Raw genomic sequence first — 204,878 nt, 5'->3', positions numbered from 1 at the left:
TTCTTTTTTTACTTGTGGCTTATTTTTCTATGTTTCTTTATTTGTCTTTTTGTCCAATGTTATTTATATGTTCTGTTTCTGTTAGAATAATCCTCCAGACTGCTGTCTGTTATGCTGGCATTGCTATTAAAGAACATATCTTACAGTTTACTTGGAGAGAAACTGCTTTAGTTATTCCTCAGAGAGGTAAAATCAAACCGTCCCTCAGTATAACTGTACATGTTTCTACCGTTTTCACACTCCCCATGTGGCTATGTCTGTTGCCCGTGCTTTCATTATAACTACGACCAGGTCAGTATGATTATTTTTGTATTTAGAGTATAAGATTTTACATTGCCATACTAAACTCTATGTTCAGACAGATCAAATCAATACAAACGATTTCATAGAAGAGCAGAGGACCAACATGGTGATCCAGCAGGAAGAACTCAGGATCACATTAAAGGCACCCTGTCAAGCTTTTTTTTCTAAGCAAACAAAGTTCTGTTTACGCTTATTGGGCCTCATGCAGGAAGCAACATACAAACACATTTTCTCTTATTTTTGTTCGTATCCACGATTTGTTCTTATTTCTTTTGTTATTTTTGCTCTTTTAGGTAAGAGAACATATTTACGAACGATCGAGAGCTCTTACCGAGATAAGAAAATAACATCTTGTTTTTCACAGTCCACTAATTGTTTGTCCAATGCAAGAAAACATGAGTTTTAAATTTAAGGAGCATAACAAAATATCATATAATCACATTTAGTTGTCTGTTAGTTTAGTTAATTATAGTGATTGGATTATTAAAGAAATACTATTGGTCTATTGATCCTAATTACGACTTATAAAAAAAACTCTTGGATGATATTGTGTGTGTTCAGCTTCTGAATGGCTTACATACTGCTCTTAGATGCTTTTCGAATTTCCTGTACCACCAGTACTGGCCCTCTGGAAAATCACATTGCAATCAATGCATACGCGGCCCACCCCCTCTGTGTGCCTTGAAATGATTTATCTATCTATATCTAAGTTCTTCTTGTAGCCTTTGTTTTTGTGGCATCTCTCCATTTGTTGGGCATGTGCCAGAGTATTTGCACACGGCACAACACCTGTCCTTATATAGTGTTTAGGGAGCATTACCACACGCCTCCAATTTATGATCAAGTGGGATTCATCATTCAACACACATGGTAAGAGCAGACTTGGATGGTTAAGAACATCTGGTGCATCTGGAGTTGACTTCTCTGATTTTTTTTTCATAACAGAAAATTAAGATCAATTTAAGAGAATGTTGCTGCATGAGGCCCATTGTTTCTCACCAAATAAGATCTGGGTGTATGAGGCCTAACAAATGGATGAATTTACATTCCTAATTTTTTTTTTAGACTTTGAAACCTACATTTTTTACATAGAAAATGGGGGCCTGCTCATCAAAACATTGCTTCATAGCGCTACTAGAGGTCAAAAACTCCACAGGGTACCTTTAAGTTCTGTGTTACTAACTTATTGCACCCAGTTCTGTTGGACAAAAATGTTGTATAATTACAACAAATTAATTAAAGTCACCTGAAAAAGCAGAGACAAACACTGATTTTTACAAAAGAAAAATCATATTTGATTGCTGTCTGAACATATTTTTTGTTCAAGTTGTTCATTTGATCATTGCTGACCTTTGGCCTATCGTCAATTGAACAGTACATATTGTCAGAGGCCACAGCAGAGTGATGACCACAGTGTCCATCCAGCCATAATCGTATTCCCAAAAGCATCATAACACAAAGCTCCTCTGTTCCCGCTCAGTATGGACTCAATATGTAGATATGCATGTGGACAGCTGTGTACCACCAGAGGACCCGGTCCTGTGCTGTAAACCAGACTCATGTAAAGCTTAACTCTGTGTGTGTGTCGTCTCTTCGGTGGACTGAATAAGCGATTGGCTGTGAGAATCTGATATGATTCAGAGAAAATAACGGGAGATTATTAACATTTTTCATGACTGAATTATTAAAATTGTATTTTTGTTTAGTTGTAAATTTATTTTATTTACGATGGCCCACTCCAGTGCATGTAAGCCCTTCGAGGTGCAATAAATTCAATGACGGATTGAACTGAAGGATTTCTTTTCTTCCATATCATGAAGATGATTGAAATGTCAGTTTGAAGGCCACATTAGCAGCTTGGTGAATCGGACAAATATCCTATAGGCCCTATATGTTCACCAGCTTTGTCTGTCTGCAGTTGAGCGTCATCTGTGACATCACATATAGAACATATTGCTTAGTGCAGCTTCAATGGAGGCAACAGGGTAAAGTACATACATAATGCACAGCAGGCCAGAGGTTGGGGGCGTCAACAGGGGCCAAACAACAAACTTTTTGCATCGGGTCCTCTAGCAAAATAATGCGGCAATGCTGTTCAGGGGTTAATTTATGGTGAGGTATTAGTTGTTGTTGTTAGTACGTTTTTGGAAGTTAAACCTGCAGTAGGCAGAATATTTTTGGCATCATTGGGCAAAACAATCCATAAAAACCTTTCAGCATGAGAGATAACTAGACTTCTGCACCTCCTCATGGCTCTGTTTTCAGGCCTTAAAAAAGAGAGCGTTCCTATTGGCTGTTCATTCAACAGAGGCAGCTGTCAATCACTCGCAAACTCCGACCAAACGGTCAAACTAGGCAGCGCTGATCACATATGAATCAATATTCTGTTACTGTAACAGAATATTGATTCATATGTGATCAGCGCTGCCTAATTTGACCGTTTGATCAGAGTTCGCGAGTGATTGACAGCTGCTCAGAGACGGCAGATGCACTGCTGTCAGGATATTGTGACAGTGTTTTATAAAAAATAACTTTTTTAATCATATTTGCTCCATTTCTACCCACTGCAGCTTTAATGAAATGATAATTGTTATCAGTATAGTGGTCTCATAAGACCCAGAAACCAGCGTATGATAGTAGATTTTTTTTTTTTGTAATCATCACAAACACACACACACACACACAAGTAGTAATCTTGGTTTAATGGTTGGTAGTCTTCAATCGGCATCATTAATTTCAGGTATTTGGTATTCAAAAAATATGAATTTTTGGAACATATATGACATGAAAAGTAAAAAATATCCCAGATTTAAAATTCGTATTAACAATATTGCCTTTGTAATCTCATTTAACCCCTTAGAATTAGAGAAATCTCAACAGCTCAAGTAAATCATTAAATGGTTCAGTCCCGTCTTAACACAACCCAAATATGTAGCCTCACATAAAATACATAGTTACAGTACTAGGCTATCAAAATATATTCTGAAAAGTCCCCTGCCCCCCCATCAAAAAAAGTTCCATAAATTAGCACCATGTCTTCGGGATAACCGGTATAATTATGTGCACAACAATGAAACCACATTTCACTGCGTTGCAAGAAACAGAGAAAAGACGGTGAAATCAGAATGAAATCAGAAGAAAAATCTATCCAGGATCCGAGAGGAGCCTTTTCTCTATTTAAACAGGAAACAGTCTCTTTTAAAGGGCAGTTGTAGAAAACAAAGATATACACAATGCAAAACACCAGCTTGTTCAATTAAAAAAATGTTTATAAAAGCAGTTATCTCTATATAGTTACATTAATCTCTTCTGGGTCTTTTGTCAAAGCCAATGGACGCTCTCTTCTTTACAGTGGTGGAGAAGTCTCTCCATGCAAAGTCTAGTTGGAATAAAAGACGAATGTACCGGGGGGGGGGCTTTGCTCGCAAACATTTCAATATACACGCTTTCCAACACTGTATCCAAAAAAGGTAAAATCTTAAAAAACTTAAAAAAAAAAAAAAGTGTCAAAATAGAAAGCAGATCTGAATGATCTTAAATACATACAATACTTATTTTTTTCTTAGTTGTTTTTTTTAAGCAAATAAATTAGAAAAGCTGAAGAGCCACAGTTCTCTTGATGTGCTGACGAGTTCCTCTTGTTGTCAACACTGAGTCTGTGTGTGTGTGTGTGTGTGTGTGTGTGTGTGTGTGTGTGTGTGTGTGTGTGTGTGTGTGTGTGTGTGTGTGGGTGTGTGTGGCCCTGTTCAGACCTGGTATTAACATGCGTCCTCAGTGATCGGATCACAAGTGGACAGCTCTAAGTACAGGTGTGAATGCACTCAAGACGCATTGAGATCGGATCGCTCAGACCACATTCAGAGATGGTCGAGGCCACATATGGCCATATTCTTTTAGCAGTGTGTACGCAAACGCGTCCTGGCCATATTAAGGACCGCCTACTCAACTGATGTACGGCCTGGATCTGCGGGTCTCTGCGCTCCTCTAGTGAGCGCTTGTCTGCCTTGCAGCATGGAAACGGCCTCTGTGCTCTACTGTTTTCTGTCGGTACAACTGTATTTTTATCTTATCTATAGGCTACATATCTACAGACCATCAGACTAGGCACGCAAAGTACATTATTATCATACTGTCGGAGATGTTTCGGTGCTTTTGTTCCGCTGCTTTGCGCGGAGCTGACACCCGATCGCCTGTCCTTTCTCTCTCATCCCCGGCTCTCTGGAGCTCTGTACTCCGCTGTTGTCTGGCAATAACCTTTTATTTTGATGTTAATAAAATGTACCCAAATTCACAAATATGTAGGATATTACTACTGACATTCATGTAATATTACGTCACAACGTCTGCTGTATTAGCCGTGTGTTTACTACGTGTTTATTTACATATAGAGCGGGGAAGTGAGTTTGGATCACAAGTGGTCACTGGAGACACATGTGGAGACAGACGTACTTAAAGCTGTCCACTCGTGTTCGAATCACTGAGGACGCATGTTAATACCAGGTGTGAACAGGGCCTGTGTGTGTGTGTGTGTGTGTGTGTGTAGATCAGTGTAGCAGGAGTCACTGGGAGGCACAGGAGGTAAGAGGAGGCGGGAAGAGGAGAGGCAGTCGCCGGGCCCCTGGTTGGTGATGAGAGGTGAGGGAGGAGAGTAGGTGGGGTGTCCCTTGGGAGCGAGGTGGCGGTTAAAGAGGGATCCTGTGTTGTCTTAGGCTACCTGGCACTCACTCGAGTCCCCGTGGACCCAGTAGCAGATCTGGGCGTATTTGAGAGGCGTTATCCTCACCGCCACGTTGTAATCCTGCTGCACCCCGTCCCCGTTTACATCCACCCACTGGTGACCGGAGAAAACCCCGATGATCTTCCTCGTCCACTTCTTCTTGCCGGGCTCTTTGAGGCGGATGTAGATCCCAGAGCCGCTGGAGCCGGGTTTGGCGTCGCAGTACTGGTACATCAGATCTTTGGACTCGTCCGAGACAGAGCAGAACCGGTACACCAGGTTGTCAGGACGGTCGTCGTCGAAGCCGGAGAAGTGGATCCTCCCGGCAGGGAGCTTCTTGACAGAGGGGATGACACCCAGATCCATGTGCTTGACTTTTGGGGCTTTCTTCAGCTCCAAAACAGCATAGTCATAATCCGCAGCCAGTCCCTGGAACCAGCCCTTAGGCACCTGGGTCTTCTTGACCCCGGTCCATCTAAACGAAGGTTTCCCTGATTCTGCACTTCGCCGACTACGACTCTTTCTACCTCTCCCTTTTCCTTTACGCTCCCCTTTCCCATCATCCTCTTCCTTTTCCTGCTCTTCCTCTTTATCTTTGTCTCCCTTTCTCCTTTTGCCCTTTCCTCGCCCTCCTCTCCCTTTGCCTCCTTTCCCTCGTCTGGACTTCTCCTTCAGAATGCCAACACGCAGCTTCTGCACCCCGTCGATATAATCCTTCCCGTCATGGACGCAGTGGGCAGCGGTCAGCACGTGTTTAGGTGACACGAGAACACCAGAGCATCCCGTGGAGATCTTCACCGAGGTGGAGAAGGGATATTTGGTGGAGAACTGCTTATCGGAGATGGTGAAGCGGGTGTCTGTGCCATACACCTCGCGTTTCTGGCGGGAGCTGGACGAGATGTTTTTGGACAACACTGTCACCTCATTGAGGCCCTGCACAGAAACGGAGGTGAACGTGCGCGTGCCGTTCTCATAAACCGTCTCGTAGGACAGGAACTGCTCCAGGTCGTCCAAGGAGGAGGCGGGGAGACGACGCTGACACTCGATCCCACAGGTCCCACTCAGCTCCTTCTGAAGATGGGCTGAAAAGTTTGGGCTGCTTAGAGGCACCGTGCGTCTTTTCCTTACCAGAGGCACCTTCCACTGTGGCCAGGTGTACTCGTCGTCCAATGCGTTCTCCTCAGCAGCTACAGCCACAACCACAGCCAGCACCGCGACCGGGAGCAGCACACACAGGGGTATGGGGCCCATCGTTAAGTTGGGCCTGGCTCTGAAATATAAAGAGTAGAGAGGAAGACTTAAGGACACTTTTCTAATAGAGGTGGAAAGATTCATAGTTACTTATAAGCTATGTGTGCTATGTGTCAGTCGGTCAGTTGGTCCACCACTTTGGTCCAGATTGAAATATCACACCACACTATTGGATGGATTGACATGAAATATTGTACATGTATTTTCTCCAGACAATGAATCCTTCTTACTTAAAGTGGACCTATTATTCTTTTGTGCTTTTCTCCCTTTCCTTTAGTGTGTTTATATAGTTTTTGTGCATGTAAAAGGTCTGCAAAGTTACAAAGCCCAAAGTTAGTCTCCCCCACAGAAACACTGCTCCTGAACTGACTGAAATGCCTCGATTGAAGTCCTGCCTTTTCTTCTGTAATGTGGTGACGTCACCAAGTATACATTTGCATAATACCTACCTAGTGGCTAATTTGGAACGCCCTCGAACAAAGCTAGTTAGAGCGGAGCTGGAGCGGAGTCAGAAGAGTTTAGTTTGGTTGACCAATCACAACAGAGTGGACCAGCTGACCAATCAGAGCAGACTGGGCAGGAGCTCAAACAGAGCATTTTAGACATAGGGTAAAAAGAGGTGCTGCAGCACAGCCGGTATGAAAAAAGTAAAGTTTTTTTTTTAACATTAAAGCATGTAAACATGTTACACAAAATACAAGTATTCACCTGAAAATAATAGGTCCTCTTTAAGTGATCACCTGACTTTTCGTCTTGCACCTACATACATGAGGTTTACATTTTAGTTTTTTAGTGAGATGTCTGGACAACTATTGCATGGATTGCCATAACATTTAGCACAGATATCCATGGTGCCCAGAGGATGAATCTTACCGACTTAAGAGAACCCCTGACTTTTCATGTAGCGCCACGAGCAGGTCAAACTTTCCACTCATCCAGTGAAATATCTGTGGATGGACTGCCACTAAATATGGTACAGACATTCATGGTACCCAGAAGATGAACCCTAATAACTTTGATGGTCCTCTGACATTTTCTCAAGCGTCACCATGAGGTTGATATATGTAGTTTTGAGTGAAATGTCTCAACGACTATTGGATGGACTGACGTGCCCCCCAGGATGAATTGTAATCACTGTGGTCATCGTCTGACTTCTCCTCTTAGCCTTTTTTATTTAAGATAAACAATCACATCACCATTCAGACAGATCGGCATGCGATTGCCCCACCTTTCATAGTGCCTTAATATTATGATACTGCTTCTGACTGCTTTCACTTAAGTCTCTAAGTAAGTTCACCCTGTTGCTTGTTTAATGTTCCCTTCTGTTCAGTAAAACACCAGGTTATCAGCTCAGCAACCTTCAATCTGCAGCAGTTTTCACACCATGATTGCAAAAAGCTTTTGATGATCCTGTGATACCGGCTAAGTAATAATCACCTCTAATCCCTGATGTTAGAAGGTCTTACATCCAATGTTGAGGCCTCCAGGTCTAGAAAATATAAACACAGATCCATGTATGGCCACCGGGAGGCAGCGTAGCCCAAAATATTAGACACATCCAATGGGACCAGAGTTCTAGACTATCATTAGAGCAGCTCAGCAGTGACACGCTGTCTCTGGTCCGACCAAAAGTAACACAAGACGGATAACCCGTGCCAATGGCGAGGGGCACTGACCAAGCTTTGACGAGTGGTTAGTGAGAATGTGTTGGTATGGCAGCACAACACACCCAATACTGTCCATTTCTGTAAGGAGCATTGCTCAAAATGCTTAAGTTTGCAGAAAAAAAGATTGCTGCCATTATGTATATAGAGAACTAGCACTCTGTATAAGATATATAAAACATTTCTCTAGAGTTGCTACATAAGCCGTGTGGTTGAGAGCAGATTTATGTGCTCTGAGTTGTGCTGGAGGCTGCGGGCGGCGAGCAGCAGAGGATGAACCCTGATCCTCTGAATGGGCTGAGACAGTGGCTTGGAGGTTTGCCACAATGGTTAACCTTCTCCTTCAGTAATGACCATATCTGGTTTCCTCAGCTCCTTGTCATGCATACAGATGACATCAACCATAGAGACTGCAGTTTGAGCTGCAGACAGCCTGCTGGTTCATGCTTCTACTGTACTGAGTGTGATGTTGCCAATAATCCCGATAACCTCATAAAGAAAATTACAATTTGGGGTAATACATTCAGCAGACCATCACTTAAATTCCAGTAGTAGGAGAGCTTCTTTTCGTCAGCGCGGCTGTGGTGATGAAATCACACAAGGAGAGAAAATCATTTGAGGAGCATTGCTGCAGGAATCCAAGAGTTTGATTTCAAACAGTCAGAGTCCAGAGTGAAAAGCCACTGTGGTTGCATTCATTCTGGCTCTTTGAGGGGGTTAAATGGTGTGTGACAGACAGGCTGACATCTCGAGAATCCAGCTGGAGGTCTACATTGGCCCAGGGGGTCCACACGCACAATGTAGACTGCAAATGAGACTGTGCCTGGCTGGGCAAAGCTCCCAGGAGGCTCTGGTATACACAGCGTCACCTGTGGACCGTATCAATGCATCATCATCCACTGACCAAATCCCCAAGAATACTTCTTCCATTCCTGGTTTGTTTAAGTGCAGTGTCATCCAACTGAGAACTGCAAAGGAGACTAATAAAACATACCCAGTGGCCAACATCTAACCAGCCCAGAAAACAGACGACTGTAATAAAGTACAAGCCCACAGAGCTGTAAAACAGTCTGAATAAATGAGAATACATAAAAATGACCCTCAGTCTCTGTTCAGCTTCACACTCCCACCGCCAGACTCAGACATAACACACATCTAGAAGCAAGCCTGCAATTATTCAGCACAGAGTGGAAACTGATATGCTGCCATGATGACTCTCCTCGGTCACAGAAAGGCGCTCATTTCAACAGTTTTCCGCTGCAGTCAGCTGAAGGAGAAGCCGCTGTGTCCTCTGTACTCCATCCATCCCTCAGTCAGTGGAGGAGGAGGAGGGAGTCACAGAGGCACCCAGTAGGAGACACAGCAGCCAAAGGGTGGCGCTATGGCGCAACTCTCCATCTCCAACTCAGCAAGTATGGGTCACCATCTATTGTCTAGTTCAACACCACGTTCATCCAAATTCATTCATTTTTGACCTATTTTCACAACATCTCAGGCACAGAGTAATAACCACTGTCAGTGCTTTACAATTAGAAAACATGCAAAATAATAATAATAATAATAATAATAATAATAATAATAATAATAATAAATAAAAATAAAAAAATCTTTCCTCAGAATCATTCCAAAATAACTAATATCACTATTAGCATTGTAATGCGAATAAATACCCCATTAAATCAAATATAGGTTATAAATTAAATGTGAAAAACATCTGTGATTCCACATCTGTTGCAGCATAGCAACTGAAAGAAGAGGCACAATGTGTCTATTAATTCTAAAGCAACCTATGCAAACTGTCTATAATATAATATTTCTAATGCACTGATTGAAAAAAAGTCACTTAAAATCAAAAATAATACTCAAAATATGAATATTGCGACAAATCCGATTAAATCCCTCGAGAAAAAACAATTAGTGCATCCACAAAGAAAAAAGCAACAATCAAAACGGAAAGAAATCAATAAAAAGAAATAAACATAAAAAATATCAAATAAACTATTAAAAAACAAATAAAGAACAAACTTCCCCCCATCAAGGGGTCGTAATGCAAAATAACAAAGGCTTCCTACCTGCTTGCATCCGATTGATGGATCCGCCAAATCCGGAATGTATTGTTTGTTTTCCCTAAAAAATATACAAATATGATCCCAGTAGAAAGACAGAGGGTGTCAGTGCATCCCAGACGTCCTGGTCTCAGCAGGGAGACGGATCCCTTCTCCTCATCGCTTCTTCTGGGAGAGAGTCGCAGCCGGGACGAAGCGCTCAGGCTGCACTTGATGCTGAGGAGGGAGGGAGGAAGAGGAGGAGGAGGAGAGGGAGGAGGAGAGGGGGAAGGAAAACTGAAAAGGACTTTTTTTTCTTCACTTGTGACAAAAGCTGTTCACATATGGGTGGGACCAGACCGAGCGATCTGAAGGCTGGATTGGGTGAAATCAGTGGTGTATTGAGCAGTGGTGGGGAGGAGGAGGTGTGCTGGTGTTCAACAGGCTGCATCCATCCAGCCAGCGGGAGGAGAGAGAAACCGACAGGTCAATGGGACCTTCAGAGGACTGTGAAGGAATTAGTTCTCCTGCTCTCTACAATAGAGTCCTGGGCGTTTCTATTCTGAGCCTCAACATCTGCACTGACTGCACCACTTTGATTCTACAAGTCCAGTGAAGTGTGAACACCAGAGATGTAGCTGTGCTTTGGTATACCCTTATAAAAAAAAAAAAAGTATATACTTCAAGTTTATTTTATGATGTAAACTTATAGTTCAAGTTGATTCCCAACTGTATGTAATAAGTATAGGCCACTAATATCAATGTACTTGTATAGCCTACTTTTACAAAAAAATAAGTATATTCAAATATGCCATTAGTACACTTCTTTTAAACTTAAAATAAGAGAGTATTCTTTCAGATTACTTTTTATGTACCTATCAGAGTTAAACTTAAAATTATACTTCAGTATACTTAACTTATAACGAAAAGTATACAGAAGTCTATGTGTACTTGGCAAGTATACAGAAAAATCCAAGTATACCTGGCTTATACTTAAAAGTATACAGAAAAGTATATTTGGCTAAGTACTATAAATGCACTTAAGAAAACTTACAAGTATACTTGCAGTAAAAACTATTAAACTAGTTTACGCTACAAGTATATATATATATATAATAAACTAACAAATACCTATAATTGTAGTATAGTTCATATTATAGTTGCAGCACAAAATAACAAAATACAACTTGGATGTAAACTAGTTGTGTACTCAAAGTGTATTACTCTTCCATTTAATTAATTTTACTATTAATTTCATACTTAAAAGTATACTTTTATAAACTAAAAATTGAGTCCCAAGAAGTATTGAAGTAGTACACTTACAAGTAGGCCTATACTACTAGTACATTGATATTAGTAGCTATACTTATTACATAAAGTATACTTGGGAATATACTTGAACTATACTTAAGTTTACTACACTTGAAGTATATTTCTTTTTTATAAGGGTACTACTTCATGGTGTTTTGATGCATACTTCTTCCTTGTCAAAACCTGTTGCCTACATTACCCACAATGCAACTTGATAATTTTGATTTGGCCCAGAGATTCTGGTGTGGTATGCAGGAGTGGAAGTAACGAATTACATTTACTCTTGTTACCGTAACAAAGTATTTTTTTGTGTAGAATACTTCTACTTTTTTGAGTATTTTTAAAAATCTGTAATTTTACTTTTACGATTTATAAGAAATAACCTATTTCAAATCGCAGTCATTACACAGTAAAAACAAAAGTGAAAAGAAGAAGTCCTGATAAACTGTGAGATGATGGAAAAGGAGAATATAAATCAGCAGCTGCTGCAGAGAAGAAACTGCAGGTGTGTCTGGGGCCGCAGGAGGGCGGAGCTCCAGAGAGATGACACATCCGGAAGTGATAAGATGTTTTAATGTTTACATTTTTGTATACATGTTTACAGTCACAGGCCGCAGACTAGTTCACGGGCGGAGGAGCTAGCACTTTAAGCACAAACAAATTAAGAATCACTGAAGTCATGGAAGTACGTGATTACGTGATTACGTGATTACGTGATTACGTGATTACGTAATGAATGATTACGTGAGGAAGTACGTGGATTGGAACACACTCCGGTGTGTTCCAATCCACGTACTACTTCCAGAAGTACACTTCAATGTAGTGCACTGTGTGCACTCTGTACTCACTTGATTAGTGCGTGAATTTCGGTAGGGTCGTCTCAAATCGAATACTCTGCGGCGCACTTACCGGAAATGACGATCGCAATATTTGACCGCGGCTCGCTACCCGCCAAAATATTTTCTTCTTCTTCGGGGTTTTACGGCAGCTGGCATCCTTTGTGTTGCACTGCTGCCCCCTTCAGGTTTTACCCGTCCACTACCAGCCAAAATATCTGCCTGCTTTGTTGATGAAAAAAATGAAAGCAGAGTGGAAATTACGTTTCCAACGTGGTCGCCTACGATATGTCCGCCTGTTGGCTGAAAATGCATTGGTATGTTTACGTATTGTATTGTTTTAATCAGGTATCTACTTATGTTTGAATAGTGGTCGTGGTTCCGCCCCTTCTGCCACGTAGCCAAGATGGCGACAATTGAGTGTGAAAAGTGTCCAGCGTTCCACACTCAACAATTTGACTGTTCTGAGTACAACATCCAGGTACTTTGAGTGCACTGCATTTTGCCGCGGATGGTACAGAAGTACGCAGATTGAAACACTCATGGTTATAATTAGCATTATTGTACAGTGGCATAGTTAAAAAATGTTTTGCCTCTAATTAAGGACTGATTTAATACACCTGGCGAGCAGCTGACACACCCTCAATGTTCCTGACCTGGAACAGTAGTGGCTCACTGGGTCTGGCTAACATGCTAACATGCTAAATGCTAACTTGCTCCAGGTGACTTCAACGTCCACTGAGGAACTTCTACCTATACTACATGAGGTGTGTGAGGACTTTCTGCTGTTTGACACTGTTAATCCCTGATGTGACGGTGGACTGGTCATACTGGGACAAAGAGGCCCAGTGGACTGGTTATATTCTGCTTTGAGAATGAACGAGTAGAGGAGTTGAACCTAGAGCAGACTGTGGAGGACATCGCGGTGATAAAGACTCAGAGTGAGGTTCAGACAGGTGAGTACAACAACACACTGCTGAACTCTACACATGAAAACGTCAACAACCACTTTTTTGCCTAGCAACGTAATTGCGTTTGCGCTCCAGTCGCTGTAGAGTTTATATTGTTTACATGTCCACGTTGTCTTCTTTGGTGATGTGTTATTCTACTGGTGATTCTAAAATAAGTTTCAGGCGCCATGTTGTCCATAGCTAGCTTTATTTATTGTCCATCATTTAGTTGTGTCTCTTTTCTGGTTCATTCCTGTGAGGCTACACTGAGGAAGACAGGTGTGTATTTATATAATTGATAATCAGTTGTATGCACAGACTGCAGAGTGCCCTGTCTGTTGGTTTGGACATGAGGAGTCTTGTTGCTGATGTTATTCCACTTGGGAATAAGTTGACATTTAATGCTTTTTTTGCTATCTATTTTGTAGCCTAAAGATGTTCTTCATAGTTCTTAATACTTATCAATTTAACAGTAGTATTATTATATATCATCACCCTCCCTAACTGACTACCATAACATAAATATGTATCAGTAAAATATGTAATATGCAGTCAAAGTCTGTAGTCCTCATATACGTCAGGTGGTCACATCGGTGCACGTTATCTTATCTTTAAGTATTTAAATGGTTATTTAAACTGAAAAATGTATGCACATGACACGTGTGCATGACAGAACGAAATCTGACACCTTGTCAACTTCTATCTTTGCTTTTATTCTGTCCAACTTTACAGGGATTGAAGTCATTGCGTCTTGCTCAAGGGGCACTTCAGCAGATTTTGATGTTCGCTGACAGTCTCAGCCCTCTGGTTGAAGTACAGTGGTTGTGTCTGAAATTCCATGCTAACAGGCTATTTAGTACACTAAAACAGTATGTGAGATATTTTAGTATGTCCTAAACCTTAGTATGAAACCAATAGTATTCAAATTGGATGCTATTTCTGGTGAAATATTACAGTATGCAAACAGTGGACACTACAGCTGCATAAATATCCCACAATGCAATGCGGTAGTGAAGACAACATTCATAACAGACGTTGACGGACAGCTCTGTAATGTCAATAACGCTTCAATCTTTGTGTAAGTGTGAGATTTGACTTTGCTAGGCGGAATACAATTTAAAAAAAATTAGTTCAGACTTTGATTCTCTCAACCCATCGTTTTGGTCACATGACCAAGTGCGTCTGAAAAGATACATACTACTGTTTATTCACACAGAAGTATGTTGAAAGATAGTACATACAGTATATTGGGTATGTAGTGCATTGTATGCAATTTCGGACGAAGCCATTGTCTCTGAGCATTTGTTCGCTTGCTGCCTCTGTAATGTAGCAAGAAGTGATGGACTGTGAGACTCACTCGAATAATGTTTCTGTTTAGTCTTTGCATTATGCAAGGTCAGGGGAGAACGCAGGGCCTCTGGCCAACAGTGGAAGAATGCCAGGTGACTAGTTGAAGTCTCAATGAGCCAAGAAAAAGGCACGGAAAGTATGTGTGTAATGAGGGAGAGAGAGTGTGTGATGATACACATCTGGCTCAAGAGGGAACGTGGAGTACAGGATGTCATCTGGGCTTGAATGTGATCTTTGCGTAATCACTTCTGTCAGTCACTTTGACTTACAGCAGACTCCACACCAGTTCAGCTCATTTCAGCAGACTGGTTGTAATATTACACCTGTTCCTGAGACTGTGAGTGTGTGTGTGTGAGAGAGATAGAGAGATGGAGAAGACTTGGGTGGCCTGCACACCTGACCAGCATGTTAAGGATCATGATGGATGCTCGTCCATGTGTGTGGTGATCACATTGTGTACGTTGCATAAACAACTACAAAGCTTAATGTTTTCTGAGCAGTATGTCAGAATATTTCCCTCTCCCTCCTGCTCCTCTCTGGGTGTGGTCCTGATTCCTCCTTCAGGCTCCTTCAGCATGTTAATGAAACGTACCTACATGTTGGGAGATTGACCCACTGGTCAATGAAAACATACTGTAGGGACTGTTAACATAGAGAGGTCCCTCGAGTGCACAACACTTTTTTTTGAGTCATACTCATACTCAACATATTAAGGCCACACAGACTGTGGAAAAACATTGTGTATGCGACGTCCCCCATAGCTTTCTGAGGGGACTTTATGAAGCTTAAGTTGGGTTCACCTCCCACCGCCATCTTTGTCAAATTACTGAGGCCACAATATCTAAATTATTTAGGCAACGAGCCGGGAGGAGCAGAGGTGGGATGGAACAGGTTGTGTAGGCTATGGTAAACAAGCCCCCTCTGAGACACTGAGGCATTGTGGAGCAAAATAACAGAATTTAGATGTTTAGAGAAAAGCTGTGCAGTTTCCTGTTAGATTTCACAGAGTCGGAAAAATGAACTGCAGCTTCAGACACTAAAGCTTGGTTTATTGAGGTGCGCGCCAGAAAATTACATCATCACGCGTCGAGGCTCCGCAAGATGTCGCGGTGCTCTGTCGTGCACCTCTGAATTTTTGTAAATACGTGCCCACTGAACTTTTCATTTCAACATGGATGCCTTTTAGGGAAGACTGGCTGAGCAGGTTGGCCTGTACAGACATCTCTACAGCTGTTCATTGAGAGACCACAGGGACAGTCACATGTCATTAAACTCTTGGAAAGAAATAGGCAACACTCTGGGGAAAGAAGAGGCTTTTCACTGCAGGCTGTGAAAGAATATGAGACATTGTTTTATAAAAGCTAAACAAAAAGGTCTCATGGAAAGAGTGACAACCCGAGGGGAAGCACCGAGCGACAGAAAATAATTTAGACTTAGAGGTAAGCGACAGTAATAATTACAGTACACAAATGCAATGTTTGGCGGTACGTCGGTGTTTACTACTGTTGCCAGGCAGCCTACTTTCCTTTCCGGTACCATTCGTTGACTTCTTGCTGATCCACAGAATATTTGTTTTGCACGCCTCCTGGCGTTTCGGAGCCTACTGCAAGAAACGATGCGTTGAGCATGAACGCCTCTGAGCATGCTCGCAGCCATCTATGGAGGCCTGCGCCACGGTGTCTTAGGCAAGTATAAACAAAGCTTTACCCTCACTGAAAGGGATCAAGAAGACCCCAAGGTACTTGGACTCCTTCACTTGGAGGCGGTGACTCACTCCCATTCCAGAAGGGAGCAATCCAGCATAATTTCAATTTCTTGTGCAGAAACGTAACTTTCCTGAAAGGTTAAGTGTTTTGGGAGTGCTGACGGCAGCGCTGTGACCCGCCTTCACAAGTCCATCTCTGCAGCAGGACTGTGGTTGCCTGTTAATTTGCACATGAGATTCAAAGGAGCACGTGTGACTTCAGTCGGCCTTTCATCACATACAGTCTCGTCTCTGAAAAGCTGGCATGCTAACCATTTACCCAAATATTGACAATCAAAAAAGGTTATAAACTGTATGTGGATCTAAGCGAGACTTTTAACTAACTGTCCCATTACTGTTTATATATATATATTTACTATGTATACTGTATTAATGTTTGTGTATGTGAGAGAGAGTGAGGTAGAGAGTCCTATCATATCAATGGCGGTCTGTTTAGCGTGGAGCAGAGCTAAAAGACCATTCAGTTGTCAAAATAAAGCCTGTGGAAGTGAACCGTGGGTCACTGCAGCCCTCTGAGCTGGTTTATTAGTGTGGTCTGTGCAGAGCAGTAGGCATCCTTTAATGTAGACTGCTGCATACAGCTAAAAGGGCAACGAGGTCCTCTAATGCCGTGTCTCCACTGCATGGTACGACTCTGCTCGACCCGACGCACTTGGTACCAGGTGCTTTTCTCTATTAGTTTTCCACTGCGGATAGCACCCCCTCAGGGTAGGCGGGATTCTCAGCGACGCCGCCTTGACATCATCTTCAACAGGACACTCGCTGAATCCCGTCATCGGCAACCAAACAGAGGAACGTCTGCACTTCGTCAGTTGTATGGTGTATAGTGTACTCCGTAGTTTTGCGGGCTGCCATTTAAAAAAAAATCTGGGTCGAGTGAATAAAAAAATTGTGGTCACTATTGACGGTAGCTTGGCAGTGAAAAAATGGAGGGTTTGCGCAGGATGTCCTGTGTCGCGCTAGTGAAGATTCTCTCTGACCAATCAGTGGTCTGCAGTGTTTTAACTCCACCTTCTAATGTCGAACCGTGACCGTGGTGGTACCAAAAAAAGCACCAGGTACGATCGACGACTTTTGCTAATGGAAATACGAAAATAGGAAAAAATTTGTGCCGTCAATTGATTCAAATATTAAATCTTGATTGATCACACATTTTAAAGGGAGATTTGTCAAGTATTTAATACTCTTATCAACATGGAAATGGACAAATATGCTTGCTTTATGCAAATGTATGTATATATTTATTAATGGAAATCAATTAACAACACAAAACAATGATAAATATTGTCCAGAAACCCTCACAGGTACTGCATTTTGCATAAAAAAATATGCTCAAATTATAAGTTGTGTCAGTGTGTTCACTTGACTATAATTTGCTCCAAACTGCATGTGATTATCATAAAGTGGGCATGTCTGTAAAGGGGAAACTTTTGGGTACCTATAGAACCAATTTCATTCACATATCTGGAGGTCAGAGGTCAAGGGACCCCTTTGAAAATGGCATGCCAGTTTTTCCTTGCCAAAATTCAGCGTAACTTTGGAGCGTTATATAGACTCCTTTGGGACAAGCTAGTATGACATGGTTGGTACCAAAGTATCAATTCCTTAGTTTTTCTAGTTTTATGTGATGTCAGTATCTTCCCTTTAGCTTTAAAACTGACTCTCCACTGCCACCTCCGAAAGATCGATTGCGTTAATACGTTAAAGAAATTAGTGGGGTTAAAACAAATTTGGGTTAACACATTATTATTGCGTTAACTTTGACAGCCCTAGAAAAAATGCTTTGTGCTGTCTTAAATTTGCCGTAACACACCGTCTCTTAAAAATGATAAATCACATGGATGAATCCAGACTAAGATGGCCAGATGGCTGCTCAAAGATGAAAGTTAACCTGAAGGCTAGTCTCCCCTAAACTTGCACTTGAACTCCTTTAAGAGCCCACTAACTGATTTACTGCTGTGAAGGTGGGCAAGGTCTCATCCACTACACCCAAACACAACTAATGAAATTCCTGAAACTTAGCTCCCACCAATAAGCATCCGTCTACCGCAGCAGAGCGCAAAGGGAGCACTTCCCGTGAGGGTGTGGCGGCCCGGCACAAAAGCCCCTCTATCCACACTGCTCAGCCCCGACCCCGACCAGAAATATCACTCACTGCTTTTCTATTTGGAAGCCACAAAGCTGAGAGCATAGGCATCTCTCTCTCTCTCTCTCTTGTTTCACTCCAATTCTGTGACCTTTGACCTTGAACTTAACTGAAAACAGGAGGATTTACTATGTTTCTTTGTCTGTGTCTGTGAGGGTTGTGATAACAGTGGTCACAGTTTGTTATGGTGCTGGGATGTTGAATGTCACCTGAGAGGAGGGGAGCAAGTAGGCAAGGACACAATAATAATAACACAACACGTTTTTTGTACAATCAGCTCATTTGTCGGCTCACCAAGAAAATCATTCCTATATCCACAGTAGATCATTTGCACATGTCCCCAAGACTCCCTGGATGAAGTGTTTTATATTCAAAAGAAAAACAGAAAGAAAGAAATCAGCTATTTGACGTACAGTAGCTAGTTTAGCCAGGATGTTTCAGTCGAGCACCCAGATCATTTATAACTTACTCCAAAGTTCTCACTTTCTAACTGCTTTTCCCTTGCAGTGATAATGATTGGCTCAATTTTTTTAATTACTTTATTTATCCTGATTTTACGGCTGTGTAAATAAGCTTAATTTTTAGGTTATTATTAGGTATATTGTTGCTTTTTAAATGACATAGATGACAGTTTAAAAACAACAACAATTAAATACTTGTTTATTGTTAAATGCAGAATAAAGAAGTGCAATGTGGCGCTGCATCCTACATGTAGGATGTGATGGTTGGTCATTGTGGAGTTTTACCCAAAGTTGAACATTTTTCAACTCTCGACTACCAGAAAAAAGCAGCATATGTGCTCAGCGCAGAATACACAAAGCAAAGTGTAAAAAAATGCGGCACTCCCATTGCAAAGAATTCAAAAAGAAAAAATGTGAACATAGCGATTGTGGCGGTTACTTGCCATTCCCTGCTGTTGGCTTGTCAATATTTCGGTTATTGCAATATTGCGACAGCCCTAATTTTAACCCTTTATCGGTCAGCCCCACTAATCTTTTGAATCAGGGCTGAATTTCAGCGGGTTGCTGTTTGATGTGCAGTTTGTGGGGGGCCACGACGCCTGATTAATCGCTTGAACGTTCAACGATTTAGCTCTTGGACGACTGGTTGAATTTCTGGCAGGTCAAACATCTTGGTCGGCTGCAGTTTGAGCAGTTCCACAGACTGTCTTCTTCCCCTATAGCTGCCATCAAAAAATCATAATAAATTGTGGTGAGCTTGTTTTAATATTACTGGAATAGTATTTGACATTGTTGTGGCTAAAACTAAAGTCTTGGCTGAGACTTTGCTCTTATATAAAACTGAACTTTAATGCAGAACAGACAGATCTTGCTGTCTGCATCTTCCAGGCATCTGCGGTTCTATATTGTAGTTTATTTTCTTCATACTCTCCATTTATAGTAGATTTGTACAAAGTAGCCAAACTCTCTCTTGTTGTCAACATTGGAAATCAAACATCCAGCAACAAAACCAACAGCACTTAGCTGTATTTCTATACACTAAATTTCATGGAAATCTTTTCATAGTTTCTTGAGGTTTTCTGCTTTCAGTAAAGGCTAACTGACAAGCGTGAAGGTAAACCCTCCTTGGTTTAGGTATGCAGCACTTTGATATGCAGATCAGCACTCTAGACTGAGCCTGTCCTTTACAAGAGATCAGCATGTAGGCCTTTATCACCATCTATGACTCTCTGTGTGTGGCCTTATGTTTACACAGACTGGCCGTAATCCCTTCCTGCAATCAAAACATAAAATATCATTCCACATCACACGCCTGTATGCACCTGAAACATCCACCGTAGATGTTGTTAATCCCCTCTCCGCTGAAAAAAAACCTGACCCAACCCTACAGGTAAGAAACAGAGTGCCTGTTGCTTTTTTTTGTGGTCGGGGATAGTATTTGGACACTTGAGGTTTCCAGCCATGATTGATGATCTTGTAATTTGTGCCGGTACAGTAATGGTTAGTTCAGAAGCCCAAAAGTGTACGAAGCAAATGGCATTTAGGAGTCGAGATTCTTTTGAAAAAGAGGACTAAAAATAGGAGGCTCCCTCGGTGCTCTTTCACTGACCTCCGTGTCACATACAGTATAGGCTACAGTAAGAAATAACTGCGTATGAAGAAGAAAGAAATACCTTAATGTATCCTACGTTTGCCGAATTCAGAAGAAGGCACGAATAATTACGAATTTGTTGTAGACAACATTACACAAATTTTATAATGTTTTTCCTAACACAACAACTCACAAAACGCCGTGATTGTTAATGGAGTCTGGTGATTTCATCCCCATGCGACAAAGAATCAAATTGTAGTTGCTGTTCACTATATTTTTTCTTAAATTTGACGTGTTTACAGTCAATAAAATTGTGTCTTTTCAGAAATGCAGTGTAATGCATCAGACCGGCACATACGGGTATTTCGCAAAAAGACAAGCCCCTTTTAGGGGAAAGAAAAATGAAGATCCAATAGACTTCAATGCAATTTGCCGTATGTTTGGATTGTGATTTTGACAAGTTCATACGCATTCATCTCTTGTTATACAAACAATTGTTTTATACATATGTCTAATAATTATTTTGCGATCTTGCCTGAACCGGAGCGTTCACGATACCTTAATAAATTAAGGTTGATCGCCGCCATGTCCCTTCAGTTTATATATACATGGCAGTGTTTCACCATTGATGCTCCTCCAAGTACTGAGACTCACGCTTGAATCAGCAGCTGAATTCATTTCTGGTTAGAGAACAGGTCTGCAGAAATGTCTTCTCTCCTCATCCATCCCACTAGTGTCAAAACATTTAGCACAGCTGAGAGATCTGGGCTTGACAAAGAGGAAGCAAAACAAACATCCCAAAGCCTATCTCTTCTTACCGTGATAATAATGTGTACACACCGGGGCGGGGCGACGTTTTAAACCAAAGTTTGCACAAGATGTTGACAATCACTTCCTCCACTTTGCAATAACTTTTAACACCAAACATATATTTTGCAGATTATAGAGTATAGATGCATCATCAGTGAGGCTCATTTGGCAACAAAGAGGAAAGTAGAAGAAGCAATTCAGGCCTGTTGTTGAGCCGAGGGGTTACAGATCTGCAGTGTGTCCGCACTGAGATGAAACTGTTTAGACACGCCGAGACAAACACGGCGAAATGTGACATTTATCCCTGACGGAGCTCTTGTTTACAGTGAGGATTTGGACAGCGGAGGTGTTTTCATTTCACAACAGGCTGCCAGGACTGGAGGCATGTGAGAGGAGGAGGAGGAGGAGGAGGATACAGGGAGGAAAGGTATTTGTTGAGCTCCGTTGTTGCAGATATTAGTCTGAGAAACTAGCAGATGTGATAAACGAAAAAACCACACGTTCAAATGCAAATGCAGTACATGCTGTTGAAGCTCATTTGAATTTATCACGTGAAAACGTAAAAGAAATAGTTCCATATGTGATGTGGTTTTTGGACATTTGATGTGATAAATTCATGTATGTAGTGTTCAACGTCTCACATGATAGATTTGGGACATTTTCAGATGTGTAAACATGGATTTCACATGTGCTTTTTTGCAAAGGAACACAAACATAAATATGCAAACAAACGCTGACAAGTTAGAAATGATTTCATACAATAAGAATGAAGCGAGGAAAGTTGAAAAGCCTCTGTGTGTTTGCACGCTGAAAGACAGAGAAACTCCCATATTCTGCAGGGTCAAAAGGTTACATAAACACGCCGTGTGACTAGGTTAACACACTAATCCCTGTCCTCTTTCCAGGAGAAGAAAGGGGGTTTTGTTGAAGTGCAAAGATGACGCCTCTTCGGCTCATTCTGCCAAATGCCATTTAGTAGTTTGAGTGGAGAACCTCCTCTGTCTCTCCGACCGAATCTTCGCTCTCTGGTGTTCAGTTGTGTTTGGCAAATGTTGACCTGCCTGCTGCACAGCTTTTGTTTCATTGTGCAGTCATACTGAGTTCAGTGGCACACCTTGATTTGTTGTTACAGTCATTATTAATAATAACACTCCTACATGTTCCAGCATGCAAGTAGAAAGACACACAGCCAGACTCTGTGCCAGGAAAGACATGCGCACGGCTCAACACTATTATGGAAAAGTTACTTTTAACATAACTGTTTACTTTATTACTTACCTTAAAAGTGCTTAATACGATATCCAGAGCATTAATATAGCAGCATTGTCTATGTAAAGATATAGAGGAGTAATGTCTACCTGAGCAGAGAATGAAGTCGCTCTGCCTCTGTGTGTGTCGTAATCTGAGTTTCTTATATTCGGACATATCCGGGCCGGCCATGAATGTTTTTAGTGCATGTGAGCGTGCCCCGCTGGCTAGCTCACAGCTGTCGCCATGTTGAGAGCCGTGCAGAGGCAAGAGATATGCTCTCAATCTCGCATTTAGCAGTTTTAAAATTAAAGCTGAAATTTTAATTCTCCTCACATTTTGTGTAAGGAAATATAAACTTCTGCAGCTATTGTGTGTATTTTTCCTTTTTCCAAAAGACAATAAAAATGTTTTTGGACAGCATCACGCTTCAGAGAGAAAAGAAGAAAGATGTCATTTTCAGACCGTGAGCTACAGGTCGAGGCGCAGAGACATTCCTCAAAACTTCAGGCAAGGAATTTAAATGTGACAGAGAGAAATCGTCTGTCAGTGCTGTCGGTGTTTTCAAACGCAGACCTTCAGACTGTAAAAGAAGAAGATGGTGTGACAGCCCTCATAAATGTGCATTTTTTAGTGCACATCTCTGTGAAATGGACTGGTTTTGCAATGAGGCTCATTTGCATAAAAAGGGGCCTATTTTTGTGCCAAATGCATATTACCTCATTTCAGTATGTGCAAACAGCACCGGAGCACCGAGACGATATTTGATTGGCAGCACAAATGGTGCATTTCACCCTTTGCGGGTTCTTTAAGAATAAAAAAATGTTTCTTTTTGTCTTGTTTGTGCAGGTTTAGCAGCTGCAAAAAAACAAACAAACAGGTAGTCCTGTACTTTTGTACATTTCTGTACATTTCTTGGTGATTTGAATCACATTATGGAGGGATATACAGAGTACCGTACAGAGTGCTGAAATCACAGATGGGCTAACATTGTCCGCAACCCAGCTGGTTAACCTGTCTGGCTGTTGGAATCAAAGTGATATTACAAACTACTTGTTGTGCCCACCCTCACAAGAATGGCACCAATAAAATTACTGGTCAGAAAACATAAATCTATTCTTTTTAGTAAGAACAATCTTTGACTAGATAAGTACACGTTTTTCTTTTCTTTTTTATTCTTAAGCGGTCCACTGTATAAGCATATGGCTTCTTTTCCTCTGTGTGCAAATAAAAAATATATATACTATATATATACAGTAATATCTTAGCAAAAAAAACACTAAACTGTGTAATCAATACCATCACCGGACTTGACACATTGATATGGCCTGTCGAAGGCTCAGCAGTACCTTCCTCAGGATATGTTCAGGGCTTCCTTGACTCAACCCGGCCTATTATGATCAAGCCCCTTCTCGCAGTACACTCCTGTCAACTCAGCTTTCTCTAATAATGCAAGACAGAAACGCTGCAGCCTAAAGCTCTCTCTCTTTTTCCACCTCCCCAAATATCTGTGGGCCCAAACAGTGGGTCATTATGAGGAGTGATCAGTGAAAGGGCCCATTGATTTGGGGGGCTGGGAGGGAAGGTCATGTATGGACTCGTAGGAGAGAGAGAGAGAGAGAGAGAGAGAGAGAGAAAGCAAAGGAGCGAGGGCAGTCATGTATGTATGTATGTCAGCATACTTGGAAGTGCAGCGTCCCTCAGGAGCCCCTCCCAAAACATCCACCCATTTCCTCCGCTGGTACTTAAGGTGCTCGGCAGGCCCTCCGCCTCGCTGCTCTTTTGTGTGTGTTCTGTTCAGGGTCCAAACAACAACACTTACGCCTTCGCAAAAGCACCTAAAGGGGGGAAATGTGGTTCTAGATTTTCCTCTGCCAAACTTTAATCTTTGTGTTGCCAGTTCATAAAAGTGGAATTGCTTTTGAAAACCTGGGGGAATAGTGGAGCGGTTAACTGTGGGAATACTTGTTCTGTGAGTCTGTGAACCGCCTGCGGAAGCACACCGGAGTTTATTGGTCCAAGGCAATGATGATTAAAGAGGCTGAAAGGTGAAAATGCCCTGGAGGCCGAGGCAGGTGTGCACACCTTCGTACATGTGAGGGAGTGTTTCACCTCAAGCCTGTCGAGTTACCTTGCACTTTGACCTTTGTGTCTTAATACCCAGTGGCTCTATTCCTTTTCCTTCAACCATCGAAACAAATCCCACATTTCTATTCCTTACTTACAGTCAGGGGTGGAAGTGACAAATACATTTTTTGTGTTCTTGTACTTTTTTGCGTATTCTTTTTAAATCTGTAATTTTACTTCTATTAATCACACGTATAGTATTTCAGGGTATCCGCCAGTTTATAGCAAAAAAATCATAAATTGAATTATGTATTTTTAAGATGTTTTTTTAAACTAAAATGTGTTATACAAGTAGGAAACTCCTTTAAGGAGTAACTTCATAAATAATACAACTCCTCAAGACAGAAGCCAAGTTCCCGTGTGCTTGCCACAGTCTGTTTACATTTTGGCACGCCGCTCCTCCAAACTTTGCTCAGCAAAGTTGCGTCTATCTTAATCAATGACTGATTCTTCAGTATGAAGCTGTGCAGGAGATCTCTGAACTTTAGAGCTGAGTTTAATGATACCTTGTCATTTTTTTTGTCCTTTTGACTGAGGGATGTAAATCAGCAAATATGTAAAAAAAAAAAAAGTTAAGATGCTTTCACTAAAAGAGGTATTAAAACGAGTTGATGATCTGAGAGTAAAAAAGAAGTTAGCTGACTGGAAATCAACAAAATGAATCTCACCAAAGTGCTTGATTGTTCTAGATGTTCATGTACAGAGTTCAAAATAAATCATTTAAAGTTTAAATCTCTTTGTCTGCTGTATTTCTTCCACTGAGCAGGAGTGGCAGCTCCCTTATACCTTAAAGAGCCGCTAACTCACCATATAATCCTTGACATTGCTCCAACCTTCATATACACTCTCTTCCGTATAGTTTATACAGGCAGATGTCTATGCAATCAGAAGGTATGGTTTCCCCTCTTCCATTGCGTCTGGCTGTAATTACATTTAACGACCACGTTGGTGAATCCTTTGCCATCAGCTATACGGTGCAGGAAGTGCGGCCAGGTGTTGCTGTCAGTATGCAGCACAATAAATGGAGGTGAGAGAGAGAAAACCATGTGTTTTGCGGGTGATTTGATTCTCAGTAATTGTATTTGTCTTTGTCTGCTGACTCCTCCACTTCCTGACCAGAAAAGCCCCACAGGGGATAAACAAGAGTCAAAACCCAGACGAGAGAAAAGACGGCTGTGTGTGATGCATGGCTTTATGGATCGAGATCATACATTAAGGCTGCTCCTCAACACTGTGTGTCTGTGTGTGAGTCAGGACAGTGCTTGCTATTAATTAACATGCAATAACAGGAGATTTACGTCTATAAAACATCTGGTTCAACAGGGTCATGAAACGTTGATTAGGAGAGGTGATGAAATTAAATCAAAGGTGCGTAACCTTGCACATTTATTTCATAATCACCATCATTCTGTTAATAGTACAACTAGTTATGGCTGGAGGGCCTTTTATTTCATGTCATTACATCACCAATAATTGCTAGGTTGTATGCCCTCTTTTATTGTCTGCAAAGCCTATAAGATTGCAACAGATCGGCTCGAGAGTGATCCTTGTCACTCTCTCAGATCACGGCCTTGACTGTTTGACTTTCACCTACTGAAAGTGTCCAGTGGTGGTAAGTAGGTAAATACTCAGACCATCTACTTTGGTAAAAGCAGCAATACCACTTATAACAAACAACAAATATGAGTAAGAGGCATGCATTCAAAATTGTACTTAAGTAGAAGTACAAAAGTATTAGCATCAAAATATACTTATAATACCGAAAGTAAAAAATGCTCATTGTGCAGAATGGTTAATTTCATAATAATATATAAATTATTATATTATTGGATTATATATAGATAAGTGTCACTTTAAAGTTGCATCTGGTAAAGGTGGGGTTAATTTTACTTTATATACTGATGGGTAGATTGGGAACGTCCCCCTGGTGATTAATAAAGTCTTATCTTTAACTATAGCAACACATCATCATTTTTTGTATTATGATGAATCCTGATGAAGTAACTTATCGACGAACAGTGCCCGAGTACAGTACAGAGCGTTCCCACTAATCAAACGAACTGGACTTTGGGGACAAGTGTACTCTGATCTTGGTAGAAGTGATCATACAAAGTCAGACTGTTACATCTCCAACACCAGTGGCAGCACTTTGTAGGGGTTCTACTTTAGTAGGTTTTGGTTATTAGCAAATTAATTAATAAATAATAATAGAATTATTAATATTAATAAAGATTATCAATAAACATCAATAATAAACGGGGCACCACCATGGAATCAGGGACCAATGACCAAAAATCATTATATATGCTAAACTATCAATTTGGAACGTTGATTAATAATTAAATTAATAACTATAACCAAAATAGATAGTAAAGGTTGAAGGATATCGGAGTTCTTGACATAGCAGCGGTTGGCATTATTCACTCTTGTGCAACATTAAAGAGACCAGCATGTATATTCCACAAACATTTATTTACAAGATAATAAAGGTTCAAAACACAATATTAATCTAACTAAATAACTAAACTAAACAAACCAAACACAGTGTGTGTGTGTGTGTGTGTGTGTAAGAGAGAGAGAGAGGGGGGGGGGAACAAGATGGGTTCTTGTCTCAAAATGTCTGTATGGCCTACAAACAAAATGGCGAGCACTGAAAAACTACAAAGATGGCGGAATCAAAGATGGCCATCAGCATGTCATCACATGACCTCTTTGTTCTAGGACAGAGAGGGGGGTGATGTGGGGGTTAAGATTATCTGAAGCTGTATGTTTATGTTTAACTAATTCACAGTTTCTGTATGTGATCTTAATGTGTGTTAGATAATGCAGTGGGTTAGAAAAGATGGTTAGTTTGCATGCAAGACCTTGTCTATGTGAAGCATAAACTAAACACATCAGATGTGGCGAAGCCACCTACCCAGATATCAAATACAGATAATCAACACAGTCAAACTCAATGAATAACATTAAACCAAATCAATACAAGTACTTTCTAGAAATCAAAGTTGGACAGTCTTGCTCAGCCCTGTGCGATTGCTAATGCTAAGGCCCAGTACGTTACCATGGAAGAACCGGTTTTGTGATTCCATGTGTTGAAGTTGTGGTTCCCAATCAAAGATGTCGTCTTTGCTGTTAGTTTGGTGCTAACTTCTTTGCTTGATAGCTTGAAGTTAACTGGTGAAAAGGGCAGAGCACTCGCGTCGTCTGCCTTTTGGTTCCTCGGTTGTAATGGCTATTTCCTAACAGGCCATTGATCAGAACAGAGCTGTTTCTACAGCTTCTGGACTGGAGAGCTTAGATGAAGAGTAGAAAGAGCTGTGGGTCGCCTCCAGCAGCTGGTCAGCTTGTGTCAGGAGGTGAAGAGCAAAGAGGGCGCAGCAGCTCACCTCTCACACGTCAGGAGAGATGAGCAGATGAGAAGAAAGAGGAGGAACAAAGGACATTCCTCTGGTTTTGTTCTGTGTGAATTTCACACCTCTGTGTGAAATGTTACTGTAGCCAATGAGAGCATACCTCCATGATTCTGGGAGACAGTTCACTGTGTCTGCCACCAGAAATGGCAGGTCCCTACAACTTTATCACATCACAAACAGAACACACCGTTCTATTGACAAATGATCTCTGAGCAGCGCAGTGATCGCCATGTTCTTGCTGTTGGATAACAAAACATTTTAGAATCTGAATTTTTCTCTCTCAATCTGGCATTATCACCAGGTGGACAACATCCAGCTGTTCCAGTATGGTGATCAACCTTCAATGGGTGGGCTGATTGTGCTTCCCAAACTCTCCCAGCATTCCTCATGCCCTACCGCTGCCAACTGGCATACTGCCTCAACCCTCAAAAATAACTTCCTGCTCCTGGTACAGAAACAGATGGGAGATGTTTGTCTTCCAGATTAGTCATTTAAACACAGAGTGAAAGTCTGATAAACAAGGTGATCAGGAGGGGTTCGGTTTTGGTCTGCTATATAAGGAAAGGCTTTGGCCAAAGACATTGATCTATATCAAAGTTGACATCCATAATGCACCTGCTACTAGTCTAACTCTTATAACATTCCCACGGCTGCTTTTGAACCTTCATTATTCAGCCAGTGATACCATTTTACATTTTACCAGTGTCTGGTGAAAACTATGCCAATTTTTATTTTGATAATGTCGAAGATTACATTCAAAAGACCCTTTATGGGTTATGAGATTTCTCCATCCTCCTTTCCTTCTTTCAAAACACACTGGATTATTTCAAAAATGTGCTGTCACCAAACCTAAATCAAGGTTATCTTTTAGTCCCTGAAAAGCTGATAGTTTGTAGGTACAGTGCACATTTTACTGGAGATTTTTCATTAAAAGTTAATGATATACTTTACCACCATTGTATTGTTAATGTCGAGTGAATTTGACTCATTTAAGTCTTTCTTTTTAATCTTTTCTAGCTTTAAAAGGGGCCCTGAAATCCTCCTTTCTCAATCAGCTTCTTACTATAAAGCTGATTCTGTTGGGTGTATTGGGTGTGTTGGTCCTTACCCAGGAACATTTGAGCATCAACATTTAATGTCCTGCAAAAATATGCCCCAATTTGTGCCTTTTCTGCATCAATTTATGGTGGAAATGTCTTTATTCTTTCTGTATTGTTTTTTTATCGCACTTAATATTGTCCCTGCTGAGTCAACACACATGTAGGCAGGATTTAGTCAAATCTATTAGGCAATAAGTCAGACTTGTTCCGGTGGGGGTTGGCCTCCGCCAGGGCTGCGCTTTGTCACCAATCCTGTTCGTGATATTCAACCTCCTTTGGTGGGGGCAGTCCCATCTCTGACTGGGGGATCCCAGTCAGAGATGGTTAATGTGACCCGGGAAAGGGAAGTTTGGGGTCCCCTGTTGGAGCTGTTGCCCCCGCGACCCGACCCCGGATAAGCGGTTGAAGATGGATATTAGAGAATGAGACCTTGTTAAAGCCACTTAATTCTATAATACAGTATACAGTATGAACTCTTACCTGTTTTTCTCTCTCTCTCTCTGCCTCAATTTCTGGTACTTCCTGTATGTAGTTCACATGTTACTGTAGCACGATTGGTAGCATAAATCTCAGATTGCATCAAAATGCCTCATATTCATGTTGAAAACATGTTTTATTTAACACTGTCGTTCCACCTCGGCACCCAGTAGCGAAGCCCGTTAGAGGGCTATGCACGTACTCTTAGAACTGGAGTAACATCTATTAACTACTATTTAGCGGTTCCTCAAAATAAAGGTCCTCTGCTACTTTCATATCATTATTGGGGTTTTAAGTGGGCGGGGCTCGATTGGATAAATGTCTGCATTACGTACTGGGTGCACCAATCAGTATTCACAACATTTAAATCAAGATGTTTTGGTGTGTTATTTGCAGTCGTGTTCCACTATGAATCAAACCAGACAGCCCAGATGAAGCAGATGAGCTCAGTTTTTGAGTTCACAGAGATCAGCTGGGTCTGTGCTTTTGGCAGCAGCAGCAGTCTGATGTTGACTCTGAGCCTTGAGGACAAAGTAGGCTAGTAGTCACAGAGCCTGTTGCCAGAGGGAGCCAACACAAACCCAATGTGAGCCCATGTGAACCTCAACAGCCTGTTGATGCTGTATGGGTCTGCCTCCTGTGGACAGGTGCCCAAATGTACTGAAGATAATATTGTACTTTCAGTGCATCTGAAATTAAGTTTTCAACAATCCCAAACATTCATCATCTATTTATATGTTGAACAGTGCCATCGGAGAAGAAACAGAGATATCAATCTTTCCACTAATAGTAATGTGACTGGACCAAATTGACTTACATCCACGATATTGCATGATTTATGGGAGGACATGATGTCTGAATGCAGGAAGTTCAGACAAATTCTCCACAGTGTTAGAAAGAAGAAGAAGATGAGGGAGACTCAACCAAATCCTTGAAGGTCTGATATTCTATAACACTGCATGAGGACCCAGGCGTTCAACTACCCTTTACTCTCTCTAGGCTCCTTCTTATCCTCTCCGTTCTGCAGATACACTCGAGAAGACTTCATCAGTCTTTACACACTTGGCACAAGCTCAACCTTGACATAAAATCAGTCTTCAGATGCGTTCACTTCGGGTTCAAACTCCCTTCATTGACACACGCTGACAGGGAATCCTTGGTAATAAAGGTCAATATATGATAAAGAAGATAATTTGGAGAAACTGAAACTAGCATGTCCCTGTGGACAATAATTTGCAGCTGATTTTGAGGTGAGACTTTAGACTTTAGAGTTTGGAGCAGTCACCTCATCGGCATGAGGTATACGGACTGAGGGTTGAATAACCTCTCTCCCACTCCCAGAATGGCGCGGTATTTCTGACTTTCAAACTCTCTGCTGTGTGAAGGCCAAAGGTTGACCTTGGCTTCAAATATCTTCACTCCTGTCACAGCTCTCAGACACACCGTGTCTTAAAAGTATCTTAGTTATGTGTTTGTAAGAAAATGTCATGACTCCGCAAAAGATGGGGGATTATCTAAATCATGGTACAATATGTGAACTATTTATTTTAGACCTAACAAATTAGGTATGATGCTTGCTCAGTGCGACACAGTTACTGTACTAGAAGTATTATTATTGTAACTGTGACGGCTATAACTCCTGTTGCTACTTTGCTACTTGTAGCGTACTGCTAACAATAAGCTACTATATATAATTTAACACTGGTTAAAAGTTATTTTTATTTTATGAAAGTACACTTTGCAGTATACTCAGTAAACTACTATAGTTTAATTGGTTTTATTGTAAGTATACTTGAAGGTTTTCTTTAACTTATTGTACTTAGCCAATGATTTATGTATTACATAAAGAGACCTGCTCCTTTTGCTATTTGACTTGATGTTTTGTGATGATTGAATAAAATAATAAAATAATAATAAAAGATAAATAAAATTAGTTTTTCTCGTAGGCCTCCACGGTGAACCGAGAACGCAGAAACGCAGAAAATTCTTGATGAATTGAAGTAAATTCATATCAAAACATACATTAACAAACTCTCACACTCAAAAAAGGCTATCAAAAAGTAAGCATAAGTCAAGTATACTTCGACTTTTCTACTTGTCAGCATAAGCCAAGTATACTAAGACTTTCCTGTAAACTTGTCAGTAAGTATACTTAGACTTTTTTCTATACTTATCAGTATAAGCCAAGTATACTCAGACTTTTCTGTAAACTTGTAAGCATAAACCAAATATACTTAGACTTTTCTGTATACTTGTCAGCATAAGCCAAGTATACTTATGTGGCAGCTGCCAATTCTCTGGTGTTTGCTGTTGTTTCCCTTTTCCCTGGTGTTTTTTTGGTTGAGTTGCTGAGTGATTAGAGGGTTATTCAGTTCACCTGTTGCGCAGGGTGTGGGGACTGGCTCTTAAATGATAATTGAGAGCAGCTTGGTGCATTCCCCTCTTGGCCAATCAGGGTGTAACGACGCCCTTTCTGTAGGGCTTAAAAGAGGAGGGAAACTGCACACCCAGTGTCATTCTGATCTCTCCTTCACTCAATGCAACATGTGTTATCAGCTTTACCAGAAACTCTGGTCTGTTTTTGGGCCCTTTTGGGATTCTGTGATCTTTGTGTTTTGTTTGTTGAGAGTGTTGACTCTCCTAGTTGGGGAAACAAGTTAAGTGCCAACCAATTGGGTTACCTGCACTGGGACGTTTAGGTACTATTTGTGCAACGATCTGGCTTGCCTTACGATAGCCTAACGCCTGCAGGCTGTATTTTTGTATTCTATTCATTTGTTGATTTTCAATGAAACCCTTTATACCCATTTCTTTTAGTGTATTTTATTTGGGAAAACTTTAAAGGAGGGTAAAAGGAAAAACACAAACCAATATTTCAGTTTCCTTAATTGTTTGTTAATATAGAGGCATTTGTTCATTATTGAAGAGGCATTTGTTCATTATTATTATTAAGAAGGCATTTTATTTTATATTATTATGTGGATGGGAACTGTTTTTCAGTCTTCTGACTGAACAACTAAAGTCTGGGGAACTCAGTACCGCCACACTTAGACTTTTCTGTAAACTTGTCAGTAAGTATACTTAGACTTTTCTCTATACTTGTCAGCATAAGCCAATTATACTTAGACTTTTCTGTGTACTTGTCAGTATAAGCCAAGTATACTAAGACTTCTGTAAATTTGTCAGTAAGTATACTTGGACTTTTTTCTATACTTATCAGTATAAGCCAAGTATACTCAGACTATTCTGTATACTTGTAAGCATAAACCAAGTATACTTAGACTTTTCTGTATACTTGTCAGTATAATCCAAGTATTCTTAGACTTTTCTGTATACTTGTCAGCATAAGCCAAGTATACTTAGACTTTTCTGTGTACTTGTCGGTATAAGACAAGTATACTTAACTTTTCTGTATACTTGTCAGCATATGCCAAGTATACTTGGACTTTTCTGTATACTTATCAGTATAAGCCAAGTACACTTAAGTATAATTTTGTTCAGTATATCTCTGATAAGTACATACAAAGTAAATTGAAAGCGTACTGTCTTATTTTAAGTTTAAAAATAGTAGGCCTATAGGCTTCTAATAGCACACTTGAATAAACATCTTTTTGGTGAGGGGAGCCTTAGAATTAACCCAATAAAACTCCTGCTGCAATACTGTTTGAAACTATGTTGTTATTAATTCATATTTAATCTTCATTAAATAGCAAAAAAATAAGGCATAAAGTAAAGTCGTTTGTACATTTGTGTGTTCCTAAGAAGCACCTGTTGCCAGGTGATTCTACACGGAGGGACTTTGCACACATCAAGACCTTCAGGGGAAACAGCCTCATTGATAAGGAGAATCCACTACAGAGGCGCGAGCTGTCAGCTGTCAGACCTGCGCATCCACTTGTTGCGTTCACAACAGTTCACCGTCTCTCTAGTTACAGAGCCAACAACATGGCACGCTCCGGTCTGGTCAGACGGGAGTCGGTGGAAACGGAGATGCACAAGTCCGAAGACAACTCAAAAACCTTTGTTTACACCAAGAAGAGGGGCTACGACGTCACCCGACACCCCCGATGAACAAGGTCAGTGTGGAGACAGTTAGAGAGTTTACTGCTTGTTTCTGTGGATGGGTGACAAGCCAGCTGCTGCCTTCAGGCGCTGTAGGAAATATTAGAACTCTGCATACAGAGGATAATTGAGATGTTCTGTAATATCATAGCAAAGTGTTCAGCTTTAACTTTTAGGGTGTGGATATGCTCAACCAGTGTTGGTTTATAGGCCTACAACAACGTTTTGCTAATGAGTAGTGCTAATGCTAAAGATTGACATCTAGCTCAGCTTATGTGGCTACATTTTGCCACATATTTAGTGAGGTTCCCCTTATTATTCTTCACTACCTAAACAGCAACCATCAATACTATTTGAAAATATAAGGTAGTAGGTGTATTTAATCATTTAGCTAAAAGGCTGTGAAAGTCTTCCTGTTTTTGTTTATGGAGCGCTGGTCGGAGCCCCTCAAGTAGCACGTGAACGCACCATTAGCCAGGAGGTTTAGGTATCAGCTTTAGAGGGGGTTATATTTAGATTTAAAGAGACCAAACGGTGTAGTACACACTGATGATATTGCCCTGTCTTATGTTGCTTTATAAAGACTGTAGCAGCAGTAGTACATTAATGAATTAAGCCTGTGTGATTCAGCATATTGTGCCAAGCTGCTGTGAGCTCACTGTGGCAGCTCATATGTTGTCAAGACAAGACATTATTGCCCCTATGAGTGTTTAAGATCAATGCTTGTTTTCACTTTCTCTTCTCAACCCTCTGAGACCTGCGACTTTACTGTCTTTCAGAGGCTGTAACAGGTTCAGATATCATATGAAACTAGAAAACCTAAGAAATCCATGTCATACTAGCTTGTTGGGAAGGTCCAAAGTTGGGCTAAATTTTGGTGAGGAAAAACGGGCATGGTGATTTTCAAAGGGGTCCCTTGACCTCTGACCTTAAGATATGTGAATGAAAATGGGTTCTATGAGTACCCACGAGTCTCCCCTTTACAGGCAAGCCCACTTTATGATAATCACATGCAGTTTTTTGCATGCAGTGTAAATGTATTATTTTCACCTATTCTTAAAATGGTGTATTTGAATATTTCTGCATACTGGGGTCCCTAAACAGTCTTAGAATTACATAAATTATTATTAGAATTATAAAATAAGGTATCACTGTAAAGCTGAGACTCTTGTGGATCCAATGAGCCCAACTGTGTTCATGTGTGATGATGTTAGTCCCCATAGTAGCCATTTCATTGTAGTGAGACCATTTTTTTTTTTTAAACTTGATCTCACTGTATAAACTGACCTATGGTGACCTCTAGGATAATCACAGCCTCATGAAACTTTACAACCACAAACTAGAGACCTAGAGCATTCAGAGGATGGGTGGCTTTCCTAGGTAGATTGACAATAAAGAGGGTTTCGGAGCAGTTTCCAGAACAGAAGTGCTCGCCATCTAATCTAATAATTCTTACAGAAATCTCAAAATGTCAAAAGTTTTTTAAACCAAATCACAGCATGGATTTTTCTGTGGTGTTCCTCAAGGTCTTGGTGTCTTAACGTGTTTTTTTTGGACGAATTATTGATAATTTAGATCTATTCTCGAGTGGTAAAAAATGGTTACATTTATCACCAAATCTGTTTAAGAAATGATATCAACCCCGACACTGCTGCAACAACTTATGAGACATAATAGTGTAGAGCGTGAGGATGACCATCATATACTTCAATCATAATGTTCTCTATACCCTTATATACTTTTACAATTTATTTTAAATATTGAATTAGTGTATATTTCTGAATTATGACTAGAAAAAACGTGACAGTGCTGAGCTGCATCTCAAATTAATCTCCAGGTTCCCAGCGTTCAGAAGATGTACAACACTTCTATGTGACATCTACTGCTGACCTGCTACCTCCCCTTAAAGACCCCCTGTACTGTGCCCCCCTAAAAAAGACAAAAACAGGTCTATTGTGGGCCTCAGAGGGTTAAAGTAAAATGAGGAACAAAGTTGGAAGTTGCTTAATCATGCAACAAATAATGCTGAGCTCAGCAGCTTCCTTGTAGGCTAGATCATGAGATAAGGGGAATTTGCATGTAGGGAAATGCCTGATTTCTATAACATGATTCATCTGACCAGTTGTTGCTGTTGTATTAGCCTGAAGTATTTTTTTCCCATGCTTTAAACAAATCCTTAACAAAAGAGCCTCTGGCAACCTTAGTTTGAGCCTTTCCAGTGTTTTCTCCTGGTTTGTGTGGTGGCGTTGGGCCCCAGAGGTCAAGCTGTGGTGACAGGGTCTCTGTCCATGGTGCTGACTGACCCTCTAAACAACTGGCTGAATTCAGGGCCACTCCGATGTCAAGTGTGCTCTACAAACAGAGCGTGGTCTGACCGCTCTTTGTCAATGTCAGACTAATTTTAGAACACTTGAACGGTCTATTTATTCCCTTTGAGCTGTTTTCTGCACTCTCACTGGCCACATATGTTTCCCTCTTGGAGGCTACAGAAAAACTGTAGGCCTGTCTAGTGTCCATGTCTAATCTTTAAACTATTCTGGTTTATTTCACTCTGAATTTGCAGATACAGTAGTCCAATCACTATACATTTTTAATAGGGCTGTCAAAGTTAACATGGCGTTACCGCAAATTTGTTTAAAGGCCACTAATTTCTTTAAACACATTAACGCAACATACAGTTTTTAGGTTGTAGTGGGCTCAGTTTTAAAGCTGTTCTAGCTATTCCATTATAGCTAATCCATCGGTACCAACCATGTCAGACTAGCTTGTCATGAAGGAGGTTAAATAATGCTCCAAACTTACGCTATATTTTGGTGAGAAAAAACTGTCATGCCCATTTTCAAAGGGGCCCCTTGACCTCTGACCTCCAGATATGTGAATGTAAATGAGTTCTATGGGTACCCACGAGTCTCCCCTTTACAGACATGCCCACTTTATGATAATCACATGCAGTTTGGGGCAAGTCATAGTCAAGTCAGCACACTGACACACTGACACACTGGCAGCTGTTGTTGCCTGTTGGGCTGCAGTTTGCCATGTTATGATTTGAGCATATTTTTTATGCTAAATGCAGTACCTGTGAGGGTTTCTGGACAATATCTGTGATTGTTTTGTGTTGTTAATTGATTTCCAATAATAAATATATGCATACATTTGCATAAAGCAAGCATATTTGACCACTCCCATGTTGATAAGAGTATTAAATACTTGACAAATCTCCTTTAAGGTACATTTTTAAACAGATAAAAATGTGCGATAAATCACGATTAAAGATTTTAATCTATTGACAGCCCTAATTTTTTTTTTAAAGGTCCCATATTGTAAAAAGTGAAATTTTCATGTCTTTTATAAAGCAGGTTTAAGTGCTATAAAGTTTAAGTTATAAATACTGTTAAACTATCAAAACGCTCAAAATACTGAGAAATACACACAGCCCGTATTCAGAAATTGTGCGTTTGAAACAAGCCGTTAGGATTTCTGTCCATTTGTGATGTCACAAATATACAATACAGCATTACACGGTTTTAAACATAAACATTGTAAACGTGTCCCAGTTTATTTCCTGTTGCAGTGTATGTAAATAACATCAACTGACAGGAAGTAAACAGGGACCCAAACTATTGCATAGCAACGCAAATCCTTTGCAGTTCCGTTGAAATGCGTTTCAGATAGAGGGTGAATACAGGTATATTCAGGCAGACAGTATGAGGAAAATAAAGGGTTTTTTGAACATTACAGCATGTAAACACGTTCTAGTAGAAACACAAAATGCAAGTATGAACCTGAAAATGAGCACAACATGGGACCTTTAAAAGCTGTTCTACTCTGATAAAGGTTACAGTCAGTATACCACAGTTGGGTGGTGTAAACAGTGAGCTGATAAGTCAGACAGTGGAGTTCAAACAGGCCAGTGTCTGTGGAGAGAGGAGTGGTCGAGCCGGGGGCTGCACAGAGACCGGTTTGTTAGGCGAGTTAATGACTCCACTCCTGAGACTGCCACAAGCTGCACATCAACCATGTGTGTTTGTTTTCACATGTGTAAGCGTGCATGGTGTGGCAGGGGGAGGTGAGGTGTGTGTGCACTGATGCATTATGGCTAATAAAAAAATTATGACACTCTTTCACACCAACCAGAGACACAAATGTCACGTTTTGTTGTGAGAGATATCAGTAAAGAGTCAATCATGTTTGTTTAATCATTCATATAAATATGCTGTGTGTGGAAATGTAACAAATCCAAAAAAATATTTTTTTGAATAAGTTTACCAAAACAAACCAGACTGTCAATGTGAAAATGGGCACTAATACTAGAAGTCAGGAAGTCAGTTTGATTGCATTATAAAACAGAAAGAGGTTCTGTTCTTGTAGCACAAATAGAATTACATCCTCTTTTTGACAGAAAGTGATATGATTTAGAGGAAATATGGCTCTCATTTAGAGACACACTAGCATGCCAAGATTTCACAATTTATATAAAGTGTAACTGCACACTTCAACAAAATCAGACCCCCCTTCCTCGCCTCTCTCTACAGCATCTATCGTTTTCACTTATTCAGCATTACAATGTCAGCACAGCATACAGTAGGCATGTTCTCTCCTTTCTGTGGACTGGAAATTAAGCACATTACAAAATCTGGTGAATCAGTGTTATTGACTGATTATTTGGTGATAGCAATGTGCTTTGCTACGCTGTGACAAGAGTGTGGATGAAGCATTTACTCATTCAGCGGCTGGCTAGTTAGCTAGCTAACATTACCTTGATAATTCCACCATGCTTTCATGCTAACGTTACGCTCGTTACAGTTAGCGTAACAACGGGTCTCTTCCTACCGCTGGGAGACTTGTTTGACTGGGAGAAGAGTGGACTGCCACTCCATGATGATCTGTCTGTGATCTCCCAGCAGCGGGGAGGCAGAGGGACTACGGGGTGCTAATTCTTGTCTCATTTGTGACCTGATTAACATTAAATTCATCATATTCAGTGCCCCATATCACTATTTTCCAAGCTACTGTAGCTAGCTGTGTCTGTTGACGCTGCGTTAAGGCTTTCGTCAGTAGGCGTGGTTTCATCGCTCAGCCACTCGCCCAGTTTTTAGCATTTTTCGAATTTTTGCAGTGGGTGGACTGAGGCTCAGACCTGGGGGTGAAGTTACACTTTAACCATAACACGTCCTGCAGAACCTGCACAACCTGATGTTTGTTACCAGCCGTGACAGCGAGGCTGGTGTTGTTTTCACCTTGTGAGTCTCTGAGCAAAATATGGTCCTGAAGACACTTACTGTAGCAGGAAATACCACAGAAGTGATTTTGAATATTTTGCCAGGTGTTAATATGTCTTTCTGTCTGTCCGTGGAAAGATTTTATCTCCATTTTATTTTTGTCACAGTAGCGTCACAACCGTGCAAGATGTAGTCACAACATTTTACAGGTGTGTAGTTGAGATCAAAATGAACGCAGAAGTCAAAGATGGGTTTGGTCCGATGAATGGGGCCTGGAAAAGGGGGGTAGGAAGTGGGGAAGGGGGCTAATGTTTTCTCAATGCTTCAGAAAATACGCATCATTGCTCACGTTAATATTGGCACCATTTGACCCGGTGTAGCTTCAGGTCAGAGCTCTGTCTATACCAGCTACTAAGTCGCCATCTTGAAACCCCCCTTTGATTTTCCGTTGACGTAGTTTGAATTTGTTAAGAAAGCATTATTTTTTGCCTCACTGATCTGATTTCAAATAGTTTCTTTTTTAAAATCTCCTTAGACTGAGGTGATTGTTTGTAACAGAGGTCAGTCTGGGACCTATAGCTTCAGCGCTTAAACCTGCCCCAGTAAACTGTTTGTTTACATCTCAATTTACACCTCGGGGGCCCTGAATGGACCCAGTGTACAAGAGGGCTCTTAAAGAGGGCTCGATAGGTTGACCTAAATTCATGTGAGAGCACTGACCGGTCTAGCACTTAGGATGTTACACTATATTTGGTCTGTTTTAATAAAGACCTGTTGAGAACCAGGCCTCAGACATTCAAATCTGGAGCCTTTTATGGGACGGTTTTCTATCATAAAGTGCCATAGAGACACAGAAATATCATTTTACTCACACTTTTAAGACGCCCTCGTACATTTGTCTTATTGCGTTCTTTCTCCATGTTCTTAGTGTCTCTTCTGAGTAATGTTAAGAGTGAATGTTACGAGAGCCACAGTTCTTTGTTCCTCTGTTTACAAGGAGGCTTTTCTTCTCTCTTTACAGTTGACCATCCCGAATGAGCTCACAGTTTGTGCTGTTACATTGTTTTGGAAAAAAAAAGTAGTTGTGGTTTAATAAGATTAATTGCATGAGTGCAAAAACTGGGCTTGAAACTTTAAGCAACGAGGATCTGAGGAGTCTGCTCTGACAGCTTGTACACAACACAGTAGTTTGTTCAATCAGGCCACTAAGAAAACAAAAGGGCATTTCTAAAACCACGGTGTCTGGTTTTTTTTTCCAAAAGAAAAAGGTTTTATGCCTCCCCGCCGGCGACAGACGTGGCTGGAGACATTATGTTTTTAGGTCATCCGTCTGTCTGTTTGTCTGACTGTCCGTACCCTTCTTGTGAACACGATATCTCAGGAATGCCTGGAGGTAATTTCTTCAATCAAAACATCCACCTTGACTCAATGATGAACTGATTACATTTTGGTGGTCAAAAGTCAAAGGTCAAGGTCACTGTTACCTCACGTATGTCTCATTCTCATGATATCTCAGGAATGCCTGAAGGGAATTTCTTCAAATTTGGCGGCAATGGCCATGAGGCGGTAATTGTAGTTTTGTTTTTATATATTCTGACAAGCGTAGATATCTTGCTATAACCCTGATAGTGTATGTCACCATTTTACGTGATTATATAATGACCTTATAGAGTGCTACAGGGATGACGTATTTTTGTAGGCCAACCAGGAAGTTAGCATCGCCCTGGGTTCCTCGACAAAAATCCAATGGGATCGTTCCATTGGGTTTTGGATTATTGCAGAAAATAAGCTCTGTGGCAAACAAACATTTATGATACTTACATGTTTTGTTCCGTAAAATGATTTTTGAAGCGTAAATGCAATCGGCAGAAGTAAAAAGCTAACACTATAAACGGACTACACCGCGGTCGCATGAGCATGAGTATAAACACAACGAGGCTGGAAAGGCGGACGAGTCGGCGTGATGACGTTTAGTAGTCTCATTTAGCCACTTGTTAGTAACCGCCTTTTTGAAGACTAAAAAATTCACGAGTGGGGTATTTACTGATTTTATATCGTAGAAAAAAACGTTAAAATCTCTTCAGCTTGTGTTAACCGCAGACCTTATTTCAGACATCTAACTAAAAACCCATTGACTTCCAGACGTGGGAACCAAAATGCTAACTCATTTCTGGATTTTATGACTCATTCCTGTACCACTCTATTTTGGTTAGAGGAGATACCAAAACACAACTATTCCTCTGCTGAGTTATGCTGCACAGCAGGCATTAAGCTAACCTTGGTTGGTGGTTGCATCTGATCAACCTGAGCCTCTCATCACTCTTCTAAAGTGACCCAAAACACAGGCTCCCTCAAACACACACAGGTTAGAGTCATGGCAGAAAAAAAGGGTTTCTTATGCAGTCAGGTGAACCGTCCACTGTCAGCCCTGTACATGAACCGGGGCGAGGAAATTGGAGGAGAAGGTAGGAAATGACTGCTAAAGAGTGTTAGTGGCCAGGCACAGGCGGGCTTCTGTGGCTCAGGCAGTGGCACATTGTTGCCCTTCGTCTGATTTCAGCAAGCCCAGAGGATGAGGTGTGTTTACCTCCCTCAGCTGGCCCACCTCACCTCTAACAGGAGCCAGTCACAGCACAACCTGCTAATTGATGCTGAGGGACGCAGCGCTGAAAGCAGCCTGTCCTCACATCCACGGGCTTCGATTTCCTTTTAATCTCTCCTCTCTCACACTTTCTACGTGTGGAGCTGATGCGTGTGCTTTCCCTTTTACTCTTTGGCTCCCTCCTCCTCCCCTCTCCAGAGGTGGAACCGGATATTATAGGTGTGTTTTGTGTGTGCTCGCCGTGCAATAAAGAGATGAAGTGGGGTGCGCGGTGGTGTAGAAAGGGTTCTCTGTGGTGGGGAAGAGAGCGCTGGCCACGCTTCACAGACGTCCTCTGTCTCTCCGCTTGATCACACATTAATGAGGCATCTGTGTGAATCCCGGCCCTCTGACGCTGGTTCCGCCTGCCCTGCGGCCTTGAAAAACAACAACAACAACAGCCTCCTTAAAAATGCTCTTAGCGCCCAATCAGGGATGCTGTTTCACGTCAAACACTCAACTGAGCTGTCGGTGTGTCGGCGGGCCAACAGATGCCCATTCACTGGCTCTGTACTGTAGGTGAAGTGCACTCAGTCATAAAGGTTGGAGAGAATGAAAACTGCGGCTCCTGTCTGTTTGTTGACCTCTTTTTAGGGCTGGGACGATTCACCTATCTCCCGATTCGATACTATCACGATACTTGGGTGCCGATTCAATGTATATTGTGATTTTTAAGTATTGTGATTCAATATTATAGATTTATTCGTGATTTTTGTTAACTTTTTTAACACTAGACCATGGGGAAAAAGTTCAATCATACACTTCTAGGGACTTTTACTTTGGAAAATATTTAAATTAATACAGTAAAAATGTTTGATTTTCAGCATGTATGTAGTCAGAGATGTCTTAAAGTCAAATATATCAGTCATTGTCAGGAATTATTATTTTTTTTTCAGCAACCCAAAAGTCAAAGAATAAAGACATTTCCCTCACAAATTAGTGGTATTTTCTTTTTAATTTATAAGAGGCATGTAATGTTTTATACTTCTGGTGGATATAATCCAATCAATCTTAACTCCATATATGTATTTTGTATATACAGTTCACTTTGTTTTTGGAAACCGGACGTAGTCACACGTGTATACTTCCGCTAACTTCGCCAAGTCCGTCTTTAGCTCTCCCTTCAGCTCCGTTCTCTTTATACATCCATGTTCAGCTCCATCGGGGCCGTTTGAATGCATTTAACATAAATGTCAGTATATGGGTGCTCTACAGTTGTATGGACGGCCCATTTGACCACGTACATGAGAGTGACAGCTGGCTTGACCGCACATTATCGTATCGCGGTAAGGTGCGGTACATGAGAGTGACAGCTGGCTTGACCGCACGTTACCGCGATATGATAACGTTTCCTGTCTGTGATAGAGTTAGCATGCAGCTTTAGCCGTGATGTCTAGCTCTGCTTTTGTGTGAAACCCAAAGTGTTTCCATACTTTACTGGATGTGTAGTGTTTACCACTATGGATTTAACATGTGAGGGTGCAGGTCGTATCCACGTCGAACCGCCGCCGTTTTCTACTTTCTCGTTTCAGCTTTCTGTGGTTTGTTTCGGTGACGAATGCAGAACGGATATGATGTCACGTTACTCAGACTACAACAATAAAAGCGGTAACTTCCTTCTACCTCCACATAGACTCAAATGAAGCAAATATATCAATTCTGGCATTAAAATATCTATTTAAAAAAAAAAAACAGTTTCACAGAGGCTGTCTGGCAGCCCATCCTACTTGTTTGCACAAAAACATCAAACCTGACAATAATGAATAGTGGAATACTCACAAAGACTTGTATTCAAATACAGCACTGAGTGAGAAATGGTGCTGTCATTCATGCTTACATAGCGCCAAATCCCAAGAACTCATATTGATCCCCTTGATTAAACAGTAATGTTCTGTTTATTGCGGTTTATATAATCACTAACATGATGCTTCATTTGAGCCTACGAACACTGAGTGAAACGGAGATCTTGTGCCCAGACAACCAGCTGCAATCGGATGCCCCATTTGTAACCACAGGCTCCACATGCGACATCGCAAGACGGGCCCGTCAGATGAAAGACTGAAAGTAAGAATTCTTGGCGAGCGCTGAACAACAGTGTATCTGATTGGGCGTTGAGGATGTGTTTCCAAATGGCGACGCTCCTGATAACCCTCTGTAGCAACTGGAAGTAATTAGGCTCTCATGTTAGATTTACTCTGGTTTGGCTGCTACACTCGTCGACTTTTCCTCCCAGAAAACACTTTTCCCCCCTCACCACGTTTGCATTTTCTTTTAACCGAGACCCACATAAATAAATTTAGCAACAAACAAACAAATAAGCCGAGCTTTTCATTCACACATGGATATATTTCTGTATCTTTGTGGCTCTCTGAGTCCTGTCCTTTGGGCATGTGTCATGCTTTGTTGGTTGCGACTGATCTGCTGAGTTTTCCACGTGTAACATAATGCACTCCAGCCGCTCTGTGTTTCTAGCGAGGCCCGATAAGGGTGTTTATAACAGTGCATGCACTCTAATAGAATTATGTCACAATTGGTAAAAGGTGCCAGTGAGAAAAACAGCTGCATGACCCGACGCTGACTTTACTCGATGCCGTCGGGAGTTTTGATTCCCACTGAGTCACCGTGTAAGCATGACACACGAATAAAGTTTTGTTTTCTGCACAGTCAAGACTAATAAAAGATTTGTGCTGACAACTTGTGTTGGTGAAGCATTACAGCAATGCTTTGTTTGCGCTGCTAGCCAAGGTTCCCATGGACCTTGGTAATCTTTCTACATTTATCAGTGTCTCAGCTATCTGGCCCCTATCCATCGTACCATCAACATTTCACATCCGAGGGAAAATCCTCTGGATGTTTGTGATGATAGAGGAGTGGTTTTAAAGTCAATAATTCACTGTTATTTCTTGACTAGATAAGATAAGAAGTAAACCATGAGCCCTTAATGATGATGATTCTGACAAATGTCAAGTTTTACCCTATGAGTCTTTAAATAGTTTGGGGAAATATAATTATTTGTTTTCTTGCTGAGAGTTAGATGACGGGACTGATACCACGTCAGGTCTCTAAAATAGATATGAAGCTAAAGCTGCTGGTGTGCAAATTGTCTTAGCTTAGCATAAAGACTGGAAGCAGTGACATCGCATGGAGACAACAAAACTCCAGGAAATCAGTGCACATAACTCCCTGTAAAACAGTAACTTGTCTTTTTTAACATTTTGGATTTTAAACAAATGAGATATCACATGATAATGAGGGAGATTTAGAGGTGCAGGTCGGCTGAGTTTTAGCCACATTAGTGGTCGGTCTACCACTTTTGTCCAGACTGAAATATCTCAACAAGTATCAGAGGGATTGCCAAGAAAGTTTGTTCAGATATTACTGATCCCAGAGGATGAATTAAGCCTATACTTTTGGTGCTCCCCAGCATCATCAGGTCAAAAATGTTAATATTCAATACTTTGTTTTATGACCAAATACGTGCAAATTGTGACACTGATGCAGAATTCACAACAGAGCGGCAGCAAAGTGCGGCCTGTGGCGAGCTGCCATGCAATGTCTATGAAAAGCTTCGGCGGCCGCGCCCAAGCTCGGCGAGCTGCGGTTGTTTGATTCTGCGGCGAAATGCGGCCAGAGAGGACCCGCAACCAGTCAATGAACAGATCCTGTGACTCCTGTGACACGTTGACCTATCGTTTCAAGAATCACCTAAAACACATGAAAACACCTCACGGCGGCAGAAAAATGTAATTGAGGTGAGCCGCACTTCGCCGCTGCCTGGCATGAATTCGGCGTGACACTCTGTCCTCTGGTGGAGAGGCGGGTCTATTACATGCTTTGGCATAATATCGGGTTGGCAAATGTGTGTGGAAACATCGGCTGCGTTGCTACTCACATTTTTTTATTTTAATCTCAATCATTTGTGAGTATAATTTTCCGTAGACCATTGCACAGGGCATTCTGACATTGCTGCACTGTCTCTGGGTGGGGCAGAAATGATGTGAAAACGCCAGTTGTGTGTGTGTATTACGGGCTCTTTCGAGGTGGATGACAGTGGTTATGTGAGGTTGAACTCGATGATGTTGCCAGTCAAGATTACAAGCCTTCGTTTAACTGAGTGGTGAAAATGGAACAAACCTGTCTCTGTTCAGACTTTACGCAGAGCAGCTGCACTTGTCAATCCTCCTCACTGGGTGGACTGCAGAGTGAGCTCCATGGATATCTGAGTGTGTGTGTGTGTGTGTGTGGGTGTGGATGTGGGTGTGGGTGGGTGGGTTGTCCCAGGTGTGGCCAGGTGTTCCAGGTTGACCGCACGCATTGCTGGTGACCAGACATTCCACTGATGGACCGGAGTGGATCAGCCAGACAGAGAGAAAGTGTACCCTCGTTCCCCTCCAGTAACCCACCCCAACTTGAGCTTTACACACACACACACACACACACACACACTCTAACATGTTCATAAACCAGTTTAAATAGGGTTTTAACCTGCGGCCCCATAAGTGCTTTTATCAGTGTTTTCTTCAAGGCTGGCTCCAATAAAGTGTAATATGATCAGACTGTCTCGACACACACTCAATTGTGATGCTGTGTTTATTCAGCGGCAGGTCCTTCTAAATAGCCCTACCTCCTCAGCTCACTTTTGTGTGTTTTTTGTAAGGTGGTCCTCATTCATGGGAGGACAACGGAGGAGCCATTAGCTTGTCCCAGACAGAGAGAGGGAGACAGTCTGAGCCTCATCACCTTCCTATGAAGCTCATCTCAAGCCTCTTTCACCTGTCTCTCCCCCTCCCCTCCTCTTCTCCTCAATGCTGCTTTTGTCTGTTATTTTAGAGTCAGAGCGGCGGAGGTCTTGTCATGTCTTCACAAAGATACAGCAACGAGAATTTAAAAGTGGTATTTTGTTTCAGCACTCTGTATGTACTAGGTGCATATGGTTTCCCCGAGGTCGGAGAGATGGCTATCATTAAGACTGATGCTGTGTTGATCGACAGGTTTTGTGTGGTCATAAAAACGAGGAGGAGGTTTGTATTAATGGTGCGATAAAGAGCCGTAAAACAGTCAGTTAACGGGCTAAAGGCCTGGTCACATAAGCATTTAAAATCAATGCATTCCAACGGAGTTGCTACGATCACTGGGTTTGCTCACGGGGGGAAAAGTAAATCCACGCAAACTTTTCACTCAACCTTTGTGAACTTTGACACGCTAATTTGTGCCGTTGAACAATAGTAAACCATCTTGGCAGTGCTGACCTTTGAGGGACCTGAGAGCTGGAGAAGTTGAGGAAGCAATCGTAGCTTATTAGCTGTGTTGCAACATCCACTTTTATTTAATCCTCCTCTGTTGGAGTATAAACTGCTCCATAAAAGAGGAATGGTTTGCAAAAAGTTATGAGACAGGAGCTGATGGGAAAAATATGTTGTTTGAGCAAACTGTCAGTTTGCAAGCTGGCTAGCGTGTTAGCAGATAGCAGCTCATCAGCTATAGTAGTTTACAAACTAGCCTCACAAGGTGTCCTATTTCATGAAGACGTGTGGATGAGTTCTTCATCTTCTACAGGTTAAGAAAACACTCCTACCATTATCTCTCCCCTGACTCCAAATGCTCTCATCACTAACACATCCAACACAAACAAGGACGTTCAAAAAAACGACAAACTGTTTCTCTGAAGTGAGGAGCTGTGCCCTTTACCATTACAACCATGACCTACAGCCTTCCTGGTGGTGACAGTGTTAGGGCCTTTCCCTGCGTTTTAACAGCACTGATGTTTGTTTTGTGAAGAGACGAGTTCTTTTCTCTCACTTTTTTACTGTCTGAACCAGCTGCCAAGTAGGTGGTCATTTGCTCAGAGGAAATTTCAGTCGTCACAGAAACTAGCAGTCACAACAGGAAAACACTTGTATTATGGTGCACCTCCGTTAGTGAAGTCACAGAGGTGAGCGGGAACTGAGAGAGGGTGCTATCCCCCCAATGTAAAATGAGCTTTAATTCACCCGTTTGCTGATTTTAAAATATCCTTAATTAATTAAACTATTCCCTGGTTTTTGCTCCACGAGGAGAGAGTCATAAACACCTGTGCAGTTAGACGTGTCTGTCGAGGCCCATACTGTCACCTGAACATGGCCAATGAATGCTGAAGCACCACCAGCCAAAAGTGAATTGGCTTGGACATTTTCCCGGCAGCACTCAGGCTCCTAAGGGACCTGGACCGCGGAGCATGAAAAGGCTGCCTCAAGGGGATCGGCTGCGTTTTGAAGAACCCTACGTGTCCGCTACCTCCACCCACTCGAGGCTGCCCTCCCTAAGTCAACAGCGGCTCGGTTTTCAAGGCTGTTTGACCAACAAGCGTGTCTGTACATTCACAAGTTGACACCTCTTGATTTAAGGGAGCCCTGCGCTTTCATATTTGCTCATGAATGAGGAATCTAAGACGCTCCTTTTGGTCAGCCTCAGAGCTCATTGCTAGGTGGGGATCATGACTCATGAGGGTGAGAAGTGAATTAGAGGCACAGTCACTGTCTGCTCTCTAATGGATTTGATTATTAGTCCATCCTGAAAGCTTTATAATTAGTTAAGTCAGGGGAGTTGACACACAAAACACTATTTCTGGGGTCTTAATTTCTCGTTATGCCAAGATTATTTTGTTCATTGAAAGCAAAATAAAATAAATAAATGTCAAGCAAAATATTGTCCAAATAATCCCAAATTCCATTTTCAAAATAAGATTATAGTACAGTAAAAAATATGGCACAAATAGATCTAAAATACAAACATACAGCTGTGGCACTTATACAAAAGAGAAGACAGGAAAAATATAAAACACAGCTTTTAGCATACATGTGTTAAGTAACATTGCAGGACTGCAATAACATTTATTTGTTTCTGTTACCTGTATTTTTCACCTGGTTACACTAGTTTAAAGGTACAGTTCACCCCAAAATCAAGAATGCATTTTTTTCCTCCTACGTATCAATCTAGATTGTTTTGGTGTGAGTTGCCAAGTGTTGGAGATATCGGCTGTAGAGATGTCTGCCTTAACTCGAGTAAAATGGAACTAGATGGCACTCTGCTTGTGGTGCTCAAAGCGCCAAAAAAATACATCTGAAAAACTCAACAGCAATGTCTCCCTCCAGAAAGCATGACCTGGTTACTCAAGATAATCCACAGACCTTGCTATGAGCAGTTTCATGTAGGAACTATTTTCTTTCTAACCAAACTGCACCTGCCAACCGTATCACCGCGCAGAAGGAAGCGTGCATCTACTCATGGACGAGAGGCTCGTGTTAGTGGTTATAGCTAACCGATACTAGCACCACTGAGCTAATGTTACAGCTCAGGCTGGGAGGACGCCATTAATGTTTACATCTCGCGTTTCATGTGCACGAGCCTCTCGTTCCTGAGTAGATGCAGGGGTTCCTCCTGCGCGGTTGATTTTGGGGTGAACTGTCCCTTTAAGTCCTTGGAAGTAATGCTAATTTCTGCTACAGTGCATCATATGGTATCGAGTTCCACATTAGCCAAAAAGCTAACATAGGTCATCATAAGCTTATGAATTGAGAATAATTACATTTTTTACCAGACACACACATTGCAGTGTTTTATTAAGACATGTAATCAAACAAACATTGAGTAGGTCAAGCTCTTTTTCTAAACCAAACATATGAAATTATAAAGAGCCAGCACACAGAGCTGTGTTTCTGCCTTGATTGCTCCTTGTTTTGCTTCTTCTCAGTGCTCCTATTTAACAGCATTATTGGCACAGTGCTGACATGTTGATAGAGAAAACACGAGTTATCTTTCTGATTAATGTGTTTGGCCCTCTGAACAAAGTTTGAGTGCCGTATTCCTCGGCCTGCTAATGACCGAATCTGTTTAGGAATGAGAGTGCACATGCGGGCCTTACACGGCACATTTGTCGGGAGGCATTCATCGGGGAAAAGCTTAGTCAGGCAGTAAGATCCTGGGAAGAGACGGATAGGAGCTGATGTGTGCTCTTTCTCTTCCTCCTGAGAGGAAGGGATAGATTTAGAGGGCTTTATTCGCAGGGCAATCCTCTTGAATCCTGCTACGGCTGCCATTTTAGCAGGAAACAGATGGGGGGCATCTGTCCCTTTGCTGAGAAAATCTACGGGATTTGGACACAATAGGGCAACCTGGTACTCTATAGCTTCACACTGAATACAAACATGTTCAGAAGGAAGAGCTTACATGGGCAAAAAATGACACTGATCAGTCATTTTGCTTCATATTCAGTAGATCATTCTACTAAAAGAGGGAAAATGACTCTTATTTCATGTCATTCACTTTAGGGATGCACGATATACTATATACACATTATATACTGGAATTTTAATTCCTGTTACTGCATTAAAAAGGTTTACACTTGAAGTGTAATTCCTGTTTATTTCGAAGATTTTTTAACAAGTTACTGGTGTACGATTTATTAATTTAATAATTACTACAAATTCTGTTCATTTCGAAGATTTTTTTTACCAAGTTGTCGGTGTACAACTTATTATTTTAATAATAAATAAAAATTCTGTTTATTTCGAAAAAATGTTACCAAGTTACTGGTGTACAATTTATTATTTAAATAATAAAAATAAATTCAATTTGTATAAATAAAATACAAATTTGTATTTATATTTTACATTTTGTTTTACAAAACAATGTTTAAGTCAAGCCTGATGTTGCTTTACACATAAAAGAATGATCCCAGTCACTTCCACACAGTGAGGCATACAGCTTATTAATTAAACACTGGTATCGGATCAGTACTTGGTATCGGCCGATACCCAAAGCCCAGGTATCCGTATCCGTATCGGGACTGAAAAAGTTGGATTGGTGCATCTCTTATTCACTTTCAAACATTTAGTGGCATGTGACCTTTTGCTGAACTTTATCTTTTGTACAGACTAAGTAGCAGACTGAGATTAGCCATTGTAAGATATCTACTGTATCAAAGTGTGAGTCTTATCAATATTAAGTACAAAAAATAACTTGGAGACAAATATGTGTTGAACTCATTGACCCGTTTATCAGAGACATTGTATCGTCTGAGGCGTTGTTTCCGTTCTGCTCTACAAATGATTAACATCTCTTTGTGAGTTTTATGTGACATCCATGCCCTATACATTCCTGTACTTTTTCCTGCGCATTTATGGACCAACAGAAAATGTAAAGATTAGATGTGGACTATAAATTCTAACCTTCCTGTAGCAAACTATACAACTATACACTCACAATACCAGCTAACAGGCTCTAATAGACGTATGATCTACTGTAGACGTATGGGAGGTTTTTAAACCCAGTCCTACTTTGAACTAATGTAACAGACCTTGTCATAAAGGGTGTGTACCGTATCTTGCATTTCTTTCTGTAAAATGTCATACTGAATGTAACGTCATGACGTTATAGTATGACTTCACTTGGGGTCTTTCTCTCATGATGATCAGCCTCGGTGCTGTTGTCTCACACTGAATGAGCCATTCGTTTGGTATTTTATACAGGTGCTCTGGTGTTTCTCCCTCTGGCAGGTTTATTGGGCCCAGTGTGCAATCCACTGAACACTGAAGGTCTTCTAACACGAGGAGGAGAGAGACGGGAGATAATGAGCTGTCTTTGATTGCCTCTAAGCCACTACAGGATCCAGGCTATTACAGTACGTCATTATGGAAGAGATGGGAAAACAAAATAGCACAACTCTTCATGACTGTTACTGTACATGCATTAGCTAATCTGAGAAGTTACCTATGATCACGGCATGGATATTTGGTGAATTTCATGCTGAAGGTTCTACCAAGACTCAAACTTCAGTTGGATTTCTGGATTCAGAGTGCTGATGACTGAGCATGACACTATGGAACCCATCTTTTGCATGCAGACGGTGCAAATAAAGACATATAACTCACATTGAAAAAAGCCACCATTTCACATTTGCTAAGTACTGAATTCAACTGTGAAATGAAAGTTCACACTGAAAGTTCTGTACTCTGGGTTCGTCCAGGATTTGAACCCAAGACTTCTTGCACCAAAGCGAGAATCATACCCTCTAGACCAACGAGACACTCAGAATAACATTATGTGCTTTATCAGGTGCTTGATTTGGCAACTTGGCTGTCAATGACTGGTCACCTTTCTGGTGGAGGACGTCAGATAAGAAACCAGGGGTCTTTTCATGGAAGACATTTGTCACAGTAGGAAATTAGTAAAGGCTGAATTCCATTTAGCTGCTTCAGTTTCAGGGTCCTGGTATTGTGCATGCTGCATGGCTCACCGTCACACTGTCATGACTTACTGGAACACTTGAATAGAGTCATCTTTAATGTTTTAGTGCTTTTCCTACTATGACTATGACGTGCTGTGGAAAAGGGCTCGCTGGGAATTTGAACCCACGACCTCTCAATCATACCCCCAGACCAACGAGCCCCACAAAGGAAGGCATATACACTTTACCCAGCAGGAAATGCTGCTCTGGTTAGTAACAGACCTCTAGACAGGAAATGGTGAATCCCATTATCATATGCTTTTTAAGGATTTTCTGAACTTGTTTACACTTGCTGAACATTGATGGGAATGCCATTTGTTTTGCAGGTTTTTGATCATAAACAGAAGTATTGGACAAACTGACATTTTGATCTGATTATGGCACAAGATGAAAAGTTAAGGGGATGGCAATGGCAATCCATCCAGTAGTTTTTGAGACAATTCACTCAGAGCCACAAATGTAAACCTGCCGGTGGCACTAGAGGAAAAGTCAGATAATCACCAAAGTCATTATGATTCATCAGTCTGATAACCGTGAATGTCTGTACCAAAGTTTGTGCCAATCCCTCTATTAGATATTTCACTGGATAAGTGAAAACTTGGATGGCGCTGGAGGAAAAGTCAGGGCTAAAGTCACTTGGATAGCTCTCTAGGAACCATGAATGTTTGTACAACATGTCATGGAAACCCAACCCAACAGTCATTGAGATATTTCGGTCTGGACCAACCAACGTTGCCATCCCTAAAGCCACACTGTGAGCGTGGTTAAAAATCCAATATTGCCATGAAGTAACACTCATTGAGTTACTCATTTTATTGCCCTTTTATGATCTCGTTCATTTTACTGGCCCAATACAAGCGATATTACAGTATTGCAAAAATTGATGGATCAAAAATACAATAAAAACCTAGTGTAATGATTTCCACATGTAATATCATCACATCTTTATAGATTAATGGCTGATTGTACAATTCTTTTTGAGGGGTCAGGTTTTGAGTAGTTATTACATTAGTTCCTGTAGGCTACATATCCGATCTTTCTCGTATTTCCATACAAAAAGCTTTTGCACATAATTTAAAGATGTTAAATGAATGGCAGAAACAAAGATGTCATCTCTCTCCCCTTTCATGTGGTGGTCTTTACTGCACTTGAGCAAACGTTTGTGTTACCATGAAGTCGTTACAGGAGATTCATTGAGGCCGTTTGTAATGGAATTTCCACCAAGGAGGGAAGTTCCCTTTTAACAGTAGACCGACCTCAAGGGGGCTCTGGACAGTCTCAAGGTTCCCCTCGGTACGGCAAAATGGACAAACACTCTTTCACTGTCTCTGACATACACAAATACGTGCACATGCAGTCATGCATACGAGCATACAAAGTAATGTGCACCAGGCTGTGCAGGGTTTTCCATTCTTCAGTGCTACACTTGCAGGCAGAGCCCATAAATAAAGCTCCCATTCACTCTGTGTGTACAATTAGGATAGTTTAAGAAAACCTTCATTCTTACTTTTCAATGACAGAAAACACTTAAAGGCCCTCGAGTTGGCTTTTATAAAACGGTCGGACCTCTGCACTGAGCTTGTTACCGTATAGTTTTAGGTCAGGCGCTGCATTGTCTTTATGATAAATTGATAAAGGCTGAGGTGTCGGAGGAGAGTTTTTTTTTAAGGGAAACACTGTTGCACCTGCATGTGTCGAACAGAAAAGCAGTCTTATGCGTCAGAGGGCAGAGGCCAGCTAGCGTATGATTCTCTGGCATGTGTGAAGCTCTGAAATTAAAGAGTGTGTCCAGGAGGAAAGGGTTATTTGAAGGCCTTTTTGTTTGCTTTCACTGTTTGGTGTGCATCAGCAAATTTGGGAAATGAGCACAGACATCGCTGACCTTCATTGTCAAATTGCTGCTTCAGACTTTCTAACTAAGAACGCTTTCACAAGCCAACATTTAGTCTGTTTTAATCAAACTCGTGCGGTTTGTTTGGGCAGTCGTGAACGCAGTAATCGTACTCTGGTGCGGACCAAAGCAACCGGACCGAGACTGCTTGCGAGAGGTTGTCTCGGACCGTTTCCAAACCAAAACGCAGGCTGCCTGTGCGGGTGTTTGTTGAGATGGCCACAGGTAAATGACAGGTTAATATGAGTGGGAGAGGACTGACTTGAACTTCTGCAGAAGTCCAATGTTTGCTTGACCCTGGGCTGAAGAGAACATACAGAATATGCTAAATAAAGCCCACAAAAATAGTGACATTTATAAAGTCATACAAGATAAACTGGAGGAGAAGGGATTTGTGCGCACTGTAGATCAGTGCCGAGTCAAAGTGAGAACACTTTGATAGCAATATAAAGTTGATTCCTTGCATGGAAGTGGCAGCTTCTATGCAGGGATTCGTCCTTTGTTCATGCCCCTCAGCAATTTAAATTATTTATTTGGTCCGCTTAAATTTGTGCACTGTGTAACCAAACCAGACAACGAACCAAAAGCATCAATTTCAATCTCTAATTCGGATAAGCCAAACAGACTATGGCTTGTGAAAGCACCCTTCTCTTGTCATCTTCTGAATGTTGAGATTTGCTTTGACCGAAAAATATGAAAGCATTTAATGTTTGACCCATTTCAGACTCTTTTGACACACTGACATTCTCTGAAATTTGAAAGTGTTTCAGTAGCCATGTGCTTACATTTGTTTTTGACTTCTTCCAGTGAACATGTGCTAACCTTGTGTCAGCCTGCTCCACTGAATTTTCTGATGTGCTTCCCTGGCCTCGTTTCAGAGGAATCCCTGATTGAGCTGTTTCCAAAGCAAAGCCACAGAGATGATTCTATTTGTCATGCTTGTCCCCGTCTTAAGCATAAGCAGATCTACTGTAAGCAGAGGACGTTCATTTGTAGGGGAGTGGGTCAGAGAAATCAGCACTGCTGGATGGGCGATGCGTTTAGATTTAAAGCTCTTTGATGAAAATGGTGATGAGCACATTGACAGAAGAATGGTTAGTGAGGTCAGGTCGCAGCTGAAGGACTCAGGTTACCGTTCCGCTAAAGTAACCTCAGGAAATTACTTAACCTCTACTCACTACAGGGGCACTACACCCTTAACCTGACCGGTCAGATGGTTTGTGTCACAGAACCATCAGAAGCCGTCATTGGAAACTATTTCGAAAAGGGCAGGTACTTTAAAAAAAAACAAAAAACACTTGGCAAGTGATTGGATGAACCATCTGTCAATCAAGCTAATGAAAGTGGAACTAACTTAAACAACGCTCTTCTTTGCTCTCCTTTCAATGAAGAAATACTCTCCAGTTCCGATATAACTGATGCTGCTGCAGCATTTAACCTCTTCAGGAGCCGCCATCGTTGTTTAGAACCAACAGTCGCCTCTCCGTGTCACCTCGCGCTATGGTCTCACCGTCTCATGCTATGGTCTCACCGTCTCACACACGCCAGAAATTGAATAAAATATGAATACGTATGTTTTCTTTAGTCGGCTGCCATGTTTCTACAGTAGTCCAGAACAGACAAACCAAACACTGGCTCTAGATAGGCTCATTCCCGTTTTCACGTCGGCCACCGTAGTTCTCCGACAAGCTCGGCACGCAGGAGAAGTTTCAGTTGGTTGCAATCTGCAACCTCACCACTAGATGTTGCCAGATCCTACACACTGCACCTCAAAACTCACCTCTCTCTCTCAGGTGACACAAATTTCTGGTATTTCTGTGTATTTGAGAAGAAGATGCTCAATTAAAAACTATGTACTATATACTAATCTTCATACTTTTTTGGCTGTTAGTAGTAATACAAGATCATATTGTGGATGGAACTGGAGAAGATACAGTAGAAACCAAAATATTTCCCTTGATCTATTACTTTATTTTATTTATTTATTAACGTACGGTATTGTTTCGTTGTTCCCACCGTCACCATCTCCATCACCATCATTGTGCATTGCATTGTGGGACAATAGTGTCCATCTCAGAGAGTAATTGGAGATGGACTAATGCTTCTCATAGGATTTGTTGACAATTTATAGATTAAAAATGTAGTCAAAATATAAAATACTGTTTGCCGTTCTTATCCTTTAATTATAATAACATCTTTGAGAATGAAATGGTTTGTATGTCATGATGAAAAGTCCTCACATGGAGCTGTTTTGTGAATGCACTATATATTCAAAGTCTCATTATTATGAGTATCTGGTTTGGTCACATTTCTGTGAGGCCATATCTGAGCTGCTCTGTAGCCGCAGAAGGACGACTGTTTCAGGATAGATGGCCGTCTTATGTTGCTACTGTTTCCACTTGATTGCTGATGCCTATAGAATTTATATAGTGTAGGATGACTGCTATGGCCATTTGGAACAATGAGTGCAGTGATGCCGTTAGACTTGCTTCCTGAAAATCAGGAAATGCATTCCTGTGGAGCGTGCGTTCCAATATGTAGCTCCTTAAAAAGAGATGGGGTTTAAGTTTACCACCAAACCTACTTTTTGAAACCCAAGAAGGTCTGACTCCATCTGGGTGTATCATTTGAATGATTGACACCGACACTGATCCCGAGACCCCCCATTGTATGAGAGATATCCCATCATCCAGTGCAACATGATTGACGGCAGCCGTGCTCTCAGGCGTGCACAAACACACACACTCTCTCCTCCCTTTCTGTCTTCCTAGGTGGTTCCTAGAAAAGACAGAGGAGATGGATGGAGATGATTTGTAAATGAGGAGGACAAAACTCTCTGGGGGTTCTGTAGAGTTAAAGGAGACGGGTCAACAGTTTGAGCATGAGGGTCAGTATCTGTGTTTAAAAAATAACCAGTCCGGTGCTCGCCTCCGTTCAGATTCATGGCTGCTGTATATTTTGCAGATGAAATGCAGAGAGAGAGAGCATGAAGGCACACATACTGGTCTGAATGAATGCATTTATTTTGCCCTTCACGCCCTCTTTCTTCCCTTTTATCACTCCTCCAACACATACTTACCCACTTACTGTGATATAAAAGTGTTTGAGAACTCACAAGAACACATCATACTGTACGTCACTAAGCTGGGTTTGGCGAGTGCCTCGGCTGTGCACCGCCCGGAAACCATTAAAGGTTGCACTATAGAGGTGTAACACCTGTTTTCTTTCTCTTTTTCCATCTCCTCAATAGTTTGACCAGAAGGAGGTTTCAAAGTCCAACACCAATATTTTGGATTGAAGCTCCTAATTACATATTTAGTTCCTATAAACTTCCACATTTTCATGCAAGAAATTCCTAAATTTATTGATCGCCGGCCAGAAAAGAGCCAGATACATTGCAGTCATAGTACAAGTGTAGACCAGACCGGCATCCTGAAATACTCGCTGCTTTGATAACCCAACTGAACACAGACCACAGAGAGATGTGCCCAGACTTTCAGGTCGGGTAGAATCTAACGTTAACGTTATCTCTGTTAAGACGTTATGTCTGAGAGGCCGGTATTTCCATTTAGCATGTTTCCTTAATCTCTGATGACATATCATTTATGATTTATTACAGTAAATATATTACATATCGGTCCATTAACTGTTTCTCCAACTGATGGAAACAACGGTCAATGGGAACAACACCAGACCAGGTCACTGAACAAGTTCTTTAATCAGACCTCAACATGGTATCAGTGTTTCTAATCAAATGTCAAATGTTCTGAGGAAATTTGAGCCTCAGAATAGAATAATGTTTCATTGTCCACGGCACCAAAATCTAAATGTAAATGAGGTTTAGCAATTTGGAAAATGCTCCCCATAGTTTGCTGATTGGTCTGATACATATCTAACTAGGCTTGATTGGTTGTCATGGGATATACACTGATCAGCCATAACATTAAGACCAGACCATTAAAGGTTGCACTATAGAGGTGTAACACCTGTTTTCTTTCTCTTTTGGGAATAACATGGATTATCTTGTTACCATGGCACCTGGCAGTGGGTGGGATATATTAGACAGCAAGTGAACATTTGGAACTTTGTACTTTGTGTTGGATTCAGTAAAATGGTCAAGCATAAGGATGTGAGCGACTTTGACAAGGGCCAAATTGTGATGGCTAGACGACTGGGTCAGAGCATCTCCAGAACTGCAGCTTTTGTGGGATGTTCCCGGTCTGCAGTGGTCAGGACCTACCAAAAGTGGTCCAAGGAAGGAAAACCGGTGAACCGGCGACAGGGTCAGACCCAAGGCTCATTGATGCACATGGGGAGCGAGGGCTGGCCCGTGTAGTCCGATCCAATAGAAGAGCTACTAGAGCTCAAATTGCTGAAAAAGTTAATGCTGATTCTGATAGAAAGGTGTCAGAACACACAGTTTGTTGCGTATGGGGCTGAATAGCCGCAGACCGGTCAGGGTGCCCATGCTGACCCATGTCCAACGCCAAAAGCGCCTACAATGGGCATGTGAGCATCAGAACTGGATCACGGAGCAATGGAAGAAGGTGGCCCGGTCTGATGAATCACGTTTTCTTAAACATCATGTGGATGACAACGAGTTGGAGGTGTGGACTCGGCCTCCAAATTCTCCAGTTCTCAATCCGATCGAGCATCTGTGGGATGTTCTGGACAAACAAGTCCGATCCACGGAGGCCCCACCTTGCAATTTACAGGACTTAAAGGATCTGCTACTGACGGCTTGGTGCCAGATACCACAGCAGACCTTCAGAGGTCTAGTGGAGTCCACGCCTCGACGGGTCAGGGCTGTTTTGGCGGCAAATTGGGAACCTACTCAAATTTAGGCAGGTGGTCATAATGTTATGGCTGATTGGTGTATATGACACAGCTTGCATGATATAGACCACTGGGCTATATGTGATGACAGAGATTACCCACAACAGAAACACTTGACATGATTTTGGGTACATGTGCACAGCTTCATATTGCTATCAGATGAGTTCAATGTGAGTTGAACATCTGTATGAAAGGACATGTAAATCTGTAGTGAAGTAGTAGACACTGAAGAGGTTCAACCATCATTGATGAGTGTGCCTTTCTGTGGATAAAGTGCTTTTATTGCTTCATTGCTTCCTGTGTTTTGGGGAGATCACTGCTGGTGACCTCACTCTGTGGTGGATACGTGCTACCGGGACGCTCTTCCTTTTTTAAGTCCCAGTTTTTGGAAAACTAAAACAAGTCTAATCGTACCAAATCTTGCCTAGTACAGCTTTAAATGATTCCTCTGCTTACAGCCCAAACCACGTCACTGCATCTTTCTTTCTCTCTCTACGTGGCAGCACCAGAGAGAGGCTGAGCTCAGTGTGGTGCTGGTGGTGAGTTATCTGGTGGTTTTACTGTTATATAACGAGCCCGGTCGGTTGGCTGATCACAGCCCTCAAAGAGCTGTGAATACTGGCACGGTCTGAGTGGTCCTTTACATCCAGTCACCAACACCAGCCAGATGCTGGCCGCCTAATCAGTTTGTCTTTGACCCTCATAAAAGAGCGCCCCCGCCTCTTTCTTTCTTTCTTTCTTTCTTTCCCGCTCTTTTCTCTGTTTTTGTCATTCGTCACGCTGCCGTTTCTCTCATCTTTGGATTCTCTCCTCTAATCCCAGCTATGATAACTATGGGATAAATCTGTCATTCCACTGGGCTATCCACTCTCTTACCCCCACCAGCTGTTTTTACAGCGTCTAGACACACATGTCGATATTGATCAAACAAGAGGACACCGCGGTGTGCTGCTGGACAATGAGGATGTCGTGGAGTGTGGGTCTGCTCCTGCGGCAGGATTAACTCTCAGTTTGTGTCCTGAATCAGGGTTTAAGGAGGCTGTATGTGTGTGTTTATGAAGCATCGGAGAGTGTACCTACCTGTGTGTACACTGTATGTACGAGGCGGTGTGTATTTATGAAGACTTGGCCTTAAATCTGCATCAATATCACAAGTTTTGCATTGTGTGTATACCGGGACGTGTGTGTTTATAAACAGTGGAGCGTGGAGGGAGACGGCGAGGCGTATGACTCAGTCTTTCCTCCAGCTGTTGGCCAGAAACTCCCCCACCGCGGGTCACAAACTCATCAGACGGCTTCCTGCGATAGCAAGCTTTTAATTCAGCTTCTGCTGACTCTCAATATTTACCGATCTCCTGCATAAGGTTTGGTTTCCAAAAGGGATTACTCTGCATGTCTGGGGCACATATTGTTAAGAATAAAGAAGTGTGCATGTCTGAACCCTCGAGGCACAAAACCTCTTTACTTTCAGGACATGTCCAAATCTCCATCTTTCTGTTAGTTTCCCTTTCTTGCATAGAAAACATTCTTTTCAGCTGATTGCACCAGTTGATTAACTGTACTGTATGCTGCAGTTCGTAGAGCAGTGTGGGGAGAACACGTGGCGGTAATAATAGCGGGGTAGAGTAGATGGCGGTGTTTATGGGAACAACCTCAGCCGTCCTCCGTTGCCTGTTTGGTCAGCTGCAGAGAGGTCGCTGGTGTGAGGAGCTCTGACATCACCAGCAGAAGTGAATCCAGATCCACCGGTCTATGGTGTAACAACAACAAGTGTGGGCGAACTCAACCGCTGGAGATGACTTTCTCACAGTCCTGTTGAATGTTACGCAAATGTTAGCCCCCCCACGGTTTCATTTCAAAATCAAATTTTAACATTGGCAACCGCAAAAGAAATTCTCCATTTTACTGCCAGCACAAAGTTTTTCCACTCTCTACCCTCCAAGTGGTGACATTATAGAAAATATAGTACCATCACACTTTGACCAGGGTAAATCCACCCATTATAAAAACCATAGTACATGCTAATGTAAGTCAGAGATATGTAAAGCCAACAAGAGAAGTAAATTAATGCTTTTCTTGGTTTGTTCAGCCTGCATGTGACTTCATGTCAGTGATATGACCTTCCTTAAAAATGTGTTTGTTCATGAATCATTCTGTGGTCTAGAGTCTTTGGATGTTTCTCAAACATTTGTGTCCTTAAATCACCCACACCGAGATTTTGATCTTTGCTTTTTCATGATCTTCTTAATCTTCTATGATCCATAAAGATGATGCTCAATATATGTAGAGCGCTTACTTTGATTTTTAGCATTGGATGAGTCTGGCCTCTCCGGACGAGCTTTCGCTGCAGGACCGCAGGTTTCCACCCGGCCGTTATGGTTCCCTTATAGCATTGGGTTTATATCCGAAATAATGCCAAATAGACGCTTTTGCTTTTTGCTTTGACACCAAATCCTCCGCCATCGTCTTGTCGGTCAACCTCTCCCATCCTGTGTGTGAAAATTGACTTTGTGCTGAGACTCCATACGGAGCAGACACTTTCAGTTTCAGTTTGTAGCGTCCGTTGTCTATGTATGACTATGCATTCATAACACCGCGTTTTATTTATTTATTTTTTTTTTTAAAGTTATTTTTTGGGGGGCATTTTCCATTTTTATTGACAGGACAGTGGATAGAGTCTTGAAAGGGGGGAGAGAGAGAGAGTGGATGCGGAAAGGGCCACAGGCCGGATTCGAACCCGGGCCGCCGCGGTCAGGACCAAGCCTTAATACATGGACGCCCGCTCTACCAACTGAGCTAACCCAGGCGCCCGGCGTTTTATTTTTTAAAGAAAAGCAAAACGACGGTTGGGGCGGTGGGCAAGTCACGTAATTGGCGTATGCATGAACACCATGTAACACGAGTAACATCGACTGCGATGATGAGGTATGGACTCAAATAATAAAAAAAAAAGACTTGATATCCTCCCAAAGCCTGAAGATTAAAAATGTGTGCCCCGAATCAACTCTTTCTTTTCCTGACAACAGATACTACAGATACTTTTAGCAGAAGCCAGTCACTTTGCATGAGCATGTGGGAAAGGTGTGTTTGGCTGTGTAGACCAGTAGGCAGACAAACCGTTGAAACCTCAGATCATTACATTTGGATGTAAAGACTTCCCGCAGTGTTTTATAGTGAAACAAAAGAGCTCCACTGCTAACTTCACAAGTTATTATTCAATTTGACTTTATTCTACTTTACTTGGGCTTGACTTGGCACCCAAATGTTAATTTCCTGCATTTAATATGTTGATCAAAGACATGCGTTAACACCTTTTAAAACTCTTTATTACTTTCCAGTGTGACTGATGTGGTTCACCTGCTTTTACTGTAACGGGCTCGCCTATTCGCTTTGTCTTTGCTCTGTTTTAACCTCGTGAAACACTGGAACATTTTGTATCTAGATGCCTCGTAAATATAGTCGACTTGACCTGAATCATTAAGTTCTACATTCAGAAACTCATAAAAAAAAAAAAGAAGCCACAGTGGCACTAATGCAACATGAATACAAGACAGATAAATGAGGGGAAGCGGGGTTAAGATGGCTATCACTATACATCACTTTCAGCAAGTGGTTTTTACTGATAAACGAGTCATACAAGAAGGCCGTCTCTTGTAGTGCTTCAGCTCTGTCTGCTATGAAAAGAAAGCCCTCCCTCTCTCACACACAGCGTTGAATAGAGAAGTGCTCTGTAGCCACACACACATCTCTGCCAGGCCGTATCTCAGTGCCAAACATTTGAGCCCTCTCCCTGTTGAAGGCCTGTGGGCTTTTGTCTCCGTGTCTGATCTGCGTCTGCGGTCGAGAGAGGCTCAATAGGAAAAGGCCTCCCTATCGTGTCGGGCTCAGGTCTCTCTCAATAGGGGCTGTTTCTCCTGGAGCAGAGGGCATTTCCATTGATGCTAAAGCTCAGAGAAAAGAAAAGGAGACGGAGTGAGGCATTTTTATTTGGAAGTGGGATTTGTGTGTTGGAAGGGGGTCCCCTCCACCGGTCTTATCTGGGAATCTCACAAGCTGAATCAATCGTGGCTTTGTGTGGAATTACATCACTTTCCTCCGAAAGTGGAAAAGGTTTTTTTAGGGTTTAAAGTTTTGGTTTGAGTTCTTCTTTGTCAGCACATTGACAAAACTGTCCTTCTAAACCAGTTATTTAGTCTCATAGAGTCACCGCTAAAGGAAGAGATGATTTCAATTTATTCTAAAAACAATGTTTAAGGAATGTTCTGTGCTTTGCACATGTCATATGATCTTTCATTTTCCTTAAGATACTACAAAAATGTTCAGAATTGCATGGTAAATAGTGTTGGACGATATGACGATATGTACCGTGAGACAAAGCTGTACTGCAACCAAAGTACTGCTCTCACTAGGGATGCGCCGATCCGACTTTTTCAATCCCGATACTGATAGCGATACCTGGGCTTTGGGTATCGGCCGATACCGAGTACCGATCCAATACCAGTGTTTAATTAATAAGCTGTTTGCCTCATTGTATGGAAGTGACTGGGATCATTCTATTATGTGTTAGGCAACGTTGGGCCTGACTTAAACATTGCTTTCCGTACTTTGTAAACAAAATGTGGCCAATAAATACATAGATATACATTTACTGAATTGTTATTTATTATTAAAATAATAAATTGTACACAAGAACCTTGGTAAAAAAATCTTTAAAATTAACATGAATTACAATACAAGTGTAAACCTTTTTAATGCAGCAACAAATTGGTCAAAACTTAAACAGGAATAAAAATTCCAGTATATAATATAATGTATATAGTATATAAACCTGTTGTCACCGATATCCGATGCAGCTATTTGAGTCAGTATCGGCCCGATATCTGATCCGGTAACGGTATCGGTGCATCCCTAGCTCTTACAGTGTGTCACTGGTTGCATCAGGCCATTGTAAGTGATGTTGTAAATGAATTAGCAGGTCTAATTTATGGCAATATAGTGTGATGTAAAACGTACTCATCTGCTCACTGTACGCACCAACTGCACGTCTGGACAAGGCAAATTCTGCATTACCTATTGCAGTATGACAACCGCTGACTGTCACCTTTAGACTGCATGTCCTGTCAATATCATTTTGTCAGTGAAAGATCAGACATTTGCTGCACTCACGTTTGCAATTTGTCACTGCACAGTGGAGGAAGTTGCATCAGACTCCCTGAATGCTTTTCACACAGAAAGTGAAATATGAGAATACATTTAAAAGAAAATAAAAGTGTGTGAGAAACGTTTCAGAACAGCGTTAATGTTGGAGCATGTTCTAAACCAGGCAGTGACATTTAGGAATTGAAGTCTGTCCAGATCGAGGAACGCTCCTACTGTAATGAAAGGAGTGGCTCAGCCGTTAGACTGAGCTCTGTGTGGTTGTGGCTGATGGAAATGAAAAGGTTGAGGTAGCAGAATGTTTAAATTTCTAAACCTTTACGCTGGAAAGTCGCAGCAAACCCACCCTTTGAACTCCCTGGGAAGCACAGAAATGCATTTTATCAGTTTCAAAGAACTTGTACTTTCATCTTTTCTTGTTTGGGCATCTGGTGAGCTAATTAGCTGTTTCCTCTCCGCCGAATGTTTCGGGGTGGGCATGGCAGCAGTCCGAGGTGAAAGGGGTGGCGCTGGCCAGTGGGGAGATTACAGGTTTGGGTTGTTACCACGGCTTCTGGAACATGGCGCTGCGGGCGTCACATGTGTTGGCACTGGGTGCGGGCACTTCAGATGTGGTCGTGGACATGTGGAAGCTCTCTAGGGTTTATCCTGCCCGGCCCAGTTTCGGGCTCCTGAGGGGAGAGAGAGCCGGCATTATAGCAGTCAAACATCACAAACCTGTATTCAGACAAACAAACATAGGGATGCTTTGTGTGTACACGTTTTTGTTAGCTTTGAGGTTTGGATGTGTGGGTGTGTATGTTTGTCACCGTGCTTCGGTTTGGAAGAATGTAAACCAAAAAATACAGTCAAGGAAAATGTTGACATTTCTTCTATTTATGATTGATAAAGCTCTGAATTGTTTAGGTTCATATTTCTAAATTACAAGCCAACCAGAAACTGATAACAGAATGAACAAGGAGTCAGAAGTATGCACACATATGAGTTAGGGGTGGGAAAAAAATCAATTCACCTATGTTTCATGGTTTTTTTTTTTTACTATTTTGAAATATATTTTTTAATTCCAGAACCGATATATTTGCTTCATCTGAGTCTATGTGGAGGTAGAAGGAAGTTACCGCTTTTATTGTTGTAGTCTGGGTAACGTGATATCATATCTGTTCCGTATCCGTCAACCAAAACAAAACGCAGCCGGCCGCAACGAGAAAGTACAGTAAAGTATGGAAACACTTTGTGTTTCACACATTGCAGGAAAAGCAGAGCTAGACATCACGGTTAAATGCATTCAAACGGCCTCGATGGAGCTGACCATGGATGTATAAAGAGAACGGAGCTGACGGGAGAGCTAGAGACCACCTTGGAGAAGTTAGAGGAAGTATACATGTGGGACTACGTCCGGTTTTCAAAATAAGGTGTTAACAAAGGGAACTGTATATACAAAATACATATATGGAAATAAGATTGATTAGATTATATTCACCAGAAGCATAAAACATTACATGTCCCTTATAAATTAAAAAGAAAATACCACTAATTTGTGAGGGAAATGTCTTTATTCTTTGATTTTTGGGTTGCTGGAAAAAAATAATTCCTGACAATGACTGATATATTTGACTTCAGGACATCTCTGACTACATACAGGCTGAAAATCAAACATTTTTCCAAAGTAAAAGTCCCTAGAAGTGTATGATTCAACTTTTTCCCATGGTCTAGTGTTTGAAAAGTTAACAAAAATCGCAATAAATCGTAATATCAAATCGCAATACTTAAAAATTGCAAAACATATTGAATCGGCACCCAAGTATCGTGATGGTATCGAATCGGGAGATAGGTGTATCGTCCCAGCCCTAATATGAGTGGAAAGTTAGATATTTTTGGGGAGCAGAACTGCTGGATTAAATTCGGGGTCATTTTCTGCCAAACTAAAGTTGCACCAGAGTTTAAATGCACTGCTTCAAACATTCTTGGTGTGAAGCTGTTGTAACATTTCAACAGTCAGATGAAAGCTCACCCATCTTGGATCACCATTCTTGCGGTGTATTTACCCTGGACTATGTTGAGACAATGTCCTTCCTTGATGCCTAAGAAGGCCTGGCTGACGGACACGTTGACTGAAAGAGTCCAACAGAGAGGACCTTGGGTTTGAAGAGTGGCAGCTCTATTTACATGCCGAGGACAAAGGCGTTTCAAAGCCAACATTCAAGTCAAAAGTCAAAGAGATGTCAAAACTGGCGTCAACGGTTCCCACGCTTTCCCCGGCCAAATTCTACGAACCGTGCCCCGCTAATCTTCCATGCCATGCAACCCCCCCCCCCTGCTCTTTTCTCCCTCCATCACCAGTGCCCGGCCCTGACCCAACCAGCCGTATCTTCAATCATAAAGTCACCCTGCAGGCCAGGGTTTCCCCCTCTGGACGGCCAAGCTGCCCGCTTCCTTTGTGGAGGGATGTTAATTGGTCATTTTGGGCCCGGCTCCATAGATGGTATCTGTTTCACATGTGACACTGGCAGCCTTTGAGGCGTCGTAGAGCTGTGGGGGTAATTATTCTTAATGAGGCATAGAGCGCTTTCATGGGTCTTTTCATCCATGTTGTTGGCTGTGATATACGATGAGTCTATTTTATATGTTTTCTTCTTTAGAGCATCTGACAAAAACGATCGACTGAAACAGACCGTTTCTGAAAAACATCTGCATGGCACAGCACCTGCTGGATTATTTGATATGAGATTTGTTGGTTTTCAAATGTTTTATTTAAAATTTTTAATACAAATAAACACACACGCCTTCAAAACTGACCATACTGGGAAAAAAGCCTCCTCAGCTCCCTTCGTCTTTATGAGGTATGACTTAATTAACTGAACATAAAAAACATAGGGACGTTACAGAATTGGGAGAGGAAAGCTGTTGCATGGGAGCCAAAGAGAGTAAAAGACAGACAGCGATTCTCAGGACATTACAGTGTGTGAAAGTGACGTCAATAAGGCAATATCTCTTGAAGGAAGATTGAAAATGAATTTTAGTCTAAAAGTAGAAACATGTCTGCTTATAGGCCTTGACTTCACACAGTACTAAAAGCACAGGTGTAAAGAATAAAATGATTGATGGCTGAATTCCATTTAGCTGCTTTGATTTTAGGTTTCCTGGTATCGTGCACGCTGGCTCACTGTCACTCTCACTGGAACACTTGAATACAACAGCAGCCATCATTAGCGTTATTAGTAACACCTGTGCTTTTTCTACTGTGACGAGCCAACATGTCTGCTGTGAGAAAGGCCTGTTATAGAGCTCCGTGTAAGTCCTAAGTCTGTAAGTAGTTCATCTTTCGTGAGATTGGTGTAAAGAAACTAAGTAGATAAACACTGTATTTTAAGTATTGCTTTGACATACTTGTTCTTCCATCACATCCACCATATTTCAGAGTGAACTTTTGTACTCAGTTTAAACCATCCAGTCATATAATATATAATAATATTACACTCACAAGGAATACTTTTACTTTTATACTTTAAATAAATTTTGCTGATAATTAGGGCTGTCGATCGATTAAAATATTTAATCGCAAATAATCGCATGATTGTCCATATAGTTAATCGCGATCAATCACATATTAATCGTACATCTGTTCAAAATGTACCTTTTAAAGGGAGATTTGTCAAGTATTTAATACTCTTATCAACATGGGAGTGGGCAAATATGCTGCTTAATGCAAATGTATGTATATATTTATTATTGGAAATCAATTAACAACACAAAACAATGACAAATATTGTCCAGAAACCCTCACAGGTACTGCATTTACAATAAAAAATATGCTCAAATCATAACATTGCAAACTGCAACCCAACAGGCAACAACAGCTGTCAGTGTGTCAGTGTGCTGACTTGACTATGACTTGCCCCAAACTGCATGTGATTATCATAAAGTGAGCATGTCTGTAAAGGGGAGACTCGTAGGTACCCATAGAACCCATTTACATTCACATATCTGGAGGTCAGAGGTCAAGGGACCCCTTTGAAAATGGCCATGACAGTCTTTCCTCGTCAAAATTTAGCATAAGTTTGGAGCGTTGTTTAACCTCCTTCACGACAAGCTAGTATGACATGGTTGGTACCGATGGATTACTTAGGTTTTTACCTTCACTCTAGCTTTAAAACTGAGCCCGCTACAAGCTAAAAAGTGCAAGTTGCAAGTTGACATTTTAGTGGCAAAGTGTGAGTTGTGTCAGGATCAGCAAATTCTTTCTCAGAAATAGTACAACAAGAAGCGTGTTTGTCAGTTAATGAAAGAGCAGCGTGAGCCTGTGTGAGGAATGAATCTCGTTTTACAACCTCGTATTAAGCTCAGTTTGCATCTTGTATTTTAAGACTCCTTTCTCCCAATGTGTCCCATCATGGTCAGCTGAGGCAGAACAGCAGACCAAGCAGACCAGCGGTGCATCGTGGAACCAGCTGCTGTGCCAAACACACACGGCGTCTGATGTGACCAGCTGGCTCTCTGAAAAATAAAAAAAAAAATCTTTTTTGATAATTGGGAAAGGTTATAATTCCGAGCTGCTTCTGCCTATTTCAGGTCCGTTAAGTACAGACTGCACCGAGTCTCGGCGAACGGCAGACGGATCGGCACTTGTACTTTTATGCCTGAAATAACCGATGCCCTTTTTTTTAGTCATGCAGAAAATTTAGTACTAAAATTTGTGTAAATTGATGTTTATATTATCTGTGTTAACTTATGTAATGATGTACAGTAATTCCTGATAGCTTGTAGACGGTAAGTAAACATAAAACTCTTTAGATGATCTGCCAAAAAGGAAATGCCGTGTGTTTCCTTCCCCTTATTCCCTCCTTTTTTAGCCTCATTACCCTCAAGAATTACTGAGATTAAATCTAAAACCAACATTTAGAAAGCAGTCTGCTTTTTTGTTTAACAAAATGTAGGACTAAAAAGATTTGGAAGCGCGTCGGTGGTCAGCGCTGACGTCAAGACCGCCAAATTTGATCCCAAAATGCCTCACTCTGTGTCGTATGCTTTTCTACTTCCCTCTAACAGCGCGTCTCGTGTGATCAAGCACATTTCTTTATGACCCCAGAACTGTTTTAACACAACCAGATACACAGAAAGTGCCGGTGGCTTGGAAACGCTGTAAAATTGTGGCGGGCCGGGCTAAGCATCCGTGGGATGGGATCCAAATGAGAGAGGCTTTTCAGCGCAGCTTTGCTTCTGTCTCACTAGTCGGCAACAGTAGCTGGCATGTTGAGGCTGAGGTTTCACCGGGTCGCTGGTCTTTCTGGACCGAGAGAAAATGGAAATGCCTACCGTATCATGCCTCACTTGCAGAGAATAGTAGATAATGCTGTTCCCATTTTAAATTTGGACTCGTGCTTGTTATGGGTGAATTAGGGGACAAACCTCCATCTTTTTATATCTGCATCTGAAGTACCTCAACCTCACACTGTCGCCACTTTCTGATGTCCTATCAACAAACGACACCTCCTGAGTGAGATCATTGTCTCCTTTGTGTAAGAACCTCACAGGTCAGAGGTCAGACTCTTCAGGGTTACCGCCCTGACACTAAACGTGTGCATGTTTTTCAATATTCCCGATCAGAGGTCAGGGGGGTGAGTAAGATGAAAGCCAAAGTAAAGGTCAAAGTGAAGCGGGTTATTAGTGTCGACCTTGTTGTGTGTGTGTGTTTTTGAGGATGTGCACTGGTGAAAGTGGACATCGCACTAGAATGTGAGCCGGCGGCAGCCTCTCTGAACTCAGACCGGTTGAGAGAGGGAGCCCCTCCGAGAGCAAACACCCCGGCCAAACAGAGGACAAGTTTGACACGCCACCTCTCTCATCACTCAGGAATGTTTGAACAGAAACGATCGGTGAATATTTTCCTAAATATGCCATTGTTCAAAGTTCAAACAGAGTTTCCAGAGAGGGGGTAAATACCAAGAGGGCAACAAGATCGACCATGATTAGGATTGCTTTACACGCAGGAAATGAAATATCTTTTTACCAAATTAAAATTATTTTTTGAATTTGTATTTTATTACTGTTGAAACAATCTACTTCTCGGTGCAAAGTACGCAGACATCTACCATGAATACACTTCTGGACGTCTGGACTGTCCATATTCAAGATACAAAACTTAAAGCAATAGTTCAATATTTCAGGATATACGCTTATTCACTTTCTTGACGATGATTAGATGAGAAGATTGATACCACTGTCCATTAAATAGAAGATGGTTGGCTTACCGTAAAGACTGGAAAAGGGGTGACGGTAAAAAAAAATCTGGCTAACAGCACCTCTAATGATACTATCATTGGATACCACCAATTTGTTCCTGTGGCCAACTGGAATACTGCAACTATAATCCCTTGCGGGGGGTCTGGAAAACTTTTGCCAGGATACCTTGAACTGCAAATAAGGTCTTCTTCTACATCTTCATCTTTAACTGCTTATCCAGGGTCGGGTCGTGAGGGTAAAAGCTCCAGCAGGGGACCCCAAACTTCCCTTTCCCGTGCCACATTAACCAGCTCTGACTGGGGGATCCCGAGGCGTTCCCAGGCCAGTGTTGAGATATAATCTCTCCACCTAGTCCTGGGTCTCCTCCCAGCTGGTCGTGCCCAAGGGGCATCCTTACTAGATGCCCGAACCACCTCAGCTGGCTCCTTTCAATGCAAAGGATGACTGAGCTTCTCACCCTATCTCTAAGGGAGACGCCAGCCATCCTCCTGAGAAAAACCCATTTCGTCCACTTGTACCTGCGATCTAGTTCTTTCGTTCATAACCCAGCCTTCATGACCATAGGTGAGAGTAGGAACGAAGATTGACCGACTCAGCTCTCTTCTCTTCAAATAAAGTCAAATATTAATTTTTAATCGATGAGGGCTTTGTATTTGTAAAACTTTCCCAGAGCCTAGAAAAAGTGATTTTCTAAATTATGGAAGGGCCAAAACTTTCTTGGGCTAATGTGGGAAGTGAGCAATTTTCATTGAAATGAATAGGCGCCATCTTGGAATCCCGGAGTCTCTGCTGATTGCCTGGCAACCTCCAAGGCCTATTGAAAGAGGCCGGGACACGGGTCTTGGGGGTATGACACACGCGTGGTGTAACTGGAGCTGCGTTTTTTGCATTGCGATTTGACTCAATTTCAGCGAGTGCAGGACCAGATTTTACTGCACATGTGTTATACCCCAAAAGATATGATGACACGTGGCATCTCCTCTTTCCACCCTCCTTGACACCTCCATTGTGATGACATGGCTCCAGGAAGTCACAGCCCCCCCGGCCCAAAAAATGGTCTCAGACTACAACTTGTTTTGCAGATTTAACAAATGAGATATAACGAGTTCATTTTTTTAAGTTTAAGAGGTGCTGGTAGGTGGATTTTGTTACCTTTTGGACAAAGTCACGGTAGCTGTTGTACTGTATGTCTTTATGCTAACTTTATCTAAATGTCTCCTGGCAGTAGCTTTATATTGAGTGGAGTAGTGTCGATCGTCTCATCTAACTTTCGGCAAGAAAACAAATGCTCATATTTCCCAAAATGTTGAAATATTCCTTTAATTGCCATGTCAATATAGTTGAAAGTAATTTGTCTCTTTGAGCTAAAATAACACAAGAAACCTCAGGACACAACATGACCACACTGAGGACATAACAAGTAGTGAACGCATTAGATGACAACTAGAAGAGTTTGTCATCCATCACTATGGAAGTAGATACCAAAACTTGTGTCATTGATCTTTTCTTAGAATCTCTTATCTTTTGCAATATCAAAAAAGATCAGTTACAACGTCTGATCCCAAGTCAGCACAACCTGCCAAATGTGATTACGTAAACGACCCCACATTCATGTGTTTTATATCTACTGGTCAGTCATGATGAGTCAGATACCTAAAGGTTAGTGACTCAGGCTGACTCATACACAAAATCAGCTGGGAAAACACAGTCGACACTCAGTGCATAAGACTTTCCTCTCCTGAACTATGATTGTGGAAGGCATTTAACACCCAATGGATGTCGCTCTATATGTCAGGATGGTGGAGGATAATGGATGTCGCTGTATTTGTCAGGATGGTGGAGGATGGTGGAGGATAATGGATGTCGCTGTATATGTCAGGATGGTGGAGGATAATGGATGTGGTTTGTGTGTGTGTTCGCAGGGCTTGGCTTTCTCCCTGGAGGAGCGTCTCCAGCTGGGGATCCACGGCCTGCTGCCCCCCTGCTTCATCAGCCAGGACGTCCAGGTGCTCCGGGTGCTCAAGAACTACGACATGAAGAGGGACGACCTGGACAGGTGAGGCTTACAGACGCATACACACAGACAGAAACTACCATGACGTGGTATCTTTTTATCAGCTTCAAAGCAGTAGAGAGTTGAATTTCGACAGATTCCCCCAGAGGATTCCCCCTGCCTCTGTGCAACATCTGGAAGCCTTCAAAACACGAGAGGCAGATTAGCAATCAGCCCTCAGAGATCTACATCTCCTAACGCCGTATATCTTACTGACCAGATCCCCCTCCCTCCCATTTCTCCATCTCCTCCCTGTTCTCCTTCACGAGTGTTTTTCTAACCTCCACAGCGACCGAATGAAAACTTCAGTTTTGCATGCTTCATTAGACGCTTAGGAGTCATAGCTGTTAGCATTATGTAATGAATCTGCCTCATGTTAACGTTTCAGTCTGGGCTCTTTGATCAACAGGATCAGGCCTCAACCTGAAGCCTGTTTTACTGTTTTGAATTAGAGTGTTGAATGTTATCTGACTGTGAAATTGCGTCTTATTCGTGTCTCCGGCTCTCAGTCAGCCGTCCCATCAGCTGTCACTCCTCATGTCAAGGATGAGTGAGCCGCTTGTGAGACAGGATTTAGGGTCAACAGGAACTAGACAGCTCCTTAAATGCCGCCTCGTTTTCCACCATAGCAACAGCATCAACATCCAGTCATTATGAGCTTGTCACCGCCGTTCCCATGCCCCATCAATGTCACTGACAATCTGTCTCTGGGCCTCGAGTGCCTTCCAGCTTTGGGCTTTGCTCCCGTGGATTAAATACCGCTATTGCTCAAGACTGCTGTGTTTACCCACAGTCTCCCCCACTCTGAATCCTTCTTTGGTATTTACTGCTGGACGCTGTCATGTACTTTTTTACGGCCATAACCCGCGCTATTTTAATCAGATATCTAGACTCTTGACATTTTTTTTTCTCCCAGCGGAATTAGTCTCGTCTTTGAATTATTGCGACAGATTATGGCAAAGAGAACAACCCTGCAAGCACATGAGTTTATGATCGGAGATGATGGAGTGAGTTAAGTACCTACAGTGACTGTGTCGTCAACAGAGGAAATGGATGTTCAAAGGCTTTGCCAACTGAAATAGTGCCGTATATGAAATGCTACAGCTAAGGGGAGTAAAAGCAGTAACGGGTTTAAAAGGAGCCAGTTGATCGCTCGTGCTGAAATAGATGAAGACAGAGATAGATTATGTCCTGGCTGCTTCAGTAGGTTGACTTTAAAGGAAACACTGCCATCAGTACGTCAGCAGGGATCCTGCTTTATAAAGAAGTGTGTACTGTAAATATTCCTGTTTCCTGGGTGCGGGTTGTGCTCACGCCTTTTAAGGTTAAGAATGGAGGAGGAAATGTTCCTTAATGATCTGCCAGCATGAAATCAAACAATAGCACACTGCAGTGATGTGTTAGGATTTAATGTGGGGATTTGAGTCAGAGCAGCTGATTGACTTCGGGGAGTGAAGTCATCAAAATGTTATAATTCAAGCTAGTTGTGATGCGAACACAATTTAAACTTTTGTCTTTGTGATGTCTTTACTTTTCACTCTTAAAGGGCACCTCAGCTACAGTATTTTACAAGATCACTGTGCTCGTCACAACAGGGTTTCACTCTAGCTATGAAAGCAGTTCTATAATATTGATATTATTATTATTCAATGTCTAAAGTCTATGGCTTTGGAGGGAGCTTTCTGAGGTCTGAGAGAATAATCTTGGTGTATACTATGAATTAAAAGATATCTCACCTAGAGCTGCAAAGAACTAATACTTTAATTGTCAATTAATTCATAATTACTTACATTTTCTCAAATATTTGATTAATCTTTTGGTCCATATAAGGTCAGAAAATAATGAAAAATGTCCATCACAATGTCCCAAGTCTGTCATAAATTGTAATAAATGTCAAACATACAGTACATGTCCAATGTTTACGTCCCTTTGTCGTCACTTATGTCCCGTCATCTTCACATACATCCCGGCATCTTCTCCTACATCCCGTCATCTTCTACGTCGCGTCGTCTTCACTTACGTCCCATTGTCTTAACCTATGTCCCGTCGTCTTCACTTGCGTCTCGTCGTCCTCTCCTACGTCCCGTCGTGTTCTTTTACATCCGACATCATCACCTACGTCCGACGTCTTCAACTACGTCCGACGTCATCACCTACATCCTGTCGTCATCGCCTACGTCCTGTCGTCATCACCTACGTCTTTTTCAAACCTCAAAATATTGAGTTTACTATAATGTAAGACAAGGAAAAATAACAAATTCTCACATTTGAGAAGCTATTTGGCAGGTTACCTTAAAAAACGACTTAAACAATTAATTATCAAAACAGTTCTTGATTAATTGATTGACTGATTTTCTGTCAGTCGACTAATCAAAATATTGACTAATTTTTTCATCCCTAATCTTAGCCTCTGTTGCATCTATTTTTACCATTACTTTCCAATCTGTTTCTCATAACTCCCCCAAGTTTCTGGAAGGTACAACACTGCCCACATGATGATTAAAATGAGGGAGTGAAATACTCTTCCCAGACAACATTGCAAATGATTAATCATTAGTATGAGCTAATATGCAGTCATAATTTGACATTCACGCTGTAATGATGTTCTTCTTCTCCCTAAAAAGAGACATGATGTACTGACTGCCGGACCTCATCATGATACAGACTGACATCATAATTTTGTTTTGCTTTCCGCCACATTTCATGGTCTTCCTCAGCAGATGGAGTTTGCTCAGTTTCATGGAGATAGCACGGTTGTCATCACATGGCCTATCTCCATGACAACTCAGTAAACTCTGTCAGTAACTAAAGGAAAAACAAACATATTTTATAACGTTAACCGTTAAGAACAGGAACATACATTCTTGAGTCTTTGGCAAATAATCGATCTATGGCTAAATTAATCTGAACTCCATACTGTAAGGCGTACAGAGACCCTTCATGTGATGAATTGCTTGTGGCAGAAGCTAATTCCCTTCACCAATATGAAAACAGTACTGCTCAAGAGCAACTGTCACCACCGTGCATTGTGCAGCTGCTGCGGCCTAACCTACAGCAGGGAGGCCGTGCATGCTTTTTATCCCCCTCAACAAGAAGCACCTTGTGCTCTTGGCTTTATGGAAACTTCTCTGATTAGGAATAGAGCCCTCTCTGGCGTGCTCTGCTTAATTTGGGTTAAATGCAAACCCTGCCGTTCCCGGTCAATCTACAGAACAAAGAGCTTGTGTAGGCTATCTGGAGGGCTGATTTTTATTCTGTGTATTTTTCCAATCATTTGGCTTTCTTCTCTTTCCTTCTTTCTCGCTTTTTTTTTAACCTCACTGCATGTTGTATCCATATGGATGTACTCTCTATGTCTCTATACTGAAAATCTGAACCTTTGCCTCTCTCTTTTCTCTGACAAGTTTTTCCTTGCAGTTCCTCCAATCTTGCCTGGTACATGTCACACAAACACACAGGTTTCACCATCTGACTTTAATAAACGCCTCCGCAGTTCAGCAGGTACGAGTCCTCAAGATGTTACAGATTAACATGCTGTGTTTTCCTCCCTGCTCCTCTCTGTCACTCCCCAGATATGTGTTCCTGATGGGGCTCCAGGACCGCAACGAGAAACTCTTCTATCGCGTGCTAACGTCAGACATTGAAAGGTTCATGCCCATCATCTACACCCCCACCGTGGGCCTGGCTTGCCAGCTATACGGCCTGATATTTAGAAGACCGAGGTAAGACACACTCACAACATTGAGTTATTATAAAGGTACATTTTCAAGCTGCTGGGAACAGGCGGTAGGCCAAAAAGAAGCTGGTGATACTGTTTTCCCTCTCTGTTCCCACCCAGTAGATCTCTCACCGCTCTGTTATTAAGTGTTTTACGATATTGTTTGTTTTATTGTTTTTGTTGCGGCTCTTTTTATCAGACAGCTTTGCCTTCTACTGCTGGCTGTGTGGTACCAATATCTACTGATTCAAGCTGCCTTTTTCTCACGTTCAGCACGCTGGAAAGAACTGCCTGGTCACAGGCCCAATATTTGTCAGCTGATGAAATATAGACAAATATGAGTTGAGGGTGGAAGTAACCGAGCCTCCATACTAAATGGACTTGCATTTATATAGCGCTTTTCTAGTCTTTCGACCACTCAAAGCTCTTTACACTACATGTCAGCATTCACCCATTCACACACTGATGTCAGAGGCTGCTAAGGTGCCAACTTTGCCCATCAGGATCTAATCTAAATACTCATTCACACACCGATGGCCATGCCTTCGGGAGCAATTTAGGGTTAAGTGTCTTGCTCAAGGACACATCGACATGTGACCCGGAGCAGCCGGGGATCGAACCACCGAGCTTCTGATTGGTGGACAACCTGCTCTACCCTCTGAGCCACAGCCGCCATGTACTACTGTACTATACTACTGTCGTGGCAACTTTACTTTGGAACCCCACGCACGCAATTACATTGAGTGCATTTCCATCCACCTGTTTTTATGCACATTTTCAATTTGTGCATTAAAAAACCTGTAAAGAAATGCAGAAAATACCAAGAAAATATGCAACAAAGGGCAATGGTTTCTTGCTGATTTCTTGCTAACTGAGCTGGGTATACTCTGCATATGTTCCCTGACTGAAATTTCACTCTTAACAAGTTCATGTGTTTTCATAATGTTAGTTGGGTTTAATTACTACACAGAACTTTAACAGTGGCAACTGTGGCCAGCTGTGGCCGGAGGCATTGTGTTTTCGGGTTGTCCGTCCGTCCGTCCACCCGTACGCACAGTATGTCTGTATGTCCGTTAGGGATGTCCATAATTAACGGTTTAACCGTTAACCGACATTAAGCATTTTAACCGATTAACGCTATCGGTTAAAACGTTTAAAAGAAATGTTAATAATTCACTCAAAAGCTGAGCGGATCAGAGGAGCGGCTCGTCACTTTAAGGAGAAAAGCTGGTCCACCTTAACAGCCCACCTTAAGAGGCAGAGCCGGAGTTGCGGGATACAGGAAGTCGGCTCCGGTCTCTGGCTCGCTTGAGCGGAGGAGTTGTAGTTTCGTAGCATTTATCCACCGACAAGTAAACTGTACACACACTGCTACACCTACATTCACAGTTAGAACGCCACCAACAACCTCACACTCACCGCCAACACACACACACACACGGTCTGTTGGAAACTCACTAAAGTTACGCAGACTACATGTGCGGCGGCAAGCACGAAGCCTCCGGCAATGCTAGAGCTGCTAATGTAGCACAAATACACACACTGTTTGTTGGACACTCGCTAAAGTTATGCCAGCCAGACAAAGTATTGTTACGCCGGGCAGACACACAGCTGACAACCTGCTAAACTAAACTAAATGTGCGGTGGAGACTTTTACTGGGAAAGTGGCTGCATGTCCGCAACACTACACGCAGCATCTTAGCTGCTGAGTTAACGCTCCCAGAGGGGTGAACTGAGGACTCCCGTCAACCAATATCTGTTATGCTCCTGCAGCTGGTACACCGTTGCATGCGAGGCACAAATCTTGTCGGTTAATGGTTAATAATCGGTTAACGAGGGTCGGTTACCGGTTAAGAATTTTTTTTCAAAATGAGCATCCCTAACTTCCGTCCATCCAGTCCATTCTCATGAACACGATTTCTCAGGAATGCTTGGAGGGAATTTCTTCAAATTTGGCACAAAATGACCACTTGGACTGATTAGATTTTGGTGGTCAAAGGTCAAGGTCACTGTGACCTCCTGTCCGTTCCATTCTCTTGATTTCTCAGGAACGCCTTGAGCGAATTTCTTCAAATTTGGTACAAACGTCCACTTGGATTCAAATGTCTAACAGGATGAAGTGATGATGAAGTGATGACATTTTGGACAGACATGGATGTAAACTGCAACTTCACTGGCTGGCGGAGACATACAACCACAAGGCAGTATCACTAGTTTTCCCCAGAGCTGTCAAAACTGAAAGTAGTGTTTTGAGTCTGAAAATCTTCCACATTTACATTTGGCGGGGCCGTACAGCTGATCGCGATCAACTCTTTACCCAAAAACATCTCTGCTTATACTGTCAGTGAATGCGTTCAGTTAGACTTGGCCACCACATTTTTTTGATTTGGCTTTAAAATGAACAGGTTGACACGCAAACAGCCGGTTTTTTTGGCTAGTCAGTTTTGGCAGGAATTCTCAGTACTTTTTTGGGGCGTTGTTTTTCCTGAGGCGCCATGAAATGATTTGATGTATTACAATGAAATCAAAAGCTCAAGGACTCTTAAAGCACTATGTTGGAATTGGTCTTTGATGTTATCAGATCTGAACCACATTTGGAGGTTGCGGTAGCCCTTTCAGCCGGAGTTTGGTTAGACAGCTCAGCTCGAGGCAAACCGCCGTAAGCTGTAGAAATCAGTTTGGGGTTCACCTTGAGAGGATCTGGCTCTGCTCCTGGCAGACGGGCGTTTCATTGGTTTCCTCTCCTCGTCTACTGTAAACACACTTTCACTCTCTGTCTCTCTCACACACACACACACACACGCACACACACACACACACACACACACACACACACACACACCTTTCTGCTAGTATCTGTTTCCCCTCAAGTAGGTTCATCAGGTCCAAGTCTCTCATTATCTGACGGCAACACTCCCTAAGCAGTTTCTAATAGATATTGAGTAGATAGGGCTTTCATTCTCAGGCATGTATTCAGGGCCGCGCTATGTTTTGCTTGGCCCTGCCTCCCTGCATTTAACCTTACTCAGTGTTGGGTTTGTTTTTACTCTAATAATACTGATAGGAGAAAGACCACCCTAGTCAACTGTCCGTGGCATGCTCTTACACTCACTTAGTGCTGTTAGCGATCATCACTGACTCATTTAATGACCTAACAGGATACCTCAACAATCCCCCGCAGCAACCCTCAGTGGTTAGCTGTTGTTGGTAGTCAGCAGGCATTTCACTAGAGGTGATGGATATTGGCTGAATTTTCAACAAACAAGCTACATTTTGACAATTAGCATGATTAAATCATACTAAAACAACATTGGTAACTATGCAATGGAATCAGAAATATGTGAGTCACAGCATTTTCCCCTGTCGTGCATCTACTCTTCAGCAGTGCCAGGATTTTCTAAACACTTTATTCAATGATGGTTTTATTTATCTTACCTCCATGAATGCTTTTGTTAAGCTGGGAAACCCCATTTTTTCCTCGTTCTGTCCAAGCAGTTTTATTACAAAATGCCTACCCTGGGTACAATTAAAAATAACCCAAGGTTTCCCAAGCACATAACTTTGTTTTCCACCAGCTCCCCGTTTCCCCATTCCTGCAGAACTATGTGGAAAATATTCCTAGCATGCTTCCTTTCCTCTCACACTGAGCTGGCTGGAGGAGTCATTTTATACACTCCCTGGATCTCACAGCACAGTGGGCTAGGACCTGCTGCCAGAGGGCCCGGGGGCTGGGAGTCGGGCCTCTAGGAAATGTGCATCAGAGGGGTCAGTTAGCAGAATACACCGGGGACACGGCCGACTGTCTCTGACAGGTGTCGGTTTTCAGCCAGACTGTTTTTCTCTGCTCACCGTACCTGAGCTGAGACCAGAGGAGTCTGTTTATTGGACCTGTCTGTTGTCTTTATGTTTTTATCCATGCTGGTGAGGAGGCTCTAGGGATGGCAGTGTCAGTCAGTCTGTCCACCTCTTTGGTCCAGACTGAAATATGTCAGCAACTAGTGGAAGGATTGCCATAAGATTTACAGACTTTCTTGGCCCCCAGAGGATGAAGCTTACCCACTTTGTTGATCCCTGACTGAAAAGTCAGGGATCAACCCCATGAAGTTGACATTTCAGCTTTTTATTGAAATGCTTCAACAACTATTGGGCGGATTACTATGAAATTTGGTACAGATAGCCACAGCATTAATCCATAATGACTTTAGTGATCTCCTGAATTTTCATCTAGCGCCACCAGCAGGTCAAAACTTATCCTGTGAAATATGTACTGAATGGATTGGCACAAAATTAGGTTCAGATATTCATGGATCCAGACGATGCATCGTAATGACTTTAGGTTGTCATTTTGTGGGTTTGAGTGGAATATATCGACAAATATTGGAGGGATTGGCAGTAAATTTGGTACAGAAATCAATGCCCCTCTCAGGATGAATTTGAATAATTATCCCTTAACTTTTCGTCTAGTGCCATCATCAATTTTTAGATGTCTTTGGTTTATGACTAAATACCTGCAAAGCTAACGACATTCAGCCTCAGCTGTACTTTGTGCTTAGTGCTAATTAGCAAATGTTAGCATGCTAAATTAGGATGCTTAATGTAGGGAACATAATACCTGCTAAACATCAGCTTGCAAGCATCGTCATTGTGAGCATGTTAACATGCCGATATTAGCATTTAGCTAACGGCACCCTCACCGACCCGCTGGCGTGGCTGTAGACTCTTCGTCCTGTATCAGCTCATGTCTCTAATCTCTGCCAGGTGTGTCTGAATATAAAATATTATTATGTTTCTATCTAAATCCAGTGCACGTGGCATTTTACTCACCAGTATCCTGTAATGGATTACTGATGCCACTGTTCATGTGTGTGTGCATGCGTGTCTTCCAGTGAGACCACCACAGCAGCAGATTAGGTCTCTAATCACTGGCTCTCAGGTATAAAGACTTTTCTGTGTGGAAGCAGCAGCCTCTCCTTGTCTTGCCTGACTTTACCAGCTAATCTGCTTCATGAAGACTAAACACTCCGACACCAGGCTCTGTACCAGAGGCCAAAAGGTCAAGCCCCATTAGGTGTCAAAACAGGGCTGATTCACTGATCTTTTAGATGGGGCAGAGGCAGGAAGCGGAGCTGGAAAAAAGGAACACATTCACCTCATCGGGAGATTAGTGGACATGCTTACTTTTATCGGTTTGTAAGCTCATGAGCGGACACAGTGTTTAGCAGAGAAAGTTGGTCTGTCTCCATCACACAAAGTTTGTTTCTGTTTTCACCATAAATGCGAGTTGTGTACTTTGTTTGACAGCTGAAAGTACTCGGTTGTGATAAATGATAATGTTCTGTAGCGGAAAAATGATCCCAAGTATTGCATGAAAGTAATGAGGTTTACTTCACGTCACCGTGCCCTCTGTGGTGCACTGCTACTGGAGTGTCTAAATAAACTTGTAATAGGCCCTTTTAAAGTAGGAGTCCACTTGTTCAAAGAGCTCTTGAGGTAAGTGACACAAACCAATCCATCTTGCTGATGGAGATAGATGAGCATTGGTAGCCCATTAGTGGAAGACCTGGATAAGGGTCAAGTGTCAGCGACTGTGCTACTACAGCTGTCTGTCAGCTGGAATGTAAGACATAGGCATTCTTAAACTCCCTAGAGATGCGGTAAGGTAAAGACCAGATGCTTTGTTTTTCTTCTGCTATTTCTACTGTATATAGGCCATGGGTCCTACTGCCTGAATAACTGAGAATAAAATATATACATCTATTTGATATGAACTGATAATTTCATGTTGTAAAGGGGCTGTAACAAAAAATTAGGGCTGTCAATCGAAAAATAGTTAATCGCGATTAATCTCAAATTTTGTATCTGTTCAAAATGTACCTTAAAGGGAGATTTGTCAAGTATTTAATCCTCTTATCAACATGGGAGTGGGCAAATATGCTACTTTATACAAATGTATGTATATATTTATCATTGTAAATCAGTTAACAACACAAAACAATGACAGATATTGTCCAGAAACCCTCACAGGTACTGCATTTAGCATAAAAGATATGCTCAAATTAAAACATGGCAAACTGCAGCCCAACAGGCAACAACAGCTGTCAGTGTGTCAGTGTGCTGACTTGACTATGACTTGCCCCAAAACTGCATGTGATTATCATAAAGTGGGTATGTCTGTAAAGGGGAGACTCGTGGGTACCCATAGAACCCATTTACATTCACATATCTTGAGGTCCGAGGTCAAGTGACCCCTTTTGAAAATGGCCTTGCTAGTTTTTCCTCACCAAGATTTAGTTTGGAGCGTTATTTAACCTACTTCCACGTTATTATGACGTTAACTTTGACAACACTACTAAAAATTCATGGGATTTGCTGACAATAAAGAGAAATATAACATTTTCTGTCTGAAATGAAGCACGACTTAGCAACTGCCAGGCCTATTTCTCACCTCAAATTTCTACAAAACTTTTAGACCAGTGGACCGAATGAATGAGTGAAATTTTACAACATTCCCAGAATAGCCGGCTTTTTATTTTAAAAATCTGGGGATAGCTTGGTGATTGGCACGTTTGTCCGTGATGTTGTGATGTTCTTTGAGGGAGAACACCTCCAAAGTAATATCCATACCCCTAACAAATGCAAATGCGTATTGAGCCTTGCCAAACCACAAAGTGTGGAGCCTAATTTGAAGGCAGGCTTTCACAAAATGAACAAATTCATCAACCTGTATCAACATGATTATATTCGTATTTATAATGTATGTATCAGGCTGTTGTGTATCTGTCTGGGGTAATAAAGTATGAAACCACACAGAATTAAAGTGCTATTTGATTCCCTGTCCTCTACATAAAATATATACTGTAATATAACCTGTATAGAGCCACGATTCGGTCTTGTAAGGCTGGATTTTGAACCAGAGGGTGAGCTGGTTATAAAGGCCTAATGAAAGGCGTCAACTGAAGCTGCCTCGGCCACCTCTGAAGTGGCACATGCTGGATGATGGAGCGTTCCAACCTTGCAGATTAGGGGCTTCTGAGCTGTGATCTCACCCCGTTCAGGCCCACACACAGAGAAACTATTTCATTTGGACTGATGAGCATCCAGGGCAATCAGAAAATAACCTTGGCCCCTCTGGGTCGTTAATCCACACATGATTATTGAACCGCGATGACTTGCTTAAAACCATGAATAAGAAACAACCACTCATTCCCCATAACCCCATAACCCCAGTCCAGAGAGACTTTGTGTCCCGATTATGACTGATTGCATGACTTTTGCTGATGTTATTTGTTTACCGCATTTTTTCTCTTTGGTAGACCATGAGAGAGAAGCTCAGAAGTCTGTAGTCTGTGTTTAACAGCAGAAGCAATGGAGAAGTAGGGAGGAGAGAAATGGTTTGGAATTACACTGACCTCATGAGGAACGTGGCAAACATTTGGGATTAATTCCACCCCGGACTTTGAGGACCTTGTATAACAATATAGAGCTCATGTCCGAGGACGTTTTGGAGCCAGTGAAAGCAAAGAAGCTTTAGGGCACAGTAGACCATAACTCCAGTTTTCCTGCAGTATCCCTTGGTATAATAAATTAATGCATCTGCTAATACCCAACATAAATCCACGACAGTGTTGCAGTTTACTATGTAAACATGGAAAGAAATCAAACTAAATATATGTTTTGAATAACTGTCTACACAACTAAAACCTGGCTGAATTGTCTGTGACCTGCAGCACCGTGAGCAGTGCTAATTCAAACTGCCATAACTTTCCGTGACTTAGAGTGGTGTGGCATGGCTGGAGAGCAAGGTGGTTGGATTTGGCTCTTTATAGGAGAAAATCCATTTTGTTCCATTGTGTCTCTAAGAAACAACCATGAAATCATTGCAAACATATTCATGTAGGTTTTTGGTCGGGCTAACACCTGTCAGCCTAAAAGACTGTCTGGCAGTCTCCGTCCCTGTCTCGCCTCACCTTGGAGATGTTTGGCCTCAGTGAGACGCTGGTTGGTCAGGATCCAGTCAGGGTCTGTGAACACTGTGGTTGTCAGGTCCCAGACTTCATCAACTGACCTGCCGTCACTCAAGTTCACATCATAAATTTGGGTAACTGCTATAAACATTACATAAACCCTGAGAATGGTCCAGGCAGCTGCTAGGGTATGGTGTCAATGCAGAGGTTTATTGAAGCAGCATAAAGCACACTAACATCAGCATCATCTTTTTCACATCCCTGATTCTCTTTCTGACTACTGTGGGATTGTTTTTAAGTCCAACTGAAATTACACTGGATATCTAGTGTAAGCAGATATGTCTGCTATAGGAGATCACATGTGCATAAAGCAGTAACGTCGGCGTTATATAGGTCACACTGACTAACAGCCAGACGGCAGCCTGCTACACAACACAAGAGCCACACACTTTGAACAACATCCCACATTAGCTTTCCTGCTAATGTAGCCTTCTTACCTGACTTACAACCAAGGACACATGTCTTGTCCTGCATCTTAGTTTGTTGAAATAGCAACCAAACAAAAGTTCACTGCTAACATCAGCTTGTAGGTTAGATAATTAACTGGTCAACTAAAGCACATTATACAGAATGTAAACGTACCTGCAAATGTCACTTTGGTCCGTTTAGATGCTGGCGTGGTCCTCACTCTTCAGTACCACAGCTAATAGAACACAGTCTGCCCATGGCGCTGTAAGCTACAGAGCTTGGGAGACTAATTTATAGCCTATTGAAAGAATCCTAAAATGTAGTTTTCAAAATCTGATTAGGTATAGTTATGTTTGCATGAATATTCATGAAGGTATAATATAATATTTTGTAGGGAGGTTGTCTTGCTACAAGTCTTGTGTGTTTCTTCGATTAGAATTGTTTTCACATTTGAAAATGTTTGCATGAAAATCCATCTTGTCAGGCTGTAAATTATGAGTTTGTGTCCACAGTGGTTCGGACCAATCGGTGTCCAGTGAAGAGCTTCTGGCAGCTATGGGCGTGGCTTACTGTAGGGGTGTGTGACGCGACATGGGCGACTGTTAGTTAAAAAACCACAATGGCGGCTCCTGAAGAGGTTAGCGTAGATGACCAGTTAGAGTATTTCTTCAGTGAAAGGAGAGCAAAGAGCGGCATTGAAGGCCTTTTTTCTCGATGGAAAATATGTTTTTCGCTCTTCTCCCGACTGCCTTTGGCAACAATTTGATTGACAGATGGTTCATCCAATCACTTACCAAGTATTTTTTTAAAGTGCCTGCCCTTTTCCAAACAGTTTCCAATGACGGCTTCTCAGATGGTTCTGTGTAACAAATCATCTAGTGTGTTAGGTTATGGCAGGTTGGTTAACCCAAGAGACTCTTGTGTTACAAATAAAATTGCCTTGCTCTTCCTAATGCCCTTCTAACCTGTTTACCTCCTATAGTACAGGCAGAAAAGGTAACAAGGCTACTGACAATTAGCCTTTTGACGTCTCCTGTCTTTTTCTGTGACAGTTGCCTTGCAGGTCATAGTGGTTGGCCAAGAGTCTCAGGCTGCGAGCCGTCATCAAATACGTACACTGACACGCCCCTCTAGAGGATGACACAAAAACGAACATTTCTAATAATTCCCCGAAGACCTTTTTTTTCTTTCTTTTTAATAATGTGATTTCAGTTTGACTTTTGATGAATTAATATAAGACTCTCCTTCCCCACCAACGGCAAAATTACAGAGCACAGCACTCTGTTTGGCTGCTATCCCCACACCGTCTCCACTGGTTACATTTTGTTGTGCGGTAGTAATATTTCACCAGCCCACACTGGAAAAAAACGACTCTCTGATCATCCCATGATCTGATACTCTGAGTGAATCACACTCAGCCTGGTTTGCAGTTTTAATGTGAATCCCTAAAGTGTTTGAGCAGCATGCAGCAGAAAATTCATCCAGCATATGTCACACAAGTTGGCAACAAGGGTATATCCTCTCTAATGGCTTTAATGTGAATTTCACAGCATAAGAGGAACAAATATAGAATGACAAAAGAGTTGAGTACATAAGGATATTCAGCCTAAACTTAAAGTGGTTGTAGCTTTCAGCTCTCTGCCTTGAGAAACTGTGGTAGAACCATAAAACCTAGAAGTGGGAGAGGTCGGTGAGTTAAATACGATGCCTTATGGAATAACCCTATATTCACAAATGTTGGCCACTTCCACCACTTTGTACGTATATGCTCTGTATGCTTTAACGATGTTATCTTTTCTGCACAATTACTTCTTCAGGGACCCTATAAATCCTCAAACAGACTGAAAATTGAAATAAAACTATATAATTTCTTTATTACACCTGTCAAGGCTGAAATGTGCGCGTATTGCTCAGGTGCCAAAGCACATGTTGGAGGTGGCTTTTCAAGTGCTGGTGTAGGAGGGTTGCCAACTTCTCAGCAGAGTCGTTTCACGCTGCCGGCCTCATTCCTGTGTGACTCGTAGCAGCCAGATGGGTATGTGTGATGTAATACAGCGCATGTATGTTACTCTGTGCTGCGTCACTGGCCGGCTCTCCTGGGAGCTTCGCCTGCGGGCGATTGTGGAGCATTTCAACTCCAAAAAGGCAGATAACCACAGGTTCCCGTTAATTGTATAATGGACATTTGTGTTGTGATATTTAAACAAACCATTCATCAACAAGGAAATAAAATCTTCTAGTCTACGAGACCAGGCTCTAGAGAAAGCTCCAGCCAGCTCAGAGCGGTCTGTGAGAGTGACTACTCGGCTGGCGAGGTAGCGACCCCGGCAGGCTCTAGAGAAAGCTCCAGCCAGCTCAGAGCGGTCTGTGAGAGTGACTACTCGGCTGGAGAGGTAGCGACCCCGGCAGGCTCTAGCTAGCTGTCACAGTGGTTTGTGGAGCTGAAAACGTTGGAGGAAATGTTCGATTTGCCATCTAATATCGTAAAGCTGCCATTATTCAAAATCTACACTGTTGATTTATCGCCTCAAAAACTTTCAGAAGTGAATTTAGTGATGAAATAGCTATGAAAAATGTAAAAAAAAAAACATGCTGTTTTTGTCTGTTGTTGTTGTTGTGACCATAGCCTGTACCGTTCCAGCGCTTTGCATTGTGGGATACAGTAGGCGAGGTAGACTGGTCCGATGCATACTGGAGATTTTTTCCAACGACATCCAGGTATTTTTGGCAAACTGTAGACGTTGCTTTTGTTTGCATACTGCACCCTACATGTCGAATTTTGGCCAGTACGTTCTACCAGCATAATATGTGGTTTTGAATACAGCCAGTGTGAGGAGAGCAGCGGTGCAACCGTAACTTTGGATGAACTGATTTCCAGCCACAACAGTTCCAAAATCCCCAACTCTCCATCAGTGAAAAAAAAACGGGGAGGGATTCCCTCACACTCAGGGGTTTTATCACAAGATTATTGGGCATGAAAGATGGAGCTAGAGGACATAGTTTACATTTAAGTGTCACATGTGGAAAGATAAACATTACATCTCAGGTCTGCTGAATTGTACGCATACAGTACAAACCACTACCATCCTTTGTGGAAAAATGCCTCAATAATTTGTTGAATCCAGCTTTGTTTCCCTCTGGATTGAATGGAAACTATAAGCCAAAATTTCCCCGAGTCACAGTCCAACCTTTTTTGGCACGTTGTAATCTGCAATCTCCGGCGTTCTCGGGTGTAAAGCTCATATTTTTTGGCCTAATGGAATGTGGCAAAAATTAGAAGAAACAAAAAGCAACACCAGTCTAATCAGATCCAAACTGCTGCCACCACTTGGTACTCTGATGGAACACAGTTACGGCCTGATGAAGCTGTTTGGACTGTGTGGATTAGTGAAGATGATGGAGCTTGACAGTTTGTAGTCACTGAGCCCAAATAACCATCTGATTTTACTGTAGTCTGTTTTTCCAGGTGTGGTGCTTCATGCTGCAGCTCCAGATGCAATTGTGTTTTTCTTTGTAACCAAAACTTACCATGGGAGCGAGGGGGCCGTGCAGGGAGACTTCACACAGTACATCAACTTATGGAGAAAAGCATGTCCTCTCAAGGAGTGGTAAATTAAAATACAGTATGGGTGACTTTAACCACCAGTTTGTGAACATCATACTGCAGGCCAAAATCACCTCTATGTCCAGATGGATTTATTTATTGCTGTCTTTGCATTTTTGTGTTATACACCAATGTTCACATCACCATCACCTGTCTGCCACATTGCTGGCCATTACAACAGAAATCAGACCTTTTTTATATATAGTCCTCATTGGAAGGAAACAGTACTGCAATCGTACCATAACCTGTTTTTTTTTTAAAAAAACAACTACTTGCTTAAGGTTGGGAAACATTTATCTCCATGGTTAAACTTGTTTTAAGGAATAGTTGACATTTTAAGAAATGCGCAAAAATCCGGGGGAAACGGCTAGTTTGGTAACAAAATCTGTCTACCAGAACCTCTTAAACTCAATATTTAACACATCATATTTTCTTTAGTTTAATCCGAACACAATCAGAAATGGATATACAGTATTAGCCAGGCTGGCTGTTTACTTGTGCTTCCACTCTTTATGCTAAGCTAAGCTAAGCTAATTGCCTCCTGGCTGCAGCTCAATACTTTGCAGACAGACATGAGTGGTATCGATCTCATTTAACTGAAAGTGAACATGCATATTTCCCAAAATGTCAACTATTTCTAAGTAAAGAAATCCTTCTTAAGTTCCCTAACCTTTAACAAGTAGTATTTAAAACCATAATCTTTCCATAACCAAATTTTTTGTTGTTGTTTTGCATAAATCTGATCAAACCTTGATCAAAGTTGTGGCTGATTAGAAATTGTTTATGTGTGGGATTTTACAAAATATGTATTTAGTTTGGAGGACTAGACATCTTTTTGGGAAATTCAAGAAATAAAAAAAAACAAAACATGAACTTAGTAGCCATTTATATGCAAGCATGATGATTTACAATCTTAGCAGACCAGTGAAACCTGTGTCTGAAACTGGGTCGGCCTCATGTTGACACGGGACACTCCCCACTGACTATAAGAGCCAAGTCAACAGATCAAACATTAATCACCATCCATACTGCACCACTTTCACATCTGCACTTAGATAAGACCATACTTCTGAAAATGGTATGAGGCCTACATGCCTGCTAATATCTCCTCTAACGGCTCCTCTTCTTCTAAACCTCCCCTCTGCTCAGTTAATGGATGTGGTAAGAAAGAAAGCGCTAAAAGCTAATTTCTCTCTGTTTTGACAGCTCCATCTGCTCTCAGCTTGGCCTTGGCTGTGAACACTTTTAGACCCGTCATGCTTTTGGCCCGAGCTTAGAAACCGAAAACTTGAAGGTATCCATCTGCGCTCGAGGGCTGGGTGATATGTGGAATCAATCAAAAGGCTGTAAACATTTTCTACAAATATAATTTTTATTCAATTTCAACACAACCTTCTGCAAGGGAAGACTGAAATCAGAGATAATAGAGATTAGTCAGTGCCTGTGATTGTGGACTAATATACTTTCATACTTATTTTCAAAGGGAAAACGACAGCAGTATGCTAACAATGTCGATGGATCTAATAAAAAAAGTTATATTATGCACAGTATATTAATCACAATATGTATGCTTCATACACACATAAGCGTAAAGCATGCCATCTACATCATTTCAGAGCTATTTAGGACATATTCCAGCATGCATAATACAGTAGGACAGTACATCAAAATCATATTTAGTTTGATTTTTGTTTCGCCATTTTTTATCACAGCATAAAGAAGCAAAAACATCTGTTCTTTAACATGTGCCTGATGGACTTAAACCCTTTAGAATAGTTTAAAGTTGCAGAATATTAACTTCTTATCCATTAAGATTTCTGTAGGCTTTGTAATTATGATTAAATAAATTATTGTGAGGAATCAAATTCCACTGTGCAATGAGACTAAAACACACAATAGGCTTATTTGGCGCTGGGTTCAGAAGTTAAGATGTGCTTATTTTTCCGTGTTTTAATACATTAAAGCGCTCCAGCATAGTTTGTTCCATCTGCAAATTAGTAATGCCTGTTAGCTGATAAGAATTTGACACAGTTGACCAATAAAAGAATAACTTCAGTGTTCTTGCAAAAAGTTATTTGATCCCAGCCAATGTATTGTAACAGCATTATATATGAATATGACAAATGTGGTTTATATAGAACCCACTGGATTTTAAGGCAGACCTCTGAAACCATCCTATTGTTTCATAGCTTTCGCATTTCCCCTTGCACGAGGGACTGTCTGGGGTCAAATTTTGCACTTTTATGAAAGTGTATATGTTATTTAGAATAGGAACGACAGGAGGTTGTCTGGATTTTAGTTTCCACGGAGAGTATGCATGGTTTCAGTGACATGACCATTAATAAACACATTTCATTTCTTCGGATAAATTGACCATCTGGCTGTTATGGATGATCTCACAGCGAGATGATTGGTTCTGGTGGTGTCGTAGACCAACTCTAGCCTGACCTGTGACCACTCTATAGGAATGGGATCTGACCCCAGGTGATTTTCCCTTTTTCACTCTCTTTGATCTGTTTTTATTACGCGAGACTTGACCTCTCCCCCTGGCATCCTGAACATTCGCTTTGATTTAACCCTCAGTGTTACATCAGTGAGAGCCACAGCTCCAGTTTCCCTGTTAAGAGTTGAAAATGTCGCCTACAGGGCAGTTGCATATTAACACGGCGCACATTCTTCTTGCATGACAGATGGTAGAATTTCTGAAAAGCTTCCCTTTAAAAAAAAAAAAGATGGATTATGAGGACAAAATAAATGTAGAATGAATCAAACAAATGAATAACTTGTGTTAATGAAGTAGTAATAATTATGAACATTGTAATCATCACATTATTTTTAATGGAATGGAATGAATTGTAGCATATGTGTGTCAATATGGGAGCACCAAGCTCAGCACAGCAGTGAGTTTGGAGTGATACTATATTTTAAGAACCGTACCAATATCCCATCAGTAATTTCTTTGTAAATATGATTTTATCGAGACTGCCTTCCCAAGAAAAATTACAGCATCAGTCGGTTCAGCAAGTGCCTGAAAGCAACATATGTTTACATTCAAGTGACAAAGCCCTCTAGTGGCTGTAGGATTAGTTTTTTTTAAACTATGACTATGATCATCCAATAGCCTTGCCTGCGTGGTTTGTAACCATGATGATGAAGGTCCTGAAACCTTAAAAAAAGTATTAATTTGAATTCAAACCATGATGTTTCTAACCCAATGGTCTACCTCTAGGTCTGAAAAGTGAAAAAAGTGCCTTAAACTTGCATTCTTTCTAACAGCCAGCAGGGGGCGACTCCTCTGGTTTCAAAAAGAAGTCTGATTGTATAGAAGTCTATGAGAAAATGAGCCTACTTCTCACTTGATTTATTACCTCAGTAAACATTGTAAACATGAGTTTATGGTCTCAATCGCTAGTTTCAAGTCTTCTTCAATACAGCATGATGTTCATTTAGTAAATTATGTTCCCATTTAGAGTCAAATAGACCATAAAGCAGGGGATGCTTTAAGGCGGGGCTACCTTGTGATTGACAGGTCGCTACCGCGGCGTTGTCCGGTCTGGGAGTTGTCCGTGTTTTTGTCTTTAAACTTTAACCCTTTCGCTGTGTTCATGAAAGTTAATTGAAATATTTTGGTTGCCTCAAAATGTCTTATTTTGGTTGTACTTATAGCTCCACTCTCTCGTGTCACTCCTGGTTGCAAAAAAGCAAGATGGGGACGGCCAAAATGCCGAACTCGAGGCTTCAAAACGGCAGTCCACAAACCAATGGGTGACATCATGGTGACTACGTTCACTTCTTATATACAGTCTATGTTCTAACCTTAACAAAGTCGTCATTGTAACCCCAAAAACATGATTGTTCCCTAAACCTAACCAAACCATCAACCATCGCTAACTAAATAAAGCTCATCCTCCAGGGTGGGCTCGTACCGAATATTGTATTCAGTTTCTCCAAAATAAGACATTTATCCAGGTTAATGGATTACTTGAGTATTCCAGATAATTACAAAATGTGAAGGCCTGCTGGATCATCTTGCAACCTAATTATATGGTCATGAGAGCATAAAACACAGTAAATTGAATTGATATTTTATTGTAGAATATAATGGTTTTGGCCTCTAACTTGGTGTTATATAGTACATGAATTATCTCCTCTAAACTATAAGCCATGAAGAACTGGAAACTCTGAAAGCATTTCCCCATCTGTGCTATAGTGGACACTAGCAGCTCGTCTGCCATCCACCCAGACATGCCTGAAACTGAATACACATTTTTCTGTGAATGTTAAAGAGAATACAATGGGCCGTAAATCATTGTCATCCAACCAGTGCTCAATGATTTTACGATATTCTCTTAACCTGTCTCATATTGTCAATGATCTATATGTCTGTTTTTCATGAGAGGATGACCTATTTGAATTGTAGGGGATATAAAGTTTTCTTGTATATGCATTATGCGATCCGGTCCTGACCATTGTTGCTAACGCAGAGAAGCAACATTTGTAAATAAACCCACTACATCTGCTCCTCACAACAGTTTGCTGGCCGAGGCAAAACAAATTGCTTTTGAATGTGCAACCCACACGGAACGTCATTGGCATGCCCCAAATGTCAGGACGTGTGTGAATAGGGGGAATGAATGGAAAACCTGGTTGCAAGAGGGCTGAAACTCCTCTAATAGCCAGCAGGGTTCATCAGGTCTGTGCCTCTGATTCTTTTAGCAGGGCCTTTGTGCTGGAACAGGCTTTTTTTTTTGCCTTTTCTTGCCACTTAAGTTATGCAAGGCTGGCTGAGAGAGAGAGGCTGGATATCCACAGCAATCGTCTGGACACCCGACTGTCTCTCATTCACCCGCACAGTATAGACGACGAGTCTTTGAAACCCCAGAACCTCACACTCTCTGGTTGCTATTTGCATCACATGCAGGTTGCCTGTGTAAAAGATTCTGTGCCTTTTTTTATGTTTTGCCTCAGCGTGTTACCCGAAGTGATGAAAGGCCGATCAGATTGGCTAAACTGTGTTCATTTTGGCCGCAAATTCTCCAGAGTTCCCCCTCTTCTTCAAGTCTGGACAAGCTTCAAGAGGGAAGATTAGTTGCTGTGTGGAAGCCCGGCCTGATTTTCAGTGGGCTGCAGTGGAATGAGGTGGGGGTGGGTTATGGTTTTCCGAGGCCAGGGACTGGAACTGGTTCTTGTTTGTGTAAAAAAGAGAGGAGGCAACGTGTTGAATACTTATAATGTGATGGAATCCTGTCAAAGTGTGAGCGTGCCATGGAGGGTGGGAGGCAGAAGAAGAAGAAGAGTGCATTGTCTTTGGAGAGTCATACTGTATGGAGAGAGGAGGGTGTGAAGGGAAAGGAAAGAGAAGGGACTGGAAAGAGAATTCCTGCCCGTCACGTTTCATTTCCAAGTGATGAGAGCTGTGTGTTGGAACAAAAATGACTGGGTACAGTCGCTGCTAAGATGAGAAGAAATACACCCCTCGGACTTCCTACAAAAAGATTGAACAAACAGAGAACCGAAGGCTTACGTGTGCTCAGACAGAGATGGAGAGATGGATTATTGGCTGGATAATTGTGGTTGTTGCGTTGATGCTAAATTATTCACCCACATCCCTTTGTCGTTTCTATTTCTTTTTTTTCTTTTTGTGTTTACAGAGCTCTTTTTCTTTCTTCTCCTTTTCCCAGAGGTCTGTTGCATATTTAGTTTCTTTGACGGTCATCTTTTCCATTGCAATTAGTTATTTTTAAAATGGGCAGAGTTTGCGTCAGCTCAGGCTGCACCATGAACATGGGTATTGATTGGCACTGCCAGACCTCCAGTTCTCACTGACTTTTCTTCTTCTCCTCTATTGGTTTAGTCAGATGTTTGGCTGCAGTGTGTTATTCGTGATGCCAACAGCTTCACTCCTTTGGCTTCACGTACTTAATTGCTTTGGAAATGATCTGTATGAACAAAATCAAGGGTGTAATCTCAGTAATGGGACTTGACTTGCTCTCCTGTTATATATAGATACTTACAGGTAACTTACAGTTTGTGCATTAACTGAAATAAAACTGTGAAATATGCATGTGACGAAATCTCCTCTCTTTCCATGGAAAGCCATTAACTTATTAAATCCCACTCAGTAAAGGAAGCAGGAAAGTTGAAACCAGCGGTCTCATTGCTTAAGTATTGTGCTGTCAGTCCTTTTTCTACAGCTTGTGGTCAGATACCACATCCAGTCATAGAAATTACTCTGTCTCCTTATGAGTGTGCTGTATGTCTGTGTGCATGTGTTGGTGTGCTGGGCTGCCTCACTCGATGCTGTGCTGATCCTCGGAGGATACTCTACCTGATGTACTCACCTGATATCATGACAGACAGACCAATTTATTGGATTGGATTGTAATGTATTAACAAATTGGCATTTGACATGCATTACAAATTAAAACATGGAGTCAAACCCTAGATGATGTTTATCCTGAGATGACATGTGTTTTTTACCGTGACGGAGATGTAACCATGTCTTGGTGAAATCTCTGTCATGGTAAACATGGTTACCAACACTCCAACTGTGGCCAGTGACGAGCTGAAGTCTCAAATCCCTCCATGTTTCTGTTTGTCCCTGCTCTGGTTGCTTGGAAACCGAGGTGTAATCAAAGTGTTGATGATTTTTCTGCATGGTATTAACTACATGCAGTATGCAGCAGTCCAGTCAGTGTTGGGGGAGCTACTTTGGAACTGCAGGTGGTGAAGCAACACTTGCCAACCTTGAGACCTCAAAAAAATTGAGTTTCAGAGAGTTTGTTTCCTGCATTCTGGTGACTTTTAAAAAACAACAAACAAAATACAAAATAAATAAATACACTGCAGCAGCATTTTTATGTTAAATACGCTTACTTTTAATTTTACTTTTAATTCTCAGGAAAGAAAACTGAATAATTTGCCCCTCTGGCGTGAACTTGTGTGTGAATCGCTGGTATAAGCTAATATTCATCCGTTTTTATTCATTCATTCATTGTTTTTGCCCCTGCTTGAGTATTTCTTTCTCTTAGTACTCTCCATTTCTCTCTCCTTCTGTCACTCACTAAAGGCCCTTTCAGACACAAAGCGACAACAGCACCACTGCACTCTGAAGCACATTATTTCTAATGGCAAGCGCCACTCCACGATGGCTTTTCTCTGTGTCGAGCAAAGCCCAACTTTGGGTGCTGCAAGCTGTGTCGCAAGCATCTCTCTTCCACCAGGAAACAACAGTTGTTGTAGCTCTATAGTCGTCCGGGTGGAAACAGTAGGGCTTATACATGCTGTACAGGGCCAGAACAGGTTGAGATAAGGAAAAAAAAATTTGAAAATGTATCATAAATCGGAAGGAATACAGGAGGATTGAAAAATGGGAGTGGGAAATCGGGAGGGTTGGCAAATATTGGTGAAGCTACAAGTTATCCTTCATTGACAGCAGTTGGCAACACTACAGTTTTGCAGAAAGTACCAAGCTACATCATTTACAAGGGGACTGCCCATTGTCCATTGCTCCGAAAATACACTCTCCCTGCAACAAACAGAAGCACATGGCTAATTATTATGCAGAATGACGTCATCGGACTTTCCCGATGTTTTTTCCTACTGGCAAAGGCAGCCTCATATTACTCGGTGCCTTGAATGCCTTGAGTTGGTTGGATTGGTTAGGTTTAGACATGAGGAGTGAGATTAGTTAGATTCATGCCTTCGCCATGGTAGGAAAAACATTTTTGTGACCAGGAAGGTCCTATGACATCATTTTGCATAATAATTAGTAGGGCTGGGACGATACATCTAACTCCCGATTCGATACTATCACCATACTTGGGTGCAGATTCGAAATGTATTGCGATTTTTAAGTATTTTAATTCTACAAGTACATTGATTCGATATTGCAATTTTTGTTAACTTTTTTAACACTAGACCATGGGTAAAAAGTTGGATACATACACTTCTATGGACTTTTACTTTGGAAAATATCAAAATTAATCCAGTAAAAATTTTTGATTTTCAGCATGTATGTAGTCAGAGATGTCCTGAAGTCAAATATATCACTTGTGGTCAGGCATTATTTATTAAATTTTTTGCAGCAACCCAAAAATCAAAGAATAAAGACATTTCCCTCACAAATTAGTGGTATTTTAAGGGACATGTAATGTTTTATACTTCTGGTGAATATATATATATATATATATATATATATAAAAAGAATCGCGATATATAGGTAAATATATATATTTTTTCTCACTCCTAATAATTAGCCACGTGCTTTTGTTCGGGATAACGGGCTGTCAGGACATTTTATTGGACTATTGGGGTTTCGGAATGATAGGTCGTCGGAACCCACGGATTGAACCATTTACAAGCTACTCAGAAAAAGTAGCTTCAAGGGATAGATCAGGTGTTTTGAAATGGGGTTGTATGAGGTACTTATCTATAGTAGGTGTAATATTTACAGTGGATGACGGTCGGCACGCCCCCATTTTGGACAAACAGACACCGGAGCAAAGCAATACAGTGCTGTTGACTGGGATGGCAGAAAAACGTATTAAGCCAACTAAAAGAAAAGCTCACCTAAAAAGATAAATATCCGTTTAAATATAACTGGGGAACTGAATTCATTAGACTTCGTCTGATTGTAGATCCAGTTTGTCAAATGTAGTGCTGGACTGATGAATGAAAAATGACTTTCACTGTTTATCCAAATAAAAAATATCTCTGTCTTTTGACACACATCAAAACCTGTGGTTTATTATTGTGTTTTTAACTCTTCGTCCTTGTTTGTTAGCAACCATTTGAACCCAGACTGAGTGGCGAGTTGATTCATCTATTCTAATAAGATTCTAAATGTTAATCTCTTGTTATTGGCAGCTGCATGTTTTTGTTTCTGTGAAAGCCCGTTGAACTTCCCGGCCTTAATAAAATGATATCTCAAATATCCTGGCAGCTGGTCTGGCAGAAAGATCCAGTGTGTTCATTTTGGAGTGATGCTGCTGTTTGAACCTGTTTTTAAAAGCCATGGATCTCCACGAGGGACCTCTCCCGCTGTATAGAGGGGTCTCTTTTTCTGGCAGTCAGACTGTATCTTGGATATCACTCTGCTTTTATATACCATAAGTTTCATACTGTGCTGGAAGTTACAGTATTTTTTCAGTTCATGTTTGCAGAACTAGCTCATTTTGTGCATGCACAAAACTTTCTGGTTGAGGACTTCAGTATTCATGTCAATGCTAATTGAATGTGTGTGTGTGTGTGTGCAGCACTACTACAATCCGTGAGAGTGACATGGGATTACATCACTCAGAGAGCTAAATGTGTCTCACTGTCTCTCCGTGTGAGAGACTTTTGGTGTACAGTTACGGTCATACCCCCATCTGAGAGGCATGCGGTTTCACATGGCTTGCGTAACCTTTTATTGTTGCATAACCTTTAAGATACAGTTTGTCAACGATGTCAAACAGCGCCGGGTGAATGAGAAAGGTATTAGTAACAGATTTCTGGGGTCAATGGCAGCTCCAGCAGGCTGATGGCCCAAACAGAAGAGATGGATGAACTAGGCTATACTGTACGTCCTAGTGGTATTTCTCAGTACATTTTGATGAATCTAAGATTGAATACAATGCAAACAAAGCACTGTAGTTTGATTTATTAGAGTATGCACCCATTGGACCGTGTAAATATGCGTAGGCTCAAAAGCTACGGCGTAACCTTTCAATGCACAATAAATGCACCTTAAGGCGCATAACCCCTGGTGAAGGGTTACAGGTAGATATTGCTTTGTACCAAAGGAAATCCTGGCACAGTACATTTACTGGACCTGAGAGATGATTTTGGTGCCCGGATGACAAATAGAAAAATAAAGCCTAAAAAACTGTTACTTAATCCACTAATAAACTTTGAATATTGTTTTATTTTCTTGACCGTGAAGGATCTAATTATAAAGCGATTAATCTCTGTCTGTCAGCGTGTTATTCGCATTTCAAATTTGTTGCAATTTGGACATGCTCAATATTAATTAACTTTGAATAAACAAGCGATGTTCAGCAATGGTGGCGGGTCTTCAGGGCTCATTGACTCGGTCCAGCATGTCGTCCACAGCGGGCAGTCCGCGGCTCATTGACTGCCGTTCACTTTTGCAGTTGGATCATGGATAATATCCTGCTAATGCTACAAGGATGCTGGGTAACGATACAACTGACCTTTTCGTCACTATTGCAACTCATTGTCTAAGTTTTTGCCAAACTTACTTATAACGTCACCATCTGCAAAATACCTCCACTCAGTAATTCCATGCTCTACTTTATAAACCCAGTGGTAATGTCAAAGCAAGCGACTAGTACGCCTATTTGGAAATGAATACCTCCGCTAAGTGTATTTCACTGATGACGCAGCCAGTAGGCTACTACTTGCGTGACTTGGTTGTGTTTTTCCCCCGTGAGTAGGACCTTATTTCCCCGTCGTAAGACTTTATACTAACGTATAACACTAATAACTTTACCGCCAGCAAGATACGAATGCTAATTAAATCCATGTTCTACTTTATAACTGCGGGGATTATATCAGAGCAAGCGACTAATACGCCTATATGGAAATTACCTTCGCTAAGTTTAATTCACAGATGTTTCTGACCGCGGGTAACTGCGACCTGAGTGTGTTTTTAAAACACACCCAAGTCTTTTTTCCTGTGAACCAGAGTATATTTCACTGGTGTTTCTGACCGCGAGTAGCAGCGACTTGGGTGTGTGAGGCAACTATGTCATGGCAGGTGTATTGCTCTGGACCCAAGGAAGCGCAGTGTTGAGTGTGAAGTTGTTTGTGTTAGCGGTTCTTGAGAAAACTGCATGCAGCAATACCACAGGCCAAGAATCCAGGTCATTCTGAACAGGCATGTTTTGAACGGGCACTGCACTAGTGCTATAAATTCTGGTATGGGAAGACATACACTGTTTGTCACTTTTCCAAATTACAGTTACATTTGCTCTCTGTCAAAGTGACATTTCAGATGCTTTTACAAAACCTCAACAATTGTTTATTTTTTTGTGGATAAATTGAAGTTACACACAGTAACAAAACAGGAATTGTTTTGTTCTCTTAGTTGACATTTATCTCTTCCCTCTGTGCAGAGTCGCACTCCAAGATGTTCCCTCCATTCAGCTCCACTTCGGCCCTTTCAAACAAATTTAGAAAATCGAGGAGAAAATCCCCCGTCATCATTTTTTTCTTAGGGGACACTAACAATAAAAACTTGCCCGTCGTGGCAGATTTGGAGCTTAATTAGTTGGAGACATCTCATAGCGTGTCTTTGACCTTTAACACTATTTTCACAGTCTTTTCTCAGTGATTTGTGTCCACTGTGTCAGTTGAACCTTATGTGTCTTGCTAACTGAGGGCATCCAGCCCAGTGAAGATTAAGGTGAAGAATGGTGACTGATGGTGTTTTGGGTGGACACGGGTCAATGATCGGAGGCTGGCTTCCTCATGGGTCTCAGACTGTGTTTTGGGGTCGTGGTGTGGAAAGCAGCTTGTCCTCCTGTCCTGCCCCCGCAGCCGTTCCTCAGTCTCTCGGGTGTGTTTTGTGTTGGGCCTGCAGGTCAGCGGCGGTGCTGTTTCAGGCCATCAGGTTGTTGTCTTTACCCTCTCTGTTCTCGCCACACTCTCATACAGGAGGAGCCAGACATGGCAGCTCAAAGCTTTGTGGCCCTCCTCTCATCTAGAAAATAAGGCGACTGCTGTTCATTGTGGTTATTTCAGCACAGTAGTCTTACACACATGCACACGCACAAACACATTCAAATTTCAACTCTATATGCACCAATATGATGAGAGATATAGCATTCCCAACCAGAGGTATATCACAATAGCCTAGTCAGCTGTAACACCTGAACATCACAAATCGAGAATACATAAAAACTAGTTATCAAACGAGCAGAGAAGTTGAAGTGGTTAGCTATTGGGTAATGGATAAACAGTTCAAGTGTTAGCTAACAGTAATAGATAAACAGTTGAAGTGGTTAGCTAAAAGTAATGGATAAACAGTTGAAGTGGTTAGCTACAAGTAATGGATAAACAGTTGCAGTGGTTAGCTTAAAGTAATGAATAAACAGTTGAAGTGGTTAGCTAAAAGTAATGGATAAACAGTTGAAGTGGTTAGCTAAAAGTAATGAATAAACAGTTGAAGTGGTTAGCTACAAGTAATGGATAAACAGTTGAAGTGGTTAGCTAAAAGTAATGAATAAACAGTTGAAGTGGTTAGCTACAAGTAATGGATAAACAGTTGAAGAGGTTAGCTAAAAGTAATGGATAAACAGTTGAAGTGGTTAGCTAAAAGTAATGGATAAACAGTTGAAGTGGTTAGCTTAAAGTAATGGATAAACAGTTGAAGTGGTTAGCTAAAAGTAATGGATAAACAGTTGCAGTGGTTAGCTTAAAGTAATGAATAAACAGTTGAAGTGGTTAGCTAAAAGTAATGGATAAACAGTTGAAGTGGTTAGCTAAAAATAATGAATAAACACTTCAAATAATGGATAAATAGAGAAATAGCAAAATATAATGGATAAATGGTTGAAAAGTAAGATGAAAGTAGATAAACGGTTAAAATAGACTACTAAAAGTATGGATAAACAGTTCAATAATTAACTAAAAGAGTAAGGGATAAAATAGATAACCTAGCTCAAAGTAATGGATAAATACTGTAGTTCCAGTAGTTTGCTAAAAGCAATGGATAAACCGTTGAAATAGTTAGCTTAAAGTCGTGTTTGAATTAGCCTAATTGCTAAAAGTAATGTTTTTGGGGTGTCCATAAAGCGGTACTTGATCTGACAGGGCAGTGGATGTACTTCTGACAAAAGATGTTTGGAACCATTGATGTTGAAGGTGAAGAAATATCAACTTCTTCTTCAACAGCAGCAGAGTTTATAGACTAAAATGATGCAGGAAAAGTTCTGGTTTTGCTTTTGTATGTTAGCTTAACAACCGTAAAAGTATCAGAGGGCGGGATTTTTCCTTCAACCCTCAACCCAAATCCCAACTCTAAACTACTAGTAACCCCTTGAAGAATTTACACAGGCCAAAATGACTCCATTTTGCAGCAATGTTCTCATGGCAAATATGCAAAACACATCTCTCTTTTTTCTTTTTTATTAGTCTCGCACACACACACAGCCTAGAGATCTCTGTGGGTTGTGGACAAAAAAGCTTTCATATCATACATATCCCCATGACAGCTGCTGTATACTCTCAACGATCCATTAAGTAATTTTTTTCATCATTTCAATATGATTGCTCTCAAAAGATCATCATTATCTTAACAGTGATGATGGATTTAAAACAGCACGTCTCCTGACATCATGGGATACTGTAGATTAGCTCTTTGCTGCTCCTGGTACTGTAGATATGTGTGTATATTTCTTAAAGGAGTTGGTGTTTACGTGTTTGTTTTTCTGACATTTAAAAGACACTCCTGCAGCTCCACTTCATTGTGCTTGGGTTAGGGTCAAAGGTCATGAGGTCGACAGCTCCTCTGCAAACCCAGAATGGCAGAAAAGGAGGGTTGGAGGAGGAGGAGAGGAATCATGGCAAGCTGAACCTGAAATGTTTTTCATAACCTTCATGTTGACAGAGATTAGGCATTACTGCCAGTCTGCCTGTCTGCTTTGATCCGTCTCATGAAGTTGTTTTCCAACAGTCATATTGTGAGGTCAACCTTTCAGCCCCAATGCTGCGCTTTCTCACACTGCTGCTGCTGGCAGTGGTTCATGTCCTCCTGGCTTCAGGTAAACACACACAGCAGGCTACACTTTGTCCTCTCTCTCACACATCCAGTGTGTAAGGACGAAGCATGTCCAGCTCCCAACAGTCCATCACAGCTGTTTAAGACTCTTTTAAATGATCTACCCACGATGCATTTCAAGCAGCACTTGTACATTTTCGTGCACAGATGTTTGAATTGCCAGAACTTGTTGAAAGGTGTTTAAAATGCCAGATGTCTGTGGCCTAGTGACCTTCATGTGACCTGCAGAGCTCTTTATAAGGAGAGGACCATATAGCTGTCAATGTGTTCTTCTTGGTCAGTCAAGCTCTTTTTCTTTCTTCTCTACCCTTCTCCTCCTCTGTTTTCTCCTTTTTGTCTAACGTAGGGCTGCGACCAGTGATTATCTACATTATCGTTTAATCCATTGATTATTTTTTGACATTTGATTAACCATTTAGTCGATTAAATGTCAGAAAATATCCAACCCAACCAGCAGTCCAATACCCACAGATATTCAGTTTACAATAATATATAACAGAGTGAAGATGCACATCATATTGTATTAGCAATAGAACCACTTTTAGAATTAGAAAGTATTAGACAACATACAAAGATTACAGGTGTTTTATATAGGTAAATATCAATATAAACGTATTTAATTATTATTTATGGATGATTGATATACTTTGAAAAATCCATACTACCTTTGCTCAATTTTTTTCTGGATATTCACCGTTCTCAGGTTATAGAATTAATATGTAAACATAAAAACAACACATGAATTACAACAAACGTGGGTGACAAATATTATTATTATGTAAACGATGAATCGGTTGTCAAAAACTTTGGCAATTCATTTTCAGTTGATCAACAAAGTGATTAAATAGCAAATTGTGGTAGCTCAAGTTTAATGTTGAACGTTCATTTCTATCCATGAAGGTATTACTTTTGTTGTATTTTTGGCTCTTTTGTCATATTAAAATGCAAAGCACTACTGTAAGCATTGGTTCAGTAAGAGATGATGCAGCAAGATGTGTGACATCACTCTTGTGACTCTTGTATTTTTAATCCGCCTGTTTCAAGTGGTAGTTTCACTGTTGTGTAAATAGCGTAACCAAAGTTAAGAGTTGTCCAGACTCAAGCCCTCAGCTCACGCCCTCAGCATACCGTAGTATCTCTAAATGAGAAAACAGCTGAATAGGAAGTCAAGTTTAAAAAAGCACCCAGAGTGTGTGAGCTCAGTCTAATTGATTAGAGATCAGAGAGGACACAGTGTTTGCCTTTGGAGAGCAAACATGCCGTGCCCTGCAGGGGCCACTAGCATCGGTTGCCATGTGTGAGATGAGCTCCTCTACCAGTTAACTGGACTCGTAGTCATCACACATCAACACTTTCAATCACAAAGGTTTGTATTTCCCCAAAGAGAAGAGTTTAGTAGAGATTACTTTTGGGAAAATAAACCATTCTACTGATCTTAACTTATTTTAAACTAATGACATTCCCATCGGATGTATTTTGTGTGTAGTGCTAGCTAGTTAGAAAATGATAAGCATTACTAATAAGCCAAACACTGCCTGCTAAATATCATCATGATAGCATTGTCGTTGTGAGCATGTTAGCATGCTAACTATTTAGCCCAAATCACCACTTGTGTCTAAGTACAGCCTCACAGAGCTGTTAGCATGGCGGTAGACTCCCTGACTTATCAAAGCGTTTTTATGTGACACTTTTATGTCTTCATCTCACTATATTTTATTTTTGCTTTTAACAATGTGTCATACTTTACATGTCTCCACTGTTTTCTTCCACAAGCTTTGACCTATCGGTTTATACTTTGAGTGGATTCCTACAAGTAGTGATGTTTTTACTGTCACTGGCACCTGGAGGAGGTGTTGCTCCCCATACTATAACCAGATGGGCGTGTTGAGTAGGAAAGATGCTGCAGCTGGACCCCACGCATAGAAATGATCTTTTTATCCTGGGTTTGTCCCGGAGGGAAGGATGCTGATGCAGGAAAAGGAAAGAGGGAGGGTCGGTGGGAGGGTCCATACTAAGATGAATGAATATTTGGGGAGTCTAAAGGGTCTAAAGCAAACTCCCTGCAGAGGCCCTGGGCTCTGGGCTCAACATTAAAGTCCCAGGTGCCATCAGAATCCAATAAAGTCTTGGTCAGAAAAAAGAAAGGCAGAAAAGAAATAGCAGCTTAACTTCAAACAGTCTCTTAGGTACAGCTTGAAGCTGTTCTTCCCTTCAAATCTTAGATAAGAAGGTGTTTTTAGCACAAAGTGTTCACGAGTTATTTGAGTTTTTGTGATGCCATTGTTACAGTACTGCCAAGTTGTAGTGACATTGTGCTTTCTTATAGTCGAGCATGACATAAACATGAGAAAGAGGGAGACAGTGGACCAGGGCACCCTGTGATGCCTTTTGAATATGCAACAAGTGTGGTCTCTTTCTCTTTATTTTGCTAACTTATGTTCTTGTATTTGTTTTCCTATGTTCCAGAGGGCTGTTCATCACTATACATGACCGTGGCCACATTTCTACGGTGCTCCAGAACTGGCCAGAAAAGGACGTCAAGGTAAATGATAGCACTCAAACAGTGTCATGAAGTCTAACATAAGTATTTAAAGTGGCAATCCTTAAGATTTCAGTCCTGGTTGATTTACAATTTCTATCTGAGTGAAAACGATTGAATAGTGCTTATTAGAGTTTAGCAGTCTGGAGTATTTTTGTTGATACATGAGCTTCAGGTTAGTTCTCAGAACTGTGTGCATATTTTAATTTTTTGTATGTATACAATGGAGAAAAACAAATACAGCATTTTTTCCCGAGAATGTTGCCACAGATACTGGAAATATATAAATATTGCAATACTTTCATCACTGGACCATAGGCTCAATCACCATTGTGTTACCTCCTTCGGAGATAGATAGTGACTTAACGCACATTTATTTAAATGAAAATCTTTGAGATTGCCACTTTAATAATATCAATGTTGTTCCAGCACTCCCACATCACAACACCCATGGAAACTAAGCCTTGCTCTGTATGACCGCATCAATAAAGCAGAACATAACAATGTATGTCTACAAAAATGCAAACTGTTGGAACACCTGAAATATTTGGTCAATTGGCTCACCGGCCAACACAAAATGATAGATATGAAAGTAATTCATTTGTGCCTTTTTAATGGTCTTTTCATGGGATTTACTGACAATTCAGAAATATAGAATATGGCCTGCCTTATCCTTTAATGTACGTATATGCGTTTATCATACAATATTGTTTTGTTTTATTTGAAGGACAATACAGTATAAATGGAGAAACAACAGGATAAAGTAATTGTTTTGCAGTGGGGAATAACAAAAAGGAGGAAATAGAATTCCCCAATCATCCAGCAATAACACATGTTGCTATGATGTTGAAAGGCATAGATAATCTCTGTGGACTCCCAGAAGAGACTTTAAGATCTAAACTGCTTTCACAACTTCAGGATAAACGATGTTGTGTTTCACAACTTCAGGATAAACTGTATGTTGAGTGATATGTGACCACAATTCTTATGATAACAGCAAGAAAATGAGAACTTACTTTAATATAATCCTTAATGACATACAGACTAGCTTTGCATTGTTGGATGGCTTTGTTTGTTTAAAAAAGAAATACTGAAGTCTGTTATTTAAAAGTACTGGAGATACTTTTTCAAATATCAGGGACTTCTTTACCTGTTACATTTTGAACTGAAAGTAGTGTAAAGTCTCAGCAGATGAATACATGGTTGCCCATTTAAAGGTACAGTGTGTAGGATTTGACGACATCTAGTGGTGTGGTTGCAGATTGCAACCAATTGAATGCCCTTAAGCTCACTTCTCCTTTTCCAAGACTGCATAATGTGAGCTACCGAATGCAAAACCGTAGAGGCCATCCTTACCATAATAACACTACTTTTGGAACAACAGAAGTCAGACGGTGGCTGGCAGTACCACGGTTTTGCACTCTGCGGCTCACGTTACCGCAGTTTCCCAAGCGTGTCAGAGAACTACGGTGGCCTTCAGGTAACGTAGAAATGTGAAAGGCTCTCTTTAGAGTCAGTGTTTGGTTTGTCCGTTCTGGGCTACTGTAGAAACATGGCGGAGCAACATGACGGACTCCGTGAAGAGGACCCGCTCCCTATGTAGATATGAAGGGCTCGTTCTAAGCTAATGAAAACACAACAATTCTTATTTTCAGGTGATTATACACTAATGAAAACATGGTTATGAATATTATATTCCATTTCTGCTAATAGACCCCCGCAATCCTACACACTGGCCCTTTAACACTGTTATAAACAGCTATGAATTAAATGTGTTAGCTATATTGGGCTGCTATTTCATTTTAATAAAAAAATAAAAAACAATGTTTTTATGACTAAAAGGTCAGTCATCTGACACCGGGCTGTCTCGAACAATAATGAATGCAGTAAATCCAGTGATCCACTGGATGATTTGGATGTTGGTTCTCTTGACCTGCTGTATTGGCCAATTTCCCAAAAGCCTGAAATATTCCTTTTATCTTCTGTATAGAGCAACTATGTGCTAAGTCATAATCTAGTCATATTTAGAATGACGAAACCAGTAGACATTCCTGGCATGTCAAATATACCTGCAGCCTCAGCCACCTGTTCACATCTGTCAACAGCAGGGCATTTACCTCAGCGCTGACACGCCGCCTCTCGTTGTCAGGGTGGTCTTATCGTAAAACTCACCTAATATGGCCTACTTTTAACATCTCCATGGAGAGAGGGCAAACAGGAGCCGGGGTAGTCCACCGCTGATAAACCTCGGCAGCCTTTTTGTCACATATTAACAAGTGATAGTTTGGGGGGGAGGGAGAGGGGAGCTGTTAATGTGTTAAGTATGTATGGTCATTTTAAACATTCAGATGGGTAATATAATGACACTCTGTAAACCTGTCGGATTAATGGGAGGAAACAGGCTGTAAAAATGTTGTGCCAGTGTTGTCTGCGTCACAGAGAGACCAAGAATTAGGAACAAATTAAACACTTCTACCGGTGGTATTAAGTGTTATACAATTGATTGGTTTCATGATGTGGAGTCAACCTTGTTTATTGCTTAATAAGTAAAGTGACTAGTGAGTGGAAAGCCAGGAGGGTGTAGGAGGGCCTGGCTTACACGGAGGGGGAAAAAACATGTTTCTTGGTAGCAGGGTGGACTTGTTTTGGTAAAGAAGGTTTGAGTTCATGAGACATGGAGGCAGAACTGCTGTTTCATTTATGTTCTCATTAAATTGTGCATAAATGTGATGTCAAATCTAATTTAAGAGTGCCCTACATGTAGCAGCATTATACACAGATTTAAATGGTTGGTCTGGCTACTGTAGTGTCCTGCTGTTTATGGCTGACGGTTATGTCTATTTGACAGGCGGTGTGTGTGACGGACGGAGAGAGGATCCTGGGGCTGGGAGACCTGGGCTGCTGTGGCATGGGCATCCCGGTGGGCAAGCTGGCCCTCTACACAGCCTGTGGAGGTGTGCCGCCACAGCAGTGCCTGCCTATTACACTGGATGTGGGCACAGACAATGAGGTAAGTCAAAATATAATATATTCACAGAAGAACTGTGAGCAACTTGTTATATTATGTTATTTTTTATTACATCCATCAGAGGTAGAAAGTAATATTTATTCATGAAATCTACTTGAGTATAATATTAATGCACCTACTTGTATTTTAGATTTTTGAGAAACTTCTACAGCCCTTTACTGCTTTTCAATACACATAACAGACTATTCTGCAGCCATGCTAGCGGCTCTGTGAGGTTGTAGTAAGTGCTTTTAGCTAAAAGCTAACATTTGCATGCTAACATGCTCACAAAGATAATGCTAACCTGCTGATATACTAGCAGGTTTAATGTTTACCATGTTCATCATCATAGTTTGACATGTTAGAACGCTAAATTGTCTAATTAGTACGAGCACAAAGTACAGATTAAACAAACAAGATTTAATGTGTTAATAGGCCCTTTTGTCATTGCAGGGTACACAGGTGTAATTAATAGGGCTGTCAATCGATTAAAATTAATCGCATGACTGTCCATAGTTAAACGAAATTAATCGCACATTTTTTATCTGTTCAAAATGTACCTAAAAGGAGATTTGTCAAGTATTTAATACTCTTATCGACATGGGAGTGGGCAAATATGCTGCTTTATGCAAATTGGAAATCAACTAACAGCACAAAACAATGACAGATATTGTCCAGACCCTCACAGGTACTGCATTTAGCATCAATAATATGCTCAAATCATAACATGGCAAACTGCAGCCCAACAGGCAACAACAGCTGTCAGTATGTCAGTGTGCTGACTTGACTATGACTTGCCCCAAAACTGCTTGTGATTATCATAAAGTGGGCATGTCTGTAAAGGGGAGACTCGTGGGTAGGCTATTCATAGAACCCATTTTCATTCACATATATTGAGGTCAGAGGTCAAGGCACCCCTTTGTAAATGGCCATGAAAGTTTTTCCTAGCCAAAATTTAGCGTAAGTTTGGAGCGTTATTTAACCTCCTTGATGACAAGCTAGTATGACATGGTTGGTACCAATGGATTCGTTTTTGTAGTTTCATATGATACCAGTATCTTCTCTCTAGCTTTAAAACTGAGCCCACTATAACCATGCATTAAAGAAATTAGTGGCATTACAACTAATTTGCGTTAACGCGTTATTATTGAATAAACTTTGACAGCCCTAGTTTTAACCTTTATTTAAGTACAGTGAAACGAAGACTGCGATGGGAAAATCGTTTGCTTCTTTACTTGCTCACCTCCTACACAGAGGCCAGAGATAAAAGTTAGCTTCAGAGCAGCAGGGGCTGGTAGAGTGTCTTGCTCAACTCAAGGTGGATTACATTAAATTAAATGAACCTCTAATAATTCCTGAGGAACAATTAGGTCATTAAAACCCCAAGGAGTAATGATCAAATGTGCTTGGTCTTCCCGCTCACCTCTCAACTGTACTGCCAAGGACCCTTAAATTCAAATTAACACGCTGTGAGTACATGATGGTGTACAATGCCAGTAGGGAAATACTCCGTATCCACCGTAGCCAGGTAGGCCTCGCCTCAGAAGTCAGCCAGGAAAAAGAAAACAAATCTCACACGTTACAAGCAGGAAACACCCTTTTATATAAGTGAGGTAAGCAACTCCGTTGATGGATGCCAGATGGGAAAACACCTCTCCCCTCTGCCAGCCTGTGTGCGTATAGCAGCCAACAGTTACCCACCTGTGGTCCCTGTTCTCCATGGCAGCATCTCTGACAGATGATTCAAACTCTGGGCAGGGCAGCACGTGTGTCTGCAGCCTTAAACAGACTAAGAATAGGCCGTGTGCACATCTATATATACACAAACACACACAACTCTCGGCCTCGGCCAAGGGCGTGGCAGCCTCAGATGCCTGTGTGCCCGACACAGCTGAGCTCAGCCTTGTCAGGAGCTGTCCTTCATCTTCTCATGACTCAGTTCAGTTTCAATCCAAACAAATGTCTGCAGCGGATTAAGGATGAGAGATGTTGCTGAGGATAGATGAGTTTGCTTATAAAATTAAACAAGAAATGTAATAAGCCATAAGTATATGTAAGATTTGTTAGACTGGACAGAGACCAAGAATAGGAGAAAAACTGCTGTTTTTATGCAGGCGCTAGCAGGCTTGATGCCCTGACGTGGCAGCACTTACCCAATACACACTTCATCAAACCTCTACGGGTCCCAGCAGAAAGTCTTCCCAGAAAGCCTATGAAATGTATGCTAGTACATTAGTCCTCTTCGTGCCGTTGGAACTGGATTAAGAGAGCTAAATCATCTCTCATTCCACCTCAAGTCCTCCAGCTCTTTATCTTTAGAGACCGACAGTATGTAGCTCTACCTTTTGACCTCTTCCTGTACTGACATCTCTATTCATTGTGAGTTTCCACATTGAGTTTACTACTCTGTTTGAATGGTTCTGGTTTAGGGTGATAATACCATCTGCAGATTAGATTCTTGGGTGCACGGCAGCAGTTTTAGACATTTATGGGCATCCCAGCACAACTTTAACAAGGTGTCTCATAGTTTGATTTGTTCTTATTGCCTCCATCTACCTTATATCTTCTGCCAAAAAATAGGAAGAAGAGAAACACTTTTGATATGTGTGACACGCAGACAAAAGAAGTGTTTCTCTTCTTCCTATTTTGGCAGCAGGTATGTGTGTCATTGAGCTCATGGAGTCCGTTGAAGTTATGGTACGTGTCTACAGAGGCGTTTTTTATCGCGAGGGATTGCCTCGCTTCCCAGCATTGGACGCTTGATGGGCTGCCACTAGACATAAGGCGCTCGGCACCTGTTTGGACGAACGCTTTCCCTCGTGGGCCGCTGCTCCCAGCTTTCAAACCAGAACCAATATGGCGGCTCGTTTGGAAACTTTCTTCTCTTATATCACAAAAATAGTTCACCGAAATGTGTTTCTGAAAACATTTTAAGTGAGAAATAAGCCATGCAGTTGCTGAATCTGTCTTTATTTTGGGTTTTTAGGCTTTGTTTAAAATTTCTCCGGAGTTGCCAGAGGCAGCGAGTCACGTTGGACGCCCGTGATTTGCATAAAGTAGCCTAGACCTCAACTTTATGCAAATGAGGAGCGGCCAACTTGACGCCCCGTCTCTCGAATCTCGCCGCAACGCTACCAGAATGCATTGCATGGCTGCTTACATAGATAATGAATGGGAAGCGTGGAAAGGACGGATCATGTGGACACGTACCTTTACACTAACATGGCTGCCGGGGTACAATCTTTGTTTACGAGTCCCAAATCTCCGAGTCTGAGTCAAGTCTCAAGTCTTTTGAGGACGAGTCTAAAGTCACTGTGTGTGTGAGTTAAGTGTGACTCGAGTCCAAGTCGCAGACTCGAGTCTGCATGTCTGGCACAGGGATAAACTTTTCCAGCAAGCACATACACACATACATAGTATTTCTGCTTATGCAACTTTAAAATAAATAGCTATGAAAGAGATTTTGCTGTAGTCTGCTTGGCCTTGGCCCACTTTTCCATTATTCTAAAGAGATGACAGGCTAAATGAGTAGTAATGGGATAAATATGCAGTCTCTTTGTGTGTGTGTGTGTGTGTGTTATGTGTAGTTCTTCTGGATTGGCTTCATATGGAAGGCAGGCTAGTCTGCTGTCCCTCGGTACCCCGCTTCACTCTGCAATCCTGACTGTGAAGGCATGATGGGAGCAGATGGAGGTGGGAGGCTATGAGGTAGTGGTAGCTCTAGCTAATTATTAAAATGACCGTTATTATGGGATTATATTTGTCCTTGAGTGGATGTGGAGGTAGAGAGAGAGGCAAGCAGGCAGACATCCAAACAGTCGAGCAGGCAGACCCTCTATAGTTTGACATTTTGGGAAATAAACGTACTTGCTCTTTTCATGTAACTCTTAGCATATTTCCCAAAACTATTTTTTAATCTTTTATCAGATCATGAGGAAGCTCGGTGCCTGTAAAATGTCTGTTTTAGACATTTAGAAAGTGAACCACAGTGTAATTGTTATTTTTTCCACAGAGGAATGTGGTAGCTGTGTAATCTTGAGTGAGAACCAGCAATAAACTCTCACTACCTGGACAGCTCTTATCTCTGTCTTAACATACAGTACAAACAAGAAAGAGTCCAGTTTTTACTGCATCATCTTGTTATCTGCCTGGACTGTATCCGTCAGTGCATCCCTCTTGGCCTGATGTCACCTGGAATAACCTCAACACACACACTCGCGCTGAAATCAGAGTCGATGATGTCATCCAGGACAATATGCTGTTTGTGTGTCTGTGCCGGGTGGGCTTTCACATGTCCAAATGCTGAGTGTCCTTTACCTCAGACAGGTGCAAGCTATTCTTGATCCCTGGTCTCGTTCCACTGCTTCTTTAATATTAACTTTTCAGAAATGCTTCAGTCAAATTTTTGCATGTTAAACTACTTAAACTCCCTCATTAAAAGCCCAGCACAACAAAGCAAGTCACATATAACTTTATATTATTTTCCTGTAGTCCCAACAGTCATCAGTTTGGAAACAGTTGCAACAGGAGCTTCTGTGTCTCTAGCAAGCATGAACTGTAAAGCCATACACGAGGACTAATCCCTCATGAGAGAAAAGGGTCTGTACAACACAAAGGACAGCTTAGCCAATCAACAGTAGATAATCTGGGACAGAAAGACGCCTCATGTCAACAGTTCAGCGCAGTGTCAACGAGGTCAGCCCACTTAAAACCCACTCAGGACTATCCGGGTCACTTCTAATGCAGCTCCCTCTGTTTCACCTTTTAAATGCAGTTTCGTCACAGCGTGTGAATGGGTCGCATAATGAAACAAAAACTCACCATCATTCACTCAATTAAAGTTAACTATCATTAAGAATTTTTACTGTGTAATGCTATCAGTTAAACGTTTAAAAGAAATATAAAAAATTAATAAAAAGCTAAGCAACCTGAGTCTGAGCCGGTGTTGCTGGCTACAGGAGCTTGGTTTGGGTCTTGAGGAGTTGTAGCATTTATTCACCGACAAATAAACTGCACTGCTTCTGCTACGTTCACAGCTATAACGCCACCGACAAGCCCACACTCATCGCCGGCACTCACACACACGGCCTGCCGGACACTCGCTAACGTTACGCCGCGCTGACAGACTGTATGTCTGTGACAACGGCGAGCACGGAGCCACCAGCAACGCTACATTTGCGAACGTAGCACATACACACACGGTCTGTCAGACACTCGCTAACGTTACGCTGAGCTGACACACAGCTGACAACCTCGCAGCTAAACTAAATGATGTGGTGGAGACTTTTACTGGGAAAGTGGCTGCAATACACGCAGCATCGTGGCTGCTACAGTAACTCTCTCGGACTGGTGAACTGGGGACTCAGTTGGTGATAAATAATGGATCTAACCTGTTTGTGCGTCGGCTTATCGTTGCAGCTGGGCGGCTTGTTAGTCAATACAACCACAGCACCGCTGCATGCAACGCACTAATCTTGGCGGTTAACAGTTAATTAACGGTTAACGAGGGTGGGTTATCGGTTAGGAAGAAAATTCAAAATTAGCATCTCTAGACTCAGTAGATGGCACATTACTTGCAAGTGAAACTCCACAGCAGAGACGCTTCATGATTTAACAGCAAATGTCTATCTTTCTCCTCGCTCGCTCTCAGCGGGATCACATGAAAATGTTTTGCTTGTTTTGGTTACTGTTGAACGGGGCCACCTCCAGCCTATTACTCTCCATTAAAAGCTTGCCAGGAAATGAGTTGTCAACTTCAAATAAATATTGCCTTGTGTAAACTTTTTGAGCTGTTCTGGGACATGGCAACTCTTGACCCTGCCATGGAAAGGCGGCCGCTGCCGCGCTCATCTCAGTGGCACCCTCTAATTATCCATCTCCAGAAGTAAAGGTCGCCCGTCCCAATGAGGCATGACAACGCTCTGGATCACTTCCCCACGCCTTAGGGATCGAAAGTTTCCTGGAGTGGAGCACATTTAGGTTATGAGTCTATCTTCCAAAGTCTGTCTAGGTAGGAGTCTGTAGCTTGTATTGTGTCGAGACGCAGCCATGTTGTATCAGACAGGTGCAGCATGTCAAAGATCTGATGGACAATGTGCCCAAAGAAAAGTCTGTAAGCGATCTATCACTGCTAGGTGGCATTTATTTCCACCTAATTCATCACTCTGTCTTTCATTCTGTGTCTGTCTGTCTCTCTGTCACACACACGGCTTCCCATCTACCTCTGCTCTTAACTTTCTCCCTTTCCAGCTGTAACCCTCTCATTCTTCAAAAAAACTAAGGGGCAAAGGTCAAAGTTCACTGGTGCTGCTCTTTCATCCCCTTCACACTTAGTTTGCCTTTGCTGTTTAGCCTCGTTTCCTGCGTCGCCTGTAGTCACACATTTACATTCTTCCTTCTGATTCATCCTTCTGCAGGAACTCATTGAACTTCCTTTAACTTTTCCTTCTGTTCTCACTTGCCAGTACATTTATGACCGGGTCATAATACATAATTTTTACACAATCCAAAAATCTGAAGCACAGCCTGACTTAAGTGTTAAATTTTACCGCACTTTCTTACCAAAACAATTTCTGAAAAATGCCAGACAATGATTTTAGCAGCATGGCTCTCGGGGACGGCACTGCTTCGATCCAGACTGAAATATCTCAACAACTATTGGGTGAATTGCCCTGAAGTGTTGTTGTATAATGGCTTCTTTGGCTCTGGAGGCTGCTTTTGATAGTCTGAATAAATGAAATAACTATTTATTTGAACTTGTACATTGAACTTTTTTAACACAAAGTCTGTGATGCCAGCTTGGACCATCGTGTTTGAAAGACAGGTGGGCACCATAAAGACACTATAAACTTGTCATTTTGGGAAGTGTAGGAACCTGTGTGTGTTTGAGGTTTGGCGCTTACTAGGGAATTCCGTCATTTTCACTTCTGCTACACAGGTTTTTATTAGTCCCTTAAAAGACCCCAAACTTTATAGAAATGCAATCCAAATTGCCAGAGTACAGTCTAGTCTACAGACACGTTGGTAACACTTTATTTTATTTTAAGTGTTCACAGTTTGATAAATGTGTGCTGTTTGTAATTTACTTGCATCGCATTACAGACTTTCTGTGGTGTAATTGAAGGTTTTAAAGGGGAACTGCATGGATTTTACACTTCACAAGTCTTTTTCTAAGTGCTGGTGTTAATTTTGGCAGCTATTTTAGATTTAGTCTTATAGTCTTGAGACAAAAATGCTAATTAGTTTTTGTCACTTCATAGTCATTTTTATCCTTCATAGTTTTAGTCGACGACAATTTGCCGAAAAGTCATTACTTTTTAGTCAAATTGTTTTTTGTTTTTTGTCTTAGTCTTGTGTCAAATGTCATATTTAGTCATCAGATTATATTGAACATTTCAGTCAATCTGTTCTAGCCAAAACCAATAATTTTGTCATTTTAGCCAAATTTATTTTACATATGATTTTATCTTATAATTATCTGATGAAAAACACAGGTTGAATGATTAAGAATGCAGCTTTGCAGACAGTTACTCCGAGTCCTCCTGACTGTACTCAGTAGTGATGCACGGTTCAGTCACACCCATTGGTCCGTTACGAGAGCCAATCTGCTCCTCCCAACATGCAAACATATGCGTTGATCAACCACCATCAACCTCTGATTCGGCTTCATCAATTTTTATTTTATTTACCGTCTTTAATCCAACAATGTTATAGGAGTACAATGCTAAATCCGTGGAGTATTCTTTTAAACAATTCCTCTTGTAGATAGACAGTCGCCCAGTGCAATGGATGGAACATTAAAAACAAAATATCCTCTCCTCCTTCAGTCTTCCTGTTAGTTTCATATTCTCTCCTCTCACTTGCCATTCTGTCCTCCATGTGTGTTTTTGCAGGCGCTGCTGAAGGACCCTCTCTACATTGGGCTGAGACATAAGAGAGTGCGAGGACAGGCCTATGATGACCTGCTGGATGAATTTATGAAGGCTGTGTCAGACAGGTACGATCACGTTGGCCTTCAATGAATCGTTCGCCCGCTTCCTGTATGCAGTCTGCTATTGTCATTTTAATACAAACGGCACACGGGGCTGTTAAAAGAAATATGTCAAGCAGTTTAGGATAGTCGGTTCACGCAATGTGACGTAGCCAAACCTTGTGGGATTCAGAGGTCTGGAATCGTTTTTTACCTTCTTTGAACTAAGTTTTGGTTGCTAAGCAGTGCCAACCGAATCTCTGCTTACTGGCTCAATGGCAACATGAGCTTATTGAAAAGTGATCAGAGAGCCTTGGTAACCGTTAGTGGCACGATCCTCCCCAGACAGAGGGCTGAGATCACAGCTAATGCCGGGTTCACACTACACGAGAATCAAGCCAATTTTGGGCCTGATTCACCCGTCTCGACGATCATCAGCAAAGCCCTGATTCTTTGATGGTTCAAAAGACTATCTTTCCAGATATTCCTGTGGAGTGTTTTTTACATCCCCCGATTGCCTCAGAAGTCCATCCTGGCTGCACCGATTTCATATTGTAAATATTAAACATGTTCCATATTTACGATATTTACGATATTGAAAGAGGCTGGGACACAGTTTTGAGCTGCGGGCGTGCGTTGCTATTGGCTCAATTTCAGCGAGTGCAGATCAGATTTGACTGCGTACCGTTGATGACGTGTCACATCTCCTCTCTTCACCCTCCTGTTTGTGTGGGGGGAACCCCAAGGACAGCCGATGAAGCAGTCACGATAGCCAATTGAGAACCAAGCTGACTGAAGGAGGAAGGACAACCACCGCCGTGGTGGCGGCCGCGGCTAATGCATGAGCTAATGCAAAACGTGAAGCATAAAGTATTAGTAAGATGGAGCTCAGAAATGGAGAAACAACTTGTTGATCTGTGGCAACAACGCAAGTGTTTATTTAACGTGACTTCATCCAATCATCCTTGGTCAATTTTCAGTACAAAGTAGTGCAAAAGTCTTGACTTTTGTTGTTCATGAATGAATCTGTTAGTGTGTGTTGTTGCTGTTTTGGCCAAATCGTTGTTCTCCACACACTACAGGAATAAAACTGTTAAATTGATCATAACATGTCGTTATGTGTCGGCTCTCTCACCCTTTTTAAAATCTGTTAAGATTTGAAAAATGTTTTAGTGTGGGCCAGCCTTAACCAACTTTTCATAAACCAGTTGCACAGTCAGCAGCTGAACTGAACACTTTTATGTTTTTGACTCTTGGCAGCACAACGTTATCTATTTTGAAACTGTCCAGAACTCAGCCAATTGGATTTTTTATACAGGGATGATTGGAGAGCTCCTTTGGTTCCATATTTGGAATTGTGATACATGATTAGTCTGAATGCAGTATGATTGACCGTGTAAAGAGAGAAGGGAGACCACTGGTTTGTGTTGACTCCAGTGGGCCCATTCCAGGGGAGCATATTCCAGGGAGCATATCTCACCATATCTTCCTTCAAGCACAGAGGATGCATATACTTCAGACTTGTGATGTCACGTATGCTAAACCCTGTTTGATTCAGCAGTGGATCTCAGTGAGGGGTTAGCTCTGGCTTGTTTGACTTGGAGGCACAGCAAGGCAGTGAAGTGTTTAATGTTCCATATTGCCATTCATTTGGTTTTCATATACACTGATCTTATCTCTTCCCTCTTCTCTGAGCTGAAATTAGGTGAGTCATACTGCTTCCCTCTGTGTGTTTACTGCAGTCCGGTCCTGAATGAGACTTTTGTATACCTCTGACTTGCATGCATGGCGACACATCAGTGTATCTCTGTGTCGCTGTGTGCCATGAAGCCATCACAGCCACACACACACACACACACACATGGGCCTGGTTAAGACACGTCCTATAACCCAGAGTCCAGGAGGAGAAGCCTGGGTCTGGGCCCCCTCCAGCTGGCAACAGGAAGCCACGACTCTAATAACCGGGTGGCTTCTCAACTACAGGGAACAGCGAAGCTTTTTCCCCAGAGGAGCCAGATTGGCGGAAAATGAGTAATTATGGGCTCAGAGATTGAACGAATGATTACAGCTCTGCAGTCTTTTAAGTAATATTCCTGTTTAGTTTTCTAAGAAACTAAACGTGAACTAAAATAGTCCCGATTGACTCATCATCAATAAGCAGCAGGATTTTTTTAATCCACCATTTAAAAATGCTTCTCAGGATAATAGTTAGTGATGCAACCGAGCAGCGGCTGCTCCTGTTGAATAATCAGCAGGTGTTGCTGCTTTTGTCTCCAGGCAGAAATGAATGATCCCTTAATCTCATTGCTCCTGCACACGCCCACAACACAAGGCTCAGCAAAGGTTTCAACACTTTGAACTCAGTATTTTGTTTCGGGGAAACACTAAGCTTTTTCATCACCCTTAATCCCTGATGTAGTTTTGTTGGTTTGAGCAGATTTCTCAGTGAGAATCCCACTAAACATGGAAACAATGCTTTTAGTCACACAGCAATAACACGTTAGCTTTTTTTTCTTCTAAATGCCACTCTATCAGTAACTAATATGGTATGCTTTTAGGAGCATGCATATTCCCACTAATATTACCAGTTCTAACCCGCTGTTCTGGAAAGTGATCAGACATCCGAACAGGTGCTGTGTCTCAGCATAATCTACACACAGCAGTGTGCAAAAAATATAGTAAATGTGAAAACGACACACTGTGGTTTTACGGAGGGTTATGTGCCGGACAATTTCTTGGCCAGGTGCAGTCACTTCCTGGAGTCTTGCAGTCATCATGAGGTTGCCAGGCAACCAGCTGAAGTCACTTCACCTGGCCAAGAAATAGACTGCGTCCGAAATTGCACTACTTACCCGCTACGTGTACTATCGTTCAACATACTTTTGTGTGAATAAACAGTAGTATGTATGTTTTCGGACACATTGAGTAGTAATTTATCACTTTCTGAGAGCCTCCTTGCCGGTTGGAGACGTGTAACCATGGTAACCCATGCCAACCTCATGTGACCGAAACGACGATTTGTGAGAATCAATGTCTGAAATCATTCAAAATATGTATTACTGCCTAGCAAAGTGAAAAATATAAAATTGAAGCATTATTGATGTCACAGAGCTGTCTGTCAACGTCTGTTATGAATGTTTTTGTCAATACCGCATTGCTTTGTGGGATACTTATGCCACCACTTCTCATCTAATTCTTGGCGAGAAAGTGTATAAACATATTTCCCAAATTATTTAACTCTAAAACAATAATACTTAAAGTGTTTTTAGACTTTATGTTGATCAAATGAAAGGTATATTTTTATGTCACAAATTGACAGTGTTTGACACAACAGGGTGTTCTCCATACCAATCTGAGGAGCAAGCTAAAACTATACGAATGCCATCAACTGCTTTAAACTCTTGGAGAGAATAAGGAACAGAGAGAGAGAGAGAGAGAGAGAGAGAAACCGGTAGATGGATGAAAGGAGCAACAGAGGAGAGGAGAAAGAATGCAGAATGCGTCTTTGTCTTTAATGACGGCTCGGGGATTTGAGAAATAATGTGTGCTGAGAGATGCTGGCTCTCAGGAGAGCGAGAGGGGGCTGGGGATTTATTAAGGCTTCGGCCATGAAGCCATGAAGCCCTGTAGGGACTGCGGTAACACAAACGCATATATATATACATGCAAGTTGGACAGCTGTGTTTGGACAGAGCACCCTTGTGTGTGACCTTCTTTTCAAAGTGCTCTGTATGGACTCCAGCTAAAAGATTCACTTCTCCTCTGCTTCCCCCCCCCCTCTCTCTCTCTCTGTGTTGGAAGTATATCCACCTACTTCCTATTAGCTGGAGTTTCAGATTTCATCACGTCTCAGATGAAGCCAGATTGTGTTTCATTGCAGGAGCTGCGTCACTCGTTAACTCCCCTGTCCTACAGATCGCCCCAGACATGACACCAAAGTCTGAGTGATTCGCCGCATGGGAGAGCGTCTCGTGTCTCACACTGTTTTTCATACTATCAAACATTAATAATAATGTCACAAGCTGGGCCATAAGCACCAAGAAACCCTGAAAGTACTCCACCAGAAAACAATGCGTCTAGGTATTTTTCTGTCATGCTGCTAGCTGTATTATAGCGGCACGTCATAAATAAATGTTTTAAGCACAAAGGAGCTCTGTGTTGTTCTGCTAGCATTTTCCAGATAGCTGAAACGGCGCCATGGCTGGAAAGGTTAGCGTCTCGTCTGCAGGTGTTGTTTTGTGTTTCCAGAAGTCTCCGACGTGAAAATCAATGAAATCAAAACACCTGCCTTCTTATATTTTGTATTATGTGAATGAATGTTGGGTGATTGGCCTAAAGACAAAGCATGCACTATAGAGGCTGTATTCGAAAACCGCATACTACACTAGCAGCACATAGGAATTTAGCCAAGATCTAGCATGTAGCTACCTCGCCTACTGTATCCCACAATGCAAAGCGCTGGAACGGTACAGGCTACGGTCACAACAACAACAAGCAGCCAAAAACGGCTCGTTTTTTTTTATTTTGCGTGGCTATTTCATCACTAAATTCACTTCTGGAAATTTGAGGCGAGAAGTCAACTCTGTCAATTTTGACTATTCAATCAATCAATCAATCAATCAAACTTTATTTATATAGCACCTTTTAAACAAGACAAATACAGATCAAAGTGCTGTACAGACGATTGACAAAAATGTAGAATGTTAAAAATGGATTTAGAGACCAATGCACACCAAAACAACCAATATAAAAGTTCATTGAAAAAGAAAGCAATAGATGAAAGGTATTCAAGATAATAAAAGATATATAAAATATAATGAAATAAAAATAACAATAAAAATTAATTATTAAAAATTATGAAACTACACAAAATAAGCAGATTGTATTAAAATAATGAAATTTTAATGAAATAGATTAAAAGAGATAACGATGATCAGCAATAAAATGTTGATTAAACAAAATAGAGTAAAATAAACACTATAATGATGATGATAAATAAAACAAGTATAAACAATAAAACCATAAAATTATAAAATTATAAAACACTACCTAAAAGTCAGACTAAATACATGGGTTTTTAGTTTACGTTTAAAAATATCAATATTTTCAGCTCCTCAGGTTGTTCCAGCAGCTAAAAGCTGCATCACCAGATGTTTTTGTTCTGCTTTGTGGAACAACAAAAAGAGAAGAACCAGAGGATCTGATGGACCTTCCTGGTTCATAAACCAAAAGCAATTCTGCAAGGTACTATGGTGCAAGGCCGTGTAGTGCCTTATAAACTAATAAAAGAATTTGACTGCGAAAACTAACAGGTAACCAATGTAAAGACTTTAAAATAGGCGTAACGTGTGCTCTCTTTAGTCAGCACTCGTGCAGCAGAATTTTGAATTAATTGGAGCTGATTTATTGTATTCTTTGGTTGATCAGAAAGGAGAGCGTTACAGTAGTCTAGCCTTCTAGTTATAAAAGCGTGCATCAATCTCTCTGTGCTGCTCAGAGAGAGAAATAGAATAGAATGTTGGCAGTTTTACAATATTAGATGGTGAATAGACCATTTGCAACAACATTTTCGGAGTTTGGATGCTCCACAAACTGCCATGACAGCTAGCTATAGCGCCTTCCAGGGTTGCTACCTCGCCAGCTGGACAGTCATGCTCACAGATCGCTATGAGTTGACTGGAGAGTGAACCGAAACAGTAAAGTTACGTGCCAGGAAACCGAAACAATGAGCTGAAAGATGGTAAAACGCTGTGTAAAGCTGAGGGGAACTGCAATCGGGTGATAATTCTTCACGGGTTCATCACTAAGAGCAACCCGTTTCACATAAGTAGTCATGTGATCCATCGTTACTATTGGTTATAATCACCTGCCATGAAGAAACCTATAGATCGGAGTGGAAGCCAGTGATCGTGGTTTAGTGTGTCGCATTTTGTGCCAACTTTCAGCCACTTTGGGTCAGACAGGTTGGTTATGAGTGAATCACTCACACAAAGTTTTCCACGTCTCCCAGCTACCACATGCAGTCACAAAGGTCACAGCTACCACAGGGCTGCATCCGGCAACTTTTGTTACATTCATTGTCAAGAGAAGAACTTATATTTCTGCACACACTGGGAGCCAGCTGAGCAGCCAAAACAGAAACAAGAGTTTTCATCCTTAAAGCAGGTGGAGGCAGGAAGTTTTCTTGCCTGTTTTCTCATCTTAGTGACCGATGTGAGTGCTTTCCCACCAGGCCCATTTTGGTCTCAGAAGTCACTGAACAGACACTGCTGTTGACAAAGAGACGGAAAGTGATCTCACTGCCAAATCTCAACAGCAGGGATACACCGTCTCCGTCTTTTTTCATTATAGCCATGAGAGGTGGAACAGGGTCATTGTTTTGGCAGAGTTCAACAAGTCCTGAACTTTGTTTTGAGTTCAAAGTCAACCTGTGAACTACGCACCTGTAAAGTTTCATGACGGCAAATCGGGCCCTCGCAGCCACAAAATCTGTCCACATACATATAAACACCTGGCAAAGTACGCTAATGATGAGTAAGGGATAATGTACAGCTAGCGTGTCATTGTTGTGAATGAAGCGGAGGGGTCTCTCATCGCCCTGAAGGGGATTCTTTCACAACAATGACCCACTAGCTGTACATCATCCCGCTTATTACACGGCTACTTAGTAAAGAAATCAATATTTTGACACAAAAAACGGTCTGCCAGAGTCCGACATCTGAGCTGCGCCCATAGCAACAGTCTGTTAAACATAGCAACGGTCTGTTATACATAGCAACGGACTGTTATACATAGCAACGGACTGTTATACATAGCAACAGTCTGCTATACATAGCAATGGTCTGTTATACATAGCAACGGACTGTTATACATAGCAACGGTCTGTTATACATAGCAACGGTCTGTTAAACATAGCAACGGTCTGTTATACATAGCAACGGACTGTTATACATAGCAACAGTCTGCTATACATAGCAATGGTCTGTTATACATAGCAACGGTCTGTTATACATAGCAACGGTCTGTTAAACATAGCAACGGTCTGTTATACATAGCAACGGTCTGTTACACATAGCAACGGTCTGTTATACATAGCAACGGACTGTTATACAAAGCAACGTTGTATTATACATAACGGTCGGTTATACATAGCAACGGTCTGTTATACATAGCAACGGTCTGTTATACATAGCAAAGGTCTGTTATAAATAGCAACGGTCTGTTATACAGAAATTGCAGACCGTAGAATGCCGTCATTGACCAATCAAAATCGAGTATTCAACACAGCCGTGTAATAATGAATAATAAACATTTTAGATAAAAGCCTAGCAAGGGCTAACAAAATTGCATTGAGGAGTGACATAAAATTAAATTACACTCTAAATACTCATTTGTGAGTGATAAATAGCTCTTAATACTGAATACTGGCCAATGAAATTCTGTTTAGTTTGTTTATGAGTCAAAGTATTAACTTTAAAGGTTCTTCTGTAATCATTTTTGAAAATTGGATGGATCCACTGGACCCAAAACTAGATTACTGTTTCCCAGTATTTTAACATCATTATTATTCAGTTTTTTATAGCTATAACAGTACATCCCTCTTCCCAGAGGCCCAATATTTTGTTTCCCAGCAAAAATGATCATCACACTATATAATAATAAGTAATTCATATAAAATCTTTTTACAACATAATTCCGTGAAGTAATGTTTATGTAAGTGTTATAATTGTACAATATAATTAATGATATTGTATCTTTCACTGCAATTTCGGCACCTCTGCTCTTCCAGTGTTGTTACCCAGTAATGATAATCCCAGTGTTCAGATGGTAAAGAGGTGCATTGTCAGATTTTGACATTCCATTCAGACGGTCGTCAAGGAAAGACAACAGACTTCCAGGCAGGATAGGGACGACGAACACGAACGGCCTCCATGAGGAGTTTTGTTATAGACACGCACTCACTGTCACAAACACTCCCCCTATCTTTATGGCTCAGGCCAACGACCAAAGAGCTTTCTGGGAAGATGTTCCTTTCTTTCCGCAGTACCACAACCATAGATAGAAACTCTTTAGTTTACGGTCAGCGGATGCCCATAAATATGCATGTGTTCACAGCTCTGATCTTTCTGGGCTATCATTTTAAAATAAAACATAGAGTTCAATGCCTGAAGCCTTAAAACAAAATCCTCTCTTTACTGAGAATACTTGCGAGTTTGACTCTCATCCACACTACTCCCATATCCTTCACTTTGGACTCATGGACTTGGTTCTGCGTGAACTGGTTTGACCTCTCCAGCAGCGAGTTGCAACCAAACCATACCAGAGGGCGCTGCACTGGCAGCGGGGCAAGGCCACATCTATCCTCGCCCGTCGCCTGTCTCCGTCTCCATCTCAGAAAGCCCCGACACAATGAAAAGTTTATAGCTCCCTTCTTGGCCTCATTATTCCTCCTCTTCGTACAAGCTCTCGGTGCTTTAGTACTGCTCTCTGCTTGATAGAAAACACATTTCTCTCCTCAGCGCTACTGCCGTGTTGGCAGTAAGTCAGCCGGGCTGTCGGTCTCTGTATTAGGAATCAGTGTCTCGCAGTGTGGCAGTGGGAAGGATAAACAGTGACCCAGCGATGGCACCTTCTCATCAGGACATTAAGTTTTATTGTGGTTGAACTCAGGTTGCTTCTTCTCATCCTGCGTTTCTTTCTTTTTCCCGCTTCCGCTCAGCTCCATCCTCCTCCTGCTGAAAGTTTAAGCAGTTTAGCAGCCACTGTAACAAGTGGGAAACAGCTTTACTGAATTGTATAATAACAGTGCAGAGGAGGATACTTTTCCTTATGAGGTATGAGGTGGGATTTAATGAAAAAGTAACAGGAAGAAAGAGAAAGTTAAAGACAGAACGGAGAAAAGAGAGTACCCCCCCCCCCCGTTATTCAGTTAACCGACGGGGCTGCAGGTGTGTTTGCTTGGCCTGTCCCCAGTTTCCTCCGTTACTCACTGAAATATGATCCCTGGCGTTTTTAATACAGGTTTCAGACAACCTCACCCTTTCCTCCCATTGTTTCTAGCTGAGAAATAGACTCAATAAAAGTTATACTGCTAATCTATACTTTCAGACAGCATTGGTGTAGTTATCCCAGCCATCTCCTGCTGTTGTAGTTGTATTGCAGAAAGTATTTTTATCTTGTCACTTTGTGCAAGAATTTTCCTTAAATAAAAATATCTTGAAGTTTATTCTTTCAACTGACCCCTCCCCAAACAGTGATTGTCCCAAAACTAGGCACAGCAAGTCAGTCAAGCTTTTGTGTGTTGAAAGCAGTGCAGCAACTCCGGGTCTGTAAAGTGAAGCCAGTGCTGAAGTGTCTTAAACTTGCATTCTTTCTAATATCCAGCAGGGGGCGACTCCTCTGGTTGCAAAAAGAAGTCTGATTGTATAGAAGTCTATGAGAAAATGAGCCTACTTCTCTCTTGATTTATTACCTCAGTAAACATTGTAAACATGAGTTTATGGTCTCAATCGCTAGTTTCAAGTCTTCTTCAATACAGCATGATGTTCATTTAGTAAATTATGGTCCCATTTAGAGTCAAATAGACCATAAAGCAGGGGACGCTTTAGGGCGTGGCTACTTTGTGATTAACAGGTCGCTACCACTGCGTTGTCCGGTCTGGGAGTTGTCCCCCACCGTTGTTTTACTTTTTTTTTATAGAAATAAAACCCATTTAGTTCATTTTAGCATATCAGCGCTGCATTATCAATACATAGCTAGAGGACGGACACTTCAATCTACAAAGACAAGACGATGGCGGAGGACTTGGAAATAAGTCACAAGTTGATTAACGGGTGGGGAAATTTCCTCACCGTCACATTCCTAGCGTTCGGTTGTACTTAACTCCAGACCTCTCGTGTCACTTCTGGTTGCAAATAACCAAGATGACGACGGCCAAAATGACAAACTCAGTTGTCGTTTCAGGTGGCAAAAGTTTAGTTTAGCCGCAAATTGGAATTTAATACTAAATATTATAAAATGGTTAAGACTAGATTTGTTTTGTAGTTATAGCCACTGTAAAATCTCCATTTATATACAGTATTAAATGAGTATTTTTTTCAGTTTTATCTGCCGCTATCTTTTCAGACATAATGTTATCCTGTACACCTTCACCAGGTCCTTCTTTGCATTTTCCTCCAGCTGAAAGTCTGTCTTCCATCTTGGAGAGCAGCGGCAGTCGCTCTGCAAACATCCAGTAAATTCCTGAACAAAAGTTCCATCTGTTGAAAGGCATGGGAACTTGGGATTCCTCTGCGTCGCTGATAAATCTAATTTACAGACTCATAATGCTGGCGTCGTGGCTTATTTTTGTTGCATGATGTTTTTGCAGGAGCTTATACTGTAGGCACTTCCAGACTCCTGTGTTCCTGCATTGACTACATGTGATAGGTGGTCTGAGCAGCGTCTTGTAAAAATTGAACAGGGCTGTTTTACTGGGAGACTGGGTGGGCTCGGTGCTCTTTTCTTTCAGATTTGGTGCTTTAGTGATTCTACTCCTTTGTGGAGGTTTGACCTTCCTCCCTGGAACTCATTGTGAGGTGCTGTTGTGAAGTGAAGTGTCAGCTTGTCAAATATCCATTAAACAAAACACAAAACTTTAGACATGACTTCCAACAAAAGAGTATCCCTCTCTATTTATTGAATATATTTGAATATGACTGTGCATATTCAGAAAACTGAATTAGATCCATTGTTATAACTGTGTGCACTGAGAAGCCAGCATCACCTCTCTTCATTGTATGTATAGTGAGAGAGCGCCCCCCTCAGGACTGAAAGTAGAGACCTTTCTCTCTGTGTGGGTTTGAGTGTGTGCAAAAGTCTATTAAATGATGGAGATAACAGTTATTTCTCTTTTTCTGTCTTCTTCTACAGGTATGGAATAGACTGTCTCATTCAGTTTGAGGACTTTGCAAATGTTAACGCTTTCCGGCTGCTGAGCAAGTACCGCAACAAGTACTGCACATTCAATGACGACATCCAAGGTAATTCGACGACAGACACACATATCAATCATTCATTTCTCTTTAATAAAACCACATGTAAAATATGAATAATATTTGTACAAATGAATCTTGTATTTTTAGTTATTACTCTAGTCTGTCACTCTTGAACGTACAGCAGTAACATGAGTGTCATACATCCTACGAAGAATATCAATAAGTGTATATTAAACTTGAATGTTGCTCTATAATGCTCCTTAGGTACTGCTGCAGTGGCGGTAGCTGGACTCCTGGCCGCTCTCCGCATCACCAAGAGCAAAATGTGTGACCATACCATCGTGTTCCAAGGAGCTGGGGAGGTATGTGCAGCACTCATAAAGTGAAACTGTCAGCGGTCACAAGAGGTCATCAGAAGATAATGGCAAATTTAATTTTTCCCAAGATTTTTTGAGTCACATGATTTAAAGACTTCAACGTCCTGGCGGTACAGGGTTTTAAAGATGCTGGTTTGAGCCCAGCCAAGGACCTTTGTTCAAACTGTTCCTTCATTTCCCATCAGATCTTTACTCTATACTATCTGATCTAAGACTTAGAAATGAAAAAGACATCAATTGGGCCGTTGAAATGCAGCAAAAAATGTCTTCAAGGGTAGTACAGCGTGTTTCATTTCTTTTTTTTTAAGATAAATCCATTGAAAAGTGTATCTGTGACATGCCAAAAAAGCAAAAAAAGTTATAAAGTCAGCGAACTGTCTCAGTAGTGTCATTAACACCACACAATATCTATCTAAAGTTTGCTAATTAAAGCCAGCGATCTGTAGTAGGGGTGACCCCGAATAGTCGACTATTCGACTGCCAATTTCACCGTTGCGGGAAAATGTGGTTATGAAACACAGGATCGTTCCAAGTAAAAGTCCCTAGAAGTGTATGAATCAACTTTTTTCCTAGGTTATAGTGATAAAAAAGTTAACAGAAATCTCAATAAATCCTAATATAGAATCGCAGTACATATCGAAACGACACCAAAGTATCGTGATAGTATCAAATTGTGAGATAGGTGTATCGTCCCAGCCTTAGTGTTTTATTGCTTATAAAAGTCCCTTTTTTATTTGTATGAGGGATATTCTGTCTTTTCTTCTTTCAAAAGTTACACGGTCTCACTTTAAACAAGGCGCTATCACAGGAATGATTTCCTCTGCTTTTGATATCATTACTAATTTCTCTTCATCACAATTATTGCAACGGAAAGAAAATATTGTGATTTCAGATCAGATATTCGTTTGACGAGATGGATGAGATTTTGCGTGGGGTTGGCATGTGAAACCAAAGCTTTGTATGGAGATGTCATGATGCGGCTCCTCTTTTATCCTTCCCTTTTTCTCTTGCTCCCAGGCAGCGATGGGGATTGCCGAGCTGATCACCATGGCCATGGAGAAGGAGGGAATCGCTAAGGAAGAGTGTTTGAAAAAGATCTGGATGGTTGATTCCAAGGGGCTCATTGTCAAGGTGCCTTGATAAAATAATGTACATGGCGTAAATACATGAATCCAATGAAATCTGACCACTGTAGCTGACCAGAATGAATGGCCCAGTAGGAAGTTAGAAAAATAAATCCTGAAAATCACAAACTGATGCCATCACAGGTTAAGAATCTATAAGGGTGGATTTTCATCGTCTGTTGCCTCCACAGAAAAAAGGAAAAAAAACATTTCCCATGGTTTGTTAATTTCTATGACAGGTTTGTCCTTGGAAACACTGCAAAAGGCTCTCCAACATTAACATCTGTTACATCTGTTTTGTCCTCCATATCCATGTTATTCATCCCTCATTCCTCCTCCGCCTCCTCCTCTTCACTGTCCTCAACTCAGAGCTTTCTCACTACTTCTTCCGCTCTACCAGCAACACTCTCTCCTCTTCATATTCATCTCTTTTCACCTCCTCTTTTCTCTCTCTTGTTTACATTTACAAGAAATCCTTCAGCAGTAAAAATGTAAAAGAGCAATGTCCAAGGATTAAAACGTTGCTTTTCTTTTACAGTGTGTTTTCACAGATGGTTTTGTGTCTCTAAAGTCCTCCTACTGAACCCTCCTCTCCAAATCCCTAGGGTCGAGACCACCTGACTCATGAGAAGGAAAGGTTTGCTCATGAGCACCCACAGATGAAGAAACTGGCGGATGTGGTCCGGGAACTGAAACCCACAGCTATCATTGGTAAAACAACAAGGATTTAATGTTTTCATAAGACAGCCAGTTAAGCCATTTTGACACTGGTTTTATATAGATGACACTGGATGCAAGGGATCATTGAAAAGAAAGGACTGATAATAGTCTACATTTGTAGAATAGAGTGAGAATTTAAGGTCAAATTGGAAATGAAGATGAGCCACGTGCTGTGTTTGAAACAGTTGAAAGACTGAAAAGGTTGGGAAGGCTCCTGAAAGAAGCAGCCTGAAATGGGATGTATTGCACACTGACGGCTTTCTGTCTCAGGTGCGGCAGCTGTTGCCGGAGCCTTCACCGAGCAGATCATCACAGACATGGCGTCCTTCAATGAACGCCCAATCATCTTTGCCCTCAGCAACCCGACCAGCAAAGCAGAATGCACTGCTGAGCAGTGTTACACACTCACAGAGGTACTCGCTTCGTCGTAGTTATATTCCCATGCATGGCTACGAATGATTTCATTGGTCATCTCTAATGAATGGGAGAATATTTATTAATAATGGAAACTAGAAGGGCACTTGGAGAGCACAGACCTCTGCCAAGGCCGTTTCCATAAGTGAAAAATAAGTTGTGTATCCGCCCTGAGATTCAAATCTGCTCAAAAATAATGGGTTGTTCTTCAGTAATCCTGCTGACAAACAAAGTGAACCAGAAAACATAACCTCCTTGGCAGAGGTAATAATAATAATATTGATAAATACTATACCCCATTGTGCTGCAGGGGCGAGGCATCTTTGCCAGCGGCAGTCCATTTGACCCCATCACCCTGCCTGATGGGAGGATGTTCCACCCTGGTCAGGGGAACAACGCCTACATCTTCCCCGGCGTGGGCCTGGGTGTCACCGCTTGCGCCATCCGACATATTACTGAGGAAATCTTCCTCGTTGCAGCGGAGGTAACATACTGACATGTACAGTATATACACACACACCCTTTTTCCAATCTTTTATGTTATTATTAAATCATTGCATGAATCAATTATTCATGTTATCTCAGTTTCTTGAAAGTGTAATGAATGCCTGGAGCCTCTCACGGTACATTATTGACAGTGATAGAGGAGGTATTCTGATTATTTTACTCTAGTAAAAGTAGCAATACCAGACTGTGAAATAACTTAATTACAAGTAAAAGTCCTGCATTCAAATGTCACCTATGTAAAAGTACGTAGGCAGCAGGATGATTTCAGTGGTTTACTGTAGAAGCAAGGGTATGGGCTTACAGACAGACAGGCAAGTAAGTACCAAAATGCAGAAGAAATTGTCATTGTGAGCTTTATACTTTTTTTTTATTGTATCATTGTGTTATTACTACTGATGCATATATGTGTAGGTATCATATTAATACTATAGTTGGTCGAGGTCAGCTAATTTTAGCCACTTAATATACTGTTTGGTGTTACAAGATGGAAAATGCAGCAATATCGTACTGCGACCTTAAAATGATCTTATTTTAACTAGAGCTGTCAAAGTGAATGCGATAATAAAGCAAATTCGTTTTAACGCCACTATTTCTTTAAACGCATTCGATCTTTCGGAGGTTGAAGCGGGCTCAAGATACTGGCATCATATGAAACTAGAAAAACCTAAGGAAACCATCGGTACCAACCATGTCATACTAGCTTGTAGGGAAGGAGGCTAAATAACTAAATTTTGGCGAAGGTGATTAACATGAGCTGTGTGTTTAACAGGCTCTTGCCCACCTGGTGACAGAGAAGGACCTGGCGGAGGGAAGGTTGTATCCTCCTCTCAGCTCCATCAGGGACGTCTCTCTCACACTGGCTGTCAAGGTCAGAGCTCGGTGCACGCACACTAAAGAGCAGATTTTCCTCACCATGTGGCTTTAAGTCTAGATGTATGGGGACTTGTTAAGCTGCAAAAACTTTAATTTTCTTAAAACTTGTGCATTGCAGATCATGGAGTATGCCTATGAGCACAACATGGCAACACTTCGTCCGGAGCCGTCCGATAAAGAAGCATACCTGCACTCGCTCACCTATAGCACTGATTATGACGAGTTTGTTGTGGACTCGTACCACTGGCCAGAGGACAGTATGACTGTGCAGTCGTGCAAACTTTAATGCACTGGACAGAGAGACAGAATGAGCCCTGGAGAGGTATGGTAACTGACATGCAATATCATCACTAGACATGATGTTGGGATATGAAAGAGGCTGTGTGTAGAATTTTCTCACTAATATATTGCTGTGAAATTAATGGTGACAACACATGTAAAGTTACTGGTCTGTATGTCTTCGATGTCTCCCTCGACAGAAGTGGAACGCATGCTGCTAGTTTAAAAATACACTGAAAGGAAGGAAGCTGATAAAATGTGGGCAGTTTGCTTTCTGTTTTTAACTTTTGAAATATTGCACTAATGGTTGTTATCACAATAGATTTTATGATAATATATCGCGGGAAAGTCCTTCACAGGTTTCTTTTAGTTGTACTGTAATAGGCCGTTACTTTATGACTGTGTCAGCTATAATCCAAAAACTCTTTGTCAAATAAAAATGGTTTTGATTAAAGCTAAGAGTTGGTAATCTTCTTCACAAACATTTTTTGTTATATTTGTTGAAATTATCTTTACATCCTGACAGCAATCAATAAATCAAATGCTCAAATAAGCGTCACTGGAGCACATTATCGGGAATTAATGGACTCCTTGCAGCCAATCAGAATCGAGTATTCATCCAGACCGAGGTATAGTGATTGACAAATTAGTATTAAACCAAGCCAGACAAATACACGGGCTTCATGCATACAATGCACTACATACTCAATATGTGTACTATCATTCAACATACTTTTGTGTATATAAAAAGTAGTATGTATCTTTTCTCATGCACTGAACTGTAATTACCATGTTACTTCCCGAGAGCCTCGTTGGCTGTTGAAAATGCGTAACCATGGTAACCCGTACTAACCTCGTGTGACCAAACGATGATTTGTGAGAATAATAAAGTCTGAACACATTTTAAAACTCAATAATGCTTACTTATATTTACACTAATTGAAGCATTATTGACGTTACAGAGCTGTCCTCCGTTGTCTATTATGAACGTTATCATTACTATCACATTGCATTGTGGGTTAATATCCCGAAATGCAATGTGTCCAGTTTACAAACTGTAATATTTCACCGCAAATAGTATAGAATTCAACGTCCTACTGGTTTCATACTAAGGTTTCGGACATAGTAGAAAATCTCACATTCTGTTGTAGCGTACTAAATAGCATGTTCGTATGGAATTTCGGATGCAACCACATAGTCAAACCGATATGTGATAGTTAACAAGGAGTTATCTATTCTACAGAATATGATCAAAAAGAGATCTGTCAGTTTTTGAGAATACATATTTGACACCATTTATGGTCCATCTTACGATTATGTTTCTTGTTAAATCGTTGTGAATTTGCTTTGAATTTAATATTTTTTAATAAATACATGTCTTAGTGTTTTGTTTTTTTAATCTTATTTATTAAATATATTTAAATGAAAGGACATAAGAAAAGAGGGAAAGCAAAGGGGGATGTTGGAGAGAGTACGGTAGGGAAGTAGTGAGGTGGCAGGACAGGGCGGTCCCTTATTATTACAAGTTTGTGGGAGGAAACTGGAGCACCAGGAGTAAACCCTTACGTAAAGATCTGGCCAGAACTAGTATTTTTTTTATATGTCGATGTTGTTTTTTGACAAAGACGCTAACCGGCTGCGTTTCTGACCTGCCTCCGAGTTAGCATATTGTTCCAATATGTCCTTTTGGTCCATGATGAACATTGCGATCTTGTCCAGCTGTTTCACTGTGTCATTGTTATCAACAGCTTCCTCTCCATCTATCATTTCATATAGGTTGAGCGTTGACATCTTTATCTCTACCATTTCGACTTTGTTCTTTTTCGCTGATCTCTTAATGGCATTACACCTCTTATCCCATTTCCTTGCTTGAAGGCGCGCCTTCTTCAACTCGTTCTTGAGCTGCATCATCTGGGTGTCAGTTTGCACAGACAGGACTTCATGTTCGTTCTGCAGCTTCCGCAGATCGTTTGCCTGCTCGTGTACCGCATCCTGACCCTTACCCATTGTGTTAACATAATGGTCTCTCAAATGGAAAAGACCGTCCAAATGCTTCGCGAGTGACTGCACATTATCGAAGGTTGTAATTTTTTGCACCTGTTCCATGCAGTCTTGATAGAAAGACTGTCTTTGCACCTGATGCTGTTGCTCCTGTTTCCTCTCCATCAGTTTAGCAGACTCCACCTTCAGCCTCTCTATGTCTGCCTCCAGTTGAAGCACCTCTTTCCTCTCCCTCTCTGCTGTCTCAGCAGCTTGATTAGCATCTTGAGTCTTGAGATACACATCAAAGCTGACATTTGAAACCTTGACTTTTTCGATCTCCTCGTTCAACTCATCTGTGCGCTGTTGCAAACTTTCCAGTTCCAGTTTGCGCTCCTCATACTTTGCGTTAAGCTCTCCCTGTTCCAGGCGTTGCCTCTGCGTATTGAAAAAAACAGTGTTCCACTCATTTGAGGGCGCTCCTGTCACTACACCGCTTGCCTCTGCAGGCAACCTCTTTGCAAACCTCCTCTCCTGGACACTCTTTGAGTTCATGACTCTTTGTTGCGTTTGAAGGTTTTTGGACAAAGTTAACGGTATCTTCAAGTCTTAACGTACTCGTAATGAGCCTGTGTTTTGTGCCCTGTCCATATGATAAAACATCGAGCCTTTGATCAGAGCTAATACTGTATGACATCATCACATTCTGCGCCTCATACTGTATGACATCACATTCTACGCCTCATACTGTATGACATCATCACGTTCTGCATCTCATACTGTATGACATCATCACATTCTGCGCCTCATACTGTATGACATCACATTCTACGCCTCATACTGTATGACATCATCACATTCTGCATCTCATACTGTATGACATCACATTCTACGCCTCATACTGTATGACATCATCACATTCTGCATCTCATACTGTATGACATCATCACATTCTGCATCTCATACTGTATGACATCATCACATTCTACGCCTCATACTGTATGACATCATCACATTCTGCATCTCATACTGTATGACATCACATTCTACGCCTCATACTGTATGACATCATCACATTCTGCATCTCATACTGTATGACATCATCACATTCTGCATCTCATACTGTATGACATCATCACATTCTACGCCTCATACTGTATGACATTAACACATTCTACGCCTCATACTGTATGACATTAACACATTCTGCATCTCATACTGTATGACATCATCACATTCTGCATCTCATACTGTATGACATCATCACATTCTACGTCTCATACTGTATGACATCATCACATTCTGCATCTCATACTGTATGACATCATCACATTCTGCATCTCATACTGTATGACATCACATTCTACGTCTCATACTGTATGACATCATCACATTCTGCATCTCATACTGTATGACATCATCACATTCTACGTCTCATACTGTATGACATCATCACATTCTGCATCTCATACTGTATGACATCATCACATTCTACGCCTCATACTGTATGACATTAACACATTCTACGCCTCATACTGTATGACATTAACACATTCTGCATCTCATACTGTATGACATCATCACATTCTGCATCTCATACTGTATGACATCATCACATTCTACGTCTCATACTGTATGACATCATCACATTCTGCATCTCATACTGTATGACATCATCACATTCTACGTCTCATACTGTATGACATCATCACATTCTGCATCTCATACTGTATGACATCATCACATTCTACGCCTCATACTGTATGACATTAACACATTCTGCATCTCATACTGTATGACATCATCACATTCTGCATCTCATACTGTATGACATCATCACATTCTACGTCTCATACTGTATGACATCATCACATTCTGCATCTCATACTGTATGACATCATCACATTCTGCATCTCATACTGTATGACATCATCACATTCTACGCCTCATACTGTCATCATCATCACATTCTGCATCTTTGATACTTTTTTCAATATTTTTTTATTTTAAACTTTATTAACGAAACTCATTTACAATCTGACATCAAAATATACATTTTAAAAGGGATAAAATAAATGCAACCAAAAGTACCTCACCACTCCATATGATCTTTGGCAATGCTATTTGTCTTTGTAATGAAGTAATTCAAACTGAAAATTTCCAATTTCTTGATAAAACACATCAAAGCTGACATTTGATTTTTTAATTTTTCAATCCCCTCGTTCAACTCATCTGTGCACTGTTGCAAACTTTCCAATTTCAGTTTGCGCTCCTCGTACTTTGCGTTAAGCTCTCCCTCTTCCAGGTGTTGCTTCTGCATATTGAGACAAACAGTGCTCCTGTTTTTTGAGGGAGCTCCTGTCACTACACCGCTTGCCTCTGCAGGCAACCTCTTTGCAAACCTCCTCTCCCGGACACTCTTCGAGTTCATGACTTTTTGTTGCGTTTGCGAGGACTGCGGATATCCAAGCCGTTGTTATGATACGTACATGAAACAAAGCTGGGTTTACCGATGACGTTCACCACTCTCACTCACTCACCTGTTGCTCCTGTTTCCTCCAGTTGAAGAACCTTTCTTCCCTCTTTACCTTCTCAGCCGTTTGATTAGCATCTAACACATCAAAGCTGACATTTGATTTTTTCACTTTTTCAAACCCCTCGTTCAACTCATCTGTGCACTGTTGCAAACTACTCTCCAGTTTCAGTTTGCGCTCCTCATACTTTGCCTTAAGCTCTTCCTCTTCCCAGCTTTGCTTCAGCATATCAAAACGAACAGTGCTTCTGTCATTTGAGGGAGCTATTTATTTAGTATTTTGTGAGTGTGTAACACTGCTCAGCATGTCTGACTGAATCCAAAGAAGTGAGAAAAACAAAGAAGCATATGATACATAACCATGGTAACCCGTACCAACCTCATACGACCAAACGATGATTTGTGAGAATAATAAAGTCTGAACTCATTTTAAAACTTAATTATGCTTACTTACGCTTACACTAATTGAAGCATTATTGACGTTACAGAGCTGTCTTCCGTTGTCTATTATGAACGTTATCATAACTACCACATTGCATTGTAGGATAATATCCCGAAATGCAATGTGTCCAGTTTACAGACTGTAATATTTCACCGCAAATAGTATAGAATTCACGTACTACTGGTTTCATACTAAGGTTTCGGACCTACTAGAAAATCTCACATTCGGTTGTAGCGTACTAAATAGCATGTTAGTATGGAATTTGAGATGCAACCACATAGTCAAACCGATATGTGATAGTTAACAAAGAGTTATCTATTCTACAGAATATGATCAAAAAGAGTTCTGTCAGTTTTTGAGAATACATATTTGAGACCATTTATGGTCCACCTTCCGATTATGTTTCTTGTTAAATCGTTGAGAATTTGATTTGAATTTCATGTTTTGTAATAAATGCATGTCTTAGTGTTTTGTTTTTTTAATCTTATTTATTAAAGTGTGCGGGAAGACACCGGAGCACCCGGCGTAAACCCTTAGGTAAAGATCTGTCCAGAACTAGAACCTGGCTATGAGGCATCAGTGCTCACCACTGAGCCACAAAGGGGAGAATAAAAAGAGATTTAAATGGATGGAGAGGAAAAGAGGGAAAAGGAAGGGGGATATCGGAGAGAGTCAGGTAGTGAGGTGAGGTGGCAGGACATGGTGGTCCAGATCATTTGTTTGTAATTTTTGTATTTATTATTATTATTGCTAATTTAAAGTGTGTGGGAAGAAACCGGAACACCCGGAGTAAACCCTAGGTAAAGATCTGGCCAGAACTAGAACCTGGCTGCGAAGCATCAGTGCTCACCACTGAGCCACAGGGGAAATAGGGGTGGTCCCTTATTATTGTTAATTTAAAGTGTGTGGGAGGAAACCGGAGCACCCGGAGTAAACCCTAGGTAAAGATCTAGCCAGAACTAGATCCTGGCTGTGAAGCATCAGTGCTCACCACTGAGCCACAGGGGAAATAGGGGTGATCCCTTATTATTGCTAATTTAAAATTTGTGGGAGGAAACCGGAGTACCCGGAGTAAACCCTTACAAAAACATATGGCCAGAACTAGAACCTGGCCGTGAGACATCAGTGCTCACCACTGAGCCTCGAGGAATAGGGGAAAAATATAAATAGATTTAAATGAAAGGTGATAAGAACTGCCTCTCACCTATGGTCATGATGGCTGGGTCATGACCGAAAGAACGACATCGCGGGTACAAGCGGCCTAAATGGGTTTTCTCAGGAGGCCGGCTGGCATCTCCCTTAGAGATAGGGTGAGAAGCTCAGTCATCCGTGAGGGACTCAGAGTAGAGCCGCTACTCCTTTGCGTTGAAAGGAGCCAGCTGAGGGGGTTCGGGCATCTAGTAAGGATGCCCCCTGGGCGCCTCCCTAGGGAGGTGTTCCAAGCACGACCAGCTGGGAGGAGGCCACGGGGAAGACCCAGGACTAGGTGGAGAGATTATATCGCCACACTTGCCTGTGAACGCCTCAGGATCCCCCAGTCTGAGCTGGTTAATGTGGCCCGGGAAAGAGAAGTTTGGGGTCCCCTGCTGGAGCTGCTGCCCCCGCGACCCGACCCCGGATAACGGGTTGATGATGAGTGAGTGAGATAAGAAAAGAGGGAAAGTGAAGGGGGATGTTGGAGAGAGTACTGAAGTGAAGTAGTGAGGTGGCAGGACAGGGTGGTCCCTTATTATTGCAAGTGTGTGGGAGGAAACCGGAGCATCCGAAGTAAACCCTTACGTAAAGATCTGAAACCGGAGCATCCGAAGTAAACCCTTACGTAAAGATCTGGCCAGAACTAGAGTTTTTTTATATGAATTATTATTACTGCTAATTTAAAGCGCGTGGGAGCAAACCGGAGCACCCAGAGTAAACCCTTACGTAAAGATCGGGCTGGTCCAGATCATTTGTTTTTGGGCTGCTTGTGCACATTTCGGATGGGTGGTAGCTTAGAGGAGCGGCTGATCTGTCGCAGGTCAGACATCCTGGTCTCTTCATTTTTGAGCTCCAGTTTATCATGATCCTGCAGCTGTTTAACATTCCCAGATTTAGCCTTGGAATATCTGGGCACTGGCTGCCTGGTATCTGCAGAGTGGTATTTGGACCCCTCCCCAACAATCCTCGACTCAGCTTTTTTTTCTGCCTGCTGTCTTTCCACCTGTACGTGCAGTTCATCTTGGCTTTGGAGTATTTCTTCATCTTTCGCCACCTCATTTTTCTTCTCCAAATGTGAGACTACCTTGCTGTCGATGTTGTTTTTTGACACAGCCTCTGTCCTGCTGCATCTCTGCTCTGCCTCTGAGGAAGTATATCTTTTCAATATGTCCTTTTGGTCCATGATGAACATTGCGATCTCTTCCAGCTGTTTCTCTGTGTCATTGATATCAACAGCTTCTACTCCGTCTATCATTTCATATAGGTTGAGCGTTGACATCTTTATCTCTACCAGTTTAATTTTTTTCCGTTTTGCTGATTTCCTAATGGATTGACACCTCTTATCCCATATCCTTGCTTGAAGGCGCGCCTTCTTCAACGCGATCTTGAGCTCGGTCATCTGGGTGTCAGTGTACACACACAGGTCTTCATGTTCGTTTTGCAACTTCTGCAGATTGTTTGCCTGCTCGTGTACCGCATCCTGTCCCTTACCCATTGTGTTAACATAATGGTCTCTCAAATGGAAAAGACCGTCCAAATGCTTTGCGAGTGACTGCACATTATCGAAGGTTGAAATTTTTTGCACCTGTTCCATGCAGTCTTGATAAACAGACTGTCTTTGCACCTGACGCTGTTGCTCCTGTTTCCTCTCCATCAGTTTAGCAGACTCCACCTTCAGCATCTCTATGTCTGCCTCCAGTTGAAGCACCTCTTTCCTCTCCCTCTCTACTGTCTCAGCAGCTTGATTAGCATCTTGAGTCTTGAGATACACATCAAAGCTGACATTTGAGACCTTGACTTTTTCGATCTCCTCGTTCAACTCATCTGTGCGCTGTTGCAAACTTTCCAGTTCCAGTTTGCGCTCATCGTACTTTGCGTTAAGCTCTCCCTGTTCAAGGTGTTGCTTCTGCATATTGAAATGAACAGTTCTCCACTCATTTGAGGGCGCTCCTGTCACTACACCGCTTGCCTCTGCAGGCAACCTCTTTGCAAACCTCCTCTGCCGGACACTCTTCGAGTTCATGACTCTTTGTTGCGTTTGAAGGTTTTCGGACAAAGTTAACGGTATCTTCAAGTCTTAACGTACTCGTAATGAGCCTGTGTTTTGTGCCCTGTCCATATGATAAAACATCGAGCCTTTGATCAGAGCTAATACTGTATGACATCATCACATTCCGCCTCTCATACTGTATGACATCACATTCTACGCCTCATACTGTATGACATCATCACATTCTGCATCTCATACTGTATGACATCACATTCTACGCCTCATACTGTATGACATCATCACATTCTGCATCTCATACTGTATGACATCATCACATTCTACGCCTCATACTGTATGACATTAACACATTCTACGCCTCATACTGTATGACATTAACACATTCTGCATCTCATACTGTATGACATCATCACATTCTGCATCTCATACTGTATGACATCATCACATTCTACGCCTCATACTGTATGACATTAACACATTCTACGCCTCATACTGTATGACATTAACACATTCTACGCCTCATACTGTATGACATCATCACATTCTGCATCTCATACTGTATGACATCATCACATTCTACGCCTCATACTGTATGACATTAACACATTCTACGCCTCATACTGTATGACATTAACACATTCTGCATCTCATACTGTATGACATCATCACATTCTGCATCTCATACTGTATGACATCATCACATTCTACGTCTCATACTGTGTGACATCATCACATTCTACGCCTCATACTGTGTGACATCATCACATTCTACGCCTCATACTGTCATCATCATCATCACATTCTGCATCTTTGATGCTTTTTTTCAATATTATTTTTTTATTTTAAACTTTATTAACAAAACTCATTTACAATCTGACATCAAAATATACATTTTAAAAGGGATAAAATAATTGCAACCAAAAAGTACCTCACCACTCCATATGATCTTTGGCAATGCTATTTGTCTTTGTAATGAAGTAATTCAAACTGAAAATTTCTGGAGTCTTGATAAATCACATCAAAGCTGACGTTTGATTTTTCACTTTTTCAATCCCCTCGTTCAACTCATCTGTGCGTGTCGCAAACTCTCCAATTTCAGTTTGCGCTCCTCATACTTTGCCTTAAGCTCTTCCTCTTCCCAGCGTTGCTTCAGCATATCAAAACGAACAGTGCTCCTGTCATTTGAGGGCGCTCCTGTCACTACACCGCTTGCCTCTGCAGGCAACCTCTTTGCAAACCTCCTCTCCCGGACACTCTTCGAGTTCATGACTTTTTTGTTGCGTTTGCGAGGACTGCGGATATCCAAGCCGTTGTTATGATATGTACATGAAACAAAGCTGCATTTACCGACCATTTTCAAACCACTCTCACTCTCTCACCATTTAGCTTCATTCCAGATGGCCATGTCGTTGAGAAATATATCCATGTATTGGAATGATCAGATGAGATGAAGATGAAAAATGAAAAGAGCCTTCTGGGTTTTTTTCGTTGGCTTGCTTTCCTCACTTCCTTTTCTCTTCTCGTGCATCGATTCGTTTAAGCTGAACAGCCAATCAGAGTGAATTCTCTCACCGACGAGCTCCGCCGCCGATTCAACCTGCTGAATCGGGCAAAAAACTTCCAACACAGGCTAGATCCGACGGTGCGGGACACACCGCAAGAGCTAGGCTAACAGACGCTCACCGACAGCCCCAAACGGTGTGGTGTGTCGGGGCCTTAAGAGCAGAGGGAGCTCGAGCAGGCAGGGGGTCTGGAACTGGGAACCCAGGGTCTAGGCTATAGACTAGAATATATTTAATTAATGAAACATTATTTAAATGTTTTCTGAATCTGCTCTATTGATTCACAGAATATGATTTCACATGACAAACCGGCTCTATGCTTGTGATGTGTGCGGGTTTTTAATTGAAAAGACTGATCTTCTTGTGTTGCCACTGTGTACACAGGACAACTTGGCTGAATAACCTAGATCCATCTTGACTTATTATTGACGTATTGTCTTATAATGATGACTTTCATATTCTGTTTACTGATCAGGAGGGCACTCCGTTTAATATTTGTCGCTGTCCATTGAGGGGGGGTTCTGAATTAAAGTTGCCTTGGCATATTGTGAAAGGAGGGAAGGGCCTCAAAAATGTCTGTAGCCTCGGGGCCTCATGTAATATTAAGGCACCCCTGCTCGTAACGTCTCCAACAGAAGTGAAGAGTGGAGATTCTGTAGGGTTGGCTAGGCAAGACTACTTGAAACACGACAGACACACGTACACACACACACACACATACACACACAAAGCAGCACATCTGTTTTTAAAGCATGTTTGCACATTTTCTATTTCTACCTTTTTTAACTTTTCAAATGTTCTAAATAAGCAACACATCTGTCGCCTGTCCCATCTGTTATAAAGTACCAAACCCAGTCCCAGTTCATATTGAAACGTTATTACATTATCCAGCAATTGGCAAACTTCATGAAATATGAACCCATTTTACTACATTTGGACAAGTTTTTACATTATCCAACAGTTGCCACATGTCCAGTATTTACAAGAAATACCATTCTTATAGTTTCAGTGTTGTTTTTGTTTTATTTATTTATTTTGTACCGTGAGTGTGTAACACTGCTCAGCATCTCTGACTGAATCCAAAGAAGTTAGAAAAACAAAGAAGCATATGATGTGTAACCATGGTAACCCGCACCAACCTCTTGTGACCAGACGATGATTTTTGAGAATAATAAAGTCTGAACTCATTTCAAAACTTAATTATGCTTACTTATACTTATACTTACACTAATTGAAGCATTATTGACGTTACAGAGCTGTCTTCCGTTGTCTATTATGAACGTTGTCATTACTACCACATTGCATTGTGGGATAATATCCTGAAATGCAATGTGTCCAGTTTACATAATGTAAAATTTTACCGCAAATAGTATAGAATTCACGTACTACTGGTTTCATACTACGGTTTCGGACATAGTAGAAAATCTCACATTCGGTTGTAGCGTACTAAATAGCATGTTAGTATGGAATTCCGGATGCAACCACATAGTCAAACCGATATGTGATAGTTAACAAAGAGTTATCTATTCTACAGAATATGATCAAAAAGAGTTCTGTCAGTTTTTGAGAATACATATTTGAGACCATTTATGGTCCACCTTCCGATTATGTTTCTTGTTAAATCGTTGAGAATTTGATTTGAATTTCATGTTTTGTAATAAATGCATGTCTTAGTGTTTTGTTTTTTTAATCTTATTTATTAAAGTGTGCGGGAAGAAACCGGAGCACCCGGCGTAAACCCTTAGGTAAAGATCTGTCCAGAACTAGAACCTGGCTATGAGGCATCAGTGCTCACCACTGAGCCACAAAGGGGAGAATAAAAAGAGATTTAAATGGATGGAGAGGAAAAGAGGGAAAGGTAAGGGGGATATCGGAGAGAGTCAGGTAGTGAGGTGAGGTGGCAGGACAGGGTGGTCCAGATCATTTGTTTGTAATTTTTGTATTTATTATTATTATTGCTAATTTAAAGTGTGTGGGAAGAAACCGGAACACCCGGAGTAAACCCTTGGTAAAGATCTGGCCAGAACTAGAACCTGGCTGCGAAGCATCAGTGCTCACCACTGAGCCACAGGGGAAATAGGGGTGGTCCCTTATTATTGTTAATTTAAAGTGTGTGGGAGGAAACCGGAGCACCCGGAGTAAACCCTAGGTAAAGATCTAGCCAGAACTAGATCCTGGCTGTGAAGCATCAGTGCTCACCACTGAGCCTCAGGGGAAATAGGGGTGGTCCCTTATTATTGCTAATTTAAAGTGTGTGGGAAGAAACCGGAGCACCCGGAGTAAACCCTTACAAAAAGATCTCACAAGAACTAGAACCTGGCTATGAGGCATCAGTGCTCACCACTGGGCCTCAGGGGAAATAGGAGTGGTCCCTTATTATTGCTAATTTGAAGTGTGTGGGAAGAAACCGGAGCACCCGGAGTAAACCCTTACAAAAAGATCTGGCCATAACTAGAACCTGGCTATGAGGCATCAGTGCTCACCACTGGGCCTTAAAGAATAGGGGAAGAATAAAAATAGATTTAAATGAAAGGAGATAAGAAAAGAGGGAAAGTGAAGGGGGATGTTGGAGAGAGTACGGAGTGAAGTGAGGTGGCAGGACAGTGTGGTCCCTTATTATTGCAAGTCTGTGGGAGGAAAACTGGAGCACCCAGAAAAAACCCTTAGGTAAAGATCTGGCCAAAACTAGAACCTGGCTGTGAGGCATCAGTGCTCACCACTGAGCCTCAAAGGGGAGAATAAAAAGAGATTTAAATGAATGGAGAGGAGAAGAGGGAAAGGGAAGGGGGATGTCGGAGAGAGTAAGGTAGTGAAGTGAGGTGGCAGGACAGGGTGGTCCAGATCATTTGTTTGTAAGTTTTTTTTTTTCATTATTATTATTGCTGATTTATAGTGTGCGGGAAGAAACCGGAGCACCCGGAGTAAACCCTTACAAAAAGATCTGTCCAGAACTAGAACCTGGCTGTGAAGCATCAGTGCTCACCACTGAGCCTCAGGGGAAATAGGGGTGGTCCCTTATTATTGCTAATTTAAAGTGTGTGGGAAGAAACAAGAGCACCCAGAGTAAACCCTTACAAAAAGATCTCGCAAGAACTAGAACCTGTCTATGAGGCATCAGTGCTCACCACTGGGCCTCAAAGTATAGGGGAAGTATAAAAATAGATTTAAATGAAAGGAGATAAGAAAAGAGGGAAAGTGAAGGGGGATGTTGGAGAGAGTACGGAGTGAAGTGATGTGGCAGGACAGTGTGGTCCCTTATTGTTGCAAGTCTGTGGGAGGAAAACTGGAGCACCCAGAGTAAACCCTTAAGTAAAGATCTGGCCAAAACTAGAACCTGGCTGTGAGGCATCAGTGCTCACCACTGAGCCTCAAAGGGGAGAATGAAAAGAGATTTAAATGAATGGAGAGGAAAAGAGGGAAAGGGAAGGGGGATATCGGAGAGAGTAAGGTAGTGAAGTGAGGTGGCAGGACAGGGTGGTCCAGATCATTTGTTTGTAATTTTTTTTTTTCATTATTATTATTGCTGATTTATAGTGTGCGGGAAGAAACCGGAGCACCCGGAGTAAACCCTTACAAAAAGATCTGTCCAGAACTAGAACCTGGCTGTGAAGCATCAGTGCTCACCACTGAGCCACAGGGGAAATAGGGGTGGTCCCTTATTATTGCTAATTTAAAGTGTGTGGGAGGAAACCGGAGCACCCGGAGTAAACCCTAGGTAAAGATCTAGCCAGAACTAGATCCTGGCTGTGAAGCATCAGTGCTCACCACTGAGCCTCAGGGGAAATAGGGGTGGTCCCTTATTATTGCTAATTTAAAGTGTGCGGGAAGAAACCGGAGCACCCGGAGTAAACCCTAGGTAAAGATCTGGCCAGAACTAGAACCTGGCTGTGAGGCATCATTGCTCACCACTGAGCCTCAAAGGGGAGAATAAAAAGAGATTTAAATGAATGGAGATAAGAAAAGAGGGAAAGGGAAGGGGGATGTTGGAGAGAGTACTGTAGTGAAGTAGTGAGGTGGCAGGACAGGGTCCTCCCTTATTATTGCAAGTGTGTGGGAGGAAACCGGAGCACCCGAAGTAAACCCTTATGTAAAGATCGGGCTGGTCCAGATCATTTGTTTTTGGGCTGCTTGTGCACATTTCGGATGGGTGGTAGCTCGTCGTTCGGCGCCCAACCCGGCAGGTTGTCCCCAACAATCCTCGACTCAGCTTTTTTTTCTGCCTGCTGTCTTTCCACCTGTACGTGCAGTTCATCTTGGCTTTGGAGTATTTCTTCATCTTTCTTGTCCTGCAGTCTCCTTTTCGCCACCTCATTTTTCTTCTCCAAATGTGAGACTACCTTGCTGTCGATGTTGTTTTTTGACACAGCCTCTGTCCTTCTGCATCTCTGCTCTGCCTCTGAGGAAGTATATCTGTCCAATATGTCCTTTTGGTCCTTGATGAACATTGCGATCTTGTCCAGCTGTTTCTCTGTGTCATTGATATCAACAGCTTCTACTCCGTCTATCATTTCATATAGGTTGAGCGTTGACATCTTTATCTCTACCAGTTTCAGTTTTATCTGTTTCGCTGATTTCCTAATGGATTGACACCTCTTATCCCATATCCTTGATTGAAGGCGCGCCTTCTTCAACTCGATCTTGAGCTCGGTCATCTGGGTGTCAGTGTACACACACAGGTCTTCATGTTTGTTTTGCAACTTCTGCAGATCGTTTGCCTGCTCGTGTACCGCATCCTGTCCCTTACCCATTGTGTTAACATAATGGTCTTTCCAATAGAAAAGACCGTCCAAATGCTTCGCGAGTGACTGCACATTATCGAAGGTTGACATTTTTTGCACCTGTTCCATGCGGTCTTGATAAACAGACTGTCTTTGCACCTGATGCTGTTGCTCCTGTTTCCTCTCCATCAGTTTAGCAGACTCCACCTTCAGCATCTCTATGTCTGCCTCCAGTTGAAGCACCTCTTTCCTCTCCCTCTTCACTGTCTCAGCATCTTGATTAGCATATCGAGTCTTGAGATACACATCAAAGCTGACATTTGAAACCTTGACTTTTTCGACCTCCTCTTTCCATGCATCTGTGCGCTGTTGCAAATTTTCCAGTTTCAGTTTGCTCTCCTCGCACTTTGCGTTAAGCGCTCCCTGTTCAAGGTGTTGCTTCTGCATATTGAAACGAACAGTGCTCCACTCATTTTTTTGGGGCGCTCCTGTCACTACACCGCTTGCCTCTGCAGGCAACCTCTTTGCAAACCTCCTCTCCTGGACACTCTTTGAGTTCATGACTCTTCGTTGCGTTTGAAGGTTTTCGGACAAAGTTAACGGTATCTTCAAGTCTTAACGTACTCGTAATGAGCCTGTGTTTTGTGCCCTGTCCATATGATAAAACATCGAGCCTTTGATCAGAGCTAATACTGTATGACATCATCACATTCCGCCTCTCATACTGTATGACATCACATTCTACGCCTCATACTGTATGACATCACATTCTGCGCCTCATACTGTGTGACATCACATTCTGCGCCTCATACTGTATGACATCATCACATTCTGCATCTTTGATGCTTTTTTTCAATTTTATCATTTTTTATTTTAAACTTTATTAACAAAGCTTATTTACAATCTGACATTAAAATATACATTTTTAAAAGGGATTCAATAATTACCACCAAAAGTTGGGAAGGTTTAAAGTTTCACTTGCTGTAGAATAAAACACTGAGAATAGAGACTTAAGAGAAGACTAATGTTATATGTATGTACAATGATTGTAGTATATGCGGTACATTAGTGCAAGTTAACTGGATATTGCTGAAAGCTGTACAGTAAGGTGCAGACTTGTCCTTGAATATTAAACATTACTAACTGTACACATTGAATTTATGTACCGGTATAACATATGAATAATATACTATGTGTAGATACAGAGGGTCGCCTTGAGGGTCTGAAGTGCAAAAGAAAACCAGATATTATTGTAAAGATTAACAGCAGATGAATCAGTTATATATGAAATGTGATGATATTTTTCAAGATAAGTGGTTATATAAAGTGATACAGTGATACACGTACATGAAATAAAAGCTGCATTTACTGACTATTTTCACACTACTCTCACTCACTCACCAATTAGCTTCATTCCAGATGGCCATGTCGTTGAGAAATATATCCATGTATTGGAATGATCAGATGAGATGAAGATGGTGTGGTGTGTCGGAGCCATAAGAGCAGAGGGAGCTTGAGCAGACAGGGGGTCTGGAGCTGGGAACCTAGGGTCTAGGCTATAGACTAGAATATATCTAATTAATGAAACATTATTTAAAAGTTTTCTGAATCTGCTCTATTGATTCACAGAATATGATTTCACATGACAAACCGGCTCTATGCTTGTGATGTGTGCGGGTTTTTAATTGAAAAGACTGATATTCTTGTGTTGCCACTGTGTACACAGGACAACTTGCCTCAATAACCTTGATCCCTCTTGACTTATTCAGTCTTGTGAAGGGCTTATTGCATGGATGGAAAAAAGTACAAAATGCAAGTTTCCCTCGTAAATAATCCAAGGCACACTGTAGTGTTTGAACAAAATTATAATGCCTTTTATTTTCCCATCCTGACTTATTATTGACTTATTGTCTTATGATGATGACTTTCATATTCTGTTTACTGATCAGGAGGGCACTCCGTTTAATATTTGTCGCTGTCCATTGACGGGGGGTTCTGAATTAAAGTTGCCTTGGCATATTGTGAAAGGAGGGAAGGGCCTCAAAAATGTCTGTAGCCTCGGGGCTTCATGCAATATGAAAGCACCCCTGCTCTCGTAAATGAAATGTGGATCGTTAGGCAAGACTACTTGCAACACGACAGACACACACACAAAGCAGCGTATCTGTTTTTAAAGCACGTTTGCCCATTTCATATTTGTACCTTTTTTAACTTTTTAAATGTTCTAAATAAGCAACACATCTGTCGCCTGTCCCATCTGTTGCCTGTCCCATCTGTTATAAAGTACCAAACCCAGTCCCAGTTCATATTGAAACGTTATTACATTATCCAGCAATTGGCAAACTTCATGAAATATAAACCCATTTTACTACATTTGGACAAGCTCTTGCATTATCCAACAGTTGCCACATGCCCAGTAATTACAGGAAATACCATTCTTATAGATTCAGTGTTGTTTTTGTGTTTTTTATTTATTTATTTAGTATTCTGTGAGTGTGTAACACTGCTCAGCATGTCTGAACAGTTTCCAGTATTTGCTTTACTGTGAGTAACCAACTTGAAAATGCTTGCAAGGTGAAATGCACCTTATGGTACTCTGGCTCTCTCCAGAGGCCAACTTCTGTCATTGCAATACGATTACCAGTTTATTTTAGTATGGCTTTGTTATCAACTCTATGTGCAAAAGTTTGTTTTGTTTTTGTTTTTAGATAGATTTTAGATATATTTGAGTTAGTGCTCAGTGCTTCTTTTCGGAAGCACTGAGCACTAACCAACCTTATTGAGACTCAATCAGTATGTACCATCATTTAATATCAATCTACATTATTTTCATTTTCATGCAACTATCAATGCAAACAAATGCATTCATTGTGGTATATGTAACCCACAAACCAGAGCCATACACACATACAATAAGTGGCGTGTACATGCAAGCCACAATAAAGGCAGCAGGTGAATTAAACTGGCTGATGGGCCAATAGTGTATTTTGTGTCTTTCCACTGTCTGATTTAAACTGAGGATGATTTTACATGAATTAATCAATCACTGGCCAGACAGTCAGTACCAGAGGCCTTGGCTGGCCTGCTGCCCAATCCAGTCTGAAATCAATAGAGAAGCAACCATGCAGACCAGTCAGCATTCAGTGTTGAGCGTCTTGCCTCAGGCATGATTTGGAGAGACAAACATTTGTTTTCCTCCTAGTCTCACCCTCCCTTTTAATTCAGCCCTGGGCAACCACCACTCTGACATAATGATCAATATGTCTCAATGTCAACACCATCCAGTTGTCAGCCGCCTAGGCCATAAATGGTACATCAGTACTCCAACACATAAACCACTTTACCTTGGTAATGTATGCATATATCAGGAATAATATGTGACAAATGCTGCTTTACAGAATTAAGAGAGACAGGAAAGATTTAAGAGGAAGTAAGTACATACACAATATGTGTGCTATTGTTCAACATAATTTTGTGTGTATAAACAGTATTATGTATCTTTTCGGAACCACTGAGCAGTAATTTACGTTGTCACTTCCTGAGAGCCTCCTTGCCAGTTGGAGAAGTGTAACCATGGTAACCAGTAACTCATGTGATCAAGTGAATCAAGTCTGAATTAAATTTAAAGGTCCCATATTGTAAAAAGTGAGATTTTCATGTCATTTATATTATGAAGAAGGTTTCAATGCTTTATAAATACTGTTAAACTATCAAAACGCTCAAAATACTGAGAAATACACACAGCCCATATTCAGAAATTGTGCATTTGAAACAAGCCGTTAGGATTTCTGTCCATTTGTGATGTCACAAATATACAATATTTAGACCATTACACGGTTTTAAACGTAAACATTCTAAATGTGTCCCAGTTTATTTCCTGTTGCAGTGTATGTAAATAACATCAGCTGACAGGAAGGAAACGTGGACCCAAACTGTTGCCTAGCAACACAATTCCGTTGAAATGCGCTAAAACGGAGTGTTTCAGACAGAGGGTAAATACAAGTATATTCAGGCAGACAGTATGAGGAAAATAAAGTTTGTTTTTTTAACATTACAGCATGTAAACATGTTCTAGTAGAATTCAAAATACAAGTATGAACCTGAACATGAGCACGATATCGGACCTTTAAAATAAATGTTACGCCTAGCTAAGGGAAATCTTGTACTTAAAGTTAAATTTAAGCATTATTGACGTTACAGAGCTGTCACATGGAATGTTCTCCTTTTTCTGTCATACGGAATGTTCTCCTTTTTCTGACACACGAAATGTTCTGGTTCCTTTTTCTGTCATACGGAATGTTCTCCTTTTTCTGTCATACGGAATGTTCGGGTTCCTTTTTTTGTCATACGAAATGTTTTCCTTTTTCTGTCATACGGAATGTTCTCCTTTTTCTGTCATACGGAATGTTTGGTTTCCTTTTTCTGTCATACGGAACGTTCTCCTTTTTCTGTCATACGGAACGTTCTCCTTTTTCTGTCATACGGAATGTTCGGGTTCCTTTTTCTGTCATACGGAATGTTCTCCTTTTTCTGTCATATGGAATGTTCTCCTTTTCTGTCATACGGAACGTTCTCCTTTTTCTGTCATACTGAATGTCCTCCTTTTTCTGACATACGAAATGTTTGGGTTCCTTTTTCTAATGTACGAAATATTCTGGTTCCTTTTTCTGTCATACGGAACGTTTTCCTTTTCCTGTCATACGGAATGTTCTCCTTTTTCTGTCATACGGAACGTTCTCCTTTTTCTGCCATACGGAATGTTTGGGTTCCTTTTTCTGTCATACGGAATGTTCTCCTTTTTCTGTCATACAGAATGTTCTCCCTTTTCTGTCATACGGAACGTTTTCCTTTTCCCGTCATACAAAATGTTCGGGTTCCTTTTTCTGTCATATGAAATGTTCGGATTCCTTTTTCTGTCATACGAAATGTTCTGGTTCCTTTTTCTGTCATACGAAATGTTCTCCTTTTTCTGTCATACGGAATGTTCTCCTTTTTCTGTCATACGGAACGTTCTCCTTTTTCTGTCATACGGAACGTTCTCCTTTTTCTGTCATACGGAATGTTCGGGTTCCTTTTTCTGTCATACGGAATGTTCTCCTTTTTCTGTCATATGGAATGTTCTCCTTTTCTGTCATACGGAACGTTCTCCTTTTTCTGTCATACTGAATGTCCTCCTTTTTCTGACATACGAAATGTTTGGGTTCCTTTTTCTAATGTACGAAATATTCTGGTTCCTTTTTCTGTCATACGGAACGTTTTCCTTTTCCTGTCATACAGAATGTTCTCCTTTTTCTGTCATACGGAACGTTCTCCTTTTTCTGTCATACGGAATGTTTGGGTTCCTTTTTCTGTCATACGGAATGTTCTCCTTTTTCTGTCATACAGAATGTTCTCCCTTTTCTGTCATACGGAACGTTTTCCTTTTCCCGTCATACAAAATGTTCGGGTTCCTTTTTCTGTCATATGAAATGTTCGGATTCCTTTTTCTGTCATACGAAATGTTCTGGTTCCTTTTTCTGTCATACGAAATGTTCTCCTTTTTCTGTCATACGGAATGTTCTCCTTTTTCTGTCTTACGGAACGTTCTCCTTTTTCTGTCTTACGGAATGTTCCCCTTTTTCTGTCATACGAAATGTTCTGGTTCCTTTTTCTGTCATACGGAATGTTCTCCTTTTTCTGTCATACGGAATGTTCGGGTTCCTTTTTCTGTCATACGAAATGTTCTCCTTTTTCTGTTATACGGAATATTCTCCTTTTTCTGTCATACAGAATGTTCGGGTTCCTTTTTCTGTCATACGGAACGTTCTCCTTTTTTCTGTCATACGGAATGTTCTCCTTTTTCTGTCATACGAAACGTACTGAATGTTCTCCTTTTTCTGTCATACGAAATGTCCGGGTTCTTTTTTCTGTTGTACAAAATATTCTGGTTCCTTTTTCTGTCATACGGAACGTTCGGGTTCCTTTTTCTGTCATACGGATTGTTCTCCTTTTTCTGTCATACTGAATGTCCTCCTTTTTCTGACATACGAAATGTTTGGGTTCCTTTTTCTAATGTACGAAATATTCTGGTTCCTTTTTCTGTCATACGGAACGTTTTCCTTTTCCTGTCATACAGAATGTTCTCCTTTTTCTGTCATACGGAACGTTCTCCTTTTTCTGTCATACGGAATGTTTGGGTTCCTTTTTCTGTCATACGGAATGTTCTCCTTTTTCTGTCATACAGAATGTTCTCCCTTTTCTGTCATACGGAACGTTTTCCTTTTCCCGTCATACAAAATGTTCGGGTTCCTTTTTCTGTCATATGAAATGTTCGGATTCCTTTTTCTGTCATACGAAATGTTCTGGTTCCTTTTTCTGTCATACGAAATGTTCTCCTTTTTCTGTCATACGGAATGTTCTCCTTTTTCTGTCTTACGGAACGTTCTCCTTTTTCTGTCTTACGGAATGTTCCCCTTTTTCTGTCATACGAAATGTTCTGGTTCCTTTTTCTGTCATACGGAATGTTCTCCTTTTTCTGTCATACGGAATGTTCGGGTTCCTTTTTCTGTCATACGAAATGTTCTCCTTTTTCTGTTATACGGAATATTCTCCTTTTTCTGTCATACAGAATGTTCGGGTTCCTTTTTCTGTCATACGGAACGTTCTCCTTTTTTCTGTCATACGGAATGTTCTCCTTTTTCTGTCATACGAAACGTACTGAATGTTCTCCTTTTTCTGTCATACGAAATGTCCGGGTTCTTTTTTCTGTTGTACAAAATATTCTGGTTCCTTTTTCTGTCATACGGAACGTTCGGGTTCCTTTTTCTGTCATACGGATTGTTCTCCTTTTTCTGTCTTACGGAATGTTCTTCTTTTTCTGTCATACGAAATGTTCGGGTTCCTTTTTCTGTCATACAAAATGTTCTGGTTCCTTTTTTTGTCATACGGAATGTTCTCCTTTTTCTGTCATACGGAATGTTCTCCTTTTTCTGTCACACGAAATGTTCTCCTTTTTCTATCATACGGAATGTTCTCCCTTATCTGTCAGACATATTCCTTCACAGCCCTGTCAAAGGATCTCAAGTCCCTTCATTAACACCAGCAGTCATGCTCCAAATGTATTAATTTGAATGGATTTTTAATTGGATCTTATTTAATACTATCATATAAAAGTGGCATTCTTTAATGTAATTGAACTTTCGGTGTTTAGGTTGGTTTGGTCAAGTTAGATATTCTAACCAAATCCATTACTTTGAGCTAGGTTCTATTTCCACCATTTATCTATTACTTTTAGACAACTATAGGCCTATATGAACAGTTCATTTAGCAATCTATTTCTGCCATTGTTTAGCTAACTATTTCCACAGTTGCCATCTGTTACTTTTAGCTATTTCACCATTTATCCGTTACTTTTAGCTGAAGTGTCATCTCCTCTCTCTATCTCTGCCTCACCCCTCACCCTGCAGCCCCTCTGAGGCACCTTGCTGGTCACAGACAGGCCGGGGTTGATCGGCAGCTGTAACCCCACATCATTTTGACCTTGTTTACAGTCTCACATGAAATGGCACCTTTCCGAGACCTTGTGATCAGTGCCAATCAGTACAGCCCCTGAGGGAGTGTCGCCTGTCTACCCATCCTCCCTGTCGCCTGTCTGGCATTAAGCCCAAAACCCCTCTCCCCCATCTGCCCTGCCACCACCGCACACTCAGCATGTCCTGCTTGCATTCTTGTGTAACCACAGCATAGTTCCTTCATGTTATTTCTTCTCAGGACACATCATTTGGCCCTTTTGTTTATCTCCTTTCACAATGCATGATTTATTTTTTTCTTTGTTTAAAGCAGCAGTGGGTAGAATTGGAGCAAATAATTTATGATTTAAGAAAAGAAAAGTTATTTTTATAAAGTGGTCGCTTTATCCCGACAGTAGTGGATGAGACGGGTAATCTGACAAAACACATGTGCCAGACCAGAGGAAAACAACCATCACTACTCTTCAATTGTAGTGGCTGAAATTTGCAGGTCTATGAAGAAGGGCAACCTCCTCGAAAAGACCAACAGAGGGTGCTCTAACATATTGTTTGAGCTGAGATCAGTAGAAAGGCCCTAAAAGGCACTATGATTTGAACATTGGTGAAAAATAATGATTATCATCTCTCCTCACCAGCACATTTTCTTCTATCATTACAAGATAATTACTATAAATGCAGTAATACACCAAACTATAAATCACTGTATTTGCTGGCTAATTTCACCAGTTACGTCTTCATATACATATAATAGTAAAGACTCCTGTGTTGTTCCTGCATGGTCTTTGTATGACTTGGCCATTGAATGGGCATTATAGCCTGCGTCATATAGCCTGAGATGATGATGGGTACATTGGACAAAGCCTATGTGGATATTATGATATTATATATGTCTATAATCGGCTAAATGGCATTATGGTAATATTACTGGTCTGTTCATGACTAAAAAATGCCATTTCTGATTAATATATGATGCTGTCTCACAGAGAAATTCAGACTTAAGGTGAAAAACAAAGCAAATGATAAACATTTATGAATTTAGACATTTTTTCCTAAACCAAGATATTTTAGAACAGCAATATTCTTTAAGTTTTCAATCATCTCAGTGTACCGGAGTGTAACATCTAGACGGCTTTGTGTTAGGTTCCAGATCTAAATTTTCATCCAAAATATGGTATATATTGTATGTACACCTCTAAAAGCTTAATATACAACTAACTAACTAACAGCTGTAAAATGAGAAAGTGTGCTCCGGCTGGTGGGCGGTGCTTGGTGTTTCCTCAACTGATCTCAACATGGCTGCCGGGTCACAAACTTTCTCATTTTAATGATAATGGACAAATCTGTGCATTCAAATCATTATTTTCACAAATATTGCATCATAGTGCCTTTTAGGGCCTTTCTACTGATCTCAGCCCAAACAATATGTTAGAGCACCCTCTGCTGGTGTTTGAGAGGAGTTTGCTCTTCTTTATAGACCTGCAAATTTCAGCCACTACAAGTGAAGAGTATCACATAAAGGAGTAAAATATTATAAATTATAGTCAGAGTAGCACCTAAATCAGTATATCTGCAATATTCCTTCAAGCTGAAGTGGCAAATTATAGCGGTGCAGGAGGCTGAACGTTTTTGGCGTCATTGGGCAAAAATTGTGTTTTTATTGGCTGTTCATTCAACAGAGGCAGCTGTCAATCACTCGCGAACTCCGATCAAACGGTCAAACTAGGCAGCGCTGAGCAAATATGAATTAATATTTATGTTACGTTATCGCCTATTTCTCGCCTCCAATATTTTCAGTATCATCTTGTAGTGTACTGTTTAGTTGTGAAATGAGAACGTTTTGCTCAGGCTGGTGGGCAGTGCTTGGTATTTCCTCAACTGTTCTCAACATGGCTGCCGGGTCACAAAGCTCCAGCTCGGCTCTGATTGGTTGTTTTTTCCTCCGGTCTATGAAATCTTGCAGATGCCATTAGGTGCACCGGAGGACACCAGAGGCACATGCTTTTTTTCAGATTACCTGTCTCATGTACTGCTGTCAGGATATAGTGACCGTTTTATAAACATAACTTTTTTTAATCATATACTTTAGTCCTTTGGTCCTTTAGCGTAGCATGGTGTAGACACTGTTTCACCTAGCTGAAGTATGCCTGAGCAGCATTTATGAGCTTTAACCCTGACCTCTGACCTCTTTATGGTGACCAGTCAGTAAACAAAAGGCATTAATAAAACTGACATCATATATAGCATTTATTTAATTACTTTTTCCTTTATTTTATGCAACATATTTCTCTGCTGTATATAAAATAACCGAAAGTAAGTACTTTTTACTACTATTTATGGTGTGACACAACACAAGGTTTTACACTAAGTGACCTTTATTTTCTCAGCAAATTCAGCGCCCTGCCTGGCTGGTGGTGGACTGAATGAGGACAATTATCAAGAAACCACCTTTGTTCAGCAGCTTCATACCGTTGCTGCTGTTCTCGTGAATGATTCTGCGGGTAATTTAAAGAGACGCCTCTGTTTCGCAGACAGTTCGTGAGGCCTGCACGTCGCACAGGTTTTAGCCTGAGAGGCAATGGTGGGCGCAGGTTTCAGACAGCCTGTTGTTTCTCAGGCGGGTACCACGCGCAGATTATCAAGCAGGGGCGCCAACGCCTTGACAACTTTTTTTTCCATAATTAGATAAAGCCTTGCACTCAGCGCGGGAGATTCTTGCCCTGAAATCTAACGTGACATGTGTGATCACGACCAAAAGTCGTGTTTAATTAATTTTAGTTGCAACGCAGGGGCGCACAGACATCATTCCCTGCAGCGCTCATCACTGGAAAAACAATGTTATACTATAATAGGCCACTTTGTAGCATTTGTGTGTCGGTTTGTTGAGTTGAACCTTTATTTCAGGCAAAATTCAACAAGTGACCGGTCCAAATATTTGCTTTTTTAAGGCAAGGATACAGTTCATCTATCTAATAATTCAAAAGTATGGAAATTTAACATGTTTTAGCCTAGTTTAGTTGAGCTACACGGCACGTTGCCTTTAGCTGTTGAGCATGTCTTTGCCGCCTTTTGAATGTCGGCACATGCTAGCCAGGCTTGTGCTTATTATTCTGCTGCGAGCTCCAGATGGATCAACACATGCTGAAAATATTACAAGCAAGACATTTGCATGTGACCTAAATCCTTCACTTCTGCTCCACCATGCAAACAAGTCAGTCCAAAGACATTATTTAATGACCCTGGATCGGGACATTTGCAGTCCACAATATATTTTCCCACACTGGGTATTAATATGAGCAGATTTTGGTTGATTATATGTACGCTCAAAACAAGTGTGCATGGTTCAAATTTTGCCCATGTTATTTATATTTTTAAGACATCTTGGATCCCTTTTGGGAATTAAATACAACTGCGATGTTGCTTTGGCTGAAAGATCAGTACTGTTTTTAGTCTATCATGGTACATTACTTTTATTATTTTATGTGTAAAAGCTTTATATAACTACTCATCAGCAATAAGAAAGAAGGTAGAAAAAATACTAAGCCTATAAACAAAGCATTATTATTAGTTTATGTAATGTGTTTGCCTGCGTGTATGTGCCTTTTATATAATTTGTATTGTGTGTGATATATGGATGTTCTTAAAGTCTGAATTAGATCCTCGACAAGTATGTTCCAAAATAAACTGAACTGATTGATTGACAAAGCAAGGTAAGCCCACCATCACACTCATGACCAGTAATAAGCCTGAATATGCTCCGAGGCACACCATTGTCTGAAATCGCATTTAACATGCATGCGTTTTAAGGTATTAACATGCATGTATTTGCAACAATAGCCGTGGTCATTGTTTCTGGATCTTCATTAATTCTGTAATTGTTTGCTGCCACTGATTTACTGCCAAGTTTTGTGAACATCAAAGCATTTCCCTTTTTTTCCTGAAACCAGACATAACCCATTAAGTTAACATGCATATTGCATCTTGAGCTCAATAAGTTGCCTAATTAGTTGTGAGAGGCAGCAACAGCTTCTGGTTGTTGTGCGTATATGGAAAGTATTTTGTCCCTCTTAGCTAGCGGTGTGTGTGTCCGTGCTGCCGTACGTATGTTGAGAGTGTGTGTTGCTGATTATGAATGAGGACAGCGAGGTATGTGTGTGTGTGATGGTAATGCGGCCTTCAGCGCTGCCCCCGCCCATTAATAACCAGGTTCCCTTTGATGTGGTCACGATGAGCGAGGAGGCCCCCTTCTTTTGCATCAGTTGCGGCATGTAAATCCGCCTGCTGTGTTATCTCTTTAACTGCTCAAGGGTCCACCTGAGTTTGTCCACCTGACAGATGAATTAAAGAACCTGTATTTTTTTCCTTTTGATCAGTGTGTGACGGTGCCCTGTACCGTGTCACCGTCACACACTGTTCTGACAATCTGGTGCAAAGATGATGAAAATTATGCTAAAGGCTGGGCGAAGCAGTTTCTCTTGTTTGAAAAATAACAAATGGTTGCATGTTAAAGGTGCACTCGAGTGATTAAGGTGGGGGACTTACAAGAGATAGAGTTGAAAAAAAAAAGATTAATCGAAATCGAAGCAGCAGAGACTTTTAGCAGAGGCTCTCTGCTAGAAATCTGTTGTTTCCATAGAAATAAAATAGGAATAGAAGGGTCATTTAACCATTTGCTGTGGTAATTTGACTAGTACAAAAGAAAATGGCGATTGTTGTTAGTTGTTATGGTGACAACAGAACACACCTCAGTGGGGAGGTAAAGTGTGTGGTCACAGCTCGCCCAGGAAGAGAACAGAAGCATCTCCCATAGAGTCAAATGGCTGGTTAGTTAGCTAGTTAGCTTGTCCCCAGGAGGAGGGACCGTTTAGACCCGGCGCTGCTGCCGGTCACCAGCCGCTGTTCGGCTCATTTTCCGTAACCAGTGCAGCACCTAAGCGTGGCGGAACCAGCCCAACAGCTAACCAGCCAGCTGTCTGCTAGCTAGCTAGCTAGCTAGCCATACTTAACTTATCTTGGCCAAAAAGTTAATAAAGGTTTAATTTATAATTCAGACTGCTTTGGAGTATACAGCAGAGCTACAATAAATTCTACAATATAAGCTGCAAACATAGAGCCTGAGGTAACCACTTTTATACCTCAAAGGTTGTTTTAAAATAGTCATCTGTTGTGCTGGTCATTGAATGTCTCACAGGCCTGTAAAGAGCACCTGATCAGGCTCTTGACCTTGTGTTGAATGCTCCCTGTGCTTTCCTCCACTCCAAACCCGAATCTCCCCGCCAAACGCTCGGCCTGCAGTTCAGGTCAGATTTTTTCAGTAAAAAAAAAAAAAAAACCAAACAGAATAGATCGATCAATGACAACTGAGAACAACACTGCGTGTTTGTGTCCCTGTCTTGGTAAAATCATACTGTGTGCGTGTATAAGTGTATCCGTCTTATGCTGGCTGCATATGGGTGGATGGCTCATTATCTATTGTTGACAGGCACAATGGCCTGGAGGAAAGGCTACGCTGGCCCAACAGCCCCGAGCACAATACCTGTAAACAGCGAGCAACCTAATTGAAAACGCAGTCTAGCATCACCATGTTTTCTCACAATGACAAAGCTGATGAATAGGCTTTCAAAAAAAAAAAAAGCTTTATCTGTTGAAAGGTGGGAGTGTATTCCAAATGAAAGGTTGCAGCAGTGAAAGTATATCGAGTGTAACCTCAAACATATTTTTTTCTTCTTTCTTTTTTTGACTGGTTCTCAAACTGCAGGTGCTCTTATCAATACTATTTTCACAGTGGATGTCGTTTGGATACACTAATTTTCAATAATTGTATACATTCATGATTAGACATGTTAGCCAACTTGAAATAGAGAATTAGATGACGCACAGCATTGATTTGCTAGCTTTTAAAATGTTCTGCATCGGCTCACTAATGCATTTAACCCTCATGTTGATTGCGCCCCTCGTATGAGCCTCTGGGCACCGAAATCAGAGATATAATCGTCCTGTACGTTCCAAATGAGGCCTATACGTCCTTTAAATGACATACACGAGTGTGGAAATGTCCTTCATTTAGGTCAGTGAGTCTACATCCATCCATCCATCACCTCCACCCACCAGGATCTTGAACAAAACGACAGAGAGAGAGGGAGTGAATCTAAAAAAAAGAGCTTTGTGTTACTCACGCTCGGCTGCATGTGGTCTAAGTAACAGTAATCCAATCAGATAAAAGACTAGTCAACATACAAGTTTTGCCGGATATCTCAGCCGCTGCATGCCCACCACAAATTCACTAGTTCCCTGTCAACTTGTTAGCTTCCATTATGCTGAGCTCTGATGGTATGGACCTAATTCTTTTGACACTGTTCTTTAAGTGGGTTTTGCGATTAGGCTCAGATATTTGCCTCTGTTTCCTCTCATGCGCAATAAAGAGCCTCAGCCACATCCCTCTGTCTCCACACTCTGTTAATACATCTTTTGTTCTCTCTAACCAAGTGGCTGCTCTGATTTGTCCTTGTTTGTACGCTGAGCCTGTATTCAAAGCCATATTGTAGTATGGTAGTGTCTCGTGGATGTTGCTGCTGCTCAGCTGTTGAGCTTCAGACAGGTTGTCCTGAAGGTCCGAAGCTAAATCCACTTTTGTGGCATAGATATATAGTACATACAGTATCTGGCTGTGAACATTCAGAATGCCACATATACAGATATATTTGATATATTGTAAAGAAGAACTGTTTGTTTTTGGCCACAGAAACTACTCGTCATTTTTACATTTAAAACAAGGGCTACGTGTTCTCATTAAAGTGGGTTGAAATGAAGCAAATATGATTAAAAAAAAGTTATTTTTTATCAAACTATATCCTTACAGTAGTGCATGAGACAGGTAATCTGAAAAAAATCATGTGCCTCTGTGTCCTCCGGTGCTCCTAATGGCTCCTTAATGCCTATTTCTCGCCTCAAATGTTTTCAGAAACATCTTGTAGTGTACTGTTTGGCTGTAAAATGAGAAAGTTTGTGACCCGGCAGCCATGTTGAGATCAGTTGAGGAAATACCAAGCACCGCCCACCAGCTGGAGCACAGCCAATAAGAACGCTCTCTCTCTCTCTGAAATGACCTGTGATTGGTCAAAGTCTCCCGTCACAGGCTAGATTTTCTAAAGCATGAAAACACAGCTATGAGGAGGTGCAGAAGTCTAAGTCTTCTCTCAGAGCACTTGAATTACAATATACTGAAAGGTCATTGTGGAATTTTTGCCCAATGACGCCAAAAACTTTGTACCTACTGAAGCTTTAAGCTGAATTCACACCAGGCAGCGTCAAAGTGCGGCTTGCCGCAATAACTATGTTTTTCTGCGGCCAGAAGGCGTTTTCATGTGTTTCAGGCGGGAAGATATTCTTTGTAACAATAGGTCAACATGTCACACGAGTCACAGGATCTGACTGAGAGAGTGTCCTCTCTGGCTGCACTTTGCTGCTAAAAGTTAAACTTTTCCCAACTTTTGTTTGTTTGTTTGTTTGCCGCAGGCCGCAATTCGCCACTGTGGTGTGAATTCTGCGTTACTGTCTAATGAAGAGATGCTCTCATGATGCATTATGGGAATTGTAAGATTCAACGTTTTTGGAGCTTGATCTATGCTAAAAGTCAGGATACAGATTTTGACTTTTTTACGACACAACCAAGTACTTTATGTCTCTCTCTTTATCTTTTCCATGTCTGTCTATTTCTGCCTCTCTCTCTCTCTCTCTCTCATTTGTTTCCCTTCATGTGCTGACCAGCCTCACTTCAGCCAAAGACAGACCTCTTGCTGCCTGCAGCGATGCCCTCCAGATGTTCTTAGTACAGATCTTTGTCCACAGAAAACGGGGAGGGGCCATCATGTGTCTGACCATGCTGGTCTTTCTGGGTCGGTCAGCCTTTCTCTCCCGCTCTGCTGCTGCTGTTTCAGTTCCCCGAGGGCCACCGAGGCTGGTCAGTGAGGCCACATGACCCGAGGCTATGGGTAAACTCAGGCAGGTCTTGGGCCCAGAGGTGCCGCCTCAGATTTGCGGTTAGTTGGTCTGAAGGGCCTCCGTGACGGGCCTGGATGTAATCGGATCCGAGTAGCACTAATCCACTGGGCTGGTTGGGGCGGGTTGGGACTCTGGTGTCCCATTAAGTTTGGCCTGGAGGATCATAAGGTTACAATTTCAAGAGTCTGGACTAGCCTTGGGTAATATGATCCGAAGGTCTACAGCGCAGAGATACTCGTAAGACTACCAAGAAAGAGAAGAGCTATTAGGCCATCAAAGTGACAGACAGAGAGGTGGGGGGATTAAAAGATGCGAGGACTGTTCAGACCTGGAAATACAGCTTAAGAGCATTCATACAAACCTCAAACACTTCTGGACTGATCATTGCCTGAAACAGTATGGGATCAGCGTGTATGGTAATGCACAAGCAAGTTTTTATGGTAACATGACCAATAACAAGGTCCTGGGTTTGAGTCTTACCCTAACCAACAAGAAGTTTATTCAACTGTGCTATTAGTATACTTCTTTTACACTTAAAATAAGAGAGTATACGTTCAGTTTACTTTTTATGTACTTAACAAAAGTATACATAAGTATACAGTACTTGGCTCATACTGACAAGTCTCAAAAAAGTTTAAGTATACTTGGCTAATACTGACAAGTATACAAAAAAGTCTAAGTATACTTGGCTCATACTGACAAGTATACAGAAAAGTCTAAGTATACTTGGCTTATACTGACAAGTATACAGAAAAGTATAAGTATACTTGGCTCATACTGATAAGGATACAGAAAAGTCTAAGTATACTTGGCTTATACTGACAAGTATACAAAAAAGTCTAAGTATACTTGGCTTATACTAACAAGTATACAGAAAAGTCTAAGTATACTTGGCTTATATACTGACAAGTATACAAAAAAGTCTAAGTATACTTGGCTTATACTGACAAGTATACAGAAAAGTCTAAGTATACTTGGCTCACACTGACAAGTATACAGAAAAATCTAAGTATACTTGACTCATACTGACAAGTATACAGAAAAGTCTATGTATATTTGCCTAAAAATTGTAATAGCGATTAATCGCAAATTAATTGCAATTTTTTTTGTCAGTTCAAAATGTATGATAAAGGGAGATATGTCAAGTATTTATTACTCTTATCAACATGGCAGTGGGCAAATATGCTTGTTTTATGCAAATGTATGTATATATTTATTATTTGAAATCAATTAACGACACAATGACGAATATTTTCCAGAAACCCTCACAGGTACTGCATTTAGCATAAAAAAATTTGCGTTAATGCGTTATTTTTGCGTTATCTTTGACAGCCCTAATTTCTTTCCTAAACCTAACTATAGTGTTTTGTTGCCGAAAAATAAAGTGATGCCAAGGGAGGGCGTAACAAAGCGGCGATGTGTGATGAGTTGGGATGATAAGGTGTTGATTGATAATGTTTGCCAGCCTTCAAACCAGTGCATGATGGGATAAGCTCCAACTGTCCCTACGACACCCAATAGGAGCCAGCACATATGGAAAATAAATGAATGACTGTATATTATTACCACTTACAGTAACAACTGGCCTTTTATTGTATATTTGTCTTTGGATTTTTTTACAATTCTTTTAGAAGCTCAGTTTTGAGCAACATTTACAGCAAACTAACAGTATTTAATGTAGGTAAGTATGGGTTCACCCTGATCACAGCTTTTTCTCAGTTGGTTGTATATAGCCATGTAGTTAGTTTTAATTGTATTCGCCTATAGCTTTTGAAATGTCCATAGTGAGACTTCTGCTTCCACACCAATACAAGAAAGGGGAATGGGATGTTGTATAAAAAAATGGCTTTTAAAAAAATCTGCAGTATTACTCTATTTATAGTCCACAGAGGGCAGATGACTCAGAGCTTGATATCCCAAAACACTGGCCTATAAAACCAGATATATCAGATGTGTTGTCTAGATACAGATGGTGTGTAAGTGGGGAAATATATATATTTTTTTGTGATTTAATTGAACTGGACCTTTTTTATATGAACTGCTACAGTATTTCTAATAATGTTTCATTGGTTCAAACAACATCTGGATCAAATTAATGATGTATCTAATGTTTCAGAACTCATGTTACCTGCTGACACAAGGACATTTACAGGTGAGTACTTTAAGATCAGAGGATGTTTAGTGATTTAAGACTTTGCTTAGTTTAACATGCATACCTTCAAGACAAACTTATACCCTGCAGGCAGCATTGCTCAAATTAAAGCTGATGTAATCAGATTAAATTATGTCCCGAGGAAATGTCCCCGTTAGGTTCCAGTTTTTCTCGTCTGTGTGAGGGTTCAGCTCATGATATTAATTGGGTCCCATCGCAGCCCACTTTATTGAACGTGACACTCCAAACAGGCCCTGTCTTTATATCTAACAACGTGGATGAAAGTGAAGGAGCGGGAAGAGAAAACAACCTAAATAATTAAAATGGAATCACTGACCAGTTAATTAGGCAATTATGGCCAATTAGCCAGCACGTGGGGAAGTGTGAAAATTATAGCAGGCCCTGATCTTCAAATGAGCCTTTTGACACTGTGACCTGTTTTAGCCTTCAGGGGGCAAATGGATGTTTAGGAGCAGTACATCTAACGGTAGATAAACATTTTAATTTGTTTCTACAGAATACAGATCTTTTATTATTTTTACTTTTAATCTCAGATCATTTTCAAACCTAGGATGCCAAAGTTACACGATAAATTCAGTTGAGTGGTGACTCAATTGCGGAGGTAGACTAGACTAGCAATAAAAGAAACAACAGTTTGAAGGGGGCTGCCATTTGTTACAATTCAACACAAGCCTACCCAAAAGGTGTGAAACAAGTGTTTCGTCAAATAAATAATATATCATAAATAATAAATATTTTTTTAATAAACGTACTTCTCTTTAAAGGTACAATGTGTAGGATTTGGTGGCATCTAATGGTGTGGTTGCAGATTGCAACCAACTGAGTACCCCTCCACTCACTCTTCCCTTTTCAAGACTGTGGTAACGTGAGCGGCCGAGTGCAAAACCGTGGTAACGCAGCAGTTTCACAAGTGTTTCGGACATGTACGGTGGCCTTCGAGTAACGTAAAAACGTCAAAGGCTCTCTGTAGAGCCAGTGTTTGGTTTGTCCATTCTGGGCTACTGTAGAAACATGGCGGTGTAACATGGCGGACTCCGTGAAGAGGACCCGCTCCCTATGTAGATATGAAGGACTCATTCTAAGCCAACGAAAACACAACAATTCTTAGTTTCAGGTGATTATATGCTAATAAAAACACATTATAATATTATATTACATTTCTGCTAATAGAAATGCTACATACTGTTCCTTTAAGTAGGTTTTAGGTTGGAAAAATCACCTTATTCCACACATATAGCCTACTTATATACTCTGTATCAGCTTGTTTCAACTCTTCATTGAAGCTTTATGAAGTTTATTTTTTTTATGGCTGCAACATCCTATTCTGGAAATATTCTGGATGTCTTGTGCATCATTTCCTACACATTAATTTTCCCAAAATTAAGCTGGATAAATTCGGTATTTTTGGAAACTTTGTACTTTATACATATTCTATCAGGGCTATTAAAAGGTGCAGCCAATGTGTTATGCAGTTGTGTCTTTACTAGCCAGTAAAAGCTAATTGTTTTCATCAAAATAAAAGCTGTAACCCTCTTAAACTAGCAGTATTGTCGATCTTCAAAATACAAGTATAATATAACCTTTGTGTCATCTGTTACCTGGAGAGGCAGAGTAAAACAACCTGCTGTGAGAGAGCATAGTGGCATTCGTGCTGTGCTCTGTTCCAGACATAACAGCTTTCGTATGGCTCAGAGGTTACTGAAGGGATAAACGTTAATGCTTCAGTTCCCCACAGTAATAGGCAACGTTAAATAGTCTGTGTCAAAAAAAAAAAGGCAGCGTGTTAATTCCTGCTGGTGATTTTGGTCTTTTCTATCTGAGTTTTCTTTTCCTGCATGTTTATTTCTCACATGTCAAATGAACAAGCAAGACAGATAAAGTGCTGTGTTTCCTTTTAAAGTGAATAAATTCTGCCTTCTTCTTCTTCCGCCTTGATGAGAAGACCTGGGAGGAATGAAGTCAACCATAACTGTACGTCTTGTTAGGGCACAGCCAACGTTATCTCTTCAGCAGAGATCTGAGGGAGCAGGGACATTCAGCATGACACCAGCAACGCAGAGGAGAACATAAATCCTTCTTTCTGTGCAGGAGCCTTTTGTTCTTCTATTTACACCAGTTTACCAGTTTCCTCCTTCCTCCAAATTCAAAGGTTTGGGGATGCACAGTATATCAATTAAAGAGCTTGTTCTGTCCCCTGAGGGGATGTTGGGAGTTCAGGTCTAAATATTTGGAGAGAAGAGGGATTTGGCATGGCAGGGAGGTCATTAACAGGGCTAAATGGCAGAGAAGAAGAATCCCAGTAGCTACAACAGCAACCCCCAAACCAGGGCGGCAGTAACAGATTACATTTACTCTTACTGTAACAGTAAAGCCGTTATTTGTGTACATTTTTTTGTATTTTTTTAAAATTCCTGATAAACTGTGAGATGATGGAACAGGAGACAGGAATATGAATATACATATATATATATATATATATATATGTATATTCAATACAGTACTCACGTTAACATATTTGACAGTATAAAAATAATATTAAATAAAATAAATTATACAAAAAATAAAATGTAAGGAAAGGAAAAGATGAATAAAAACAAAAAAAGAAAAAAATCCGGGTCTGTTAAACAATTGGAATAGATTTGAAATGTCTAAATAATCTAATACTTTTTACCAATTTCGAATTTTTGAGTTTTAAGTTTTCAATCATAGTAAAAAAAAAAAATTAAAATCAGTATCTTTAAAGGTATAAATTCTTTTAAGCCATATAATATTATGGATTTAATATTTTGCTAAAATATTAATCAAATTAATTATGTAAACAAAATGAAAAAAATGGGATTATTAAAAGTGAGTCATATCTCAGTCTTTATTAGTATGATATCTTTTTCAAAATATTTTGGGAAGTAAAAAGAAATAGCATGAAAACAATTTACAAACACATGTTTGATAGTTTCCCCTTCACAATTGCAAAAAGTGCATCTATTGTTAACAGTTAAAGAACTTGCAAATATTAGCTTTAGCAGAGTAGCACCTGTGTACAATCTTAAATAGAAACTCCTTGATTCTATTTGTAATTATATATTTACGATGTAACAGAAATATAGTGTTCCATTGTTTTCTATTTAAATATAACCACCTGTGTTTACATATGGACAGGACTATAAATCATCAGCTGCAGTAGTGTCTGCGGCCGCAGGGGGGCGCCCGCTGCATGTGCAGACAGGTGACGTACCTGGAAGTGGTTAGAAATGTTTGCACACGGGCCGCCGAGTTCACGGGCAGAGCTAGCATCAAATTAAAGATAACATATATATAATTATTAAGCTATTATTAAGTTATAATTTGCATGTTTGTACCATGGCATAGTAAACAATGTAAATCTATCTAAATAAATGACCGATTTAACACTCGGCGAGCACGAAGCGACACAGCCACTAAGTTCATGACCAGTAGGGCCGAGCTAGGCCTAGCTAGCATGCGATGCTAACATGGTGGCGGATTCTCCAGTTAAACTTCTCCTGTCAGTGCGGTGTCGGTGTTAGTGTGTGAGGACTTACTGCTGTTTGAGACTGTTCATCCCTGATGCTCAAAATGTTTTGAGTTTGAGGAGCGCAGTGGGACCAGAGGGGTCGAGTTATACTGGGACAGAGAGGCTGAGTGGACTGGTTATACTGGGACAGTTGAACCTGGAGAAGACTGTGGACTGGGGACTAACAGGACTAACAGGACCAACAGGACCAACAGGACTAACAGGACCAACAGGACTAACAGGACCAACAGGACTAACAGGACCAACAGGACCATCAGGACTAACAGGACCAACAGGACTAACAGGACCAATAGGACCATCAGGACTAACAGGGTGCCGTTCAGACAAGGTGAGTACAAACAAAGAACGTATGTTGCCAAGAGTGATTAAGTGAATATGTTGTAATTTCAGTCGTATATTGTTTTTTTCGTAATTGTATAATATGTCTGAGGTAAATGCTGATATTCCCAACGGCCTCATATGTTTCCTCTGTAATGGCTTTGAATGTATTGCATTATGTTACACGCTTGCTAGCCTATTCAATTGTTGACTTCTGATGTTGTAAAACAGGAGTTCACCAATTTCATTTGAAGGCGCCATAGCAACCAGCAATAAAGCTAGCTCCCGCCATTTGGGATTAAAAGCGACTACCGATGCCAGTAAAACGTCCGCCTAAAAAGTGCCACATAAAAGTAAAAAAAAAAAAATATATATATATATATATATATATATATATATATATATATATATATATATATATATATATATTCTACTGTCATATTCTACCGAAATGGCCTGTGTTGACCAATAAAATACTATAAATATAATAAGGTTTTTCTGTCCAAGATGGCAACAGCGGCTGTTGTAAAACAAAAACACCGGAGTTTCCTCTCTTTGCTTCTATATATTCTTTGGTTTTGTCTCATTCCTGTGAGGCTACACTGAGGAAGACAGGTGTATATTTATATAATTGATAATCATTTGTATGCACAGACTTGGTTTGGACAAAAGGAGTCTTACTGCTGATGTTGTTCCACTCCTGTATATCTGTTGTCTATTTTGTAAAATGTCTTTAATTCAACAGTAGTATCATCACTAGTGTCATCACCCGCATAGGGCTGCAAGATTATGGCCAAAATGATAATCATGATTGTTTTGATCAATATTGAAATCACAAATATTTACATAACATATTTGTATTGCACTTTCACATTAAAATAAACAAACAAATTAGGGCTGCAGACGTTGGAAGAAACTGACATTGCAATGATGTTTTTTCTGCTATATTGCAATATGAAAAAATACAAGAATATTCACTCTACCCTTAGCTACATTTTAAAGGTAAATTCGTCAATCTGGTGTACTTTGAAAACAAAATGAACAACATTAAGAGGCAAAATAAACAAATTTATTGTACGACTTTGTTGAATACTCAATTCTGAATGGTCAATCACGGCGTTCTATGGTCTGTTATTTCTTTATAGCAGACCGTTGCTATGTATAACAGACTGTTGCTATGGGCACAGTTCTGAAGTCAGACTCTGGCAGACCGTTTTTGTGTCAAATTATTGATTTCTTAAGTAAGTAGCTGTGTAATCAGCGGGGTAATGTACAGCTAGCGGGTCATTGTTGTGAAATAAACCTCTTCACAGCAACGCAAAACCACCATCCACAGTCCACCCCTCCGCGTCAGGGTGCGGCATTGTCCTGTCGGGGTTTATTTCACAACAATGACCAGCTCGTTGTACATTATCCTTTTCTTATGCTCTCAATTTAATCATAAACACATTGGTTGTATAGATAATATCCAAAAGTGAATCCAAAACATCTCTATCACCAGCTGGTGGCTGGCTGTTAGTTTAGGAAGCGCTTGGTTTGATATGCAGCGGCGTTTTCTATGAGCGGAGCACGCATTTTAAACGTCAATATTGCAGGCGATCATGTTCATTTAATCGTGGGGAGCTAAAATCGTGATGACGATAAATATTAGATTAATTGTGCAGCCCTTCCCCCCTCTCTCTTTAAAGTAACAGTACTTTTACTTGAGTACAATATTCTAGTACTCTCTCCATCTCTGCACCAAACCCCTCACAACCTCCACATACTCATGTTTACACAGTCTCACAGTCCATTTCGGGCACCTCTCACCTTTATGACACCTGCAAACTAAACTTGTAAGTGCTACCAGGTTAACTGCTAAAAATCTTTGCCTGTTGTCAAAAGTAGGAATCTGAATGTGCCATTGTTGTAGTTTCCTCCTCTGGAAATGTTGTTGTGGTACAAACCTTGAAGCGGTGGTGAGCTTTATTTGCAGGTGGATAAAGGAAGACTTGTATCCCAAGACCACAGTGTGACCTCTGTCACAGCTCATGAATTGATTTTGTTCCCAAGTGGAGCATTGGCAAGGCCAGGATCAATTGTTGGAAAAGTTCTTTGAGAGAGCAAAAAAAAAATCAAAATAGCCTATTTGTCAAGTCAATTTCTTAATTCAATGCATTTTTTTCTTAATTCTTGATGCAATTTGTCAATACCACTATACAATGCCTTCCACTATATGGCACGCTTCAATAGGGATTCATGTGTTTATTCTGACAGCTCCTGAGGTCATCTGAGCCAGTCCTTTCACTTTCCAGTTCAGTCAGATTCAGGATTTCTTTTGACAAGTCATTTGATATCCGTTCAGCAAGGTTATAATAGTTTTGAATTTTCAATCAGTTTTCTTTTTCTTTTATTTTCTTTTCTTTTTGACTTTTTGATTTAATTTTAGATTAGTTTTAGATAGTTTTCAGAGTGTGCTTGCTAGTTTAATTTCAGTTTTTCAGAAAGGTTTTGTTTTTATATTTGCCATTAAAGTTCTGTGGTTCAATGTCATGAGAGTTGATGGAAATTCATGCTGTCTCCTTTTTTCAGTAGTGATATATTTTTAGCTAAAACTGAAATTAATTTACGTTCATTTTTATTTTCTTAAAGGATATCTTTTTTTTTTAAATTTAGTTTCAGTTTATGACAATAATGTTTCCTTGCTTATTTTAGTTTCAGTTTTAGTTTAACCCTGCCCTGCAGTCGAGTGATATCGAATGGTGAGCTGTCAGGTTCGTCCTCATACGAGGTGTGAATGAGAGTGGGGGACGCGAAGACGGACACACTGTCCTCACAGGACCCCTCGTTAGAGTGAGCACCTCTCTGCGGCCTCAATGTCTTGACCTTTGTGACCTCCAGCTGCACCATCAGCCGTGACTCTTTAAGCCCCAGAGGCAATATACAAACCAACACTTGAGTGTTGACACAGTACACAAAACCACCATTCATTAATGGATGGATTACATTATTCAAATATTGTTTGTCTTTTTGATGCTACTCAGTTAGAAACTGTGTTAATTTGAAAGTATTAGTGTGAAAGGGTAATTTGCAAAACATGCCATATGGTGCACAAATATGGCAAATATTAAAAATAATAATATGCTTCAATTACAGTATATTGTGGCAGAAAAATTATGATTTGTCATTCAATCATTATTTTTTGAGCTTTCCAGAATTTGCAAAATGGCTCTTGATTAAAAGGAGAAGAAATCATTTTCTTGCAGTGATGTAAATATAATTTGTTTAACTAAAATGCACTAAAATACATCAATGATATATTTCTTTGTGAATTTCTTTTATTTACTTAAATATTTTCAATAACCAAAGACTAATGCATTTCCTTTCTGTGAAACCTCATCAGGACTGATAGAAAATAAGTTCTGTATGAAGTAGGAATTAATTAAATTAATTTGGAGTATGGGCCATCTGCCAGAGTTTATCATCACTGTCATCCAGTCAGATCAACTAAAGAGCCATTTAGAGTGACGAGACACAGGTTGCCAAGCTGGTTAAAGCTAGATTGAATCATGAAGCATTGTCATGTTTTTAAAATTCCCTGCAAGGGAAAAGACTGGCGAACCAATTATGATAACGAGAATACTTCCTCAGGAAGGCAATGGAAATAATGAAAGAGGCTTTCCGTAACTTTATTCTGCTTGATTTGGTTGGTTTGCTGAGGCCAAGATATTCAAAAAACAGCATTTACAGCCTTAAGCAGCATTATTAATTCATAATAAAAGAGGGAGAGAGAGAGAGATGCATAGCAGGAGGAAGATGTTTCTTTGAACATGCACTTGAATCCAGTCCGATGCGCTTTTGCACAGCGCAGTATGCTTGTCTGAGTTCACAAGCCGATCCTCCCTCCAGGTTTGAAAACTGCACTGGCCTCCCTCAGACCCGCAGGGCAAGGCATTCACATGGCGGGCGAGCTGCATATTAGACACATATGGTGCCGAAACAGATTTAAGAAATAAGCTGTCATCAAATAATCAAATCATTCATGTTTCAGAGAGCAATAATGGAGGTATGTGAGCGGATATGTCCGGGACCTTTTCCTAGTGGGATGCCTTTGTGTGTGCTTGTGGACAAAGGCTTGTTACTGTCTCCTCTCTTCTTCACGGCCACACACGGGACAAACAAACCAGAGATCATCTAAAAATGAAAGCAATCAAGCTTGATTCTGATAAGGACGGCCCGTTGATAGAAATCAGATCAATTTTATAGCAACATTAGATCTATTTATAAATACAGCTGAGCAGAGGACACTTTCTTTATGTCAGGCGGTACAAAAAGTCAGAACTGAGAAAGACTCAGAAATGGGGATTTCAGCTCCTGTTATTTTCAGCACATGATGTCTGATCTAGAAAGGGGCTATAAGAAATACTTTACTGCAGTTGACACTAGGGCTCCACGATTATGGCCAAAATGATAATCACAATTATTTTTGATCAATATTGAGATCAAGATTATTTATCATATTAGTCATTAATTTTAGGGACAGTTTTATTGCACTTTACATTTAAAAAAACAGAGCACTGCTTTCACTTCCTTGTTGTGCTACATTTCTGCTATTGTACACGTTTTTGCATCAAAATAAGACTTAAAATAAGGTTCTTCTTCACCTGAATTCAGTGCATTTCCATTTTGACGGGCAAAAACTAGTTTTATATATATATATGTATATATATATACACAGTATATATCATATATCACTCTTGTACTCTGGACTGAAGCTGCAACATTAAGGAAAGTTTTTTCACAGGCTGCCACTGTAGGGTGCATACGCAGCGGCATGACAGCTCTCATAAAGTGAAGCGATAACATCTCGATCGCCCCCCCTGGTGGCTGGCTGTTAGTTTAGGAAGCACTTGATTTGATGTGCAGCAGAGTTTTCTTTGAGCGGAGCACACATTTTAAACATCAATATTGCAGTCTATCATGTTCATTTAATTGTGGGAAGCCAAAATTGTGATCGTGATTAATATTCGACTAATTGTGGAGCCCTAGTTGACACTAAAATACTACAATACAAGTCCTGAAATTCAGGCCAATGTTTTCAAATTATTCAAGAAAATTGTACCGCTTTTAGGGCTGGGCAATATATCGATATTATATCGATATCGTGATATGAGACGAGACATCGTCTTAGATTTTGGATATTGTAATATCGTAATATGGCACAAGTGTTGTCTTTTCCTGGTTTTAAAGGCTGCATTACAATAAAGTAATGTCATTTTTTAAGTTACCAGACTTTACTGATGACTTTACTAATGACACATTACTGATGATTATTTATCAAAAATCTCATTGTGTAAATATTTAGTGAAAGCACCAATATTCAACCCTCCGATATTGTAGCAAAATATCGATATGGAGGTAATTGGTCAAAAATATTGTGATATTTGATTTTCTCCATATCCCCCAGCCCTAACTGCTTTGAATTTAATCTATTTTTCCTCATTGAAATACATTTACTGTAGCTACAGTTACTCATACATACTGCTTTATTCTGTTTTCAAACCAAAAAGAAAACATGGACCGGGTATCACAATAATGTAACAGTTGAAATTGCTGGATGAATGAATGTTTTTCTTCCAGTCAAAAGTAGTAGCCAGCACTTTTCTCACTGATAAGATGACTGCTGATCAATTCCCACTGGTCCAGATAGGCACTTGGATTAATTAATTAGAGCCTTAGCCGAGCAGCGGCTGGATATGATGCACACTATGCAAGCACTAGAAAAGACAAGCCAGTGCTTCCTGTGCCCTGTCTGCACTCATCGCATCAACGTCAACAGATCGCAGCGTCCTCGTTGAGAAAACAAGCCAGCGCCGAGGAAAAGGGGGGAAAGAACATGCACCACTCCGCCCACCAAACCCCAGGCTCTGCTTTTTTAAACCCGTGCCTCCGCCTCTGCCTGCTACCCCCCACCCACACCCCCACCGCTCCCAACCCACCCACCCTCTACTTGCAACCCTAGGCCATGCGTCCAGGCTGTGCATGACAGTTCGCAACATCCCCTGCCACAAATGTTTTCCCAAAAGCATCTACTTCCGTGACCCTATCAGCAGATAAAACCTCCCCACACAGCCCCTGATGGAGTGCGCCTCTCACTTTTTTGAATGTGTCAACAATTTCTGGCTGGCTGGCCAGACACGGCGTCCTGGCGATGTCTGCCGCGTGTCGTGTACATGTGGATCCACATTTATATGTATTGCTTATGTATGTTTGAATATGTTTACGTCTTTTTCTACATAAAGCAGGCAAAAAAAAAGGCCATGTCATTCTTCCACAACTTAATCAGGAGCTACACACAGGAGAGGGCTGCTGCAGCATGGACCTCCCTGATCATGTTAATGAGGTCCCCTGGCTATGCAGTCATTGAAGTATAATTGACTTGTTCGTCTCTTATCTTCCTAATAGACACTCTGACCCAGAGCACGTTTATTTCGCTATGAGAAATGTCAAGAAGGATTGGAAGTTTCCTCAGTGTGCCCATTAAAACTGAAGGCATGCCACCCTGTCTCCAGCCAGCCAGGGCTGCCATTGGCTCCCTGCCTCATTATGCAGATGCCAAACGTAAATAAATGATTTGCAGATCACTGCTGCCCCCACCGTTCTCCCCCAAACTGTGGTCTTCCCTCCTCTCCCAGGACTGGAAAGGAGGACAGGACGGAGAGGAAAAAACACAAAACCGTCCAGGGAGCACCATGACGATTTGTCTCTCTGGAGCAAAATAAATAATACATAGGTAGTAATTATAATAAGACATGTCCCCGACTTGAAAACCTGGTGAAGCGCATTGATGTTGTTACAGCCACGTATGTCTCCTGGCTTTCAGGACCCATCAGAATCAAACGGGGTAGTGGGTAATGTGGAGGGACCAAGAGGCAAGCTGCGTAAGCGGGCGCCAGGCGAGGGCGAACCAGTGACTGCGGTCACACGCTTGTGGATATGAGGGGGAACATCTGTGCATATCAGCATGTCCCTGCGTGTCCACCATGTCTTCTCGGGCCAGTCGCAGAGTCACAAAGAAATTGCTTTCGGTCACAAAGCACTGTTTGCTCAAAACTGTCTTCCTCAGGGAAGCCTAGTTTCTGCATGTTACATCCTCCGTGTCTCCAAAACCCCCCGTCCTACTACTCTTGTTTGATTAAGAAGATGCAATATAAATGCTAGGGATGCACCAATCTGACTTTTTCAGTCCAGATTCTGATACAGACATCTGGGCTTTGGGTACTGGCCGATAACGAGTACCGATTCGATACCAGTGTTTAATTAATAAGCTGAATGTATCATTGTGTGGAAATGACTGGGATCATTCTGTTATGTGTAAGGCAACGTCAGGCGTGACTTAAACATTGCTTTCCTAACTTAATAAAACTAAATGTACCTTAAAGCTGAAGTAGGCGAGATTGGAGCAAATATGATTAAAAAAAGTTATTTTTATAAAACGGTCGCTATATCGTGACAATAGTACACGAAACAGGTAACCTGAAAAAAATCATGTGCCTCTGTGTCCTCCGGTGTCCACCGTTGCTCCTAACGGCATCTGCAAACAAGCAGTCAGAGCTGATCTGAGGTCTACTGTCCAGCTGCCGTCTATGAGAGCCGGCTGTCAATCACTCACGAACTCCGACCAAACGGTCAAACTAGGCAGCGCTGATCAAATATGAATCAATATTATGTTATGTTAATGCCTATTTCTTTTCTCAAATGTTTTCAGAATCATCTTGTAGTGCACGGTTTAGCTGCAAAGTGAGAACGTTTGTGACGCCGCTGCCATTGTAAAATCTGGTGAAGGAACGCCAAGATCCGGTCACATGACCGGAGCACAGCCAATACGAACGCTCTCTCAATGAACTGACCTGTGATTGGTCAAAGTCTCCCGTCACGAGCTAGATTTTCTAAAGCCTGAAAACAGATCCACTAGGAGGTGCAGAAGTCTAGTTCTCTCTCAGAACACTTGAATTACAATACGCTGAAAGGTTATTATGGAATTTTTGCCAAATGATGCCAAAAATATACTGCCTACTGCCACTTTAAATACGTAGATATAAATTTATTGAATTTATATTTATTATTAAAATAATCAATCGTACACCAGCAACTTGCCAAAAAAATCTTCATAATTAACAGGAATTACAATTCAAGTGTAAACCTTTTTAATGCGGCAACAAACTGGTCAAAACTTAAACAGAAACTCAATTTCCAGTGCATAATGTATATGGTGTATAAACATAGAATTGAATTGAATAGATCAGCCCCATTGTTATATCCGATCCAGCTATTTGAGTCAGTATCGGTCTGATATCTGATCCGGTATCGATATTGGTGCAAAAAAACGTCAGAATCCGCTCGAAAAATACCTAACTTGTGGAGTATGTGTGTCATTATCAAATGAAAACTTCTCATGTTATTAAACCTACCAAAATTCCCATAAGAAATACAGAAATTGGTGTCCTCAGTAGAACTGCTGTAGTGTACAAATATAGAAATGATTATATCAGGCACACAAGTGATTGTATTTGTAGAAGGCATAAAAAAAAGATGTTATTTTCAACCTACTAATATCATTTATGAGAATACAATAAGAACATAGCTGTTTACCCCACTTTGTATTTGCGAAAGGCCAACAAGGCTCCTTCTGTCATTTCTCCTTATTTAGCATGATATTAATGAGATGACGATAGCTGCCTTGTGTGCCCCCTGAAACTTGTATTTTCTGATCAGCTTCTATGTGATCGCGGCACTGGCTGTGCCTTGACTTGGAGACATCATTATAGTAATTACCACAAGCTCTAGTAGTTGCAGGCAAATAATTCTGCCGGGTTCGTTCCCCCCCCCCCCCCCACCTCCCTCTCCCTCCCTCCCTTTGCTGCAGCTCCACAGAGGAGGGGAAATTACATTTTTCACCAAGCCTTTCTGTTGTCTGTATTGTGACAGCGGTCATACTCCATCACATAGCCCCTCTCTCGGCTATGAGTATCTCACAATCGGAGTAATGGTGAAAGAAAAAGAAAAAAACAGAGCAGAGGAAACAGTCTATTTACCACGCAGTTACATACCACCTTTAGCTTATGAAGAGAAGAATAGCTCAATGACGACTTCTCCTCTGCATTCACCTCAGTGGTGGTTCAAAGATCGCTTTTAATTACACAAATCTGGATTGAGGGATTCTAATTAATCTTTTGGTGTTGCCACAAGGTAATAATCTCTTTCTCGATGCATCCGGGGCCGCGACAAATTCACCATCTTTTATTTGATAGTTTTGTATTTAATAATGCAAGGAATGCTTCGAGCAGCCGTAGATGTCCCGAGGATGACCCGTATCCATTTGTTCTGCGATCTGTGAGCCTCTTTTCAACTCATCCAATTGTATGAGAAAAGGCCTTCAGTAACACAATGTGTAAAGTTATCACAGAAGTCCTTTTAAATTAAATTTTTTTTCGAAATGATGAATGTGTGGAAACAAAAGTCACTTTTCTGTCGTATTCTCCGAAAACATCGGTGAAGCATCTCTGCAGCTGCTGACCTCTTGACCCTCACAGATGTTGTGCTGGACAGATGCATGAACGGTTTGAGTAGATCTATATGAGTATAGGCGATATAATACATACTAAGTACATTTACTCAAGTACTGTACTTAAGTACAATTTTGACATACTTGTACTTTACTTGAGTATTTCCATTTTCAGCTACTTTATACTTCTACTCCACTACATTCCAGAGGGAAATATTGTACTTTTTACTGCACTACATTTATTTGACGCATTATATTCTTATATGATGCAGTAATATACTGCAAATCTACCCAGTAGTACACAAAGTAACTACAATCGTCTCCACATCGAGGAACTACGACATTAAAATGCTCTTTTATGTATGCGTTAGTGACAAAAACAGAATAATATAATATTCCATAAAAATATAACACTGTGAAAGGAGCCATTCTGTTTAATGAGTACTTTTACTTTTGATACTTTAAGTACATTTTGCTGATAATACTTCCATACTTTTACTTAAGTAGCATTTTGAATTTGAGAAATAATGCCATATGCATAAAATCGGAGTAAAAAAGTTAATTTTGAGTGAGATATGTATTTGCATTCGTCACAGTCCCTGTAAAATCCAACATCACAGCACTACTTTGGGTGACCAGATCCCAACAAACCAAATGTGGGACAAAGAGTATGTTTGTGTGGGACAATGTGGGACACGTTACCAATGCCGAGAGGTGGTCTACAATTTAGATATGATGTCTATCTAACTTAAATAATGAACATTTCTATTCTGCCTCTTATCTTGTAACATCTCTATGCTTTGCCTGAATGCATCCATAGATCGGCACATCTCTTTTTGCCGTTTCTTGTGAGACTCACATGAACTGTGTCGCTTCACGTCGTATTCCCCCCCTGTGTGTGAAATTGAAAAATAACTGGAAAATTTCGCAAAAAACTCTGAGAATCTCCTTCCACCGGCTTATAAATACTTATAAGTAGTTTCATAGTCTTTGTATATGCATATGAACGCACAATTTTTTCCATTGGGCGTAGCGTAGCAAAGACGGTGACACTTGACCCACGTGTGTGCAGTTTGACAGCAAACACAGTGCCGTGGTGACAGCCTTCCCTGCTTTTTTCACAGCCGTTGGATAAAAGCCAGATTTTAGAAAAGCGTCTGTCCTGCAGTGGTTTGACTTTTGAAAACTAGAGCCAATGAAAATGTGGGACATCGTCTCAATATGTGGGACGTGGGACAAGGGATAAATATTCTGTGGGACACATCTCTTGGCAAACGAAATAAAGTATTGACTGAGTTAATCTTTGCATGTAAACTATTAATAACAAATTGATATAGTGTTCTTGAGAACCGATACCGTATCACAAAACATAATATCATGATACTCGATATTTTCAATATTTTCTCACACCCTTAGGTTTGAGATGCTGCAGGTTGGAAAAGCGTTTTATTTTATTTTTGGACTTTACAACCCAGTGGCTCACCGACATCTATCCTTCTCCACAACCTCAAAGATCCACAGTGTTTTCTGAAAAGTGGAAAAGTGGAGAACCTCCATCTCTGTAGCATCTACAGAGAATTTAGATGTCAGTTTTCACTTCTTTTTCTTATTCTATTCTGCTCCCTCTCGCTTACTCCAGCCTCCCTTATTCACTGACCAGCGCGTCTGAGCCGATTGTTTAGCGTGTAATAACAAACACAATTAGCATATCTTTTTTATTTTTAAAATGATTTTTGATTAAGCACTAAAAGCTGCACTTTGTCACCGCTCTGAAGTGTACTAGAGCGTTAGCTTGTGTGCAACATTTCTGAAGTGCCTTTGTCGTTCGTCACTTGTCGTGCGCCATACTAACTCTCTGTTTAACAGATGAACAATTAAGAGAGATGCAATTAATGCAAAATAGATATAGGAGAACTGGTGAAAAGAAAGGCATAAAGAAAACTCAAACAATAGCGGGATAATATTGGCTGAAAAACACATTATATGGACCTAAATATCAGCAACCACTTCAGACACACACACACACACACACACACACACACACAGATAAATGAGCTCAGGAGGGAGTGAAGTATGCTTTATATCAGCAGCATAAAATATACAAATTGAGAGTCTGTCCCCTCCGATGGTCAGGGTCAGCGTTTGTTTGTTAAACCTGACTGTAATTTTGGAGAGCGAGCTGGATAATTTTTCCACTCTGTAATTAGGTATTCAAGCCAAGGCCGAGCTGGTCAGTGTCTACATTTTCTCTTCTAATTAGCCCAAATTGAACAATTTGTCTCTTCTTTTATACCCCAAATCATCCCCTAATCTAATAGTCATTTACATTCAGAGGAGCGACCGCAAGTGACCCTGATAGACCTCCTACTGCAGCTCTTCAGAACACAGATAAGAGTTGTGACATTGACAATCACCACTGCCAATTAAAAGTTAAAGGTGCTATGTGTTGCAGTTTTTTTTAATGAACAACTACATGTCCCGTAAACACTGTTTGTTTCCTCTTTCACACTCTGGCTTTACTGCAGCTTTGCCCCCAATTCAACACTTCACACTAACACTATTAAGCATTAGGGCCTGGGACGATACACCTATCTCCCGATTCTATATTTTTTGCGATTTTTAAGTATTGCGATTTGATCATACGATTTATTGCGGCCGGCTACGGTTTGTTTTGGTGACGGATACGGAACGGATATGACGTCACGTTACTCTGACTACAACAATAAGAGCGGTAACTTCCTTCTACTTCCACATAGACTGGAGGTAGAAGGAAAACTGTAGTTTTTTTATATGTTCAAAATGTGCCTTCAAGGGAGATTTGTAGAGTATTTAATACTCTTATCAACATGGGAGTGGGCAAATATGCTGCTTTATGCAAATACATGTTTATATTTATTATTGGATATCAATTAACAACATAAAACAATGACAGATATTGTCCAGAAACCCTCACAGGTACTGCATTTAGCATAAAACAATATGCTCAAATCACAACATGGCAAACTGCAGCCCAACAGTTAACAACAGCTGTCAGTGTGTCAGTGTGCTGACTTGACTATGACTTGCCCCAAACTGCATGTGATAATCATAAAGTGGGCATGTCTATATAGGGGAGACTCGTGGGTACCCATAGAACCCATTTTCATTCACATATCTGGAGATCAGAGGACAAGGGACCCCTTTGAAAATGGCCATGACAGTTTTTCCTCACCAAAATTTAGCGCAAGTTTGGAGCGTTATTTCACCTCCCTCACGCCAAGATAGTATTTCATATGATACCAGTATTTTCACTCTAGCTTTAAAACTGACCTACTACCTACGAAAGATCGATTGCGACTGGTGTTAAAACGAATTTGCGTTAACGCTTTATTATTGCATTAACTTTGACAGCCAAAATGTAAATGAATGTATTCTAAAAGACGGGACTCAAAACAGAATACCAGTATCCAACCTGCAACACATTTGACGAGCTTTTACGAGGTCTTTCTCTCCCAATGGCTGTATTTTTCATGTTGGTTCCCAAATTGGCATATGTGTTGGTGTTTCCATATATCAGATTAGCCAAAAACATTTTTGACTTCCTCCATTTTTACACAATAGTCACATTTCATACTGAGCTGATAAGAAGAGGAAAAAAGTAGAAGAACAAGTGGCTCCTCTCGCACAAAAAAAACCCTCATAGATAGACTTTAAATTACAAGTATCTGGTTCTGTACTGCAGTTAAATTAAAAGAGGACCAGCGTGTTTGCCCGAAAAACGGTAGGGAATTGCAGCTGTAATTATTACTGGGGCGGGGGTGAAAAGTGACCCACATATGCTCTTTGAATGGAATTAAAATCACTGACCAGAGCGGATAATGTTAAAATCATCCCACATCCCTTAGAGACATAAATCCAGTCCGATTGGGGCTCAAGTTTGAGTTTGTGTGACAGTGAAAATAAAAATCAACGTGCAAGATGTAGAGGTTACTCTGGTCTAAATCTGTATTACTCATGTGACCAGATTGTAAACATAAAATTCTATTGTATTACATGGGATTTATCTAAAAAAACACTGTCGTGTGTGAGACAGTGACCTTTGCCCTTTCATTGATAACTACAGAATATTACCACTGGTGCTGGTAATCACTGCTCGAACCCTCTGCAAGTGTCTCTATGCAAAGTGTGTGTTTGTTTCTTCTTGCGCATCTGTGTTAGTGTGTTTTCATTTGTGTATGAATAGATTATGACTGTGGGGGTGCACGTGTCCTTGAGTGTGTGTGTGTGTGTGTGTGTGTGTGTGTGTGTGTGTGTGTGCCCCTGTGTGAGCGACAGCGTGTGTTGAACATGTGCTGGCGTTCTCAGAGGAACAGCAGGGCTCTAATAAGGACTAGTCCTGGATGGCAGCTGGTAAACTCTGTCCTCAGAATAGGTGTCCTTTATTCCTACACAAAGGAATGCAAATTAGTCCCAGTGCCGAGTGGACACTGAGAACGGATCCACATGGCACACACACACACACACACACACACACACACACTCTCAAACGCGCATTGAGAGTTGCACCGCAACTTCCCTCAATCAAAAGAAAAACAAGCAGGACTAATGACAAGGCCCACCCGCACAGCTGTTTTGTTTGTTTGTGCGAGAGTGTGTGCGTCTGTGTGTGTGTGTATGTATGTGGGTGTGTGGGTGTGTGTGAGTCGAAGCACGTGCGGTCACCGTGGGTCATTTTCCGCTATGATAACAAAAAGTCTGGTAGAAGTTAGGCTTGCCACGGTAGTTGGTGTTGCACAGTGTTACATGGTGGTCGGGCACACACCGATTACATTATGTACCCGCCGTCGTTTTGCTTTTTTATACAGAAATAGAACCCATTCAGTTAATTTTTTTAGTTCATGACGGACACTACAAACGCAAAGTGAAAGTGTCCGCTGTGTACGGAGTCTCAGCACAGAGTAAGAGGCGTCAGATTTCACACACGGGACGAGAGAGAGTTGACAGACAAGATGATGGCGGAGGATTTGGTGTCGAAGTGAAAAACAAAAGCGCCTATTTGCCATTATTACAGATTTAAAGCTGAAGTAGGCGAGATTGGAGCAAATATGATTAAAAAAAGTTATTTTTATAAAACGGTCGCTATATCGTGACAGTAGTAGATGAAACAGGTAACCTGTCCTCCGGTGCTCCTATCGGCATCTGCAAAATTTTACAGACCGGAAGAAAACAAGCAGGAAGAACTGATCTGAGGTCTGCTGTCCATCTGCCGTCTATGAGAGCCGGCTGTCAATCACTCGCGAACTCCGACCAAGCGGTCAAACTAGGCCGCGCTGATCAAATATGAATCAATATTATGTCACGTTAATGCCTTTTTTCTCTCCTCAAATGTTTTCCGAATCATCTTGTAGTGCACGGTTTAGCTGTAAAATGAGAAAGTTTGTGACGCTGCCGCCATTGTGAAATCTGATGAAGGAACACCAAGTTCTGGTCACATGAACGGAGCACAGCCAATACGAACGCTCTCTCAATGAAATGACCTGTGATTGGTGAAAGTCTCCCATCACGGGCTAGATTATTTAAAGCCTGAAAACAGAGCCATGAGGAGGAGCAGAAGTCTATTTTTTTTCTCAGAACACTTGAATTACAATATGCTGAAAAGTTATTATGGAATTTTTACCCAATGATGCCAAAAATATACTGCCTACTGCCACTTTAAACCCAATGCTATAAGGGAACCATAACATCAATTAGGTAATCGCCGTGAGGAGGACGGAGCGGTCACAGCCAGTGTGTGCGACGCAGCGGCGCTGGGTGGAAACCTGTGGCCCTGAAGCGAAAGCTGGACCGGAGAGGCCAGACACACAATCATCCGACATTAAAGATCAAAGTAAGCGCTCCACACATATTGAGCGTCCTCTTTTTTTGTAAAACGCACGGTGTAATCGGTAACACCGGTGTTGTCACAAGTTTATTAACCGGTGGGAAAATGTCCTAACCGTCACATTCCTAGTAGAAGTCTCCAAACTACACGCACACACTCACACACAGACATACAATCAAAGCACCTCATTTTAAAACCCCACCTGAGAGCTAAGTATGGAGCACCCACTGGTGACCTCATTGTTCCTTTTATAATTTTTTCTTTTTCAAATGCCTCTCATGCTTTTTCACCGCAGCAGCGCTAAGATGGCTGATAAATATCTCTTATTGATTCAAATAAAGTGTTAGCCCTTCAGCTCGATTTTCAAGTTCATATAAATATGAAGTGCGTGACTTTCCAAGTTGGTCAAATTATGCCACTCTTCATATGGCACTCATAATGTTCCAATTCATCTTATTAGAGTTTTGCGCTGAATTGATTTAATAATGGCGTTCAAGAAGTGGAGGCCTTGAAAACAAGTTGATTGGCTGAGGGAGAAAGCAGAGATGTGTGTTCATGTGAGAGGAAACAAGCTCTTGAAAAAACACACACCAAAACTGTATGTATGTTTTGGTGTGTGTTTGACTGTGCGCAATTCAGGTTTGCAGTCTGATATCCATTCAATGAATACTTCATTTGCAATATTGAAATCTAATATCCAGCCATGACAGGAAAAAAACACATAACTGAGATGTTCTTCATAGTACTTTAAGCTGCACTAATCACATTTTTATATTAATAATTAAATAAACTTATGTGCAATTTGAAGAGAGTTCCTTGACAAATCCACAGAGAATTATCACCAACTCTGCAGTTCCCCTCACGTCTACAGAGCATTTTAGAAATTTTCAGGGCCCAGGGCGTCAAATACCGTCACGGCCGTTGGCATTCGATACCGCCGCACAAGGTAGGAGACTCCGCGGGCTTCCCACTAACTACAATGTAAACCCATCTGCGGAAACAGTAAATGCACAGGGAAAGTGCTGTGCTGACGTATTATAAAGAGCGAAAGACACACTGTGAGGGTGGGAGAGGAGGTGGATGAGTCCAACAAACACAAAACTTTCATCTGTTTCCGCTGTTCGTGTCATGTGGTTCACAATATACAAACATAGTCATTTGAAGCCCAACCATGTTGTGTTTTTTACTAACCCTAACTAAGTGGCTTTGTTTAATTTACAGCATTAAAGTGGCAGTAGGCAGAGTGTTTTTGGCATCATTGGGCAAAAATTCCATAATAACCTTTCAGCATATTGTAATTCAAGTGTTCTGAGAGAGAACTAGACTTCTGTACCTCCTCATGGCTCTGTTTTCAGACTTTAAAAAATCTAGCCCGTGACGGGAGACTTTGACCAATCACAGGTAATTTCATTTTGAGAGCGTTCCTATGGGCTGTGCTCCCATCATGTGACCGGTATTTGGTGTTCCTTCACCAGATTTCACAATGGCGGCGGCGTCATAAACTTTCTCATTTCACAGCTAAACCGTGCACTACAAGATGATTCGGAAAACATTTGAGGCGAGAAATAAGCATGAACATAACATAATATTGATTCATATTTGATCAGCGCTGCCTAGTTTGACCGTTTGGTCGGAGTTCGCGAGTGATTGACAGCCGGCTCTCATAGACAGCAGACCTCAGATCAGCTCTTACTGCTTGTTTTCCTCCGGTCTCTGAAATCTTGCAGATGTCGTTAGGAGCACCGGAGGACACAGAGGCACATCATTTTTTTCAGGTTACCTTTTTCATGTATTACTGTCATAATATAGCGACTATTTTATAAAAATAACTTTTTTAAATCCTATTTTCTCCACCTCGCCTACTTCAGCTTTAAGCACGTGTTTAGTGCGAAAAGTGACGCCGTGGGGTCTGACAAAGCATCAGTATGTGACGAGTTGGGATGAGAATGTGTTGGTAATCCACGTAATCATGAACCAGTAAGTATAAAAAGTGACAAACACTTCGTGGGGAGGAGGTCGGGGTGTTCGTACTCCGTGTGAAACCAGAAATCAACGTTGATTTATTTGTCACGTAACTTATGTACTTAAGTTACGTCACTTCCGGAGTTATTTTAACCCAAACCACGATCTTTTCCTGAACCTAGATTTCTTGCCTGAACGAAGTTGTTTCCTGTGAAGACTGAAGTTTATTTTGAAAAGACTGTATGCATGAAACCAGCGGAATTGACACGTGTGTCCCGTGTTGTTTGGACATTCGTAGGAAAACACACGAAAAATTAAGAATAACTTTTTATAAGAAAGTATGCGAAGGATACGTTGAACAGGGGCAGATCAAGACGCTATGTGGGTGATGAGGACAAATAGCAAAAGACAGACCGCTCCAAGTTCAAGATAATTACCACACAAATAGCCAACAAAGTTTTATAATTAATATTCAGAATTGTTTAGATTTAACTATTTGCTAGTGGCATGTTAGCCAGTGCGGTTTGTGACCTTGGGAACAACTAATTTAGTCAATCTGGCTAAATTAGTGGCTTGTTTACAAGCTACCTTAGCGTGTTTCTTGCCACATCGAGTATTAAAAATTATGTAAATGATGACCACAGCTACAAAAATAAAACTTGTGTGGTTATAAACTGGAATTATCCAGGTTTCACTCGGTGATGCAGAGATGATTTTGGTGGATTCTTTTATTCCCCAATATAATCTGTGGATCTTTTTGGAAGCTATAGAAGAGGTGTCCAATGGACCACGCAGTCAAAGCATTTCTGTCATTTTGGTCTCTAGGTGAGAGCTATCAATTTTTAGGTGTCAGGAAGCAACGCAGGGAGCCCAGGATAGAGATTTGCAGCATGGTGCCATATAGAAAATGAGTTCAACGTCCTGAGAATAGCATGAATAGATCCCCTGTCAGATGCAGCAGTGAAGGTGACCCAGTGCGAGGCCAGTCAGACATCAAAGGGTGCCAGCTGTTTTCTCAAACTGAGGGGGGGTGGAGGGGGTCTGGAGGAGAGGAACGAGTAGGGCTGAAGAGGAAGATTGAGATGACACGTTGGATCTCCAGGAGTGTCACTTTGTGTAATAGGCGAGTGGCGGGTATTCATCTGCCTGGAGAAAGAGAGAGGGAGAATACTCTACATGGACTTCAATGAGACTTCAGTAATTACTTATTACTGCACATATGGATGAGATGGGCGATGAGAGGACTTGAGGCGTGCGCAGCTCTTCCTCCATCTGAAAACCACCTCCGGGGTGACTTCAAGAACATCCCTATAATGCTCCAAGACAAAAGTCTCATTACAGGTAATTATGGACTGCCTATATACCTCCCCTTCCTTTCTTTCTCTCCGCCTCACCCTCACTACTTTTATCCTCTCATTCAACAGGAGAAGCAGACTGGGAGAGGGAAGCAGGGACGGAGCGGAGGTGGGGGGTGGGGGGGGGGGGGACAGGGCTATTACCTGGGAGCAGACACTGATCATGGCCGCTGACGCTTTACTGCACTTCCATTCATGTGGAGTGGCTCACTTGTGGGCAGCAATTACCGACCAAATGATCCAAACTGGGCCTTGTGATGAAGTAGCTGGACTGACTTAGTGACTATAGCTGCACTATTCTTCTTTGCTTGTGTGCACAGTATCGTCCTATATGCTTTTAAACAAAGTAGAACTGCTGGGTGAGTGTATGTGTAAGCACTGTGTACGTGTGTGCATACTTTGCATGGACTAGGAATCGTCTGATAAGTGATAAGCAATTAAACCTACAATCCGCTGTTGTTTTTTTTAACAGTATCATGTAATACAAGGGATGGGATTTATTTGGAAAAGAATATTTAGGGAAAGCAACAAGAGAACTCAAATGAAGAACAGAATAAGGACAGGCAACTAAAACACCTGGTTAAATTAGGCGAACATTAACTGAAGTTCTGTGACGGGACGTAAACTCTCGTCTCCTACAAGAATGTCACACACACCAGGCTGTTCGCATACACCGTTTGTAGCGGTGGAAGCTAGTCAATAGAGGCAGAGGACATTGCTGCTCCTATTTTTGAGAGGCAAGAGGGAGATCAAAATATTAAGCAATATTAAGAATAATATTATTAAGAATATTAAGAAATATTACCCTGACAATCACTGCATGCAGAAATTTAAAAAAGACATAAAGACCTTGGCAGATTTGTCATTGATCATATCTTTAAAGACATTATTATGGGAAAATGTGGTGATTGGTTTGATACAAAAAATATATATATATATTCTTGTAATAAATCTGATATGTTTTCTCTTTAATCTTTTATTAATTAATATCATTTTAACAATAAATACCTTATTTTGTTGTTTTCTTGAAGGATTTTGAGTGAAACCACTTTCTAATTTGACTAAGAAAAAGACTATTAAGACTAAGGTTTTAATATTTTTGTTTAGTGTGATATACCCCTGGCTCTTTTGTTATTATTATACTGAATTTGAATTGTGTTCTTTTGTTTAATAAAGAAAGAAAGTAGAGATAAGTTGCCAATTAGTGTAAAATAACGTGACGCCGTGGGTTGGTTTTCCTTCTGTATTCCCCAGTTTTTTCAGTCACCAGACGCCACTGGTTTGTAGCTGTACCTACGAAAAGTAGTGCACTCTAATTCATATATATATTCCACAAATTCAATTTGTATATACACCACGTAATTGCGACGTAAAGAGCAACAAATGCCGCATAGGGAGGAGTTTGGGGTGGATGGGTACGTCAAAAAACACCAGACTTTCGCCCAGGAGACCGCTGTTCGCAACTTCTACTTCTACTATGTTTACTGGCAGATTACAGCCATATGTAGCCTATAGCACCAAAAAACACCAGACTTTCGCACAGGAGACTGCTGTTTGCGACCTCTACTTCTTGTATCCTGTTTACTGGCGGATTACGACCATGCGTAGCATATGGCGCCAAAAATCTGACCAAACTACGTTGTAGCCGAATTTATTAGTTCCAAACCAGTTGTTGGAAACGCACCTAATTTGCATTTCTTTTTTTGTGACATTTCAAGTTTGCTTAAAATTCGCTTGACAATTGAATGCAAACATGACCAATAGGTAATCAAGTAATCGCTCAAATGTTAATAACTGAAACTGGTAGTCAGCAGACTCATGCCAAATGTCCTGGTATTGGTATATATCCCTTTAAAAGCCCGCAGCCTATTGGTCAAACCCTGGCATGTACAGTACACGTCCCTGCACGCACGCCCTGCTCCCCTCTCACCATGAGATCGCCAGTGTGGAGCTGGTGCAACAGGCACGGGCTGTCATCCACAGATCAGAGGCAACAATGGCGCCTTCCTCGGCCGCCTTTGAATATGTCACTGTGGGAACAGCATAATCAACCCCATGTCACCACCAGCTGCTCCATCCGGACCACATTAGAATAAACAACAGGCGAGGAAGAAGCGGAGGTATAAAGAGGAGACAAGTGGGTAGGAATGGAAGCAATACACTCGTCTTGTCTGCCACCAATGGAAAGATGATATTGTTCTGGGTTATTTGGCCCGGTGTCAACCCCCGTGCTCCATCTGTGGCCGTTGGTGAATGAGGAGGCATGAAGCACAACTTGAGCCAGTTTCTGAAGGGTTGAAAGGCATGGAGATCATCCTCTGTTCATCAGTGTGGTACACCACAGCCTTTAATGGAAGAGACTAGGGCTGGGACGATTCACCTATCTCCCGATTTGATACTATCACAATACTTTGGTGCCCATTCGATATTACAATTTATTGCAATTTTTTTAACATTTTAACACTAGACCATGGGAAAAAGTTGAATCATACACTTCTAGGGACTTTTAGTTTGAGAAATATCTAAATTAATACAGTAAAAATGTTTGTTTTTCATGTCCTGAAGTCAAATATATCAGTCATTATCAGGCATTATTTATAAAAAACAAATTCCAGCAACACAAAAATCAAAGAATAAACCAATTTCCCTCACAAATTAGGGGTATTATCTTTTTAATATTTAAGGGACATGTAATGTTTTATACTTCTGGTGAATATAATCCAATCAGTCTTATTTTCATATATATATTTTTTATATACAGTTCCCTTTATAACACGTTATATATATATATATAACACGTTTATAACACATATGACACGAAAACCGGACGTATTCCCATGTGTATACTTCCTCTAACTTCTCCAAGGTGGTCTCTACCTCTCCCGTCAGCTCCATCAGGGCCGTTTGAATGCATTTAACATAAATGTCAGTATATGGGTGCTCTACAGTTGTAGCGTCGGCCCATTTGACCACGGAGATGAGTGACGACCGGCTTGACCGCATGTTACCTCAATACGATAACGCTTCCTGTCCATGACAGAGTTAACTTGCAGCTTTAGATGTGATGTCTAGCTCTGCTTTTCCTGCAATGTCCGAAAACCAAAGTGTTTCCATACTTTACTGGATGTGTAGTGTTTACCATGTTGGATTTAACATGTGAGGGTGCAGGACCTATCTACGCCGACCCTCCGCCGTCTTTGTACTTTCTGGTTTTGGCTCGTTTCGGTTTGTTTGGGTTGACGGATATGATGTCACGTTACTCAGACTACAACAATAAAAGCGTTAACTTCCTTCTACCTTAGCACAGACTCAAATGAAGAAAATACTGTACATCGATTCTGGCATTAAAAAATGGATTTCAAAATCATTAAAAAAAAAAACGCGATACATAGGTGAATCAAGTTTTTTGTTCAGGGACAAACCTCACGTTGTGGTTCTGATACCCTTTCGGAAGCTCGAGCCTGTGGCACCTTATGCCAGAGCAGGTTTTGTCCTCACAAAACATAAATGCGTTTTCTTTTTCTGATGCACATAAATGTGTGCCAACAGTTTGGTTAATACAGTGGCAAAGATTTACCAGTTTCTCCTTAGATTGAAGATACTAGGAGGACGCAAGAGAAAGATGGATGAAAACAGAAGTAGTCCAAGCACCATGACCACAAGAGCGGCCATTGTTCTTTATTATGAAAGATTTCAGGCAGGGACATGTTTGACAACAACGGGGTGTCCTTGGAGAACTCAGACAGAATATGAATGGAGGTTTTGTCATCATCTTTGACAAAGGACCAGCACTACCTGTACAGAAAAGGCTATGCTTCCAATTTCTCCGAGGTCAAACACAGGTACCCTCAGACAGGCCAAAATTTAACATTTTGAAGCAAACGTGGCTCCAAAAAGCCCCCCAAAAACTCCACAAGTCAAAAATGTGTTGAAGTCTCCTTGAATAAACATCGAGGGAGTGTAATTTCCTGCCACCATTTCCCATATGCAGTAAATTACATTAAATATAGGTTGTGTAATGCGTATACCGCTCCCTATTCATCCTGTTTTTGAAGTGCCCTCTCACTAGCCAAGATCTCTTCTCATCTCCAGTACCTGTGAATTATACAAAATGATGCGTTCGCCATTGATTTTATCAGTCCACTGTAGTCGCTAGTAATCCCATTATAACATGTCTGTTAGTACAATAGCCAGATATGGCTTGAATAAAGGAAGCCTTTCTTTGCCTTGTCAAAGGTAGGCTGTCTTCCAAATTACTTCTTCAGAAGTTAAAAGGCCCGCTGCCTAATCAGTCTATTATACCAAACTAATAGATGACCAGTAATTGCAACTAATAACTTATTACTCATCTACACAAATATTCTAATAGCTTGTATTTAGAAGCCAATTTTTTTCAATGGATATAGTAAGAAGGAGGGGGTCCTATTCAGAAGCCAGACAGACAGCAACACAAAGAAATACTCCCACAAAGGAAGCTGAGAAAGCAACCTGTAGCATGTTTTTTCTTCTCTTAGCTGGATTAATATCTAACCTTATTCACGGGGATGTGAAACCTCAGCTTCGTCTTCATCTCCAGAGCTGTCTAGCAGCAGGGCTTTGTTTGGTGCCGGGGCCCCTTTTGAGAGAGAGACGGCACAGGGAATTATAGATAATGTCCTCTATCCTCTCCCCCCTGCTAGCCTGCTAGGCCTCAGACACAGAGCTCAGTGGGGACCAGAGAGGTGGACACACTGTACATGATTTGAGCTACAGCAGCCATTGTCGTCCCGACAGGGCTCACAGGTGGAAATGCATTCAGTCACAGCCAGGCGGCGACGAATTACCTACGAGACAAAATAATAAAGCCTAGTGTGCAGTACATGGCGTTCATATTTGTTTTGTTACGGTATGTGGTGTGATGGGACAATGTTCATATTTCATCTATGAAATGCCATGCAATATTTAGTTATGATACAAAAATGGAATCAAATCTCATTACATATGAGTTGTGATGGGAGTTGTCCATGTTTCACAACTTTAACTCTTTCACAATGTGTTTCTTCAGTTCATCAAAGTTAATTGTAACATTTTGGGCGCGAATGGTTTAAGAATGGTTTATTCAGTGTTTGGTTGTACTTAGCTCCACCCTCTCATGTCACTTCTGGTTGCAAAAAAACAAGATGGCAACGGCCAAAATGCCAAACTCGAGGCGTCAAAGCTGTAGTCCACAAACCAATGGGTGACATCACCTGAACTACGTTTTATTCCTATATACAGTCTATGGCTCAAATACCTACAAACTCTAAACAAAACCAGTCCCGCTTACCAGCAGTAGCTAATGTTTGCAAGCCAGCTGAAAGCACACAACATATTGTATTCGACAACTTTGAAGTCATAGGGAGTTAGCATTGCTTCACTTTTGGTTGAGGCTAGCTGCCGGGATACACTCGACGGACCGCTACGATCTGCAAAGTAAGGGTCAGGTGATCTGCAGGGTTAGCCAAGCATGTTTACTGCCAGCTGACCATTATTGGCTGTGCTAGCTTTTAAAAGACAGTTGTGTTTTTTATTAGCTTCTTCTACTGTACAAGTAGACAAGCTACTTACTGATGCCTTCGGCTGTCTCTGTCAGTCACATGACCCTTGCAGGTTGTCGCGGCCCATCAAGAGTCTCCCACTAGTAGCCACCTCACACCTCCAGTCCCTGCACCAAGCTAATATCTACCACACCACCATGTCAACTGAACACAGAGACCAAACTGATAGCCCATCAACCTTTAATCATGTAGCCTAATACTACAAGAGAATCAAGCCGATTTTGGGCCTGATCTCCCCCCCTCCCAACAATCGTCAGCAAAGCAATGATGATTTGATGGTTCTAAAGATTATCTTACCAGATGTTCCTGTGGTGTGAGGTATGTTAAGAGTGTTTTTTACATCCCCTGATCGGCTCGGAAGTCCATCCTGTCCACACCGATTTCAAATTGCAAATATTAAGTAAGGGATAATGTACAGCGAGTCGGTCATTGTTGTGAAAGAATCCCCGACAGGGCGATGCTGCACCGGTGGTGTCTCTCATCACCCTGAAGGGGTTTCTTTCACAACAATGACCCGCTAGCTGTACATTATCCCGCTTATTACACGGCTACTTACTGAAGAAATCAATATTTTGGCGCAAAAACGGTCCGCCAGAGTCCGACATCAGAACTGCGCCCATAGCAACAGTCTGTTATACATAGCAACGGTCTGCTATAGAGAAATTACAGACCACAGAACGCCGTGATTGACCAATCAGAATCGAATATTCAACACAGCCATGTAATAAACATCGTTAAACATCATACTTACGATGGGATATCCTGTTGTGTGAGGGGAACCCCGAGGACAGCCAATGACGCAGTCACGTGGGACAGAACGATAGCCAATTGGGAACCAAGCTGACTGAAGAAGGAAGGACAACAACTGCAGTTGTGGCAAGTCGTGGCGGCCACGGCAAATGCAAACGCAAAGCATAAAGTAGTAGTAAGATGGAGCTCAGAAATGGAGGACCAACTTGTTGATTTGTGGCAACAACAAGAGGGTTTTTATAACGCGTCTCCATGACTTCATCCAGACATCCTTCGTGAATTTTCAGTACAATGTAGTGCAAAAGCTAAAATCGCTAATTCTTCGCCATGTTTGTCTACGCTGAAGTCACATTTGGTCGCAAGAGATTTCGCGAGATTAGCAGTTTTGAGAATCGGGACTCTTTTTGTTCATGAATGGAATTTGTTAGTGTGTGGTGTTGCTGTTTTGGCCAAATCGTTGCTCATCACACGCTATAGGAACAACACGTTACTAAGTAATGCTTCACAGTGCTATACTGAGCATCAGTTCCATGTTTAACAGATACATCATGGTCCATAAACATACTTCTGACTGAAGCTACATTTGGGAGGAAGCATCATTAACAAGTATGTTTATTGGCCGCAGTGCATTGAGGATTGAATGGGCAAAGTACAATAGCGGTAGTTAAAGGGGCAGGACACACAAAAACCCACTGGGAGTATACAGCCCCCGCTGATCAATGACCTCATCCAGAGTCAGTTTCTCTTTCAAAGGCGGCGAGACCAAAGAGCAGCGAGGCCTTTTCAGCCCCGCAGATAACAAACCAACACCAGACACCCAATAAAGAGACTTCCACTTCATTTAAAAGCAATTAATATTCTTGGCCGGCCGGCGTGATCCCTTTGGTGTGGCAGGTCTGTACACGCCCCCTGCACTGTAATGGAGTTGACTGGTTAACTTTGAGTCTGTGGCCACAGTGCTGGCTGCCTGGGTGAGAGCACTGATGCACAGTGGGACACAGTGTTTAGATCAGAGTGAATGGACCTGTCTCACAGCCCACTGCACCCCAAAAGAGCCTCCTCTTCACCATCTCTTTCTCTATAAGTGTCTCGCTCTTTCCATCTCTCTCTCTCTCTCTCTGTCTTTCCCGTCCTCTTTCTCTCCTGCACGTTCTCTCAGAGTCTATCTCGGCTTTTGTTTCCTCCTTTTCTTTCCTTTTTAACTTCTCTGCTTCAGTCTGTATGACTTGCCTTTCAATAGGAGCAAGGGTTTAAATAGTTAGCCTTTGTAATGTTTGGTAATGATTGTCCCCCGAGGATGTGAAATAGAAAAGGGAAAAAAATATTTATTTCCTTTTAAGCACACAAACCCTTGCTATGTTGCCTTGACAAATAGTTGGAGGATGGACTTTATGCATTTGAGATTTAACAGATGTACTGTGTGCATATACATTTGTTTGCATTTATATATATATATATATAGGGCAGAAATACAAGAAAACAATTTACAACAGCCTTGTGAAACACCGGATGTTTCACATCACGAATATGGACTTACTTGTCTGACAAGTGTCTTCATTTGATCTTTTTTGTTCTCAGGTGCTGCTTGTATGTGAAAACCTGGACCTCTCCTAGTTGTATAGCCGAGAATAACACAATCTAGATTGACATGGCAATGACACCGCGAGTGAAAGACAAAAAAAAACGTATGGATATAGGAATGAACTGAAGTAAATTCACTGTATGCATTCATTCATTTTTCTAGCACTGCATGGGCCGTCAAATACAGATAGACGAACACTTTCACACTCGTTTACCTTCAATTCCCATTCTTTAATGTACAATTAGCACACATACGGTATACAACAACACAACAACAAATGTCCATGTGGGACTTTGGAGAACGGTTTTGCCTACAGAGAGTCCGGCAAGTTGAATGGTAATGACTAGTGCATTAGCAGTCGCCGGTTGTTTAGTAGGCTGAGGGTAATGAGGAAATCAATGGACCACATTCAACACATCTTTAGCCACAGACACAACCGAAAGATAAAGAGGTTTTGAGCAGTACAGCTCATTCATCCTCAGCATTGATAACACTTTCTAATAGTCACGTACCAAACGCATGACACAAAAAAGTCTTAATGCCTCGGCTGAGTCACACCTCAGCGATGTCAACAAGGATGATAAGTTGACCAGTTAACTGTTCCTCTCTTATAGACTGGCATAAGCAGCCTGTCGATAGTAGCTTGTAGCAGCCTGTGGGCTTCAATTAAATCCAACTTTTAAACCCGCCAGTCGGTCGATGAGAGCTAGACCTGCTACTTTTTACCGCCTCACACTTGTTTCTCTAACTCTGCTCCACAGCCATACAGTACTCCATCTTTAGGGCACGGTCACACATTTGTGCAAAATTAACATTGACGAATATTCGCCTCCCGTTCACTTTCATTCTATGCGAGCCAAATAGAAAGTCTGGTGGCAAAGCAAATTTGTATCGCGTGGAGTTCAACTTTGGTGAACTTTGACCGGCGAAGTTGCAGCCTCAACCAATAGCAAAGACGTGTATGTGGTTAACCCCACAGCACTGCCCACATTCAACATAAATATCACCTCGGTAGGCGATGGTCACTCGCCTGCTTTCGCGCATGTGACCTTGCCCTTATAGCAAAGAATTTTCTATGTGATGTTACAGCTCGGCCAGTGCCTGACAAATTTACACATTTTCAAGAATAAAGTCGCTCCCCCTCTGTGTGTGTTGTAATCAGAGCTTCTCTGTGCTTTGTTTAATTTGCCGGTCCGGCCGTGTGTGCATATAGTGCATGTCGGCGTGTCCCACTGGCTAGCTCACGGCCGCCACACTGCACTGCACTCATACAGCGGTTACAGTTGATAACGCCATCCCGATGGTGTTGGCACAGAAGCGTAGCACCCACCCTCCGGTTCCCCCTCAGGTAAACGCTGTTAACTCTGTCAGCACTGTTGCCGTTGCTTGCACTGTTAACTGTGAGCCGCCGACTGAGCCGTTGCCACTTTGAGAGCTGTGTGGAGGCAATAGATATGCTCTGAATTTCGAATTTAGCTATGTGTAATTATGTTTCCTTTTATAAGAGGTAAGACAAGAGACAGTCAGCGTAGTTTATTTTATTTTTTGCTAACCATCTCTTATTAGCTTAACTTAGCTTAGCTTATGTTGGCATTAAGACTAGAAGCAGGGGGAACAGCTAGCCTGGCTCAGTCCGAAGGTTAAAGAAACCCGCCTACTAGCACCTTTAATGCTCACTATACTATATATTATCAGTACATTCTCACCATCACATGTTTTGTCCATCTATATTATTTGTGTGCTTTTGTGAGCTTCATGTTTTTTTCTGGTATGACTGCCAGCAGGCAAAGCACCACTTCACATCCACTTTGTCAGATGTCCATCATTGCCAGGAGCTTCACATACTGAGATACTGAATGTACCAATCCTCAGAAAGTCACTGTTTCTTGGGCTCAGTTGCAATGTCCTGTCTGCCACAATATCAGTGCATTCATTTTACAAAATGTGTCTGTTAATGTGTGCGTTTGAATATGTTTGTAACTTGGACATGAATAGACTCCAGAGCTCACAGACCTGACTGCTTGATGTGAGAGACCTAAACAATAGGGGTTTATAGTTTTCAGAAACCTGCGCAAATGAAAATTCATCCTCATTATTCTTGACATCAAACAGGGCTGGGGCCCAAAGCGGGCTCATTTGCAGCTGAATGTAGGAGGCAGTGGAGACAGTGGCCTGTTTAGCATGTGTTTGTGTTGCAGAGGTGGTGGAGGGACGGAGGAGGAGAGGGTACCAGTGAGCCACAGCTGGTGTGCCACAGTCTCAACCTTCTACCTGCTGCTATCACAACTGACAGGCCGGGCCACAACCAGGGACTAATATTCTCCCTCTGACTGAAGCTGAGGCTGTTGACGCTGCCCACGCACCGGTCTCGTTACCTTCATGTCTGCTTGTTTATCCATCTGAGCTCAAGTTGTCAGCTTGTTTCTTCTGCTGCTGTCTTACGAGCCCGTCTGTCTGCCTCTATAAGGGAGAAAGACTACAAATTCCAGTACATGGTGCTCCCCAGTATAAAGCAGGGTCAGTGTACGGCTGGATACACCTATCTCCTGATTCGATACTACTACGATACTTGGGTGCCGATTCGATATGTATTGCGATTTTTATATATTGCGATTTGATATTATGATTTATTGCGATTTTTGTTAACTTTTTTAACACTAGAAAATTGCATTTAACATAAATGTCAGTATATAGGTGCTCTACAGTTGTAGCGTCGGCCCATTTGAACACGGAGATGCAAGCGGCGGTCGGCTCGACCGCACGTTACCGCAATACGATAACGTTTCTTGTCCGTAGCAGAGTTAGCATGCAGCTTTAGCCGTGATGTCTAGCTCTGCTTTTCCTGGCAATGTGTGAAACCCAAAGTGTTTCCATACTTTACTGGATGTGTAGTGTTTACCACATTGGATTTAACATGTGAGGGTGCAGGTCGTATCCACGCCGACCCTCCGCCGTTTTCTGCTTTGTCGTTTCAGCTCGCTGTGGTTTGTTTTGGTTGACGGATACGACGTCACTTTACTCTGACTACAACAATAAAAGTGCTAACTTCCTTCTACCTCCGCATAGACTCAAATGAAGCAAATATATTCATTCTGGCATTAAAAAAATCTATATCTAAATCGTACAAAATATAATACATAGGTGAATCAGTTTTTTTTCTCACCCCTAGTGGTGTCCTCCTTCATAAATCCCCAGTTCCTCTTCCCTTTACGCTAGGTAGATGTCCATCTTTCTGATTATAACTTGTGTCCTTCCTACCTCCCTGTATAACTCCCTACAGTTGTGTGTATGTCAACATGTATTAGAGTGTCTTTCCATGTTCCTCCATGCTTTTTTTCCTTGTATGTGTGTGTCTGTGCAGCTCTGTGAAACCAGCTGTGTGTGTTTACTCTACCTGGTTTACCTGCTCCAGGAGAGCAGGCTGCCAGCAGCAGCCCCGTCACTTCACATCCGCTCTGTCAGACCCCCGTCATGGTCTGCATGTCTACCTCAACTTTTACGGACACTGGGTGTACAGCTGGGTCATTTTTAGCTGAAGGTGGTGTGTGTGTATATGTGTACACATGGAGCCATTTGTTCCATTTCCTTCAAGCTCTATCTGACCAGCTGTGCGTGTTGACTCTACCTGCGTTCGTCTCCTGGTCTACCTGCTCCAGGAGAGCAGGCTGCCAGCAACGGTGCAGTCACTCGACATCAGACCTAACATAGGCTGAGAAACTGAGACAAGCACTCGCTGCCTCTCTGTCAAGGACATGTTTTTGTTTTACCCACCGCACTTCATCAGAGAACTCAGTCAACTGAAATAGTCGGGTAGCAAATAAGCCTATTGTGCTGCATGCTAAAAGAAAATAGAGATCCAGCTGTGTTTTTCCTGTACAGGTTAGTCAACACAGAACTTGGACTGTGGCCTTGAAATAACATGTTAACATCACATCATGTTTTGTACTTCTTCCTTATCCGTTTTCTCATAGACTGTATATAAAAAGTGGACGTAGTCACCATGACGTCCCCCATTGGTTTGTGAACTACAGTTTTGAAGCATTTTGGCTGTCGCCATCTTGTTTTTTTGCAACCAGAAGTGACACGAGAGGGTGGAGCTAAGCACAACTGAACGCTGAATAAGACGTTTTTAGGCGAACAAAATGTTTCAATAAATTTTCATGACCTGAAAAAAAGTCAGTTCTCAGTGAACGTGCATCGGAGGTTTCAAGTTTCCACATGGTATAAAGTTGCATATTAGATCATGATTGGCTCCAAACTAGTTGTGATATCACAAAAATAATCTCGTACGTCCAGGTGGTAAACTGAGAATTACGGTGAGCAGAGAAATTTTCCCCTTTAAACCTGCAGTAGGCAGAATGTTTTTGTCATGATTATGAAAAAATTCCATAATGACCTTTCAGCATATTGTAATTCAAGTGTTCTGAGAGAAAACTAGACTTCTGCACCTCCTCATGGCTCTGTCTTCAGGCTTTAGAAAATCTAGCCCGTGACCAGAGACCAATCACAGGTCACTTCAGAGAGAGTGAGAGCGTTCCTATTGGCTGTGCTCCAGCTGGTGGGCGGTGCTTGGTATTTCCTCAACTTGGTCTCAACATGGCTGCCGGGTCATAAACTTTCTCATTTTACAGCTAAACAGTACACTACAAGATGTTTCTGAAAACATTTGAGGAGAGAAATAGGCATTACAGTAACAGAATATTGATTCATATTTGATGAGCGCTGCTTAGTTTGACTGTTTGATCGGAGTTTACTAGTGATTGACAGCTGCTCAGAGACGGCAAGGCTCCAGCTTTGCGCCTGATTGGTTGTTTTCCTCCGGTCTGTGAAATCTGGTAGATTGGGAGCACCGAAGGACACCGGAGGACACAGGGGCACATGATTTTTTTCAGATTCCCTGTCTCATGCACTACTGTCAGGATATAGTCACCGTTTTATAAAAATAACTTTTTTTAATCATATTTGCTCCATGTCTACCCACTGCAGCTTTAAGCAGATGAATGTGAGAACAGCCTTCTACTGTGTGTTTGAAGTCTACATCCCTCAGTGAAGCTCAAACATCCAAGTCAAGTTGCAATAACCAACACACATTTTTAACTACAGGGGGACTTAACATTTTTAAACTGCCTCAAATTTGCGCAGCAGACTTAGTTTGCATCACAGCACACATTGGTGTATTGTATATACCTGATAATATTGGCATACAGTCATTTATGGTAACATTTTATACCCTTATATTTAAGGGGTTGGTTTATCCAAATTACACAAAACATATTTTTTCACTCCGCTCTTGTTTTATGTTTGATTTGCCCAGGGTTTAACATATCTGTCTCTAAATCTTCTGCTTCCACCCCAGTACAATGGAGGGGGATTGAATTTCATCAATGATGCTTACAATGTTAAAACAAAAAAAAACATTTAAAATACATTTAATTGTAGTTCCAGAAACAGTTTCTCTGTTATCTCCCCGTGAACAGTTTTCATAGGGACTATTTCATCAGTTGATTTCAGTAAATTGGTCACAGCGAGGTCTATGGATCATCCAGAGTAACAAGGACAGTGATTCTGCAAAGACATGCTGCTGCTGAATTTTCTCATGAATATTTTTTTCATTTCTATGAGGGCCAAAGACTAAATTCCATTTACTTCCATTGTATTGGAGTGACTGCAGACATCTCAGCAACCATTATTTCAAAACCTGGACAAATAAAACCTATAGTAATTCATCTGCAACCAAACTGGTTCGGTTCAGTTGACCGACCGACAGTCTTCCTGAAGATCTGCACATTCAGCAGCATGGATAAAGACTTGTACCACACTTAAGAGCACATTAAATAGTGTCTGCACTGGTCTGTCGGTCTATTGCACCTGTCAAATGATGAGATGCCTGTGATTTGAAGAAGAAAAAAAATTCCACCTTCACTATTCTACAAGAAATAAGACAACCTTGAGGTTTTAAAGCTACATGTTTTTCTTGTTGGTAGTGACAGAGGACTCTTCAACATCCTGCAAGTTATTTGAACCTGTTAAGTGGCAACGACAACACATAACGACATGTTTTTTTCCATTTAGATTATTGTGGGAGAAACCTGACAGAGAATTTGTATCTGTATACATTCTCTCATACGTCAAACTGGTAGATGTATTTTATTTATAGATTTTTATATTGACCGTTGTCATTGATGTTTTCCTTGTGCCCATTGTCTCTCAGCTTCCCTCGTCTGGGCAGAGAGAGCGACAGCTAAGAACAAGAAACTGGCGAGACCTTGACGAGAAACACGTGTGTTGCGGAGCGTCTTGAAATCTGGTTGATTGAGGCTGCTGTCGGCATACAAACATGCTCATAGTAACAATGCTAACATGCTGATGGTTAGGAGGTGTAATGTTTACCATCTTAATTTAGCATTTCAGCATCCGTGTTAGCATATTAAAGAGGACCTATATTATGCTTATTTTACGTCATTCTTAGTATGAATAGAATGGAAGTATGCAATTTTGAACACAGCAGAAGCAGAAGTGCAGCTGTTTCGCAGGTATTCGGTCATAAACCAAAGTACAAAAAAACATTTGAGAAACAAAGCAAAGCTTTCAATATTCATATTGTAACCTATTGATTTAAGACATACTTATCCTTTAAAGCATAATATAAAGCTGTTTTTAAATCTAATTAAAGTTTTTAATGGATTTTCCCTCTTTGCCCTGACAGAAAGAAGTTTATCATTCTGCGTACTGGAGATGTAGCTCCTTCTTCCAAGAAAATCTCTTTCTAAATTCTACTTGCGTATCTGTTAGTCACCAGCTATACGCTTCACGGGCCTCATTACAGAAAAATATCCTAACTGCTTGTTCTATCTTAACTTAAGTTTCAAAGATCCTATCCTCCTAATACAGAAGCAAGTCCTAAACTCGTGGCTGTGTCCCATCTCATCTCAGACCTCCTATCATATCTTAACTTAACTGTAAATTAGATTCTTCCATCGGCACTCATCCCGTCATGCATGTATCTATGTTTAGATCGTGCATGAGACTTCCTTGATTAGAATGTACCGGCAGGCTACTCGAGATGGACAAGCCATAATACCAACGGCTCTCGCTTGTCACTGGCTAGCTAGTTTACTATCATGGACGATATTAGCTTCGATCAAATTCTAAATTAATCGTCTTGGCAGTCGATACATACCCGTTAATACGTGGTCTGGAAAAAAATTTTGTGGTGAAGAAGGAGCTGAGTGGGAAGGCAAAGCTCTCAATTTAACAGTCCATCTATGTTCCACCCTTCACCTATGGTCATGAGCTTTGGGTAGTGACCGAAAGGTTGAGATTGCGGATACAAGCAGCCGAAATGAGTTTCCTTCGTAGGGTGGCTGGGCTCAGCCTTAGAGATAGGGTGAGGAGCTCGGACATCCGGAGGGAGCTCGGAGTAGAGCTGCTGCTCCTTCGGGTCGAAAGGGGCCAGCTGAGGTGATTCGGGTATCTGATCAGGATGCCTCCTGGACGCCTCCCTTTGGAGGTTTTCTGGGCACGTCCAACTGGTAAGAGGCCCCGGAGTAGACCCAGAACAAGCTGGAGAGATTTTATATCTCGGCTGGCTTGGGAACGCCTCGGGGTCCCCCAGAAAGAGCTGGAAAACGTTGCTGGGGAGAGGGACGTCTGGAATTCCCTGTTTAGCCTGCTGCCCTGGCCCCGGATAACCGGAAGAAAATGGATGGATGGATGGATGGATGTTGTTCCCAATCTTTATTGTCAGTGCCGTACAGACCTAACAACAGTGCAGCCAGCGTTTTTGGCAGTTACTTTGAATTTAGGACAGCGTTCTACGCCATCTTAATTTAGGATTCCTAACTTGGGAAATCTCTAAGTTAGGACGGTTCTGTAATAGCTAAATTCATACCCTGAGATAAAATAAGTTATAGGAAACATGTGTCTGTAATACCAAAAATCCTAAATGTCGTCCTAAACTGCGATAAGAGAGGATTTCAGACTTAGAAAGTGTCTGTAATGAGACCCCAGAGCTCCCAATGTCAAGGAGAAGATCCCAGTGTGAATGGACATACAAAGTATGAAGGTTTTCTGCCTGATGATGAGCCATTCTTAAACCGGGTCTGGGTCTGGCCATGGCTCTCATCGGAAAGGGCATGGTTCAATTAAAGTGTGTATCGTTGTGACAGACACTGACCTTCCAGCTGACTCTCCAATGGAGAACATTTTGAATATGCTTGTATCCGCACATGCACACACAAAACACTGATCAAAATGCCGTATTACCCTAGGACCTGATGTTTATAGCTGGCATACCAACTTTATTTTTATGTTCTTTGCAATTAGCCTCCTTTTTATCTCATCAGAAGCTGCTGAGTAGAGGCTAAACTATTTCACACACCTTCAGCTCAACACATTCAGTGTGAGAGAAAAATAAAAGATAAAGGCTTCATAACTTCACCTGATCTCTACGTCTCTTTTGAAGGCACTAATGAGGATTTTCCAGTTTTTTGTTGCTCTTTTGTCTCCAGTCTCATTCAACCATTTAAACCAACTAAATGTAGTATTAATACTGAGAGTAAAAACACTAATGTACAGAGCCCCCCATACCCATAGGAGAGAATTTTATTAACATTTTCCCTCAAGTTAGTAAGTCGTTCCCTCGTTCCCTATAGTTAGTAAGTTGTTCCCTCAAGTTAGTAACTCGTTCCCTCAAGTAAGTAACTCATTAAAGAGTTACTTCATAGTGCACTTCTTCCAATCATTCCTGACAGTCAAGTCACTGACTTGAGTCACTTGACAAAGAGTATTTGGGTATAATACAACATTTTATTCAAAACTTCACTTCCAAAAGACTGAAACAACAATGAAAAATGTTCCGTTTCAGCTTCACAGTGAATAGCATATTGGGTAGTTCCCAACATGACTCTGAAATATCTGCCATCTTTATTGTGTCTCATCCAATGCTTGGTCAGTTAAGGCGAGCGGCTGAAAGGATTCCTGTGATCAAGGTTACCCAGATCAGGCTTTAGAAGAGACTGAATCGTAACCTGGAAACACGTCTGCCTCGGTGCAGTGAAGTCTGGTTTTGGATCAAACTCTAGGCTGGGAGTCAAACTCTCTCAATCAAACTCTTTTTTTCCCAATGTTCCCACTAATGAACGGCACTAATTGATTGAAAACGCTGGTGGGAGGGGATGAGCGAGCAGGGTGTTATAGTGTGAGAGAGAGTGAAGGGGGTTTGAAACACAAACAGAGTCTGGACTCGGTCCAGACTGATGTGGGGGCCCACAGCAGAGAGCCCTGAGTATTGTACGTAGAGGAGAGGATATAATACTGGGTACAGTGAACACATAAAGGGGCAGACAGCTCCGACCCTCTGAAGCCGCTCCCCTGCTGACAGTGAAAACACTTTGGAGTTAATTACAATAATTCCTGTGGGTTGAATCATGGCGCGCATTTGTGGCCAATCATAATGGGAATACATGTTTAGTGTACATTCTGGGGAAATGTTTTATGTGGCCTTTTCTTCTTTTTGTCTTAAACGGACAATATGCCAGGAAATAAATTGGAGAAAACGACTGCGCCACGTTACATTCAACTGCAGAGAACCTCTTTTATTTCTGGATAATTCCTTTGAACCGAGCTAGCTTGTGTTCGCAATCACTGAACTCTTCTTTTGGGAAGAGTGGGGGTCACCATCCCTGTGGGAAAATCTCATTTGATCGCTTGTATCTGCAATCTCATTCTTTCAAACGCTTTTGACCAGCAGGTGAATAAAGATCAACCAGCAAATCAAAACCTTTGCTTTGTTGTTCAGTTCTATCTTAACCATCGCAGGCACCTGACTCGCACTCAACCCCACCATCCATTTCGTCGTCACTAATGGAAAAACCTCAGGATGTATCTGGACTGCTCCACTTTGGGCAGCTGTTATCTGGAAGGAAAAGGCCACATTTTTTTCAGAGACGGAGTCAAAGCTTCCACTAGTAGTAGTAATCACAGGTATGGAGTACCAGCACAGTCGATTTCTGTCCATCTTCTTACTCGATGCTGCCACTTTCTAATGAATGGTGTTCATGGTGTAGTTACTAAGTAAGTGTCAGGGGGGGGGAAAGGCAATTTTTTTGCTCAAACAAGCCAAGAGAGGAAGCAAAAATGTGCAGCTGTGCAGGCTGTTCTCAAAGCTATACCTGTGTAAAATAATGCACTGAAATTAATATGTATTTAATCCACGTAATCGTGAACCAGGAAGCATAAAGAGCAACAAACACAGCGTCGGGAGGAGGTCGGGGAGGATGGATGGGTCAAAAAACATCTGACTTTCACCCAGGAGACTGATGTTAGTAACCCGTGTGAAACTAGAAGTCAACGTTGATCTATTTGTCACGTAACTTCCGTACTTATGTAACGCCACTTCTGTAGTTATTTTAACCCAAATTGTGATCTTTTCCTAAACCTAACCAAGTTTTTTCCATTCCTAAAACCCGGAAATGAGTTAGTATTTTAGCACTTCCGGTTCCCTCGTCTGGAAGCCAAAGTTGTTGTTTTTTTAATGGGTTTTAGTTATATGCCTAAAATAAGGTCTGTGGTTAACACAAGCTTAAGAGATTTTAACGTTTAGTTCTACGACATAAAATACATCAATAAATACCCAACTCTTAAATTTTTAAGCTTTTACGTGTCTTAAATAAGGCGGTTGCTAACAAGTGGCTAAATGAGACGACTAAACGTCATCACGCCGACTCGTTCTCCTTTACAGCCTCGTTGTGTTTATACTTACGTTCATGTGTCTGTGGTGTAGTTCGTTTATAGCCTAACGTTAGCTTTTTACTTCATTGCATTCACGCTACAAAAATCATAAAAGTGGTGTTCATTTGTGGATATTATCTTGCTCAGTATGATACTCAGTAAGTATCATAAACGTTTGTTTGCCACAGATCATATTTTCTGCAATAATCCAAAACCCAATGGAATAATCCCATTGTTTTTTTGTCGAGGGAACCCAGGGAGATGCTAACTTCCTGGTTGGCCTACAAATATACGTCATCCATGGAGCACTCTGGACATTCGTAGGAGAACGCATGAAAAATTAGGATTAACTTTTCGTAAGATATCATAGGAGCTGTTGTATGAGGATACATTGAGCTGTGTGAGGCACCAAATGTGGTCTAGTTTGTCTCTGAAATTGCCCCTAAATGGTCTGTACAGAGCCCACCAGGTATCTGGTGGAAGGTTTTTGGTAACTTGCACATGTGACTTACCATCGGTGTTGAAGGGCTACATTTTAAAATTCAGTAATTAGAGTACATTACAGTTACTAATCCCAGTAACACTCCACTACTTTGACATTTTGTCTCATTGGGACGTTGATGGATGGATTTCAACAGGAGGTGTGCGGGATGCTGTTAGACTCCACCAAAAGAGCAGCAATGTGACTTCCGCTACCTCCAAAGTTGTCGTATTTACATTTTGTGTCTTCTTAGCTGGCTTCCTAACGTTGGCCACGGCCTACATTCAGGAATCACCCGGTTTAGTTCAGAGCTGGTGGGTGTGTTAACCCCGTGGCTTCACTGTAAGAACGGGACCTTCAAATCAAGGCTGGTAAATAATAGCAAGTTTTGTGCGTGCTGCCTGAGCACAGCTAGAATATATTTCTGTCTGTGTGTACAACGTGGGAAAAAAATATTTACAGCAACAGAGGACTTGCACAGTATTTAAGGCCACTGACACAATGCACACCGACTACTCATTATACTATCATAAGCACCCTAACAGAGTAGAAACGTGAGTGAGGTTAAGCATCACTTATTTTTATATATTGTGAGTGCACTTTTCAACAGGATGTGATACATCCTGGATGTTTTTTTTTTACTTGTCGGGGGAACGTCTCAAATGGTGAAACTTCTGCTTCGATTATTCTTCCCACTATGTTGCATTGTCTCTTATTAAATAACTTTTTTTTGGCTTTGTCTGCTCCCATTTTTAGCCATTTTACGTACTAGAAAATCGATGTAATGTTGAGAAACCAAC

General features: G+C 41.2%; 5 protein-coding genes and 2 long non-coding RNA genes across 9 annotated transcripts; 3 read left to right on the top strand and 4 right to left on the bottom strand.

Moving 5' to 3' along the window:
* Positions 1 to 4,783: 4,783 nt before the first annotated feature.
* prss35 (serine protease 35) lies at positions 4,784 to 10,629 on the bottom strand. Its single transcript, XM_037786231.1, has 2 exons — positions 10,008 to 10,629; positions 4,784 to 6,290 (listed from the first exon to the last, which is right to left on the bottom strand). The coding sequence occupies exon 2, from the start codon at positions 6,269 to 6,271 to the stop codon at positions 5,009 to 5,011; it is 1,263 nt and encodes a 420-aa protein (XP_037642159.1). The 5' UTR covers positions 6,272 to 6,290; positions 10,008 to 10,629; the 3' UTR covers positions 4,784 to 5,008.
* A 22,806-nt stretch (positions 10,630 to 33,435) lies between these two features.
* me1 (malic enzyme 1, NADP(+)-dependent, cytosolic) lies at positions 33,436 to 130,712 on the top strand. Its single transcript, XM_037785174.1, is given in 15 exon segments — positions 33,436 to 33,622; positions 33,625 to 33,641; positions 71,798 to 71,931; positions 75,501 to 75,650; positions 103,935 to 104,010; positions 106,856 to 107,017; positions 114,907 to 115,010; positions 125,895 to 126,004; positions 126,224 to 126,321; positions 127,354 to 127,467; positions 128,066 to 128,171; positions 128,451 to 128,593; positions 128,905 to 129,078; positions 129,871 to 129,969; positions 130,093 to 130,712. Coding segments are annotated over 15 exon segments (1,767 nt in total). The 5' UTR covers positions 33,436 to 33,510; the 3' UTR covers positions 130,261 to 130,712.
* A 926-nt stretch (positions 130,713 to 131,638) lies between these two features.
* Positions 131,639 to 132,858, bottom strand: LOC119497224 (coiled-coil domain-containing protein 42 like-2-like). The gene has a single exon (XM_037785173.1). The coding sequence runs from the start codon at positions 132,786 to 132,788 to the stop codon at positions 131,850 to 131,852; it is 939 nt and encodes a 312-aa protein (XP_037641101.1). The 5' UTR covers positions 132,789 to 132,858; the 3' UTR covers positions 131,639 to 131,849.
* A 3,726-nt stretch (positions 132,859 to 136,584) lies between these two features.
* LOC119497471 lies at positions 136,585 to 143,973 on the top strand. Its single transcript, XR_005208930.1, has 2 exons — positions 136,585 to 136,987; positions 143,829 to 143,973. It is a non-coding gene; the product is annotated as an uncharacterized LOC119497471 (long non-coding RNA).
* On the bottom strand, positions 137,003 to 138,573 carry LOC119497469 (coiled-coil domain-containing protein 42 like-2-like). Its single transcript, XM_037785611.1, has one exon. It carries the CDS (start codon positions 138,423 to 138,425, stop codon positions 137,151 to 137,153), a length of 1,275 nt encoding a protein of 424 aa, XP_037641539.1. The 5' UTR covers positions 138,426 to 138,573; the 3' UTR covers positions 137,003 to 137,150.
* Positions 141,649 to 144,929, bottom strand: LOC119497470 (coiled-coil domain-containing protein 42 like-2-like). 2 transcript variants are annotated; one of them, XM_037785612.1, is made up of 2 exons: positions 144,016 to 144,929; positions 141,649 to 143,431 (listed from the first exon to the last, which is right to left on the bottom strand). In XM_037785612.1, exon 1 carries the CDS (start codon positions 144,904 to 144,906, stop codon positions 144,082 to 144,084), a length of 825 nt encoding a protein of 274 aa, XP_037641540.1. In that variant the 5' UTR covers positions 144,907 to 144,929; the 3' UTR covers positions 141,649 to 143,431; positions 144,016 to 144,081. The 2 variants fall into 2 exon arrangements, with proteins under 2 accessions (XP_037641540.1, XP_037641541.1); XM_037785613.1 differs by having other exon boundaries at positions 141,649 to 142,789.
* Positions 144,930 to 166,220: 21,291 nt separating this feature from the next.
* Positions 166,221 to 186,054, top strand: LOC119497682. Of its 2 annotated transcripts, XR_005208957.1 has the most exons (3): positions 166,221 to 166,247; positions 184,429 to 184,944; positions 185,028 to 186,054. It is a non-coding gene; the product is annotated as an uncharacterized LOC119497682 (long non-coding RNA). The 2 variants fall into 2 exon arrangements; XR_005208956.1 differs by lacking the exons at positions 184,429 to 184,944; positions 185,028 to 186,054 and adding an exon at positions 168,991 to 169,469.
* Positions 186,055 to 204,878: the final 18,824 nt, after the last annotated feature.

Source organism: Sebastes umbrosus, chromosome 11 (genome assembly GCF_015220745.1).
Source record: "Sebastes umbrosus isolate fSebUmb1 chromosome 11, fSebUmb1.pri, whole genome shotgun sequence".
NCBI lineage: Eukaryota > Metazoa > Chordata > Actinopteri > Perciformes > Sebastidae > Sebastes > Sebastes umbrosus.
This window is presented reverse-complemented; position numbering and strand designations above follow the sequence as displayed.

Bases quoted from the DNA above. Each gene is read 5' to 3' on its own strand.
- LOC119497224 (XM_037785173.1), bottom strand. From the start codon at position 132,788: ATGAACTCAAAGAGTGTCCAGGAGAGGAGGTTTGCAAAGAGGTTGCCT.
- prss35 (XM_037786231.1), bottom strand. From the start codon at position 6,271: ATGGGCCCCATACCCCTGTGTGTGCTGCTCCCGGTCGCGGTGCTGGCT.
- LOC119497470 (XM_037785612.1), bottom strand. From the start codon at position 144,906: ATGCTGAAGGTGGAGTCTGCTAAACTGATGGAGAGGAAACAGGAGCAA.
- LOC119497469 (XM_037785611.1), bottom strand. From the start codon at position 138,425: ATGAACTCGAAGAGTGTCCGGCAGAGGAGGTTTGCAAAGAGGTTGCCT.